The sequence below is a fragment of the Mustela lutreola genome, chromosome 11 (assembly GCF_030435805.1).
Source record: "Mustela lutreola isolate mMusLut2 chromosome 11, mMusLut2.pri, whole genome shotgun sequence".
NCBI lineage: Eukaryota > Metazoa > Chordata > Mammalia > Carnivora > Mustelidae > Mustela > Mustela lutreola.
Window position 1 is genome coordinate 2,206,199 of NC_081300.1, and position 284,765 is coordinate 2,490,963.

At 54.5% G+C, this 284,765-nt stretch overlaps 2 protein-coding genes and 1 long non-coding RNA gene across 8 annotated transcripts; 1 reads left to right on the plus strand and 2 right to left on the minus strand.

The window, feature by feature from the left end:
• The first annotated feature begins 26,816 nt into the window (after positions 1-26,816).
• On the plus strand, positions 26,817-127,420 carry MBP (myelin basic protein). Of its 4 annotated transcripts, XM_059140779.1 has the most exons (10): positions 26,817-26,957; positions 45,511-45,586; positions 62,577-62,664; positions 94,454-94,890; positions 101,245-101,322; positions 115,750-115,857; positions 118,078-118,113; positions 118,417-118,449; positions 121,547-121,657; positions 125,859-127,420. In XM_059140779.1, the coding sequence occupies exons 2-10, from the start codon at positions 45,536-45,538 to the stop codon at positions 125,901-125,903; spliced, it is 987 nt and encodes a 328-aa protein (XP_058996762.1). In that variant the 5' UTR covers positions 26,817-26,957; positions 45,511-45,535; the 3' UTR covers positions 125,904-127,420. The 4 variants fall into 4 exon arrangements, with proteins under 4 accessions (XP_058996762.1, XP_058996763.1, XP_058996764.1 ...); XM_059140780.1 differs by lacking the exon at positions 118,417-118,449; XM_059140781.1 differs by lacking the exon at positions 101,245-101,322.
• Positions 59,337-61,702, minus strand: LOC131811835 (uncharacterized). Its single transcript, XR_009346127.1, has 3 exons — positions 61,274-61,702; positions 59,898-60,305; positions 59,337-59,586 (listed from the first exon to the last, which is right to left on the minus strand). It is a non-coding gene; the product is annotated as an uncharacterized LOC131811835 (long non-coding RNA).
• Positions 127,421-134,541: 7,121 nt separating the features above from the next.
• Positions 134,542-237,329, minus strand: ZNF236 (zinc finger protein 236). Of its 3 annotated transcripts, none has more exons than XM_059140627.1 (31): positions 236,859-237,329; positions 223,849-223,991; positions 222,450-222,614; positions 213,635-213,813; positions 210,945-211,069; positions 210,494-210,666; positions 208,498-208,641; positions 206,908-207,111; positions 205,788-206,016; positions 193,628-193,900; positions 192,232-192,435; positions 180,757-180,898; positions 179,922-180,182; positions 177,023-177,270; positions 175,933-176,034; positions 175,324-175,475; positions 173,907-174,010; positions 170,504-170,655; positions 168,739-168,951; positions 166,177-166,459; positions 162,838-162,941; positions 160,794-161,159; positions 159,915-160,060; positions 159,581-159,821; positions 159,053-159,232; positions 150,795-150,982; positions 143,486-143,617; positions 141,330-141,527; positions 140,167-140,296; positions 137,820-137,996; positions 134,542-137,021 (listed from the first exon to the last, which is right to left on the minus strand). In XM_059140627.1, exons 1-31 carry the CDS (start codon positions 237,229-237,231, stop codon positions 136,897-136,899), a joined length of 5,856 nt encoding a protein of 1,951 aa, XP_058996610.1. In that variant the 5' UTR covers positions 237,232-237,329; the 3' UTR covers positions 134,542-136,896. The 3 variants fall into 3 exon arrangements, with proteins under 3 accessions (XP_058996610.1, XP_058996612.1, XP_058996611.1); XM_059140629.1 differs by lacking the exon at positions 236,859-237,329 and adding an exon at positions 235,331-235,878; XM_059140628.1 differs by lacking the exons at positions 134,542-137,021; positions 137,820-137,996; positions 140,167-140,296 and adding an exon at positions 140,349-140,692.
• Positions 237,330-284,765: the final 47,436 nt, after the last annotated feature.

Sequence of the window (284,765 nt, forward strand, 5' to 3'; positions counted from 1 at the left end):
ATGAAACTGGACCATTCTTTCATACCATGCACAAAAATCAACTCAAAAAGGATAAAAGATCTAAATGCGAGACAGGATCCATCAAAATCCTAGAGGAGAACACAGGCAGCAACCTCTTTGACCTCAAAAGCAACAACTTCTTGCTAGACATGTCTCCAAAGGCAAGGCCAACAAAAGCAAGAATGAAGTATTGGGACTTCAATAGGATAAAAAAAAAAAAAAAAAAAAAAAAAAAAAAAAAAAAAAAAAAGCTTCTGCACAGCAAAGGAAACAGTCAACAAAACAAAAAGACAACCTATGTCATGGGAGAAAATATTTGAAAATAACATCAGATAAAGGGCTAATTTACCATCTATAAAGAACTTATCAAACTGAACACCCACAAAACAAGTAATTCAGTCAATAAATGGGCAAAAGAAGACATAAAAATGGCCAACAGACATATGAAAAATTGCTCCATATTACTTGGGATCAAGGAAATACAAATCAAAACCACAATAAGATTTCACCTCACACCAGTCAGAATGGCTAAAGTTAACAAGACAGGAAACAAGAAATGTTGGCAAGGATTCAGAAAAAAGGAACCCTCTTATACGGTTGGGAATGCAAGCTGGTGTAGCCACTCTGGAAAACAGTGTGGAGGTTCCTCAAATTTTTTAAAATAGAGCTACCCTATGACCAAACAATTACACTATTGGTATTTACCCAAAGATAGTTATCCAAGGGGGCACGTTCACCCCAATATTCATAGCAGCAATGTCCACAATAGTCAAACTGCAGAAAAAGAGAAGATATCCATTGACAGATGAATCTATAAAGAAGATGTGGTTTGCACACAAGCACACACAAGGACACGCACACACACACACACACACACTAGAATACTACTCAGCCATCAGAAGGGGTGAATACTTACTATTAACATCAGTGTGATGGAACTGGAAGGTGTTATGCTGAGGAAAATAAGTCCCTCAGAGAAATCCAATTATCATATGGTTTCACTTATGTCAAATATAAGAAACAACAGAGGATCATCGGGGAAGAGAGGGGAAACGGGGAAGCCATTAGAGAGGGAGAAAAACCATGAGAGACTCTACAGAGGTTCTATAGCGGTTAGAGAACTGTATAACTACAGAGAACAAACTAAGGTTGGTGGAGGGGTGAATGAGGGGAGGGGCGAATGGGTGATGGGCATTAAAGAGGGCATGTGATGTGACGCGCACTAGGGGTTATAAGCAACCGATGAATTATTCAACACTACTTCTGAAACTACTGTACTATATGTTGGCTAATTGAATCTTTAAAAAAGAAGGAGTTTGCATATCCATTAACCACAATTTACAAAAAAATAAAATGGTTCAAAGACAATGAACAAGGTTAGGATCTGATAATTCACAAGGGTGTGCTATAGTTGGCACAGATTTTCCACTGAAACACAAAATTTTTCTCCACAGCTTTTCAATCAAAAGTAATCTCAAAGATTGTTCTTGTTCACAAAATGAGGTTGATTTGGTTTCATTTCTTTTTTTACACAGGTGCTATAAACATGGTAATTTACCCTATAGGCCTTCTTAGGATTGCTTTGCTGGATGTTTTCATAAGGAATCTCAGACTCAACACTCTTGAGGCTAAGAATCTAAGACAAAAAATTGCATCAAATTCCACAAGCAATAGCTATAGATTTGGGTGAATTCCTCTCTTCTCAAGGTCTCCCAAATATCTTAACATTCCTGAGTCTACCAACAAGTGACTATCCTTACCCAATTGTAAGGTTTGGAACCTGTAAGCAAAGTACCAGACCAGTTTTGCCAAGAGGACTCCCAAGCATCAGCTTCATAAGGTCAACCTTAGCTTCTCAGAAGTGTCTGGTCTTATGTGAGTCCATGAGTGTCCTTCCCAAACATGACCTTCTGGTCAAAGGCTCAGTGATTCTAACCATGCCTTCTTAACAAAGGCACAGTCTTATTGAACCTGTGGAGATAACTATACTGCCATGAGAATAAGAAGACTCAATGAAGATTCAGAATTCTAGAGCATCAGGCAGGGAGAACAGGGTGTCGCTTAAATGATCTTTCCAGGTTACAAATCAGAGCCTACCAAGTGGTTATAATTTATAGAAATCTCAGAGGAAAGAGAAGGAACTTCCTTACCCATTCAGAAAGCAGCAGAGAAGCCTCAACCATATTCCAAACAAAACCCACAGTCATCCCGTATCAGTTCTGCCAGTCCTGTGTAATTAATTAATTCTTGTTCTACTTGATCTTAAGTGGACAGTCTCAGGAGACCATCTGTTCCTCAACTGGAATCTGGAAGTCTTGACTCAACCACTCGTGGGGTCTCCAGGACTTAAATGACTACAGCTCATTTACTATCAATAATTTTCATTTTTAAATAGATTTATTGATTGATTTGAGAGAAAGAGAGAGAGTGCATTGGAGGGAGAAGCAGATGGAGAGGGACAAGGAGACCACATGCTGAGCATGGAACCTGACCTGGGCCTCGATCTCACGTCCCTGAGATCCTGACCTGAGCTGAAATTAGGAGTCAGACACAAAACCAACTGAGCCACCCAGTCATCCCCCTTCCTGAGAGTAATTTTCAAAAACGAATGATCTGATGAGTTCGCTACAAGAATAAGACAACTGACAAGGGCTTCAGTGGTTATTGTCACTTTTAACACAAGGTAAAAAAAAGTCAGTCCAAGTGGGTTTTACACAAAATATCCATAAACATAATAATGAACGCTATTTTCAAAGAAGAAGGAATATTACACCTAATCTATAAAAATGGGTGAATGTAATCTTTACAGGGAAAGATACCTTCAGATGGAACATATAATAATCTTGATGTAGCACATCATGACTATGCTAAGGCTTTATCAAGAATGTCAAGTAAAGAGACTCTCCCATTGGGGAGGGGGTCCTAAACTCCCGAGTACAAAGGCTCGTGATAGGAGTCTCCACCTGAAAACCATTGGCTGAGAAAAATGCTAAATTCCAGTTAAAGTTGTAACAAATCTAACCTTTTAAATAAGAATTGAAACTCTGCCCAATAGCACTATACTTTTGCTATAACAGGGAAGCAGGGCGGGGGATGCAAACAGAAGCATCCTGCCGGTGACGGCACTCACCCGTCTCTAGATGCTGCCGGTGCAGCAGAAGTTCCTGGGAGCCTGTGTCGGTGACATTTGCCACACAAATTTAACCTAAGGGAGGCCGACATCTCTCTGCAGCAGATTCACATAAGAAGTAAAAGTATATAAACTTCAATCATGGCTAATAATATTTCAGTATTTGATTTTACTTATAAACAACCTATGTATTTAAAGAAGATGTTAGCCAAATGAATTTAGTATCAGCCCAAGATTTTTAAGATACCTGAACATCTAGAAAACTATCTTCAAGTTGGAATAATTACTATTGAAATGAGTGTGTCAGAATAATGATTCAACTGTGGTTAACTTCAACTTTGCATTTTGTATGATCCTAAACATTTCGTAAAAGTAAAGCTAGCTTGCTCAACATGTAAACCTGCATAGGGTTAGAAGGAATTGCCCAAGAAGATACAAAATGTACACTTCTGTTATACTTAACATTGGAAACTCAGAGAACACACAGTTTCTTTTTATTAAGATATAATAAAGTACACTTGTCTGCCAAAGAGCTGTCTAAATTTCATGAACCTGAATTCTTAAAGCATTTCAAATTGATTCCTACAGGAATAACTTTTTTTCCCATTGAAAGTATTACAGGTTAAGTTTCTTGAATTTCTAGGAATTTTAGAAATTAAATTGAAATTATAGAATCACTTATTTATCTATGAGCCAATCAGAATAGAGCTCCTTTCAGAGACTCCATAACCTAATTTCGTAATACCATCTGAAGGTAGGAAAATACCAATACTTTACATAATGAGAAATAAAGGCCTTTCTGAATGTACATCTACAGACACAGAGGGAAAGCTGATAACTTTCATTCTAAAATATCAACCATGGATCAAGCACAAACACAGAAACACAAAACTTACCACTTCCCAATGGGCATGAAATACTTCAAGGATTTGAACGGGAAAAAAGACAAAGAGAAAAGAGTGACAGACCAGATTCTCTGGTTTCATGTAACAGAGACAAACCCCATAAACCACAAACCCATTCATGGAGATGACCAAGTGGCCAGATCATGAAACCAAAGCACTTCCACCCCCATAATCAGGCAAACACCCACAGAAGCACACTCCGGTCCACTCCAGGCCCCTGAAGGACGAGAGTCTGGAACAGGGGACCCGGAGTGACACTCACCGACAGCTGAGAACAGAGCCCAGGGGGCACGAGAGCTCCCCTCCCTGGGGGAGAAAACGGAAATGCCAAGACAAGGTTCAATCCATCCAAGCCGAGGCTCCAGCTGTGAAAGATAAAAATGCCCCAGACGGTGCGGGAGGAGGTGTTCTCCTGACAATTCTAACAGAAACAGTGCGTGACTGAGGGACAATTCTCTCTGAGGCGGGCGAGCTAGAAGGACTAGATCTTGAAGACTGAGTCTCGCAGGCAAGAGAGAGTGAGTGAAGCTGTGGAGGTTTTATTAAGCAAGGACAGGACACAGAGAATGCTCTCTGGAGTGAGAAGGGTCCCGATGGGGCTGCCACTGAGGGTCTTTTACTGAAAACTTGACCAGGGATCTTGTGGCCTTGAGATTCCTGTGCTGTCCTGGTCTGAGCAAGGCCGGTTGATAACACCCTTCATGACTGGCTTCCTTGAGGTCCGGTCATGTTGTGGGATTACACTGTGGCCGCCGAAGAAAGCTGTTCCCATATCCAGGCCCGGTGGTCTGCTCTAGAGCCTTAAGTCTTGTTCACTCTCTCAGAGCCCAGTCGGGGACCCACTATCTCTCCCCTGCCTAAACCCAAGCCCTTCCTTACTCAAGGCCGGGAGAGAAAACCTGGCGTTTGTGGAAAGGAGAGAATCACGGAGGAAGGTGGAGGTGGGTCTCGTGAGAGCACCTCAGCCAGGCCCGAAGGCCAAAGCTGGGGGACTTCCTCACCATCAGGGGGTCAGGGATAAGAGGCCAACCCTGTCCAGGGGAAGAGCAACCCAGGCACAGCACTTTGGTGAGGCCCCTGCAGGTGGGGGGCTGGGCAGTGCCGCGGTGGCCCCGCACGGGCAGACCCGCTTATGTGGAGCTGGAAACGGGAGCCCCACATTGGGAACCGCGCACAACGGCTGGTCACCCAGCTCCTCCCTTAGCTTTCAGAGTCTGGATGTGGAAACACGACAGCTCCTCCTCCATTTCCCATCTTCGTGACGCAAAGGAACTTAGCAAGTGTTTAACCAATAACCAATATTTATAAATAAATTTCGGGTTTCTGTCTTGTCTCCTGTAAATAAGAATTGGACTTGTGTTACGAGTTTCACCACTTTTCAAGTTCATCTTATTTATATTCCTCAACTTTTAATCTCTGATTCCAGCCAGAACGCTGAGGAACAGCCACCAGTTCACACGACACGTTATTCCGACTCACGTTCTGTCGCGTTTGGATGGGACTCATGTTCTGTTATTAGGCTATTGTTTCTCAGTGAAGAACATGCTGAAAAGGCACCTAAAAACCCATAATATGATTCATAATCCTGCTGATTTCTTACTTTATAGAGTCAGATGATTAAAGAGAAATAATGTGGAACATTTAAATTAGCATTTTTAAAAGCGCTGCCTGAGAAGAGGAAGCATTTTTCTCACGTAAGCATCACTGCACAACAGAGAAAAGAAAGGGCGGCCAGAACACCTCGCACTGAAGCGCCGCGGTCCTCAGAACCGAGAAGTCATGGGAATCCCCGCTGGAAACCGTCACTGAAATGGGGCCGCCTGGAGGCCCAGAAAACCGGGAAGTGACTTTTAAAGGGGAGCTTCACGGGGTTATCCCGGGAGCGCCGGACATAAGTGAGCTGCTGAAAGTCTTCGCACGAGCACTTGTGTGGTTACGCCATGAAAGTCGTCGGCTCAAAGCTGGGAGATGGGGGCTGCGAGCAGGTGGACGGGCCAGGCCCGGAGAGGCAGAGCTCGGACCCTGGCCCCTCTTCTCCCGCCGAGGCGGACGCCCCTGCCCCACGGAGTGGTTTCTATCAGCATAACGCAAATTTCCCTTAACTCCCGAAGCCATTCTTAGTCACCTTAGGATGTGAAAATCTGAGAACAGATAGTTCGGATGTCTTTACCGATCACAATTTGGGGAGTAGGCAACGAACACAGAGTGAGTGCGCACAGGTACTGCTCTGCTGGAGTAACACGTCCTCAAACAACTCAGAAATCTTCGTGGAGGACCTTAGGAAACCCCGTCAACAGCCAATTCTTAAATAGGGGCAGAAACACGGAAGCATGGCCCGTCCGTCCGTCCCACGTTCAAACCGCTTGCGTGTCCTTACTTCATTTCAAGAGCCGCCAGGTAGTGGGTAAGAGCTACATTGTGCGTGTTTCCTAGGGCACCACAGCGTCCAGACTTCCAGAAATCAGAAAGGGGGTCGGCCGGAGCGCATCCCACAGGAGTGAAACCACCAACACGCTGAGCGTGCAGGAGGGAAACTTAGAGAAAGGACTCCGGAGGCCTCGGGTTCTCATGGTACAGGCCTCGTGTGGAGCCTCAGTGAGCCCCTCACATCACTAAATTTAGAAAGGAAAAGGGAACAAAATAGGACAATTGGAAAAACGGATAAAAGTCCAAAAATATGTCTTGATTCAAGAGTATTTTAATTAAAAAAAAAATCTGTCTCCATCCTCTCCCAGGATAACAGAGTAGCTCTCTCTCTCCTCCCCGGATAAGTACAAATGAGGGGCCTGGACCGAATCCACCTGCTGTAAAAACAGAAAGCTTCCAAACGCTGGGAAGAAGTGGCACTTCAGATCTGAGGAACACCACCATCGAGGTCCCTGCGTCTTTTGGTTGCTTCATGGGTTCCAGACTCTGAGCAGAGGAAGCCACAGCCATGAAGTAGGCTTGCAAGTGTCCAGAGGAAAATACCGAAGCTTTATGGCCGAAAAGTGACAGCAAGTCAGCGAAAAAGATACACTAAGAAAAAGCTGAACAGAGAGAACTGGTCAACTCTTCATCTAAAATACCTTTTATTTTATTTTATTTTATTTTATTTTATTTTTTATTTTTAAAGATGTATTTGTTTATTTGAGAGAGAGCACGTGAGCAGGGGGAGGGGCAGGAGAGAGAGGGAGGGAGAGAGAATCCCGGAGCAGACTCCTGGCTGAGCGCAGGGCCCTACACGGGGCTCAGTCCCAGACGCCTCCGAAGTAAGGTTTATTTTAAGTGCCTCTCACTGGGGCGCCTGCAGGGCTCAGTTGGTGAAGCATCTGCCTTCGGCCCAGGTCATGATCCCGGGGTCCTGGGATGGAACCCCACGTCCTGCTCCCTGCTCCGTGCAGAGCCTGATTCTCCCTCTCCTGCTCCCCCTGCTTGTGATCCGTCTCTGGCTGTGTCTCTCTCTGTCAAATAAATAAACACAATCTTAAAAAAACATAAATAAATAAATAAATAAATAAATAAAGCAAGCCTGTGCTCTAATCTTTAAAGATAAATAAATAAACACCTATCATTGTGTGCAGAGGCTCTGGGGCCAAGAGCCCGCTGAGTGACCTGGGGTGTGTGAGTTTACTCGGCGTGTCTTCGTTTTCTTATCAGTAAGCGGTTTCTGCCCTCTGTGTGCCCGTATCCAAAGTCCCCACCTCATAAAAACACCAGTCACTGCGGGAAGGCCCTTAGTGCAGCGTGACCTCATTTTCACGTGGCTAATGATGTCTGCACATACCCGCCTTCCAGGGAAGGGGACATGCAGGATCTGACTCTTCGGAGCACACTGCCGGACCCAGGCCAGGGACGTCCTACGAAACAGCTGGCCAGTGCGCCTTGGGTCTCACGATTGTGACGGAAGAGATAGACCCGGGCCTCTCTCAGTGTCGAGAACCAGAAAGAAGACGTGGCAGCTAACTCAGTGAATCCCCACAGGGACATCAGAGGGACCAGCGGGGACTGCCAACAGGTCTGTAGAGCACTGAGGAGCGTCAGTTCCTTGGTTTCCATCACCGTGGTTTGGTCGTGTAAGTCGCTAACGGTGGCGGGAGCTGGGGGACGGTCACACAAGAACTCCCCACAGAGTGCTGGACATTCTGTAGCCCCCAAATGTACTTGAAGTGGAAGTTTTAAAAGTTAGTGTGGCTGTGGGGCGCCTGGATGGCTCAGGCAGTTAAGCGTCTGACTCTTGGCTTCGCTCAGGTCGTGATCTCAGGGTCCCGAGTCGGAGCCCCGAGTGGGCTCCTGGCTCAGCGGGGGTTCAGCCTCTCTCTCTCCGTCTGCCCCTCCCCCCAGCCCACTCACACTGGCGAGCACTTTCTGTCTCAAATAAATATATAAAATCTTTAAAAAAAAAAAAAAAAAGTTGTCCACCTACCGGATCACAAAGCAATTCCCCAAAATATGCAAGAATTGGTTTCGAACCAGGACATCCATCACCCGGCCACGGCGCCAGGAATCATAGCAAGCAGAGAGCCGCCGCCCACCACACACACGTCTGGAAATCAGTCACATGCGAACACATGTTTTCACGCACACACAATAAAGCGCCAGAGAACAAATCATCCAGGAGGTTCTTCAATATTTCAAATGAACAGAGATGAGAGCCTTTGTGGGGTGACACTAGGAAGGACAAGCGCGTGTCATCCTCACCACAGATGTGACCAAAAAGACCAAGGAGGAAGCTACGTGTCCAACAGATGAAGAGTGAAGAAAACTCGACGGGCACAGACGAGGGGCGGCTGTCGGCTGCCGCGGACCGCTTAGTATCAGAGCGTGGCCACGACCGAACAGCCCCCCAAGGGAAGCGAAAGCCTGGGATTTGCTCCCACGAGAGCGTCGGCAACGGCTAAAACGAGTGAACTAGAAGGATGTGCATGTTGCAGACCAACGTCGGAAACAAAATGCGAGGTGAAAAAGCCGGGCTCGTAGAGACGCCTGCCCCCTGACACCGGCGAGGTGTTTTAGACACAAAATATCTGAAAAATGAAAACTGTGTGGCGTTTACCCCCCTGTGTCAGAAGCTGGCGTGGGAATGATACCCACGAACTTCAGAGAGCAACAAGTGGGAACAAAATGAAGGGTTCAGCCCTATCTGTGTGGCTCCATTTTACAGAAAGAGTGGAGAGATCCGAGGCAAATACCCGCCCCCCCCCCCCCCCCGCTCACATCTGCTCCCTCCTAGCGGGACACTTGCAGGTCTCCGTGACTCTGCTCACATCTGCTCCCTCCTAGCGGGACACCTGCGGGTCCCCGTGACCCCCCTTCCTCTTCCATATGTTCAAAACCCTTCGTAATTAAAACACGGCGACTACTGGGCCCGTAGTTGTGGTTATCATTTTAAATCCCTGTCACCTATGCAAGCAGTGCTTTACAGTTCTGAAATGGAGCTTCTATCTTTATAGACTGGCTCGGAGTCAAGTTCCCCGAACCCAATGGAACGTCTGGGTGACTTACAGGAGCCATGGGGAGGCTCTCCAGAGCTCTTCCGCCCGGGGGGACATCCTTGGGCCATCTGGGTTGGCATCCAATCCAACATCACCGCCCACTGAAAACTTCCCCTAAAAGTAGCCGTGAAGTGTGGGCACCGCTGTTGTCCCCAGGTGCCCCTCTCCCTCACGCCAGCCAACGCCCCCAGAGACGTTCCCTGCAGACTCCGCTCTGGGCTCTCCTCCAGCCTGCAGCCCGAGAAGCCTTACCAAACGCAAGTCCTGATCCCTCTTGGGGTGGAAGCTCCAACTTCCTTCCCTTCTAGGGTCTGACTCGTTGCAAGACACTCGCTCTCCTGTTTTTGCTTTGCACCATTTTGTGTTTGCTGGAGGCAGCCAGGATCTGTGTTTGATGCTGCATGCCGAGGCGGGCTTCCCGGGCTGTCCTAAGGAAGGGCCACAACCTGGGTGGGTTGATGGCCTCACTGTCCTGGAGGGCAGAAGTCCCAAATCAAGCCATGAGCAGCACGGGTTCCTCCTACAGGGTTGCGAGGAAGGATGTTTTCCTGCTCCTCCCCCTGCTGTCGGTGGCCTCTGTGGCTTGTTGCTGTGACACTATGACCTCAACCCCCTCCCCCCACAATAGGCCCCTGTCTCCACTCCCTGGGTGGAAAGTTCCCTCTTACAAGAACACAAGCCACTGGCGGGTGCTCACCCCAACCAGCATAATGTCATCTCAAGTAAGTGGCATCTGCAAAGACCCTATTTCCAAATGAGATCATGTTCCCAGATACCAGAAGATAGGACTTAAACATCCCTTTTATCAATCCACGATATTGCCAAAACAACCTCAGCCAATTAAAAAAAGAAAAAACCCAACCTCATTCACTTAATCAATCAATAAAATTAAAAACGGATCCTGTAAGTCCCCAGCTAAAGTGTCCAGAGGCTCTACGGCCCTGGGATGGCATCAGCCCTCTCGAGACGGCAGCCCGCCCTCCTGCCCGCGGCCCCTGCTGGCCCAGTGTTCGCCGCGCCCCTCGAGAATCTCGTGCTCCGCCCACCGCATGGTCACTAACCTGGACACAGCTGCACATCTGCCGGGCGACTCTAACATCACAAGAACTGTTTGTAACAGCTGTGATGGCGTTTGTACGCCGATGGAAGTGTGTCATCTCTCACTATCAAGCCCTTGGGAAGGAACATGTCTAGGATGCTGCCCAAAACATTTTGGAAACCCCTCTTTTAGAATTGCCTTCAAAGACTTCCGAAGACAAAGTCGTATTGTTTTTAACTCAAAACAGCATCAACGCCTTATCACTCTTACCTGTCCTTCAAGAGAGAAAGATCTGTCACTGCCGAGAATTGTCACAAGCTTAGATCTCAGAACTAATGACTATTTTCAAAAAGAGCAAAAACCCCCACAAAATGAAAAGGCAAAAAGAACCATTCTTTATCAACTCATGACACATATAGCTTCTTTTCCAAGTACAGAATTTTTACAAAGTACTAAGAAAAAGGCCATAAACTCAAAGAAAAAAATGGTTAAAGGCCCTGACCAAGTAATTAAGTATGAAATGAAGTAATCATGTGGAAGGAGGCTGACTCCACACACACACACCCACACACACACACACACCCACACACACACACACACACACACACACACAGTAGCTACTGAGCTATTGGCTGGCTCGGGAGGAAAGCCTGTGAACCCTCCGTGAGATGAACAAGGCAATTTGGCAACATTATCCACATAGTGTATGAGCTGTTGGTTTGCAAAGTGGCCCAGGACTTGGACGGTGGCAGATACCCAAGGTCGGGGCAGGGCACCCGACACAAGCAGGTGACAGGCCTAAGTGCCAGGAGAACTTCCTACGAGGCTTGTCCTGGGCCCCAAGGCGAGGAGGTCTCCACCTGCCACATCTTCAGGTTTGTAGAAAACCCTTAATGGACTGAGCCACATCCAGATGTCCTCCATACCACGTTGCTTTCCCAAGGCCGCCCCCCAAACAGCTCTGAGCAGTAGGCAGAGCACAGGCTCCAACGGCAGCACAGGGCTGGTCGATCTTTCATTCCCTGCAAAGCAGGCAGTCGCCCTCCCAACAACCCCCAACACATCCCTGTCCCCCAGGAACCACCCCACGGATATACTTAACCGTGTATAAGATGACTTAGGCGCAAAGAACTTCTTTGCAGCTCATCTGTTAGGGAGGAATGGAGATAACCTCGTTGGGTCCTGCTAGGACCGGCCGGTTAAATGACGCTGCATTCATGAAACCAAGTTCTATTCCGATGCTGAGAAATGAGTGCCTTCCTCGAGGCCTACCACAACACTAGGCCTAAGAAAGCACGGTGTGGAACGGCTTACAAACTTTATACTCTGCGTCCAAACTGCATGTCGTGGAAACGGGGAGAGAATGTACAGGCACCACACGCACACAGAAGCAACCGCCTAGCCTGCACAGCCCGGGCTTCCGGAAGGGCTGACGGGCGATGCGATGCACACAGAGAGCTGGTGCCTCTGCACCCGGGAGCCTGTGGGCTCGGAGCCGGCCCCCTGCAGGCACGCTCTGCCCCTGCTGCCCTCCGGGACTTGCGTTTTATGATGCAGGATTTCCATGGGATGGGTTCCAAAAATGTTCTCAAGAACTTCACAGCTTACTGATCATTTAAATAATCTCCCTCAGCTACCATACAGGTGACATTTACAATTTTTCTATTAATTCTTTGATGACACGTGTTGCTCAAATGTCCCCCTGTCTAGATGTAGACTTCAATGACGAGGAGAAAGTCTTACTTCTCCTGTTGCTTATTTGGCTTCCAAGCATCAGTAAAACAAATGGCAGCGGTAATATCTTTTCATCTATTTCTCATAATGATGGCACTAAACTCAACAAGATTAAAAAATATATCCGCAGAACAGGACCTTAAGCTTTTTGAATTATACCCAAGGATTCAGCAGTATTTTATGACATGTTACTTCTCTGTGTGATTCCAGCTTTTCATGATTTTCTGTGTGTATTCCTAAGTCAGTACTGTCCAGCCACACATTCATATAAATCACTTTCCAAACATGAAATTACCAAGATTTGACTCAAATATCGTGTATTGCTGCATTTACAAATATTATGAACTGTTTACAACATGCCACAAAAAACACAGACTCTTTTAGACCTACTCTTTTTTTTTTAATATTTTATTTATTCGAGAGAGAAGGAGAGAGAGTGAGAAAGAGCCATGAGAGGGGAGAAGGTCAGAGGGAGAAGCAGACTCCCCATGGAGCAGGGAGCCCAAAGCCGGGCTCGACCCCAGGACTCTGGGATCATGACAAGAGCTGAGGGCAGTGGCTCAACCAACTGAGCCCCCAGGTGCCCTCTTAGACCTACTCTTAAAAAGACAGAGAAGAGAGAGAAATAAAAATAAGACTAACCAAAAAAAAAAAAAAAAAAAAATCTCAAGAACGAACCTTCTAGTGGTCTGGTTATAGAAAACACTTACTCAGGGTTCCATTTTTTTTTTTTTTAATTGCCCCACTTCATGGGTCTTCAGTTTTCCAGCTAATTAGTGGTGGCCAGGATGTAAGAATCAGACAGCTATTCCTCAAAGGAGCTCAAGTAAACCTGGGTTTTCTGAGCAGATGCAGAGGATATCCAGCAACCAAATCTGGGCTGCTGTTGGAGCCCAGGGCAAGTGGACTCCGGCTGAATGGTCTCTTCTTGTCCTTGGCCAGACGCAGCCATGTCCACCCATTCTAAGACCTCTGGGTCTGCTGTCTCTTCTCCTCCCCATTCTGCAGAACAGCTGTCCCTACCAGTTCCCAGTCTCAAGGCCAAGTCTTCAAGACCAGAGCCCCACTGTGGTGCTGTGCCTGCCAGTCAGAACCCTTCCTCTATGCCCACAGTCCCCTGAGTGAGACCCAGAGGGAACCACGCTCTGCCCAGACCAGGATACAGAGGGCCCCTCCTAGCCCAGGCTCTGGGCAGGGTCAGCAAGCTCATCCAGAATCCAGTGGAACGTCTGGGTGACTTACAGGAGCCATGGGGAGGCTCTCCAGAGCTCTTCCGCCTGGGGGGACATCCTTGGGCCATCTGGGTTGGCATCCAATCCAACATCACCTCCCACTGAACCCCTCCCCTAAACGTAGCCGTGAAGTGTGGGCACCGCTGTTGTCCCCAGGTGCCCCTCCCCCACGCCAGCCAACGCCCCCGAAGACGTTGGTGCCAGGTGAGGCAGATGAGAAGGGAAATGGGGTTCAGCCTACAAATGCGTCGATGTATCTTGTACAAAACCCAAGGTATCCAGAAGGGTCATTCCAGAAATCAATGTTTGCTTCAAGAGTGTGTGGAAATGTTAAAAGGTATTACACATTTCCCTGCAAATATGATCTTATATTGCCCGCTTATGAATTTTTCATGTTTAGCAGCTATCGTCGGTGTGAATCTCAGTTCTCGACTTCGGCGACCTGCCCTCTCTTGTCTGTCCGGCCTTGCTTCTGAGACAGTTGTTCCCTCCACACTCTCCGTCACTTGCAGAACTTTCCGCATCCTGCGGGGTTGTTGTTTTTTCTCCATCATGAGCACTTACTGTTGTAAAAACTATGCGGAAGCACTTTTGTTTCTAGGTTTCCAGAAGCACTAACGGTCGGTTTATTCTGGGTGAAACGGGAAGTGGGGAAGCAGGGGGCGCTCCCCGCGAGCCCCCGCCCCCCGGAGTGTGGCCCACCCGTGCCCTGTCGTCCGCTCTCGAGGAACCCGATCAGGAAAGGTCTGAAACCGGGTCCTGGGAAATGAAAGTAGTGCAGAGCCTGCATTTCATTGGCCTCTCCGGTGGCATTTGCACGGTGTCATGAATCAAGCCTCAAAATCAGGTTACAGTGTTACAAAGTCAGACTTCCCATCATCAGCCCACAGAAAATTGTGTTTTGAAGGAAGGCAGGAGACCTTTTAAATGCTCCCGACTCCAGCTGGATTCTGCATTTGTGTGAGGCTGCCCTTGGCTGCCCCTGTGCTTCCGCGAGAGTGTCTATTGCACAGACGAATACATGGCGTTTTCCATAAAATCGGCGATGACTGCATCTGCCGAGCCCGGACGGCACAGCTACCCATCAACACACACCTCGTATAAATTTCCACAATGAGCCAGACATGATTAAATAATTTTTGTAGAACAGCCTTTGAAATTTTGCTTTTATCTACATTTTTTATAATAGTCAGCAGAGAACTGATTGCATCCCTCCCAGAAGAGAATAATTTGGCATTTTAAAGAAGTTCGGAGGCACACATTAGCACAAAAAACACATCACGCTCCCGCGCATCGGGCGCGCATGTCTCAGAGGCCGAGCCCCGGCACTTTGTCTCAGCTCTTCCAAACGCTATTTTTTAAAAGCATCCAGATGTCTATCCTGAAGGCAATTATTTCCTTGAAGCTCATAAAGAGTTGGAGACAAACAAAAAAATACAATTTAACATTTGGATGTTTACCCCCCCAGCCGTAGCAGTTGAACACTGAATGCACCACAACCCTAGAAGTTGTGGGGGAAAGAGCCGTTGTATAAACTGAGCCGCTGACAGTCTGCATAGACCCTGCGGTCCCTTGGGAAGCCGGTCAGCGCCTCCATGGGGGGTAGAGTAAATGCCCACTTGACTAGTCTCCATCGCTCAGTCAAACCCGAATCTAGCTATGTCTGGGCGGGTATCTTGGCAGACACGATTAATGTCTACAAGCTGTCGCCACTAAGAAGATGAGTTTGAGAATGTGGGGGGAGCTTATCCTACCAGCTGGAGGCCTTCCGCGCAAACACGAAGGCTTCCGGGAGAAGAAGGCATTCCAGCCCAGCCGGCGGCGTCAGCTTCTGCCGGGGCCCCAGCCTGCCCTCCGGCCTGCAGACTCTGGTCTCCACTGTTTGTGATCGACACCCTTGGAATGACCTTCGCGGGAGATGGCCCATGATCGGACCCCTGCGTAGACCTCTCTGCCTCCTATTGGTTCTATTTCTCTGGAGAACCCTGACTGACCCCTTCTCCCACTGGAATAATAATCAATTTATAATCCACCTCTGAGAGGTTTTGTAAGGATAAGAGCCCTGTGAATGTCCTGAGATACATTGTCTTCATAAATAAATTCTTTATGGCATTGGGTCCATTTTTTTCAAGCCATGATCCGAGTGTCCTGAACAAATTGCCTGTGTGGCTAACGTGGCCAGAAGCAGCAGGACAGCTTCCAACCAGTTTTAGTTATGTCCAGGATTAACCTAGAGGATCTGACTCTTTGTGACAGGGGCCGTGTGCACTCCAGGGAGCGGGCAGAACTTCCAGGGCCACGCGGGGCGCAGAGGCTCCGGGTGGATCTGCAGAGGCCGCCCCACACCCTCCTGCGGCGTAAGGAGAGTCTGCACCGAATACTTAATCAGCGTTACCCGCACGTCTCTGTCGACTTGCTACACATTTGTCTCATCTCCCAATTTAGATCATCGTAGCTACCGTCAGACGCACGCAGGAAGAACATCATTAACTCTTCGGAAGAGATCTGCGGGATGGCCTCTCTCTAGAAAACACCTACGAACCCTCTAAATGCCAAGTAGAAACTGCAGATCAAGCTGCCATTTCCTAGAAGATATCGTCACAGGAAGAGAAACTGACGGGGGTGACAGGTGGCTTCTCCACCAGCCCTGACTCCTCACGGATCCCACCTCTGCAGCATGGCGTTGTTAACAAGACGCTGTCAGTTCTGGGTCTCAACCCACGGCGTCCGTGATTTTGTAAAAGTGGGTTCAAATTAAAAATGGAATTACAAATAATTCACTTAAAGTGAATGAAGGGAACTTTCTTTCCAAAGAATCTTATGTTTTTTTTATTTTACCTTTTTAAAGATTTTATTTATTTCAGAGAGAGTGTGAAAGCACAAGCATGAGAGGGCGAGCGGCAGAGGAGGAAGCAGGCTCCCCACTGAGCAGAGAGCCCGACGCGGGGCTCCATCCCAGGACCCTGAGATCGTGACCTGAGCCAAAGGCAGAGGCTTCACCAACTGAGCTACAGAGGAATCCCTAAAAGAATCCTGTGGTTTTTAAATTTTTCTTTGTAAATCTGGACTTTTTTTTTTCCTTTTCTCACAGCAGGGGTCAGGCAGGTCCGTAGTGAGAGAGAGAACACACGCGTGTTCCGTGAGGCCATGGCATCTAATTCAGGTTGACTGGTCCTTCCGGCCATGTCTGTCTTGTAACTATCACTGGGATGGTCAAGTGTGTATTTGCCCATTTGGGAGTGTGATTCTTCTGGGGCTCTTGAGTAGATTAAATACCTCACAAAGCAGAGACTTTTTACTCTTACGTTACAACAAAAACTAGTAGTTGTACTAGTCCTTCAAAGTTTCCTTGTGTTTCCCACGCATTCTCTTCCTTCCTCTCACGACATCCTGCAATTTTCCCTGCAGATGAGAAGTCGTGCCTTGAAGAGAGCCCGTGGCCCAGGTGACAGGGTGCGACGGATCCGAGGAGCTGCGGTAAAGCAGGACGTCCGCCCAGGCCGGGGTCCGTCACCGTCAGCACGTGTCCTGCTCTGCGATCTCCCGCCCTGGCGTCTTTCCGAGCTCCGCCCCGGACACGGAGCGGACTCACATCCCGCCTGCAGAGTTCAGAGTCAGGACGCCTCCCTGCGAGAGCTCCTCCTTCGCTGTGGACCGCGGAGCACAGGTCCGCACACACACATCTTCGTTCTGTTCGGTTTCGAGGTGTTACTCCAGCAGCCGGCTCGACTCTCGTATCCTCGGGGAACACGCAGGATTGAGGACGGATGCAAGACACAGGACACCCTGCATTGGACTCACAGGACACCCTGCATCGGACTCACGTAGAAGACACTGACTCCCAGCAAGGCCATCAGCCCGTCGCCAAGGGCCACTCTGAGCAGTGAGGACGCTGGCATCTCTCTCTGGGTGGAAATGGGGAAAAACCGGCTGACGATATTCTGCTAAGTAGGAAAAGCGGAGAACAAAATAATCCAGCACAATGACAGTTTTCTTCATACCGAGGGAAGGACAACATTTGAAGGAGAAAACGCACACTACGCCTGAGTCATTACATCTCAGGAGAATAGTGATCTGGAGCTGTTTATTCTTTAAAAACATGTCTCTGCATTTTCTTTTAACATTTTATTTATTCATTTGACACAGAGAGAGACGGAGAGCACACCAGCAGGGGCCGTGGCTGGCAGAGGGAGAAGGAGAAGCAGGCTTTCCCAGCTGGGGATCAATCCCAGGACCCTGCGACCGTGAACTGAGCGGAAGGCAGATGCTTCGCCGACTGAGCCATGGAGGTGCCCCAAGTCTCTGCATTTTCCAACTTTCAACCATACGCAGGTAGTGCTTGGTAACACCATGTGTAATAGGCGGTCAAAGTCTATTCCAATCCTCCTTTATTGGTGGTCACTTGGTCACCATTATCCCACTGTCCATCCCTCCGGGCCCCCGAGGGTCAGGGCAGGGACCAGCAGGAACGTGCAGGGAGGGCTCTGGACCCCCACCTGAGCACCAGCGGGGCATGAGCCCTGGTCCTGGTTTGCAAGAGAAGCATCTTGGAACACCTCAGCACCTGGAGTGCACTTTCCATTTAGCAGAGAGACCACACGTCACCGGTGCTCAGCGGCCCACAGTGGCACGGCCACCATCCAAGGGCCGGCCACTGACTCCCATCCCATGGCAGGAGCACTCAGACCCACTGGCAAGGTGCGACTGCAGACATGTACATACATGCAGACATATGGAGAGAAGGGGCTGGAGAGGAGAGAGAGAACAGGACCAGAAAACACTTGGAAAGGCCGGTTGAGCCCCCTAAGATCCCTGAATGTTAACTGAATGTTAACAATGGAATGTTGTTTAGCCAGTGAGCAACCTCACCCTGCGGGAGTTCAACGCTCTACAGCCTTGGGGCGTGTGTGTGCAGGCGAAGCCACAAGTGCCACAAAGGCTTGGTCCTTTTCCTCAGGCGTTAGGAGGGACCCACCTGCCCTGACGCGGCTCGGGTGCACAGGTACCTCAGGGAGGAAGGAGTTTGTGCCCGGGCTGTCCCCAGCACTCTTGAGGCGGCGACGCATCTCCCTCTCGCTTCCCGCTGTGATTTCAAGTCACCAGCCCTGAGTTCCTGTGCAGGCGGCAGGCGGCGTTTCGAAGAGAAGGTCCACGCTGCCTAAGAGAAAGAGCATCCTGAACCCCTCCGGCGCTCCGTCTCCCCGGAAACAGGAGGTCGTCTTCATTACTCCTGCCTGACCTTATCAATCTCTTGTTTTCTGGCCTCCATCCAATCTGCTGACCTGGTTGTGAACATCCCGCATGATTATTTCACTGACAGTTTTATTTCTGGTGTGTATTAAAATGCACGGGTGCACCGCAGACAGCCAGCCCTTACAGGGTGCCCGGCCCTGCTTGGGCACCCCACACCCACCATCTCACATGACCCTCACGGCAATCAGAGGGATAAGGGCAGAACTACTGCTGCCTTTCACAGTGCAGGGACAGAGTCGTGCCCAGGCTAAGCTGCTCACCCCAGGTTACACGTTGGAGAACCGAGGCTGGCCCTGGACGGTCTGTCTCCTGTGTCCATGCTTTTACTACGACACACTCAGTGTGTCACCATGACAAAAATCTCCTTTACCTGCATGTCACATGTAAGTGGGAGCTGTTGCTGCTTCTGGTGGGGCTGATAACATCTTCCTGAGCCAGCCGGAGTGATGCCGTCCCTGTGGGTCCTCACGGCTCAAGCAAGCTCAGCCGGCCCCACCAGAAGCTCCAGGGTCTCATCTGAAGATTGAATCCAAATGAGGCACCTGAGCTGCCAGAAGCATGGAGGAAAAGAATGACATTCTGGTGTGAAGCCCAGAGAGCAAAGGGGACCCTCGTCACGACACCTGAGCTGCCACGTCAAGCTGTACCTGAAGGCAGCTTTCTTCCTGAACGTTCTGGGGCAACATGCAACAGAGTCCTTTTGTTACGCAAGTTGCCGCTCATGTTGGTTTTCTCCTACTTGCGCCCAATAAATGCTTTGCCCCAGCAGTGTCGTTACGAGCAGCTTGATACTGAATGAATCTGGAATGGGCTGCACAGGAGGTGGGCAGTGATTAGCCACCCCTGACCTTTTAAAGCAAGCATATGGCTAAATGACCTCGGCTGGCCATTGGCACTCGGGGGACAGACAGCCACAGGATTTGGGAATGGTAGGACGGTTCCAAATTTGGGAGATCGCTAAGCCCTCAGGAAATAGATCCTCGATGCTGACCCCCTGCTGCGGACAGAGGAGCCGCAGACGATGGCGTGCTGTCCTGAAGACCTGTCTCCCCCCAGCATGCAGTCCACAGTAGGGGCCGTCCAGGGACCAAGAGCTTTGCAGGCGTCTCTCCCGCCAGGGCTGACCAGTGTCAGCAGGGAAGCGGGAACTTAGTAGAAAGGAAGGTGGAGGCAGAGAGGAGAAATGATCTTCAGGCTGTTCCCAGGCAACTGGCTGTCCTTCGTCTCTGGGGCTGTTGGTGGAGGTTCAGCCACCGGCAGGGCCACACCACTGGGCAGGGAGGACTTGCCTTCCACCTTCTACTTAATGGCCCTGAGGCAAAGCACTTAAATGCTAAGTGGGGCAGAGGGAGGACTTATTCTAGGAGCTGAGTCCCTGCCCCAGTGAACTACTCACACGCAGGGACTGAGAAACGGGCCTGGCATTATCAAGCAACCAACAGGAAACAAAAAGGGCAGAAGCCCAACTTGTTAGAAAAGACTGTACTGCCAGCACGACTGGAAACCCACAGCCGGTCTCCTGCCCCCGAGGCAAACGCCCGGGCCCTCCGTCTCTCCAGCCAGAAGGGGGCTTCACCGGGTGGTGATGGAAGAGGCACCCCCAGGGCCAGTCCCTGAGGGACCGATGGGCCCAGGCCTATGGGATTCTCTCCCGGACATAGGCCACATGGGGACCCGGGCTGCTCGGTCCATCCCCAGACGGTCCGTGCCGTGGGTTTGCCGTTCTCCCTTCCACGGGAGCTTCCGTCACCTTCGCCCTTGCTTCCCTCTCTGGGGGACGGGGCAGCCACAGCGCGCAGACCCCCGGGAGCTACCCCCAATGGGGTGAGAGGGCTTGGTCTCCCCTGGAGTCCTGCGCTAAGAGCTGGTGTGAGCCTGGCTGAGGTCTGGCTTCACCGCAGGGAAGGCGAGGTGAGAGCACGTGCGGAAGCCCGGGGGGCCCTGCCGTCTGCTTGCTGCAGACCTCACTGCTCAGAGCCCAAAGTCCCCACCTTCAGCCCCAGATGCCGTCTCCAGAAGCACGTGCACGCCCCGCAGCTGCCCTCATGCCTTGGCTCAAGGAATCCCACTCCCCTGGTTCAGGCCAAGGACTGTCCCAAGACTTAAAACGGTCCCAGCCCATGGGCCCCCTGGACTCATAGGGCAAAGCCTGGAGCCCCAGGGCCGGCAGCCACCCTGAGGGATAACTTGGGGAGATGCTCCCCAGGGATGGAGGTGACCCTGAGGAATTCAGAGACTGGGGAAAAAAACCGGGTCCTGGTCATGACATTGGATCTGCCGGGGCACCCCCACACCCTCACACCTCAGCCACAAGGGAGGATACATTTTCCTTCTCCGTGAAGCATGCGCCGCTCGGCACTGGCCGGCCAAGCCACCGGGAAGGCTGCTGCGGGAGAGAGGGAGATGCTTCCCAGGCCTGTGCGGGCCCTGGGTGGTCAGTGAGACCCCGCTGGGGCAGACGGGACTCCGGAGTGGGCAGGCGAGGGGCAGGGCATGGGGGATGGGGCAGCAACAGGAGGCGTCGATTTCTGTAATTACAAAGGTCAGCTCTGAGGGCCCAGGGTCTTCGGGAAGTGAAACATTTCTTCAACTCTGGCACAGAAGAGACTGCTTTTCTTTGGGTAGACCTGATTGTATCTTAGGCTACCACAGAGAGATCACCGATGATCCCACACAGTCCATGCTCATTTACATTCTTTTAATAGCCTGTGGTTCGTATCCTGCCAAACAGAAGCAGATTCTATTTTCCTGACCCAAACCGACCTCCGAAGTTGTTGCTTTTGGTTGCCATAAGAACAGCTATGTATAAATGTTTGATCCCAGAGACGGGAACGCAGATATGCAGACTAATTGAATAATGGTGGGGTTTCTTTCGTATCACCGATTAGTATCAAATGTTTTAGGGTGTAATGTAAGTAAAAAGCACAAAGAACACGCACTCATTTCCGTGAGAACTCCTGGGTGTCGCTTACCTGAAGGACACCTGTCGTTAGCCAGGAGCGTCACCTACAAAATCAGATCCTCATAACGGTAGGGAAGAGCGTGGTACAGGACAGACTTGCCAGGGGCAAGGTTTGCTGGAGGCCGGGGGATTCATAAAGTATGAAACAACCCCAGTGCCATCTCACTAGGACTGGGAGCAAAGTCACAGGAACACGGGGTCTGCAGGCCTGGAAGAGATGCACCCGGTGCTGGGCTCCTCCTGTTTAATGAGGGCGTCCGCCTGCCGGACCACGGACCACAGAGGGGCTGTTGGGTGCTCGTGCAGCCGAAACAGCCCAAACAACCCCGTACCTCGCTGCATTCCTAGTCTTTTGTTTCTTAAAAAGGGCTTCCAGATTTTATGAGCTTTGGGCCCCGCAAAACATGCACTGAAGCGTGTAAGGAAAGGTTAAAGGAGAGACATTTACGTCCTTGAGAAGTACTTTCAAACAGGATCGTGGGCAGTTAAGGGCCCTTCTCTCCGGAAGGGTCCATCTGCGTCCAGACAGGCTGTCCTGTCTCACATCCTGAAGAGTAGCTGCTCCCCCCCCACCCCCGCCCGCCCCCGTTGGAGAACTCCCAGAAAGGAGGGTGTGCGGGCACTGTCTCCGACTGCCCCCGACTCCCGCCGGGCCGTCACCCCGGTCCTGGCGAAGGTGACCCAAGGCCTGCCCAGGGTCCCGGGAGCCCCTACCGCAGGGGCGCCTCCTCGCAAGAGTCCTGGGCTGGCTCCTCCCCCCACCTGCCCCACTGACGATGCCAGGGGGAGCTTCTGCAAACGACTCCTCCGAGCTCCCACCCAGGCCCCTCCATTAAACACACCCACTCAGTGTCCGCTCAGACCGAGACAGGCGCATCTGGGCGCGCTCCGGACCCCTCCCTCGTTGGTGGCCAAGTCACTCCTCCCGCGGCTCAGGCCCTGCGCGGAGCGTCCGCAGGCTCGACGGACTCTCTCCCCTGCTCTGTCCCCGGCCGCACTGGGCTCCTGGGATTCCAAACGCGCTCCTCCACCCCCAGCGCCGAGACATCTCCGGGCTTCCATCGGCATCTGCGACCCCCTCCCCGGTCGGGTTCTTCCCCTCGACTCTTCTTTACAAGGCTCAGGTCCCGATCCGCGGGCAGCTGCTTACGCGCCTCCACCCGCCCATGATGCTTCCGTCGGGGGCGCTCGGCGCTCAGAGCTGTGGGCCAGTCGCTGGGACAAGGCGGACGCGGAGGAGATGCGCGCCTGCCCGCCCGACCTTGCGCTGTGGAGGCTGTCCTTGAGCCTGTCCTTGAGCGGGGCCCGCGGCGAGGGCTGTGCGGGGAGGAGTCCGGCCGCTGAGGGAAACACCCTCCCCGGCGCCGGCTGCTACTGGAGCGTTATCTGGGCACCCCACCTGCCCTTACAGACCCTTATCTCTCCCTCGCTCCTCAGACCACCCGGCAGAAGCCTGCCTACCAGTGAGACCCCTCCCTCTCCCTCAGCGTCTGCCCCTGCCCTGCCTGTCCCAAAGGCTCTGCCTCCCGACTGTCCTCCGCAGAGGGACGGGTGTGGCTCCGCCACCACATTCTGACTCTGGCCCTTTCCATAAACACGGCGAGTATCTCTCTCGGGCCTACGGTGCCAGGTGCCGTCCACATGCTTGCAGTGCAGTCGGACCGAGATGCGGCCCGAGATGTCTGCCCCGCTGTGCCCTCCTGCGGCCCCAGACCCTGTCGGGCACAGGAAGCAGATCTCACCCCACAGCCGCCTCGAGGACTCGGGGATGCAAAGCCCTTACTGCTGGAATCCGCAAAGGCCCAAGCAGGATTGGCGAAGTATTACTGCCATAGTCTACGGAGGGCTCTCTCCACGCTAGTCTCGGCCACTGACCCAAGCTCCCCTGAGTGCTGGAGACCACCGTCCTGAAGCCGGGCCACCAGCCCTCTGCTGGCTCGGGAAACCCCGCATCTCTGGGGTGGGACGGGGGTGTTCACCCCACTGCTTCTGCCTTGCTGCTGGCTCTGTCTCTCTCTTCTGCACCAGCCGGTTCCCCCAAACCCTGTTGTCCCTCAGCCCTTCATGCCTCCGGCTTGCTGGGGGGGAGTGGCCTGCCTGACCCCTTCCCCATCTGGCCGCACACGCTGGGGAGCGCGCAGAGAGACCCCGGGTCTTCTCTGGCCAGTGCAGTTGCCCCTGCGGCCGTGACCCTGCACATGGGCTGTGTGGGCTAGGGGTGGGGGTGCTGCGGGGACAGCCACCGTTGGGGAAGGAGTCTAGGAGTGCCGTGTTGGGGCTGTTGCATGTGTAGCTACAGTCTAGAGCTCTCAAGTGTTTCCTTGTCCACATGAGTTATTTTAATTGCCCTTTTGGAGTTCACGCCCCTTGTCTACTGGTACTTGTGACCTGAGCAGAGTCTATCCACATACCAACGGAAATTTATGGTGAAACAGTCAACCTTCAACCCTATTCTGGTAAATTATCAGCTTTGCGAATATCACCGGCAAATTGTTCATTACAGACCAGGATGAAATGAAGTTCAGTCCTTGCCCAGCCAAAATATAATTACAAAGTTAAGTCTATTGATGAGGAAAACAAAGCAAACTCAAAAAGGCATGCAGTCCCGTCTCCCGACAATTATTAAGATTAATGTGTTTACTTCCTTTTGCTTGGGTCAGTTGTAGTTATCTCCACAGAACAAAAGTCACTCGAATGGATAAGGAAGATGTGGTCCATATACACTATGGAGTATGATGCCTCCATCAGAAAGGATGAATACCCAACTTTTGTAGCAACATGGACGGGACTGGAAGAGATGATGCTGAGTGAAATAAGTCAAGCAGAAAGAGTCAATTATCATATGGTTTCACTTATTTGTGGAGCATAACAAATAGCATGGAGGACATGGGGAGTTAGAGAGGAGAAGGGAGTTGAGGGAAATTGGAAGGGGAGGTGAACCATGAGAGACTGTGGACTCTGAAAAACAACCTGAGGGTCTTGAAGGGGCGGGGGTGGGAGGTTGGGGTACCAGGTGGTGGGTATTGGGGAGGGCACGGATTGCATGGAGCACTGGGTGTGGTGCATAAACAATGAATTCTGTTACGCTGCAATAAAGAAAGGGTCACTGAGTGTGTCCTACACTCAGCCTCTTGCGCAGCCTGCCCCCTGCAGAGCGGCGTGGCTCATTTCCCCTCTCTTGTCCAAAGACCCCTTTCAAGTGTATTCAGCAAAATGAACCTCTCTTTTGTTAAGGTGTGTGGCCGTCTCCAGGTAAAGCACGAAATACCGGCCCCCGCTTCCGCCTCCAGAGGGAGGGGGACGACCCCAGGGCTGGGTCTTCCAAACACCAATCCGTTGTTCTACTGAACAGTCTTCCTGGCTGTTTGACGGATCCCCGAACGTGAGTCTGGGGACACTGTGTCCCCACACAACAGGCACAGCGGGGTTTTATAAATACTTTACAAAGAGTTATAACTGGCAAACCTGACATTTGCAGGGATGACAGTTGGCGTATGTGCATTTTCTATAAAGCACTGGAAATCAGCAGTGATTCCGTGTGACCTGTGGGGCTCTCCACCGCCCAGCCTTCACTCAAGTCTTCAGTCAAGGGACCCCAGGCCCTCCTCGGCCCACTCACCCCAGGAAGAAGCAAAGAGACATCTGTGGGGGGGGGGGGGCGGGGGGAGCTCTTTGTGTCGCCGAAACAGGCCCCCAGAAGAAGTCCGGTTTCTGGATGGCCCTGGCCTGACCTTTAAGAAGTCGGGGGCAGGGGGTGGGCACTGAGAGCTGTGATGAGTGATCTGAGTCAGGAGCAGGAGCCGGGTTTGGGTCACTGCCGTGGGCGCCCATACTGTGCGTCTGACTCCCTTATCCCGCCCTGTTCGTCCATTTCTGAAACAGAGGCAGAAAAAGTAGCAAGTTTGGCACAACCAGCATTCTCCTTCCACGGCCCCTGACGACCCCCGTGCAAGGTCGGGAACATCATGTTCTCTCCTCTCAACCTGTCTCTCCTGAGGAAGGCATCAGGTTCAACACTTGTCGCCGGAGACGTATGTCTCGTAGAATCATCTGCATCTGAGTGTGGCTGCTAGATCCCGGGGGAACATGAGGACAGCTGGTTGGGGCGGGCAGCCCCGAAGCCGCAGACAGCTGGCCCAGGGGACAAGGGCTCCCTGCCTCTTGCCAAGCACCAGACTTCCCCCGTCTCCTAACATACACGATCGAGTCCCTGCGGGCTCCGGGGAGTCACATTCGGTCCGCTGACCGGGAATCTGAGTCAGGGTGGACGCCAGCGCCTGGGCTCTCCCTCCTCCCTTCGCACTGCCAGGAGGAAGCCAAGAATGCAGGGAAAAGCCCATCCGACCACCAGATCCGTGTGTCCAGGTGGCTAATGTCCAGACCGCAGGCTTCCTCTGCCTGGAGAGGATGACCCTGGCCGCAAGCTGACAGATGCTCGAGTAGGGCAGGCCCCAGGGCTCGCCCTCCTCCCTGGGCATTTTCTGGTCTGTTTTGTGTGTGCCCTTTGCCTGCCTCCTCCGCGGAAACCTGCGCTTTCCAGCCGAGAACCTGTTCGGGTGCCAGGATCCACGCAAAGTTCTTCACCTGGGGTTCCCAAAGGCCGGGCTTGGCGGTGTCGGGAGCGCTAACCCGGGCACTGCACCGGGGATGGGGTGGATTCCGGCCAGCAGCCCAGCTCCGGACCCGAGTCCCCATGCTGTGAAAAGGGACTCGGGTGCGGAGAAGAGACGTTCTCTCGGGTCCCTCCCGGCGATGGCGGGTGGGGGTAGTTTCAGACGTTAAGGCCCAGGAAAGGTTCGGAGAGCAGGGGTTCTGGGCAGCCAAATGCGACCTCGCCCCGCTGGCGCCGACTCTGCGCCCGGGTCCCCACGCGACCGCGGCCCTCCGCGTCGCCAGGCGGTCCCCGAGGGGGTCCGGGCGGCTGGCGGCGCGGGGCGGGGCGGCAGGTGGGCGGGCTCCGCTCGGCAGCCGTGTTTACCTGGCTCGCAGGAAGCCCGGGCGGCGGGGGCGGGAGGCGGGGTGCGCGCCGGGCCCTGGAGCAGCCGCCCTCAGTCACCGCCGCGCGCCAGCGAGGACGAGCCTGCGGCCCCGGCGGCCCGCGTCTCCCTCCCCGGAAGGCAGCGCCGGCAGCGAGCTCCGGGAGCCGGCTCCCCACGAGTGGGGCCCGGGCTGCGGAGAGGCGGCCTGGGACCCCGCGGCGCCCTCGGCCTCGGAGCGGCGGACTCGAGGTGGGTGATCGCGGCGGGGGCGGGCGGGGCGGCCCCGGGCTTGGTGTGCGCGCCCCGGAGCGGGGCCCCCGGCGCTCTGGGCGGGACCCGGGGCGCGGGGCTGTCCTGGGCAGCGGCGCAGGTGGCAGCCCGAGGCCTCGCTGCGAGTGGGTGGGCGCGGGTGTGGGCGCCGGTCTAGGGCGGCGGGCGCTGGAACCCGACGGGTTTCCAGGTGTGGCCTCCGGCCAGGCCCTGAGGCCAGGTCGCGGGAAGGGCGCGCGGCCTAGAGGTGGCGGTGGGGGTGGGGTTTAGGGGTGACAGGTGTGGAAGGTCAAAAGAGGCCGTTCCTGGCGACATGGAGACGGGTGCTGGTGGCGAGCCGAAGGGCAGGCTGGGGGTCCCTGCCAGTTCTGAGTGCTAGTTCCACGCGCGGAGCCCCGCGGACGCCTCCGCACCCCACCCCGGAACGAAGCAAGTTTCTCTCTGATCACGGAGTGGGGGGGGGGGGGGGGACTGGAGACTCGCCTGGCTTCCGCCTTCGCCGGGCCTGTCCCAGCTCCAGTGCGCGCTGCCTGCAGCCGCTTGCAGAGGCCACCTGCGGCCACCTGCACCCACCTGCAGCCCCCGGGGCCCACCTGCGGCCACCTGCGCGTCTGGCGCCTGTGACTGGGGGCGCGTGCTCCGCCTTGGCCCGGCTTGGTGGGTGGTGGCCCCCACGACGTGTTCTGCCCTCACTGCTCTGACGCCCCTTGGCTCTGGGTCTCCTGGGATGCTTGGTGGCAGCTCCTGGTTTCTTTCAAGGCCCCCTTTCGCCCTCAGTTAGGGAAGGCAGAGTGGGGTTTACAAAACAGTTAAGTTTCTTCGGGGATCTCAGTAAGTCTCTGGCAGGAAACAGGCGCATTCTGGTTCCTGTTCTGTGTTTTCCAATTGCGACAACGTGAGAATCAACAACGAGTGTGCGTTCAGCTCCACAGCCGTGGCAGGCGCGGGAGGGGGCTAGGGTGTGCGCTGAGGGGTGTAAACATGGTTGGGGGGGGGGCCCTGGCTGACTAGGGAGGGACACCCACACTTGGCTGGAAGGAGTATTTCAGAGGAAGCAAAGTGTTGGAGCTCCCTAATAGCGCTGGTTATTGGAGACTGTCACTCACCAGGGACCGGACATTTTACAGCCCACGGCCCACAGGTCAGGGGCCAGCGGGCACCAAGGCTCACTGGGAGGCCACCCGTGGGCGGCAGTGGGGCCCGCTGGGACATCACGGCCTGTGCGTGGAGCTGGGGAGCCCAGACCAGAGCGGCCCTTCTTGAAGGGTGGCCCAGGGGACCTGCTGGAGGCCGTCGGCCTAATAACATGTTTCTACCAGACAAGGAGAAGGGCCCAGTAGCAGTTTTATGTTTTTAAGTGGGACAAACAAAAGCCTGAAGGGAAGGGATCCAGTTAGAAGTGACCGTATAGTGCTGGTTAGCAAGATCTCTCAAGGGTTTAACTATTCTGAAATGACTGCTTTTATGAACTCGGGGGGGACCAAAGCTCTTTGGTTCAAATCCACTTTGGAAGTCTTTCTGACGGATCGCGATTCTGCTCGACGGTGAGACAGTGTAGGACAAGTGCTTTCTCTGGGACTTGGCTTGACTTGCCCCACGGGGGGTTGGGAAGGTCGGGTCTTGCTGCCAGGGTCCCCGGTGGCAGTGAGTGCTGGTGGCGGAGGATGTCGGCAGTTTTCTTGCCACCTGAACTGACAAACGTTAGTTGGATCACGTGGTCACCAAGAGTCTGGTGGGATCGCCCCACCTGTGGGCTGTGCGCGCTTCCTTTCAGCCGCGGCCCACACTGTCCCTCCCCCTCCCCGAGCCCCTGGCACCACTCATCTTGTTCCCCAATTTCTGTAACTTCGTCATTTCGAGAATGCTGGATGAACGGAGTCACACAATACGTAGGCTTTCTCAATCGGCTTTTTTCACCAAGCGCCATTCTCCTGAGGTCTGTTCGGGGTGAGTCTATGTTCTTTTTCATTCCTGAGCCGTGTTTCGTGGCGTGCATGCATCACCATTCTGGGCTGTTTGTTTGTTTGTTTTAGCCATTCCCTCTTGGAAGGGCACTTGGATCGTTGACAGTTTGGGGTTATTATGAACACAGTTGTGTTGAACGTCCTCGTACAGGTTTTTGTGTGAGCACAGCGTTCATTTCTTTGGGAATGAGTGCCCACGAGTACAGTGGCTAAGTCATAGGGCAAGCACATGCTTCGTTTTGTGAAAAACTGACATCCTCTCTTCTAGAATGGCTGCGCTGTTCTGCAAGGTGAGAGGGACCCAGGATGTGCACAGCATCGACAGCGGGTGGCACCGTGGCTACTTTTTATTTCAGCTGTTCTATCATGAGATGTGAGGTGACATCGTGATTTTGATTTGCATCTCCCTCAGGGATAATGACGTGGAAGATTTCTTGCATGTATCTGCCATCTGTGCATCCTACAGTGAACAGCCTGCTCGTGTTTGCCCGTGTTCTAATTGGGCGTTTGGTCTCGATGGTTCTTCCTATGTTCTAGACAGTGGTCCGGTGGTTGGCAGTTATATTCTGGTAGTGGCCTTTTGTCTTCTTTTCACAAGGTTGTTGGTAGAGAGAAAGTTTTTCAACATGACGAGATCTGTTATTAATTTTTCCTTTCATGGGTTGAAATGGTGGGAGAGGGTGAGAACGCTCTGCCTAACCTGAGGTCCTGGAGATTTTTCTCCCGTTTTTGTTTTTTTGTTTTGTTTTGTTTTGCTTTTCCTGCCTAGTGTAGTTTCGCATCTTACACCTAAGTCTGTTGTCCATTTTTTAGTTCATCTGTGTATAAAGTGTGAGGTGTAGGTTGAGGGCTTTTTGTTTTGCTTTGATTTACTGTTGCCTATGAGTGTCCTGTCGCTCCAGGGCTGTTGTCCAACAGAAGGTCACTCCTCAGTCAAGCTGCCCTGCTCCTCTGTCAGAAGTCACTTCCGCATACTTGTGTGGGTCCGGTTCTGGGTTCTGGGTTCTGTTCCACCCATCCGGGTGTCTGTCCCGCCACTGGCACCACACCGGCTTGATATCCACAGCAGCACAGTAAACCTTCACAATGGGTAGAGCGAGTCCCCTTACTGTCCGTCGTACTGGAATCGTGGCGACTCCTCCACGGCCTGCGTCTTTCCGCTCACAAGGGTTAGAATAGGCTCCTTTAGGTCTGCACCTCTCAAGGGGATGTTGATTTCTTTTAAAATTAATTCACTTTCCTGAAGAGTGAAGGGGTTAACGTTTTCCAAAAGAAAAGAAGAAAATAAGGTTTTATTCGTAAGTGGTTAAACAAATTTCATGTTTAGTTTTATAGTAGAGACGAATGTGAAAAATATGCCAACAGGCACGTAAAGAGGAGAAAGAACATGGACAGATGGGCTCCCAGCGCAGAGCAGCACAGAGGCAGAAGGGAGGCTTTCTCAGTGTCTGACGGCCTAGTTCATGGCCAGCTTGGACACACACATACGCTCTGATGCACACCCCCCACAGTTCTGCACACACGCACGCACGCCTCACAACTGCACACACCTGGAGTCCATGTGGGTGGTCTTGGGGACATTGCAGCACTTTGCACAAAAAGGGCGACCACCCTGCTCCCCAAATGTTGTTCTATTTGTTTTATTTTTAATTTCTTTATGAAGCAGTCCCCACACCCAGCATGGAGCCCACAACCCTGAGATCCAGACCTGAGCCGAGGTCAAGAGTCAGACACCACTGGGCCACCCAGGCGCCCCCCGAATGTTATTTTAAACAAGATTTAATCTTCTGAATTTCTCAACCCAGGAGCTGATTTTTATGAGACACTGTTCTTCATAATACGTGTGTTTTCAGAACGTACATAAAATCCATTAAAGGTCTAGTTAATCTGCCCCTCTCCTGAGACAGATTTGTTTTCTAAAAGGACACAGACCGACTGACTAATGGTGCCCACAGGGCCCTGGAGGAAGGCTGTGCATCCCGATGGGGAAGCCCAGCCATGTGCCTTCTCCGCAGTCCCTCTGCCCCCATCGAATCCAGCAGGGTCCGTCCCCAGAGAAGCCCGAGTTCTCTGTGGGGAGCAGGCCTGTCGAGGGGCACGTCTAAGGTCTGAGACACATGTCCCAAACCTGTGGTCCCAAGCCCCCAGAACTTGCCTTCACAAGTCAGAGGCCCGGATCAGGACGGGGCTACTCTCACCCTCCTCAGCCACCCTCGGGTGGTGCCCCCAGGCCCAGGCCTGTGATCTCGCCTTGTCCCCGGCAGGCCACACGAGCACCTGGAGAGGGCCCAGAAACCAGGGGCCTTTGTAAAACAGCTCCTCTTGGAAAGAATTAGATAGGAAAACAGTCCAACTTTTCACCTGCAAGAGCTCGAGCACATCTCTCTTGATGGCGATAGGACACCCCACCTCAGAATTCACACTGGCTTTGAAAAGGGGTCAGTGGCTCGTAGTGGTGACAAGGAGGGTGTGGGAGGCGTGTCTCTGAGGCGAAGCCACGGCCTGCCTACAGGAAGTGAGTTCCTGCTCTGAGCCCCTTGGCTGTTTTTCTTCAGGGCGAGATGCTTTTCCTTCATATGTATTGCAAAATCAAAAACACAAAAATAGTTTAGGACATTTTATAAAATGCCGTGGTTTTTAACAGCATGTGGATTTTGATTATGCAGAAATGAAGGCTTGGGTTTGGTGTCTGTCTCTCAGTTTTAAAACCATATAGCAGACAGGAGTGTCAACGCTTGTTTTGTGAACAGACGTGACTTGGCTGTGCTTGTACGCCGGGTTTGGTTTGATCTGTGGTCAGCATTCAGTGCCGACCATCTTGACATTCGGGGACTGCGTGCCCTCTGAGCGCCCTGATGCTGGGGGCCCACGCCCGCTCATGGAGCCGTGTCGTGCCCTGCAGCCCGCGGGGGACAGAACCGTGGCCCACTGTGCTGCCCTTCGGGACCTGGCTCCCCGTCCCCAGCACCCCGCGGCTCCCCGTCCGCACCATCCCTTAGCTCCTGGCTTCCAGACAGTGACTTCCTGTGAGTAGGGCTCGCAGAGACCTGGGCCCTACGGGTGTGACGTGTCTTCCTGCAGTGATATTTTCTGAAATTCACGTTTCAGAGAATGACTCCTCTATACTGTAGTTAAATAGAGTGAGAGTTTGATTTTTGTCAGAGGGTCTGTGAGCATGGTTGCCCTGGGGTTTTAAGTAAGGGCAAGACCCCTGACAGCTGTGTCCACCTTGCACATGTGGTGTCCTTGCGTCATGGGGTCAGGCGACACGGGACCACCCTGCACCCCAGGGTGCTGGCCCGCCACATGCTACCCTCCCCTCCCATTAGGAATGTCTGTCAGTGCCGCCCCACCAGCGGGAGGGAGCAGCCAGGTACGAGCACAGCTCCCGCAGCATAGGCGAGGCCTCGGCCCGACAACCACCGGCCTAGACAGACAGAAGACTCCCTCCGCTGTCGCTCTTCCGCCAGAGTCTGGTGGGAAACCTGGAGACAGAACACACAGAACCATCTCCCTGGGTCTGTTCTGATGGCTAGCAGGGGGCACAGGGGCCGTGGGGGCACGAGGGGCGTGGTGGCGGGCGACCAGAGCGTCGGCCTGCCCGGCTGTGTGTCTTCTCGTGAGGCTGCGGGGCCGGGCCGACGCTTGTTTGCCCTTGGGTCGTCTGCCCAGTGCCTGCCTCACTGCGTCCGGAATTCTTAGTCAATGCAGAGTCCCAGGCCCCGTTTCCGGCACACCAGCCACAGTCTTGGGGACCGGGTACAGGAGGACTTTTTTTTTTTTTTTTAAAGATTTTATTTATTTATTTGACAGAGAGATCACAGGTAGGCAGAGAAGCAGGTAGAGAGAGAGGAGGAAGCAGGCTCCCTGCTAAGCAGAGAGCCCGAGGCGGGGCTCGATCCCAGGACCCTGAGATCATGACCTGAGCCGAGGGCAGAGGCTTAACCCACTGAGCCACCCAGGCGCCCCAGGAGTACGTATTTTAATGAGCTCCCGAGTAAACTCCGAGCACCCCCACTCCTAGCGGGGGAGGGGCGGGTGACTCGCTCGGGAGGGTCGGTCTCGTCTCCACGAGGTTATCCGGATGTACACACGGGCTCACAGACGTGCGTTTGAATAAGGTCGACCAGACCTGGCGTTTCACTGATGACATGACCTCGTGGTGGAAGGAAGCACCTTGCGACGACGACATTCTATCCGGTGACACTCCCGTGGGTATCGTTCCCGGCTGCCGCGCGTCCCGCTCTCAGAGAACAGCGTTGTCGTTCCGTCGGGTAAGCGTGAGCGTCTCTGAGGACGGTGCTCGGATTCTCCGTCCATGTTCTCCTGCGTCGTCGGAACCTAACGTTCCTGCTGACCTTGCTGTGGCAGCAGAACGCACAGAGCTGCACCGCGGCCTTCCCAAGCACAGCCCGTGCGTGAGGAGTTTTGAAATCCATGGACTGGGGTGCGCGGAACACCCCGCTCCAGGTTCACAGGCCCACGGCGGTACAGCAGGTGTAGCTCTTGCCCTGAGGGTTCCTCTGTGTGAGGAGGGGCCTTGGAAGCACACACACAGGTTTCCCACGGCAAGGCCCCTGCCCTGCACACAGACGGTGCACCACGGGGCTCCTGGAGAGCGGGACCGCTCCGCGGAGGGAGGAGGCGAGGTCGTGCTGTGCAGAGGCGTCCTGGTCCCAGGGCACTCCCCGGGCCTCAAACCTCCCCCAGCAGCCCCACGCCACTCCCCGTGGCCCCGTGGCCCCGTGGCCTGCTCCCTTATACATCTGCTGATCCCGGGCTATCTGTCTCAGGACGCACTCCTTCCCTGCTCAGCTTTTAGCAGCGCAGCCTCTGATCCCTGGCTCGGGAGCATTTGCTGACGCGGAGCTTAAATGTTCCATCACGCGTGTGCATCCTGGGACACTGCAAGTGTGGCTTACGTGCCTTGGTGTCACTGGCATAGCGTGTGGGTTTCCTGTCTGTAGCATCCGCGGCTGGCGGAGCTCTGCTGGGCCTGTCGTCATCGTGCGACTGGTGCACAGCAGGGTCTGGAGTTCGGGGAGGAAGACGCCGCGTCTGTTCCTCCCCCGTCAGAAGAGCGTCATATGTGATTCGCTCAGCTTACCGTGTTGCCTTGGAAGACCGGGTAAATTCAAGCAGCAATTTAATAAAATAAATGTGATACTTATATTTTACAAACTAGGTTTCTGTGTGTGTGCGTGTGTGTGTCTGTGCATACGTGTTGGGGGGCTGCAGTGGGGGTGCCCTGGTTGTTTTTATTCTGGTTCCTTTGGTGTCTAAAGATGCAGTGACCTTGGAAGGGCTGAGACGGAGCATTCTGAAGTGTGGGCACCGCCGCACTTGTCTTCCCAGGAATCTAGAGAGGAGACCTCAGGTGTCGGCACAGGCGGAACACGTCTGCAGCCTCCGGACGGCGTGTCGCACTGCTCCTGGAAGGGGGCACCATCCCAGGAGAGAGATGGTGATTCTTTTATCTGTCCTGATTCCCATATGTCAGGACTTATTTTGGAGGAGAGAGGGCTTCAGACCAATACGGAAAGCCGACCTCATCCACTCCAGACTGGTGGTGGGGACTGTGGGGTGGGGGTGGCGGTGCTCAGACCTGGAGGAAGACTTCCTGAAAATGCTGCGAAACGTCACAGGTAAAGCCGCATTAGGTAACTGTCCTGACACTAAGTGTAAATAGAAGTACACATGTCCAGAGGGTTGGCAACACCGAAGTAAGTGAGCTGTAGGAAAAGTACATGTTACTGTGAAGCTAGGTTAAAACCTGGACGAGATTTCAAACCAACTGAAGAAGCAGCAACAACTGAAGCCAGGGCCGGCCCGAGGCGGCGGTCTCGTGGGAGCCGCTGTGGTAGAGTCGTCGCAGAGCCTGTGCCTCTGGGACGGATTTCTCTTCTCTCAAGACTTGGGCTCAGACAGGAGTTTGGAAAATGTACCCTGCACTCAACCCACAGGGCTCGCCCCGACCTCCTCCCGCGAGCGACACCCCATGACCGTGACTCCCGTCATCAGGAGGGAGCCCGGAAGGAGGCTGCTCTGGGATCCAGACCCCAGGGTCTCCCCATTGTCGTCTTACCGTCGTCTCGCTGGGCGCGCTCCGGCAGTCTCTGCACAGACCCGGCCCGGCCCTTGGGTGGTGTGTGCCGGAGGCAGGCGGCGGGACAGCGTGCGGAGGGAAGCAGCAGGTGTCCACTCGGTCCTCCAAGCAGGCGACGCCCAGGCCCCGGGCGGTGCCCGTGGGCTTCAGGCAGGCAGGAGAAGCAGCCGGTGGAGGTCTCAGTGCAGCGTCAGCCGTGGGCCTGACTCATGCACAGAGGGTCCCTACTGAGCTCCCTGCCCAGGGAGCCGGGCTGCCCCCCGCCCGGAGGCCAGTCCGCTGTGCCAGGGCCTGGTTGGATCGGCCTGGCTTCAGGTGTTTCTATTTAGCCACATTTGGAGGAAGGTTTACTAGAGCGTAATCTCTAAATTAGCACCTTGAAGAGATAATTAATTCAGGCACAAACCCCCAGCCCCTGAGTCCACCGGTGCATTGTTTCTACGTGTTGCTGTGACGGGTGATGTGGGAGCTGAGCACAGGGGCGCGCTTCCTTGACGCCGGGTCCCCCTCGCCTCCCGAAGGGCAGCGTCCCCGACTCCACGCTACACCCCCTTCCCAGGCTCAGAGGAGTCGCTTTGCCCTTGGCCTTGGCCTCTTTGCACAGCACGTGTGGGCCAGGCGGCCGCTCCCGGGGATCTGGCTGCGGGCTCTGTGTCCAGGACCTGGGCACCCAGACCCTCCGCCCCCCGTGCCTCTTGGTCCCCATGCCAGCAGGCGTGGCAGGTTTCCGTCTGGAGCTGAGGGCAGGGGCTGGCAGTCTGGCCACTGCGTCTGAGCTCGGCGCCCAGCCATCTACCCACACTTCCTGTCTGCAGGGTCCTGGGTTCCTTCTGAGCCAGGGCTTCCGTGTTTGCCGGGACTCCGCCCCAGATGGGCCTTCAGGGCCCTGGCTCCTTGGCTGTCCCCTTGGTGCCCCAGGCTGGGTGGACCTCGGCGGCTCTTCCGGCTCAGCCGGTCCTCCCCCCACGCCCACCCCTTGGGCTTCCCCGTGGACCATGTGCTGGTCTGGTTGGGTGTTTGGCCACAAACCAAGGACGGGTCTCCGGGCACAGACTGCCGCTCGAGAGAATGTGTGTGTGGGCAGGTGAGCACATGTGATTGGTTGGGATCGAGGGGCGGCTTCCTGGTTTCATTCCGTTTTCTCCTAGTCACTTCATGGGTATTTCCTGAGCACCTACGACATACCAGTCGCTGTCACGGTGCTGGGGATGGAGCAGTGTGCAAACCAAAAGCCCCACTTTTGTTGTAAGGGTCGTTACAGCAGCTCCAACTGACAGAGCTCTGGCCTGGGCCTCCGACCGCATGTGGGCTTCTCTCCTGGGCATACCCTGCCGCATTCTATAAAGGGTTTGAGGCAGAAGTAGGTCAGAGTAAGTCTGAGGACTCCCGGCAGAAGGGACGGGCTGGAGAACATGTGTGGATGCCTTCCTAGCATCCTGGAACTCGGAAGAGGGAGAGAGTGAGCGCGCACGTGTGCACGGCATGCGTGAGTGTGCACACACTCGTGTGGGTGTGTTTGTGCGCTGCGGGCCTGACAGGGTCCAGCTCTCTTCGCCTGCTCTCCTGCCGCTCCTTCTGGCGCTGAGCACAAGCAGACACTCTAGGAGTGAGTTTTCATAGCATCTTGTCCGGGGCGTGGCCTCTGACTTCGGAAACCAGCTGTCACAGTCTGACACAATGTGGGTGGCGTTGCTTAGTCCTTGTCGGGGAGCGCTCGAGGCGTAAAGATGCTGGGTGTGTGGAGCCGACGCTGGCAGAAGTGGAACGTTGTCCCTGGCTGTTGTTGGGCCCCAAGCCGCCCCCGCCCGGCCTCTCGCTTCCCCAGAAGGACAGCAGGTGAGGCTCCCCAAAGCCAGCTGATGCGTCCACGGCTGCCTTGCTGCTGAGGGCAGATGCGGCTAGAATCCAGGTTTGCCGCCACATGCTGTTTTCTCCCACGCCAGCATGCCCTTTTGCTTCTTTAGATCAGTTCTGCCCTGTCTTTCGATGTCACCACGCCTCGTGTAAATTCTGCCAGGGGGTCAAATAGGAAATGCTGTGATTTGTAAGGAGTAGAAAGGGCTAAGATGCGTTATAATATATAATATATAATACGTAATACATCATATATAGTGACGCACGGGGTGGGCACTGGTGTCCTGTAAAAGGGCCGTCCTGAACAGTCTTGGTTTTGATGCAACAAGAAAATCCCAAGGCCTCAGCCTTGTGGTGCTAAACCACTGCCTTCTGAAAGGAAGTTGGTCTTTTTCAGTTTTTCAGTCCTAAAGATGCCACTTAGGAACCCAGTGCCGTGCAGAGCCAGCTAGAAAGCGCTCGTTCAAGACGGAAGCTCTCGGCGGCCTCGTGTAGAAGGCACACTCGGCACACTCTCGGCCTTTGTTACGTACTTACTTAAATGCCGTTTCTCAGTAACAGATTCAAAAGGGGCTGCGTTGCAGGAGGTGCTCCTGGAAGCCCTCATTATTCACCGAGGCTCTGCGGTGGTTTTCACGCAGAAGATGTGAGGAGCGAACGCTTTGTGAAGTCCTGGTCGATGTCTTTGGACCCAGGAGAGCCGGGCTGTGTGGCACGAGGGCGGGACGAGGGCCCCCTGCTGACCTTCGCGGGGAGCTCTTTGCCTTAACAAACCCAAGACTCAGGCTTCAAGAAATCCTTTGAAATCCTAGAAATGAGATGCTTTGTCTGGGGCCCTGTTAGTTCACAGCTGAGCCGGAGCTGGAGCTCTGGAGATGGCCTTCCATGTGGTGGCCGTGCACGACCTAGGGTCCCCCGACCTTCCCGACCTCCGAGCTTCCCCATTTGTAAGACGAGCACAGCCAGGGCCGTGTCTCAGCGGAGCAGGGAGAAGACGAAGAAGCAATCCTCTGAAATGTGGAGAGAGCGCCCAGCCCGTGGTAGCCCTGGCCTGTGGGCTGCTGTCAGCTTCCTGAGCCCAGACCTCCGGCCCCGGCCACACACCCTGTCTCCCGACACCATCTCCAGCCCCATCCTGTCTCCCGGGACTGTCTCCCGCCCCTTCCTGTGAATATCACGGCCACTCACCACCTACTTTATCTTTCCCTTGGCTCTCCAGAAGTGCAGGCTCACCCTGCGGCAGCGGCAGGGCCCACCGGAAGCCTCTGACCATGTCTCTGGTGGGACTGGGATGCACTGACGACCACGCAGGGCACCATGCTTTTCCCTGATTGGAATCTGGAAGGTTCTGGAAAGAAGTCGCCCAGTACCATGATGCAGTGAGATCTGCTGTCTCCCATGGGGCCCCATAGGGGTTGGTGATTTGAATCTGAACATTTTAGACCAATAGTTCAAGCTTCAGATGTTTTCTGTGTTTTCGGAAAGAAATACAGGTTTAGTTTAGTTAAGACTCAGAGGGGACTCGGCCCCATGGCACCTAGAAACCTGCGGCCTGCGCCGACGCCTGAGCCGACGCCTGAGCCGACGCCTGAGCCGACGCCTGAGCCGACGCCTGAGCCGACGCCTCCTCCCTGTGCGTGACCATCAGGAGCCACCACGCCCCGTGTCAGGGATGCATGAGCCGTTCCGGAGGTGGATGGAAAGACGCACGGAGTCGAAGGCACATTGTTCTGTCTTGTGGTCACCAGCTCTGGCCCCGAGCGATGCCCAGAGTGTGTGTTTCTTCTCACAGCCCTGGACTGTGTGCTGAGTCATGGGGCGCTCGTGGGTCTGTGGTCATGCTGCAGGCACGGCTGATTACCAGAGCGGGGTTCTGGGCTGAGCAGCGAGCACACACCTACCTGGATAACGCCATCCGCCTGCGTCCGTGCCTGGCTCGGCGGGGGATGTGGTGGAAGACGGCCCGTGGCTGGTCCCAGGAGGCCCCTGCTGGGGTTTGTTAGCCTCTGGCCACAGTTCCTGGCCTCAGGTGCTGGTCAGATATTAACCGGCCCTGCCCCCAACAGTCCAGAAAGTCCTGCTCCCCTCTCAGGTTTGCAGGGGGGGTCGGGGGACCAGGGCGGGAGAGCGTGTTACGTGCTCCCCCCGTGTCACTCGGGCTGCAGGTACTTCCGGTCTGTAGCCGCCCGCCCCCCTCTCCGATCCAGCTGCCGGCGCTCCGGGTGGGGCTCTTGTGCCCAGCGGACGCGCTGGAGCCCCCGAGGAGCGCGCGGGATGCAGCAGTCACCCGAGGGGATGGAGCCAGCCACCAGCACCGCCAGGTCCCAGACCCTCTCCTGGGAGTTCCTTCTGTCCAAGGTTAGCATTCCCAAAAAGGAGAGGAGGCTGCCCTGTCGGAAGTGTCACGCCTCCTGCTTCAGGACCTTCAAGCTGGTGACGCCCTTCCTGAGGCACAACTACCCCCATCCATCTGAATTCCGCACTTTTTCCTCTTAGTACCCGACCCACAGTTCAGAGGTCAGACAAGCCTCTGCCACGCACATGCCCAGAATCCACGAAGCCTGCCTCGCTCCCTGTCCTCTGGAACGCGCAGGTGGACCACCCCGGACCACCCCCGAAACACGACGACACGCTCCTGCACGCCCGGTGGTTCCTCCGTCAGTGCGAGCAACGGCTCCGCTCCGTCCCCGGGGACTGCTGCCGGGCCCAGCGACCAGGCGCTGGGGCCCTTCGGACCCCGGTGACGTGGGAGCAGCGGTGGCCAGAACAGTCAGGTCTGGTGACCTTCAGAGTCCAGTGAAAAGCAAAAATTCTATGAATGGTTAACACCAAAGTCCGTTTCATGGATTTAAAAGATCAGGAAAGCAAAAGTTACTACCCTGGTGGGTGTTTCAATCCTGCCGTCATAAATGCACGTTAACACTCCTGCCTGCTGGGAAGTACCCGCAGCTGCCGGGGGTAGGTTTTACCAGGTTACCCACGGGGTCAGTGGTCCACCCGCCTCTGTGGCCCACGCAGACCCCAGCCCATCCTTCCAGTGCTGTCCCCCTGGGGTGCTTCCTGGCCACGCCCACACGTTGGCAGGTGCACGCAAAACGGGAAAACATGGCTTTGAAATAGCACCAGAGACCCAGGACAGAGTCAGCCCTCTGGCTCCCTACTGAGTGTGAAGCGCAATTATTTATTTTTAAAAAATGTCATTGGAAGAAATGTGAATGTTTCCCGTTGAGACATGTGGAAGATTAGCTCTTCGGGGTTGTGATTAATGCCCTGTTGGTCTCATTCTGTGTCCGGCACCTTACCGAACTACAAGCCTTTGTCTAGGGACGGGAGGAGAGGGCGGGCGTGTTGGTCGTGTGGTCGGGCTCTGCGCCGTCGGTGCGGGCTTTCTGGCCTCGGCTGAGGAGTGTCCCTGTTCTCGTTAGTCAGCGCGTGTCCCCAGGTGAGTGTTCTCGGGCGTACGTCCTCGCAGTCCCTGTTCTCAAGGCTCCTTGCCACAGGTCTGTCTTCTTTGTATTGTGCTCATTAGTAATAGAAATGTATATCTTAGACCTATAGTGATTTTTTCCATGTAAGACGTATTTATAATACATTAATTTCTAAGTAAAATATTTTCCTAAAGTCATGAACCACTCGAAGCGAGATTCAGTCTTCTAAACGTTATTTTCTCAGCTGTGAAGTGGGAACAAAGCTATTACAGGGCTGTTCCTCTAATTACATGACTTAGAAGGTAGATGCTCTGAGCCCTGAGGCAGTGAGGAGTGAGAGTGGCTCCCGCATGGCCTCTGACCAGGCACTGTGGTCCCCGGGCTCCCTGGCCCCTCTGCGCCCTCAGGAACCCTGCGTTCCGGGAGGCTTGGGTCTGGGCGATGTCTAGGACCTTCTCTGTCTCACAGTCAGGTCCCCGCCACCCTCCCGCCTGTGAACGTACACTGGGCAAGGATCTGAAGGCTCCTCTGAAGCCGGGGACGCTGTCGCTTGCGGCTGCAGCTGGCGGACTCCTCGCCGTCCTACTCAGCACCGTCTTGAACCAGCACCAGTTGCCTAACTTCCTGGGTCGGGCTGGTCCCCCAGGGGGCCTGAGCTCTCATTTCAGGCTCCTTATGAGGCACCACTGCTGGGCTCCTCAGGGACTACCAGTGTCCTTACCCCTTCTCTTCCCTCGACCTGGACAGTTTGAGCGGATGCCCACGGCTGGGTCCGTGCATTCCTGCAGCTGCTCGACCCGCCACGGTCATGTGCACCTGCTGGGAGGGACCCGAGGACAGAAACCAGGGGTGACTAGACGGACTCTCGCTCTAACCAGCCCACAGCTGCTGCGTCTCACCACCGGAAGGGAATGGGAGGCTCAGAGAGGTGGGGCTGATTGCACGGCGTCGCACAGCACCGGCCTGGACGGCACCCCACTCAGATGTGCCAGAAGCCCAGCCGGACGTGGCCGGACGCAGCCAACCCTATCCTCGGCGGTGCCCTGTGTTCACACGTGCCTCACGCCCGGCAGCCCTGCCGCGCACCTCCATTCCCGGCCGCCCGCGGCGGGGCTCATCTGTGGGGTCCTTCAGGATCTCCACCACGGGGCCCGCGGGGAGCGTCGGCTGCAGGAGGGGTGAAGTCTGAACTGTGAAGGCTGCACGGTTAGCCTTGTGACCTTGAACGGCTTGTGACCTTGAACGGCTCACGCGGGGTGTCAGCCGCCGAGCTGCTGTGGCGTCGGTGCCCATGGACGCGTTATGGAGATTTCCAGCAGCCCCGGGGGACCGTGTAGGCCTCCCCTCTGGAACAGGACGTCACCCTAAGCAGCGTGAGGCAGCCCCCGCCCCGTGCAGACGGAGGTCTTCTGCTTCCAGTTCTACTCTCCCCGCCCGCCACCCCCACTTCCTTTTTTTATTATTTCACAAGAAGCTTCTCGCGTTACTCAAGACTCCTCAGAGTCCGCTGGCCTCCGAGCGGCATCCCACACGTTCAGAATTCCGCTCTCCCTGTTCGGTTAGTTGCAGAAGTGAAAGGGAACAGGGACGCTGGCTGGCCGGGTCGGGAGAGCGGGCGGCTCTCGATGTCCGGCCCATGGAGTGCCAGCCCCACGCTGGGTGCAGAGAGGACTTAAAAAATAAATAAGTGAACTTAAAAAAAAAATGCAGTGGACTAAAGATGACCGGCCAGTGTCCCACTGGTTGGTCTGCGGCTGGTTCTTCGCAGCGTGTTCGGGAGGCTGGCGGGCAGTAGTGAGCTCCCCGTCCCAGTGCCTCGCCCTTGCCCGTCCCGCTCTGCTAGCTCGTGAGGGCGCAGTGAGACCCAGCAAAGCCAGCGCCCGGACTCGTGTGCATGCCGTGGCTTTGCCCGCCGTTCTACAAGATGCCCCTCACCTCGGGTGCCTTGGAAGGCCCAGTCCGTGACGAAGGCTCTAATCACCGTTCCCATGTCACTTCTCCCCTTGCATGCCCTGTCATTCTCTTTGGGCCAGAGTGCATGTTGTGATTTAATGCGAGAATCTGCCTACAGAAAGTGGTTCGTGTAAAATAAATTCTCCTGCTATTAATCTGAGAGGCGGTCCACTCCAACTGCTTCTGCGTGCATTCAGAAGTCTGACCTGGACTTTTGTGACGTCCATCTACCCTAGGTCCGGTAGTCTTGAGTTTTCTGAATATGGATTAAATCTTTCAGGAACAACGCTCCCAAGGGCCGCCTCAAGTTTTGCTTTGGAGTTTGAGGAAGTTTGGATCAGGACAGACCAGCTTGGAAGAAGCATTACCTTTCTCCCAGAGGGTCAGGGTGGGGCGCACGTCTGTCATTGGATTTCAGCCTCAAACGCCCTTTGTCCAAAAATAGCTCCACTTTTGTCCACAAGCCCCCAAATATTTACACACCCCACAGGATTCTGATTTAGGTTAGAGTCTTCGAGATTTATTTTCTGGAAGAAGGGAACATCACTCTGGGGAGGGGGGGAGACACCGGCTGGAGGAAGTAGGGGTGGGGGGCAGGAGATGCGCTGCCCAGGGGAGAACACGGTTGGTGACGTGAGGTTCTTTACGCCCAGATGGAAGGAAACCCTGAAAGTCCAAGTCGTTGGCTTTAAAAGAAATGCAGTCTTCTTGCCGATGTTTCATTTTTCTCCCCTTCCCGTTTAGCCCCTCCCCAGCCCCTCCACTCGGGACCGTCCGTGCGTCCTCTGGAGTTCAGTGTTTCTTCGTTTGTCCTCTTGTTTCCCTTTGTTCGCCGGCTCTGTTTCTGCAGTTTCCGAGCGACTGAAACCAGAAGGCATCCGTCTTTCTCTGAGTTACGCCACTTACCATCTCTCCTCCAGACCATCCGTGTTGTTGCAGATGGCAAGATTCCGCTCTTCCTGGTGGCCGTGTGATGCGGCGTTGCATGTAGACCACATCTTCTTCATCCATTCTGCGGAACGTGGGCAAAACCAGTTAGTTTCTTGTAAAGCCAACAACTTGGCCTTTCGGGGTGAGATAGTGGTGTGAGAAAGTCGTCCGTCCGCTCTTCCGCCCGGAGCTGTCCAGCATTCCCAACACCGTTTACTGAAGAGGCTTTGTCCCACTACATATTCTTGCTTCCGTTGTCGGAATTAATGGATCGTGTAATCATGGTTTTATTTCTGGGCTTTTCTGTTCCATTCCATTGACCCGTGTGTCTGTTTTTGTGCTAGTAACATACTAGTTTGATTACTGCTGTACTGTACAGTGATACGTCTCAAAATCTGGGATTGTGATGCGTCCAGTTTTGTTTTCTAAGATCACTCTGGCTATTCTGAGTCTTTTGTGGTTCCGTACAGATTTCGGGATTGCTTGTTCTAGTTTTGTGTAAAGGCAATTGGTATTTTGGTAGGGATCACACTAAATCTGTAGATTGCTCTGGGCGGTATAGACATTTAACCATCTCTGTTATTGTCTGTGTTTAGTTTTGTATAACCCATTCTTATTTCTAAAACGGGAGGGAGATCCACAGAGATCGAGTGTTTTATTAGTGTGTGTATTCTACACATCTTGCGAGTTCTCAATATCTAGTTAAAACCCTACGAGGAATCGAAAAGTAGCCAAACTTCAGAGGGATGGCGTCTCCTGGGACAACACACCCACTCATACTCCCTGACTACTCTGTAGACCCCAAGAGGACAAAAGCAAGTTCTCTTTCCCTCTCTGTGCCTGTCACGTGGAGTACTGTGTGCCTCACCTCCATCTCGCCCGTGAGGGTCTTGAGATGGTCGGTTTAAATGGTTCGTTAGACAGACGGTGGAACCACCTTGGAGGCTGGCGTGACCTGCGGAGGTAGACTCGCATCCTTAAAAGCGTACATTCTTAAACACGAGGGGTTTCTTCACTCTCCTGCGGGAACCGTGCGGAATTTACTGGTTCTCCTCAGCTGACGTCTCACTGCCACCACAGCTGCCTTTGATTAACCGGAATTCGTCATCTCTGTTTCACCGAATCCTTCGCTTCCCCGGGCTCACGGGACGTGCCATCGCCTGGCCTGGTTTCCGTGTACAGGGTGAGGCGGGAAGGCTGTTCTCTCCACGGGTGTTGGCTGTTGAGGGTCTCGGCCCGTAGCTGCTCAGGGACGCACACAGCCTGGGAGGGGCACTCGAGAATGTCATCGCTTCCTTTCTCGCCCATCCCGCCGTCCGTCAGGGTCCTCGTGGAGAAGGGCCAAGGCATCCTTCGTGGTCACTCAGAGGCACCCAGGACTGTGGGAGACTTTGGAAAACTTCAGATCTTAAGCAAGTTCCCTGTCCCCTCTTGGGGAGTGCGACTTTCCTTTTATCCGGGCATATGTACCATCGAGAAATCCTTCCCACCTGTACCCTTCAAGGACAGCTGCTTCGCATTCAGCAGGGCATGGTTGTCACATGTTGAAAACAAAGAGTTCCTCGTGGACAATGACACTTATACCTGTCCTTAAACACCAGCATCTGCGCCCAGGGGATGGTCAACGGTGATGGGGCACGTGGTCCTGGTGAGCAGTTGGTGTACAGTGAGTGTGGGTAAATCCTCCACTTTTGTGCCTTGTGGGGGTGAAAAACCATGAATATGCTGCTAAAGTTTGTTAGAAAAAACAGATGAAGAACAGATTTTTTTTTTTTTAAGCCGACTTCATCTTCTTCGCCGATGGTGTGCATTGTTGGGATGCTCACTTGTCTGATGAGCCGTCCTCAGTGTGACCCTGCAGTGTCTGTGCCCCCATGATTCCCATAACAGCGGGCCCAGACGGGCCGTTCGTTTTCAGGAGTGTCACCCTGTCTGCTCTCAGCGCGGCTCAGCGCACCCGGGGAGGAGATGGGACCCGCCCTGGCGCTACGCCGGGGGCGGACGCTGCGCACGAGAGGTCTGGACTCGGGTTCTTTGTCCAGGATGAGGAAACACACGGAGGGGTCTTTGTTACTGAGCAGGTCGTGGGGATGGCCGGGGTCCCACGTCCTTGCAGTGGGGTCGGCATCAGAAGCCGAGGTGTAACGTGCTCATGCGGCTTCCGGTGTGTCTCACGTCCGGGGGTTTTCATTTTCTCGTCTCAGACGGGCAAGGTGTATCTCCCAGGACTGTCGCTCTGACTGAAACTGCAGGAACTCCGAGGGTATTGAAGCCAATGCCTTGTGTTTTTCTCGTAGCTTCTGACGAGCTCATCGACGCAGGATGGGAAACCACGCGGGAAAGCGGGAGTTGAGCGCGGAGAAGGGCGACAAGGTAAGAAGTGGGCCGGTTTGTCACTGAGCACGACCCCTCAATACCGACTTTGGCTGCAAGGCTCCCTTGGAAACTGGGGGGGATTACCCCCGCCTCAGAAACGTCTAGAGTGGCCCTGAGCACAGAGACCAAGACCCGCACGTCTCGGCCCGGACCCCAGCCCACGACAGTCTTACTGGGCTGGCCCTCACGGGGCCCGCTGTCCACCGTCCCTGCGCACTCGGTCGCCGTACACGCTTAGAAGGTACCGATAAGCAAAAGGGAAGAATGCACATAAAAACGGTCCGAATCCAAGGTCTTCAGCAGTTACCCTGTGTTTCCCGCACGGCGTCCACTCATTGTATCGGCCTCGGCTCCCCTTGCTGAGGGCGGTGCTCTGTGCTGCCCTACACCCCTGGCATGTGTCCGAACCGAGGCTCAGCCTCTGGCTCCTGACCTCCCCGGGGCCGCCGGTCGCCAGGCTCCTGATGGCTTCATGCTCCGTCTGGGACCTTCTCTACCATCAAGGGTCATTTTAGGTGATGACGGGGCTGACCTTGTGTGTGGAACGTTGAACCCTCCTGTCGTGGGGGCAGGGACAGGAAATCTCTTCCCGGCTTCGGTACTTCATGTTGACGGAGCCTCATGTGTGTGACAGTCAGGACGCGTCGGGGCTCACGACCGTCCTGGAGCTGAGGGCCGGCCACCCCCTCTGCCACTCGCACACGAAAGTGCTTCCAGAAGCCCTGGGGTGGGGTTGGGCAACAGCCCTCCAGCCCCTCCACCACGCTTGCTTGCGATAGGGTTTGCAGTGCATGACCGTGACCCGAGCGGCAGGGGGTCCTTCTCTGCTCCTGCTTGGACTCCTTTCCTGCATCAGCCGAGGGTCCTTCTCCAGACTTGTTTCAAGTCCCCCCCCCATTCTCGCTTCTGTGCTGCCTTCATGAGCTACAGTGTTAGCGAGTGTCTTCACAGGTGATTTCCGGCCCCAGAGGAACTAAAGGGGCTTCGCTGTCTGTAATGTCCTTACTGGTTTGGATCCTCCCTTCACTGCTGACGGGGGGACTCACTTTATCAACACATTAATGATCTTAGTTCATACTGAATGGGGGGGTGACTTTTGGATTCTTAAACCTCAAACTGGACGACTGATCGCCTCGTTCTAATGGCAGTGGCGTTGAGCTGCGAGTCGGGTCGGGCAGGGTCCACACCCGGAGCCGCGTCTCTGCCCACCGCAGGTGAGGGTGGACAGCAGCCACTCGTGCAGACCGGCCACCTCTGACCCCAGGGGACCGCAGTCTCCTGACGATGGATTCGTGGCCCCAGTTCTAAAAACCACTCTGTGACTCGCGGTTCTCTCCTGTGTTTGACGTTGTGAGTCACTGAAACACGCTCTTAATTTGTTAGTTCTCCCAAAATAAGATGGCGGAGCCGTGGGGAGGCCCATACTTGCACTCTTGCTTCTGAAAGCTGATGTTTAACATTTGGACGATTAAGATATTGGGGATTTAAGAACACTGGTGTCTGCCGGTGATCGTTACATGGTAAAGCTCTGCAGGGTTTTTTTGTTTTTTGTTTTTTGTTCTTGTCACCGGAGAGAAGGGTTTCACAGCTTTCCGAATGAGCGTCTGAGATGATCCGTGGCATTTAGACGGGCACCAGAATAGAAGGAGACGCCGTGGGCCGCTGCGCTGCTGTGGACTCCTGTGTGCTCCCGCAGGGGTTCCGTGCGGCCCACTTGGACGTGGGGGACGGTCGGAGCAGTGTCTGTGTCAGGGTGCCGGGCTGACCTGTGATCAGAGGGTCTCTGCGGGGCTGTCTCTCTCCCCTCCCGCACCCCTGCTGAGGACCCGTCCCATGTCGGGGTGGGTGTGACTCCCTGCTCCGGCCGGGGCCTCTGTCCAGCGCCTGGAAGGAGTCCCCTCCCAGTAGGACCTTCGGCGACGGGTTTCCCCCGTGACTCAGCACCCCGCGGTCTTCCCACCGCACTCTCCGTCCCCCGGAAGAGCACAGGACGGGATGCCGGAGGGAGGGGTGTGTTCCAGAAGGCAGAGAGAGACGGCCACCTTCCCAGCCTTGCACGTTAGTGGCTGGTGGAGCAGGACGCAGGGCAGGGCGGCCTGAGAGCCCCGTTCCCGTGGCCCCGGCACGGAGCAGAGCATCTGGGGGTGAGCGTGAGGGAGAAAGACTGCAGCCACGGGAGGAGCCACGGGACTGTTTCCGTGAATCATTCCCAGCCTTCGGAAACGAAGAAAGCCCTATTTGCCTTTGGTTCCGTGGAGTTTTAAGAAGGCTCACTAATTTATCAGCACATTGTCACTGGGTCTGTGTTCATGCTGGGGATCGGGCAGACCCAGGAAGGACGCGCCCCGGCAGCCCTGGAGGCCCCAGGGGCACCCGTGCTCGCTGCCCGAGCCCTGGGTCTGGCTGAGACTCGCCGCATGCTCTGGCCTCCCCCGTGGAGGCTCCTGGAAGAAAACTGGGTCCACGGGCTAAAAATAGCCCCCTTGCCTTTGGGGAGACTCTACCTGGAAGATGGCCCTGGGGAGCCCAGTAGGGAACCTGGCCAAGGGACAGAAGACATTTGTGTCACCTGGCTACAGCGGGGATTCAGGACCTTTTGTCCACTTGAATGAAAGGTGTTGGACCAACTGCCCCTCACAAGAGACTGTCCATTTGCAGCAGGCCCTCAGCGTGGGGTCTGCATGTGACCGGCTGTGACCAGTCCTCAGTGTCGGGTCCGTGTACGGCAGGGAGACAGGAGAGAGACCATGTTACTTGGGCTCCTGGGTTTGGGGTTCACTCAGCGTGGGACTGCATTTCCCTGCCACCATACCTGGCTCACAAGTTCCCCATGTTTCTGGATGTTTCTATCTCATTGGTTTAAGGAAAAATATACCACACTGAAAACCAAAATCTGAGCACCTACAAAGTTTAGGTTCATGCCTGAACCTTGCAGTGGGGAGTGACTTCTCCGTCTGGTTTCCAGTCAGACCAATCAGTTCTCCCCGCCGTTCTTCGGAGCCGAGCGCGCCCAGACGCGGGCAGTACGCACCAGCACGTTGCCTCTCCAGGGATAACCACGTCCCCCAGAAAGGCGTCCGTGTCTTGAATCATCATTAAAACGCACTCGCTTGACGAGACCCTCCAGACGGTACACAAACGACACTCTGAGAAATGAGACGCTGGTTTGCGGATACACGGCACTTCCCATCCTGTGTGGACCGTCTTCGCTTTGGTGGGAGAATCCGTCTCTTCTGAAAGGACTGACAGCCCAGCTGTGCGGGGGCCGCCCTTGTCCGTCCACGGGGTGATTCCTTAAGGCCTTTCCTTGACGGAGTCCTACATCCTGCAACTCATCCCAGCTGTGGGACGCCGCCGGGTCTTTTCGCCGATTTAGAAGCCTCTCTTCTGGCCGCGCCAGCCTGGGAGTGGGAAGTCATCCTGTTTGAAGCCATCATTAGGGGGAGAGGCCCTCTGCTGTCATCTCTCCTCCCCACACAGAAATTGGGTTCACTGAAGGCCCAGCTCATGCGAGCTCTGCTGGCAGCTGTGCCCTCAGCGTCCCCTCCCCACACAGCCCATGGGGGAGTGTGCCCTGGGGACCCCGCCCTCTGCCAGCCCCGGGCCGGGTGACGGCCTGCAAACCCCGGCAGGGTGCTGTCCGTGCCATGGGGAGAAGGGCATGATGGGACCGAGCCCAAGCCTTTCAGTCTTCCAGACGCCGTGGCGCTGTTTCCTCCCGATGCCACACGTCCTCCTACACTTCTGATGCAAAGTGACACTGTCACCACAGCTATTTCGCAGAATGGGAAGTGGACTTACGGAGAAAGCCACTTCCTGCAGTCACCCCAGCCCCAGCCTGCAGCATCGTGTGGCGGGGCTGCGGGCCTGCTGGGTGCTGAATTCACCCGGAAATATTTACCGTTCTGATGGGCTTATGGCACCTGGGCCGATGTTAGACCCATATGTGTGTAATTTCTGTTTTCTTGGGAAAGTCGCATAAAGAAAGCTTTTTGAGAACTCAGGTCGTTCTTAAGTGAATCATATCTGTTTAGAAGCTTAGGGATCTGGAAAGTGGAAGGTACATCCTCACAGGCCTGTATCAGATTGAGAAACACCTCAGCCACGTGGAGTTAATCCTTAGTGGGGTTCCGGCGGGCATCCATGGTAGCGTGTCTTCCGCAGAGTTCCAGAATTCACTCTGTATCCCCTGGCCTGTCCGGGTCTCTCTAGCTCACACTCGTGCGCACGCGCACACACACACACCGTAAAGCAGTCCTCTCCACCCCATTGTGGACCATCGGACGACCTTCCCAACACAGGTGGCCAAGAAGCAGGTGATCTGTGGCTAGAGTCCCTGAAGAACCAAATTTTAAATCTTATTGAATTTTAAATACTTTAGACGTCAATAGCCATGCGTATGGAGGGGCAGCGTGGCCTCCTGGGTCCTCCGTCCAGGTCACCTCAGTTCTCAGACCTCCTGAAATCCTACCAAGCATCGACCCATTTTGTCTATGAAAAGAACTCTGGTCTCTCTCAGAGTCATTGAGTTTCATGCAGAAGCTCCAACTGGATGCAGAGAGTGAAATCCTTGGAGAAGCAGGGACACACACACACAAATACCAGAAACTGCCCAGGAGGGCGCCAGGGCGCTCTCCGCTTCCGCCACCAGTGCGCCTGCTCCCACACGCCCCTCCCCGCTCAGCACGAGGCTCTGTGTCCCCCGTGCTCCGCCCGGGACAGAGCTCAGCCCCGCGCACGTACAACAGCACACGTGTGGACAGATGGCTTCGGGCTTTAATGCACGCTGCGGTTGGCTCTCCCGACTTATCCCAAAAGAACTGCAGCGAGCGCCTGAAAAAGAGAAAATAATGTGGAAAACACGCCCTCGGAAAGAAACATTCTGAAACCTGTCATAGTCAATAACCTTCTTATTTTACTTCTGGAAAACTCTTGAGTGGGCCTGTGAGTGACTTGAGAACAGGTCGCAGAAGGTAACGTAAAACACCTTTTCACAGTTGGGTTTTGTCCAGTCGTGCTTGATGAGAACCAGGGCCGCCTCTGAAGGCGGAATACATGGAACCCACCAGCCGGGGTTTGTCCCCGGGGGGTACGGGCACAGCGCCCACCGCTGGGGATGCTGGTGACATTTCTGTTCGAGATGTGGGATTTTTTTTTTTTTTTAAGATTGTATTTATTTGTCAGAGAGAGAAAGAGAAAAACAGAGCAAGCACAAGCAGGGTGAGGGGCAGAGGGAGAAACAGGCTCCCCGCTGAGCAGAGAGCCCAATGTGGGACTCGATCCCAGGACTCTGGGATCATGACCTGAGCCGAAGGCAGAGGCTTCACTGACGGAGCCCCTCAAGGTGTCCTGAAATGCAGAATTTGTTACTGACATTAGAAAACCGTCCGACTAAGCTTTACGTTCCAGCAGAGCCTAGAACGTGCTGAGTCAGCAGTGCTCCTGCCCTTAGGACCAACAGAGAGATAGGACCCTAAGCTGGATTCTGATGCTTAAGGAATAGAAGTGGGTAATTTGTTTCATCTGATACAGGAGAATGCTCGCACCTTTGTCAGTTGAGGCGGCAACAAGTCTACAAACACACGTGATTACTAAAGACATAAATAAGGTGTAATTAGTAACAAGGAACAAAGCCACCCATCAACACCCCATCATAAAACACTGGGCTGGTTATGAAGCAGTGCCCCAGGCAGCATAAACCTGCGTGGGGTCCGCAGGCCGGGCCGGGAGTGTGTGTGTGTGTGTGTGTGCGCGCGCACACGCGCGATCACATGTGCTCAGCCCCCGCCTGGCCCCCCTTACCTCGGACGTGGCCATGCACCGCACTGTGCAGGACCCGTTCCCTCAGCCACACTGGGGCCTCGGGCTCAGGCTCAGGCTCAGGACCCCAATGGCTCCCGCTTTGCTTTCTGGGCTTGACCCCCAGAGATGCTCATGTTCTGGCTCTTGAGGCTCCCAAAGGCTTGCTTGCAAAGTTAGTCTCCATCAGAAACTGTGGCCACAGTTTGCCGCTGCTATCTTTGGGCCACAACAGCTGTTAGGTGTAAGAGATAATTTTAACACAAGTTATTGAGTAGAAACAATGTAGCAGTAAAATGATTCTTTGTGTAAAACTAAGGGCAGACTGTGCACCAGAGGCCACCCGGCCCACAGCTCTGCCTTCTTTCTGTAGTCACGGGTTACCTCCCTGGGCTTCGGGCCGGCCCATGGCCTGAGACAGGAGCCCGGGGCTCCCATGAGACCAGACTTTGTCTCGTCTTGTTCTTAGCTGGACGCACAGGGCTTTCTTTCCTCGTTTCTGACTTCTTTCTGTGTTGTTCCCTATTTCCTCCGCCCCCAGGTGCGTGAGGCTCAGCTCTGGTGAGAGAGCCGGGGCCGGGGGCGGGGGCGGGGGGCCGGCGGGCGGGGGAGTCCGAGATCTGGCCCTCGGCGGGTGCGTAAGAAGGAAGCAGCACGCTCCTCCCGGCGCGCGGTGCAGGAACCAGTGTTCAAGCTCCGTGTTGGATTTACACCGGCTGAGAACATGATCTCGGGGATGGCTGGGCCGAGAGTCCCGCACGGGCCGCTGGTGATGTCGGCGGCTCTCGGACGGGGCGGCCGCTGGGAGGCGTGAGAGGTCCTGTGGTCACCACCCCCAGCTGGCCCTGCCGTCGTCACGGGCGCTCAGTCAGCTGCTGGCCGAGTGCTGCTGGTCAGCCGCGCCGGGGCTCCGGAGCGCCGCTGCGTCCCTCCGTCTCCAGAGGGCTTCGGTTTGGTCGCTAACAGGGAAGACCTGTCCTTTCACAGGAAGACTCCCAGCTTCTTAAGGAGGAAGGAGAAGGACTTCTTGATACTCAGTACAAGCGTCTTACAGTCCTTTTAGCGACATGAAACTGAACAGTCTGGCTTTCAGAATGTTGTCTCCTGTCTTTTCTCACTTGCGACTTTAGCGGTGTGGTTTTTGAAGTTTAAATTTGGAAGCCAGAGATTTTCTGTGCTGGACTGGGTTTGTGTAAAATTATCTTTCTGAGGGTGCGGGTGCGATGTTCCGAGTCCGCCAGCCCCAGAGTCCGGGGGACGCGCTGGGCGGCTGCGCGCAGGCCTTCTCCTGCTCTGCTCTGCACTTGGGGGATTGTAACGTGTCGTTCTCCTAATTGGTAACTTGGTGCCTTCATTAATTTAATTATCATATCGTTAAAGAAAAGCCTAGTTAAAATTCATTTTTATGTTTCTGCAGCTTTTAATGCCTACAAAACAGACTCTCATTTAATGCGTTCTTAATCACACTTCAGCACAAGGTGTTTGTAAACAAGCTCAAGTCTTAAGGAAGGAAGTGAGGCGAGTCGGTAATGACATTAACCACACGTGGCACCGTAGGATGACAGCAACGCGGTTATTCATAGAGGTGTGTGCTGCCTCATAATTGCAGTAAGACACTTAAAATACCAGCGTCTCCAAGTTCAGAGCAAAGGCGAGCTCCAGTGTTGTTTTCGGATGTGTTGGAGCAGAGGCCCTGCCAGCACAGCTTGCACGTTCTCTCCCTCCAGCCAGGCTGTCCTCTCCTGCCCCCTGCGGGGGCCACCTTGCACCTGCTGCCCTCGTCTGGACAGGCAGCACCTCCCCTCCCCCACTCTCGCTGGCCCTGGCCTCGGCCCGGACCCCCACTTGCAGCTGCCATCACACCATCCTTGTGCAGCTCCCCACCCCCAGGCTGGGTTCCTTTTGTTTCTCCCAGAGGCTTTGCCTGAGACTCCAGCCTCCACCCTGAGCTGGTTTCCTCACCCAAGAGAGGGGCTGGGGCGTCCAGCCAGCCCTGACCGCGGAGCAACCGTGCCAGTTTGGGCCTCTCCTTTGTCTGCTTGTTGGGCCCTGCTGTCCCCCGGGTTCTGTGCTCGGAGGTAGGGATGCCGTTCTGCACTCAAAGTCAAATGTATTTATTTATTTATTTTTATTTGGTGGTTTTTTTGTTGTTTTTTTTTTTTGTGGGTTTTTTTTTTTTTTTTGAAAGACGCTTTTTTAATTTTTTTTTTTTGAAGATTTTATTTACTTGACGGAGAGAAATAGCAAGAGAGGGCAGCAAGCACAGGGAGGTGGAGAGGGGGAAGCAGGCTCCCCGCCGAGCAGGGAGCCCGATGTGGGGCTCGATCCTCAGACCCTGAGATCATGACCTGAGCTGAAGGCAGATGCTTCGTTTAAAGATGACAGTTTCGGGGCACCTGGGTGGCTCAGTGGGTTGAGCCTCTGCTTTCGGCTCAGGTCATGATCTCAGGGTCCTGGGATCGAGCCCTGCATTGGGATCTCTGCTCGGCAGGGAGCCTACTTCCTCCTCTCTCTCTCTGCCTACCTGAGATTTCTGTCAAATAAATAAATAAAATCTTAAAAAATAAATAAGTAAAGATGACAGTTTCGACTCCCGAACTCTGTCTGCCTGCGGCCCCCGGCAGCCGCCCCTCTGGGGACCCCAGCACCGAGGGCAGGAGGGACCCCTCCCCTGCCCCCGCCCCTGCACACCCTGTTCCTGTTCCCCTGCAGGGGTGCTATCAGACACTGCCAGCACTCGGGAGCCCTTGGCCTGACAGGGTGCAGTCGCCTGGCCCAGGCTCATCTCAGGGAGGAAGAAATGGACGCCTCCTTGTAGGTATGAAGCAAGGCCACCAGGAACGGGCATCTGAGGTGCGTCTGCTGAACGCTGGGCTCCTGCCTTCGCTGCCCTGCCGCTCCATCCCCCGACACCGAGGGTGCTGGGCTGGCGGTGCCCCTCTCGCCTCCAGATCGTGCGCGAGACACTCCTGGTTCTCACTGGCAACGGCTGTGGAACTGAGTGTGGTTTGCATCCAGAATCACCGATCTTGGGGTTTTTTCTTTTTGTATCAAATTAATAAAAGAGCTATAGGAACCACCCCTCACACACCAGATTAAATAAATTGAATGCAAAATCTTTTTTTGCCCTTCTATTCTACGTCAGGACCATTTTAGTTCTTTTAAAAAGTGGTTTAGTGCAGTGCATTTCAAAGTGAGGTATAACGAGATTTGTACGCTATTCCAAGAGCATTAATAAACACTTCCTTCTGATGAGCCATTTCTAACACGAAGTCTCTTCATTTCATTGCTGGAATGCAGAATATTTAGTTACTCTGTTTAGGAATGTTGAATTTCATGCTTTTCTTGTCAAGTCTTCAGAGTTTAAAAGAAAACCGAACTTGGTTTTTATGTTTTTGTTCCTGAGCCTATAACTGTGGTCTGGACGCAAAGAGACAGAGGGTGCTCTTTTTTAAGTACCAGTTTCTGCAGTGCTCGGGGCTCCGCCGCCACGTGACCTGGTAGGGTGAGTTACATGCTCCATAAAGAGGTTTTTCAAGGGGCGCCTGGGTGGCTCAGTGGGTTAAGCCGCTGCCTTCGGCTCAGGTCATGATCTCAGGGTCCTGGGATCGAGTCCCGCATCGGGCTCTCTGCTCAGCGGGGAGCCTGCTTCCCTCTCTCTCTCTCTGCCTGCCTCTCTGCCTACTTGTGATTTCTCTCTTTCAAATAAATAAATAAAAAAAAAAAGAGGTTTTTCAAAATATTTTTGTAACTCTTATCTTCATCTGACTACACTCTGACTTAATTTTATCCTGAATTATGAAACCAGAGAAGGTCTGTGTCTTGAAAAACAAAATTTCTCCTGCACGTGCCTTTTCCGAATGAGGGATCTGTCATACTGCTCCCGGTGATTGGACCTCTCAGCCCCTGTGCATGTAAATTCTCGAAGAGGACTTGATCTTATCATGGAGCGCGTGACTCATCTTGGTGCTGGATGAGGAGAGACAGGAGGCAGCCGGCTTCGTTCCTGCAGCCCTGAGAGCACGCTGGGGCAGGTCTGCGCCCGGGTCGCGGGCACAGCGGCGTCCGGCTTTGAACAGAGCATCTGCAGAGACAAGCAGTGATTCCGTGGGCAGTGCCGGCTTGTTCCCTTAGAGCAAAGGCGCCAAAATGCAGGTTCTTGGGTGGGTGGGGGGGAATCTGTCTCTTTTTTCTTACTGCATTAATATGCTCATTAAAACCTGCTTTTTACTTAGAATGATTTTACTTCCACCTTTCCTAAGGTATGGAAAACAGGAGATAAAGGTTTGTAAAATAAATGATGGCGGCTGATGGTGTGGACTCTGCCAGCCGAGGGCCGGACCGTGGAGCAGGTTTCCCAGGGGCCGTGGATGCCCACAGAAGCCCCGTGGGGCAGACCATTCCCACACGACCGCTGGCCAGCAAGGGGGCTGCGGGGCACAGTCAGGAAAACAGGACCGTCAGCCCTCGCTGCTCCCCACCACATCCGCCTCCCAGCAGGCCGATACAGGAGCGCGTGCGGGCCCCGGTAGGGTCCCATGGTCAGGGGAGTTAACTAGGACCCTGAGGTTTTTATGACATAAAACTAAAGGAAACGTTTTCAGCTTCAAACTAAGAGGGTCTGAGTTTTCCATCCCCTTCTTCTGCTCTCAGGAATGTAACTGACCCTTTTGAGCTGAATGAATGTCTTAATTACCTGAATTGCCTTTAGTGCATTTTAACTGAATGCGCAGTTCGCTACGGCTAACTCTGGGAGCTGCCCCAAACGGCCGGCCTCTCTCTCCCTGTCCCTGTCTGCCCCTCCCCCCCACACCCTTCCTTATGTGACTCTCCTTATTTAAGACTGGACCAGCGGATCGAGCAGTAGCTTCCAGGAAAAAAATGCCAAGATATTTGTGTTCCTAAAATAGAAGCCAGTATGTCCGGTTACGCAACGGGCCTCGATCAACAGTTTTACCGTGACGCAAGTTCATGCTTGTTTTGCTACGACTTCTCAAAGTCAACCCTTAAATCGAGCTCTGAGCTCATGTCTTTGCCGTCGTTATTTGAAAAGCACCGCAGTCCTAATTACACTACAAAGCGGTCTTGGCAGAGACGGTGGTGTGGACACTGAGTCGTTACACGAGCCGCTCCGGAAGCGGATGGCTCCGTAAACTACCTTGGATTCAGAGCTGTAGGTCTCTTGCTGTGACGCTGGGACCTTCCCCTGGGAGCTGCCTGTGCGCTGACCTCTGAAGGCTTCTCAGACGCGCCTTCTGGAGCTGTGAGTCCCAGGCCGGACGGCTCACTCACTGAGAGCCCACGGGCCGGTGGTTTTCAGTAGGTTTGCAGACACACGGGACAGTCTCAACAATTTTAGATATTGACCTCACCCCATAAAGCGCGTGTCCTGTTTTCCCCTCAGCCTCTCTGCCCCGGCCCTCGGCCACCAGGAGTCTCTTCCTGTCCCTGGGTCTCCCTGATCTGGACATTTCACGTGAATAGAATCATGTGACGTGTGGTCTTTCTCTCGGGCTGCCTTCGCGGCGTGGACGGCGTCCTGAGTCCGTCCGAGCTTCCTGCTGTCTTACGGCTGAATGACCCCTGCTGGGGGCAAGAGCTCACGTACGAGTTTCTGTGTGGACACGCGTTTCGTTTCTCCTGATACACTCTCTTGATTTAAAAAGCAAAACCTGGATTTTCATGTACTCATGTCATCAGAAAGGCTCGCTGTGTTTTCCGGATGCCATTCCGACGACGGGTCCTGGAGAGGAGCCCTGGCCTTGACCTCACACCTCACGGAGAGGTCACATCATTGTCTGTCCTTCTGCAGGACAAAAGCCTTTCGGTGTCTCTGTTCATAAATTCATTCAGGTTAGTCACTGTCACCCGACGGAGAACTAACCAGCCGAGGAACTAGAATAAATTCTTCCAAAATTTTCATTCCTCACATTTCAAAAACCGATCTGGGATCTTGGTGCTGAGTCCCATGGGGTCCCCACACCGGACGAGCGAGCTACTGCGAGGAAGGGCTCCTTGCCCAGGCTTCACCGGGTCCTGGCTACCTGGGCCATGTTGTTGTTCTTTAACAAACAGCTCTGTTGAGGCGAAATCACGCACCATAATGTTCACTCGTCTCAGGTGCACGGCTTGGGACGTTCTAGCATATTCACAGGATCGTGCAGCCGGCACCACGGCCTGATCCTATAACCCATTCGTCCGTCACCTCCAAAGAGACCCGGCACCCGCTTGCACTCCCTGCCCGTCCCCCTCCCCCAACCCCCGGGCCCCAGGACCAGCATCTTCCAGTCCGTCTAGTGTTGGCCGCTCCAGACATTTCACGGATGTGTCTGTGTCACTGTGCCGTGGCGTTTGGCCACCAGCTGCTTTCATAGGACAGCGTTTCCCAGGCTCGTCCACAGGGAGGTGCCCGTTGTTAACGAATATGTTCCGCTGCCGGAAGACGCAGCACTCTCTTGCCCGCTCTCTCACCTGGGAGCGTTGGGGTTGCTTCCCCGACGTGGTGTTAGGAATGTGCTGCCGTGAACACCCCCAGGCAAGTTTTGTGTGGACGTGTGTGTCCGTTTCCCATGGACACACACTGCTAGTGGATTGGATGAGTCACACGGTAACTCTACAGTCAACTGTCTTGCTCGGTGGCTGCACCACTTAGAGCTGTGGCGGGGCTTCAACTTCTGCATTCTCTGATCAGCAGTGGCTGTTGTCCGTCTTTTTGCTTGCATCCATCCTAGTGGATAATGTGGGGGCACCTTTTCTTGTGCTTATTGACCGTTTGCACGTCTTTTGTAGAGAAATTATTCAAAATCTCACCCATTTTTTAAAAATTGGGTGTTTTGTCTTTTTGTTGTTGAATTGTAGGTGCTCTTTACATATTCTGGACACTGGTTCCTCATCAGACAGATGATTTGAAAGTATTTTCTCCCTCTAGGTTGTTGTTTTACTTTCTTGATGGCATCAGTTTCAGCCCAGTTTTAAATTCTGATGAGGTCTAGTTTGTTATATCATTGTGGCTGTGCTCTGGTCTCCTATCTAAGAGCCACTGACACTGGGGCACTTGATCTAAATTAAATCTGATTCTCACCTTCAGGTCTCTATTCTGGTCATGTTGTCCCTCCTCTCAAACTCAAAAGAGTTTTGGTGACTTAAAAAGTATTTTTATAAAGAATTTATTGGTATCAAACACATTAGTGAATGGATTTGTCATTATTGCTTCCTCTCAAATACTTCCCTTTGTCTAGAACAGTGGCTTTCAACTAGGAGTGACTCCTTTCTCCCAACAGGGACATTTTTTCAGTGTCTGGGGACATTCCTGGTTGTCAGCAGAAGGGTACCATGAGCATCTTGTGGGTAGAGGCAGGAGATGCTGCGAAACGTCCCACGACACACAGGAAAGCTGCGCCCCACACGAGCACTGACCTAGCCCACAGTGTCAAGGAAGTCACATGGAGAGACCCTGGTCTAGACTCAGACCTGCCCTTCTGCTTTGATATCCCCATTCTGCTCTGATTCCGCATAAGAAGGGACATGCCTTTGAGACGGGTCATGACTCGAGTTTTCATCTTTCTTCATGGTCTTTACTTTGACCCTGAAAGCTCACCGTGTTTTGCTAGTATCTGTTATTTATCCAAACCTAGCCTAGAGCAAGAGTAAGGACGATCCTTTTATTTTTTTTAAAACTATTTTATTTATTTATTTGACAAAGAGAGATCACAAGCAGGCAGAGAGGCAGGTAGAGAGAGAGGGGGAAGCAGGCTTCCTGCTGAGCAGAGAGCCCGATGTGGGGCTCGATCCCAGGACACTGAGATCATGACCTGAGCCGAAGGCAGAGGCTTTAACCCACTGAACCACCCAGGTGCCCCTGATCCTTTTATTTTTAAGAAACAAACCAAAAATGCTGAGTAATTACTGCACAGTTTATAAGGTGTCACCGTTTCTTACTGGAAGACACCACGGACCGTAGGGGGAACCTGATTTTAGATGTTGATGCTTGACAGAATGCACCTGCAGTGAATAAAAACGGCAGCTAAAATGTATGGCGCTGCTTCTCCAGTCATCCTTGTTTTGTACTAAGTGAAGAATAGGACATTGAGGTCAGCCTCAAAGTGGGCCGTGACACCAGGACGCGGGACATGAACCTCCAGCTGATGGGACAGTCGGTCCAGAAGTGTTCTCTGTTCAAGTTTTGTTCTCCTACAGAACTAAATAGGGAGATATGGAAAAAGACATGGTCAGCCACGTTCGGCTTCCCCTGCTGAAGCAGAAGTTACCCATTTTAAACAACAGTTGAACGGTTTTCTCTCCGGCACCTGCTGGGTGTCAGGCGTGGCGAGGTCTGGGTCAGAGGGCTTTAAGGCAAGGTCTTCCCTGTTCTCAGACACTTTGCAGTGTGATGGGGAGAGAGGAGTGAGTCCGTGGGGGTCTGCGGTGGGGAGGGGCTCCGACCTCCACCCCCGGGGAGGAGGAGGTGGAGCTGAGGGCCGGGCAGGGTGCGGTCCTCGCCACAACATACCTTCCCCCGCCCTCTGCCCCGCCTGGCCCCCGAGGGCAGGAGGCTGGGAGGGCTGTTCCAGGCAGAGGGTCAGCTTGGCTCTGTTGTCCTCTGTCCCACAGAAGAGGCCGTGAACGTTTATTCCGGTTCCTGGAGACTTCCTGTTTCCCTGAACCCCCGACGCTGGAAGTTGCTTTTTCCTGAGTGTTGTCAATACGCTAGAAAATGCCGTCTCATTCCTGTCCCGCTGTTACCTCTTCAGTCGCTGTGACCCGGAGCGCGCTGGTCTCCGTTAGTAGTTACTGGTGAAACCGTTGGAGCTCAGCTCGGGAACCACCAAGCTAGTTTACTGGCCAGCCGGTGACAGCAGACCCCCACCATGTTCCGGCGTTGGTTATCGACACGCCTCATGACGCTGGCTCGAATTTACTTGTGGGAACAAGATTACAAATGCTGGTTGGGGGGATGTTCCCCGTTCAGGCTTCCAGAGGGACCTGGGGGTTGGGGAGCAGAGGCTGCTGCTGTGCATCCGGAGGGCTGGCCTCTGCCTCCCCAGGGCCACCGAGGTCCCCTGCCGCCTGGGCCTCGCCTTCTCTCCCACCTGCTGGCTGCCTGCATGTGCTTGTCCCGACCCGGGAATCTGTCTTGGTCTGAATCAGGCTTTCCGCTGACAGAGTAAGAATTGATGGCTTCCTCACGAGACGACTCCTGTTCGTCAAGACGGCTTCTGTTGCAAGCAGCAAAGCCCCCTCAAAGCCCCGGGACCAGGGAGGGAGGGGCGAGTCCAGAGACGGGCAGTCCTGGCTCAGGGGACCGCCCGCTGGTTTCACGAGGAGCATCTCTCTCCCTGCACGCACCCTACCCCTCAGCAGGCGTCTGGTCCCCCTGCACAAGGGGGGCCCGGGACGGGTAGTGTCCCCAAGATGGCACCAGGCCAGCTCAGCCCCAAGAGCCCCCCTGCAGCTGGCATCGGCCCTTGGCGCCACGTGCCCCCCCTCCCAGCATCCCAGAGATCTGACAGCGAAGGACGGGAGTCCCTCAAGGAGGGCCGCAGGGAAGCCGAGCAGGCCAAAGCCAGGGGAGCAGGCAGCTAGGTGCCAGAGCCAAGGCAGAGGGGAGGATTGTCACCTTTTCCCCCAGAGTTTCCATTTTTACTTAACAAAGAGCCATAGAGCAGTTCCTGTGTGCCTAGTGTGTCCAGAGTGCTTGCAAATACTAACTTTCCTAACCCCATTACCACCACAGCACACAACCATACAATGTCACTATTTCCTCTCCTTTGTAGGAAAGGAAACCCAAGCACACAGAGAGGTTAAGTGACTTGTCCAACGTCACACAGCTAATAAAGAAAAGCCAACCCTGAGTTTACTCCCAAGCAGTCTGGCTCCCCAACTTACAGCCCTGGTGACGGTGCCTGTCCCACTCTTCAGAAGGAGAATGTACAGCAGGAGGGACACCTGTCTCTCGGTCCTAGCTGGAGACTCAGGGAACGAGAGACACTTGGGAAAAGTGACTCAGAGAAGGGTGGAGGCCTGAGAGAGGCCAAGGGGCGCCGGAGCCTGGGCATGTCGCCCTGTGCCTGTGGCCCGTGAGTCCCGCGGTGCTGGTCATAACTGAGAGACTCGCAGACCAGGTCAGCGGTCACGGGCAAGAGCGTGGTGGCAGTGCTCGTGGGAGTAACCCAAGTGCAGGGCGCGCTGTGGCCACGAGGGCAGGTCAGATGGTGCCTTGTGGGCTGCGTGAAGCCACCGCAAGCGTTCCCTGTTACCGACCAAAGCACGACTCAGAGCAGTGTGCGCAGGGAGGCCCGATGGGGGTGCTGGGTGGCGGAGATGCGGACCTGCCGGGGGGGGCGCTTGGAGATGCGGGGGGGGCACGGGGATGCAGGGGGCACAGAGATGCCGAGGGGCACGGAGACGCAGGGCGGCGCAGAGACACGGAGGGGTGCAGACAGGCGGCGGTCGGCAGGGACATGCGGAGGGAAGGGGCGGTCCTTTCTGCTGTGCCCTGGGCAGGGCCTTTTGCCGTTGTGTTCCATGTCACACTAATGAGATACAATTGAGTAAACAAATAAGAAGAAACTAAAATCTCACCTACCCTATAACCTTAAAATATAAACTTAAAACGAACGTGCGCCTGGTGCAGCCGGTAGGGCTCCATGACAGAGGAGAAGGGAGGCCAGAGGGCAGCCCAGCCCCATGGTGGCACCTGACCCCTCCTCTGTGTCCTCTGGGTGCTGTGGGGACATCAGCATGGATTTCTGCCCCCGAAAGGGCCCCTTCTGGCACCAGGGCTGCCCTGCCTGGCTTCCAGGCAGCCGAGAGTGGAATTGAAGGAAGGCCGGTTCAGAGTCCGCGCCTTCCCATGCGTCCACCCACCGCACCGCAACCAGGGACCAGGCGGTTCGGCTCCCAGAGCACAGGCATGATGACCGGCCAGTGCCCATCCCAGGTGCTACTCCGTTTCTTTTGTATGAAAATAACCCACGGCCCAGGGAGTGCTTGCAGCCCAGGCAGAGAAAGGAGGTGGGAGCTCAAGCCTCTGCAGAAAGCCCACCCGCACCCGGAGACCCTCACAGCCGGGCGTTGAGCAGGGGACCGTGATTATCTGTGAATTTTCTAAGAAGAAAAGGGTATCACAACCATCTCGTTGACAAAGGTCCGGATCTCAAGAGAGGGTCTTGTTCTGTTTTGTTTCCAGGACGGAGAGAGCAGCACAGCAGAGTCTGACAAGAAGAAGGCCATACGCCAGCTCTCCCGGGAGGCCTCGGAAGACAACGAGGTGTTCGGTATGTGACCGGGAAACCGGAGGCCGGGGCTTCTTGTGCACAGATGTATGCATTTGGGGAAAGTTTTAAGTTTTTAGTCACTTGAGTAATCTGTGAGTCTGTTCTCAGTATTGAAAATGCAGAGGCCGTAGGAATATGGGTAAGACCGCTTGGTCAGCCTCCTGCATCTGTCCTCCGCGATGTGACCAAGCAGGTGGCCAGTGACAGCTGTCGCCGTCTAGTTCCTGTTCCTGTGCTTTGTGCTGTCTTGTACGTAGCCTCCAGAGACTTTCCAGGTGTAGCCGAGCTGTACACTATTTCTCTACTTATTTGACCACTGTGGGTGGAAAACCTAACGGGGCCTATAAAGCAGAATTAGAGGAAGTGAGACTGTCCCAGAGCCTAGATATTTCAACCACAAAGAATGACTCAGGAGGTGTTGAAAATAACCATTTTCTATAAAAGTTTACTTTTCTGTGGAGCCCGCTGGCAGCACGACTCAGCCGCATTTCTGCTCCCTCCCCTCTGAGAAAGAACCAGTGCCTTTTCGTTTGATTTTAACATTAAGAAAATTACCTTTCCTGGGCACCTGGGTGACTCAGTGGGTTAAAGCCTCTGCCTTTGGTTCAGGTCATGATCCCAGGGATCCTGGGACCCAGCCCCACATCAGGCTCTCTGCTCTGCAGGGGGTCTGCTTCCTCCTCTCTCTCTGCCTGCCTCTCTGCCTGCTTGTGATCTCTGTCTGTCAAAGAAAAAAAGAAAGAAAGAAAAAAAGAAAGAAAGAAAGAAAGAAAGAAAGAAAGAAAGAAAAAATTACCTTTCCCATGGGACTGTGGTATGCCATGACTTGCCACCATCACGTGGCTGAGCGAGACGCAATGCAGATCTGTCGCGTGCCTTGCTCTGTTCCTCCTCCAAGAACCCCCACAGCTGTAGGAACAAAGGGGCAGCTTGGAGCTCCAGAGCAAGGGGGCTCGCTGGCCTATCAGAGGGAAAGGGAGCCGTTTCCTGGCTACCAAAGGGAATGTCCCTTGGGCAGTGTCTTGTGCCTGCAGCTTGCGACGCCCACGGCCGACAGGCCTCCTCGCCACGCTCCCTAGCCTGGTCGCTGCTTACTCGAGTAAGGGGTTTCTCGGTCCTTTCAGTTCCCTGGCAGGAAAAGCCGTCTCACTTTCCTATCTCCGATTCGTTTGCGGTCTTTCAAAAACCCTTCCCTTCTGTGCTTCCGCCCTGAGCAAGCGGCAGTAAGGACAGGAGTGCCGCTGCCCGCTCCCTCGACATCTTAGACTGTCACGAAACTCAGCATAACACAGAGGCGCAGAGGCTGAAAACAATGCAGACCAGTTTATGGCAGCCAGTGGGGTCCGTGCGAGAGGAATCGGCGTTCCACTGGTCACACCAGCGGCACGTTGGTTTTCCTGAGAACTTGGTGAGCAGTGGGGGGGCAGAGGGAGGTGATGCCCGAGTGTTGTCCGCTGCCTTCCCGTAGCGGGGCCCCCATCCCTCAAGGCCAGGGGACCAGAGGGGAGGAGCGGCCAGTACATGAGGCCAGAGGCCACCGCAGGAGCTCTGAATGCCGAGGGAAGGCGGTCTGCAGAACTGAATGGAGCATCTGAGTGTCGATGATTTCCATCAAGTCCATCTGCAAAGCTCTTTCCCTCGATGACCTCTCTGCTCCCATATTCCAACTCCATATGTATATTAAACACAGAAAAGCAAACGACAGAATAAAAATGTCCAATTCTAGGTTTCCTGTATGACAAGGGTACCTTCTAGAGGGATGCTGGCTAAGCTTACTTACTTTAAAGCAAACATCATCTTCCTCATTATTCCCCTGGTTATGTGCGTTCAGGCCCGTTCACAACAGTGTCTGTCCCCCTGTTCCTTTTAGACACACTCTGCACACGTGTGCATATGCACTTGTGACATAGTGCCAGGCAAGAAGGGTCTTCTGTGATACGTGTTTCCCTAAGTCGGCACAAGCACGGTTTGATTTTCCGAAGGCGGCCCCCTGCGGCCCTCTCAGTGGATACTCAGGCTGGGGACGGAGCCGTGCGTACGGGTGACTGTGCTCCCGTTTCCATCTTGGCACGAACCTGTGTTTGTCACATGAGTAATCTGTGAATCTTCTCAGTATTGGAAATGCGGAGGCCATACGACTAGGGGTATAGCGGCACAAGCAGACGCCGCCTGGGTAGTTTCCTGTGACTTCCCCAGTGAGAGCACTGGGCACACTTACGTGGGGGTCATGGTGCGCAGCCCTCACGCAGTCAGGAAACAATCCCTGATGGTCACCTTCACGACACGGGCAGCTCTCCCTGAATCCAGGCTGAGTCACAGAAGCGGAGAGGTGTGAGGTGTGGCCACCTGACAGCACGTGACCCTGAGCGAGGGTGGCTGGCTCCGATGGGGGCCTGACTAATACAGACCAGGAGTTCCTGCGGGACTGCAGGCATCTGTTCTTGAACTTGGGATAATCCCCCATTCCTGATGCTTTCCTAGAATCCGGAGAAACCCCTGTCCAAAGGGGCAGAATGACGAGGGAAAAAGAATCTCAGTGGATCTTGGCTGTCAATCGTGGCCGCCTAATCTTGGAAGATGTATCTGAGCTTTTTTTTAAATTATGAAGCGTTGTGGGAATGTCAGTCCAGATGAAGTCAGCAGTCGCCTCCCATTTCCCTGACTAGACAAAACTTACCCAAGTACCATTAAAAAAAAAACCCCATGCCTCGCGATGTTCTATGAACCCTGAGTCATTAGCAACCGGGTGGCGATAATCTTGAAGCTCCTGGCAATCACGTTGTTTGTGTGTCAGACGCATGGATCTTATCCTTTACCTGACAGATCTCTACAGGATCCAGGTCCTCAAGGTCTCTGCGAATGTCAGGAAAGACTGTTGTCCCACAGGTGGTCAGAGTCCTGGCTTAGGGACGGAATCAGAGGGGCTGGGAGGTCACGGCCAGGGGAAGACTACTGGCAGGTACCTGGAGCTTCCGGCGGACAGTCACAGAGCGCACGACTCAAAACCAGCCACGCTTCCCCAGCCTCCGTGAAGGCCAGAGCCAGCCGTGTACTTGGCAATGCCCTAAAGACTTTTACCTTTTCATTTCATGGGAAAATCCCAATGAAGGATTGTTCTTCGTCTAAATGACTCACTCATTCGAGCACACTTCTGCGTCTCCTCCTGTAATGTTTTTTCCTGACAGTGTGTGGTTATACTTAGGACTGTTTGCCTGGTTACCCAAAGAGGAAGAAAACATGGTAGCTTAGAGAGCTGTGTCTTGTCTGAGCTTTGGGGAACCAGGTCATTTTGTGGTTGGCCAGTTACTGAGCCTTTTTGTTTGTTTGTTTTCCACCATGCACCCACACGTGTGTCGTACACGATCCTCACCATTTGTAAAGCCGTCAGCAGGGAAGGCAGAACGGTCACCATGCCTCCGTCCAGAGTCCGCTAGCCACAAAACAAGGGCAGGTGAGGCAGTTGGGGTCAGCAGAAGCCTGTCCCTAAATTATAGTGACAAAGGAGCAAAATCCCCAAAAGAGGGCACCCCTGCTCTTTCCAGATGAGTATGGCTCCTTGTAGACACGACCCACGTCTCCAGAGTCAGAGCAGAAGGGATGAGTACCCAGCACATCTGGTGAGCTTGATCCCAGCTGCAGGACCCCAGGGTCATGGGAACATCGCCTCCCTGCCCCGGTGCGTAACGGCGCCCATGGCTAAGTGAGGCGCCCACGGCCTGTAGGGACAGACTCCTGTGGAGCTTCACAGGGAAAACCTTCACCAGCTCAGCGCTCAAATACCGGAGATGGAATTATCTATGTCTGGTGTTCGGCAAGAAAGGATTCATCCTGGCAACACTGACGCTTATGCAAGTACAATCTCTTAAGTATAAACGTGTGTATATGCGTGCCTTCATCTCACAAAGCTTCAGTTAGCTCACACGAACACACAGACGGTAAAACATGGAAAGCATACAGTCGAGGTCGAGTCAGGAACGACCACACACGTGAACCATACGGCGGTTGCTAATAGTTTGAGCTGGAGAGTCCCAGAGGCGCGGGCGGAAAGTGAGACCCTGTCCGTGTGTTCAGTGTCTCCATGTCTCCTTGTACGTGGGAGGCGGTGCAGCTGCGCGTTAGCTGTGGCGCGTCTGTCCGTGCCCTCATCTCTCGTGTCTTGGTCTCCTCCCAGGTAAGCAGGGGAGATAAGAAAACCTCCCAGAGCAAACGAGCAGGTTTGCAAATGTGCACCTGTACGGCACCCCGTCCCTGTCCCCCATGGGGACCGGCAGAGGGGGTCTGCATGCGGTCGTCCGAGGATGCCCAGCTGCGTTCAGCCAGTTGTAAGATCTTTTCTCGTTTCAGGTTTTATCACAGACGACCATGTGGTGTCCGCCACCGCAGGGCACTTTCCTGGCAGCTGTGGTGACTAGTTTCCTAGGAAAATTACAATAAACTGGGCAATGGACTTCTTCCCACCTTGGTGCTGGGTGAGGCACATGTCCCACTTGTGGCTTCACCTCGTCGCTGTCCTGCGTGGCCCGTGCACACCCCTCGAACCCTGCCAGTGACCGGGGTGTGGACGCCCCTCTGGATGGGGAGGGGCGGGAGGAACTGCGCTGCCACGTCTGGAAAGTACTCTCTGCCACCGACAGACCCCCTGGGAATCTTCGTACAGCATTGAGAAAAAAAACTTTGCTTTTTTTTGTTTCCAGGACCTTTCCATGAGGAGATCTTTTTGAGATGCTATTTCCGATATTATTTCTATTTGATCAATCCTGATTACTAGACTAAGCTACAAAATTAGTAAGAAACAGTCATGATGATACAAGATTCTGTCTCCCCTCAGTAATAATTGAAGGCCAGCGACCCACCCTGTGCTTTCCTGTGGACCTCTCGTTAACTGTCCCTCTGTCAAGGTCATCAGTGCCCTCCAAGAATGGCTTTCAGCAGCCTGCTCTTGCGACTCGTGGATGCTGACTTTAATTTATTGCTAATGATGGCTTCATTGCTGCCCGAGCGGTCACTCACATCTAGGCCAGCGACAGAATCAATATGGAGTGTGTCTTTGGGGCAGATAGAAATCGCAGAGTCACAGCCTCTGGTCTGATCCCTCCCCACCATGTAGAGATGAGCGTCTGCTGGCCAGGACAGAGGCCAGAAGGCCACAGAGACCGGACTGTAGCTCCTACTCCGGGCCCTGCCCTGAGCGCCCCCCAGGACACAACCGTGGGGAGCCCTTGGAGGACAGAAGCAGCTTTCATGTCTCTGTCTGACAGATACGTTAAAACGGGGGCACGCCCCGAGACATATTATTCTGTGCTTCGCCTGCCTGTGAATTGCTACTTTGTATCTTTGAAACCCACACGCACCTGCCAGGATTTGCACTGCCTCCTTGTAGTTCCCAGGCAGCCCCTGGGGGGTGCCCCTCTTTGCTTTCTGGTGGCGGACTCCTTTCTGGCCAATAGCTGCTACCCAGCAGGTGGCCCCGGGGGGGCAGTGCCTGAGGGCCCCTGCAGTGAGTGTGGGTGCTCAGGGCCGTGGGAGGTCTGGTTCTATGGGGCAGCAGCCCCCCTACCCGCACCCGCCCATGAGCTGTTGGACAAACATCCCGGCCCTCGGTTACTTTGGTGAGGTCGTATCCCCGAGTAACTCGGCGTGTGGACTCCAGACCTCTGGGATGACGTCCAGCCTCAGGTGTCCCGTGCATGTGGGGGTGCTAACAGCCGACCTCCGGGTCGTTGTGAGGAGTACACGCCATCAAGAAAAGTGAGCCCGGGTAGAGCTTATTGGGAAGGAGGCAGGGGCCGTGTGCGCGTCCACCGCTGTCTCCACCCAGGCATGCCTGTCCCGGGAAGTCTGGCCTCTCCAGGGAAACCCATCCCGCCTCGAATAGTCTGCAGAGAAACATGATATTTAATAGTATGTGGGGGTGCTGGGAGAGATGAAAAAGGCCAGTGTCCGGAGATAGCTGACCTGTTCGGCAGTCCGGAGCCTCTCTGTCCTCCGCCACGTGGGCCACAGGGAGGGGTGTTGCCGGGGTTCTTCCAGAGGCAGTGATCATCGCTAATGCTCCGGGGACCCTAGCAGGCTTGTGTGGCTCATGGACTAGGCACTCACCCACTGACCCACACACCACCGTGGTCCACGTACCCACAGGCACTCACCTGGATGATTCCAGGAGCCCCTCTGGCTCCTGCTTCTATCCAGACCTCCGCCCTTGCATCCAGGCTCGTCTCAAGACCATCACAGAGCACACAGCCCAGTGCACACCCCGCCCTGCCCAGAGCCCCGCCACCCTTGCCACAGTCTGTGGGACCCTGAGGGCCCAGGCACCTCTGATGGCACCTCCTACACTCCCCTGTCTCCCTCGCCGCCCCCCCACCCCGTCCTCTCTTCCTGGAGCACCAGGCTTATCTCAGAGGGTGAGATACCCTGAAGGAAGACAGTGTCCGTCACTTCCACTGAGGCTCGATGGGCCAGAAATGGTCCCGTGACCCCAGCCCACAGGCCCGGCACATGGCCATCATTGGCCAAGAGGACGGGAGCCAGGATGGGGAGATGCTGCCTCCTGCTGCCGGGAGCTTGGCTCCTACCGTGCGCCAGCTCTGCCACGGTGTGTTGTCTGCACCCCCCGGCACCAGTGGAAGGGGAGCCCCACGTGGCTGCTGTCTCCTTGCCGAGCATTTGGTGACCATACCGTGATCCGAGGGCCCCCACCCGCCCTGCTGCCTTGTCCTCTCTTCTCCTCTGAGGCAGACTTGCAGACTGTCGTGTTCAGGGAGCTGTGCCACCCAGACAATGTGTCCTCAGCCTGAGCCGTTTCCTCGTGAGAAGCTCTGCTCGGGGCCGCTGATGAGCGAGTGATGGCGTGGAAGTGATGTGCATCAGAACGTGGGCGCACGTGCTCCCGGTGCCTGTGAGTGTGCGTGGGCTTGCACGGGTGCGTCGGCGCAGGCTGGTGTGGGTAAGCATTCTTCCCACTGACAAAATATCTCCGAAAGTCTGTGCGTCTCTTTTCTCCTTTGACATTAGGAATTGCTAAGACTGCCTTCACTCCAGCGTTTCCGTAAAAATGGTTGTCCTTGGTTACGGTCTGTGGTTTTCCCATGTAAGTTCCTTGTAATGGTGAACCCTGGGCCACACAGCCCCTATGGGGAGTGGCTGCCCCCACCTTCCAGAAACCCCCCCCATAGGACACCCGCCTCCCCGACCGCTAGGAGGGACGGAAGGCCCCGCAGACACAGGTGCCTGCGCCGGGAGGGGCTCACCCTCCGAGGCCACCCCAGCCGTCCTGGCAGGCTCCCGCCAGCGGCTTCTTTCCCCCCCAGTTCAGGCAGTGGAGAGTCACGGCGCTCAGGGTCCAGGAGGGCTGAGGGAGGTTTCTCCAAGGCGGGCGTGGGCGCGCGTTCCCAGCACCTCCCCGCACCGTGCACAGAGGAGGTCAGTGAGGAGCTGGTGGCTGCACCAGAGTGAGGCCAGGGGGCGCCTGCGGGAACCCCCGTTGGCAGAGCCCGTCCCATGAGGGGACTCTGGTCCCAAGGAGGCTCGCTCCAGGGGAAGTGACGAGCTTGCTGGGTGTCCGGAGTCACAGAGGTCTGACAGTGCTGCCCGCACTGAGCCCTCTGGGCCTGGTCTTCACCCTGAAACAGTGGCTCCAAGTCACTTGAGGCCATCCGGGCCACAATAGGACACTGAAAGACTTCCAGAACAAAGAGGGAACACAGATCTTACAAATGCACAAGTGGCGACTGTGATGGGCTTCGGCCAGTTGCCAGCAACGGCCCCAGCTTGAGGCCCAGGGAGGCATGACCCTCCCTGCGTGGACCCTTCATGGGACCCGCTGCTCTGCAGAGCTGGCCGGCCCCGGGCTCCCGTTCGACAGCACCACGTTGCTCCCCGAGTCAAGCTGCCTTTGCCCACTCCGCCTCACGCGCCGCCGGAACTCGCAGAGTGAACTCGGGGGCCGCAGGGCGGTGGTGGACTGTCCCCTCCTGAAGCCTCTGCCCCCGGGACCAGACGCCTGGGGCCTGCGCACGGGACCCGCCGGCAGGCAGAGCGGCGCTCACGCACACCTGTCCCGGCTGCTGTGGCTCGGGGGTGGCCCTCATCTTCCCTCCGCCTCTTCCGCTGAGGGAAGGGCTGCGTGTCTCCTCCATGAATCCATACAGGGCAGGCCTAACCGCTTCCTTGCCTCCGCCAAGGGCGATACTGTTGGTATTTTTTAAACTGAAGAAATGACGTGTTTAGGAAGGAAAATAAAACAGCACGGTACGCTCTGGGTCTAGCAGCGCCGCGGGCCAAATGCAGCCAGACTTCCAGCTGTCCCTCCCCATCACGCAGCCTGACCCCGCTCCCGGGCACACCGCAGCCGTGACCGAACTCCGCTTTGCAGTTGCGTTCTGCCCGGTTTTCTCCTTGGAACTGCGATGTGTCATGTGTCAGGAGGGCTGTTCGTGGTCCTGTCCTCACGGTCTGCCCTGCAGCTCCATGGCTCGCAGACACGAGAGGGTCGAATGAAAGGCAGGCCCTTGCTTCAGGCCAGGCTTCTTGCTCTGAGTGGCATGTCCCTGCTGGGCCTCCCAAACCTCCCCATCCGTGCCTGGATCCAGAGAAGCGGTCCCCCGGCTGTCTGGCAGGTGACTTCCTATACCAGTGATGGTGGTGGCAGGTGGGCTGCTAATTGAGGTGATGAATGTGGCCCAGTCCCAGGGGTGTGAGGTTGTTGCTCTGGAGGTCGGAGGCCATGAGAGACTCGAGCATTCTGGAGGGCAGAGGCAGTTAGAGACGCGTGCTCCTGGGAGATTGGAGGCAGTTAGAGACGTGGGCTCCCGGGAGGTCGGGGATGTTCTTCAGCAGCTAGTGAAGTCGAGGTCATTCAGGCACGTCCTAACTGGAATGTTTCATTAGGTGGACTCAGTGCATTTGAGCCATTTTTATCTCAAGACTTTCCAAATTGTATGAAGTGTACATAAAGGCGCTCCTACCTTTCTCCCTATCTGACACCAAGGGGGGGGTCTTAACTCTGCCTCTAGCTGAAACATGTCTAAAGTTACTTCAAAAAATCATGTCTCGATGTTCAGTTTCTTTTTCCTGGGAGCTTTGTTAGGAGCCAGACCCATCAGCAGGTGTCACATCTCGCGGTCCCGTATCTGGAACGTGACACTGTGTCAGAGCGTGGCCTACCACAGGTGGAAAGACAGGGTGACGGGCAGCTCTGTGAAGTGAACACAGCAGGGACCCCGAGAAGGCTGTGTGATCTTGGGGGGAATCTTAGGACGAGATTTGTCCGTCCTTCTAGAATGAGGCCCCAACCACAGTGCCGTGGAACCTGATGCACTCTGCATGTCACCTATGCACGCATACACTCAATGGGCGCATGCACACACATGGGGCTGGGGGCAGGTGTCTCCCGCATCACCCCGAGCTGGTTCAGAGGCCGTGGGTGGAGGTCTGTCTGTGTGTGTGCGGGCACGGCGGGCAGGCCGTATGGGCCTCAAAGCTCTGACCTGCGAGCTCTGCTGCAGGTGTGCAGGCGTGCAGCTGGAGGGCTTCCTGGCAGCTTTGCCGCAGGCAGCTGGTGCCCGGACGGAAGACTGAAGAGCTTTCGTATTTCGGTGCGGTGAGGATGGCAGCGCCCGGAGGTCCCCGGAGTGCGGTGGTGTTGTCTTGGCTGCTTCTGCTGGGAGAGAACAGGACATTCATCCTGAAGGACTGGGGCTTTTCCCCCCACCACGGCATTTCCCACTGCACAGCAGTTTCTGGTCCCGGCTTCTGCCCTACATAGGAATCCGTCTCCTCGTGCAGGGGTGCTGTAGTCCCCCAAGTCATTCCTCCTCGTTTTCATCAAAACTGAATGAGAGGAAGGAGTATCTGTGATTGCGAAGGGGTAAGGACGGGAAGCACAAGAACAAAGAGAAAATTGGGGAACCCTAGACTGCCCTGCCGATTAGGACGGCAGAGGCCAAGGGGCTTGGATGCTAGGAACACAGTCACATCGTACGTTCGCGCTCCCTGGCTTCCAGGAGATGGTCCTTAAGGTTTCAGGGCCTGGGACAATCAGCAGCCCTTCGACTCAGTCAAGGAGCTCTCCCTGGGATACGCTGCACACACCGGCATAGGCTCTTCAAACAGGGCTGTTTCTAAGCCATTGACACAGAACCTTCCCCTGGGCAGCCCGTGCAGCTGGGATCCAGTCACGGAGTGTGCAGAGCAGGACCTGGTAGCTGGCTGTCGGCTCTGGCGAAGCTTATAAAGGGGGGGAAGTATGTAATTTGACATTTAAAATATAAGTAGAATGCTATTTTTGTGTTTCAGAACCCCAGTTTATTTTCAAAAATTATGTGAGTTTTCGAGTCTTTATTTTTGTAACTGCTTCTCTCCTCAGCAAGATCCCCGAGCCAGGAGAGAAGGGTTCTTGCCAGCTACGGCCCGATGAATCAGCAGTTGGCAAGTTTGGAAATCTTGCTTCCGTGGAGCCGTAGTGCTCTGGGGACTTGTTGCTTCTCTGAGTCAAGAGAGGACAAGAGTGGGGGACAGAATCGCTCGATGAAAACCTGTCCGTTCTGTGTTGCTGCTGTCCCCCTGTATGGGCGTCAGCAGTGACAGTGTCCACACTCAGGAAAACCTGAAACGATCCTTGCCTCCCTGGCTGTAGGAAGGATATCCCCCGGGGAGTCAAAGGTGGTCTGGAGTTGCCCGGTGACATCTGACCAGAAATAATGGGGTGCAGAACCAGGAGGACAGCAGAAGTGACCCTTTCCTGAAGGTGCACAAATCTGAGCTCCAACACCCTCGAATGGGCAAAATACTCCTGTCAGACTGTCTGGCATAACTTCCGGGCCACCCTGGCCTCCTTCCCATACTCGGACCCCGCCCTTGCAAGAACCTCAAAGACAAAAAACAGACCAGTGTTTCTTTCCTTTGGGTGTGACAGGGAGACAGACGGGACGTTCTCCATTCTGTATCTCGTGGGAGTGCAGGGGGCAGCAGGGGACCAAACAGTGGACACCCTGCCTCCTGGACATCGCTTCTCAACTGGCTTTGGATCCTCTGGCTTAGTAGATGGGTATCTTCTGCTCTGACCTCCTTGGGCCTCACTGCAGACATCTGTCATCTGCAGACTGTCATGCCTGTGGGACAGCGACCCGGGGGGCGACAGAGTCATTGACACAGTATTCTCCTCATGATGACACTGGCTTCTCCCTCCTCCCACCTCCTGAGGTCACCAGGCCCCGTCTGTTCCCCCCACCCCCCTTCACCAGCGGTCCTAAACACCGTCGCTGTGATACGCCCCTGCCTTGCCCCCACCACCCACCGTGTCATCCCCAGAACACCCCGGAGGCAGGTCACACAGCACTGCAAGGTGGAGGACCCCCCAGTGGGGAGACTCGAGAGCCCCTCCTCACCAGTGTGGGGCCCTGCCAGGGGATTTTGGGTGCAAGGAGTGTGTTTCCAAAGAGAGACAAAGGAGTCAAATCAGAGAAGCCAGATCTCTAATCTCAAACCGACAGCGTCCTTCTCAGCAGCTGTTTGGTGCTCACATTTTAGAAAATTATTAGAATTCTAGCTTTTTAGTTGTTTTCAGTAGTCCTGTGAGTATAATTTTTGCTCAGAATCATCTTCTGACAAGTAATAGATGTAATTATTTCATTGCATGACACGGAGGTACTCTGGTAGATACGGAATCCTGAGCTAATTTGCTGGCATTCAGAATTAAACACTCAGCAAGTTTTAATTTCTTTCAGTTGCCTTAAAAACCTGAGCCTAGCCCTTTCATTGTCTGACTTCTCTTCTGTCTTGTTGAAAAGTACATTGAGGCAACCCCACAGTAAAATGGAGACTTCCCTAATTGTATTCGTTTTCAACAGAGTGATGGAGATTCATTTATATACCATAAAGGTCACCTGTTTTAATTAGGCAAATTAATGGTTTTAGTCTGTTCACAGAGTTGGCCATGCCCACTCTAACCTCACTGAGAGCGCTGCTGTCACCCCAGAGAAAATGTCTGCCATTGGCAGCTCCCCTTCCCCACCCCCCCCCCCACATCCAGCCCTTGGAACCACTAATCCGCTCTCTGCGGCTTTGCTGACGTGACACTTGTGGTCTTTGTCACTAGCTCCTCTCACTTTACACAGTGCTTTTAAGGTCTGTCCAAGTGGGGGCGAGTGTTGGCGCTGCACCCCGTCTTTCGGACAGTCCCTGGTTTGTTGGCCCCTCAGGGGCTGGTAGGGGGTGGGCTGCTCGCGCGCCCGGCTGCCGTGCGTCCTACTGCCGGCCGCTGTGCTGTCTTGGCAGAAGCAGGTGCCCTGTTCTCTGAGCGGACACCCCCTAGCAGCGGCTTTATTTGGTCTGTATGCTGAGCTCCAGAGGGCAGGGCTGTCTGTGTACACATTCATTTTTATTCTGCCGTTTGTTCATCAAACCCCATTCCACCACCCCGGGGAAACGTGCGTTTTAGTGTCCGATTCCCTTAATCCCCAAAGATGTCCAATTTGCAGGCAGCTGAGGAACGGAAGGACCCTGGATATTTGGTGGTGTCGGAGATTTCTTTTCCCGCCTTCAGGAACTGTGGCCATCACCGGGCTACACCCTTCAAGCTCAGCTTCTCTGAGCCGATGCCTCCAACACTGAAAACTGTTCCCCCACATCTGCCAGAGCCGCGCCTCCCTGCCCTCAAGGAACAAGATGGTCATTTAGAGTCTCTGGGGACCGTGACCTGCCCCATGCCCCCAGGTGCCCTCCAGGCAAGTTGAGAGGGGCTGCTCACCCCCGACGTGCGGTTCGGCGAGGAGGGCTGGTGTTGGGAGAGCCCCGACGACGTGCGGTTTGCCCTCACCTCGAGAGACTGTCCTGCTCTGTCCCCGGGGGGCAGCGAGCCAGTCCTCTGCGGCCCTCCAGTGAGACTGGTGTTCTGCTCCTACGGCAGTAAGCCCCCGTGTCTATGAAAGTGCCAGAATCCGACGACAGCCTCAGCAGCAACAGCTGGGGTGCTCCTGGGACGGAGAGCGGCTGCGGGTCTTCACGTCACCACTAGGAACACAGTGGAACACTCCACAGCTCGACACGGACAGAAGCAAACACCCGTAGTCCGCTCGCTGTTCGGCCCCGCCGTGTGGACATGTGGGTTATTAGCATCTCGCACACGCAGCTGATAGTTCGCGCTGATGAACTCTCCCCTCCGGTGTCTTCACGACACGCACGTCAAGTCCACTCTCAGGGTTGCCACCGAGCTGTGCCTCCCCCGACCGCTGAATTTTCAAGCAGCCATGTAACCCGACGTGCCGTTAGCACCGTGTCCTGGAGACGGGCCTGTGTCTCAGCCGTTAGGGCTCCTTCATTCTGCGGGTGGCCGGCTCGCGGAGCAGTGACGCAATCTCACCGTCAATTGGCACTTTTTCCAATAGAAAAGAAGAGTGAGATAAATTGATGGTAGTGATTTTTTTTTAAGATTTTATTTATTTATTTGACAGACAGAGATCACAAGCAGACAGAGAGGCAGGCAGAGAGGAGGAAGCAGGCTCCCCGCTGAGCAGAGAGCCCGATGCGGGACTCAATCCCAGGACCCTGAGATCATGACCTGAGCCGAAGGCAGAGGCTTTAACCCACTGAGCCACCCAGGCGCCCCGATGGTAGTGATTTTAAGTCTGAAAATGCCTCGGCTACAGAAGGCAGAAATCCCGAGTGCTGCAGGAGTCGGTCCTTGTTCACGGACATTGTGACCCTGGCCCTCCTGACCCCCCATGCAAATCCGAGTGGTTTTCAGAACATGTGTCCCAGGCTGGTGGGGCTCTGGGTGTTCCCGTGAGGGTGTCAGTCACGCACACTTCCCCACGGGTGGCTGCCTCGCACACCGCTGACCCGCTGAGTCCGGCACTGAGCAGGTCAGCCATGGGTGGTCTCCCCGGCGAGCTGTCCCATTTTCATGGAGATTATAGAGCCTGGGCTGTGGTTTGTTCATTCACTGTTCTGAGACTGCTTTGGGTCCCTTGTCATCAGCGTTCTCAGAGGCTGTAATGTTTCTTTCCCAATGGGAAAAAAGATGTGGACTGACTCCCGGCATTGGAGCTCAGTCTGCAAAGGAACAAGTTTGGTCGGGATATGTATGAAGACCAGAGACACCCATTTTTCCATGTATCTGGACGTATCTCATATAAAGGACAGTCTTCGTCATGCACATGCCAGTACACATGCCCGAACAGACAGTACAACACAGAAACATGCCACCATCCTGCGATTGTCTTTAGAGAGACATGTCCATTTCCTAGAAGTAAATTTACTTGAACAGAAAATAGTGTACCACTACTGTTTAACAAATGCTTTCTCCCCATTACAAGTTGAGCTTAATTTGATTTCCAACATTTCAGATGCAATTTTGTGTGTTCCCAGAGCAGATAATGTCTAGGTGCCTTCGAGGTAAGCATGGAGCTCCTGCACCGGGAGGGGAGCACAGAGGGGGCACCAGCAGGGCAAGGTGCTCTCTGGGACGGTTCAAGCCCTGGGGCCAGAGGATCCGCAAGCCCAGGGCCAGGGGTGGCCTCTGAACTGAGCTCTGGGGCTTCTAGCAGGGAGCCGGGAGACAAGGGCAGAGCTGGGCAGGACAGGGTCGCTCTACCGCTTGCTGTAGCAAGAGGATTCTGTGGGTGGTGCTAGGACTGCGGTCGTGGTCTGTCGGCGGGCAAGTGCGCAAGTGCCAAGGGTCCTGAGCATGGCGGGGTCTGAGAGACTGGGCCATGGGGGAACCAGTGTGGTGGTGACACATCCAGGCTGAGCTGCCGAACGGGGACTGCAGACCTGCAGAGGGGAGGCTAGAGAGCTGTGATGGCGGGAGTGGTCCTCAGCTCTGCAACTTTGCCTTTCTAGACATTTCCCTGCGTTGTCCTCGGGCCACACAGTGTCACCCTGGAGGCCTTCCCTGCCCTCTGTGCTGCAGTTACCAGCCACCCTGGTCGGCCTGGGTGGCCCCGGCTCCTGCCGCAGATCAGGCTTCTTGCCCAGAGGCATTGTGAGCAGGTGCTCAAGGTTAGCGCACAGAACCTCGGTGGGCACACTGAGCCCAGCCGTTGCAGGCACATCAGGCCAGGCCACCAGCATCCAGAGTGGGGATCCACCTCCTGCTGGGGCTGGTCTGCCCAGGCAGGAGGGCAAGGGCGGAGGTGAACAGAGACAGAGGCTCAGGCCAGGGCCGTGTGTGACACAGTGGGGGGGGGGGGGCAGAGCCCCAGAGGAAGTGCAGGTCAGCAAAAGTCAAGCAGAGAGACTGGGGAGGGTTGAGGTCACCGTTGTGTGAACGCTCGGCATGTGGCTGGCATCCGTTAAGACGGTGTTTGAGGCAGGTGTGAATAGATCGGCTTTGGTGCGTTTGAGCGCCGTCCTCCCTCAGCGCTGGGCCCACGTGGAGCAGAGGGAGAAGGTAGCTCGCTCCTGTGGGATTGCTCGGTCCGCGACAAGGCACAGAGCATTCAGGGAGGTGAAAAGCTTTGTCTCGATAAACAACTTTCGAAGGACGACAGTGAGCTGGCTGCATTCGGACTCGTGTGGACGCACAGACTGAGGGGACTTGGCAGCCCGCCCCAGCCCCCCTGTGAGTGACACTGGCCTTGGGTGATCAGAGTGAGCAGTGACAGCCGCCTCCTGAGTCACGTCACACACTGTGTCTTAGGTGCTCAGGGACCAGTAACCGGGTTAACCTCTGAGATTACCCAAGACTGGTGGCAAACGTCACCACATTGTCTCTGATGAAGATTTTACACATTTCTGTTAGATTCAAGGGAACTGATTTCTGTTGGAGAACTTCGTAACGCATGCTCACGTGTGAATATAGACATGAGCTTATTTTCATGGTGTGGAAATGCTGACTTTCTACTTACGATAATTCCCTTATGAAAGTATCAGTTTGTTCAAGGTTCATGCAACAAAACATAAAATAGGTTATCATAAGTACCCACTGTGTTTTCATAAATAAGTCTTTAAATGTATCTACTTCGACTGGATGAGTAGATAGGGGATATTTTTGGTTTCTTCTGTTACATACCCTATGAAATTAAATGGTCATCTGACCATAGGATCATGATGAATGGTCTTGAAGTGATTTCCAAAAAAGAAAATAAACCCCCCTAAAAGTATATCGGTATGCACTTTACTCAAACAGCACATGTCTAAGAATAGTTGAAGCAGGGCGCCTGGGTGGATCAGTGGGTTAAGCCGCTGCCTTCGGCTCAGGTCATGATCTCAGGGTCCTGGGATCGAGTCCCGCATCGGGCTCTCTGCTTGGCGGGGAGCCTGCTTCCCTCTCTCTCTCTCTCTCTGCCTGCCTCTCCATCTACTTGTGATCTCTCTCTGTCAAATAAATAAATAAAATCTTAAAAAAAAAAAAAAAAGAATAGTTGAAGCAGCAGGTGAGTTGACGAGAGTTCACCAAAGGCTGTTTTCATAAATCTCTTAGAAGGTCTTTTTTTCTCCCCCTTTATCTAGCATCACATCACCTTTCTTTGCTCTGAATAATCATGTTTTATTGCCTGAGTTTTTTAAAGCATTTCACTGACTATTTCTTAACCTGAAGCATTTTCAAGTTATTTTTATCCTTAAAAACTAGCAGTCGCTGTCACGCGCTGGTACGAGGCTGGCACGGCGGAGACACTCTCTGGGTGCCGGATGGCCGGCCGTGAAAAGCAGACATTGTGCAAAGAGCCTGGTCTCTGCTGCGCCAGACATTTGACACCATTGTTCCTTGGCTTCCAGGGACAGAAAGTGCTGCAGTACAGATCTGCAACTGTCCCCAAGAAAAGACCTAAAAATAACTCTCTCATTCACCAAACTGTAAATGTATCAATTATTTGTTACACTGTAAACCAGGGATTATGGCTGTCCTGCAAAACAGAGTTCACAGCAACAGGTAAGGAAGGATACAAGTATCATCCTGATTAATCTGAATTCTAACCTGTGTAGTTACAAAGTAACATGACTGTTTCTTAGGGGTCGGGTGGTCAGACTGGAAATAAGAGTTTTGGTTGACAGAAGGGATGCCAGTCAAAACAGTTAAATCCTGGACTTCTGCTTCGTCTTCATCGGACCACAGCAAATGCCCCAGCAAGGCGGTCTGATGCCAAGTGTCTGATCTTTTCAGAAGACCAAAGACAGAGTTTCTGCAACATGTGTCTTTGGTTGAAAGGATGAGAAAGCAGGCTGAGTTCTGGGCATCTCCTTCCTCCTTCCTTTAATTTGGAACAGCTTCGGGTAAAATGTTGGATATTTATGCATTTAACAAGCAAAAATTCCAAAAAGTTCATGTGAAGTGATAGGTCTTTCCATTTTATTGTGAATGGGTGTTTCTTCATATCAGGTAGCTCCAGGTTTGACCATTTTTTTAATAGTGCTGTGATTAGTAGGAACTCCACACCTTTCCACTGGTTCCGGACGACGCAAGGTCTGCTGCTCGCTCTCTGGGTTTCTGCTGGCAATCTGCCAGTGATTCTTGCAGAGAAAGCCGCCAGCTTCCGTCAGCTGACAGCAAACGACTTTCAGAATCAAGAGGGAAAAAAAGGATAAGAAAATTATAACATTAAGTTCTTTAAAAAAAAAAAAAAGATTTTCTTTCTTTCTTTAGAGAGAGCATAAGCAGGAGGAGGGTCAGTGGGACAGAGAGAGAGAATCGCAAGCAGACTCCGCACTGAGCACAGAGCCCAAGGTGGGGCTCAATCTCAGGACCCTGGGATCAGGACTTGAGCTGAAATCACCGGTCAGAGGTGACTTCAGTCACTCCTGACATTCGATTCTTAAAGACGAGCAGCACGGAGGCGAACAGCAAGCTAGATGCCAACTCACGCGTCACTAGAATTGGATTGCTTATACGTGATGCTGTGCAGAAAGTTCCTCAATGACCAGACGTTCGCTGTGCTGAGGACAGGGCCAGTGATGGGCAGGAGCCAGTAGGGAGGCCCCGGGCACCTTCCTAACTCAGAAGTTCTTCTTGCGAATGTGTCCCACGTGAGACGTGGGTTCCGTAGCCGCAGACGGACTCAGACCCAGCACGTGCCCCTGGCCTGTCCTCCGCTGCTCTGCCCTCGGGTGCTCCACGATCACCACCGTTTCCTCCTGCCCGTGGCTGGCGCACAGCTCCTACGTGACGGGTGGGTCTAAGAATCAGCTTCGTCCGACCCCCGGGCTGGGCAGATCAGGCCCTGCTTCCTGTACCTTCTGCTTCTGAGTTTGGCTTATTGCTCTGTCCCTGTGTCCCCGTGGATGTTCCTGAGTGGCCCAGGGGTATGAATGAAAAACGGATGATCCCAGAGAGCTGACTTCCTTTCGGCAAGCACACCCATTCATCTTGTTTTAAAATAATTGTGATTAATTTCATTCATTAAGAACAACTACATTTTTAAAACTTCTTTATGTGTCAAGCCACAAAAGCCTCAAGCCCAGAGCAAGTAGAGTCATATGTCCTTGTCTCTGGGGGCAGAGAAGGGCTTAAGTAAACGCTGGCGCTCTGGACCCACAGCACGCTGACTTCTCCAGAGGTCGTGACGTTCAGCTCCGGTGCTGTATCTGCTGCCTAATACCTCCTGTTCTTAGAGCTGAAAATCAGCTGATCGCAGAGGTCAGCAAACTCTCTGTAAAGGGGGCCAGGAGCCAATATTTCAGGCTCTGCAGGACATATGGTCTCTTCGGTGCTTACTCAACTCTGTCTTTGGAGCCTGGAAGCAGCTACAGATGGTTTCATCAGTAAACGAGCATTGGCTGTGTTCCTATGAAGCTTTACTTCTGGACACCAAAATTTGAATTTTATATCCTTTCCATGTGTCATGAAATACTATTTTTTTTTCTTCTCAAACTATTTAAGAAGGTTTAAAAAAAATTCTTAGCCTGCAGGCTATCCAGAAACAGGAGATGGGCCAGATCTGGTCATGGGCAGTTTGCCAACACCTACATCCCTGATGAGGAGAATGCTTTGCTAACTCAGGGAAACTGTGTTGATTTGTGCTCAGAATAGAACAGAAATGAAGAACTCTGCCTGTGAAATAGCCATAAAACTTCTTGTACCTTAAATCTGTTCCATGAGAAGCTAACAGCAGCACCCACCGTATGAACTCACTGGTGAAGGATTCCTCCGGTCAGCGAGTAGTGCACGGACACTTGCGCGTGTGCGTGTGTGTGTGCGTGAGCACAGATGCCCACACACGTGCACTCATACATCGCAGCTGCTCCCTTCCAAGCCCTGGGAGGTGGGAATATAAGGCAGAGCGAAACAGACAGCCACAGATCTGGGGCCTTCTGTTTGTCTAATTCCCAGGACTAGTCATGAAGTGTTAGGGGAAAGTATGCAATAGGGTATCCAGAAACTTGGGCTGGCGTCTCCACTCGCTGCGTGCTGTGGGGTCAGACTGTCTGGGCCCGACTGCATGGCCAGTTGGGACAGAGCTGTGTGCTCCCTGTGGTCCCGGCGTGGCAACGAGGGGGTGTGGCAGAACCCGTTGCCCCATCAGTTCTTGGAGAGGCTGCCTCTCTCGTGCTTCTGAGCTGGTGTTTTGGAGTTCGCTCACCTCTGTTACTTGCCGCTGTGCTGCTTTCTTTAAACTGAGCTGATGCTTCTGTGTCCTTTAACCTAAGAGTTCTGACACAGACTCTTAGTTTCTGTGCAGGTAATAATGCAGGTCCATGAACCCTTCGATGCCTTGATCTGTTGGGAGCCGCACCGAATGGTCTTCCAATAGTAGTGACTGGGTTCGATTATGGACCCTGGCGCGAACCCAGGCATCATTGGCACGATGGTTTGAACACTTAATTTGCATGTAATCTTGGTGGGGGGGACTGTGGATGACTTTATGACTCGCCGCCGTGACTTTGACTTTGTCTGGAAATAACCGCCAATGCAACAAGTGTTTCGATCCCAGCTAGTGGCGTTCTGTGGAGCTGGTTAGCATGCCCTGACTCAGGAGGCCAGGTTGGTGGCCCGCTCTCCCCGTGCCTCCCGTGGGGCCACGTCCCATCTGTCACCAGTGCCTGGCCTGTGCCCACTCTTGTCGGGTGTCAGTGTGACCCCAGACACCTCAGGTGTACGGAACAGCCTCCCTAAAGAGTACCGGCACTCTGTCGGGAAAGGTGAGGTTTTTCCCCCACCGCGCTCACAGAGCCGGTCAGCATAGCCATTAGAACTCCGCCGGAGGGTCTATTCTTAACTCATTTCTGCGTCTCTTCTGCACTCCAGCAGAATGCGCTCCCCCTTCCTGCTCGCCGACCTTCCGCCAGGACCGCTAGGAGCCGTGCTGGAGAGTTTTATAAAAACAGGCCCTCCGGCAGTCTCTACGCCACTGGCCAGTCTCTCCACACCCTGGACACACTCCTGAATACCGGGCATCACCGGAGAAGGGTGTCTGTGTGCTTGGTCAGACAGTCCTCGGAAGTCGGGGGCCCGCTGTGGCACAAGCCCACTCTGGTGCCCACTCTCTTCTCTGCTGAAGCCCCAGCGCCCTGGTGTCTGGAGAATCTGCACTCACCCACGGTCACAGGGAAGCTTATCTGACCCCGAGGCCCACCCCCGGGGAAATTCCTTCCTTTGTGTAAAGCTGCGTGTGTTTATCCACGAGATTGTGGGGTTAATTCCTATCTCCTAACCTGAGAATTTGTACAAGGGGCCAGAATTCTTCTGCTCACTTCCAGCCGCTCCACGCCCCTAACACACAGTAGCCATGTGTCGTTTTCTGTCGCGGTGTCTCCAGGCCACACACGCTTCATGGCTGAAAACAATCTTTCTCGGGCTCCTGGCTCCGTGGCGAGCAGTCCCGGCTGGCCGGCACGTGTCTCCTGCCCAGTGGCACGCAAGGCCAGCGTCAAGGTGCCGTCTGGGCCCGGCGCTTCTCTGGAGGCTCGGGCAGATGTACTTCCTGGCTCACGAGGGTTGTTGGCGGAGTTCAGTTCCACGTAGTTACTGGGATCGGGTCCCCGTGTGCTTGCTGGCTGCCTTCCGGGTCACGCTCAGCCGCTGGAGCCCCATCTCTGCCCTTAGACCATCCACCTCTGAAGCCTGAGATGCTGCTGCCCGTCTCTTACGGCTTGCCTGGGAGTCCCTCTAACCTCCGCGTCGGCTGCCCACTGGAGAAACGCGGCCTCCAAAAGGCTCCTGTGGTTGGACTAAACAGTCTCAGATAATCTTCTGTTTTCAGTGTGATATAACATAATCACAAGGGGTACCTCATCGCTGTTACAGGTTGTTAAGGATTACCCAAGAGAATTTGGTAATTATGAGAATTATTGGGGGCCATTCTTAGACTTCTGCCTAACATAGGAATGAAGCGTGTATTGGGTGGGTAGATGCATGGAAGGATGGACGGACGGATGGGCGGACAGATGGACGGATGGATGGACGGACGGATGGGTGGATGGGAGAGTGGGTAGATGAGTGGTGGGTACATGGATGAGAGAGTGTGTGGGCGGACAGAGGATGCACGAGCGGACGGCTGGGCAGGTGTGTGGCCGGGTGAAAGCTGTATAGGCTCTTACTGTTGTGCACAGGTATTGCCAGAGTCTTTTTTTTTTTTTTTTTTTAAATACTGTGACAGCCACAGTAACAGAAGCCCTGACAGATGGCCAGTCACCGTGCACCAGTGCTAAGACACTTGATCATGGGCCCCTCAAGGACTTGTCAGAGCAGTGTGGTGAGGGAGCGCCAACCTCACCCTGCTCTGCAGCGGAGGCCCTCGGGACTTGAAGAGATGAGCTCATGTGCTCGAGGCCACAGAGTAGGTGATGGGACCAAGAGCCAAAGTCAGCTGGATTAGACGGAAGCCAGCCTGTGGTCTCATAGTGCAGATCCAGTTTAATTCCCTGGGGGCTTACTGAGCTCTGCCTCCCCCCACCCCATCCCCCAGGTAAAATAGACGTAGAGACAGGAATACTATCATTTCAGCGATCGCACGCCCCCCTGAAAAGCAGCTCAGTGTTCCCGTGATGCCGCTTCCGTGGGAGAAACCTTGCAGCCTCTCCGGGCCCGTTGGTGGCAGGTACGGAGCTGCGGCGGGGACCGACAGAGGCTGCTCGTGGCCCAGAACCGGTGTGCATACCGGGCTGTTGCCCGAGTTGCATGTGGACGCCAGCTGTGTGCTGTTGCCCGAGATGCTTGTGCCCACCTTGTCAGATGAAGAAGCTCGGGCCCTGCGAGGTCCGGACTCACGGTGGAGCCCAGCCCGACCCTCCAGGCTGCCTCTCCCGTGACCCCATTCCTGCTGTGGGAGGAATTTAGAGCGATTTAGAGCAAATAAACACTATATGTTCTGGGTACACAAAGGAGGCTTTCGTGCTGAGATGGGTGGGTTGATAAGATTCGTTTGTGGAAAAATTTTCAAGAAATCCCAGCGTGGCCGGGAGGGCGGCCGCGCGCCTCTCATAGATGCAGAACTTCTGCCACAGCAAACCCACAGGCCACAACCATAGGCTCCTTTGTTTCCGACCCTCCCTGGTGACCCCGAGCACAACGGGCCAGGGACAGAAGTATTCCACAGACAAGGAGGGTCCTCTTCAGCGCGGCCTACGCGCGCAAATTCCAGGGCTCTGCCCGCCCAACCCCCACCATCCCCCGCGCCTCTCCCCCCCCCCCCCCAGCTCCTCTGTACAGAGGGGCCAACCCGGCCAGGTCAGAGGCACACAGGCACCCCCGGTGCCCCTACTCCTTAAACCGACAGCCCAACCAGGGTCATGTGCACTTAGCATGGCTCTCACCTCACCCCCTACTCCACTGGACAGCATGCTTGTCGCCGTCTTTTTGTTTATTTATTTATTTATTTAGATTTTATGTATTTATTCAAGAAAGAGAGAGTGTGTGCCAGAGAGAGAGCATGAGCAGGGGGGAGAGGCAGAGGGAGAAGCAGCCTCCCCCCCACCCCCACCCCGAGCAGGGAGCCCAGCAACTCTGGAGCTTGATCCCAAGACCCTGGGATCCTGACCGGAGCCAAAGGCAGACGCCTCACCGATGGAATGCCCCAGGCACCACATGTCGCCGTGTTTTTAGAGTGAGGTTCCGTCCAAGCCTGGCCTGTGGCCATCGATGGAGGGCAGCCCCTTACTGGAAAGGGGTCCTCACCTGCCTCCGTCTCCAGGGTGGGAGCTGGGGCCTCGGGGTTCGGGCAGAGGCGTGGTTCCCAGATTCCTGCTGCAGAGCCTGCGGGCTGCCCCCTGCTGCTGGCCCCGGGCTTTTCCCCCAGGGGCGCCGGCCTCAGGGTTTATCGGAGCCCCACAGGGCCACAGGCTTGGTGCCTAGCCTGGCGCCTCCGGCCCCCTCTGTGGCAAGCAGTGGCTGAAAGTCCACACAGAGACCTGGCAAGATGCTCCTTCGGGGCCCATCATGCCTGTGGGATGAAATTATCTATCCCTTAACACTCCTGCATGCCCTGTGTGAAGAACCTTGCTTAGCAACGGGGTATTTCTGGCCGTAGATGGGGGAGGGTCTTGGCCTCCATCTCCAAAGCCCCCTCCCACCCCCCTGTCTCCTGGTCTCAGGCCTCAGGGGAGGGAAAAGGGGTTCCCCAGTGACAGGGTCCCAGGAAGGCTGCCTGGTCCTGCTTGGAGGCGGTTCCGGGCGAGGTGGGGCGGGCTGAGCCCGCAGCGGTGGCTCCCGGCGTCTGCCGTGAAGCGCTCCCACCGATGAGAACCGCACGCCGGCTGGTGTTCAGTTTCGCGCTTGGTTGTGGCAAGTTCAGAGAGCTAAACTACGCTTCTCTGCTGTCCGAGCGCGGTTGTCTCAGTCAGTCCCCACCAAGACTCCAAGGACAGTCTGTCACCTCGACTCTGGTGGTGGGACCCTCCCCCACTGCGGAGAGCTCGCACCTCCAGGCCCAGAGTGTCCAGACAAAAACCCCAGAGAACAGGCAGGAATAGAACAGAAAATGCCTCCTTCATGGAAGAGCAGCCTGGAAATTTCGTTCCGCTGTAACTGATGACGAATCTCATACCTTCAGTGAAGATGGTACTTTGGCCCAGCCTCGGGTCTAAACGGGGGTCACAGACTCTGAGTCGCATTTCTCCAGCTCTCCTGCAGTCTCTGCTTGGGGGAACAGAGCAGGTTCTCGCTGAAGGAGCTGGTGTTCGGAGCGGTGAGCGACGGGCCTGCTCGAGGAGGGGGGGGTCCGCTGCTGGACGCCCCGGAAGGCGGGCAGACGTCCTCCGGAGGGTGATGTGCTCATCCACAAAAGTGCCTTCCATAAAAATCCTGAAACAGGAGAGCCGCGCCGCCTGCCCGCTGACATTAGCGGTCAGGATTTAAAAAGAGCTCTGGAGGAGAGTCAGTGTTGTCCTGTTCCCACCTAGAGTCCTGGGCTTCTGGATGGTTCTCCCTGGGCTGCAGGAGGCGATGCCCCTTCTGTAGGTTATTTTGGAAGTAGGAGCTCTTCTGCGAGGGTCTGAGGTTTCGGTAACATCTCTTGAGCTCTTTGCAGCCGCCTCGGTATCTCAAGCTCTTCCTGGCCATAAGGGACAGTGCGTGACGATGGTGCGTGACTTCAGTCGCCCGCTCTGAAGGACGTGAACTTGGGCCTGCCAACCTGTCCCCGTCACAGAGGACCTGAATTCAGGTCAGCTGCGGTGTTCCTGACTCCACGATGGCTTTAGCCATCTTGATCTTGGGGATCCTTAAGATATCACCAGTTGAAAACATGTGAGGGAAAAAGTTAAAGCATAAGTTTAAAAACAACCAATTGGAGACGAGATCACTGAAGATTTCCTCCATTTTGTGGCTTCATTCCATAGCGATGGTCCCTTTAATCTAGGCCACGCTGTGACTTCGAGCTAGAAACGAAGGATTCATCTGAACGGTTATGACAAAGAGGACACGTGGGCGCATTTCGATGTATGGACTCTGTTTTGGGTAGTACTTCCTGAAGGGACCAGCAGCTAGGAAAGTGGATTGTGGATCACTCAGGAGAAAACTGCTGTTGCGTGTAGCCGGAAAACAGAGCATGCAGCTTGTCTGAATTCTGCCATTGTGCATTTAGATAAAGTCACCGAGTGTCCCGGCGCCAGCGTCCCTGTCACTGTGTGGATGTCCTCTCTGGCGCAAGAAGGGGCCTGGCTGCCCCATTTAGAACTTTTTCCTGGCATGGTCCCTGCGATCTCGGGGTCCCTTCTCCATGGGTACGACAGAGTATCGAAAGCAGGGCTGCTCGAGGTGCGTGATCCAGGGGAGACAAGAAAGTGGTGCGGGCTGGTCGGGAGCCTTCTGTCCAGCTGCTGCCTGTATGTCTGAGAATGCTTGTTCCTAGCTTGTTGTACAAGGGTTAGGCTTAGAAGTCCCACTGACCCTTAGCAGCCATCGGTCCTCTGGGCCTGAGACAAGATACGGAAACAGCCACTCTGGGCTGGCTCCTCTGGGGCCATGGAGACCATGGCCCACGGTGTATGAGCCCACCACAGGGAGGAGGTTCTGACCGCAGGCTGGGGACCCGCTTTATGGAACCAGGAAGAGTCCTAGCTCCTTGGATGAGAACTCCCAGTGACGGAGGACAGACTCATTAAATCAGTTCATTTGGGGCTCTGTGGGTTTGGGGCCATATATGGGATCTTAACGCAACTCCAACAAACTAGACTTGTACTCTGGGTTTGGGACCTAACCAGATACGCCCTGAGAATAGATGCTTCTAGAAGCCAAAGTAAAAAGATGGATGAAACCAGTCTGATCCCTCAAAATGAAAATCACATTTTATTTTCTGTCCAAATATTTGAAGGATGTCATGTAGAAAAAACACATATGGAGAACTGCTCACAAGAGCTGCTCCGTGGGGAGATGTCCTGGTGGGTGGCAGAGTGAGAGCCGTGGGCCCAAAGTAGAAGCAGCTGTGTCTGGGGGTTTGGGGTGTTTGCAGGGGAACTGGATCTGGATCTCAGGTGTCCCGGAGACCCGGGGTTTCCTCATGCTTTCCCAGCTTGACCTCACCGGAGCTCACTCACAGGGCCAGGAGACGGGGGCAGATGGAGTAGTCTCTTGGCAAGAGGGTCCAAAAGTGACCCAGATTCATCCTATAGCTTTATTCAGAGATGATTTTCCTGGTCCATCAGGACGAGATCTCCTTCCTGTAGTGAAACTGAGCGAGGCTGTGGCAGTTATGTGTTTTCTCTTGACGCTCTAGCGGGCATTGTAATAACTTGCCCAAGTCCCGAACGGAGGGATGGAGAGCGTCTGCCGCCCCAAGGGTTCAGCACGTCCCCGGCCCGGGAAGTCCGCCCCGCCGTCCGGAGGGAACGGCGCACAGAAGCAAAATAAAGCGACAGCGACGGCCTGGGTGGGCAGGTCTCTACTGCGCACTTTACAGGGTCATATTGGCAAAACCGCTTATCAGCTGCGCGATGATGGCTTTTCCTTGTTTCTGCCTCATTGAAGACCTGATCCGCCTTGAATATGAAATGTTATTCAACGACCCAAGTGAAGTCCTTGTTGGACAAACCCCTTGGTGTAGTATTTCTGGATTTCTGCTCAGAGGAGAGAATGAGATTGGCATGGTCACGTCTTCCCAGTAGATGTTTCTCATTTGAGTTCAATTTAACAGAGGGACTTGCGTTCACAGAGATGATTCCTGGTGGTTTATTCCGGTTCCATGAGCGGTTGAGTCATGCTCCAAGTAAGTGGATAAATGCCACTGTTGGCCTTGGCCTGGCATTTAGAGAGAGGCGCAGACCCAGGAGGTCAGCTGGGGTCGTGCCCACAGCGGCCGCACCCCGCAGGCTCAGCATGGCATGGGTGCAGCTTCCCAAGTCCATGCAAAGGGGCGAAAAGTGCTGGGTCCCCACCCAGCGACAGCATCTCCCGCCGACAGGAAGCAGCCCTTGTGATGCTCGGCAGGTCCAAGGTTAAGCTCTCCTCCCCAGTGACCACACCTGGCAGTGGGGGTGAGGGAGCAGGGCCCCCCAGTGCACTCTGTGCTGTCATTAAGATGCAAACCTGGGTATCTGGACAGTGACTAACTCGCCCCTCCACCAACCTGGTAAGGAAAACAGAATCAGCAGCCATCTTCTGCTTTCTGATTTCTCCGGTCGGGCTGTGGCTTGACATCTGTACTTTTTCTCCCGTGCACACATGCATGCGCGCGCACACACACACACACACACATACACACACGGGCGTGCACATGTGCATACATGCACGCACACGTGTACACACTCACACGTGTGCACACACACGCACACATACCCATGCATGGTTTTGATGGAAGTTATTCATGAAATTTGATTTCCAGGGGTGCAGTTAGGAGAGCATGAGATACATACTCTGCAAAGTGGGAATATTGGGCCCCTGGACGGAGCAGTCGGTTAAGCACCTGCCTTCGGCTCGGGTCATGATCCCAGCAGGGGATCCCCCGGGATGCGATCCCAACATTGGGCTCCCTGGTCAGCAGGGCGTCTGCTTCTGCCTCTTCCTGGGCCCTCCGCCTCCCCCACTCCGTGCTCTCTCTCCCTCTCTCTCGCTCGCTCGCTCTCTCTCAAATAAATAAATAAAATCTTTAAGAAAGTAAGTAAACAAAAATAAAAAGTTGTGGTATTTAACTATAGGACAATCATCCCTTTGCCATCCCATTGTTTGAGACAGTCTCAGGGCTATTGGGTGCGTGTCCTGCTCTGGTTACAGAGGGCGAGTTTTCCAAACAAGCGAGGAGAAGGCTGTACCCCGAGCTCCTGTGTGCTCAGGGGTGACCCGTCTGGCCGGAGTGGTGATACAGGATTCCCAAAGTCAGCTTGTTTTGGGGTTTAGCCCTCCCGAACGTGTTCGGCCAGCGCATACCCCTGTTGTGAGTCAGGAGTGGCTGGCGTGGCTGAGCAGGGTCTGCAGGGAGACACCCCCTCCTGCACCTGCAGAGCCCACAGGTGGTGCAGCCGGGTCTCCTGCTGGAGGGGGTCATTGGCCGAGCTCTGCACTCGGCGGGTGGCTCTCTGCTAAGGCCGTCTCTGTCCCGGCAGCCCCGCTCTGTGAAGCAGCTATGACCCACGTGTGGTGTAGCTGCCACTTACCCGCAGTGAAGTCTTCCTCTTAGAGGCAAACACCTCATTGCAGGTAAAGCCCGTCGGGGCAGGAAGAGCCGGTGTGAGGCCCCCAGAGCCGCGGTGTCTCATCGCAGACCTGGGCCAACATCAACTTCCCCACCAGTTCCTGTGTAACCCTCCTGCGTCGGTTTCCTCACATGAACAGAGGGGCTAAAACCACCTGCTTCTGGGACTGTCCCTACTGAATCTGGAACACCCAGGCCAGGCGGCAATGGCCTCCCTTCCCGGGGCTCTGGGTGGCCTCTCTCTCAAATAAATCCCCGCGTGCGGGCATCTGTTGGAGCGAGAACGGAAGAACAGCCGAACCTCTGCCAGGGGCACGTGGCCGTGGGAGCCACTTGGGACCTGCACGCGGGGCGTGGACCGGGAGGCCTCGTGCAGGGGCTTCCAGCAGCTGTGGGTAGAGGGAATCCCGCAAGAGAAGCTGGAGTCTACGGACCAGCAATGATGGTGGAGTGAAACCCCAGCAAACCGTGGCAAAGAAAGAGCAACAGAGAGAAAGAAAGAAAAGAAAAGGGGGAAAAGGGAAGAAGGCAGTCAGTCGGTAAGATGGAATCCGGGTGGAGAGGCCTCCGGGTGTAGGACACCGGCCTGCCGGGGCGCCACGGGTGGGAGACAGCGGACCCACAGGTGGAAATGGGACCACCGTGACCTCCGGCTGGAGCCTTGCTGGGGTTCTGACCTGGGTGAGCCTTACTAACCGCACGCACCGCTGCCCCAGTGTCCCCATCCGGCTTGGTGGGCGTCTCTGCTCCAGAAGCCACTCTGGCGGGAGTGACATCTCTGTTCCTTAGGGGTGCCCCGGGAAGCCATTCTGGGATTTTAACAGCCTTGCTTTTGGAAGTCCTGGACATTTCCCACCAAAGTTTTCTGGAGGTCATTCTAGCAATTGGATTGCAGTGGGCTTTTTTTTTTTTTTTTTTTTTGGTAAAGAAGTTTTTTTGCAAATCCTGTAGAATTTGAGCAACGCTAGAGCATTCTAACCATGTGTCCCGGCAGAATCCAGCCTATGCCTCCCTAATCGTGCACTAAGCGCTTCGCTCCGTAGTTAGAGTCGAAATAAAAACTCGGCATCGGGCTTTAACTCGATGAAAGCTGATATTAATTGATAAATTAAAACTGCTCTCATCCCAACCCGAAATGCTGTACATCCACAGATTTCGACCGCTCCCCGCGCCCCTGTGCTCAGAGAAGCTCCTTTTAGGACATGAACGCCCTTCTCTGCGCCTCACAAACAGCCCTATTCAGGGACACAAAGCCCAACTGTTGTACATATATTAGTATTCAGATGCGCTTGTGTTTTGTTAATGCATTTAATTATGTACAATGCAGCTTCTGTTTCTCTAGCACATTTGCATTAATTCATATTAGCCATGGAGTATAAAGCAGAGTTAGAGGTTCAGACCCTATTTCTGGAGCAACGTATACATTAGCCACACGTCCCTGCAAAGACCTAGAGCTTGACCCCGGCTGTGGTCTTGGCCTAAGGCTACGAGGCACAGAGGCCTTTAGTAGACACATTAGAAATAATCGTGCTCTTACAGGGTTCAGGTTCATCCGTGGTCGGAGACGACAGGCCGTGCTCTAAGTGATGTGTGCCTAAGGCCTGGGTGCACCTCCCAGCCGCGTGCTGTCCACAGGGGCCTGAGTGAGGTCACAGTGGTCCCCGTGCCAGGTGTCTGCCTTGCACTCTGTCCCTGGCAAACAGTGAGGACACACGTTGGGAGTGACACCCTCATCCTTGGAGACGTGGGTGATGATCACGTCTGCCTGATGGTGTCCTCCGTGGGGCGTCTCCTGACCAGTGTGGTTTTGGTGAAAGAGCGAGAAACCATCTGCCTTTTGTGACCGATGTGTTCACAACCAATGTGTCCGCGACCGGTGTGTCCGCGACCGGTGTGTTAGTGGAAGTGCGTGTTGTCGACACACACGCTTCCGAGATTATGAGTGACGCAATGAAGAGGCCGCTGCCTCTGCCGGGCTCCTCCCGGCCCCCGCGAGGGGACCTCGGTGGCCTCACCTTCGTCTCGCCCACGGCCGTCGGTCCCCCCGCCTGGGCCCACCTTCTACCCGGAAGCCTGGTCCCGCCCACTTCCCACAGGGGTCTCTGGTCCCTCTTGGAGCCTGTCTGGCCTGTGCAGTCATGACCAGGTGCCTGGGCCTCCCACTCACCTGCTGCTCTCACCAGCCCTCTGCCTCCAGACCTTTCTGCGGGCGTCCAGCCCCTGTAGAGGCGCCGCACTCCACCCGCGTGTGCCCTCGGCCCACCCATTCCGTCCCTCACGGGGCCTCCCTGAAGCCCCCTACCCTGCTCTGTTGGCTTCGTCATCCCAGGTTGGTTGTGAAGGTCCACACTGTATTTGTGTCCTGTGGCCACAGCCACACCAGCGCAGACTGGGTGATGTATAACGACAGGAATTTTCTCTCTCACCCTCTGGAGGCCGCGACGCTGGGACCCGGGATCCGCAAGGCTGTGCTCCTGCTGCCGGCCCTCGGGGAGGCCCCCTGCCTCTTACCTTCTGGCGTCCCCGTGTCCCTGTGTCCCCATGTCCCCGCCACCATCACACGGCCTCTGCCCTGTGCGTCTGTGTCTCCGTCCGAAGTCCCTCTTTTCATACGGACACCAGCCGTGTGGTGAGGCCCGCCTCCTCCGGTACAGCCTCCTCTGACCATGCTTATATTTACAAAAAACCCTATTTCCAAACACGTTCACATGCACAGGGACAGGGTTTTAGGATGGGGACCTGCCATTTTGGGAACACTTGATTTCATAACGCTTGTTTCCATGTGTTCCCGAGACAAGGACCACACCTTGTTCGGTACTGAAGCCCAAACACCTCGCTCGGTACATCACACTTGCTAATGGTGACATGGCCGGGGGGTGGGGGGTGGCTGGGTGGCTGGGTGGCTGGGTCTGTAGATGGAACCGTGGGTGGTTAGGGAGGCAGGTGACTCAGCAGGTGGCTGAGCAGAGAAAGGGTTAGGTGCACGCTGCTGTTGGGGAAGTGTCAGTGAGCAGACGGTGGTATTTGGGTGGATGGATGGATGATATTTAGGAAGGGGTGAGGGAACCCACATTTTCTCTAGGTAAGTCACTAGGGATGCTGCGGAGAGGACGTGCGCTTACACCTGACTCGCACCTCGAGGGCAGAATGGGGGTACGGCCGTTCTGGAAGGAAAGGCTCTGTCTGTGTCTGTGTGTAAGAGCTGAGGGACCGTGAAGCCCATGGAACAGGCGGTTCCCACTTCAGACTTGACCACTGTGGCTGCTCGCAGAAAAGCCACATGGGAATGTCCTGAATAAGCAGTTCTCTGGAGCAAGAGGCCTCCTGTGGGATCTGGAAACGAAAGAATTCTAAATGCCCGTTTCTTCAGGGCATGCATTGCAGAAAGACGTGGGAAGTTCCATTTTCATCAAGTATGCTAAAAATACCTCGTTGCGTTGGGCTTGGGCACCGGTGGAGCGCCCCGCAGTCCTGGCCTGTCCCCATGCGGCCATGGGAGAACCCAGGGGTGACGGCCTTGTCCACGCCGGCCGCTTCCGTGGAAGCAGGGTGTGCTTGGCCTGGAGTGCCAGATGTTGAGTAAGGGACGCTGAGAGGAGACCCACAGGTAGGACGCTTGGTGCAGGTCGGGCCCTGCCAGAAGCCATCAGGGCTGCCGCCTAGCCTGCCGGCCCTGCTCACACTCTGTGGCTTTGGTAGGAGACAGGCAGGTCCCTCCCCCTGGAAGAAAGCGGCTTTGTCCCTCGCTCTGCTTTGCACGGCCCGTGTTCATGTCTCACTGTTGTTTGCAGGGGAGGCAGATGTGGAGCAGAACAATGGGACCCCCTCTCAGGACACAGCGGTGACAGACTCCAAGCGCACAGCGGACCCAAAGAATGCCTGGCAGGACGCCAACCCAGCTGACCCCGGGGGCCGCCCCCACTTGATCCGCCTCTTTTCCCGAGATGCTCCGGGCCGAGAGGACAACACCTTCAAAGACAGGCCCTCGGAGTCAGACGAGCTCCAGACCATCCAAGAGGACAGTGCAGCCACTCCCGAGGGCCTGGATGTGATGGCGTCACAGAAAAGACCCTCCCAGAGGCACGGATCCAAGTACCTGGCGTCAGCGAGTGCCATGGACCACGCCAGGCACGCCTTCCTCCCGAGGCACAGGGACACGGGCATCCTCGACTCCCTCGGGCGCTTCTTTGGCGGTGACAGGGGTGTGCCCAAGCGGGGCTCAGGCAAGGTGAGCTCTGAGGAGTAACTGGGGGCACAGGGGACGTGTGTCCACGTTAGTTGACGAGGAAAAGGAAGGAGAGTCAGCAGGTGAGCCAAGCCACGGCAGAGCCAAGCCACGGCCCCTCGGCTGTCCAGCTGCTGGCTGTGCTGGCCGTGCTCGCGGCCGCGGGCGGGGGCGGGAGGGGGGCTGCGTCTCTGCTTTCGCTGCATTCCCGCACAGCTCGGCCTCTGTCCCTTCCCCGTGGGGGACGCTTTCAGGATGTGGCCCAGGAGGGCGAGAACATTCTGAATTCTGCCTCTCGAGGGGGGGTGTGCTGTGCGCATCGCGGACGTTCTCCGTCCTCCGGTGTCTCGCGCTCAGGGGCTCTGTGGCTGATTCTGCTTCACGCTTTGGGGTCAACATGGGGTTGTGCTCATTTTCCTCAGGGTCCGTGCTGCCAGCTTTGCGTTGTCTTGCAACAATCGTGCGATTGAGGACTTCTGAACAAACTCAAAATTTAAATTCGCCTTGAGCAAATTTTGTCTTTTATCCCAGTTATTTAGGGGAAAGGGCTGGAGGGATCTTGCGAGTGCTTATGAATCAAAACCGTATTACTTTGTTACTGCATTAATTTGAAGAGAACGTCTGTGAAGTTTCACTTTGTAAATGTTCTGTAGCTACAAATCGTATCAGGAGGGAAAGGCTCCCACCGTAGCCCAGTTCCCAGCCGCGGCCCCGGGGGGTGGCGAATGGGGCATCCGCGGCGACGGTCCGCCAGAGGCTGTCCCGGACAGCTCTGCTGCAGCAAACGCACAGTGTGTCCTGCGCCTTTTTCGGGTCTTGTCTTAGCTGGTCCTTCAGGCAAGAGAGGGTTTTTTTCAAGACAGCGGGCTCATTGGCTGTGCTCCCAAAACACAGACGATGCCGCCTTCCCTCTGGCCGCGTACGCGCTGGCCCTGAAAGTCTTGGGAATGTAGATTCTTCTGGGTGAAGTAGGGAGCAGGGGCCTGACTTGCGATTTTAAAGGCGTTTCTAAAATTTGCTTTAGTGTCTGACCACAGTTTTTTTTTAAATTCCTGATGATGGTGAAATTGCACATAAACAGGAGGGCGGTTTGGCGGCGCCAGAATTAGGGCTCCTGGAAGGAAGCTCAGGTGTGGCTCGAGGGTCCCTGGCATCTGCCTCCAGGTGCCATCGTCTCTCACGGGACACCTGTCATGACTTCTGGCCACTAACAGTTGCTGTGTCTTCAGTCCGCTTTCTGCTTGGTTCTCTCGGGGTCTGTGTTTGTAGGCAGTTGCTTGGACGTTGGGTCTGTCCTCACTCTGACATGGTGGTCACCTGACCTGTTTCTGACGCTGCTGCTGCGCACAGTAATCAAACCGCACCCGACTCTGGCTGCCGGGTTGCCCCTCTAAGGCCTCCTGTGCATGTGGCTTTGCCGGTTTGGGAAGTTTAAGCTCTTCTGCTTCACTCAAGGAACAGGCAAACATTTACACTGTGCAGAAAAGATTAAACCGCTGTGTAGCGCATATTATAAAACAAGCTTTGTTTCGGTGGTTATGGTCTCAATTAAAATGGTGAATGCACTGGTATCAATCTTTGTGACTTTACTTCAGAACGGACACATACACCTGCGTGAACGTGGATACGGGTTTTTCCTCCTTTATGTAGACTTACAGCCGCGGTTGCTTTAAGGCTCTTATCCCTTCTCATATTTTCAGAGAAAAGATTCATCTCAAAAGTAGGCATCAACTTTGCAAAATAGCATTGTCCGATGATCAGGGAGCCAGAGGAATCAGAATATTTTGCCAGGATTTTTAAAAAATGAAAACCATGTTTAAACAATTGTATTAGGATTTCTGAAGTATCAGTTCTGTTCAATACTGAATGTTGAATAAAGCAGATTTGAAAATGAACAGCCTTGCCTTTTGATGCCAGAGAAACCCGTTAGGTTTGCACGCGTTGTCACATAGTGGCTTCCTGGAAACACAGGCCCGCGGTGCCTTCCCGTGTGGGGAACTGGAAACTGGTGTCTGTTCAGAGCCTTTATTCTGCTGTGGACTCTGTTTGCTCTGAAACACAGGAGACGTGAGCGTCAAGCCCTGTCCGTCCAGGCACACGCCCACGGGGGCCCTAGGATTCTGGGGTCTTTCCGGGAAGCTGCGGGTGATTTTGTGGGTTTATTTCTCTTCCTGCTTTGCTCTGTGTGCATAGAAAGATCTTTGGATCGAAGCTGGAGAAGAGAGAAGCTAAGGGCATGATTATCATCCCTAAAAGCCCATTTCATGCTTCCACGGTTGTCGTTCCTAGACGGTCGTCTCAGGTGCACAGACCTGAAAGGGCCCTCCCCAGGCCCGAGCGTCAGCGGCCCCACCTGGGGTGTAAAGTAGTCAGGGGCCGTGGGGAGCAATTATTCTGCTTGTCCGTCTGCAGTAGGTTTTTCCTGGTGGAATCTTGCAAGGCTGAAGGCCGGGCCCCTGGGAAGGGGGCTGTCGGTCCCAGGCCCCTCTGCTGCCCCCCTCCCCCGGGGCCGCGCGGGGCTCCTCCCCTGCCCCATCCTCGGAAGGCATGGCCACGCCCACCGTCCTTCTCACCCCGCTGCGGCCGGGGAGCTGCCTTCACGGAAAGAGCATCATGAAGTCCTGGAGGGCATGTTCTTTGGGGAGCCGTGGACGGAGAACGCGTTCACGGAGAACGCGCTCCTGGTGGGGAGGAAACAGCTGTGCTGTCGTTTTCCAGAGAACGGGTTTCCGGCTCCGGGCTGTGGGGCTCAGGGGCGGGTGCAGGCCTTTAGGATGAAGGAGAAAGTGCGTGCGGTCTTCGTGGACACAGCCCGCCCGCCGCCCCCTTGTCAGACCCCACCCCCCACCTTCCACCTTCCGTGGCCCCCGCGGGTGCGGCGGCCAAAGCCTAGACCAGTCGTCCGCTTTGGAAACAGCCCTGTTCCTTCCTATCTGGAAGGGCTGAGGCTTTATGAAATAACTAAGCTGCACACACTGATGTGCCCCCAGGCTGTCCCCAAGTAGGAAGGTTGGGGGACAGGCCACTCCCTCATTTCTCCACACGAAAGCGGGTCCCCACACATGGCTGTGTCTGTCTGTCCTGACTTCACAGCGGAGCCCCCGGGGACCCTGCTACCAGCCTCCCGCCCTGCGGCCCTCAGGGTTGTTTCTGTGCCTCTGACGTTGATCATACAGGATGGAAGCCGTTTGTCGTCTGCGCTCCGCGGCATAATCGATCTCGTCAATTAACCCCCACGTTATGTTTCCTGGTTTTCTCCGCTGCATCTTCATTCAACACGTTTTAGTTCTACCATCACTTAATTCTTCGTTGTTGGCATAGCATCCCGACTTTGTAGCTATGTTCCGCAACCCTGTGGGGACCGCAGCGTTTGGAGGCGGCAGGAGGGATGGGACATGGGGCAGGAAGCTGGGGAGCCCCCCGGCCGTGCGGTGCCTGACCCCCGAGTCCGGGGCCTGGGGATGCATACACACCCTTTCAGCGGAGAACTCCTGCCGGCAGGAGCACGGCCACGCACACGAAAGCAGGTTGACTCTCCGTGCGAGGCTGTGTGTCCGTGATCTGGCTGTCCGTCCGTCTGGTGCATCACTTTGCCAAGAGGTGCGTCCAGGCTCTCTCTAGAGAACTTGCGATGTGGCAGGTGTATTTCCGGCAGGGCTTTCTGAGAATCCCCCCAGGCACGTCTCTGTGAAGTGTCGGCGCTCTGGTCGGTTCTGGGTCGGCGGCTTTGCGGCTGCAGGCAGCTAACGCCTGTTGTCCCCAGACCCTCCAAGTCCAGGGTCCCGTGGCTTCGGTGGGTGAGACCCACGTTCGGGTGAGTGGCCCTGCTCCGGGCAGTCCTGCACACCCCTGTGTGAGTGACACCGTGGCATCAGGTCCTGTGTCTGATGGCGAGAGCCTCCTGCCGGGTGTCTGTGCACCTGCTGGATTTTGTGATCAACTTCTGCTCCGTGTGTGCTTCCTCCTTCCCGCACTCAGTAAACCTTGTAACAGAACATCGGTGGTGAACGGACCACACGTGAATCTTTCAAGTTGTCCTCTTTGGGGTCCCCCTGCCATGCCCATGAAGTGCATTTGTTACGGGTGATCTCGGGGGCTCCTGACGGGACACCCCACAGGTGAGTGTAGGGCTGAGCACTGCCCCCTCGGCACACGGAGGGCAGCATCTCACTCGTGCGCTTTTGCACAGAGATGTTCTATTCTGTTCTCTCGGGGACAGCTCGGCGTTCTGGTCCATCCTGGCTGTGCTTATGCCGCTGGCTGGGTTCGGTTTCGTCGGAGCGCGCCGTGCTGCCCCGGGGTAGTGTGGGTGCGGAGTAGACTCTGTTCTCCCTCGGTGGGGGATAGGGGGGACACAGCCCACTCAGCGGCGTTTCCCAGGCGACGGGGCACATGAGCGACCTGCTCGCCCGTGCACCTGTTGAGGCTGTGTCCCGGCACCCTAGGAACCTGGGGAATCCGGATACGGCAGGGTACGGGATCTCCCCAGGGATGCCGGTGAGCATGAAGGTCATGGGTAAGGTTGGGTCTAGGATGAACTAGAAGTAAAAGCAAATACACAGTTAATTTGGACGGCTTCCCCTGCCCTTGTCCTCGCCCACTGCCCACTGCGTCCGTTCGCAGCATGTGCGGTAACAGACGCCACTGGTCTTCCTTGTGGTCGAAGGAGGAGATGTTGGGTGAGAGGCGAGGCTGATGGCTGCTGGCGCGCTGGGGCTGACCTCGGAGGGACTGTGTCCCAGGAGGGAAGGAACGTATCCCAGGCAGGAGGAGTCCCCACCCAGAGCTCCTGTGAGCCCTTGGGAATCGCAGAACCCGCAGAAAGGGTAAGAGCGTCTCGGTAGGTCCCCCCGCCCCACTCTGAACTGCCCGAGCCGTCCTGCTTCAGAGGACAGCGTGTAACGGTAGGAAGACTTCCAGCACCTGGACCTCCTCTGAGGGAGCCCCACCACGAGGGCGGCTCTGAGAGGCACGTCTCACCCCCGTCCCCGCCAGCCCCGTGGGGCGCGCTCAGTGCCCGAGCCCCCTTCCTGCGCCTGTATGGGAGGTCAGGCGAGCACGGCCACTGGAGTGCCTCGTCCCTCGGCCATCACCTGAGGAGAGGACGCCCATCCTCCCGCACCTCGCCGTGCTGGGGTGGGCGACTGGCATGGCCAGCGGCCCTCGTGGCCCCGAGTGCCGGGGATGGGGGGAGGGCGGGTAGCTTGATATCATCCCCAGAGCAAGCCGGGAGCAGCCCAAGGAGCTGGTCCCCTCATTAAGAAGGGGCATTGTTTTCAATGGGGGGGGGCATGAATTAGAAAATTCTTCTTGGCCTTTTGGGCAAGAGTATCACGTGGACCTGCCCCTCTGCCACCGGGGGAGGCGGGGCGCTCCCAGCCTCTGGGGACGACCAGGCCTCATCAAGGCAGAAGCCACCGCAGCCTCGTCCTCTGAGATGTTGACATAAACAGTTGTCTCCTCTGGCAGAACTCCGTGCCTGGGATTGAAGTCACCAGTCCGTCCTGCTGGGACAGAAATCACGGCTCCCGCGTGGGGAGGAGCAGGGGTGGGGCGTAGGCGCGCTCGCCCCAGATCCGCCTCGGGAAGCCCCGTGTGCAGTTCACAGTAACGCTTCTAGACACGCTGACATCCTCCTGTGCGTAACCACCGCTCACTGCACACATAACCCACCAGTGACCTGTTTTATAAAATCCACGTAATCTGCAGAAGCTCACGACATCTCCTAAAATCCCTTGTGTCCATCTCCCGACCCCCGTAGGCACCTTCTCTGTCTTTCCTCGCCCTCTCTCCCTCTCCGTCTCTCCTCCACGTATCTGAAAGCTGGGAGGGCCGACAGAGAGAGCACAGTGACCCTGGCAGGACAGCGGCGCTTTCTCCCGTAAATCCCATACAGAAGCCCCCACACCTGCTGCAGGAGAGCTGGGAACCTTCTCTACTCCAATGTCGACGTGACAAGCCCTGTAGCATGTCGCTTAGGGCTGGAAGGTGCTTCCTCCACTTGTCTGTCCAAAATCTTACAGGTCTGGTGCCTGCTCCAGTGTTGAGAAAATCTGGTCACGTAGTTGGGCTCAGGGCTCCAGAACTTCCCCCTAAACCTTTCTTCTTCTTCCTTTTCTCTGACGTTCCTCTCCCCGGAGCGCCAGGGGCTCCTGCTGTCCCCTCCTTCCGCTGTCCCTTCGGTGGTCACCGTCCATCACCCGCACGCCCTCACTTCTGACCTCCATCCCCCACTTACCCTCCTCACCGCGCAGGGACTTGCCACGCCCGGTCAGGAGGGGATGTTTGCCGGAGGACTTGGGGGCTCTGCCAGCGGCACGGCATGGGCTCAACGGCCACTCTGTGTCCCCCTGGCAGGTGCCCTGGTTCAAGCAGAGACGGAGCCCTGTGCCCTCTCATGCCCGCAGACAGCCTGGGCTGTGCACCATGTACCAGGTAAGACGTGTGTTGGCCCCGCCAGGCCCCTCCCGTCCCCCTGGTCGTGAGGGCTGCATCTGGGCACACGCCAGCCCACGGGCTACAGCAGGGCTGACACACGTGGGGGAGTCACATTTGCGAAGCGAGGGGCCAGCTCCTCAAGGGAAGCTAGTGAGGGTCCAGGTGAGAAGACTGAAAACTCTTGTTCGGGAGGCCTTTGAGTTCTCAGGCAGGGGACTGTGCAGGTGACAACTGCCAAGGGCCAGGTCTGGGGCAGGGGCGGGGGAAGAGCCCCCGGGCCCAGCCAGGCCTCGGCGGCTCTACGGCACCAGGACACAGAGAGTCGGTCACCACCATGACATTTAGTTGACCTTGAAAACCAGCGTCTGACATACACTGAGCGATCGCTAGTTGAATTACGTTGTCACATGATGTGTGTCCTTGGCGGTTTGCCCCCACCTGGGCTCGGCTGGGCTGCGCTGGAACGGAGGGCCAGCCATCAGCGGTCCTGGTCTCCTGCTCCGGGCACGGATGGCAAGGGCAGAGGGGAGAGGCGCCATCACCGCGGCGGAATCCCAAGTCAACCAGGAGTCCCAGCGCCACTTACGCACGGTGGCAGCCACCCCACGGGCTGGCAGCCACAGAACGACGCTTTCAGGTGACGGGGACCCCTGAGCCTGGCCCCCGAGTGTGCCACCTGGGAAAGCACGAAGGCTGAGAACCCGTGCCTGGAGACGACAGACAGCGCTGCGAGCGCACCGTCCGACACGCCTGTGGACCGTCCCCGCCAAGAGCGTCAGCGGGACAGGCTGTGGTCCAGCTCCTGTGGCCACACACTCTGTAGACGCCTCTCTCCGCGGCTTGTTGGTCAAAGCAAACGCCCTGCCTGGGGGGCCGGTGCTCCCGGACGCTCAGTGAGGCCACCCGAGCGCCTGGTATGTGTGACCGGACGACAGTGGGCCCCGCCGGCCACCCCGAGACCACTGCGCCTCCGTACCCTGTGCTCCCCGCCACAGACTGAGACGGCTGCTGGCGGAAGCAGAGGCCTCTGCTGGGAGGAGGGCAGGGCTGTGCTCCTCGGGTCACGCCAGAAAGCTTAGACTGTGCATCACTCTCTTCGAAAAACCGACTTGGCAGAGGAAAGGCCACACCCCGTCCTCCACTCTTCACCCCAGACTGACCTCTGGGCGTGCGTTAGAGTAACCTCGCGTACAAGAAACAGTCTGCGGGACCCCATCTCCGTGGCCGCCGGCGGGCGCTCTGTGAGGGACAAAGGACACCCTGGGGGCTCTGGTTCTTGCATCCTTCTTTTGTTCATTTACGGACAGCCCGTAGCTAGTGGGGACCCCAAATGGGACTTGGACTGGCTTACAGGGACATCCTCGAGAATGTGGAAACACGCCCGGTGCCGGGCAGCTGTGTGGGTGTGGGTGCGGTGCACGCGTGTTCGCGGAGCGACAGGACATCCAACCCAGAGCCCGAGTTGAAACCAGGGGCAAAGCTGGCACACAGCCAAGCCAGTGGGCTCCCCAACTCCTCACCGTGCAGACCCTCCGAGGGCCTCGGTGGTCCATGAGACCCGTCCCCACCGTGCACAGCTCCTTCCAGGAGGCGCCCTGTGTCAGGGGTGCCCGGAGGGCAGGCAGGTCGGGTCTGGGAACCCCAGAAACTCCCTCTTGCAGGGAGTGGCACTTCCACGCTGTTCTTAAATGGAGAGAATCAATAAATCAGGGTCTTCTGTCCTCTCTGAGCAAGAGCTTCTGATTATTTGGAACGTCTTCCTCCAGCAACTTGGGAACCGTCAAGAACAGAACCCCATCTTGGGGTTCCTCCAGCAACTTGGGAACCGCAAGAACTTGGGGAACAGTCAAGAGGCTGGTCACATGGACCAGAGAGTAGACCTCATGGCACCTGCTGTGGGCAAGACCGCGGGGGCTTGCTGCACTAAATGGCTTCAGAGTGCACCTGTCTGAGAGTCTGGGGCAAAGGGCTCTTGAAACAGGCTTGCGGGGGAGATAACAGCTGCTGACTCCAGCCCTCAGCCCAAACCGCTGCCCCTCCCCTGGATTTAGGGACTCCAGGCCGTGAGCAATGCCGAGCAGACACTCCGTGCCCTGACCTTCCAGAACACTCCTCCTCCTCCCTGTATCCCCTGGGTCTCTCTGCCTCTCTCTGCAAATCCACCAGGAAAGCTAGGAAAGCGCCAGCCAGCGTGACATCAGAGTAACCATCAAAGGACACATGGGTTCCACCGTTGTCGGTGGCTTCCACGAGCCAACTCCGCACCAGGAACTCTCTGATGCCAGGGGACCCAACAGTGTCCTGGAACTGCCAGAGCTCAGCTTTTCTAGGGGTGGAAGGGGACGCTGCAGGTGGGAGAGGGAGCCCATGCAGGCAGGTGGCGTCATCTTCGGGAACCCAAAGGCCAGCTGCAGAGGTGAGAATTCCAGGGGAGAGATGGACGGAGAGCAGAGTGCTGCAGGGCAGGCCCCTAGGAAAATACCAAATTCTCTCATCTTGTGTGTCCTGCTCTGCGCCCCTGGCCCCATCTCCCTCCATGGGGTCCCCATCTCGGGGGACCACGTGAAGCAGAATGCTGTGGGTATGCCGAGCCTCAAGCAGGACACTCGGTCCCGTGGCCGACCCTCCCTGCGTGGCCTCCCCCTGAGTCCTGGGAGCCAGTGAGGAGCAGCAGTAGGACAGCGTCCACCCCAACGGCCCCTGGCTCCTAGTCTCTTAGAGGCTGAAGGACACTTCATCCAGGCCTCCCTGGCTGGAGAGACCCAGGCAGCCCCCACGCTCTCACTCCAGAGTGCCAAGGAGCCAAGACACCTCGCGCCACGGACCAGAGCTGAGTTAGAATCAGAGACACGGGCTGCGGCTTGGCTTGGACTGTGGGGCTCCCTTTCCTCACCGGAAGAGCACCAACAGCAGTGAAAGTGGCCTTCTGTGCTGACCACACCGTGGGGAACCCATGCTCCCCCTCAGCCCTGGGCCCCTCTACGTCTGGTGTGCCCTGCCTTTCAGCCATGCGACACCTGAGAGCCTCCGGACAGACACCCAGGGCCCCAGGCGCCTCCGGCTCCCCGTCAGTCAGCCTGTCACTGCCTCTGGCCGTGGGGTGGAGGTGGGGGGCGGGTGCGTTCCTGCTTCCAGGCCTCAGCTTCTCGACCACACAGTAAGTGACAGATGAAGACCTGTTCTCTGAAGACCGGGTGCAGCGCGTCCGGGGACATCTGCAGGTGCTGCCCGGGACTCAGGTCTCACCAGCAGCAATCGAGATGCCTTCGGGTATGCTGGGCCTGCGAGAGCTCGGTCTGTGTGCAGGGGAGACGGAAACCCCGTCTCCAGCCTCCGAAGACGCCGTGCCCAGCCCCCTTGTCTCCTGAGTCAGAGCCTCCCGTTTGCCGAACTCTGGCTCTGGCCGGAGGTGCATGAGCCCCGTGGCCGCACATCTGGTGGACGCCGTGGGTCTGGCCGTGGGCCCCCAGAGAGACCAGGCTCCTCAGGGAGCATGCCGGCAGAGACGGGTGGCCTGGCCTCTCCCCCGGGGGCCCAGCGCTCCGCTCTGCCCCTGAGGGCTCCTTCCCACCGCCACTGAGCTGGGGGCCAAGGCCCTCACCTACTGCACAACCCACGGCAACTTGTCTTGTCCTTCCGAAGAGAACGCTCCCGACCCCACAGCCCTGACCTGCTCACCCGCTTTCGGTGTAGAGACGACTGGATTCCAAGACAAGACACTGGGGCCATCGTTTTGGTGTCTAGGCCCGTTGTGACATTCGCTTAACATTTACACTCAAAGAGCCTCCTGTGCCCGTCAGACTCACCGAGGTCTTTGCACACCAGGTGCCTGGAAGCAGCGGACACAGACCAGCGCGAGGTGCGCCGACGTCCGGTTCTGCTCCCGCCTCCCTGGAGACAGCGAGGAAGCATCAGGTGGGCTGCATTCCAGAAGGGCTGCAGACCCTGCGCCAGCCACCCTGACTCTGGGGGAGCAGAGCTTCCCCACGGGGAAGACGCCTCTTTCCTTTCAGGGAGCGCTGCCGGTTTCCCCAGGCGAGGGGCGGGGACGCTGCTGCCTCTCTGGAGCCCCGGGTCACCAGTCCCTGGTCACCAGAGCCATTTGTGGCTTTGGGAGCCTCTCAGGGCCACTTCCAGGCCGACAGGCACCCCGTTCCCCTCCGTGGCCTTCCTCTCTGCCGCTCCCACCTCCCAGGATGACGGAGTTGGACCCCGGGCCTCAGGCTGTGACATGGGGCTTGCTGTCTCTTTCTGTGCCCAGGGGGACAGCCTCTTGTCATTCCGACCCCTGCATGGCCCCCGAGGGGGGCAGAGGCATCCCTGCGGGGCAGGGCTGCGTCTCCCGATCCGCTGGAGGGAGTCAGAGCCCGCGCTCCCCTGCGGCCCTGCAGACGGCAGCCTTCGTCGTCACCGGCATTTTCACCGTCTGCTCGTGGCAAAGCCCTGGACCTCGGCGCCGGCCCCCGCCGCACTGAACGCCGGGGACAGCCGCACGCCCACCAGCCGCCGTGCCCGCAGACTGCACAGCCTGCCCGCGGCTTCGCTTTCCGGGATCAGAGAAGAGGCTGACCGTAGGGCCAGGCGCCAGGTAACCTAAAATTTCCCTCTAAATCAACGGTCTGCCTGAAATTCCTCCAGAAATAGAGAAATGACTGCCGTTGGCCCCGCACAGCTCTCTCTGAAGAAAGAAACTCGGGCTCTAATTAACCTCACTCGAGTCAACAATTCAGAAATGAACACATCCTTCAGCTTGCAGGGAACAAAATCACAGGACACACTGCATGTGCCCTTCAGACGGAGAAGAATGTCCCCCATTTGTGACATCTGGGACGTCTTGACTTTGCCCAAAATAGCCCCGACGCCGTCTCCTGAGGCACGTTGAAGTCTGAGCAAAACCGGCGTCACGGCTGCGTCTGAGAAACGGACATGAGCAAAAGTAGGAGCGTGGCCAAGGCCACGGGAGAGCCTCGTCTGGCCACCCGTGGTGTCTGCGGACACCGGGGAGTCACGGGGTTTGTGGGGCACCGATGGGGGCGCCCCTGCCCCGGCCCCCTCCCCGGCACACCCGACCGGAAAGGGCCGGAGGTCCCAGCTGAGACGCCTCACAGTCAGACCCGTCTCTTCTCCCCAAACTTGTAACCCTCGGCGCACTTGCTGGTTCGGAAGTACTTCCCCGGGGGCTCAGCAGCTGGGGCAGGCCGGGCGGTTCTGCGGTGGAGACAGGCCTGGCAGGCAGCGACAAGGCCAGCGCTGGATGGAGAGAAGCTGCTCCTGCCGCGGCCTCTTCAGGGAGTCCTTGAGGAGGATAAGCCACCGGAACCAGATTGCCCGTGGCCCCGAAGGGTCTCTACCCGCCATGGGAGGAGCGTGAAGCGGGGAGGGGGCGGGGAGGGTATGTGGGTTCCTTCGTGTGCGGTTCGTGGTCAGGAAACTTGAGGAGGTCACCCGCGAGCGTGCTGGGGCTGGGCTCCAGGAGAAAGACGTTCCAGCGATCCTGTCCTGTTCGCCGCGCCTTGTGGTCCGTGGCCCCAAACAGGTCACGCAGATTCACCACGTGGCTCCCTGGAAAGGAATCTCCCAGGATTGGCCCCAATCAAAGACTTCTCTGGCACAAAAAAGCAAAATGCACCTTCCTTTACTCGGTCCCTCTCAGGAGCCCTGGTGAAACCCTCCGCATGGACGGCGGGGCAGGACACAGGGCTGTCCTGTGCGTTCAGCCCTTCGGTTACTGGCAGAAGCTCTGACACGTGTCCGTCTCCCTCCTGGCTGGCGGGGGCCGCTTTCAGTCCCACGAACAGAGCAGGATGGCACAGCCCTTACGGGCAGCTCGTGGGGAGCTGCGGCATCTCCCGGCTCAGTGGGAGCTGACTGGCCCCTAGCTTTAATGACTCGGAAATGCATCCTTCAAAACGATCACCAAACTGGAAAATCTCGCCTCTTCCACCGCTGTTTTGCATTCACTGTCCCCAGCTGTCCGTGTTTACCAAAAATGAGTCGGAACTAATCTTTCCGGGAAGAGTGGTAGCCGCCGCGTCCCCAGCTCTCCGGGCTCTAACGGGCCCCTACGACACCGTCAACAGATACTACTTTTGCTTATGTACAGGAGCATCTGTAGTTCTAGCCTGTCACACCTTCACAAGGTGACGTACGGTAAGTCTACACATTTTTAAAGAATAAAATAATCCTACACTTTTAAAAAACTCCATTCTCCCTTCCAATGTTTTCCTTCTGTCATATGGCTAGCCTGCGATTTCTTCATCTGCTTCCAAGTATTGGGTTTGGAACATCGGCCTCTGCCCCACGTGGAACCACATGAATCTGGCTCGGGGTGGCGGCTGCTGCCCCGGGTCCTGGACCAAAAGTCAGGAGAGCCAGCGCCCCCCCCCCCTGCTTCCACACCTGTTAAACGGAGCGGCGTTTCTGCCCCAGCAGCGCTGCGGGAGAGCGTGACAATCACACACCATCCACTGTAAAAGCCCGTGGGATGGCTTTCCTTTCTCCCTTTTTGAATGGAATCCTTTGGGGACACAGAGAGAAATTCCTAGAACTCGGGTGGTTTAGCTACGTAGGACTGCGCCAGGAGGAAAACCATCCCTGGGGTTAGCCCCGGGCACCCCATATCTGGACCCTCCAAGACAGGGTGACAGACGAGCCCTGGGGGCGTCGGGGCCGTGGGACAGAGTGAGGCGGCTGCGTAGTGCCTCCAGCGGCCAGAGTTCCGTGCCGGGATCAGATCCTTGCTGAGGACCCGTGCTCGGGCTGAGCGCCCGGAGTGGGGGCACGGGCCGGTGTGACGAGTGCCGTCCGCGCTGAGCTCCCCGAGGAGCCTCGACTACCAGCTCAAGAACGGGCGGGGCCCACGTAGGAACGGCTCCCTGAGCTCCTTTCTTTCTCGGTCCCGTAGGAAGGACGGAGCAGAGACCAGCACGCACTCGGGTTGGAAGGAGCAGTGTCCCCCAGATGAGTGCACCGTAGAGGGGCGGAACGTACATGCTGTTCCTGTGCGTTGTCGGAAGCGAGCTGGAGCAGCCTCCGGGATGTTTGAGAGAGATTCTAAGATTATGACATAGCCGAGGTCATCGCCCCACTAGGACGACCTTAACCATGAGGGACAAAGGGCTAGATGCGCGCGATCCTGAAGTTTGGGTTTAAACCCCTGCAGAGGACTGGTGCTAACACGGCCGCCGTCTGCTGTGTAGCCGCTGTCCGCTAGTGGCCTGCGCCGGCCGGTCGTCCAGCCCCTGCCTTCGAGCTGCGTGTGCAGGGACACGCGGCCACTCTCCCGCTCCTGCCCTGCACTCGGGCGAGAGCGTTCATCCAGAAGAGAAAAGCGAGCACGGCGAGGCCTGGGCCGGGGGAGGGCAGGGACCCCGAGGCGCACTGGGCTGTGCTTGGGCAACGGCGAGCGCCCCGGTGTGTCTCGGAGCCCCGCGCCCCTGGGCCGCGCACAGAGGTGGGGACGCAGCCGAGGGCCGGGAATTCCCTGTGGTTTCGTTCGCAGACGTTCCGCCGGCTCCGGAGAGGTAAGTGGGAGCCACGGCCGTTCTTCGCTCACCGCCAACCCGGCACGGCGCATAGTCGCTGTCTGCACGGGAGCAGCGTCTTCCTCGGCGCGGGAAGGAGCCGGTAGGTCGGTGTCTGGTCCGCTCCGAGTGCGAGCGCTGGGGAGGGCTCCTGTGTTCACGCAGCGGCCGCGGCGTTCGGAGGCGCGGGTCCTTCCCCGGTGGGTGGCCGTGGGTCTGCGGGTCCGGTGAAAACGAACCTCCTGTTAGGACGCCCGGCTCTGGCTCTCGGGCAAACCGGAGCAGGTGAAAATCCTTCCTGAGGTCGATGCGGCGCGGCCGTGGCCTGGAAGCCGGTGCACGCGCTCCCCCTGCTGGCCACGGGCATTATCTCAAGCGGAGGGAAATGGTACGAAAAGCCATACAAGGACTCGGGTTCAAGGAACGACTTTACCCTAAAAATTAATGAAACGGTTGCCCTTGGTGCCTTGGCTTCCCTCACACGGCGTGGGACTTGATTTGCCATCAAGGAGTTGTCATTTTATTGGTCTTGATGCCAAAAGAAAGAGTAACCGGTCGTGCCATAAATACTGTGCCAGCTGAGAGCCCGTCCGAAGGCACCTGCCCACTTGTCTGTTTGTGCGCGCAGAGCTGGGTCCGGACACTGTTTCACCAAATCGAGAAGCCAGGGCCATCCCTAAGTGGTAGAGTTTCTTCTACAACCTTTCAGATTTTGACTTTTCTATATAACAAGCTTGTGTTTTCTCATTGGCGCAAAAACTTTCATGAAGAAATAAGCAGATTAATTTTTTCAAATCTCGCTCGTGCAGAAATGGTCAGCTGTACGTGTGGACACGGCCTGCCGCGGGGTGGACGGGCTCCCGGGCTCCGACAGCCCTCGGCCCCGCAGGGAGCTGCTGCCCCTCGTCCCGGCTCATCCTGCTGACCTAGGGACACCCCCTCTGCCTCCTAACCTCCGCAGGAAACGAGCCTGGGACCGACGTGGCGAGACACACCCGTCCGGACAGATGAGGGCGAACTGTTAACCTTGGCTTCCTTCTTCAACCTGAGTGGACACAGAAGTGCTTCATCGGAGAATCACTAACTCTGCGTCCTGAAAACTCACTAAGCGTTTGAGCGCCTGCGTGGCTCCGTCAAGGAAGCATCTGACTCTTGGTCTTGGCTCACGTCTTGATTTCAGGGTCGTGGGATTGCGCCCGTGTTGAGAGCTAAAAAAAAAGAACAGAAAAAGAAGAAAAACAACAACAAACTAAGGAAGAAGACCCCTTCTGTCGGGGGCCCCGTCCAGTGGGCCTCTGGCAGGGGACTCCATCCGCCACCAGTATGTGTGGGGCAGAGGCTGAAGACCGAGGAGGGACGGAGGGGGAACCCCACAAGTGACCAGGCCACAGCCTCGCGCCCGTCCGCCTGGCCTGGCCGCAGCTGGTCTGCGGGGCTGACAGGTCACCTCGTGCCCCGGGACCTGCCCCTCTTCCCTCCTGCCAGTGCTTCCTCCGGACACAGCGTCCTCCCCGTGTCTCCCAGCCCAGCACATGAGCCCCTTCCTTCCCGTGCTGTATGAGAGAAGTCTAAGTACCCACGTCCCATGAACTGTAAAATTTAACCAATAACCACAACCCCAGTGTTTTTGGAAATGCCTCCCCAGGCCTGCCAGGGGCTCCTGCTGCTGCACGGGCAGACGCCAGCCCTGCTCTGACCTGACCCGACCGTCAGCCCCAGACACTTCCCTAGGGGAGGGCCCTGTGGCCCCTCCAGCCGTGGGTGGGCCGCTCCTTTCAGCAGGGCAGACCGGCCTGCGCATGGCGCTAGCCTCGTACTTGGCCACCCTATGCGTTCTCCCTGCCCGACAGCTTCCCTCCGAGCCGCTGGGGGTCTGAGCACCCCTTCTGCCGGTTGTCAGAAGCATTGCCAGATGTGGACAAGCTGGGGGCTCAGCACAGAAGCCAGAAGGGGGCAGCCCCCCAGGTGCCCTCGATGGAGGAACGGACCAACCAAAGGGATGTGTCCATGTGACAGAACGTCATCCAGCCCGAGTGATCTAGGAAGGGGATCGTGGCGGCTACTCCACACGGTGAGCCTCAGAGGGCAGGGCTGCCGGCAGCCAGACACGGCAGGATCCACCAGCCCGCCCCTGCGAGGTGCCTGGGACAGTTACATCCACGGAGACACAAAGGAGGTGGTGGGCACCAGGGGCCAGGGGCAGGGAAACGGGAGCCTGGTGCATCTGGAGGGACGGCCAGACTCACGGACACAGGCCTCCGGCCGGACAGTCCTGCTGATGACACAGGGTCGTCTTCGACCCTCGGCTTCATAAAGACAGACCCTGCTAATGGCCGTGGTCCAGTTTAGGTCCTAATCTACAGAGACACAGATGCGCTTTCTCTGTGCAGTTCTGTGAATTTTAACGCCTGTGGCCTTCTGTGGCCTTCTGTGTGGCTGCCAGCACAGTGAGGACCCTTCAGCCCAGAGCCACCCCCCGCGTTCCCGTCGGACCCACACCACAGGCTCCCCTCACCCATCCTGCGCCCTGGCGACTGCCACTCCGCTCCCCGCCGTGGCTGAATTGTGAGAAGAACATCCCGGAAGTCTCGGAGTGGCTTCTTCCACTCGGCGTGACACTATGGAGAGGCCTCTGAGTCCCCACAGGTATCACGCTTGTCGGGTCTTCCTGCTGCCGTTCCGTCCGCCTTTCCTCTCACTGAGGAACGTTTGGGCTGTTTGGGCCGATGACTGATCTTCAGGAATTGAGCTGCTAATAAACACTCGTGGACAGGTTTGGTTTTTTTTTTTTTTTTTTTAATGAACATGAGTTTTCATTTAAGATTGAAATTACTATTTCTCTCAAATTCTTGGCCAATATATTCATTACCAAAAAAAAGAATAATAATAATAAATAAGTTCGAGAAATACTGTTTGCCTTCTACCCTTCAAAGCAGGGAGCAGGGCTGCTGGGTCCTACGGGAAGTAAATGGTTAACTTTAGAAGAAGCTGCCAGCGTGCTTGACAGAGGCCTGTTCCATTTTGCATTCTTACCAGCGGTGCAAGAGCGCTCCCTGTGCCCCCCACCCTTGTCAACACTTAGTATTGTCAGTATTTTAAATTTCGCCCACTGTGCTATCTTCTTGTGGCTTTGGGCTACATTTTCCTAGTGGCTGACGATGTCAAGCAGCCTTTCACGCCCCTGCTGTGTCCCACGCCGCATCGACTCCGTGTCTGGGCCGTCATTTTGAACGGGTTGTTTTTTAACTGTTGAGTTTTGAGAGCTCCTTCCATATCCTGGTTTCAGGGGCTTTGTCAGATGCGTGTTTTGCACATATTTTCTTTAGGCTGTAGCCTGACTTTTCATTCTCTTAACAGTGTCTTTTGCAAAACCAAAGTTTTTAAATTTTATGGGCCATTCCTTGGATGTCGTGTCTAAGAACTATGCTTTCTACTAAATCTGTGCAGTTTTACATTGTTGATAAAAACCTATAGTCCATTTTGAGTTCCTTTTTGGATAAGGTGAGTCATTGGGTTGAGGTTCTTTTTTTTTTTTTTTTAAATATGGAGACATGGTTGTCCCAAAACCATTTTTTGAAAAGACTCCTGAACAGTCTTTGCGTCTTCACCTTCCTCAGAAACCAGCAGGTCACATTGCTGAGCCGGTTTCTGGACACAGGGCTCGCCGATCCGTGTCTGTCCCCGTCTAACACCACACTCCCTTCCTTACATGCACCATACAGAAACCTGGAAATCAAGGCATGTCCTCGAGCTTTATTCTTCTTTCCCACAATCGCTGGGCCATTTTGGTCCCTTGGCATTTCTGTTGCAGTCTCAGAAACAGCTTGTCTGTAGCTCAACAAAACCCCGCTGGGACTTTGGAAGGGGCTCCAGGACGTCGGCTGTCTGGGGAGAGCAGACACTTTTGCGGCGCTGAGCCTTGCCGTCCGCGGGCGGCACGGACGTCTGCCTGCTGGCTCGGGTCTCTGCTCTCTTCCCCAGACCCTCACGGTGTTTAGCATAGAGACCCCCTCTGTGTTTCCCACATTTATACTAACGGTTTCTTTCTCTGATGCTGTTGTGCGCGGTAGTGTTTTCAGATTTTGCTGTTTTTGCTGACTCTTCATTGCGCAGCGTGTAGAAGGTGCCGGGGGCGCGACAGATAGAATGATGCTGTTGGAATCAGGGGACGACCTCGGATTCCCCACGCGGCCGTCGGTTTGCAGCCAGGCGTCCAGGTCAAGTCCGTGCTTGGGCTTCGCCATGCGTGTGACGGAGGAAGCGTGGTTCCAGCCGGACGCCGTGTGTGAGCTCTATATTAGAGGGTCTCTGCGCCTCAGCACGTCAGTCCAACACACGGTTCACGCATGCCGCGTGCTCAGTTCCATGCCGCGGGTTCTGAATAAACACACCCACCAGCCTTTCCATGAGCGGCGCTGACCCCTGATGCTGTGCTCCCAGAGCCCAAATGCGATTGGCCAGCTTCACGCCTCCTTTAAATGATGCTTCCCTCAGAACATTGGCGACCAATGTCTTCATCGCAAAAATCACAAAATACATCATTTGTCTTGCAGCGTTCAGAGCAGGCGTGCTAACAACGCCTGTGTAACACCTCCGTGTCTTGCTCACAACACGAGCACGTCTGAGTCGTCCGAGAGCCGCGTCCCAGGACTTACCAGTCACGTCTGTGAAAACCTCTGTGTAAAGTGTGAGGCGTTTCTCTAACCGCAGGCGTGTCCGTTACAGGTGTGAGGCGCATCCCTGACCCAGAACCCGGTCTTGGGCGCGCAGGGGGACAGTGCGTGAACACAGGAGAGGAGCGGGGTGCGCGGGGCTAAGCCGACCACCTCCATCCAGGCCGATAGGACGGTATCTTGAGAATGACCACCTGCAGGACGTGTGAGACACTGAAAAGATGTTTGTCCTAAAGTAACTAATTTAAGTCATTTCCTGGCTCATCTGTTCTGCTTTTTAATTCTTGATTTCATGCCCGCTCGTCCTGGCAGGGGAGCACACGAGGTGGGCGCACGCGTTGAGTGTGGCCGGCCGGTGAGGCCAGACGCTGGAGACGGGCTGCAGGACGAGGGTCGGCGGGGGACTGGGTCACTGGGGTCGCTGTGGCGTCAGTGGAGAGCGGTTACAACGCGAAGGCTCAGGGGTTTCAGCAGTAACAGAACCCCTCGGCTCGCTCCCTGCTGTGGTCACACCTCCAGGCTCAGTGCCCCTGGGCTCCCTGGACCTCCCCGGCAGTGCTGGGGCAGACCTGAGCGGCCGGGCCCCTGGCCAGCCGCTGGCACTGCACACTCAGGGTGCTCATGGGCGAGCAGTGCGGGAGGCTAACGACCCCCCAGGTCTGCAGGGTGAGCTGGAGCCGGCTCTTCACGGGACACCCCTGCCAAGTGACTGGAGCAGAGGGCAGAGGAAGGAGCGCCGGCGCGGGGGCCGGGCCGAGAGCGCACACGGCCCTCCCCAGAGGCAGGGAGCAGGATCCCCGTGGCGCAGAGGCCGGCCACGCGTGGGGAACGTGTCCACAGCACAGCGAGGCGGCCGCGCTGTCAGAACAAAGACCTGCACTCAGGAAGCAGCACGCACACTGCGTTGCTGGGAGTTGGGTGGGTTCACAGCAGTCCTTCGGCCAGAGAAAACGTGCTCTGTTTAGTAAAGCCAAAGTGGGGGCTGGTCGGAGGTGCAGCGGGAGAGGACCACCGGGTGTGCAGATGCGTCCTGGCTGGAAAGGGAATAAGCAGAGGAAGAGCTCAGCCAGCTTCTGTTTTAGCGTCAATCCTGGGAAGGGGGCGGATGCCGGCGAGGCACTGGCGAGAGACAAGACGCATTCCTGGAGGCAAGAGTGACCACGGAGCTGCAGACCTGGGGGTCCGAGGCAAGAAAACAGACATCTGGGGTCAGCCGGCAGGTCCCCAACCGTGGGTGCTGGGCGCGTGCACCCGTGCCTCCAAACAGAGTCCAGCCAGGGTACGACAGTCACTGGTTAGGTGAGGCCCACCGAAGCCCTAAAATTCTGGAGGCGGTAGACTCCTTAGAGGCGAAGTGTCTCTTGAAGAAGGGCTCGGCCTCACGCAGGCTGCACAGAGCTGAGGAAGGACGGGAGACGCTCCAGGGACCCAGCCCGTGTAAGGGAAGTGCCCCGGTCGTCTGATGCCTGACCAGCCCCAGAGAGGCTCCCCTGGCTCTCATCTCCCTCATGTTCCTCCCCGTGCATGTCACTGGGCCAGCGGGAGGGACGCCCCAGGGTCGGTTCCACAAGCTTGCCTCCCTGAGCGCTCAGTGGGCGGGCCACGCTCAGCCCACGGTGCAGGGGCGCATGGGGGCTGGTGGGCCTCGCTCCCTCCGCCACGTTCCACGTCACCTCTGCAGCACTTCCGGAGCTGGGAAGGGCTGGGCGCTGCTGCCCACTGCCTTCCCTCGGCTCAAGATGAGGAAGCGGTCGTCCCAACCCGGGCGGGTGCCAGTGCTGTGACCTGGGGCACTGGTTTTGAGAAACGGAGGCCAGTTCGCGTGAGGCACCCCCTTCAGAGCTCATGCTGGGGGTTTTTGCCATGAGTCCCTGCGTGTTCTCCTTTATCCGCGGCAGAAGCTCAGGGAAGTGACAGCTTTCTCGTAGCACTCAACTCACCCCGCGCCCGTCTTCAGTGGACCCACGGCCACATCCCCTTCCCTTTCCTGTGCTGTGACTCTGGGGGACCCAGGGCCGGGTCTGTGATGGAGATACCCCTGGTAAAGTCAGAGAGGCTGCTGTTCCCCTGTGGGCCCCAGGAGCATCCTGAGTCACGGCAGCCACATCCCAGCACAAAGTCCCGACCCTAAAGAAACCAGGTGCATTTCCAGGAGAGGAGAGAGGCCTCCCAGGGAGGCCAGAGCGGAGGGTGGGACCTGACCCAGCTCCCCACGCCCTCTCTTTCAGGATGGACATCACGCAGCGAGAACTGCCCACTACGGCTCCCTGCCTCAGAAGCCGCAGCACGGCCGGCCCCAAGATGAGAACCCCGTAGTGCACTTCTTCAAGAACATTGTAAGTGCTCCCATACCACTGTGAGCGGCAGGCGGCGGGAGAATCAAGCCTGGGGGGCAGCAGGTGCCCGCTCACGGCCTCATCCATGGACTGGAGTCTGTCTCCACATGACCCTGAATTCAATCCACAGGGGACCAGAGTCTATCCCCACATGACCCTGACTCTAACCATGAAGGGACCTGAGTATATCCGAGATGATCCTGAGCTCTAATCGTAAAGGGACCTGAGTATATCCCAAATGACCCTGGGCTCTAATCTATGGGCACCTAAGTATATCCCCAGATGATGCTAAGCTCTAATACACGGGATGCCTAAGTATATCCCAGATGACCTTGAGCTCTAAGCATGCAGGGACCTGAGTATGTCCCCAGATGACCCTGACTCTAATCCACAGGGTACCCGAGTCTATCCCCACATGACCCTGACTCTAATCATGAAGAGACCTGAGTATATCCCAGATGATCCTGAGCTCTAATCCTGGGGCACCTAAGTATATCCCAGATGATCCTGAGCTCTAATCATAAAGGGACCTGAGTATATCCCAAAGGACCCTAGGCTCTAATCTATGGGCACCTAAGTATATCCCCAGATGATGTTGAGCTCTAATACATGGGACGCCTAAGTATATCCCCAGATGACCTTGAGCTCTAAGCATGCAGGGACCTGAGTATGTCCCCAGATGACCCTGACTCTAATCCACAGGGTACCTGAGTCTATCCCCAGATGATCCTGAGCTCTAATCATAAAGGGACCTGAGTATATCCCAAATGACCCTGGGCTCTAATCCATGGGCACCTAAGTATATCCCCAGATGATGCTGAGCTCTAAGACATGGGATGCCTAAGTATATCCCAGATGACCTTGAGCTCCAAGCATGCAAGGATCTGAGTATGTCCCCAGATGACCCTGAGCTCTAATCCATGGAATTAGAGTATATCCCCAAATGACTCTGAACTGTAATCTATGAGGGGCCCAAGTATATCCCTAGATTACCCTAAACTCTAATCCACAATAGACCCGAGTATATCCCAAATGACCCTGAGCTCTAATCCATGGGGGACTGAGTCTATCCCCAGATGACCCTGCTTCTAATATGAGAGGACCAGAGTCTATCCCCAGATGTCCCCGAGCTCTAATCCATGGGGGCCCAAGTCTCTTCCCACAAGGAACGTGAGTATATCCCCCATGATGCCTCCCTCCTCCTCAGGGTGAGGTTGGCCATGGGAGCTCAACCCTAGAAGCTGGTCACAAGGTCCAGACTTTACCTACCACTTACTGAATTCTGTGTTCTAGGGAAGAACTCACTCCTTTTGAGACTAAAGTACTATGAGACACGCACTTGAAAAACGCAGGCTTGGGAAAACTCTGGAGGGAAAAAGATTAGCAAGATGCAGAGGAACGGTTGTCAGGGTTTGCGGACAGGGAGGGGACGGGGACAGATGGGGCAGTGGACCTACCGTGTGTGATACGGCGGTGGCAGACCCCTGACCTCACGCACGGGAGCAAACCCACCGAACGAACACCCTCACTGTGAGCTCTGACTCGCTTCATGGAAGTGCATCTGCCTCGGTTCCTGCTTGTAATGCACAAACCACACGCGTGCAAGGTGGTAACAGACAGGAGGACAGTGTGCAGGACAAGAGGGCAGCCGTGGCAACGCTCTAATTTCTGTGCATTCTTTCTAGAAACCTAAGAGTGCTCTCAAAAATAAAGACTGAAAAACAAAAACAAAACCACAAGCTTCCAATCCTAAATGTTTTGTGCCACAGACATTTTAAGAGGGTGTTTTGCATGTTAACAAGTGAGTGTTTGCCAAGTGAGCCCCAGGCCCAAGAACACTCCTGAGTATCGGCCACACTCTTCCTCCAACCCTGAGAAAGGACCTTAGCAAAGGGAGGGTCACCGTGACCCCCCGGGGGCAGCACGCGCGTGCAGGGACCTCGGTGGGATGGACCGGTGCTGCTCACGGAGCCTCCTGGCCTTCTCTGAACGCTTTCTGAGTGTTCTGCAAACGGCCTGGCCTTGGCGTCCCGGGCCCTATGGTCTCCGTGAAGGAGGAGAGTGGGGAGGCGGGCCGGGAGCGACGACTGCTCAGGCCCCAGGGCTCCGGGCCACCCCCACTCCCCCGGGGCTGGTCGAGAGCCAGCAGGTGAGGGCAGGAGGCTCCGTGCGGGAGGGAAGCGCCCGCCCCCGCTCACTGGCCTCTGTGTATCTTTGTAGGTGACACCACGCACACCTCCTCCGTCGCAAGGAAAGGTAAGACCTTGGAACATGGTTCTTATTTGTCAATCCGCCTGGAGACCTTCCCTGAAATCCTTAAATGTACCCCAAAGAGGGTGGGCCTCACGGCTGCCTGACCTCCCCGAGTAGCACAGGCAGCGGAACACCGAGCGGAGAGCGGGGCCGGCTCCCAGCTCGCTGTCCCCTCTCCGCCCTGAGCCGCCCCCGCCCCGGGACCGGCGGGTGTCAGCACCATCCTGACCTGTGCTGCTTGTTTCTTAAAAGACTTTCTTTCTTCCTGCCTCAATGACAATGTCACTGTCTCTCTCTCTCCCACAGGGGCGAGGACTGTCTCTCAGCAGATTTAGCTGGGTAGGTGACACGGCGTGTCCGCGCGGCTCCCTCTCCCTTCTGCTCCTCACAGCTGCCCGGCATCTGCGTCCCGCCCCACGAGGCTCCCCTTCTTCCTCACCAGGCCCAGGGCCCATGCCATCGAGGGCCACCTTCTCCTCCTGAGGGGAACCCAGGGCCCCCGCCTCCGACCGCGCGGCGAGGCACAGGTCTCTGCTTCCGCGCCGGACCAGGCGGCTCCGTGCCTGAGAAAGTTCTCGACCTCCTTCCAGCACAGGCGGGGGATACCGGTCCCCACGGGGCCGGCCAGGGAGGCCTGTGCCCGGCGGGCTCTCCAGACCCCCAGCCCGGCCCCCAGGCTGACCCTTGGCCTGTCACACGGTCTAATGAAGCCCCGAGACCAGGAGTAGCGATAACCACAGCCTACCTAGCTCTCAGCATCCAGGAATGTCGTCTGAGGAGCACCGGGAACCAAGTGCCCTCCACGATTTTAAAGGCCAGCCGGCTTACTTTCTAGACACCAGAGACACGTGGTGGTGTCTAAGCCAGCTGAAAATGCCTGTCGGCGTGTGCTAACCAAACCTGTAGACGCTGGTTAGGAGTAATCGCTCTTCCTTGGCCCCGGCTGCCGTCTGCGGGATAAAATGGGAGAATAACCATGACCTATAGGCCAGGACCTCATGCACGCTGGACGCCCAGCCCGAGTCCCGAGTGCAGGGCGGGCACATCCGTGGCTCGGTTCATGGGCATCACACACGGATGAACGACGTTCGGAAGAGAAAGCAGGGAGGCGAGACCCGTGAGCGGGGAGGGGCGCAGGACGGGGAGGCCCGCCGAGCAGGGTGGGGGTTCCGTAAGGCTCGTGCGTGGCCCCAGCGCGTTCTTACGTGGACTTTGCTGGAACGCTTTATGCACATGTATTTGGGCCTTTTCTGAATGATGTGAAAGACTCTGCCAAAAGGGGCGGAGCGTGTAGGCAGCAGGTGGGATGGGCCTCGCCGTGATTGACGTCGGACTCTCTGTGCCCGCAGGAGACCGAGAGGAACTGGGGAAGGAGCTCTTGTTTTGGTGACCCCTTGGTCTGCCTCCTGACTTTCTAGGCCTGGACGCTTGGGCAGGATGTGGAGTCAGCCGTCCCGGAGAAAGTGCGAGGCAGGGAGGAAGCCCTTCCCCCAGAGGGCATGCGGCGCCCGCTTCACCCGGCAGCTAACCGGACAGGCCTTTGCTCCCCTCTGCGTCTCCGTGGTGGGGCCTACTAATCTTCACTCCGTTTCTCTTTTTTCCAAAGCAAATCCGGCTCATTCATTTGCTCGTGGGTCCGTTTTCTCGAGCTACAGGACGGCCTTCCTGCCTGGAGGGTGCGGAAGTCACTCGTGCTTCTTCTAAACTGTCAAACATTTCTTGGTAAATTCCAGGTTCTCCAAGGATAGAAGCAACCAAGAAGTCGAAAGGACAAAAAGTCAAGCAGGTCATTTAATCTGGAAACCCACCCTTGAGTTTTGTTCTCTGAAGTTCCTAGTTGGAGAAAAGCAAGCGAGACAGGAGAATGTGACACCGGCGTGCGAGGCGTGGTGTCCTGCCGCGTCGTGTGTCTGCACGTGGCCCCTGCATGCTTGGCCGTGGCCTGTCCTTCCGTGGGACGTCCCAGAGCGAGCGCGTCCACAGGAACCTCTGGACCCCAGGGCAGCCCGCCCTCCACTGGCCTCCACCACCTTTAGGATACGGGGGACCCACACGGATCCCTGTTCCCTCCGGCCCGGACGCACCTGCGTGCGGCAGGGACCCTCGGCGAGGCAGAGGGGTCCGGGGCTCCGCCAGGTTTATTTCGTTGACTAGATTGTCAGGCGCAGACCCGAGTGATCCTCCGTGTCCTGCCGGAGAACCTGAACTCCCAGAGCCTGTCTGTGAAGACAGAGCCACGGGGCAGGCAGCAGCCTCATCCGAAAACCCCCAGCCTGCTTGGCACCCACGTGACATGGCACACGAGCCTGGGGATCCTCATTCTGCCCACACTGGCCTCCCTGTGTCAGCACTGCCCGAACCCCCCAACTCCTTCCTTGTGTCCGTGGGGGAGCGTCCCATTTGAAAGTAAAATAGCTCTGAAAGTAGACGAGTCTGGGATGCGGGTGTCCCGATACGTCAGCAATCACCGGCCCTGCTCTGTGCCACGCGGGGAATTTCTTCCTTCCCTGAGTGCGCGGGGGCTGCTGGCCCCGGTAGGCCGGGCGCGGCCTCTCCCGAAACAGCGGCGAGCGCGTGCCCGAGCTCACGGGCTCTGCCGGCAGGACGGCGCGTCCGTGACCTTGCGAGACGGCGCGCCCGTGACCTTGCAGAACCCGCCCAGTCACCCCAACCCCGTTTTATAAATGAGGAAACTGAGGCTCAGGGTGGCTTTGACAGTTGCCCGAGGTCGCACGGCGAGGGAGCAGAGAGCCAGGGCTCCGTCCAGGCTGCGGGGTGCCTGCGGCTGTGCCCTGGTGTACGGTGGCAGGGACACGGCTTGCTGGCCGGACCTGCCCCCTTCCCTCCTTCCCGACCAGCCCAGATCCCGGGCCCCCAGTGGGGCGCACACACCCGCTCTCAGGGCACCAAAGCCATGGCCGAGGGAGCGGGTGCCGGGTCATCCAGGCCAGACAATCCGAAGCTTCTCCTTCCGCTTTAGAAAACTAAGGCCTCAAATTGTGCTAAGGCCAAGGCTCCAGACCCTGCAGGCCGCCGCAGGAGGGGCCTGACGTGAGGAGTCTACCCGGAGAAGCAGGCAGGGTCTCCTGCAGCCCTGGCGCCTGGCCTCCCGCGGCTTCAGTCCCAGGAAAGTGGCCCCTGGGGCCTAGGGCTGGCCGGGTGCGCCCTTCCTGCAAGCAGAGAGCAAAGTCTGTTCACCGGGGTTAGCTCAACCTTGCTGCTCTTGTCTTGAGAGCCACACGGTGGAGCGGGCCCCGGCTCCGATCTTTCTCTGAGAGAGTTTGGGCACCCATCTCCCAACGCACGGCAGCCCGGGCTGGACCAACACAGCAGCGCGGAGCTCGGCCCTGGGTCTCGGCCGAGCGGCGGCCGTCCCCGCCCCGCAGCCCATCCCTGCCCCGCAAGGCCGCCCTGAGTGCTGTCTGGTCTCTTGCAGGGAGGTGAGGGGCAGAAGCCAGGATTTGGCTACGGACGCCGAGCCCCAGCTCACAAGGGGCTCAAGGGGGCCCATGACGCCCAGGGCACGCTCTCCAAAATCTTCAAGCTGGTAATGTAACCCTTGTGACCCTTCTGACTTCAGGGATGCTCTGTGGGTGGACAGGGGCAGGACCAGGGACGGGGCAGTGTAGTGGGGCAGGGGCGGGGTGGGGGGGCCAGACTTCACACACTGTTCCTGTGCAGTTCACCTGCCAGGCTGGCCCAGGGACCCAGACATGTCTGCAGGGGTGGCCCAGGCTCCCTTGGGGACTTCGAGGATACGTGAGGGGTCCCAATCGAGGCTCTGCCGCGCCCTGCGGAAGCAGGGGTGGCTGTGGGCACTGACCGTGTCTGGAAGCCCTTGGTGCCGAGGCCTCAGATCTTGGACCCCCGAGAAAGGGAGCAGGAGCCAAGGGGCCGGGGGAGGTCAGTGATCAGGCGGCCAGAGGTCCCGGGAACCCATGGGGGCTGCCTGATATGGACACTGTGGTCGCCGGCCCCACGGCCGTGGTCAGGTGTGAGCTTGGTAGGCCCGGGCCCCTGAACGGGGCGTGAGAAGGCGTGTGCGGACAGCACGTGGGGTGGGCCCTCTGGCTTCCGGCTGGCCGCCCGTCTTGGCGTTGGTCGAGCCCGAGGTTGGCTTCGCGGTGTGCGGAGGGGCCCGCTGGCCTCCACTCATTCCCGGACACTCGCGGGCCAGGGAACCTCCAGGGATCCCAGGCTCCCCCAGAGCTCCGCATAGGACCTGCAGGACGCCGTCCTCAGGGGCTGGAACTACCTGGACCCTGATCGCCCGACAGCCTCGGGCACGGGGCCGCCCATAAGCAGCCGCCGTCCCCGGGGGCAGAGGCCTCAGATGGACATAGGCTGAGAGCCCAGGCTGGCGGTGCTCATGGTCGGGGGCCCGTGGCTGCCCCGGCGCCCTGTCTGTCTGAGGTCAGGCTCACTCCACGGAGGGGTGCTTGCCGTGCATCACCGTGTGCTCTTTGCGAGGGGTGTGTAGAGAGCATGTTCTCGTGGTGGGGGACAGAACGCGGTTGGAATGAGTGCCCCTGGGACAAGGCAGGTCCCCTGGATGGCTGCCCATGGCTCCAGGAGGGGCCAGATAAGGCTTTATGGGCCAGGGTCGAGGAGCCGGTCACACAGCTGGGGACAAGCCCACACTGGAGGAAGCAGAGGCCCCGGAGGAGACAGGTCAGACAGGGAAGGGGTCCCCCACACAGAAGGCCCTGGGACCCCCAGAAGGCTGCATCACTTGGGTCCCCTGACACCTGACGACACGGGTGTTCACGCTGAAAGGCCAGCTGTGAGCCGCTGGCAGAGACCAGCCTAGACGGGGCTGGGGTTTCTGAAGCCTCCATCTGGGGTCTTGGCAGTGGACCTGAGGTCCCTGCAAGAGCCCACACCTCGGGGCTCACAGCTGGAAGGGGACAGGGATGCCCCATGCCCCATGGGGACACATCGCACCTTCCGCACAGTCCAGGACAGTCCCCAGGCTGACTTGAGGCTCGAGGGAGTGCTGTGCATCAGTGGACGGGGCGCCCACAGGCGGACGGCCACGGGCACCGCTGTCTGAGTCCACATTCCCACGTACTTCCTCGTTAGAGTAACAACCGAGCTGCTGTTTCCCCTTGCCGTGAATCCACACGAGGCCGCAGGCTTCCGTGCCTCATGGCCAGAGAGCTGGTTCCAAACAACAGCCACGGTTCCTTGCAAGGAACCTTCCTTCCTTCCACCGACTTCAAGAAGCGTCACGGGGAAGGCAGACGCCAGCACATGCAGGGCGGGGTTCCTGTGTTAGGGCAGGAAAGACGTCCGTGAAGGCGTGAGGCCCAGGGAGCCCGCAGCCCTGTCAGGAGAAAGTAACTCGGGAGAGATTGCCTGTTTGTCCTTCCTGGGGGAGGGTTTGACACCGCCGCAGGCGGGGAAAGACGAGACACCCCAGTCGGAGGGGACGTTAGCCTGGGCACTGCCGCACACCCTGTCTGCCGGCTGTGTCCCCGCCCCGCAGACAGACACGTCGTGGATTCTTACCGCCCCGTGAAAGCTTCGTCACCACTTGTCTTCAGGCCAGCGGGCACATCCTGGGGGAGCTGTGCGTTTCCATGGAAATTGCACGTCTGGGGGTTCTGGGTCACAGATAAGAACAGGAGCGTCTCCTCGGCTCCCCTGTCCTCAGACCACCCGCTGGGGTCACAGTAGACAACTTGATTTAACACTAAAAGGCTCTGCTGTGCGCGGCTTGGCGGTATCATGCTGGAGATCCGGCCGCCGGAAGGCAGGACCTGTGCCTCCCGCAGGCCCCCGGTCTCCCCCAGTTCAGGCTCAGCCTCAGGCAGCTACGCACGAGGTCCCTCAGCCCCGGTCACCCTTGACAGGAGGTCTCTAATCTGCACTAGGGCGCTTTCTAATCAGCCCCCTAACACATCACGTCTTACCATTTATGGTGGAATAGTTGGGTCTGTGACCCCAGTGATCATGGGGTCATGTGTGCGGATCTCGCCCGCCTGGGCAAGAAGCTTGCGGGTCGAGCGGACCAGCCGTGTCCCTGTCCAGCACGTTCATCGTGGGTGACAGACACAAGCCTGCGAGGCCCATTCGTTTTCACTCGGTTCTGTGTTTCCTACATGTCTGTCTGTACAAAGTAGTTTAGAAATTGTAAAGCTTCCGTGGGATTCAAGGGAAACTTCAGTTTATCAAATTCCGTGACTGTGGCTTTCATGAGAGTTTACTATACGAAATGTCCACGAACTGGCCAGCCGCGGTCGCAGGGCTGACTGAGCCCACGCACGTGGTACTGTCGATTGAAAACTCCCTCCAGAGGGGAGAAGGGCTCCAAGACAGTGAGTGCGGACGGAGGTTCCCCAGTGAGTGCGGACGGAGGTTCCCCAGTGAGTGCGGACGGAGGTTCCCCAGTACAGATGGGGGTGCCGTTGCCGCGGATGGTCCGCCCCGTGGGCTGGGAACTGCTTGGAAACCTGCCTTTCTCTGAATCATTAGGGAACTGCATTGAAATATTACCAGTTTCTTCTTTGCACATGCACAGCTTTGAGTTTCCCACACGGGGCTGGGGAAGGCAGGGCCGGAACGCACGGCCTTCCCGCAGGTCCCCTTCCTTCCTGCCCCAGACACGGCCTCAGGCCAACCTCCTGCTCATGGTCCAGCCCGTCCACTCGGCTGAGCCCAGGGCCAACCTGCTGCTGGCATCGACCTGCTCGAATGTGCGGAGAACCCGGCAGGGAGGAGCGCCTGCGACCCGCCCGGCAGGGCTGCTGGGTGGGACCCTGACTCCGCCGCTGGCTGCGTGGCCATGGGGCGTCATTCAACAGGGCTGTGCTCTGGCTCCTCGGGAGACTCCGCCTCCCGGGCTGGTGTCTTCTTCCACCACAGTGGGGACTGGCTAGGAGCAGGCACAGTCATAGAAATAACACTGGATGCCCACCGTTGTCCTGCGCTCAGACGGAGCCCCGGGGCAGTGAAATGCTGTCTCACGGGACAGTAGTGCACAGGCTGGTGGGTGGATGGCCTCTGTTCTAGGAAGCAGGTCCGACCCTTTCAGAATGAGACTGCACTTGCCGGGGAGCCGCGCAGGTGAATTTTGGGGCTCAGAAAGCGGGGAGGCTCGTGCGGACGTGCTCTGGGCTCCCCCGGAGGGCAGCACTGAGGGCCGGGTTGTGGAAGGCCAGCCGGGCCAACGGCCCTGCCGCTCCCGGGGGCTCGCCAGGTACTCCAGGGGCTGGAGTCCCGTAAACGTTCTCACCGAGGAAACTAAAACCCCACAAAGCAGCTGTTTAACAATGTAGAGGGCCTTTTGGAAATAGCCCTAGCCCAACAGATCCGAGCTGTGGTCTCCTCTGTGCACGGGGCACAGGAGGGGGCGTCGCCGGCGCTAGGCTTCCGTCGCCGAGCTCGCTGCCCAGGGTGGCGGCCGTGCTGCGCCCCGGGTGGTGTCCAGGGCGCAGGCGGCATCTGGTGATGTGTGCTTTCACAGGCACCTTGCTTCCGGGGGCCTCTCGGTCGCCGCCCCCCATACATGATGTGGGTGCCAGCTTTCTGGGTCCTGGGCAGGCGGCCCAGGAGCTTCTCCTAGGATCCCGGCACATCGGGCGAGCTCGCGCGAGCTCAGGGTGCTGAGACACGGGCAACCAGAGCCCCGGCCTCAGAGCCAGGCGAGATGGTCCTCAAGCGGGGGTCCCACTGCAGGATCCCACAGCGGGAGCAGAGGCCCTGGCCCCACGCATGTTGTCTAATTGTGTGTTTCCTCTTCTCAGGGAGGAAGAGACAGTCGTTCTGGATCCCCCATGGCGAGACGCTGAAGCCCTCCCCAGGGGTCCCTGAATCCTGTCCTCAGCTTCTTAATACAACTGCCTTACGAATTTAATACCGTCCACATCCGTTCCCCACGTGTAGCCGACACCCCCTGCCTAACGCCTGTTGAGCTGCGCACACGGTGGGCCAGGCGCGCCGCGCCCTGCGGTTCTGGCCATCGGCCGAGAAGAGAGGAGACAGACAGATGGTCAGCGGTGACTTTGTGTCCGAAGAGAGTGCGTGCCCGGAGCCCCCTCCGCCCGGCGTGGCCCAGACGCTGGCGGCCCAGGGGCAGGGGCGCACCTCCGAGCTCACCCTCCTCCCTCGGACTGGCTTTGCTGATGCTGCTTCCCCAGGCTTCGCAGGTGCTGCCGTGCGACACCGCTGTGGACACAGGGACGCGTGCGGGGCGGTGAGGACTGCTGATCCGAGCTTCCTTTGTTTCCTTTGGTTTCTCTCCCCGACCCCGGCTCACCTCCTAACACACACTCACTCTCCCTCCAGGATGAGCAGTCGGACGGCACAGGGGGCTTTCAGTACGTGCAGCGCGGGCGGGCAGCTGGGAGAGTCCCATGGGGTGGGCGCGGAGGGCGCCTGCAGGCGGCGGCTGCCCACCACCCCCGGTTGGCGGGTCTCAGGCGCGGTTGCGAGGGGACAAGGAAGCGGAGCTGGGCTGGGCCTCGGCCCCAGCGGGAAACAGGATCTTCTTGGAAATTAGGTGATGGCACGGCAGGAGCCAGAGTGGCTTCTACGAACAGCCTGTTTCCCCCCCAGAGCCCAGCAGGAGGGTCCAGGGAGACGCTCGTCTCAGAGTGGGACTGGAGAAGTTTTCTGGGTGGCCTGGCGGCGTCACCCTGGTCACGTGGGAGGTGACCGGCGGTGCTCCTCACGGCAGTGTGCATGGCAGATACTAACCTCGTGGACAGATGACCTCCGTCAGCCGGCATCCCGACTCGGACGCGCGTGGCCACGGGCTTCGGAGGGCCCGCGTCCCGAGTGGCGGGGCCGGACGTCGTGGGGGCCGGGCCTGGCTGGCCCTGCGAGCGGAGACGGGGCTCCTCTAAATCGTGTCTTTTCTAACTCGAGCTCACCTTTCCTGTGCCCCCTCGTAACACACTGACCCACCGTTTGATTTTAGCTGCGTCTTAGAGGCCTTCCAAGGAGCCACACCGGCGTCATCCGCCCTTAGAACGAAGATGAGGAGTAGTCAATGCACCAACGTAACCCTGTCCTAATTCCGATGCCCGGTGTGGGCGTAATGTAATGTCTATTAACCCATAGCCTCCATGATGAGAGGGTTACGGGGGAACAAGGAACAAAGTTTCAGAAACAAAACCTCCACACTTCCTGACACACATGCACACACACGCACACACACACACGCTCTACGTCTTCGAGCCGGCAGTCGGCCAAGGGATCTTTGTGCGCGGCCGCCCCAGACAGCAAGCACGGGGATGGTGGGGGCCTCGTGGAAACAACACGCCGTCGGTCGATATCGAAATAAAATAATAAACTTTTAATGATACTTGTGTGGTGTCTTCTTTTATCTTTGTTCTGGTCTGCAGAATGCGCGCCCCAGCAACGCAAAGATGAGTGGTCGCATCTCAGGGGTGACCCGGGTGTGGGCTGTGCCGTCGGGGCGCGGGGCACGGGCTGGTGCCCGTGGCTTTCACATCAATAAGGGAGAGTGGACTAGAGGCCACAGTTAGGGCACGGATGCGCTATGTCACCAGGAAAAGAATTTTCATTTTGTTTTTACACGATCTTTTAAAATATATTTACACTTCATTGTCTTCACGAGAGGAAACACCTGTTCACGTGCGCTAAAGAAACTCGGGGAAACTACTCTTTGCCACATAAAGCCATGGACAGCCATGAAGGATTTGGGAAATTTTTTTTTTTTAATTTTTTTTCAGCGTAACAGTATTCATTGTTTATGCACCACACCCAGTGCTCCATGCAATCCGTGACCTCTGTAATACCCACCACCTGGTTCCCCAACCTCCCACCCCCCCGCCACTTCAAACCCCTCAGGTTGCTTTTCAGAGTCCATAGTGTCTCATGGTTCACCTCCCCCATGTGTCATTGTTTTGGGTGACAACAATTTTGTTTCAAAAAAGATAAGCCAAAATCTTTGTTTGTCTTGCTTTTAACTCAAGTCCTGGTTCCCTTCTGTCTCAGCAGCAGCCGGGAGGGAACTTCTGGGCCTGTGAGCGTCGTGTGGGCGGCCCCCATGCTGGGACGGTGGCGGGAGGACCCGAGCCCACCGTCTGGAGCCCCCAGCCTGGGAAGCTGCCCTGCTCGCCAGCACCAGCTCTTACCTCCTCTTTGCCCCCAAATTCCTGATCAAGGAATCCGGAAAATCATGCATAGAGAGTCATCTTTTTAAAAGATTTTATTCATTTATCTACTTATCCGAGAGAGAGGGAGAGCACACGCAGGGGGAGCAGCAGACTCCCCACCGAGCAGGGAGCCCGACGTGGGGCTCGGTCCCAGGACCCTCGGATCACAACCTGCACTGAAGGCAGACGCTTCACCGTTGCAGCCACCCACGTGCCCCAAGACTCACATTCTACCATAGTGTTTTTGGAGTTGGCCGGTCTCTTCTGATGGTGCATATACAGGACGCACCCTCAATGGTCAGTCAAGGGTTAATCCTGCAGGGACTCAGCAACTGCCACAACGACACTCGGGGACATATTTCAAAATAAAACAAGGCAGAACTGGAGCTGATCGGGACGTGTGCTTTCCCCGAGCGCTTTCCCACGAGGTGGGCACCAGGCTGAGCTCCACGAGGAGGGGCTTTGGGAGCCCCAGACACAAGCAGAGCCCAGAGGTGTCCTGGGGGCAGGGGAGGCACAGGAGGGACTCCCATGAGAACGGAGAGCTACGCCACTCAGTGTAGATCGGGACCGGGGGTCGCCACCATTGTCAGGCCGCCAGGCAGAAGGACCCTGCAGCTGGCGGTGTGGTGGGAGCCCCACCAACGCGGGGGGTACGCCACGGGCAGAGCAGGCAGCTCAGGGGACAGAAGGTCTGCGGGGGCACGGACCCGGGCTGGATTAGTGGGACATGACGGGGATGCCGCATGGGTCTTAGCTTCCAGATGCTGCTGTCCACAGAAGGGAACCGGCTCCTTGGGAAAAGAGCTGGCCCGGGCGAAGAGGCAGGAAGAGTGCAGTCCGCTGCACCAGCATGGGAACGCGCTCCAGGAGCCACAGGGCCATGGCCCCTGACTCAGGGGCCTCTCCTGGTCAGATCTAGGGATACTGGGGCATCAAATGCGATCCTAACAGACGGCAGCCTGGGAAAGCCAGCAGGAATCCACAGGTCCGCACGACAGGAACACAGCGCAAGTGAAGCAAGGCGAGCAGGAAGCCCTTCCTCACCCGGACCACGGCAGGTGCGCCCCGAAGCCCTTCCTCACCCAGACCACGGCAGGTGCGCCCCGAAGCCCTTCCTCACCCGGAACCACGGCAGGTGCGCCCCGAAGCCCTTCCTTACCCGGACCACGGCAGGTGGGCCCCGCAGGGGCAAGCGGCCGGACAAGTGGCCACAGGATTCCCAGCCTCCCACAAAAGCCTACTGCCTCAAGGGGAAATGCCTGCACGGGGAAGGCTGACATCTGCGCACCCACAAACCCTGGCGGGAGAACTGGAGATGGCCCGCTGGAGGACTGGCGCGTGGCTTTCAGGAGCGTCCCAGAACAGGTGCCACCAGCCTGAGAGCCAGTGCCGCCCCCACCCAGGACAGAGTCCGCCTGAACAAAGACATTACTGTCCACACTAGGGGCCACGCCTGAACGGGGTCTCTGGTGCAGAGTACAAAAGGTCTCTTGCGTACTCTTCCTGCGACCTTACGTACACTCACAGCTCCTTCAGGAATCAGGGTTACATGGAAAGGATGAAGGCTTGGGGTTATCCAACGTGAGGAAGATAATTTGGGAAAGTGCGGAGTCGAGCGTCTTGGCGCAGATGGCCAGCTGTCGTCCCCCCTCACCCAGAACGAGGATGGAACTGGCTGGCATCAGATCCAGATGAGCTGCTTTGTGCTAATTATAGGGATTTCCTCCCACATAGCTCGGTTACCAGGGCTACCGACGTGCCTGCACTGACGCCGAAGCCGTGTGGGAGGACCAGAGCCACGGCATCGTGGAGACAGCCGCTTACCGGGGGAGAGCGCGAGGCATGTGTGCATGTGCATGTGTGTGCGTGTGTGTGCGCGTGTGTGTATGTGCATGAGCCTGTGTGCGTGTGTGTATGCATGTGCACGCATGTGTGCGTGTCTGCGTGAGCGTATGTGTGTGTGTGCGCACGAGTAAGTGTGCATGTGTCTGCAGCGTGTGAGTGTGTACACGCGTGCATGAGTGCGCGCGTGTGTACATACGTGCATGTGTGTGCAGGAGCCCGTGTGCGTGTGTGCGTGCACGTGTGCGTGTCCGCAAGCGCATGTGCACGTGTGTGCGGGCGAGTGAGTGTCCGCAAGCGCATGTGCACGTGTGTGTGCGTACGTGTGTGCGGGCGAGTGCGTGTCCGCAAGCGCATGTGCACGTGTATGTGCGTACGTGTGTGCGTGCGAGTGCTCGTGTCCGCAAGCGCATGTGCACGTGTGTGTGCGTACGTGTGCGCGTGCGAGTGCGTGTCCGCAAGCGCATGTGCACGTGTGTGTGCGTACGTGTGTGCGTGCGAGTGCGTGTCCGCAAAGCGTGTACACATGTGTGTGTGTGCGTACGTGTGTGCGTGCGAATGCGTGTCCGCAAGCGCGTGTGCACGTGTGTGTGCGTATGTGTGTGCGTGCGAGTGCGTGTCCGCAACGCGTGTACACGTGTGTGCATACGTGTGTGCGTGCGAGTGCGTGTCCGCAAGCGCATGTGCACGTGTGTGTGTACGTGTGTGCGTGCGAGTGCGTGTCCGCAAGCGCATGTGCACGTGTGTGCGCGTATGTGTGTGCGTGCGAGTGCGTGTCCGCAAGCGTATGTACACATGTGTGTGTGTGCGTACGTGTGTGCGAGTGCGTGGCTGCACACATTTCTCATTTCTCCCTTTTTCCTCAGGGACTAAACAGCCTTGAGTCCTTCAAGGTCTGCGCGACCGTCGAAGCTCGTCTGCGTGGGGACAGCACTATGGCCGTGTGCGGTCCGTTCGCCGCCGGCACCTGCCACGACAGTCCCCACCGGCACAGCAAGCCGAGCAACGGCAAGGCCTCCAGAGGGCACGGACCCCATGTCGCCAGCAGCCGCGGAGCTCGAGCTTCACCCCGACAGAGGCCCCTGGGAAGTCCAGATCCGGGGCGCTAGCATGGGGTCCTGGGTCAGAGACAACAGAGACGGGCAGTCCCGTGTGGGGATATTCCCACGCCCGAGTCCCACGGGCCACCCCGGGAGACCGATGCCCAAGGCCCGGGGCTGAGCGCAGGACAGGAGCTGGAGCACAGGGACCCGGAGGCTTTTACAAAAGGCCGTGAGCTGACCTTGCCCCAGAGGGAGATGCGTCGTGATTACACTGGCCCGGGGGACAGGCATCGCTCTGCTCCAGAGGGCGGAGCTCCGTCTCCCGAGGGCCTGTCCTGGTCTCCCGAGGGCCTGCCCTGGACGATGGCCTCGAGGAGATCTGGGATTGGAGGCAGACAGCGCTCTGCTCTAAGCCCTGCCGACCCGAGACACATGGAGGGGCGCCTCCCAACCTCTCTGACGTTCCCGCGCGTGACTGAGATTACGAGTGTTAGGACGGGAATTAGTCGACTCACTTTACAGACAAGGGGACGGGCCCCGAGAAGTTAACTGAGTGGCCCCCGACAGCCATCCATCAGCGCCAGCGCAGTTCTGAGCCAAGGCCCCGAGTCAGCCTACCCGCCGCGCTTCGCAAACTCACGCCTTCACGCTTATTTGCAAACGCGCTCACATCACCAGAGTCAGGCATGCTGGAAGGTCTCATCTGGAGAAGCTCTGTAAAGGGTCGCGGCAATCCGCTTTAAGGAAAAAATGTTTTCGTAATCTGATCATTCTGTCTGAAAAACCCACCCATCCACCAATTTTAAAACTTTCTTAGAGCAATATTCCTCCTACAAACAAGCAACAGACACAGCGAACAATTTCTCACCATTCCCTCTGAGCAAAGTGCAAGGGAAAGAAAAAAAAAAAAACAAATCATTTTAGGTAGTTCAATCCAAAAATGTATGGAGTCCCTGCTTTTGTGCTAGGAATAAAGTAGACAAAGGACAAGATACCCTCCATGTGTTAATTCAACAGGACGCGGCTCCATAAATTTCAAACTTCTAAAAGTTCGGAAATACGTCTGTAAGGAGGATTAGATGCTATAATGTGACCCAACTCCACTGGCATTTCTGGGGAAGTCCAAGATCCCACATCCCATGAGCAGACACACCGACACTGGGATCGACTTTCACAGCAAGTCACTCTCAAATACCTTGTAGGTGACAGAATGGACCATTGTCCCCACGTACAGAAAATAAGACACGTGCTCTCCAAACCCGATGGACCCCAATTTATTGTGAATTCAGCATCACTGTGTTGGGTTAACCCTTGCTGAAAATGTTACCTACAGAAAACAGTTCTAACTCACCCCAAACCCAAGGAAGTAAATATATAGGAGTTTTAAAATAATACAAAAACTACTTTTATTATTCTTAAAGCCAGCACACGGGCTTTGGGCACAACTATCCATTTCTAACCCAAAATTGGATTAAAGAAAGAGAATCCAATGTATAAGTAGACCATGAAACAATTTCAAGGATAATAAAGGAATTCTTTTAAATAGAATAAAAAGCTGATTTTCAAAGTTCTCTTTCGTGGTGAATCAGAAGGAATCAGTACATCACCGTAGAACCTGTGAGATTACGAACCCGGATTTAATACCGAAGTGTTCACTCTGAAAAGATTAAACAGCAAAATCTTTCATGGTTACAGCCTACTGTTCCCGCCACGTCATCTTGACCTTTAATGCTTTAAACACTTTCCTCATTATCTGTATGAGGAACCACTGAGCGCCTGTCCGTGCCGGGCAGACGGCCAAGGCGGGCAGCGTGTGCTCCTCTGTGCGTGCGTGTGCCCGAGGGAGGGCCTGCTCACACCGGGTCCACGGTGACAGCGCAGGATGCTAGGCTTAAGAACCTTCCCGACGCAAAGAAGACAGACATGGGACTTCGAATCTCAACAAAAATCCTGCATGCCCCCACCTTTTAATCAATAAAGATGCAACTAGGTTTTTAAATGCTGATTTCCTTAGAATAAGGTAAAGAGGTCGAGTCCCCAAATGCAAATGTAGCACTTCTGAAATTCTAGTCTAAAAAACCAAAGCACTGACTAAGAATAGAGACGAAGTGGCAAAAAGAGAATGAGTCCAGACGAGTGCACGGTGCCACTTCCGCACTGGCATCGCCACCTCACGTCACACGGCAGACCGGAGAAAAAGAACAGATTAGCAATGATTGACCCTTGGGTTCATTTTTTTGGTGGGGGGGGGGCACAACATTGACTCTGAAATAAACTTCTGGGGGAAAAAACGGGTAGAATGCAAGCAGATGAGGTCTCTAAAGCGGCCCTATATGTTTTACATATTTTCTTAAAAAGTTGTTCCTGACATAAATCTGCGTGATCACTTGTTAAAAACGTGAATCTTGATGAGTTACACGTATTTCTCGGCAGAGAGGAAAGCCCGTGGGAAGAACTTGTAAAACCTCTCGCACCTGTACCGGCGCGTGCGGCTCCAGCACGCAGATGTTCCACGAGCCCTTCCAAGAGGCCAGAGAACAGAGGCCTGTCCGCGAGGCCCGGACTCACGTTTGTTTACGAGCGACAGCGGGCGGGGGAGCGCGGAGTGGGGGTCGGGATGCCCAGGGCAGTGCTGCGCTCGGACGAAAGATGAACCCGATGGGACGGAGGGAATTGCTCACGGGGACAGAGGCTCACAGGGACAGAGGCTCACGGGGAGAGAGGCTCACGGCCCATAGGCCCTACCTCGTCAGAGGGTAACGAGCGGCCTGATGGGCCCACGCGGCTCGGCCCGGCGGGCAGGTGCCTCCGCTCCTCGAGTGGTCTGCCCTTTCAGCCCCGGCCACGCACCGAAGGGTCAACGGAGCCACGGGAGAGCTCAGGGTTGGGGCATCTCATGCTACACGGTTGAAGAGGCTGCTTGTGTGCAGCGACCGCCGCTGCGGGAAAACAGGACCACTTCTGTGTCCTCCAGTGGACCGGACCCGCACGTCCCAGTCACCCCCCACCGCCACGTCCCGAGAACTCTACCCGGGTTTTAGGCTGAGCGTGTGGGCAAAGGCAGCTCTCCCCCTGCGCCCCCGGGAATGCTTCACGGGCAGCTGACCACAAGCTTGAAGACAGTCGTGAACCTGGGAGAGGCCTCGCTCGCCAGGGCCAGTCACGCAGGTGACCGAGAAAAGGAAGGACGCTGGCAGCCCACAGGGACGGCCCGCCTGCCGCTGACCCGTACCCTGACTTTGTAACTTTGAAGCTCTTCAGGTAGACCTTGCAAGTTTTCATTGTCTAGACTTCACGGAGGCAAGGGAAATACCATTGAAATTCTGCTCTGTTAAAACATTATCTGAACTTGGAATTAATCCATGGGCCAAGCTATTATATAGTAAATATTTTAAAAGAAAAATAATTAATCACACTTCCTAACTTCATTTTTTATTTATTGTTATTCCAAAGCAGATATGCTATGATGAGATATTTCTAAAAATACAGTTATCTATTCTCAAAACCCTGGTTATGCAGGAGGCTAGAAATCTCGTCAGAAGACATTTATCAACCAGTAAAATACAAAGATCAACCTGTACTCCACCAAAGGTTCAAGTGAAATTATGTCTTTACAAAACCTTGTATTTCAAGGAATGTTTTGCAAAGAAGCAGCTTTTTTAATTAGGAAGTAAATAAAAATAATATATTAATGTCTTGTGTTTGCCTGCTAATAGTTAATAATTGAGAAAACTCACAGAATGATATCATTGATAGATCTTTTTTTTTTCTTTGACGAAAATAAAAGTAGGTTTAGATTCACCTGGTAAGGCCTTACTTAAACAGGCAGCTGGCCAGTACAGTTCGCTGAACTATGCTTTCTGTACAATTAGGAATTAAATAAACCCCTTTTAGAGACTTGTCCTGAGAGATGACATTTAATGCTACAACCAAAATAAATAACCTAGCAAGAACAAAATTTTTTAAATTGCAATAATTTCAACTTTGGAGATATCTGTTCACCAAAATTAATCAACATTTCTAAAATATTTTAATACAAAATTATAAAAGAAAAGTGCATTAAAAGCAGAATCTTTAAAACTCTGGCACAATTACAATTATTCGGAATATACGGACTACAGCCAGCTACACACTGACATTCAAGGAAAACCTCAGGATATATAGTAAGTCCAGTATCACAAGAATAAGTCAAATAAGGCTTTTTTTTTTCCTTAAAAAAATATACAATACACAAAGCAGTTTGAAAAAAAAAAGTAATATTATTTAACAGTTTTCTGACTTAAATATTTTCACATAACAAAAGTTTTTATATCATCATCAATATGACTTATGTACATATGCCAAAAAGTGAACAACAACAAAAAAAATCAAAAGATGCCCTTTGAAAAATAACAGTAAAAATGTCTCTTTCTTCAGGAATCTGAAATGAGCTCCTCTCTTAATATACAGAGTCCATACAATATTTATAATAAAACTGCTCTCTTCTGAAACCAGGGAGGCCGTGACACAAAATAAAGGCAATTATTTTTCAAGAGAAAAACAAAAGCAAAACAAGCCCACCTTCATGTTACCGTGAACAAGGTACCATTTATGACTTGAGGAGCACGGCCCTGGCCTGACGTGCCCGCGGAGTCGGAACTCTGATGCGCGCTCTCTGCCGCCGGGACGAGCGCCGCTATTTACAAAATATACTGTTCAGCCACACAGAGGCCCATATATCTGTCTATGTACATGTGTATTTATATATAGAACATATAAATAATGCTGAAGGAGAAACTCACGTGAAGTAAAGAACCTTCCGTCTTTGGAATGCTGGAGGAGCAACGCACACTCTGCCCCGGCTCGGGCCGGGACTTGGTCTGGGGCGTGTTCGATGTGGCACCATTGATGACAGTGAGAGTTCCCTGAATTAGACGACACACCTGCCCCCGCGTGAGGAGGGGAGCACGGCGGCTAGGACCCACCGACACGCCGCTCCGCGCCGCGGGGCACGGGACCACGCTCCCTCCACTCCGAGGACATGGGTCTGCCCTCGCCTGCGTGCGACCTATGGCTTGTGCTTTCTGCAGTCACCGAACCCGCGGCCCTGACGGTGGACTCGGCAGCACGTGCGGCCCCGCCCCATCCCGCGAGGACACGTTCATCCCCGTTCGTGCCCCCTCCACCGTCTGGGCCCCGACGCTGCATCCTTGTAGCTGATAGTCCGAGAATCGTAACGCGGAGAGAACGGGCCAGCCATCTCTCCGTATTCTAGAAACACACGGTAGACTAGAAAGAGTCCGTTTCTACTTTCAAAATACACAGAGAAAGAAAATGGAAAACACTTCCCTGCGTGTTCTAACATTTCTCTGAACCTCGTGCCCCGATTTTACGTTTGTTTTATAAGCTACGCTTCTTACAACAGAAAGCACGAAGGAAAATCGACCTTACGTGTTCCATGTTAACGTTTGTCTTCGCTAACACAAAGAGGCCACGGCACGGGACAGTGAGACCCAGTTCGCTCTTTGTAACTGGAGGCACTGGCCGCAGCGCGAAGGTAGAACTGCCTAGGGTCGTACCTGAGTTCAGTGATTTGGACACAAACTACAACAACGTGCTGACACTGCTCTCAGTTGTTCCTATCAGTCTCTGAAGACAATGATTCTTGAGATAATTTTATAGCTAAAAAACTAGCATGGCAACACTTAACACCCGAAGCTTCCAAGAAGAAATTCCAAGTGCTTCGCAACATTCAACTTCAGAAACGGCCGTGGCGGCAGGGGCGGGCCGGGTCAGAACACGTTGGCCAGGGCCTGCCACTCGCTCGCGGACTCCTGGACCACCTCCTCCAGGTGGAGGGTCCGGCCCAGCTCCTCGGCACCGTGCTCCTGCTGGATGGCAGGCTCCTGCAGGTTTCCTGCGGACAGACGGACAGACGGTAGGCAGAGTGTCAGACGCACAGCAGCGCAAGGGGACTCACAACGGAATAAAGACAACTTAGACCGAGACGAGATTTCTAAACTGATTTGCGATCCACCCCACAGGAGGACGAACCCGAGCCGCAGGGGCAACTCGCCCTTGCTGGGCAGCTCGCGCAGTCACGGCTACGTCACCACGCGGCCAGTGCTGAGCAGTCAGTGCCAAGCGGTGAGTCATGAATGGCAGCGGCACAACAGGCACAAGCTCCAAACAGGAAGAAAAGCAAGACGCGCTGGGAGGCAGACGTGAGAGCAGAGTCCGCGGGGCACACAGCGTCCGAGCCCTCCCCCGCCGCCCCGTCTCACTCACGGATCCCACTGTCCTGAACACCGTGCCAACGCCCGACAGAGAACCAGCCCGGGCCCACCACGCCGCAGCCCACACACCCCAGCCCCGCACCGCAGCCCATCCGTGCGTGACCCAGAGGAATGGCAGGGAGGTGCTCCGGGGCCTCGCAACCTGATGCGCCCCCTCGGGTGACACAGGCATTTGACTGGGCGCCCAGTGGACACACTTGCCCCGCACACCCGCTCCGAGGGTCTGCGTGCACCCGGACCCCCACCGTCTGCACCCAGAACCTCTACTAACTGCACCCGGACCCCACCCCCGCCAAGCGTGCCCAGACCCCCCGCCGCGTGCACCCTGACCCCCCCCCGCGCTGTGTGCACCCTGACCGCCGCCCACCCTGCAGGCTCAGAGCCCCAGGGGGCACCCGGGGGCCCGGCCGCCGCCTCACCCGCATAGCCGTGCGCCCGCTTCATGTGCAGCTTCATGTTGCTCTTCTGCGTGAAGCCCATGGCGCAGTAGTGGCACCGGTAGGGCCTCTCGCCCGTGTGCTTCTTCATGTGCACCTGCAGCGCGCTCTTCTGGTTGAAGGCCTTCTCGCACAGGCTGCAGCGGAACGGCCGCTCTCCTGGGGAAACACGGGCCGTCGGCGTCTCCCGCGGGCACGGCACGCGGCGGGACGCTCTGAGCAGGGACGCGGGTCCCCAGCCCTCCCTCCCCTCGGACAAGCGCACGGCTTCCAACAACTCTGCCCCCCGGCGAGGCGCGGGATGAAACGTCGTCAAAAGCTCCCCGACTCCAGAGCATCCGGACATAGAGCAGAGCACAAACGGTTTAAACAAAGTGTTCCGAACAGCGGGGGCGGCGAGCAGCAGCACAGGACCTACAGGACACTGCCACATCCACGTCCCGTGACGTGTGACTGATCCAGCGCTCTTTGAACGTCACTCTAACTGCTGCGACGTTAATACAGAAACAGAAGGTGGAAGAGACACCGGCACCGCGACTCCGGGAAAAAGCCCGGCCCCCGTGCCGCGCCGCTCCACACGCTGCCGCCCACTCCCGGGCCCCAGTCCCACCCTCGCGGTCCCTGCCTCCGCCCACACACTCATCGGATGCCAGCCCCCAGGGCCACAAGCCCTTCCCCTAGGCCTAGAAGGTTCTATCCCATCGGCACGGCTACCTTGCAGCCAGGTGTCTGTCCCCTTTCCCTGCATGGCCTCCCTGGACCCCGTGTTGGCATGAAGGCCCACGTGGTTGCTCCAGTCCCCGGGTGTCACCTTCTGTCACTCCAAGCCTGTCCCTCTCCCCCAGTGGCCAAGACACAGGAGGGCTTTCCATCCCGCTCCCCCTGCCAGCCAGAGACCTAAAGTGGCTCGAAGCCTTCTGGCCCTAATCCCCAGGACTGGGCATGGGAGGGGTCACATGCCCAAAGGATGAGGAGGTCACGGAGGTGGCTATGCCTCGAGTCAGGTGACCTGGGCTGAGTCACAGGGAGAGTGCCGTGGTGGGGGCCAGGCCCGCACCCTCAAAGCAGAGGGTTCTGCAGCCAGAGGCAGAAGGCAGCTGCAGGGACCTGAGGCCGCCCAGGGCTGTGGCTGGCGTGAAGGTGGCAGGCATACTGGGGGGTATGGGAGCTCCCGGCCCCAGAAGCAGGCCCCACAGCAACACACCATCAGCAGGTTTCTCCAAACCTTTGGAAGTACCTAGCTCGTGCTAGCAGGCCAACGGCGGTCCCTATCCCCTAAAACCGTCCTTTGGAGTAGATACATGAGAAGGGCAGTGGCGTCGTCTTTCACTCAATATTTGTTTTGCTGAACACCTGGTCGGTGCCGGTCTGTGCGGACCAGCAGGGTCACTGAGAAACCGGGGAAGGACCCTGATGAGAGCACCTGCCGCATATCCAAGGAGGCGTGGGGGCCAGACAGGGGCAGGAAGGGGCCCAGAGGCCTCCTGGAGAGGGGCGTCCAAGCTGACACCTGCAGGCCAATCAGAGATGACCCAGCCAAGGGAGTCAGGGGCTGGGCAGAGGGACAGCAGAGAGGACACTCAGGGAGCAGAGTCGGGACTCCAGACGGCAAGGTGAGTGTGGGACCCTGAGGCTTCCGGCAGCCAGGTGCCGCAGTCAGGGGTGCAGCAGCCGGCGGGACTGCTCCAGGACACCGGGATCCCACCTGCGGGAGCTCAGAGGGGGGCGAGAGGCGTCTGTCTGCCAGACACCCAGGGTTTCTGCCTGGCTCTGTGCAAACGCAGGGCTGCCCACCAGAGCAGGACGCAGGTCCTGCCGTCAGTCCCGAGAGGACAGGCCGCAGCAGACAGGGCCCTGGGACGGTGGTGTTTCCACGTGGGCCACGGGCCACAGGCACCTCGTGGGCTGGCAGAGGCGGAGGACGCAAGTGAGCTGTCAGGGCAACGGGCCAAGAGGCCAGGAGCCGGGAACCCGTGTCTCCGCGCTGGTCTGCCCTCGGGGACAGACCTGGGCAGGTGTAGGCGGTGACAGGAAGTCAGCAAAGACCGACTCTGGAGGAGCGACAATGGCGTGCCCTGCAGCAGCAGGAGCGGGAGCCCGGGGTGGGGGGACCCTCACGCGGGCAGGTCCCCAGAGGCCACGGCAGCCCTAGGGTGCTCTCTTTCCCATGGTCGCCAGGGAAACCACAGGGTTTTTACTGAGAAGTTAGCATGAAGAACGGACCACAAACGAGGGCAACAGACGCGGACCCGGCTTCACCAATTGCGCGTTCGCTGAGCCCCGTTTTCTCGCCGGCCTCCCGAACCCCGACCTGGAAGCCGGCGGTTACCTGTGTGGATGCGGCTGTGCCGCTCCAGCTGGCTTGGCTTGGCGAACGCCTTCTCACAGGTGTCACACTTGAACACTCGCGGCTTCTGGGAGCTCAGCGAAGGGCCGGCCTGGTGCGTCTGCGTGTGCTCCTGCCACAGACCACACACGGAGAGGAAACCTGAGGCCACGGCGGCTCTTGACAGACCTGCGACACGGCCGTGGGGACCCGTCGGAGCAGCAAGGACAACCTGAGGCCCGTCTGGGATGAGTGCCCTCGGGGATGCAGTGGGGGTCAGGGGTGGCCCCCCGGAAGGCCCAGGGTACAGGCTGTGCGGCTCCGCATGGCCTGTGCTCTTCCTTGTTGCCAATGACCTTGGTGGTGAGTGGGACGTGGTCTGCTATTTGGTAAGACGTTCCTCGCCTGAGAACTACGTGCAGCGCTTCTCATGGCCAGGCGAGGGCTACGGGACGGGTGAGGGAGGTCGAGGGCAGTTGCCAGAAAACACGGCAGAGGAAGAGACAAGGCACACGGATGCGCTGAGGGTCTGGAGAGCAGACGTCCGGGGTCACTGTGCAGCAGAAGGCGGGGATCCCTGACAGGCTAGCCAGTGGTCAGATGCGGCCACTTCTGGTAACAAGGAGTGCTGGCCAGCAGTCGCCGGAAGGGGTCCGCGGCCCACAACATGGCAGGCCACCTGAGTGCAGCCCTGGACATCAGGTCCCAGAGCCCTTCCTCCTCCTCTCCCCGACCGTGCGCACGTCCCAGAGTTCACCTAGCCCTTCTCCCGGCATGCAGACCCCATTCTCAAGGTGGACGCAGAGCCAGCTGCTGAGGGGTTCCCCGTTCCCCTGCCGAAAGACGTGTCAAGTGTGGGTCCCCCGCGAAGAGGGCAGTTCCTGCTTCCCCATGGCCCGGCCAGTAGGTGCTGGCGGACTCCTACTATCTCCCGCTCTCCTCGGTGAGACACGGCATCTCAGTGCCAGCCTAAGTCCTATCAGACCCGGACTGGGAACTGCGCACGAACACGTAACCAGCAGATCTGCTAACACTAAACTCCCACTGATCTTTTCCTCCCAAAGGGGGATACCTGTTAACTCTTTCCTTGCTGCAAACAAGACTCATGACACCCACCGACCCGAACCAACCGAGAGTCTCTAACCCGTGGGGACGGTGGCACATACCTTGAGGTGTGTGGCACGCTTGAAGGCCTTCCTGCACACGGGACACACGTGGATGCGCTCCCGGCCATGCGTCTCCCGGCTGTGGTGCAGCAGTGCGGCGGCCGAGGCGAAGCTGCGTCCACACTCCAGGCACGGGTGCGCCCGGCCCTCCTTCTCCGGCTGCCCGCCCTGCGCCAGGCCGGCCGACACGTCAGCTACCTGCAGTGGGTCAGAAACCCCGGAACTCACTCGGTGGCCAGAGTGAGCAAACACACGGACGACAAGACGATGGACACACACCAATGCCACACGCCCGGCCTTCAGCGCACCGTCAGGGGTGGCCAACGGATTAGACCAGCCACTCTGGCCCTCCGAGCAGCACGGAGCGAACAGAACGGCTCTCCATGTGTGTCACCTTCCAGGGCCGGCCGTGCTGGTGGCTGCCCCGTGCCGTGTCCTCACGGATACCCACACTGGGGACCGCACGCGGCGCTCAGAGCAGTGCCAGCATGTGGCGTGCACTCCATACGCGCTCTCGGGGACAGCAGGGACAGCTGACCCAGGTACAAAGGACACGGCCCCCAAATGCTCCTGCTAGGGCGAGAGCTCTCAGCAGCCTGCAGCGCGAGGAGCGCTTAGTGGGAGGTGAGTCCTCTCTCGCTCGTGTAGGGTGCCGCCTGAGACGGGGCTCAGAACCAGCCGGGTTCCCAAGTCACTTCAATGGGGCGCCACTAACACCCTGAAACCAAAAGGAGCAGGCGAGTGTCGCTCAGCTTTTATAAATAAGAGTTCAGGTTTGTGGATAAACACTTGTCCGTGACAATTTAGTGAAATAAAATCGTAAGTAATTATAAGGAAAATTGATGGGATCTGTCAACATTTTTATCTAGTTTATCAAGTACTTTTTCATAAAATCTAATACATAGAAATGGATAAAATTTAAAGACGACGACTTAACGACAAAAGATGTCTTCCAGGTGCGCTAAGGTCACTCTGTAAGGTCTACGCTAGGATAAGACAAACAACGGGAGGAAAACAAGAGTGAAACAAGAGACAAGAAGCGCGCGGACGTGGTCTCCTCACGCCGCGAAGGAGGCACCGTCCGTGACGCCTCTCAGGTGTGCGTGTGTCTAACCTGAGCGTCTGTGTGTGTGAAGCGAAAAAATGATGGAAACAGACTGTGTGTTCAGGTCAGTGCGAAAAGCCCATTTCTTGTGAGTCAGAGAACATCTGAACGGCCCCAAAGCAGAGGAGATGCGAGGGCTGCAAGCCACACGCCACCGCGCGTGCTGACCCAGCGGCAGCCAAGAGCCAGCGGCGCCCCGAGGACCCCCGTGCGCCTGCGGGCTTCCCCAAGGGCTGCGCTAGTGGACACGCGCCCAGCAGCGCACCCCAAGGCCGTTGGACCCTCCCAGTGTCACTGAGCCGCCACGGGGTGCCGGGCCCCCAGGCACACACTCACCTTCTGCCGGATGAGCCCCGGTTGGGGAAGCGCCCAGGCTGCCCGGCTCTACAGCCTTTACACAAAAGGGGGTCCCCGTGCACTGAAGACCATGACTGTCCTGAAACGCGTCTGCTCAAGCTGCACGGGACGGGACGCTGCCCAGACCCCGTGGCTACTCACTTCCTGCGCTTTCCCTCCCCTCGGAGGAGCAGTGAGGAGACAGTGGTCGTGGGACTCACCTGTATTCAGAACTGTCATCTCCCAAATGTCGTAGACCCTCAGAAGACACATTTTAAGGAAAAACTACTCAAATGACAAAGGGGCCACGTGCACACACGCATGTAGAGGGGAAAAACGCAACCAGACCCGAAGAGTCAGCAGAGGTTTTACCAGAAAACCCCTGGAAGGAACGGAGTGACCGCTGTGGTCTGCTGCCCAGGAGAGTTCACGCACGTAAAACCAGCCTCACGCACGGCTGTTTCTGCACCTTATTCTGCGGCACAAAACCCCGGCTCCAGCCAACCACACACGGAGGAATGAAGGAGTCGGCCCCCACCGTTCAACACAGGCTGTCCCCAGGCCCTGTGCGGTGCGGCCCCTGCTTGTCACCCCCGTTCGGCCTGAGAAGGCCCCCCAGGAGTGGCCCCCTGCCCTGAGCCCTCTGGGACCAGCCCTTCCCAATCTGTGTCCCTGACAACCCTCGACCGCGTGTGCACGCAGGTGTGTGACGTACCTGGTAGGCGATCTCCTCACACGCAGCGGCGGAGGGCTGTGGGGTGTGGCTCACGAGGATGACCTGCGGTGACCCTGCTCCCCCTTGGCCGGACAGCGAGGAGTCCGTGAGTAAGGCTGGGAACTGCTGGCCCTGGCAAGGACAGACTAGTTTAGAAGTTGTGACGTTATCAATCCCCGGGGTAACATACACGATGCCTTGTGGTGTGGCTCCTGGGGACCACACGGGGACACGTCCCCAGAAAAGCGCACCACGGCACCGGCACGGGACGCAGCACCCCACGCCCACGCGCATGCACCAGAGAAATGAAACCTGCGTGGCCTGGACAGCTCGCGCACAAATGCCCACAGCGGCCGCAGAAGGGAATCCGGCCCAACAGCCAGCAGCCGGGGAGCAGATGACCCAAACGAGGCACACTGTACAGTGAAAACCGAGGCAGCCCGAAGAAGGAGCGGCCCTGGCAGGCCCCTCTGCGCTGGGCTTCCACGAGGTGAGGCGCTCAGAGCAGGTGCGTCTACAGACACAGCGGTGACTGCCGGTTGTCGGGGGCACAGGGCATGGCTGCTAGCCGCTAATGGTGCCACGTTTCTTTTTGGGGTGATAAGATGTTCCAAAACTAGATGTGGTCGGGGTGCTCAACTCTGCAAGTACGCTGAAGACCATTACATTCCACACTTTAAATGCATGGGCGAGCGCTACGGTACATGCGGCGTGTCTCCACAAAGCTGCCAGGCGGAGAACGCTTACTTGTTTACAAAGGGACAACTTTGCCTTTTGTCCTAGTCCCACTCCAGTCTGACTGTGGCCCTGGGACAGAAAGAATGCAGGGAGGGGTGGCACGGGGCACGTACAGAGGGGCATCTGGCCCGACCCCGGGCCCCAAACGGGAAGCCACACAAATCCGTTCACCTGCCAAATCAGCAGCGACTCTCGGACACGCACGTGGAACACCAGGGTCCGAGGACCAGCGTGAACATGCAGACAGAGGGGCACCGAGTCAGGAAGGGCACTCGGCCACAGGGGAGGGGCGTCCTCACATCTCGCGGGCAAGCCCGGCTCCCGCAGGACAGAAAAGGCTGGCGCAGGCGCGGACAGTCAGAAACGGACAAGAAGGCATCGAAGGGTGGTAGGGCCACTTCTCCCGGGAAAGACCCTTCCCCCGGCGTACGGGGACACAGAGCCAAGGGTAGAGCATCGAGCAGAGGGTAGATTTACAAGGAGAGCCTCGTGGATTCTAGAGGAAAAGAGCTTCTTAAATTGATATGGATTCTCTGGTTTCCACATGCACCTTTAGGAAAAGTGAAATGACATTTTGGATATCTCCCTTTATCTAGTGTTTTACACGAACGTGGCATATTTTGGCAAGTACCACTAAAGCCCCCTGACGTGGGAGGTCGGCCGAGCACCGCTGCGTTCCAGCACCCGTCCCTTCGGACTGCTGTCCTCGCCGGCCGCCCGCTCTGCCAACTCTTACCAGAACACCCAACTTTGGAGAATGGCGTCAGTCAAAATTAATAAATTCACATTTCCTAATTCTACAAATCAAGACAAATACTCCTGCTAGCCAGAAACTCCAATACACGTAAGAACCACTGTTGGCTCAATAAAGTCCTCTCTTCTCAGAAGGAGCGCCAAGGTCTGTGAGGCGCTGCACTTCCACAGACCTATCGAGGGGAAACGAGTGAGAACTAGACTAGCCACGCCGGGGCAGCGCGTGGGACGGAAGGTTCTGGGTCCTGACTGTGACGACGACCACCCCTGGCCGCGATACCCTACTGACAGTTCTGCACGACGCCACAACCTGGGGAAGCTGGGTAAAGGTACATGAGATCTGTCCGTTTCGTTTCTGAAAACGGACTATGAAGGAACAACTAACTGAAAATAAAAAGCTTAATTTAAAAACTCCTAATACGAAGTAACTTACTAGTTTATCACTGGTGTTTCAATTGCTAATATTAAGTACTCCTGACGCAAACGCCTGACTTAAAATTTGGGTGTTGAGTAAAATACATGCTCGACCATCAGCCGCACCCAAGGAAACGGCGACTGAATGTGCTGAAATGATGCCTTCCCCAGGCCCTCCTTCTCCGGCTTGTGGGCTCACTGGCCGTGGATCTATGTCTCGGCTGTATTGGGGTTTACACGGAGGTGGAAGTTACAGGACTTCTGGCGGAGGGGGTCAGGACCCGGAGCCGGCACGAGCAGACCGCGGTGCACCCACCGCTGCTGACTCAGCCTCGCAGCGCGAACCTGGAGATCCTGATGCACAACCATGTTGGGAAAAGCTGCTCAAACTTCACCCAGGCTTGCCGCCCTGACAGGCGAGAGTCGGCGTGACAGCCGACCTGCCTCCCTGCCCCGTCCCTGGAAGGCAGCCTCATTCCGCGTCTCCCTGTTCTGTCATCTGGCCAGGGACGTGCTCTCGGCAGCCCATCACCCCCGGCACAGCCGCGCAGAACTCCAGCGACACGGCGCTCAGCGAGAGGGTCCAGGAGCGCCCGCGGCACTGACAGGAAGGAAGTGGGAAGCCCTTGGCAGCCCGGCCTGGGCCCCTCCCGTCCCTGGAGCACACGACTGCCCGTGCAGAGCCTCTGCATTGTCACGCCTGCCAACTCCCCGTGCGGCCCAGGTCACATTCGGACGTCTTGGAACACCTTCGTGACTAAACGGGGTTTAAATGCTTTGTGCGAGGTCCATTATCTGGGCACTCATACACCCAGATAATGGTGTTACTGCTTATACAGTAAAAAACAAACAGAAAACCCACCAAACCTACACGAATTCATATAAAACAGAACACACTTCAAGCAGGAACCATGTACTCACTTTTGTTTTCAGAACAAGAACTGAAAAACCACTTTGCTTTCTTGAATAGTTGTTTTTAAGATTTTACTTATGTATTTGGGGGCACCTGAGTGGCTCTATGGATTAAGCCTCTGCCTTTGGCTCAGGTCACGATCTCAGGGTCCTGGGATCGAGTCCCGCATCGGGCTCTCTGCTCAGCAGGGAGCCTGCTTCCTCCTCTTTCTCTGCCTGTGTCTCTGCCTACTTGTGATCTCTCTGTCAAATAAATAAATAATACTTTAAAAAAAAGATTTTACTTATTTATTTGATAGAGTGTGACAGAGCACGAGCAGGGAGAACAGCAGAGGCAGAGGGAGACGCAGGCTTCCTGCTGAGCAGGGAGCCTGACGGGGGCTCAATGCCAGGACCCCGGCATCATGACCTCCACTAAAGGCAGACGCTCACCGACTGGTCCGCCCAGGGCCCCTCGAATAGACTTTTAAGTGATGCACGCATTTCCTTGTGAAACTGTCCGATTTAGCGGCCTGATTCCCACACCTACCACCAACAGTTCAAAATTTGGGAAAAAAAACTCATGTTAAATTCATAGTTGAAGAAGAAATCCTTACGACTCACCCATTTTTCTTTCCATAACTCCCCTAGTAAAGCAAGTACAAAGTTCCTGTTCGACGCAGGCACCCGTCCATCGCGGAATTTCATCTTCCACTTCAGCAGGTTATATTTCTACGTAAACTAGCGCATCAAAGGATCACTTACCCCACATACTACTCTGCTCTACTCGGGCTCTTTGCAAGTCTAAAATGACGACTACTTGCGGACACACAGAAATGTTTTCCTTCCAAACACTGTGCAGTCACAGACCCGACCACGGCCCTTGGGTGTAAGCCACAGCCACGGCCACGGCCACGGGCGTGACCACCGAGACCACACCCCTTTGTGCTCTTACACCACCTTCTCCTGCGGACTTTGTAAGGAAACAAAAACACAGAAAATGGTACATGACAGGGGGCCTGCGGGGCTCCGTCAGTGAAGCATCAGTCTGCGGCGCGGGTCGCGGTCCGCAGTCCTGGGATGGAGCCCCACGCCGGGCTCCCTGCTCAAGCGGAACCTGCTTCTCCCTCTCCCCCCTGCTCCGTGTGCTTTTGCTCTCTCTCTCCAATAAATAAATAAAATCTTAAAAAAGAAAAAAGGAAAAATGCTACACAATCAACGTATGCTATTTTCACATCTTTTTAACATTTATAATCCACGGGCTCACACTCCTGGGTCCCTTCAGGGGCTTTTGGGAAGCACTGGATGTCCGAGCGCGGAGTGAGTTTCTGCACGGACATAGGGGCTCGCCGGCTGCCTTTGCCCGTGGCCCCCTCTGGCTGCTCTCACGTCACCCCCTCGTGGAGTGCAGGGGGCACATGTTGTGAACCGCGTGAAGGGATTAATTATTAAACCCTTCCGTATTTGGGCCTCTTGGTGACTGACTCTCGCCTGTACTGAATAATTACTTATAGAATGGTTAATTTCTCAGAAGCACCTTTGATTCGAGCTCAAATTTTCATGGTCATAAACAATTCTTATAATTTACATATATATAAGCATTTCCATATATGTTGATTAACCTTCCGACAATAAGATGATGGGTTTTATTTGTGTAATAGTTCACTGTACTTAGGAAAATTGCACTCATAGGTTTGACCTGGCTTTTTCAAATTTTCAGAGTATTAGATCATTGTGAGCCCCATTAAAGTCTGGTAGCTAACAGAAAAGATTCCAATGAAACTACAGGATTCCTAGTGGTGATTTTAATACTATTGTAATACCAAGTATGGTAATGAATCAATTTGGGTTTAAATTTTTGACTTGGTAATTTTGGGAGAGTAAGCCAGAGACTACAGGTAAGGGAGGTAAGCCACAGGCACACAGGAGGGAACTGCCGTCTGACCCGGCCACGCTCAGTGCCGCCCCTCCCGCGGCTCTCGAGCCCGGCCAGCCTGGACATCTGCACTGGGGCCGAAGACCGAGAGGACCACAGACGCAGTAGACTCCCTGCCGTGGCGTGGCGTGGTCTGCCGTGGCCTGCCATGGCCCTGGCCCACAGATTGGGGGAAGGGGTCTGCTATCTGTGCTGGGTGTGACCCTGGAGGCAGGAACGGGGTGGTGAGCGGACAGCAGAGACTCTTTCTGGCCACGTGAAGAAACGTGGACTTGGTGCTGAAGGCAGCAGGGACCACGGAAGGATTTTCAGCACAAGAGCAGCACATGCACACGTCCCTTTTGGAAACCTGCAAGCAGAATCACCAGGGGGCTGGCTGATGGGGCCACGGTGGGACCAGGAGCCGCGCCTGCCACTGCATTCACCCTGCACACGGGCCTTCCTCACTGCGCTGACACTGTCACGGCGACACTTGATTCCAACATCCTCTGAGAACCCCCTCAGGGCAGCAGCGTTCTCCTCGGCCCCAATCCCTGCACCTGCTTGGGGGGCATCCATGAGCCAGCGCGGGGGCAGGACCAGGGGCCCAGCAGCTACCCTGTGCTGAGGACAGACACCCCCGCCAACATCTACTGACTTTAAAAACGGAACCTGGCAAATACGGAGAACTCCGGCTTGAGCCTGCACTGCTGCTGCAACGATCATTAATTCTCAAAGTGATATGATTTAGCAAACAGAAAACAAACCCATAATCATAGAAATAAATGCCTCTCTGGCTTTTTCTGATCAAACCTTAACCCCCCCCGCACCTCTGCAAAAATTATTCAAAGGCTTTAAATTTCACTAAAATTTGTATCATAAAGAATTTTTACGTTATGACTACTTCTTACTAAGTTACAAATGTCCAGTGAGAAGCCATCGGAGCCTGAAAGCGGACGGACACGGGCCACAGGACAGCTACCCCCCCGCACAGATGCCTGCACCCTGCCCGTGCCAGTCAGCGGTGAGGTGGCCCCAGGGCTGGGCTACAAGCTTATGTCTACAGTCGTCACCACGAGAGTCCCAGGTGGTTCGTAAGGACACAGCACCCACCACACCCCGATCAGGCTCCCTGCCTCCTGCGTCCAGAAGGAAAACACACCACTGACATCAGGATGGCTTCTCCGGTTCCACCTGTCACTGGACAAGGTGACACTAATTTTCATAACCCAGCAGGGTGAGGACGACCCAACAAACGGTGTTAGTAATGCAGGACGGAAAGCAGACGGGAAACCGTGTGAAGAGCTCCGTGAGATCCTTCCTTCAGCGGCAGACGAGCGCAGGGAGGACACCGCAGCAGGCCCCGGCCTCCGGCACCCCTGCAGCCCGCCTCGTGCTCCCACAGGATCTGACTCCCGCCAGGGGCCCTGGGGGGCTTCCACCAACAGCACCGGACAGCTGAGCAGTGGTACAAACCGCCGAGGACTGGCTCCGCATGGACTGGGCGGGCAAACGTGCCTCTCACAAGCGGCAGAACCAAACCCAGAGTCCAAACAGTCCCGTGCGGCTGGGTGTGACGGGCCAAGGTCTCCCACCCGGGACCACACAGTCTTCAGTCCTCGTCGGGGGCGGCAAGCCCAAGTGCACACAAGCAAACCCCGCCCCGACCCCGGCACACCCCGCCGGGCTTGCAGAGGGACAGGTGTGTAAAACGGGGGCAAGCGGCAGGGCCTGTATCCGTCTTCATTATAATCTATCACGGTTCTTCAACCAGACTCTGAAAGGCGTCTGGTGTCTCAGCTCACCAGCTCACCAGCTCAGTGAAGTATCCACCACGCGCAGCCTTCGACCCTGCACGTCGCAGGCAGTGGCCTGAGACCGTAAGTCACCGCGAGTGTGGGAATTCCGACGCTACTTAGCCAAACCCCGAGCTCTCAAAACAGCCCTCAACAAACTCATGAAACTGAATGCGGCGCCGCCACTAGAAAACACGGCCACTGCTGGCCACGGAGGTGGGGCCCCTGGGGTCGGGCGGTGACCACGGAGGTGGGGGCCCCGAGGGGCTCGGGCAGTGATGCATCCGGCTCTTGACTTCGGCTCAGGTCAGGGTTGTAGGGTCACCGCTAGGGCCCCACACGCCCCCTCCTGCTTCTCCCTGAACTACCCCGTTCGTGTGCTGGCCGTGTGTCTCTCTAAAAAAAATTAATAGAAATCTTAAAAAGTAAGAAGAATTAAAATATCACTGACGGGGAAGACAGTCACAGTGTAAGAGGGAAGTTCCCGGCACCTGACACGCACGAGCTCACTCCCAGAGAAACGTTCCCACGCGTGTCACGTGTCTGCATGTAAAGGTTCGCAAGGACAGAGAGACACTAAAAGGTCCGTCGTGGGTCCATCTGGGAAGGGAATTTTAAAGACAGTCTCTCCTGTTTTCTCTGTTTTATCTTCCTGTTCTCTCGTCTCTGCATCCAACACAGTCATTGTATTTTAGTCAGAAGAAAAACCACTTCAATTCGGGAAACAATGTTCAGCATGTCCAGTTGGGAAATTAGAAACTAAGATGCCACGGCCCCCCACAAAGGGCAGGGCAGCCCCTACCTGAGACGCAATGTTGAGCGTGACCGTGTCCAGCCCTCCGGAGAGCAGGCCCTGCGTGTCGGCCAGGGTCAGCGTGACGCTGGCGTCTCCTCCCACTCCTGACGACGCCATGACCAGGTTCTGAGCAGACATGGCCGATGGAGACATGGGTGTCGTCGAAGGAAGGCTCCCAGGGGTGGTGTTCAGCTCTACAAAAGAGGAGCGAGCACGTCAGTGGCGCAGCTGGCCAGTCCGACCGCCGCGGGAGTGAGGACTCCTCTGTCAGAAGCCGCGTCACATGACCTGAGCTTCTGAAGCGACACCGAGGCAGTCCGAGAATCTCTCACTGCAATTTTATGGCCAGACGTCTCCAGTTTCTAAGTATCTTTATGCGTAGATACACTCTGCTTAAGTAGAACATCAAGGACAACACAGAAAAGAGCAAACATACGACCCTCCAGTCCGAGTCCCTGCTGCTAAGGCAGAAGGAAACGGCCAAGGACTTCTGGGACACCGTCCCCGCCTCGGCCCGGGGAGGAGCCCGAAGAGAGGAGCACCTGGGACCCACCGAGCATCGATCGGCCGCGCGGCTTCCGGCGCGACCACACCCGCGGAGCCCCCTTCACCCTCCCGTGCGTGGGCTTGGGCTGAGACACGCCGCGTGTACCCCTTTAAATGACAGCTCGCCCCGCACGACGTCTTACTTTCCGTTGAGAAGACAAGATTGTTTAATTTCCCCTCGTGGCCAGCGATGAGAGAAAGGACGGCACCCGGGACAGACTCAGGCAAAGAACAGAAACTCGCGCACGCGGCTGGCCGATGGGGCGGCCTGAGCCCGCGACTCTCGAGGCCTTGGCGGGCACCCACGGAAAACGAGTTCGGGAGTTCTCACTGGTCAGCATGACACACGTGCACACGCATGTTCACACGCACGCATGCGCACTTCTCACCAGCGGCCCTGCCTTCCTCTACCGCACGTGACCTGCAGCTCCCACGGCGCCAGCCCGCGGGCCGGGGCCACAGACACCGAGGCAGTGACTAAGGAAAGGTGGAAAGAGTCTCCTAATCGGGTTCACAAACAGAACAGAAGAGACGCCTGGGCTGCTCTGTGGGCCGCGGGTCGCGCCGGTGCCGCGCGGTCAGGGTCCCGCGGGGAGCCAGGTTACTCACTCGTAACGGGAGTCCTGCAAACACGAGGCCTCCACAGATCCACGCTCTGGGGGTCCCACACTGTGCCGCACACACCTGGAACCTTCCAAAGCGGTACAACCATTAGGAGGCTGAGTCTGCCCTGCAGCGGCCCTCGGGGCTCCGGACGCGGGCTCATCAGAGCCCCCCGAGCACCTGCACGGCGCGGACCCCGGGGACGCGCCCGGGGCCGGAGTGTGGGTTTGCGGAGGTGCGTGTTCTAAGCTCCGCGGCTACCAGCGGAGGCTCGGCGGCGGCTCGGCGGCAGCTCAGCGGCGGGCTCTCCCTGCGGTCCGGCACGCGCCCACGGCGGCGACGCCACATCGGAGAGGGAAAAGCAGACCCGAGAAGGCCGTGGCGGCCGGCGACCCGAACTGGGGTTCACCGCTAGGGCGAAGCCTGGGATTGGGCCGTCCGAGCGCCTGGTCGAGGGAAGCACGTGGTGAAAGGCTTGCCGGAAGAGTCGCCACAAAGAGCGAAGCCCAACGCGAACGGGGCTCGCGGTGACTCACACGGCCGAGACCCCGCACCTCACCCGAGCCCCCGAAACACAGGAAAGTCTGCTCTCCGCTGCCAGCAGCAGCCTCGGACCCTGATGGTCGTCCACGCGCGGCGGCGGGGGTGGGGAGGGCTTCAGGACTGTGCGGCTCAGGAAACCCGAAGAGAAGTCAGAAGCCTGCGTGTCGCTGAGTGGAAGTGAGTCCGGACACGGAGGTCCGTGGGGACACGAGCCTCAGCCAGTGCCGGGGTTCGCAGCTGTACGCCAACACTGTGTGAGTGAGTGCTCGGCTCGGTTCTGCAATCAAGACATTTTCCACCAGGATGGTGTCAGTTCACGCAGAACTTCTATCCCCAAATGGTCCCAAAACAGGTGATACGAGCAGGAAAAAATAAACTATTCTTGAGCACGCAATGGAGTAACTGACCCAAAGCTATAATTACATTTCTTCAATATATAGCTCTTAATTATATAGAAAAAGATTTATTGAAAGCTCTATAAACCAGTTTTCATTCTAAGTAAATCCTCTCGGCCTGGAACCTGGTGTGATCGGGGCACAGACTGCAGACTCTCAGCTCCGGGCCTCATCCAGCCGCTCTGAGAGCACGAGGCTTCCAGGGCGCGTCACAGAAATCGAGGTCTCCCTGCGTTCACGGTTCTCCCTCAGACAAAGTCATCTCCAGACGATCAGTAAATCCCTCACAATCATCAAACCCAACACCATCTTAAATCTTTGTTGGGACACGTTTTTGCAGCTTCTGAGGAAATCTTAGTGATGATTTTGGAAAGTGTCCTAAGTAGTTTAAAGGATGTGAGATCAGTTTCTTCTTGAGATAAAAATGTGGTAAGAAAGGCGTGTGTGTTTGCTGTGGGGACAGGAGACACCTCGTCTGGCCCTTCATCCCCAAGGAGAAAGTGAGGAGAAGGTCCTCCTGAATTAGAAGATGTGCCGACAAGTGGGGAATGTTGACTTCTGAGTTGCTGGGAAGTAACTAACTGATCATACTTAAGTCTAGAAGAAACAAAGGCTAAAATAAGCTTACAAAGGAAGGAAAAAGGAATTGTGGCTTTTCTTCACTGAGAGCCTAACTCAACTTATTCATCACAAGTGAATTAATAGTGGACAAAAGTAAGAACAAAAAGATAATATCCACTTGAGATAAATTCCTTAAAAACCTGTGCTAAACATCTAGCCTCTGTTGGTAATGCCGTCTGCCTCTGGAAGGGCACGCACACCGAGTGTGACCACGTCCTTGGAAACCACGTGTGTCCCATCCTGTTGTGGATGTGGAGGGCCAGAGCTGTCCCAGAAGCACAGAGCCTCGACCACATCTCGTGCCCGGAAAGAAGTCCCGAGGACACCAGCCACGGGCACCTTCGCTTGGCTCTAATCTAGCTTTCCCACACCAAGAGCTACTGCTCAACTGTCTCCCTTAGAAGACAAATGTCTGGGGGCACCTGGGTGGCTCAGTGGGTTAAGCCTCTGCCTTCAGCTCAGGTCATGATCTCAGGGTCCTGGGATCGAGTCCCGCATCAGGCTCTCTGCTCAGCGGGGAGCCTGCTTCCTCCTCTCTCTCTGCCTGCCTCTCTGCCTGCTTGTGATCTCTCTCTGTCAAATAAATAAATAAATAAATAATCTTTAAAAAAAAAAAAAAAAAGACATGTCTAATCACAAAGTCGTTTCAGTTTCAATTCCCACATGCTGCGGCTGCAGCCTGGCCTGGAAGGGACTCTGACGCTCAGGAAAACATCGCCCTGCTAAGCTGCGATCCCTTGACCAACGTTCCACCCACGGGGTCAGCTCTGGTATGGAAACCAGTACCCGTGGAACGTGCAAGCCTCTAAAATCATGCGCCCACCATCACGGAGCCCGAGTTCAACGTATGAAGACTCTGTCCCCATAGCCAGGTTTAGTCAGGGACAAAGGTTCTGGGGACAGAATACAACAGGCCTGCATCATAGAAAATGAACCCTCCATTTATACCAGCCCTTATCACATCATTGAACATTTTAAATTACGAGCTCAAATTTATTTCATGGAATTCCTTGGAAAAACACTTTAAATAAAGCAGCAGATCAAGCTGAAGGAAAGAAGTGTCTTCTGCTGGCTCAGAGACAGTGGGCCTGAAGAAGAGACAATTCGATCAGGAGAAGAGGGGCATGTTTGTGGTGTTTGCAGAAATGTCAGCATGTGGTCCACAGCGGCCTTTGGGCTGCTGCTTGGAGCTCCCACCGTGCGGAGACCCCACCCCCAACTACGAGGGGAGACTCCATCTCTACATGTGGCGGCGACGCACGAGGTCCCACACCCCATGTCCAGCTGCCCAGACGACGGCAGAGCCCTCGGAGCACACGCGCTCTGCACGTGGTCAGAGCACCTCCTGCTCTGAGCGATGTCGGCTGTCGCACCAGCAAACGTCCAGGACCACCGCAGTAACAGAAGAAAACCACTCCATGTAAGCTGAAACACCTGAAACTCCACTGTCTTCCCAACCATTTGCCAAGGGATCCTGAAAGAGGTCAAGCTGAGCTCCCAGAAGACGCGGGATTCCAGCACTGCCGGCCGGTACGCTTTCCAGGGAAGTGGACCAGGACAGCTGGACAGAGCCCACGACCACCACCCACGCTGGCCACGAATCACCGAATCACAGAGATCACAGATGCAACGGAAACATCACAGGCCAGAAATGCAGGCCGGCTCTGCCAACACAGGATTCTGACCAAGTCCTTAACCACGCAGGCGCCGCGCACATCAGTAGACGGAAGGGCGGACAGGCAGCTCCTCCACATGCCAGGTGGCCCGTGCCCTCCTTGGACACGCCCGCCCATCTCAGCCCACGGGCCTCTGCTCGGCACGGCACCGCCACTTGGGACATTCGCCCCCTCCTACAGCAGCCGTCCCCAGCAGGCCGGTGCTCTGTGACCTACAACCTGCTGTCCTCTATCGGCCATTTCCATGACATTTCACCACGCTTTACACACTCTTCAGTAAGGTCCCTGCTCCTTCAGTTTCTAGGGTCCAAAATGTGAAGGGACCGTGTCTGTCCTGCTCAGCGTCACACCCACAGACGGACAATTCTTACCTCAGAACACACTTACAGTCTTTTGCTGAAGAAACGAATTATGGCTTAAGAAAGCATTACAAATAAGTGTAGGATAAAAAGGTTTTCCTGTAGCTACAACTGGATCTAAAAATGAAATTTTTCTCAAAAAATGCCAGAGCTGGAAGATAAGAGGGCTAAGAAACGAATAAAATCTCTATAAGATAAAGAGAAGGAGACAGGCCTGTCATTGTAACCACTGATGAGTCCCTGTGAATCTGTGACTTACTATTCCGGAGATCCTATGCTTTTATTTGTCAAAGTCTAACTTCAAAACCTCAGAAAGATGCCTTCTGAACTCGTCCTGGGGGCTGGCGCCAGGCAGTTCTCGCCGCGGGGCACAGGGCCACGAGCGCGGCAGGTCCCCACGCAGGTGGCGAGAGGCAGCGTGGACCCCAAATGCCCTCGCGCGTCACCACACGGTGCCTCGTCCCCTCATCAGCGGGACTCGCTGGTGGACAGCTCTAGAGAAATCTGTGTCCCGGACCGAGAGACGAGCGCACATCCCTGGCAGTGGAACGCGGCGACAGCAGTCGGGAGAGCCGCCGGGCCCATCCCTAGTACTGTCGCCGGCTGCCCACCTCAGCAGCTCGGTGTGGTGCCCTGTGCGCGCAGCTGGCCTCTGCCTTGGGCTGGGGGGCCCCTGCAGATGGGTCGCCGGAGGCCAAGCACCCAGCCCTGTGCTCCTCCTTCACTGCTTCCGTCAGCGCTGGGCTGAATAAGACCCCAACCTGGACGGAACCGACACTGAGATATCGCAGAGGAATCCGTTAACCCACGTCCTGGCAAGTGGGTGAAACACACAGGGACATCCTGCAGAACACCAGCTGCTTCATTCACAGTCCTACCTACAGGCGAGAGCGAGACGATATGAAACCGTTCCCCAAGATGACAGGGTCTGTGCTCGCCCCCTAAGCTGTAACGCACTCCGAGGGGCCCCCTGGGAGTTCTACGTTAACGCGAGAGTCAGGATCTTCAAATTACTTACTTTGTTGACCAGAACATACACGGAGTTGAAAATACTTGCACAAGCGGGAGATAGCCTGTGTGGCAAACGTGTGGTGACGCGGACCGAAGGGAGGTCATGAAATGATACCAGAAGCCCCCTAACCTCCCACCGCGGGGGCTCGGGGAGGCAGCAGTGCTGCGGCTCCTGGGGGAGGGTTCCCTGCACCACGGCTCTCGGGGCTCCCGCAGCCCGAGTGCCCCACACTGGGACCGGCCAAGGGCGCGTGCCCAGGAGAGCCGAAGGCCTGCTGACGCGTCTGGGAAACCCACGCCTGGTGCTCCGGGAAGATGGACACAAACCAGTTACTTTAAAAAAAACCTGCCGTCAAGTTAGGCAGAAGCGAGATGACTCTGCAAGAGTGGAGGGAAACGTGCCTGCGGACGAGGGGCGCCGCACTCGGCTGTGCCACCCGCGGCGTCCTCAGCCCGCCCTGCAGAAGCGGAAGCAAGAAGAAGCAGGGCCTGGGCCTGGGCGAGCTGCAGGACAGGCGACTCTGACCGGCAGCGGAGCGTCTCCCGGAGGCCTGGCTGCAGGGTCAGAGGATGTGGGCATCGCTTTTCTGAGTCTCTGCGGAAAACTGCCTGAGACACCAGAGAAGAGGGCTTTGGTGCAAACAGAGGAGCCTGAGCCCTAGTCGTGCCATTTACCCGAGGTTCAACTTCTTTCTCATATAACCTCTGAACTGCTGAAAGCCACAGGGCTCGGCGGAAGCGATAACCCCTTCGTGGCACGGACAAGCCCGTGTGAGTGCGCACGCCAGCGGAGAAGAGAACCTCTTCCAAAGTCACTAAAAATCCTACCTAGACGCTCTTGACAGGTGACCGCACGCTCGACGTTGCCCTGCAGCCCTTTCAGCACGAGGGACGGAGGCGCTGACGTGTGCCTCGCCCGCTCTCACGAGCTCAGGAGCGAGGATGGAGGACAGGAAGTCTCGAGCCCCAGGTCTGGGCGAAGCTCAGGTCACCAACTGATGAAAAGATTTCCCCTAGGATAAGGCTTTACGGCAATTTTTTTTTTTTAATAAGTTAAATTCATCTCCTTACTGTTTTGAAAATACTAATAAGCAATACAAGAACTACACGATCAGTAACAGGAAAGTGCGGGAGAAGGAGCCGCACCGTCCAAAAGCCACAGTGTGAGCTGTCGGCAAGAAGCCTGTGCTCCGGGCCCTCGGCACGGGACAGGCGCGGTGCCCACACGCCGAGAACACACAAGAAACATCAGTTTGCTCAAAATAGCTTCCTTAAAAAAAAAAAAAAAAAAAAAAAAAACCTATTAAAATTCAGATATATACAATGAAAGCAGGAAGGTGACCGAACTACACAAAACTGAAAGTTAATGTCTGCCGCCTGACGGCATCCAAAATCCCCCGTGCCACTCCAAACCAAACTCCACCCAAGAACAGATTCGCGTTTGTCATATACAGTAAAAGAAATAAAAACACTCCCTAAAAAAGAAAGCTTTTGGTTTCTTTCTGTGTAACTTCACTTTCTATTGCACTCACACGTTTCGCAAAAATCTCCCTGAAACAGGAGTCTGTTGGCCTGGCCTGCGCCCCGGCCAGGTTGGTCTGGCGTTCCGCCCACCACCACTTCCCGCAATGTAAGGTAAAATGCTCCCACGCCCGCCATCACGCCCTCTTCGCCAGGGACAGTGTTCTGCCTCTTAGCACAATGTTGTCTTTATCTTCAATGACATAAAGACTGCTAGAAGGCTTAAAGAAATTAGTATTAATATTTGTTATTAGCCTTAATAAGGCTAATATTAATTAGCCTTAATATTTGTACAACACTAGAATAGTGCCTGGCACGTAGAAGGTCACACAGATTGCTGCTAATGTCACCAAACAGCTAAGGGTCACACGGCCGAAGCACACGGACAAAATTCGCTGCTGGCGGAGCGAGACGAGAACGTGCGGAGGGAGTTCATGGCACCAAGCACAACGCGATCGTGACCGCGGCCGCCCTGGCACCAGGACACCTTCGCTTGGTGGCTGACACACAGGCCTGGTTTGCCGAGTTCAAGCTCTCCCAGACGGTATTTCCTACCTGTTTCCACACCTGTCAGTACCGCAGCACACCTGGCACTGTCCACACAGTCTTGCAGAATTCCGAGGGGGGTAAGCACCTAGAATGTGCCCGCACACGTCATCCCAGTCCCAAGAAGCTGCGCTGTCTGCTGTCCGTGGACCGAATCAGAGTGATGGGACAACAGACTCGAGCCAGAAGGACGTGAGGAGCTCTAGCTGTTCCTTTCTGGTGTCAGGTTTGAGCTGTGACACTCTGTCACTAAACCTGAATGTCTTTCCCACATTTATTACAAAAACTACAGAGCCCTGGCTTTATGGCAAACTCCATTTTGCAAACAAGAAATCTACACATATACGTACATACACTTACGTGCACAGACACACACACACACACATGAACAAGGTATGCTCAAATCGCAGGGGAGAGAAGGTTTAAAATGTGAAGGAACTAACCAGAGATGGTCAGGGTGATCTCTTGGGGAGACCCCGAGGACGACGCAGCAGTGGGCCCAGCAGCCTGCGCCAAGACCTGGCTCAGACTGGAGTTGTTAATGGTCAGGGTGATCTCATGGGGGCCGCTGGAGCCGGACACCAGGCCTTGCGATGTCATCACCTGAGCGAGGTCTTGAGTCCCTGGTCATCATTACAAAACAAAACAAGGCCGGATTTTAAAATACAGTAATCTTCTCCTTCTTTATATTAAAAATAATTAGTGAAACTGTTATTTCAAAAGAAGATTCAAAAAGAAAACATCGGTCATCTCTAATTCCCTCGTGCAGACAGAGGTAAGAGAAGCTTACGGGGAAACGGGAAGCCAGCAGGACCACGGGAGCAGGTGCAGGCAGCGATCTAAGCACACAGGGGCGCACACACTGCCTGTCGCCGGGGAAGCTTACGTAAGCTTGGGACGTCAGATGTGTGCCGAGCCTTCCAGAGACGGGAGGGGCAGCAGTGTCCTAACTGCCCATGGCGCTCACTTACCACCGCTGCTGGTGGTCATCACGGGGTCCTGCTCCGACAGCGGGCCGATGGTCAGACTGGCCGATGTCACGGTGGGCTGCAAGGTCAGGCCGGGGATGGGCTGGATGACGACGCTAGCGGGGACCGTGCTATCCTGGGTCTGAAGAGAGCCGTTCTGGGAGGCCAGGCTGGGCTCCCCAGGCAGCTGCTGGGTGAGCAAGCTGCCCTGCTGTAGCGTTTGCTGCAAAATACTCGGGTCGATCTGCAAAGCAACCGAGATCCTCATCACAGCACGTTCACGCTCACGTGGGGCTCTGACCCCTCGAAGCCCCAGGCACCGCGGCCTGCACCCTACCTGGAGTGTGATGTTATTAATGCTGGAAGCATCGATGCCCGAGATCTGCACATTGGGGCCGACCAGGTTGGCGGCCAGCTGTAACTGCACGCCCTCCAGGGTGGTCAGGCTCCCGTCCGTCAGGGACACCGTCCAGTCGCCACCGGCTGCAGTGACATGACGAGGATGAGTTCCTGACAGGACAGCAGCTCACCTGCATTTGGGGCTTTTTATACACCTGCGTGCTACCTACCAGTTACCATGGCCCGGTCCACAAGCACTGCTGCTCCCTCCACATAACACACACACACCTCAGCTAATTCAACACAGAACCAACCCTCTGAACTGACCATAGTGTTACCCATCTTAAACACCCAGAAACAAGGCTCAAAGACATTACACTGATTCATTAGCCCAGGATTTATAACAGCAACTAATGATCATGTTTTTCCAGGCTTTAGTCACTCCCCAGGTCACTACAGGGAAAGAAAGCCTCAGGGCATGTCCAATAGCTAGAAACGGTCACTCCATGTGGATCCACGCAACCCCTAAATGGCTACAATGTCACACGTTTCGAGCACCAGGTGACCCAAGATCAGTAAGAGAAGTGTCCCGTGTCACGTGTGCTGCTCTAGAGGGGATGTCCGTGGCATCTCACTGTGACGTCTCAGAGGACGATGACAGAAACCCACATTTAAAGCCAGTAAGAAACAGCTAGAACAACGCCCCGGCACCCCCAAGCCGATGTCGTGAAACGAAGAGGCGGAAATGGAAGGTGACTCGCCGAACAATGACACCGGTTGTCCCAGCGGCCCGTTCCAGGAGCTTTCGAGGACTAGACATGCTGCCCTGCCCCCGGCAGGGCCCCCTCCCCCGGGACCCCGCCCGCCGCGGGCTCACCGGACACCGAGGCGGGGAGAACGGCCTGGCCCAGCAGCCCCTGCTGCAGGACGCTCTGCTCAAACGGCCCCGCGAGAGCCGAGTTGTTCATGATGAACACGTTCGGGTCGGCGGGCGCAGGGCTGAGCAGGTTCACGGGCTGCGGGCCTTCGGATGAGCTCCGGGCCGCCGGCTTGCGGGCTTTCTTCGGGTCGGGCTTGTAATGGAACTGCATGTGCGTCTTCCTGCGGCCCGACGTGCGGAAGCGCAGCTCGCAGTGCGGACACTTGAATGGCTTGGCCCCCGTGTGCAGACGCATGTGCACCTTCAGGCTCCCCTTCGTCGAGAAGGCGTTGCTGCACACGTGGCAGCTGAAGAGCTTCTGACCTGCGGGAAGGCCGGCCAGGGGTCAGGGCGCTGGCGACACCGCACCCACGGGCACCCGGAGTGCTGACCCCCAGGGCCTGTGGACTTGAGGGCGAGTCCCGTGCTCCCACAGGACACCCTGCAAGGGACAGAGAGCACTGCAGAGACGCCGAAGTGAGCCCGCAGCCCACACCGCAAGCCCCGTACTGTCACGGTGCCTGGACACCCGCAGCACGGGAGGCACCGCCGCCAACCTGGAGCCTCGGCAGCAGCCAGCCCCACCACACCATCACCCGCCCCTCGGTACACGACGGGCACGGCCATGTCTCAGCACCCCTCACACCCACACGGGGGGACAGCGGCCTGGAGCCTCGGGCTGGCTCACACGCTCAGCCCCGGAGACACCCAGGCTCTTCCTGTGCCCGGGGCATGACAAAGGCCATGGACGTGGACCTGAGTGCCCGGTCCCCCACCTCCTCTGCCCCGGAGAGGCTCTGAGAAGACAAAGGCATCCTGGTTCTGTGCTTCCCTTAGGGCTCCCGGAAACCAATACCAATTTTCACTGACCAGGGTGGGCACACCGGGACTCACCCCCGAGGGGCGCCTGCTGTCCTAACCCTGCTCACAGGCCCCAAAGGTCACCCAAGGAGCCCAGCATGGAGGGGAGGTGTTCCTCACAGAGACTTTTCTTCCTGTGGCTTATGCGTGGGAGCCAGCCCCGAGTCCCGCGTGTGCGAGTCATCCCGAACGCTGCTGGCACAGGCCGTGAGAGCGACTGTCCCCCCACCAGACCTGGGAAGCCGAGAGGACCCCGGCAACTCAGCATCACTCGAGAGACAGACACACAGCGCCCAACTAAGTGACAGAAACACTGTCTGCAGAAGGGACAAGCCATGTTCACGAATCTACTGAATTCCAAATAGTGACCTACCAGAAAAGAATCACCAGGCTTTACGTAAACGTGCAGAGTTTCTTATGTACATTTTTGGTCAATTCTATGGGTGACCAAAAATTAAGAATGTAAATTAGTTTGAGAGCCAGAATCCTCTACCATGTCCCGAGAATTCACCATGTGCCGCTTCCTAGGCGATAACTTGAGGCTCAGAGGAGCGGCTCAGGAGGGGACACAGAGCTCCAACCCCCAAGGTGCAGAGCCTGCCCCCCAACCACAGGGACACAGGGATGCCCTGTGCACAAGAAGCGAAGCCTCGACAGGCTTTCATTAGGACAATTAATTCACCTTTAGTTCCTCAAATGAGATGAAGGGAAAAATACGGCCATTGAAAACTGGACATTAATGTTTTTCCTTTATGACATTTCTGCCCACATAAAAAAAAACTACCTGTGAACTATAATGCGATTTGCATTTGCTGAATCCCCAGACCTTGGAAAACCTCCACAACCCAAATCTCTTTGGCCTAAATGAAACTAAGAAGCAATTTTCTTAACAAGGGGTTTGAGTCTGACTAAAGAACAAGACAGCGTCAAAGCTGGCATCTGAGACCAAACTCATTCTCCCCTGTGTCACCCAGGTCATACTCCCCAGGTCAGGAATCGAAAGTCCTCGTACTCTATTTCTTCGTTGTTCAGGATTTTTAACTTTTCTAGGATCCCAAAGTACTTCTGTGGGCAAGATACCTAGGAGCAAATCGAAATTGCTACCATAAGGCCCCACGTGTGACCCAGGCGCTGTCCTTACCTGTGTGGGTCTTCACATGGCAGTCCAGAGTCGACTTCACAGTGAAGCTCTTCCCGCATTCGTCACACTTGTACGGCTTCTCTCCGGTGTGGATCCGGACGTGCCTAGCATTAGAAGGCATTGACATGAAGCCTTTTTCATTCTAATTTTACATCCAGTTACAAACAACCTCATAACTACCCCCATAATGAAAACGATGTGTTAGTACAGGCTGAATAAATCTGGCCAAATAAAACCTTTAATCTTCACTCTACACAAAAACACCACAAACGAATCCAGAAGAAAACAAACAAACAAAAATCTGCAAGACCGATGAAAACCGGGCTTTTTTAGAAACCAAACAGTGCTCTGAGTTGGTAAGAAGGCGAGAGAGTGGAAGAGAAGTGGAAGCGCGTGCAGCGCAGCGCCCAGAAGAAACGCGCGGCCGAAAACCCCACAGAAGGGTTTGGCGCACACTCAGCCTTTAAAAGATGGAAATGGTATTGTTTCCCCCATCCTCGCACCGAGCCCGGTCGGGGAGCGTTCAGAGACGGGGCTGCGTCAGAGGCACGACCCCTCCGGACGCCTGCTGGCAGCACCTGTCAGCACCGGCCCCCACGCATGCACGTGCACAGGGACGCACGCTCGGCGTGGTGCAGGTGCGGCGCTGGCACGGGGCTCTGTGGTGCCCACGCGGTGCTCGTGCAGTGCTCATATCGTACCCTGTGGTGCCGTGCGGTACTTATACAGGACACTGCAGTACTCGTACGCGGCCCGTGCGGTGCTTGGCAGTGCTTGTATAGTACCCTCTGGCGCTCATGCGGTGCTCATACAGTACTACACAGTACTCGGCAGTACTCATAGAGTGCTCTGTGGTACTCAGGCGGTGCTCATATGGAGCCCTGCGGTGCTCACGCGGGGTTCATGCAGTGCTTGTATAGGACTCTGCAGCTCCCGTATAGTGCTCTGTGCTGCTCGTGCAGTGCTCATAGAGTACCCTGCGGTGCTCACGGAGTGTTGACGCAGTACTTGGACGAGTGCTCGTATGGTGCTCGTACAGGACTCTGTGGTGCTCAGGTGGTGCTCAGAGTAGCCTGTCGTGCTGGTATAGTACGCTACAGTGAACAGGCAGTGTTTGTGCAATGCCCACGTAGTACTCTGCGGTACGCAGAGTACTCGTGCGGTGCTCCATGATACTCGTGTGCTGCTCGCACAGGACTCTGCGGTGCTCATGCGGTACTCGAGCGGTACTACTGTAGTCTTGCACAGCAGTCGCGTGGTGCTTGTATAGTGCTCACTCAGTACTCACGCAGTGCTCATGCAGTGCTCGCACAGTACTTGTGCAATGCTCACGTAGTGATCGAATGTGGAGGAGCTAAATGCTCATACTAGGGTGTTATGGGATAAATTTTGGAATTCCCCAAAACACGACACTACATCACCATTAACAGGAAAGTAATGGGAGTGCAGGTACCGACCAAGACGTCTAAGACCCAATGATAGGTAAAAATTAGTAAAATAAAATCACAGAACTTAATGTTGACGTAACATGCGGACATTTCCCAAACCACGCCTAGGAAACGGCTGCCGGGCTGTGTGTGAGGAGCAGGAAGGGCTGTCTCTCACCTGACGGCCTCCCGTGCCCTGCTTCTGCTCTGTTCTGCTCTGCTCTGCTCTCCACCCGGCAGCTAACGGGCCAGGCTGAGCCCCCCACAACTTTCAGAGGCAGGACAGAACGAGAGGCTCAGTCAGCCGTGAGGCCGTCCTGCACTCCGTGTCGTGACGCAGACACATTCGTATGTGTGACGACAGAGCGGTTTCTCACCTTGACCCTATGTCCCAGCGGGCTACCCTGGGCTCTGCCCACAGGCCCCTCTCCTGGCAGGGGTCCAACATGGTGCGTGGGTCCCCACAGCTTTGTCCCCACCGTCTCCACACAGGCGGCCCTGGGCCTCGGGACAGTCTCATCTGGGATTCCCACCAGCCCCTCATGGAAGCCGGCTCCCACCCGCTGCCCTGTGCGCTCCCTCTGGCGTCCCTCCCACCAGGCCGCACTCCACCTCCTTCCCAAAGGCACCCGGCGCGCTCCTCGCTGCACGCTCTGCTGTCTAACTCCCCAGGCTCGACGGCACTCCTCACGTCTGGGGGAGCCCGGAAGGGACGCTGCCAGCTCCCTGTGGGCTCACGCTAATCCCCCCTCACCTGCCTCTCCGTCGCCCTCACTGGAGCACCTCCCACCCCACGTGGGAAGCAGAGGGCAGGCTAGCCGTCACCTTCTATGCTCACTGGACAAGCGCGGCCAACCCAGGAGCCACTCTGCCACCAGCCCCTGTCCCCCTGCGCCGCCCCCGCGTGGAGGGTCCTGAGAGCAGCCTGCTCCATCACCCACCCACCCAGCGGGGCGCTGGACTGCCCTACACCTCCACCCATCGGCTCCCTCCTAGAGCAAACCCCCAGAGCCCGTGTGGTGCTGCAGGACGACGCACGGCGTCGCATCTCTTCACCCCAGGCTGTGCCTCCCCACAGCTCAGCGTCCTGGGCTCCGGCTCCTCACCGGCCTGCTGGACTTGACCTCACGCTAGTTGCTGCTCTCGGGCTGACTGGCCCTAATCTCAGGCTACCTCATGACACCGTCACTGTCCACCCGGAGTGTGCCTGTGCCCTCGCTCCCCACGTGGACCAGCACTTGGGGACAGTGGGTCCCTGATGGGGTCTGCAAGCCTATGCAGCTTAGCACCGCGCTGTCCTCAATAAAGAATTCATTTTCTTTCTCTTTCCCTACAGTAGCCCACTCCATCCACAAGATCTGAGACCCCCAGGGGCTGCCTGAGTGCGGACGTACCAACCCCACGTGCGCTCTGTCCTGCACACGCGGGTACTTAAAGGCTGGACTTCTAAAGTAAGCACAGTAACAGTTTGATTGCGATGCTGCTGATTGAGTAGAACGAGCGGAACAGCACCGCGTGAAAGACGTCCCGCGAATGCGCGCTCTCCCTGTCGGCGTACGCAGCAGGCTGCCCCTCACCTTCCCGCACCGACGTGGGTTAGGCTACCACGACCCTGTGACAAAGATCAGGAGGAGGACGGCCCCCTCAGGACTGTGGTGACCTCGGGAAAGTAACCAAACCCGCGGAGAAAGGGGCACTGCTGACACCAGGGCCGTTGCGACGCGCCCACGAGCCACGCACAGAGCACCGCGTTCTCCCCCACGTGCCCGAGGAGCCTGAACAGAAGCCCCCGGATCAACGCCGGCCTCCAGGAGGCACCCGCTTCAGACATGGACCTCCCCAGCCTCGCAGAGGTGACGGAGGCGCCCACGGACGCCGTCTGCGGACGGCGAGAACTGCGCGGCCACCTCACCTCACCAGGTCGCTGGGCTTCTTGAAGCTCTTGGGGCAGTAGGAGCAGCAGTTGGCGAACTTGGGCTCGGCCTCCAGCTCGGCCTGCCGGTCCTTCATCTCGCTGATGCGGTCCTTCTCGGCTGCCGACTGCACCAGGACCTGCTCCGAGACGGTGGCGCTTTCCTGCGGCCGGATCTTCGCCAACTGCGCCGTCTCCTCCTCCGTGAACGTGATGACCTCGGGACGAGCCTTGCGAGAGGCACTTCTGTCAGAGTTCTCCTCTTCCTCCTCCAGACACACATCTACACCAAATACAGGACAAGGATCTGATCCTAATGAAAAATGAAGTTTTCACAAAACAAGTAAAATGCAACCAAACAGGTCTGTAGGGTTTAAAGTGGGTTACTCAGTGACACTCTACTCGGGATGGAAGAGTCTCCTTCCCACCACTAGTCCACGGGGACACCAAGCTGGGTCCCCAGAAGGGAGCGGTACACCTTGGTCACCTTGTCACGACAGTGCCAGGTGGAGGAGCGGCCCAGCAGAGAGCCCCGAGATCACCGGTCCCCAGCAAATAAACACAGACACTCGCTGACCACTATGGGCAAAAACTGAATGATCACATAAAGGAAACCAACAGCCTGAGACAGAAGATGGAAGCAGAAAATTCACAAAAAAAACCTAATTAATGAGTTATCAAGAAAACCCTTAAAATACAGACATTTAGGTATCCTCTCAGTGGGACGTAAGGATGCATTTACACCGATTAGGAACAAGGAGAAGGTGCTATTAAATCCAACAGAAGGAAAAGAAGCCGGCGGGGCGCGGGAGGGCAGAGCGGCACAGACGGCAAGAAAACCTCAACAGATGCACTGAGCAGCCAACGGACGGTGGCCGGCCCCACACTAGGGACGAGAGCTGCCGGGATGTTTCTGTTTGGATCAAGGGAGAAGGCGAGGAGGTCAGGGAGAGAAGGAGAGAGAGGGGTCGGCGGGGAGGGCGAGTGGACGCGGAGGACAGAATAACATCTGCGAAGACTGCGGGCCCTGGGGCACGTGGCCCCTCTGACACAGATAACGAAATGTGGGGAGAAAGTCCGAGAACCCAGTCCATGCACTGGGGCCGAGGGAGGGCACAGGGCAGGAAAATGGAGGACAATGCGCAGGGACAGAACCCACGGCGTCGGGCCACACGGGCTCACCGCCCTCACACACGAGACGGAGGTCAAGCCTATGACGCCAGGGCCGCGGCGGCTCTTCCTCGGTGACCCCAGAGGGGAAAACACCGCAACAGACTACGGGGGCTCCCACCTGCGCAGCCCAGGGCAAGGCCGCGAGAGCCCCCAGCCGACCTGCGGGCAGAGCTGCGACGTGAGGGGCCCTCGGCCCACGGGAAGGACGCGGCCCTGGTGCCGGAGTCTGCGGCATCTCGTGAAGGCGCGCGGCACCACGGGGCTCCGGGACGGCCGCTGCGTCTCACGTTCTGAGCGCTGCGAGGGCAGCTACCGTCTCCTCCCGGCACTTCACGCCCCACGGGACAAAAGGGGAACTAAAGGGTTCACGAGGAAGGATGAGGCTGAGGAGGCGGCGCTCCGTCCTGACACAGCCCGAGAGGCCAGACACACCTACGGGGAGGGCACGAGAGCCGCCGCTCTGCAGGGAAGCCCGAGCTGTCCCCATCTGCAGGCAGGTCAGGCACGTTTTAAAGACATTTTCCCCACAATGTAAGAACGAGCTACAGGGCTATCACATCGCCAAGCACCCCAGGAGACAGCCGTGACCTTGAGGCCGGGGCGAGCACCGAGCACACGGGGGTGAACAGCCCAGGCCAGAAGCCAGCAAGCCGCCAGCCTTCCGACAGCTGCGAGGGCACCAGCCCGACGCTCACACGCTTGCCTCCCACTCAGTCCATGCACATCACGCACCAACTGCGTGCACACAGTCAGGCCTCACGCTGGGGACAGAACCCCGGCGAGACAGGCCCCCAGTGGGGCCAGGACTCAAATGTCGCACGGTCCACACAGACAACCGCACGTTCCTAATCCTGGCATCTCACCCGTGGGATGTGCTCAAGGAAGGTCGCCTCTGTCGAAGGGAGGACTGCCCTTCCCAGCGGGAGGGGGCGCTCCCCGCGCGTCTGACCCAGCCGGCCGAGATACTGCCACGCACCCCCCGGCCGGTGCAGGGGCACAGCCTTCCCTAACGGCTGGCCTCGCCGGCTCTGGGACAGGCCAGACAGAAGGCCCATGTCCACCCAGTGGGAAGGACGTAACGGAGCACGATGGGCTCCCCAGGGGCCCCTGGAGCCCACGCCCACGCCCACGCCAGCGGAGGGAAAGCGGAGGGACCGCCACCAGCACGGGCAGCCGGGAAGCCCGCGTCCCTGCCTGTCAACAAATTACTGTGTCGACCTCCAGGTGCATCTGCACGGCTGTGGCCGGCCGGGTGTGGTGACCGGTGAGACGGGTCCCTGCTCCGTCCCCGCTGGACCCTTCCCCAAGAGCACGGCCTGCGGTCACGGTCGGGAAAGCAGCTAGTTTTCCCCACGACTTGCCACAACGTGTCGGAGTATCAAACCATACCTGCTCCGTCCGCCTCCCCTGCGGCCGCCACCGCGGACGGCACGGCCTGGTGCCTCTTCATGTGCTTCTTCCAGTGCGCCGCGGTGCGGAAGGCCTGCTCGCAGAACGGGCACTTGTAGGGCTTCATGCTCATGTGCGTAGCCATGTGCCGGGTGAGGCTGCCGTTGGTGGTGAACGACGCGTTGCACACGCTGCAGCTGAACGCCTTGACGCCTGTGACGACGGAAACACGGTCAGTAACCGCATCTCGTTGCCGGAGCATCGTAGGTCGGAAGCAAGCGAGGACACGTCCGAGGAGCCACAAAACCAAAGACCACGTGTCAGCCCGGGGCTTATTCTGGGAAGTGGACGCAGTGTGTCTTATGACTAACGTGCTCGTGGCATTAAAGCCGCTGCTCTAAACAGATCCCAAGTTCTCTCTGCCCCTCTCTGCCCGTCTCTGACAGTCCAGCAGGTGACAAGTCGTGCATTACGCCCTAGAAAGTTTTCTCAAATCCACTCACCATTCCCACGGCCGCTGACATGGGAACTGCCCCCCAACACCGGTGTGCGGCTGCACTTCCCAATCCAGCCCTCCGGGAAGGCCGTCTCTGCTCTGGACTGAAGACACAGAGGACACCCTGACTGTCTAAGCACCTCGCTGACCGGCCACGGCTCCCTGTCCAAGTCGCACAGGCTCCTCTCTGCTATGGGGAGCAGGCACTTCCTAGTAGGGCCTTCCAACCGGCCCTCGCTGGACCTGCCTCCTAGGGCCTGTGACCACCAGCTGTGACCAACCCTACAGAGCCTGTCCTTGTTCTGTGGTATGTTTTGATTTTCAAATACAGCCTTACACAGACATTGGTCTTACATACATTAATACAGGGAATAAACACTCTGAATTTATTAAACAGATAAATGTAACATATTAAAACATTATTTAACTGCAAATCATATTTCTGATAAAGAATATATTAAAAACTCTTTAAAAACTCAACGATAAGATTTCAAACAATCTTATTTAGAAATGACACAGGATTAGAGGAGCTGCTCTCCACACGCACATGAAGGAGGCCCGTGTCCTCGGCCACTAGAGAAAGGCCCGTGAACCCCAGGAGCGGACACCGGCCCTCTCTCCCAAGGACGGTCGCGGTAGACGGGACCAACAAAGCCACGAGCTGACCAGAGTGTACGCGGGCGCCCCGCCCTCTGCTGGTGGACACGTACAACATGGCAGCCACTTAGGAAAAGAGTCTGATCAACTCAAAGGTTTGAACAGCCACCCCGGGACCAAGCCATGCCAGTAGCAAAGAAAGAAATGGGAACACGTCCGGCAAGCCGCACACACGTGTTCACAGCAGGAGGACCCCCGTGCGCCCAGAGACGGGACCCACTCCAATGCCCCACAGCGGACGAGGAGTTAGGGAAGGGGTCCGGGGTCCATCCACACCATGGAACACCGCCCTGCTCCACCAAGGGGCGGCGTGCTGCCTCCAGTGCAAGGAGCCCTAGACATGCGCTCCGTCAAGGAAGCTGCATCCGCACGCTTGCACATGGACGGAATGTCGCGGAAACATGTGCTTCCGGAGACGGCAGCAGCCCCCCCCCCCCCCCCCCCCGGTGCCCAGGGCGGGACCTGGAGGGGACACGGGGAGTGAGCGCTCCCCGGTCCAGACCTGCTTCTGGCTGGGGCCGGCACGGGCTAGAATGAGGCGGGGGTGACAGCCGCAGCCCACCACCGCCACACAGCAAAGCGCAAACGCCCCGGCGCGAGGCAGACAGTGACCTGTGTGTGTCTTCTCGTGCGACTTGAGGACCCCGGAGGAGACGAAACCGCGCCCACAGAGCTTGCACTTGTAGGGCTTCTCCCCAGTGTGGGACCGCACGTGCTGCTTCAGGTGGCTCGACTTCTTGAAGCCTTTGCTGCAGTACTCACACCTAGAAACAGCACGGAGAGCACACGCGTCAGTCCGCAGCACGGGCACAGGCGGCACATCGGAGACGCGGCAGGAACGGTTCCGCCAGGATCACCGGACCACCGGGCGTGAGCGTCGCAGAGGCAAGGTGTGCTCTCCAGCATTTACGAAATGACATGACAGCAATAATGATTTGTTAGATCAAGTTCTGCTCAGGGCACCTGAAGCCTGAACCCTACTCTATTATTGCATTATCAGTAAATCCTACAGCAATACCAGGAGGCATTACTATCTGACTAATCAGAAACTAACAGGAAAAAGCTTTAGTACACACTTTCTTCTTTAAGTCGTACGACACACTGTGAAACCCACTGCCTCGGGGTCAGAATCACTCCTGAGTCCAGACACGTGGAAATGCCAATTCATCTGCTCTTCAGGTTTATCAAACCCTTGACAGAGCAGAGTTCCTAGCTAGTGTTGAAGAGCATGTAAATGTACAGTGTCCTCTTACCCTAAGTTAAAAAATATTTTAACATTACTCCAAGGATGAAATAATTATAAAGTACTTCAAATTTCTTATTCACATATTATTAAAAACTAAAAACAAGATTCAGAAATCTGTTCCATTTCCCAGTTTGAAGCTGTAGGAGGACGTTAGTCGCGTCCCAAACTGCCGTCTCTGGGGCCCGCTATCTGCACAGGGCAGCCCGCGCCCGCTAACGTCCACGCCGAACCGGAAACTGACAAATGGGAAATACATTTCAAAATCTCACTCCGTGACACACGCTTGGTCTCGTGAGGGCACCCCCGGAACCAGAAGAGCAGTCGACAGCACTCACGGGCTGAGCTGAGAGAGAGAATGCCACGGACGGAGCTGGGACCTGTTCTGGTCCACACGGCAGCAGCAGAAAATCCCCTGTCTGCAGAACAGAGCGCGTCAAACTCAGCTGTGTGATGTTTGCTGACAAAGACCCTCTGAGGCTGTCTCTGAGCTCAAACCAACCAGCAGCGCCGGGACTCGGACGGCAGTCCCGTGGAGACGGCCACCCTTGGAGGACAGTCCGAAGCAAGACTGTCCCCACCTGGCCCCAGCCAGGCTCCCACTGCAGGACCAGGCTCTTCCCACGGAGATGGGGTCCTTCTCTGCCTCTGAAATGCTGCTTCCCCTCTCTCCTCATGGTCGCCCCCTGTCCGCTCTGCCGACCACACAGCTCTTGTCCCAAAGTGTCCAAGGACAACCCAGGTCACAGAATGCAACACGGAGGACATGCTCTCCCCTGGAGGCGCCGCGTCGGGAGGACGCATGGCCGTCAGCTGCTCCGTCGCAGGGCAGAGATGCCCAGGGAGACAAGGGGACACCCCAGCCACCAAGGGCAGGGTCCACAACAGAGCCCATCGGTGCCCAGTGCCCAGGAAGCTCAGGGAGCTTCGCTATTCTCTACTTGTGTCACATGGTGAGGCAAATGGTAGAAGCAGAATGAAATTATAGGCTGTGGCTCCAGTTTCTTAATGTCTTGGGGGGAACCCCTGATCTCTTTGACAATCCTACGAAAGTGACACACCGTCTCCTCAAACAACGCACACGCAACCCTCCCTCAAGGCTGGTCCACCCCCACCTCACCTGCCACTAAGTGGCCCCGGTGCGACCTCGGAGCACCCTCCCTTTCTGATGAACACGCACGCCCACGGCCGTAAGCGGAAGCCTGTCCACGGATAGCTCCGAGCGCACAGTTCCGGCTGGACTTTTCCCGTTAATCCCAGCCTGGCGGAGGAGCCAAGATGACACCGTCTCTGCAATACCAACCCTGACGATACAAAACCAAGTCTGGTCGGCCTTAGCGCCAGAGCCTGCTCCCCCAAGAGTCTCCTCCTTTCTAGGGCAGCAAATCCTTCCTTCCAGCTGCTCGGGTCACCTCCTCTCACAGCGACACCTGTTAGAAAGGCCCAGACGGAGGGTCCTGCCCTCTGGCTACTCCCCAGGACGGCAGCGCCTGCCTTGGTCAACTGCCACACAGCGCCAGGCACGTCTCCTGCTCTCTCTGGCCCCACGGCCCCCAGCAGGCCCCCGTCTGCCGTGCACCGCACTTACTCGTTTCGCTCACGTCTTCCCACTAGAACGCAGACTCCCGAGGACCGAGGGTTTCCCTCTGTTTCGCTCACTAACAGAGCCCTAGTGGTTGGCATATCGCGGGTTCTTAACAATTACTAAATAAACGCATGAAGGAGGCAAGCCTGAAAGTCCACCGACACCCAGACAGGGTGTCACAAAGGAATCATGAGAAAACGTTAGATCCATCCCACTTGAAAATGCCAAAACTGCGTCCCAACTGAGCACTAGCAAGTACGTGCTCACTGGGCGGACGAACGTGGGAATAAAACGTGAGGGCGGTCTCAGACACCCCAGAGCCCATCTGTGCGTATCTCCCTCAGACTCCACGGATTCCCCCCAAATTAGAATCCCCTGCGCTGACACAGTTTTGTACTTGCAAGTTCATGACGATCTCAGGAAAATACACTTCCAAAGGCAGAAAAGCTGTGGTACCAGAACAGCAGTTCAACATGCTGGAGATCTCACACAAGGCCCAAGTCCTGCGCAGTCAGCCCGCCTCTTGGACACCAGACACTTAATGGCATGAGCGAAGTTAGCCAGTTTAAAAAGCATCAGTTAGGACCGCTTATTTGATGTAGGAGAGCTCACCATTTTTTAGGGGTAACTGTAAAGTACTTTTTGTTAAATGGCTTTGGAAAAAATTACTAGATTTTCAAAACTATTTTAAGCAAATAATAAAATTATTAAACTATTACAAAGCCAGGACTATCGCAAGAAAGTACTCATCTTGTTTCTCACAGGACGCATACAGCGGAGTTCGGTTTTGTAAGACTAAGGGGATCTTATTCGCTGTGGCATGCACGCCCTGGAGCGCGCAGGGGCAGGAGCCGGACGCCGAGTGCAGCGCGCTCCACACGCCCCGGGACAGGCACACAGGGAGTGTCCGTGACTTCTGAGAAGTGGCAGTGGGAAGCCACGACACAGCCACTCCACGTCCAGGCCGCAGACTCCCAGCCTCGTCCCGTCCCTCACTGGCCGCAGAAATCTTAGCAAGGGAAGCTCTTTTGTCTCCGATCCTTTCCTCACAATGAAATGGGGGTAACGGGGGCCCCGTTCAGTTTCTGGGAGAGGCCGATCCCACAGGCCCGGAAGGGAGCGCACGCACCGGGCACAGCCAGGCTAGCGGCGCGCTGCGGCGTCAAGCTGTCCGTGGGAACGGCTACCTGTAGGAGCGCCGGCTCTGGTCCTCCCCGTCCTCCAGGAATCGGGGACGCTGAGTCCGCAGCTCCAGCTCCTCCTGGGACGGCTCCTGGATCAGTCGCGTGGTCTAAAATTTAGCAGAAGTAGAAAGCAGACGACCTAAATGTCTACAGATAGAGGCAGAACAACAAACAGCTAAGAATAAGCCATTTACAAGTGCAGGTTCAAAGGAGAAACTCCAAGCAGCTCCCTGTAAGCATCTGACTAGACAGTAAAAGTCACTCATAGCAATGTCATTAAATACTTGTTTACTTTCCGTTAATTTGCTTGAATGCAAACTTTAGCCAAGCACGAACCGGAACTCTCCGTATTTTTTATAGATCTGAGTAAGTGACCCCTCAGCCGCTCTCCTCTTACTGAGAGTGAACACAGCCCTACTGCGTCGCTTGTCACACAACCACGGGGAGAAAAAGCATGTTGTCTCCCCTGGGAGCAAGGGCCCGCCAGTACCACACCTTCCCGACGCAGGTGGGCGAGCCGGCGACCACAGCAGGAGAGGACACGGATGTTCAGTGGGCAGGGGGAAGCTGACCTTCAGGGTGCGCACAACATGCCCAGGACTGAGTGGTGAAGAGCCCACACATGTGCGACGTCTGCTCCCCTGACATCCGTGAGCAAAGCAGAGGACCCCGCTCCACTCCGAGCACTGGGTGGGCAGCCAGCCTCAGGGGGCTCTGGGGCGCAGGGCAGCCACCACGAAACGGCACGCTGCCCACTGCTGAGACTCCACCCGCCTTCAGCACCGGAACTGTGTGGTTTCTACGCTAAGAGAAGTGCTCTGGAAAGTTCACGGAGGGTCGGGCCTATCCCTTGGAGAAGCTCCAGCACTGGCCCTGCTCTTTCCCAACGGCGGCTCGTAAAGAAAGAAAACAACCGATGCACCCACCATTTCCCTACTCGTGAAAACTCTCCCAAAATGCGAAAATCAAAACCAAAATGAAAACTTAAATGTCTCCAACTACACTGAGTAGAAATTTTAAATGACGTGTTTAAATATTCATTTTTCGTATTCCATCATCCCTCCTATTTCCGTTCTAAGGTGTAAGGCTCCACATTTCAGATTCCACCACTACAAACACTCAGGTCGTGTCACTAAAGCCACATGATACCCTCCACACGTGATTACACAGCCCTTTCCTGACTTTCCTGACTTTTAACCTGAAGGTAAAATCCCTCCTCATAGGACTGAAATCTCTAAGTAAAACGTAATGTCTGACGGGAAAAGACGTGTACGTGAGCATCTCAGCCTCCCAGCGGACGCCGTCATGTGGCCACGAGAAGTAAGCCCGCCCTCCGAGGTGTGCCAGGCCTGCGTAGGACAGAGCAGGCGAGAACAGAATGAGCCCACCGCTGCCACACACCCCTTCCGTGGACACTCACGACATTCATGGCGTCTGAGCTGGGGACCTGCAGTAGGTTCTGCTGGTGGAAGCTGGTGGAGAGAGCCTGTGATTCCAGCGTGCTGGAGTCCTGGAGCTGCTGGACGGGGGCAAGCGGGGGCTGCTGGCCGTACGTGTCCGTCATGGTAAAGCCTGGAAGAAATCAGAAAAAACACAGCTCGGCAAGAAATACTATAGTCAAGCCAAAAAACGCCAAAAAAGCTGCTTTTACAAATAAAGACTGCTACTTCTTGCGGGGGGTTAGCCCTCGCCAGCAGGCTCCAAGAACACCTGCTCACAGGCAGGAGCCCGTGCCCAGCACTCACCCCGGCTGGCCACAGGCTCACAGACGAGCCGTCCACATGGCAACCCCACCGTCCCGACCTCCACCCGGTCACCGGTTCTCGGCCACAAACTACGTGCAGAATCGTCATCAGTGGGGCTTTCCAGACACCCTGAGCAGACCCCACACAGCCCACGCGCACACACACACACGCAGCCCATGCGGAAGGTTATGGGGCTGGAGACCAAACACTGCAGAGGGGCCTGCCGTAGAAGGCCCCCGACCTGGGGACGGCCCCGAGACGCCCGTGTGGGACCCACCACTGACCCTGCGACAGGCCGGCCGGCTCGAAGGACTGCTGCGGAGGGGCTGGCTCTTCGAACTGGTCCATGTGTGCCGGGAGGGCGGGCGGCGGAGCCACAAACCTGTCTGAGACAGAAACAGGGACGGAAGGGGGTTCGCACACGTCCAAGAACTTCCGGCCACCCACTCAGTCTGCCGGCATGGGGGCCCTCGCGCGTTTCTGAGACTTAGCCTCCTCACTCGGTGCAGAGTAGGGCAGACATAGATATGTAGTCCAATATATATGTGTGTGTGTATATTTATAAATTATTAACTCTATTCTATAAGTTATATGTTCATAAACATATAAGCACTTACACATTTACATCTACACTATGTATTTGCATGTTTGTATAAATATGTAACCTTATACATAGGTAAGTAGCATGTACAGTGCATCTACTGTATGCACACACAGTTCACACACAGGGTAGAGGGGAGGCATGATGTTTGCACTTCCAGAACACCCCACTTCACGGTTTTGTCTCAAACTCAGACAAGCTCTCCAGGGAGATGCCCTGAGTCCGCGGACACCCAAGGACTACGCAGCAGGATCTGGGGTGAGCACTGCTCCAGGCAGCGCAGCGGACAGAAAGCACCCGACCTCGCTCAGGCCTACGCACACGTGGGCCTTCCGTACCAGCAGACTGAGCCGGCCGGCCCACGGTCTGTGAGCAGGCCTGCCCGGGGCCACAGGCGGCCTGCGTGGAGGCGCCTCGGCTGCGTCCCCACGCTCACTGTGTACAGTGGGACGGGCACCTCTGCAGCCAGATTCCGCCGACGAGGACAGCAGCGGCTGGAGGGCTGCGGGCCGGGCACACTGGCGCGCAGCCCCGCACGGCGCGGTTACAGACGGACGGAGGCTGGCTGGGACGGAAGCTATTCTCGACACAGGACGTGCAGGAGGTCCTGGGTCTGTACCTCCCCATGCCAGCAAACTCCCTCTCAGGTGGACACACAAGCAACGGGGACTCAGACAGTCAGAGACGAGAGACACCCAGACAGACCGGCCTGCGCATGATCGGCTGCACGGCCGTGCGGACTGTTCTAGAGCTAGGGCTGGAGAGATATTTGCCTTCATCAGCTTCCAGGGGCTGGTGCGTCAGCGGCTGACCCAGGCCCGCGTCCTCCGTGCGCACCACCTGCTGCGGCTCCAGGTCCAGCATGGCCTCGGGGTGGGCGGGGCCGGCCGCCTCCCGCAGCTGCTCGCTCTCCATCCCCACCTGCATGTGCGTCGAGACGTGCACGCTCGGCTGGTCCCCGGCGCCGTCGTCCAGCGAGGCGGCTTGCTGGTGCTGCTGGAGCTGCTGGGCGAGCTCGTATCTTCAAAACATCAACGACAATCCGCACGGTTAGGTGCTGTCAAAACCCACGTCCACGAAGAACTGCTAGGCCAGCTGCCCATCATTACACAACATTCCAGAAAAGCATTTCATTTTGGAGCCGCAGTGGCAAACCAGTGGAAATGAAACGCTATTAACAATTTCGAAGAAAAATTAAGTTCCCTCGACTCTGAGTGCTTTCACGGACGGGAGGGGCACGAAAGCAGCCGAGGGAGAGCGGAGGACAACACACGCCAGGAGACTTCAGATGTAAAAAGAAAATTAAAAAGACACCGCATGTCTCAAAGTAAAACAGTCCCAGGTCAGAATTAGAATTAAAACTCATCCTGCAATGAGTTAAAGTGAAAAAGAACTGAGCAAAGTAAGACAGGGCCTCCATGGACCGATTTCAGTATCATGAACAAAGGTGGAGCGCAGACCGGGACAGAGTCCTGCGACCTGCTGTCCCTCACGGTCTGGGGCCACAGACCCCTCATCTGAGCCACGATCTCCTGGGTGACAAAACACAGACCAGGAGGCATGTACGTGGCTGTTCCTACTTTCTGCGAAACCATGTCCGCATCAGTATGTCCTCTGCATACAGCAAGTGCACCAGGACGTTTCCATCAAGGTTGACAATTCATATTTCAAAGAGAAAAATAAACAGTGAATTCAGTGAATGAGTCAAAGAACCTAAACAAAGCAGCTCCCACAATTACCTGACAAACATGCTGCTCGGGAGGGGCATGACCGGTCGGACCCCGCTCTATGGCACCAGGGTCAGACGCAAACACACTCCACCACTCGCCCGACTCCAGAACCTTACAAATCTGCCCACCTAGAACGCCATTCTTAATTCTAACAAAAGCTTTCGTCTTCATTTTCTAGTATCAGAAACAGTCACCTCTCAGCTACTTTTACTGAGGAAGGGGAGAAATGTAGTAGAGATACCAGGTATGAAAACATACACGGTGTCCCCTGGAGGCAGCAGTGTGAGGCCCTTCCCCCTGGGCTTCCGCACGGCCCCCCACAGGGCAGGAAGGGTGCCTTGCATGGGAACGTCTCTGCACTGCTACTACTTTCTATACTTTCACTACTTTGTATGCTTTTACGTTTTGTGCTTATTTGCAATGTAAGTCGGTATGGTATTTTAGGGATTCCTAGCCCTTCCAAAGAAGGGATGGAACAGGGGTGCTCCCCCCTGCCTGCAGATGGGACCACAGTCCATCCGCTCTGTAGGAGGAGACCACCAGCTCTGCAACACGCCAGACCCACAGTATTGACGCTGTCACCTCAAGTCACACACTCGTCTCCTAGAGTAACTGTGCCATGTGTCCCTCAGCATACGCCGTGACGAGCAGCGGCCAGTGGAACACTCCGTCTAACAGGCGGCCCAGCCAAAACCAGCCGGCGCACTTGCCGGAAGTTCTTCTCCTGGCTGTCAAGTCCATGAACAAGGCCTGTGGGGGCACTCCGACACCACCTCAGCGGGTGCACGGACTTAAGAAGGCCTGAATTTCGGACAGAGAAAAGGTCTTCTTCGTGTGCCATTGGACCAGGTCCTGTCCAAACTCTACCCCTCCCAGCACGTGCGGCTCTTGGGCACCTAGTACAGCGAGCAGTGAGCACAGGGCCCTGAACATCTAGGCACCACGAGCTCCCCAGCTCAAACGCACGTGAAGCTCATCATTTCCTCCGTAAGATGCAGGAAAGCACAAGCTGGACGGAGAACTGGCGAGCGGCCCCCACGCCGACACTAGCACATCATACTACAGCAGCTCAACTCCTCAGCTACGTAATCATCTGTGCTAACATCAAAGAAGACAAGTCTTTGTCCTAAGTGCTTAGGCATCCATGTGCTTGGGCACCCAGAGGGGTAACACCAAACACCTGCCGAATGCTTCTTCTACCAATCTGGGGTTTGGTTTTGTCCGTAACACCAGGCAGAGATACCTGGGTTACAGGAGTGCCTGAAAGTCAGTGTTTTGGAGCTGAAGGTTAATATTCTTTGACGGTGGACCTAGTGACTCTTCCTTTCAAAGTCTCCCAGGATGTGGTGGCCTTATCCAGGCTTCCACTACCACACAGACCACCGTGGAGCCCCAGAAACACCCGGGAGGGAGCTCCAGACACAGCCGGAAAGGCGTTCCTGCAAGGGCCTCTTGGCTAACCTCCATCTGGAGACGGGACAGCCCTTTAACCAAGCACAAATGATGGATTTACATGGTAACAAAAACATTTGTTCCTTTTAAGTCAGCAACACAGAACTGTGACCGTGCAGATCCATGGACAACATGCCCAGCAGTCACAGGGCTAGCTGACTACGGCTCCCCTCTGCCGTCCTCACGACCGGATGACAGCATCAACCCAGTCTAGGGAGCGCGGCAGGTACTACTGCCTGTTCTAAGAGAGCTTACACACAGCATTTGGCCCAACACAGACTATCTCAATAACCCATAAAAAATAAAAGCATTAACGTTTCAGTTGTGGCTCTTCACAGAGCCTCAGACAACGATAAAAGTTTCTTCAGCCCATACACCTGAGCTCCACATAATACTACAGGAATCAAAGACAATGATTTCTTAAAAACACCCTCCACCACTATCTGGGAGTTAGAGATTACTAAAAAGTGACCATCAGAATTATACCTACCTATGGGTTTTCATGTGCTTTTTGCAATTTAGTGAGGTCTTAAATGTTTTCTGGCAATAGGGACACATATAGGGACGAAGGTCATTATGGATACCCATATGTCGCCGTAAGCTCCCACCAGTAGTGAAAGCTCCGTTACATATCAGACACTTGAAAGATTTTAGTCCAGTGTGCGTTCGGACGTGTGCTTTGAGCACTCCTGCAGAAACAAAGCCTCTTCCACACTGAGAACATTTAAAAGGCTTTTCACCTGTATGTGATCTAAAAAGAATAAAAATTTTCATGAATAAGCTTCTTACAACTTTATAACGCTTTATACTCTAAAGAGCACTCGCACATTCTTTCACTTGAGCACCACTTTTTAAAGCTAAGCACTGAGAAACCCGAAATCCAGAGAGCTTGGGTGACTTGCCCGAGGCCACACAGGAGGCACAGAGTGGAGGCCCCTAAGCGCTACACATCGGCATGACATTTCCCCGTCCCTCGTCCGTCCCTCCTCGCTTCACTGTCGCTAGCACCAATCATTAGTCTCCACACGGACCACCACATGTGAAAATCTGCTCAAGTATGTAACTGTAACACGACAGACCAGGTACTGTCTGGCATGTCCTAGATGTTGCAAATGCTGGAGTGCCAATAAAACTCAGAGACCATTTGGGGCCACATACTTTAGTTGAGGCACTAAAAAGAAGATGCCCATCACCGATAAATATTTTGGGGTCAAGTGCGACATTTTAAATACCCAAAGCGGACACTACCCTCCTCACTACCTCTCCACATCACCGGCTCCCGACATCACTGCATTTCCTCTACATTTCCGAGTCTGTTACCTTACCTGATGTGTTGTTTAAGGTGGCAAGATTTTTTATATGCACGATGACAGTAAAAACACTTGTACGGTCTATCTGCTTCGTTTACAAAATTATTATTAAAATAACTTTGAAAAAACTGGTTTCTTGGAATGGGCTGGATAAGACCTACAAACCAAAAGAAAATCAGGAATAATTCACTGTTAATGCCACTAAAAAAGGTAAACGTCAAAAAGCATCTGCTTTCCCCAGAAGACGAAAATTTTGAGGAGTTCAAGTATAGAGTCCAGCGTTGCCACTAAAAGCTATCTTAACTGTGTTAGAAAAAAGCCCATTGGGAAACACAAAGTTAATGGAAGACAGGTATTTTCCAACATAAGGACGCTCTGTGCATCACAGTTATTTCCTTTGGCTCTAGAACCAATTTTTAATGGACTCCTATGTCTGTTGGCATGGAACCTAAAGAAACTATGTCCCAAATGTAGGTTAATCGGGACACTCAAGCCCTGTTGTTCAGCGTGGAGACTGCGTCCTAACTACTGCAGTAAACTCAAAACACATGACTCTAACATGATCTTTTGTTCTAAAAACAAGTCAGCATTTTCATAGAAATGTTATTGAAGGGTTATTCATGGATCGCAAAACTGCTAACTTCAGTATTTCAGGCTTGACATACTTTCAGTAAAGGAAGAACCCTTCGGGTTGACTACGTAATAACACGTCTCATCAAGCCCGAGTTACACACAATTCTGGACAAACACACACTTGAGCCTTTGGAATCACCGTGCATCCCCTTGAACATGAAGAGGAAGACTTTCACGTCAGCTTCTCCTGGGCTGTTCCTCCTTCCCCCGGGACGGCAGAGCTGCCCGCCAGGACCTGGGCCCGGCCCCCAACCTCCCTGCTCCCTTCACTGTGCCAGTAACTCCCGTGCGAGGCTTCTCGGCAGACACCTTTTAGGTTACTCCCCCCACCCAACTCCTTGTACATGAGAAGCACCCCTCCCCCTGGTCATATGGGTCAGGTATTTCAGAATTTCTGAGAACTCCCTTCCCTGTCTGGTTAAGTCACTGGCCAGTCCTGGGGATCCTACTTCTCCAATGCCTCGTAAACCTGTTTCCCCATTTCTATTCTGCTGCCCCAAATCTCAAACCATGCAGAAAAAAATACCAAAGCCGGAGAGAACTCAGCAGCTCAGCAAAGCCCCATCACTCCTCAATCAGACTTCTGTCCTAATGCTTGCGTCCGAAGCCCATCCAGTTTTCAAAGGGAACTCAGAACCCTCCCTTGTGATCGGTATTCAACCCCCACAGCACAAGCCCTTAAGCTGCCATGACCTTTCCCGCTTCTCAAGTCTCCGGGACCCGTGGAGCTGAATCAGGGCCATTCGGAGTAGTCTCTGAGCTAGTCTCCGAGCGAGAGTACCACTCACTCTCCAGCAGCTCCAACGCTGTCCTGTGCTCCTGGCTGCTTCCTGGCCCGTCGGCTCCCGCACACCCGTCCCAGGACCACATACTGAACCTATGGGGACAAACCCCCGAGGTGAGCCTCCAAATCTCTGTTCTGCTCAACCTTCTTCTGTCACTGAAGGAAGCAACGGGCTCACATGCCTTCAATGGCTTCCTACCAAGTACGTCATGCCCACGACTGCTCAGCTCGGCATCCCAGCGCCGGCTCGCCCTCCACGTCCACCCACGAACCCTTCACGTGTCCCTCTCGACCCTGCGCTCTCGCTGTTTTCTGAGCAGACCCAGCACTTGTCACAGCTCCTTCCCCCAACCCCTGTCCCCACTCCCCTGGCCGTGGTGTGAGCACAGGACCTGTCCCAGGGACACAGCCTTGAGCCCATGATGGCTGTCGAGGAGGACAGGTAAAACGACCCAGGAAATTCAGCGAAGAGAACGGGAAGCTCACGTGAACATTCTCCCAAAGGGCAACTGACAAGAGGGATGCGTCAGGTCTGGGTCCGCTGGGGAAGCCGCGACACTCGACCCTTACATAGGAGGTCTCTTGGGAGAAGCTCAACAGCAACCCACAGGCCCAGTGATTTGGGATCTTACGCAAACAGGCTCAGTAACTACTAGCACAGAAGTACCACTTAATTACAACTATAAACTCCAAAGCAGTAGTAGCTGATAATCCACTTTTTTGCTCCTTGTTGAACTCAAGAGAATGGCTTTGTTTTCCTTTTTAAAGATTTTTTTTTTTTTTTCCAAGCAGACTCCACAGAGTGTGGAGTCCATTGCGGGGCTTGATCCCAGGACCCTGACCTCAGAACCTGAGCCGAACCAGGAGTCGGATGCTCAACCAACCAAGCCACCCAGGCACCCCTGAAATGAGTGGTTCCCATGAAAAACACCAATAAAAAATTTTAAAACTCAGTCCATAAGTAAAATGAACTGTACAAATATACAAATTTAAGAAACTAATTTTCCGTACTTTATTAGATACATTAAAAAGCAATGAGAAAGAAAAATAAAGTGAAATAATTTTAAGCAACTAGTTCTACAAATGCCATTAAATTTCTAGAAATAGGTAAAATAAATGAAATTCAAAGTAATTTCGAAAAAGCCGAGGTCCTCCAGAGGTTGTCTTGCATCTATTTTACTGGGGAAAAGACACTTCACAAACAGGAAAACAAGCTAGTGCTTTTGCCATTTGCTCACCAAAAAACACCAGGCCTCACGAGGAGGGGCCCGGAGAAGCTGCTCCCCAGTTACCAACGAGTGAGACCTGAAATCAGTTCGTGGAGTCTGGACTTCAAGGGAATGTCCTTCTAGAGCCCTGCACGGCGGAAACAAAGCCCACTTGCTGGCAAGCCTGCGGTTTCACAGGAGCGGTCAGGCCTGGCCCCGATCCCACTCCACTGGACAGACAGCCCCGCGCTGCCGGCCCACGTCGGCCTTTGCCAAGCAGCCGGACGCCAGAATCGGACGGCGGGCCCTCACGCGGGCTGTCCGCCCCGGCCCTCACAGCTCCCGGCCCCTCGGAGGCCCACTCTGCGGGACACGTCTGCTCTACACAGCGTCCCCTCCAGCCACCTACTTCTGTAGCAAGCCCCCAAGCACACAACTGTTTCTCCTGTGCCTTCTGGAACCTAGGTTCTCCAACATATATCGCTTCACAGAATGTCTAGTTTATCGTTTCTTTTCCATACCAGGGAGTCTAGGTCAACACTGCGTCCCTGGAAGCTGGAACTCACTTCCGGTGACTGTTCTGCTGGGGGTTGAGCAGTCCTAGCCTTGCGCCCGAGCCCGGCTTGGGTCTCCCAATCTGCCGTCACTTCCTTCCCAATCCTGCCTGCAGGAGGAGCCGGGTCCCTGTGTCCCACTCTGACGCAGCCCGTGAGCGCTCCGGGGCCATCTCAAATACTTAGGAAGCGTGAGAAGAAACACCAGGGAAGCTGCTCTCGGAGACGACTACCACTACCAGTTGTGTGCACGCTAACAAAAGAGCTGGTTCTGCACAAACACAGGTGCGATCGAGCACACACACTGTTCTGGTCAGACTGCATACGGAATCACGTCTACGGCCCTCCCCAGTCAATACACGGGACCCCATGTTCATCAACCTTCCAACTTCCGCAAGGAGCTCCCCTGGACTGGTGTGTCCAGCTCACTCTGCGGAGCTGTGCTCCCCTACTGTGCTGCGGTGCACAGCGGGTCTACACGGCTGCTTACCTTGGTGATCCCCGAGCCAGGGCTAGCAGCTCTAGGGTGCTGTCCAGGCAGATGTACTTAGAAACAGGGCCCTAAATGGTCCTGAGCCCTTCACAAGTGGGGCGGGGGTCCACTACTTGGAGCTAGCAGGGCAGTGAAATGACAGACCTCATTTTTCAGATGCTTTGTCAGTTCCAGTGATTTTACAAATATAAAGTTCTGTTACATAGTTGGGCTAATTACCAGGTCTCAAACTTTGAGGAAAAAACAAGACAAAGGGTGAACAAACACATGTAAACATGCTACAGTCTTAGTAGTAACATGTCGTTCCTACTAGACCATCAGTCGATACATATAAGGAAACTACTAATCTCAAAGAAAGGCACGAATAAATTCCAGTTGATTAATCTTGTGTTTCAAAAACAAACTGGAAATGTCCTTAAAACTCTCTAAAATTCCAGGACACCTGGGTGGCTCCGTTGGTCAACTCTGACTCCTGGTTTTGGCTCAGGTCCATGACCTCGGGGTCGGATCAAGCCCTGCGTCAAGCTCTGCGCTCAGCGTGCCATCTGCTTGAGAACCTCTCTCTTCCCCTCTTGGCCTCCCCTCCCTCGCTCTCTGAATACATGTGTACACACAGACATACATAAAATCATAAAAAAGAACCTTTCTAAATTCCTCCTATGACAGAGGAAAAAGCTTTATCTTGTTACATCATTTGGGGAAAATATATTTAAATCTTAGAAGAGCTTTCATATATTGTCAATAGCAAGAAAATGCAAATACAACAAAATAAGAAAATGATGACAAACAACACATTATATATCACATATAACATGTAAAATAAATAATGAGGTTAGACAAATGTGCTTTAAAAAAGCAAGATAAATGCTCTAATATCAATATAATTAAAACATGAATATAAACTCAGAAGATCAATTGTGACAGCCCTGGGGTTTAAAATAACACTTTCTTGGTTTCTGGCTCACTTTCAGAGAAAAGGTATTTCAAATATCTGTGCTTCCCAAAATGAAAAAACAGGGACACACACACACACACACACACACACACACACACGCATACAGTCATCTATAGGGGCAAACAGCGACTTCCAAGAATAGGTACGTATCAGTCTGTGACTGGGAAACTGAGGAGCAGCTCCGTATGAGAATCTCTTTCCCTCAGGTCCGGTCCCCCCAGTTCTCCTGAGGAACCGGTGGCGTCGTCACTGCAGACGCCGAAGGCAGGGAGCAGCGAGCTCCGGCTCGCGGCTGCCGACATGGTTCCCACAGGAGACTGCGCTAGTCGTACTCCCATAAGGAAACAATTAAAGGAAAAGAAAGAAAAGAACGAAAGAACACATTCTGCTTGTGACGGGAAGCCTCAGGATTCAGTCCCTGCTCAAGCCTCCTGTGCGGCCCACAGCTCAGCACGGCGCACCCCAGCCCCAGCCGACCCCTTCCTCCAATACCCCTCCACCCCTCTTCTGGCAAACACAAAGTGGACCTCTTGTTCTAGGAGTTTTTTTGGTTTCTTCTTTTGAGATTCCGCATGGAAGGGATCATACAGCATCTGCCTTTCTGCCTGTCCTGCTGCACTCAGCAGTAACACCATCAAGGTCCATCCACGCTGCTACAAATGGTAGGATTTCGTTTTGGCTTTTTTTTAATGGGCAAATAATATTCCAAAATTTCTTGACCTATTCAACCACCGATAGACACTTAGGTTGTTTTTGTCTCTTGGCTACTATAAATAATTCTGCTATGAACACAGCGGTGTGGCTCTCTTTCGGAGCTAGCGTTTTCATGTCCTTTGGATACAGTTCCGCAGTGGATCACATGGTAGTTCAAGTTTTAATTCTCTGAGCATCCTCTACGAACTTTCCATTGCAGCTACACCTACTAACAATCCCACCAACAGTGCACAAGGTCTGCTTTCTCTCCACATGTAGCTCAACATTTGTCATCTCTCATCTTTTTGATGAGAAAAGCTGTGAGGTGACACCTCACTGTGGTTCTAATTTGCATTCCCTACAGACCAGAGGTGTTAAGCATCTTTTCGTGTACCTGTCAGCCTTTTGACAATATTCTCTGGAGAAAAGTCCATCAGGTAGTTAATCCACTTTTTAATTTTTTTTAATTAATGTATTTATTGGGTTTTTTTTTCTTTTTTGCCATTGAGTTGCATGAGTCATTCATGTATTTTGGATATTAACACTTTGTCAGGTACCTTGATTGCAAATGATTTCCATTCCACGGGCTGTCTTCCCACGTTACTGATGCTTTGTGTTGCTGTGTGCCGACTCTGTAGTCTGACGTAGTCCCACTTGTTTTTTATTTTGTTGCGTGTGCTTTAGGTGTCCTATCAAAAACATCATTAACAAGACCCAGGTCAAGGAGCTTTGTTCCTTTGTTTTCTTCTACATCTTTTATGGTTTCAAGTCTTACATTTAAGTCTTTAATCCATTTTGAGTTACTCTCTGTAAGTCATGTAAGGCAAGGGTGCCGTCTCACTCTTCTGTGTGTGAATGATCAGCACTAAGGCTGAGAGACTGTCTTTTCTCCATTGCGTGTTCTTGGCTCCCTTGTCAAATACTAGTTGACCGTACACGCTTGGGCTTATGCCTGGGCTTTCAAATGGATTCCAGTTTGTTTTTGTGCCAGGAACGCAGACTAGCAATGAGGACAGCTTTACAGTATAGCTTGAAATCAAAAACATAACGTCTCCTGCTTTGTTCTTCTTTCTCGTAATTTCCATGGCTATTCAGGTTCTTTATGGTTCCATATCAATTTTAGGAGTGATTGTTCTACTTCTGTAAAAAAAAACAATGGAATCTTGACAGGATTGCACTGAACCCACAGATGGCCTTGACAGTACTGACATCGTGACACTGTTAAGTCTTCCAGTCCATGAACATGAGCTACTTTTCCATTTATTTGTGTCTTCTTCAACTTCTTTCATCAGTGTCTTTTAGTTTTCAGGTACAGATTTTTTATCTCCTTGGTAACTTTATTCCTAAGTATTTTACTGTTTTTGATACTATTGCTCTAATTAAGACTTCCAGCACTGGGGCGCCTGGGTGGCTCAGTGGGTAAAAGCCTCTGCCTTTGGCTCAGGTCATGATCTCAGGGTCCTGGGATCGAGTACCACATGGGGCTCTCTGCTCAGCAGGGAGCCTGCTTCCCCCAACCCTCTCTCTGCCTGCCTCTCTGCCTGCTTGTGATCTCTGTCAAATAAATAAATAAAATCTTTAAAAAAAAAAAAAAAAAGACTCCAGCACTATGTTGAATAGGAGTGGTGAGAATGGGCACCCTTGCCTTGTTTTGATCTTAGAGGAAAAGACGTTCCCCTTTCACCATCAAGTATATTGTCAGCAGTAGTCCTGTCATACACGGCCTTTATTATGTTGAGAAATGTTCCTTCTTTGCCTAATTTGTTAACATTTTCTATCATGAATAGATGTAGATTTTTGTCAGATGTCTTCTCTGCATCTATTGGAATCATATGATTTTTCCCATTATTCTGTTGATGTAACATGTCGCATTGATTGATTTGCGAATGTTGGACCATCCTTGCATCCCTGTGATAAATCACAACTAATCATGGTGAATGGTCCTTTTAATGTGCTGCTGAATTTGGTTTAGCAGTTTTTTATAGAGAATTTTTACATTTATGCTCATCAGGGATATTGATCTAGTTTTCTTTTCCAGTAGTGTCCTTTTCTGGTTTTGGTATGACGATAATGCTGGCCTTGTACAATGAGTTTGGGAATGTTCCTTCCTCCTTGAATTTTCTTGGAAGCATTTGAAAAAGTTGATGTTAATTCTTCTTTAATGTTTGGTAAAATTCACTAGTGAACCCATCTGGTCCTGGACTTCTCTATGTTGGGAGACTTTTGATTATTATGAATTTGCTAAGACTTTGTTTTGTGGGCTAACATATGGTCTAATCAAGAAAATGTCTGATGTATGCTTGAGAAGAATGTGTCTTCTGCCGTTTTTAGTTAGAATGTTCTGTATATGCCTGCTGGGTCCGTTTGGTTTACAGTGTTGTTCAAATCTGCAGTTTCTTATTGATTCTCCACCTAAATGGTCTGTTCATTGTTGACAGTGAAGTATCCGAGTCCTCAATGACTACTGTGTCACTCTTTATTTCTCCTGTTGGCTCTCCGTTTCTGCTTTACATATTTCGGTACTCCCATGATGGATGCACGGATACTTACAACTGCTCTATCTTCCTGATGTACTGACCCCATTATCATTATATAATGACCTTCTTTGTCTTTTTTCTTTTTCCACGATTTCTACTTTAAAGTCTATTCTGTCTAAAAAATAATAATAATAAACAATCAATAAGTAAATAAAGTCTATTTTGTCTGATGCAAGTATAACTTACTTCCCCCTTTTTTTGTTACCATCTGCTTGAAATGCCTTTTTCTATCCTTTCACTCTCAGACTATGTGCATCTTTTCAAAGCTAAAATGAGCCTCTTGGAGGCAGCACCACTGGGTCTTGTTTTGCTGTCCTCTCAGCCACTCTGTGTCCTTTAATGTGAGGATTTAGTCCGTTTACATTTAAAGTAATTATTGACAGGTGAGACTTTACTAATGTTGTTTTGTGAATTGTTTTCTGAATCCAATGCTCCTTGTTTCTTATTCTGTTGTCCTTTTTGTGCTTTGATGCCTTTTGGAATCAGTATGTTTAAATTTCTTTATCATGCTCTTTTGTGTAATTATTATAGGATTTCCCTTTATGGTTACCACGAGACTTAGACAGATTACCTTAAACTTATAACAACCTATTTTAAATGGATGATAACTTCAATAGAATTCATAAATTTTACATTTTTACTTCTCCTCCCCCTCACATTTTAGGTTATTGCTGTTATAATTTATATGTTTTTTGCATTATGTAATAACAGATTACTGTATGGTTATTTTTACTATCTTCTCTTTTTTTAAACTTTCAAATGAGAGTTGTAAGTAAAGTGCACCACTATAACCATATTGCAGAATCTAACTATGATTGCATATTTGCCATTACTGATGAGATTTATGCTACTTTCTATGTCTTTATGGTGTTAATTATTATTCTTTTACTTCCACTTGAAGAAATCCATTTAGTGTTTCTTGTAAAAAGATCTGGTGGTAATGAACTCTCTCAGCTTTTTATGATGGTAATAATGAACTCCCTCTGAATATTATGATCACCTTGACTCCAATACCTCCCCAGTCTGCACATAACTGTATTTAAAATTTAGCTCTTGAGTTAGAAGAAAAAACATTTAGAGTATGAGACAGCATGTCTAGTGAAATACAATTCATAACATGCAATAAATTTCACATTATTCATGTTCAGTAAAAATTCTGGTGCTTGAGAAAAATAATTACTGGTGCTTGGTACCAAGACACAGTGACTACTTGAAAGTCATGGTGTGCTCTTCCACACTTCTGTGCCTGTGTGTGCAGTGGTAATGGGTGTGCAGAGGAAGTGAATTTTACTGAACACGACTCTGGTCTAGAGGTCAGAAGATGCAGATTGTTGTTCTACCTTGAGTACAAACTAGTTATATAACCTAAAACCAATATTATAATTCGTTTTTACATCTGTACAAATGAGGAGCACAGAGGGGTTTTAGAATGACTATTTTTATGTCCTACACAGCTCTGGAAGTTTTTATGACCATATGGTACTACACCACCAAGAGTGTTCCCTTAATATGCAGACTAAATGACTTGGTACTATTGTTTTAATGCATTCTAATACTTTCCTAAGTGACAGTCTTATTCTAAATGACATGCTGTGTTTTAAGTAACTAGGCTGAACTAGAACAGCTCATCTCCCAGTGAAGTCAAATAATTGTTAACTATCTATGCTAAAACTCTCTAGTCACATTTTTATCCAAATCTGCCCCCCAAAGGTTATTCAAGTCATGACCTTTCCATAGAGCCCCAAGGAGCTCAGAGTCTGAAAGAAGAGACAGACACAAATACAAATCATAATGAAGTTAAGCATGAAAATAAATGCTTGCGATATTTCACACTTCACAATGTGAAGCCACCCCAGGAGTCACTTCCCTCAGGTATCTCATTCAGCCTAAACCAAAAGAGAATTCTGCTTCCACTAATTAGGTCCAAGTTTTGATTAACAAGCATCTGTGAGTCCAACAAGTGAAATGTACCCCATTTTACCCATGGAAAACATCTGAGGTATTAGGACTGCAGTTTAACTCAACAAGAGTTTACAGACTTCAAGTCAAGAAACCCACAGGTGTTTGATTTGATTAATAGCAACCTGAAAAAAACTGGTAACTTAAAGGTAACTTTCAAACACGAAGGCTAATTCTAGGGTCGCTAAATAAACATTGAATTTATTCTGACTTTCAGAGATGTTTCCACATTTAGGTAGAGCACAAACCAGTGAGAACCTACAGATTATAGTAAAGATTAAATACACATTAAGTAAAATGTGTCTGTTCCTTTGCTTTGTGAACTACCAAAAGTGGACAAGGACATCAAAGTATTCTAACTTCCCATGGGAGCTTTAATCAGCTTCTAGGGTTTCAATAACTAACATGCTAAGAATCACAGTTCCTCAGAAGCTGAGAGGACCTCAGACATAAAAGCATCAGAGAACAATACTTTGGGGAGGATGACCTTCAACTTGTCTGTTTTGGAGTTTTCCACTTCTTCTACAATCAATTTTAAGTACATTATTCTAGAAAAGGTCCACATCATCTAAATCGTCCAATGTGTTAGCTAACTGAACTACAGCTACTACATCTAGTATGTCCCAGTATGCTTTCCCTGATAATCAAAAATTGTGTCCTGTACAACATCTACTTTTGAAAATTTTAATTTTTTTCTATCCTAGGATTTGATCAACTTTCTATTTCACGTATATTTAAAAGAGTATGTATTATAAAGTAAAAGCTATAAAATAACTCTTTTCACATGTGAACTTCCAAGTCTCTCTAGTCACTGTTCCATAAAGTTGCTCAGAGGATCTTTCACTATACTTTAGAATTTGAATATTTCTCTTTTCTTCTAATTTTTCTTAGTTTATATACTTGATGCTATGCTCCTACATAAAGATTCACGATTGCTGATCATCTTATTAGCAGATTATAATTTATATTCATCTAATATATCTCCCTTTATACCATTTAACCTTTATATTCAGTTATACATTGATGTTACTTTTGTTCATAGACTCTGAACTATCTTGCCTGGGACATAATGAAATACAGATACTGCACAAAAAGAAAAGTTTTAGCACAGAGTTCAATGAAATTTCTTTAATTTTGTTTAGCACTCACAAAAATCATTTTTCAAAAGATTCTCATAAGCAGTGTTTTCTTTTTAGAAACAAGTATTTTTTTTTTTCAGTTAACAAAATTGTACTTTACCTTGATTATAATAACTGAGACTAAAAAAGCCTTATAAGCTGGAAATTTTTTCTTTTAGTTCAAAGATTAAAGCAGCCATAAAATATTAACTGGTTCCATACTACGTAGGGATCTTAATATAAAAATAACAGAAGGCACCGTGTACTTCACATAAAGAGCCCTTGTCCATGCTGATAGCTCTACTGAAGCAGAATTTTTCTTCAGTGAGAACTTACATGCTAATACCTTCACTTGTACACATCATTTCTTCCTTAACCAAGAACACGATTTGAGCAACAGTTCAGACAGAACTAAGATTTTCATATTGATCGTGGAACATACTAAGCCATAAAGCAAAAATGCCGAACAAAAACTACATTAATACCCTGCTTAAAACTATGTAGACTGTAATATTTATATGATCCTTGCATCGTCCGAAGGGGGAGAGAATCTTACCTACGTCAGTTATGAGAATCGGCTCTTGCAAAGGAATGTCGGGGACTGGAACGCTGGCCTTGCCGACTCGAACCTTTGCAGGTTTACGCTGGTGTCTCATCTTTCTTAACTCCGTGTGTTTGAAGTGAGAAGCGATGTGAGTCTTCCTATGGCCTGAGGTTCGAAACTTTTTGTCACAGTGAGGACAAGCAAAAGGTCTGACCCCTAATAAAAATGAAAGTACACCACAGAATTATTTAAAGAAAACACATCTTAACCATTAATGCCAACATAAACATCTGGTATTTTGATACTGATTTGTATATTCATCATGTCACGCTTGTAATTTCAGGGACGTTATCCATGAGAGTTACCTTCCCTTGTTTGCATACTTAGATGTCAGAAGAGCATTTTAAAGAACAATTTGTTAACTTTGCATCGTAAAATATTTCAACCTGAAATAGATAAAAAAAGATGCTCAAATATCCAGTCCCTAAGAACACTGGGGGTGTGCGCCGGCGCTCTCTCGAGCCGTCGTCTGTAAACTGGAAGGACAGTGGCCGCGTCAGACAGGCCGCCGGCGTCCGACACACCCGGGTCTGCACAGCACCAGCAGCTCTGCGCGCTCAGCAGACGAGCGGCCGACGGCAGGTTGTTGCCCACCGGGGACAAAGCCGCCGCTGCTGACCACGACAGAAACGGGCTCCACCGTCAGTGCTCTCTCCTTCCCTTACAGTCTCATCGGTGAATGAAACTGGAGGCGCCTGAGAAGGGCACAGGACAAAACTCAAACGAAACCAAACATTCAAATCTCCACCCCAAGGTCAGTTCGGCCCAGAAACCCCGGGCCGTAGGGGACGTGACCGCTGGTGGGCCTGGGGCTCCCTGCAGGAAGGAAGCGGGTAAAAAGGTTGAGAACAGACGGCTGGGTGCTGGGTGCGTCGCACAACTTCTGAACAAAGTGAATTCTGAATTCACTTGGAAGAGTAAAGTTGGTCATTTGTGAATTACACCTCAATAAAACTATTAGAAAATTACTGTCTAAATAGGAACGTTTTCAGACCTCAATACCGATGACAAAATATCCGAACGGTAGAGCAGGTTTCCGGTTTTCCCTTGGCACCCAAGGCCTCCGCACCAGCCTCCCGAGGTGTCCCTTCCACAGAAAGGCCCAGCTTCCGCACGCGCACGCGAGGTGGCCCCCGAGCTCCCCATGCAGCCGTCTGCTGGCCGCGCGCTCCTCCCCGCATGGTGCTGCTCCCTGCTCCCGCTCAGAGCCGCCGGCTCCCCGTGCGGGACGCGCCGTGAGCCCGGCCTCCGGAAGGGAAGAGCAAACCCGCATGCGGGACCAGGAGCCCTCGCAGCCGCCGCCACAGTCCGCAGACCCCGTGAGCCCGCGCCCCCGAGCGCCCCGCACCTGTGTGCAGACGAATGTGCACTTTGAGGCTCCCCGACGTGGAGAAGCTCTTCAAGCAGTACTGGCACTTGAACGCCTTGACGCCCGTGTGCGTTTTGATGTGAGCGGTGAGGGTGCTCTTCACGGCGAAGGCCCGGAAGCACTGGGGACACTTGAAGGGCTTCTCATGGGTGTGAATGCGGATGTGGCGCACCAGGTCGCTCGGCTTCCGGAACTCCTTGGTGCAGTAGGGACACACGTGCCACCGCACGCCATTCTCCTCGCGGATGGAACCTGCAGCCAAGGGAAAATCACACACAGCCCAGCGCTGGTACCAGACATGAAGGCACCCAAATGTCCCTGCAGGGTTAGGGTCGGACGACACACCGTCCCTACGAGCGGCTACACGCTTCTTGCCACCGCAGAAGATGGATGATCAGTTAGGACAAAGCTTACAACTTGTACGAGCACTGAAATTACTGCAGACTGTGATTTAATCCTCAGAAAATCTGACCAGCTCCATGAGAACACTAATCACAGCCTGAGAGGTCAGAGTGCTAACCGCAGGGGAACAGAAACCAGCCGCCGCACAAACGCAGCCCGTCGGGAACGGGAGGAAAAGCAGATGTGAGCAGAGGACTCCACGACCAGCTCCAAGAACACGGAGCGAAGGAAGAAGCTGGAAGAAGCATTGTCGCAACCGACCCGGTGTCGTGACCAAAACGCAACACACGTGCAAAGAATTCGGAGATGGTGGGGGCACCTGGGTGGCTCAGTGGGTTAAAGCCTCTGCCTTCGGCTCCGGTCATGATCTCAGGGTCCTGGGATCAGGACCTGAGCCGAAGGCAGAGGCTTTAACCCACTGAGCCACTCAGGCGCCCCTAAAATTTAACATCTAGACTTAACTTTTAAAAAACTGTCTAAAAACAGGAGAAGCTAAATAAACGTATCTCAGTACAACATCTGACTTAATAGGAAAACAGGAAAGTGAATCCTATTATAGCCAAGAAAAAGTCCACTTTCCCTGCCATGAATTTACTGTGTTCAAGTGATACACACCAATGAAATTAGGTAATATATGGAAATATGCAGTATAAACTATAAGAAAAAGGTAAAATTATTATTTACAAATGATCCAATTATATGCCTTAAAAAACCTGAACCTAAGAAATAGGCCCACATTTTAATACCTGGAAATCAACATCATTCCCAGTTAACAAAATCCAAAAGAAAATTTTAAATTTCTAATAAAATATGAAAAAAATACAAAGAAAAGATCTGAATAAATGGAAAAACACACTCCATTCTTTGGTACAAAGATGAAAAGTTATGGACATCAATTTTCACTGGTTAAATCACATATACATATACAAACGCCAATAGGAATTTTTTAATAACTACAGTTCTGGAACTTTGGAAGACAATTGTAAAGTACACGTGAAAAAGTAAGCATGTGAAAATTGTCAAAACTACACTTTGAAAATGGCGTAACTGGGGAGGACGAGGCGTGCTAGCTACGAGGCACACGGCAGAGGTGCCAGAGCACGTGCATACAGACAGATCCGTGCCCAGAACAGTGCAGACAAAACGCGCACAGGGGCTGCGGGTGTAAAGAACGGCATGGTGTCACGGCGTGTGGACAGCAGGTGTCTGCCTGGGAACAAAAAATACAACCGAGTCAAAGATTTAGTTTAAAAGACAAAGGTTGGAAAGTGCCGGATAACAGGCTATGTCCCGTGACGTCAGCATCGAACTCTATCACACAAGTCCAAAATCCATGACAAATTTGGCTATGGAAGAACAAAACATCTCTCTGTTTTAACTCAAAAAGACAAATAAGAAGAGAATGTATGCTCTCAAAACCCTGTCGTCCCTAATCCGTTACAGCAGATCAAAGTCTGGAGTCGGCCGGCTAACAGAAAACGCAGGGGACTATTAACGTGAAAAGCTGCTCAACCTCTGACTCCTCACAGGAGAAATGAAATTAAAACCACAGTAACAAACCATTCTGAACCCACCGATGCGGAGAAAGGACCTCCAGATTTGGATAACAACCCGTCCGAAAGGCTACAAGCAAACAGCTACCCTCCCCCTGCCCTACTGTCGTCCGGAGAACAAACAGACACAGTTGCACGGAAGGAAAATCAGCAATATCGACCACAATTTTTCAAATACGCACAGATTTCTTTTCCTTTGTTATCAGGCATGTGAGTGACACAGACAATGAAGTCCGAGTAAGTCCCATGAGTGGCTCGGTTTTATCGCCGTCCTGTTGGGGACTGTCCCGTGAGCCCTGGACAGTGTGGCACACTGACGTTCGTAGAGGCGAAGGATTTGTATCAGTTTATTATCGTTTGTATTAGCAAAGCCTGCAAACAACCTAAATAATTACTTACCCATGAAAGGGAACAATCCCTAGACATTTAGTAAAATAAGGTATCACGTGGAAAAAAAGTAAACTGCAAAAAAGATATACATACGGAGTCTGCCCACACCCTGCTACAACCCAGTGTAACGCACAGTATAATCGCCCTCACTGGTTTAACAAACACAGCCCCGTGGCCACCCAGGCCCTGGAGAGGGGCCCGTGGAGGACAAGGACGAACAGGGGCCACTCACTGTACACTGTTTTAGACCTTCCGAATCCTGTGCCGTGAGCCAGTCTCATCCACTGGAAACAGTAATTTTAAGGTGTCTGTCGTCCTTCCGGCAGTCGGTGACCACGAGTCAGGGGCTGTCCTGCGCGGCTCCTGCCGCTCAGTTCTCTCCCACTCATCCGGGCATTGCCCCGTTTCAAAGATGACAAAGCCGACATTTTATTTTGTTAAAGTATTTTTTTTAAGTCCTCTCTATACCCAAAGTGGGGCTCGAACTCATCATCACAAGGTCAAGAGTCGCAGGTTTTACTGCCTGAGCCCACCAAGAGCCCCCAACGCTGACACTGTCAAGGTCAGCTGACTTGCCCAAGGTCAGGTGCCAGTCAGTGGAAAAGTCCAGGCACATACGGAAATCTCCAGTTCCAGGGTCTGAGAATCGTTTTCTCAGAAACCCTATCCTCTGGCCCCGCTCCAAGGAGAGCGTCCACAGCACACCCTGTGTCACTGCGGGCCTGCTCCTGCTCCTGCCCCTGCGGGGACCCAGGACACAGAGCTCCATCTGTGCGGGGCTGGGACCTGCGCTCGTGGACAGGGCAAAGACTGCGCAGATTCGTCCCGGGGGCGGGAACACGGGAGAACGCCTGCCTTCGAGGGGGCCTGGCTGGGCGGGAAGGGTGCGCACCACCTCTCAGGGCTGGGTCTGAGCGCGACATCAGGTGAAGAGATTACGTAAGAATAAATAAATAAATAAATCGTAACCCCAAAAAAGTCTGCACTGGAAAGAAGCAGGACCTAACGGAAGTACTTTTACCAGGCAAAGAAGCAAAAGCCAGGTATGACGTTCCGGGAGCTTCAAGTTGACGGTGGCCAGAGCGCGAGACGGCATGTGGGGTCAGCACGACTGGGAGCTGGGTACGGACGGGGTAAGATGCCGGAGAACCTTCGTGCCACGACAGCTGTGCCACCGGATGAGAACAGGGATACTGACCACGCGTCTTCAGACACGCACAGATTTCCCTCGGTTATCAAGCCCATGAGTGACAGCAGTGATGAGACTCGGAGGACCGCGGGCGTGTCCTCCTCACTCCTCAGTCGCTCCACGCAAGGGCGGCTCCTGGGCACGCGGCCAGTTCCCTCTCCAGCGCCTGCTGTGGCCGTGGTGGAAAACGAGGCGGACAAGGGGAAGGGACCCTGCAGGCGGGAGGCAGGACCGAGTGACAGGAAGACGCCTGCTGAGTGGTCAGTGGGGCCAGAGGGCACCCCCTGTACTCAGAGAAGCCCGAGTTCAACAGTGGGGATGGACGGACGGGCTCTCCTGGGGCCACATCCACATGCTGGCTCGGACCCCAGACAGGGGCCTGGCTGCTCTCCAGCAACTACAGATCTCCCCAGGAGCCGCAGGTGCGTACGGAGGCTCCCGCCCTGGGACGGAAGACAGGCCCAGAAGGTCACTCTGCTTTCAAGCAGCAAAACACCAAGTTAAATGCCCATCCTCAGACCGAACTGTTGTTCAGCGGCAGCCACTGGGGAGACGCGCACATCCTGGGGGTCGGGTGCAGACGACAGAGCTCCAGAGCCCGCCCTATGAACGCAGTAAAGCGGCCACGTCTCCCTCACTCTCGTCACCGAGTACTCCACGAGGTGGCCGAGTCCTCAGCGGCTGGGGCCCGACGCAGCACACACAGGGGAGGCTGCAGGATGCTGGAACTGACTCGCCGCGGAACCCCATGCACTGGTGGCATCGAGCTGCCGTGTCTTACAAACGCGTCAGGGCGTGCTCAGCAGTGACATGTCAGCGCCCTCGAGTGGGTGGGCGAAGGTCCCTCGCGCAGCCAGCAACAGACTGCGTGGGCCACCGGCCAGCAGACTGGCCCAGGAAGAGCCATGCGGCCACGCCCTTGGCACGGCTCACAAACGGGGAGACTGTGGACAAAATGAGCCTCGTGAACAGTCGCTCCCAGTCTCCTGGCCTCTCAGCACCAATCGGACAGTCGCCTGGCCTTTCGGCACTGATTGGGGGCTGCCACTGACCCCCCGACTAGACTCTCGGCTGGAACCGGGAGGGGGCGGCGGCCGGGCCGGGCTGGACTCCATGAGGCACAGGGAGATGGGGCTGGTGCCGGGCTGAGGCTCCGACTCATGATGGCGACAGCGTCTTCTCCAACCCAGCCAGGTTTCCTCGGGTCCCTTCACATCCGGAAGCTGCCCACAGCGTGGGGTGGCAGATGCTGACAGAGGCCACGGCACCAGATGCGACGCAGAACTTGGAGCCTGGAAACGAGGGTGGAGATGAAGCCACGTCTGGAAGCGACAGCCAGAGCCAGTGCCGGGCACGGCCGGCCTCCCCAGCGCCCATGTGGTCTGCGGCTGAGCCGAAAGCGGGGCCGGGGGTGGAAGTCGGGCGGCATAAACCTGTCCTCCGGGGCTCCTCCGGCGGCCAGAGCTGTCCCGGTATCGCCACGCTCCCTCTCCCACGGCGCTTCCCTGGCCCGCGCTGTGTGCGCAGACAGGCGATCGGTAGGGGCGGGTTAGAGCTCGGCCGAGACGGGGCTCTTCGAAACCGTGACTGGATGCGGAGGCTTCCGCTGCGGAACCCGGCACACCCGTACGGGCCGACGGCCGGGCTGGGTCACTGGCGTCTGGGGCATCTGGTGCAAAAGTACAAGCAGAACCACCTACCTGCTTCCCAAACTCGTCGAACCTCCCAACAAGCAGAGGAACCTTCTCCCTGAGGATATTCTGAGCAGAATACGGGATTCATCGGAGCACTGAGCGCCGGAGAATAGGGACGGGTCCCCACGAAGCAGCTACGACCGCTCCCAAGCTCGAGAGAGAGCCGGAACGCCGCTGCCGCCGGAGCTCACGCAGCAGAGAGCCAGGCCTTCGGGGTGCCATCGCCTGGCTGCGGCTCACGGAGAAGCGTCAGATTCCTCAGAAGACCCGAGCTGGCCGAGAGGAGGAGGGGCGCGTGTCGCCAGCAGCGGAGGCCAGGCTCCTGGACGGGCCGGTGGGGCCCACAGAGCTTCCCACAGCAGAATGAGAACAACGCGCCGGTTCCGAAGGTTACCCGGCCTGCTCGTGGACACTCATGTCGGTTCTCACTGTCCCTTCCGAAGGGACACTCAGAAGGGGGGCTCCCGCCTTCCTGCGTCCTGTAATCACTTGGCCAGAGGAAGACGCTCTCTGGCCCCAAACACCTCTAAGCACTCGCTCCACGACCGACGTGGAAGACTTCCAGGAGTTCATGCTTCCATCCACGCACAGATCACGGGCAAAGTAAGACACGGGTCTCCTTGTTTATACCACGGGTCACGCCTCTGCTTCCAGCGATTCTGGAAACACGGCTCTGGGAAGAAGCGGCCCGTCTGCGGCTTCGGGGAGGAGTCACTCCGCCTTCCCGCGGCGGTGGGATGCGCCCCGTCGCAGCAAGCAAGGTGCACGTTACCAAGGAACGGTCCGATATCCAGACCGCACCACGCAGAGGACACGTTCTCTCACCCTCTGGAAGCTGGTACAGCCCCCGCGAGGCGAAGACGGACCAGCGGGGCCCACTGATTTTGTTCCGCGTGGCTCCCAGCACCTGCAGAGCGCGCCTCTGAGCGGACAGACGCTCTCGTGAGGGCTCCACCCGTGGCTGCCACCAGCCTGGAAGGGAGCTCAGCGCGCTGGGTCTGCAACAAGAACACCTGCCCTCCCAGGTCGCTGCAGAAGTTACTGAGAAGTTTTGGAAGCCCTCCAGAAGCCTGACGCTGAAGTTCTTAAAAATGACTCAAAGGTGTCCCTACAGGGGCGCCTGGGTGGCTCAGTGGGTTAAAGCCTCTGCCTTCGGCTCAGGTCATGATCCCAGGGTCCTGGGATCAAGCCCCACATCGGGCTCTTTGCTCAGCAGAGAGCCTGCTTTCTCCTCTCTCTCTGCCTGCCTCTCTGCCTACTTGTGATCTCTGTCTGTCAAATAAATAAATAAAATCTTTAAAAAAAAAAAAAAAAGGTGTCCCTCCAGAGAGCTAAGCCGTCCCAGCTGTTCTCCCCGTGCCCGCCAGGGAGCTCAGTTAATGGCGGAAGAACAAGCAATTTTTCTGTGCCATTCACACCCAGCTTTCAACACTGCTTTGAGCTTCCTGCAGGATACGCATGATGACTTTTCTGTAAAACAGGTGTGTTTCTCCCTAAATACAGCAAGTGACAGCAAGAGAAGTCGCTTACACACCAACTCAAACCGTTACACAGAACAATGCTGTGCAAGTGTGAGGGGAGTGCAGTAACCACAAGTAATGTTTTCTCGATAGTACTTCACGTTTTAACACCTGTGTACATTCTATAAAAGAGGACGGTTTTATAATTTAACTGATTTAAAAGTAAGTACTGAAATTATTCATTTTCAATGAAAAGGTGTATTTTATTTTATTTTTTTTTAAAGATTTTATTTATTTATTTGATAGAGAGAGATCACAAGTAGGCAGAGAGGCAGGCAGAGAGAGAGAGAGAGGGAAGCAGGCACCCTGCCGAGCAGAGAGCCCGATGCGGGACTCGATCCCAGGACCCTGAGACCATGACCTGAGCTGAAGGCAGTGGCTTAACCCACTGAGCCACCCAGGCGCCCAAAGGCGTATTTTATTAAGTAAAATTGAAAAAAAGAATATTGGCCAAGGAAATTTAAAAATGCGTCTTAAAGAAAAAATAAAGGGAAAAAGACAGGGAGAGGGAAGGGGAAGAGAGAAAAGCCAGAGCAACATGGAGGCCGGGACGGAAGACACGGCGTGCTCACCACTAATCCATCAATCACCGTGATGAGGTTAAAAGACAAAAACATACGATCATAGCAAAAGAGAAAGAAGAGGCATTTGATAATACTCAACATGAGGAAGAAAACAAAAGCCTAAATAAACCAGCGAGGGAAGGCGCCTCCCAAATCCAAGAGCTTCTGTGAAAAGTCAAGAGTAACGTGTTTCCACCGTGAAACATTAGAACCAGGACTTTAGAGTCAGGACGGCAGCAGACCAGTCTCCACAGCACAGGCAGAGGTCCACACCAATGTGCCAAGAAGAGGAAAAATGTCACTATTCATACACAATCTAGTATCTACGTGAAAAGCCAACGTCATCTCCAAACGGCTACAATTAACAACAGAAATTCATGGGTTGCTGGTTCATGACCAGTCTACGAAGCCAACCGTCTTCCTATACACCTACAGCAAACAAAACCTGCAACATACAAGGAGTTTACAGAGACAAAAAGATAAGATAGAAGAGTCAGTCTGAGAAGACTTGCAAGAGCTTTCTGTAACAAGAGACGCCGGCAGGAAGAGAAATGTGGTCATGGACACAGAAACTATTTTACAGAAACCAAATTCATCCAACCAAGACCAAGATAATCTGAAAGAGAATGAAAACTAAGGCCCACCCTGCTGATTTCAAGAGGTATTTTAAATAACGGAGACAGTACATGGGTATCCACACAGACCGGCGAGCGGGCACAATTACAAACCCAGAGCTTAGCCACACACAGAGACAGAAACCAGATCTCCACAAACCTGGGATCACGTATCAGAGACACGTTCCCACAACATGCTGCCAGATGACTAGTTACCACCCAGGGATAAATAAGATTCCAATCCCACCTCTTATGCATAAAAATGAAGTCCAAATAAACTAGTAAACTGAATGTAAAGCCAAAGTTCTAATACTTCTGTTAGAACATACGGGAGAATTCAGGGGAGCCTGGGGGTCTCAGTCGGGTAAGCGTCTGACTCTTGATCTCAGCTCAGGTCTTGATCTCAGGGTCGTGAGTTCAAGTCCGTCACTTACTTAAAAAAAAAAAAAAAAAACCAAATAGGGGGAATTCAATGTGGGTAAAGGAAAAACGTCTTACATGAAACACAGAACACACAAACTATAAAGAGAAAGACAGAAGGAAGAGAACAGACGGCAACCAGGGCACAGCACCCTCATGGAATTATGTGCTGAATCATCAAGAAAAGACTAAGTTACGAAGATTGTGCTCCAGTCTAAGAAGATAAAATCCTCCTGACCTTTAGAAAGATTTTCACACAAACACTTATGCCATCAGGACAGCTGCACTGAAGTAAAAATCTCTACTTGTCTATTCATCAAATGACATCTAAACGAGAGTGAAAGAGAAGCTACTTCTGGAAAAGGGATTTGAAACCCACAAATTAACAAAGAAGATCCAGACCGTATACAGAAGCTCAACACATCAGTCAAGAAAAGACAGGATCTCTGTGGAGACAGTACATGAGCCTCCAGGACCCTCCCAAAGGCTCAGCCAGGAGACAGGAGCCCCCAGTTGTGCTCTCAGGCCCTGCACGGTGGAGTTCTGTGTGTGTGTGACTACAACCAAACACAGCCTTATCATTCCATGTGCAGAAGATGTTCGTGATATATCAACCGTATTTAATGCTAGGAGTGCGTAAAACAATTGTTAATACAGAAAAACACACAAAATGAAACTGTCAGAACGGCCCTTGGAGCGGAACGCTCTCCGCCGCGCGTCTCTCACTAAACACCCTGTGCTTCCTCCATTGCCAGGAGGACTGGACTCGCCCCTCCCAGCTGAGCAGAGCTCTCACTCTCTCACTGTGGCCCTCGGATCTCTCCTACCTCAAAACTCAGGGCACACCTTCAACACTCTCTGCCGTCTCTGCTGCGCCTCGCGCGCGTGCAGACCACTGGCACCTCAGAGCTGGCTGTCTTCCTAGCACTTCATACCCGCGCTGCGTTATGTTTACTACGAATGGGGACTCAGCTTCAAGCCACATCACCATTAAAAAATATTAAAGGTCTTAAGTAAAAATAATATGTATATTTAATTATAAATGACAAGTAATTCAAAACAAAACCTAAAGAAAATCTCATAAGCTCTGAATATTGTACTATCAAAGAATTATACACAAATGAGATAAATCGTGGAATTTTCAAACCTAACCCAACTACGCTCACACGAATGAGTCTTTTTAAAGTTTTCTATACTGTATTATACAAAAGCATAATACAAAATAACAAGTAATTTAGCTGAACTATGAATACAGAAACTCTTTATTCGTAAGGCACATCCTCCAAAGAGAAAGAAAGCAGGACCGAAAAGAAAGCATCAGTCTCTTGAATTATCCAAAGTAGACCTAAAAATCCCAGAGTGTTCATGCAGGTTAGTTTTAGAAAAAGTACAATGTTGGCTAAGGTTCTTACCAAGAATGACTTTATACTTAATTCTTTGGCAGTGATTAAGGTCATGACTGACCAGAGCCCCAGAAATGTCCAGGTCACCCGCAGCAGAGTCAGAAAGCAGGAGCAGGGCAGGTACAGAGACCTGGAGCCCACACTCGAGGCGCAGTGAGCACCGCTTCCAAGGCCACTGACCGGAAGGCCCACGCGCCGCAGTGGGCCACAAGGATGCCGGCCTCTCACGGCAGGACCGGAGCTACGTTCGGGCTACATTTTCCCCATCACAGTCTGGTCTAAGAAGGTAAAATCTCTGTGGTCTGAATAAAGATTTCCACAGAGAACAGCTATACCACTGTCATCCTTAAAGGAGGAAGTCACCAGCTTTCCAAAACACCTTTCTTTGTGATTTCAAAGAGCCAGTATTTCACCACAACAAATTTCGAACTTTGTTTAGTTTTAAAGATGATCTATATGTTCTAAATTATATGGAAAATATAAAAGCATTTGTTAAATTTTGAATGCATGCGGAAAATACCTCTTGAAATAAGAAGCCGAAGTCTACTAAACCCCCCCTTTCACTGAACGACGTCAGCCGAGTAGGGCGGCGCCAGGGCAAGGGCCGCACGAGCGGGGACACGCAATCAAGGGAGTCAGAAGCCAGAAGCCACTCCGAAGAGGCTGTGCTCACGGTCTCCTCGGGGTCCCCGACAGCCCTCAGCCCCCCTTGCACCGCGAGTTCCAGAAACAGTCCCTACGTAAATGTGTCCAGCTCCCTGAGAAGTTTTCATCAGAAGAAACCTCTTTCTGTAGAAACGCGGCCCCAGGACCCGTCTCGTGAGGGATCCCGGAGAGAACATGCTGCTCTGACCTCGTCCTGAGGCCGCACCGGCTCGGGCAGCCGCAGAGCGGCACAAACGAGCGCAGCAGCGTGGGCGCTTCACGGACTCAGGCGGCTCCGGGGCGAACGGCCTGACCTCTGCACACTCTGCAGGCAGAGCGCGCCCCAGGCAAACCCCGCGTGCGTGGACGGTAACCCCACTCCGAACCCCACACCTAACGCTCAGGACGGAGCGCGCCGTCCTCCATCCGGGGGCCCCTGCTGCTCGGGATCCCGCGAAGTCAGGTCCCGCCTCCCGCCTGGCGAAGCCTGAGCCGCCGACAGCGGGGTCGGAGCGCCTTGGAGGGTTCGAGCCCAGTGACTAGGGCCGCAGCCACGCGCCCCCCAGGCTGGAAGTGCCCACGCACTTACTGGGCGCACGTGAAGCAGGTGTTCCAAACCATCGCGAGGGAAGCTCTCGGCCCGAAGCTTCAGGTGAACAGACACACTTGGGAAGGTGCCCTTCCCCTCCTCCCTCTCTGGACACCAGGAACAACCAGAGGATGAACCGCCTCAATCCCAACCCCCCGTGCTTCCCCGGGACGAGGGGCAGATGGAGGGGACACAGGGGGCAGAACTGCCGCGGTCTGTGGTGGAGACAAGGGCCTCACAGCCAAGTCAGTGCTGCAAGGAGACGCGCTCAGGAGTGTCGCAGCGATGACTGCGTTGGTCGTTCCGTGCCTCGCAGCAAGACAGCACTTGCTCCCCAAGACCGGGGGGAAGCGGAACAGTCAGAGTCGCTGGGAAGACACTTCCAGAGGACACTGTTGCCCAGAAGACAGAAACCGATCGCATTCCCCATGTGAGAGAGCCACAAGCCACACGCGTCAGCCCACGGGGGAGCCAGCGACGAAGAGACTGTATCCAGGCAGACAGCGGCCAGGCGGGGGACTGCGGGGCAGAAACACTGCAAATCTGCGAGCGCCAAGAGCAGAAAGGGCAGGCCCGAGTGTCCTCTAAGTGCTGCCCTCAGAGGCCACCAGAGCTCTCCGAGACAGCGGGAGGAAGGGGAGGAAGAAGACACTCCCGGCACAGCAAGCCTGTGGGAAGGATGGCCCTGGAGGCGCATGCCTGTCCGGACAGCGCGGGAGCCTGGCCACACGGTGACATCAGCTCGCACCCCGAAGTCCAGGGCAGGCTTGGCCGTGCACCCAGGCCAGGTTACCGAGAGCTCACAGACACCACGGAGCCACAGGGGAGCGTTGAGGGGAAACGGCCGAGGGTCTGGCCCAGGAGCCATGCTTACAAGTCAGGAGACGGCAGTGTGGTGGCGAAGCGGGGGACAAAAGTGGCCAGAACGCAGCTGCGGGAAGGAGCGGCCAAGACGACCCAGGAGTAAGCCTGGGGAACCGTCAGGAAGAGACGCGGCTCACAGGGGAAAGGCAGCCCAAAGTCTGCAACTGCTGAGGTTTTCAATATCAAACAAATATGTCGATACTATCAGAACAGTCAACGACGTATCACCTTCGAAAGAAGAAATAAGCAACCCACCCCCCCAACGTCTAACCCTTAAAGCACATTCACATTACCAGGTAGGAACGGTGATTTCTTTTTTATGATTTTTTTTTCTTTTTTATCCAACTTCTCTGGGCTTTCTTGCTCTTTTTCCTGCTCTGCATCTGTGGGGTGGGTCTGCTCACTCGAAGGGTGAGAAGCGTCCAGACTTGGCGCCTGCGTGGACGGCGTCCTGGCGTGGCTGCTGTCGTGCGCGTGCGCGGCAGCTGGAATTGAAGACAGCCCACTGTTTTCTAAGGCTTGCTGAGACAGAACAGAACTAACAGGTTAGCAGGTAGGAGGCCCGGTGCGGCCAGCCAAAATCAATCACAAAGACGCAACAAGGCTCTGCCCGGGGTTCTAACTCCGCCCTACCAGCTGCACAACTCTGCCCCCCCCGACCGCCAATGCCAAGCTACACTTGCGACTCTCTGAAGCTGAAATGTCCCTTCTGGAAACTGACAGCTCACTTCCACCCAAAATACAGTATGGTAACTAAAAGGGATTGGAATTAGTTAATTTGACATTTAGAAATCTGACCTTAGACCTCTTTGGTTATCTCTAAACTGATCTGGAATCACTGCGTTAAATTCCAGTGGCTTCAACCACCCTTAAGACCTCGGCTGTCATGCATCCGGAGACTCCTTACACCAACTTGTTACCCCAAAGGCACAGGGAGGCGACAGTTAGTTTTTACAACTGGTCACTAAACAGGGAGGAGACGGCAGGCGGCTCTGTCTGCAAATGAAAGAGCTGAGGCTAAAGCTGGACGAGCAGAGCAAACTCAGAAAAGCCTGCTCTGCCCCGTCTCCTTCTCCTGCTCTCCCACGTGGACGAGACCGTTCGCACGCTGCTAAGAGAGGCGGACCGGCTCGCTCCGATACTGACAGGAGATACAAGAAGTTCTGAAAAGCCTGTTCTTTTCAACTAAATCACTTGGAGAGAAAATTTAAGTTTTAAACTGTTTTTTAAATGTATCGATTAACTGTTCAGAATCCTGCACAGTCCATGAGCGTATTTTGTTCGAAAAGAACGTTTTCAATTGGGACGTGTATTTAAGAACGATTCTCTTCCTTGGACAAGCCCTGCCTATTCGTTTTCCAGGAACGATACCCAGGCTCGGGCATGGACCGAGAGCGGGAAGGTGCGCCTCACCTGCAGGATGTCCTGGTTGATGCCCACGGTGATGCTGAGCTGCTGGCCGGGCTGCGGGGGCTGGCTGGATTCCGTCGGCCCCGGCTCTGAGAGCTCCAGCAGCTGCTGGATGACGTCGGTCATGGCCTGGGAGTTCTGCTGGCTCGACGCAGACGTCACGTGGACTTCCGTCTGCTGGAGAGGTAACGTCTGAAACAGCGTGGCCTGAAACACAGCGACATGGTCATTGAAAATGTAAGAAGTACATTAATTTGTACTTCAATTTAAAAGAACAAAAACAGAAAGAAAGGAATAGGCTCGTCTTCCTTATGACCATTAAAATCTAACAATATCCCAAACACAGATTTTAAATAAAATGCCTCACTGATTTTTACACAAAGCACAATATGGGATCTTAAAGGAACGTATTGAATGAACTGTCCCCTACATGTCTCCGAGGTTTCCTGAGTGACAGGAGAGACAATCAGCTCAACGTGGGGGTGCGAGCTCACAGACCTCACCTTCCCACCTGTCCAGTAAAACACAGAAACAAAAGGATCACAAAATAAGAGAGAAACCACTGTGGCCAACATAATTCAGGAAACTTGGAAAACAGAGGCCCTGGTAGCATCAATGCTCAGGAAAGCCACAGCCAAGAGCTTCAAGGAGAGAAGCGCTCGGACCGCCCAGACACCCTGGGTCTGCAGCGCCACTCGGAGAGACGGTGCGAGTCAGAGCCAGCACTGTGCGGCGCACGCGGGTGGACACAGTACCCACCCCCCGAGGCGGATCTATGGCACGGGGCCTCCTGCTCCGGAGTAAGGTGAGGAGCAGCGTGGAGCTGCTGCTGTCGTGAGGAAGGAGAGCACAAGCCGTAAACGCGAACATGGTGCTGGAGACTAAACACGAGCTTCCGAGCTTCCGCGCTGGTGGGAGGCAGGTGCCGACGACAGCAGCCACCCGCCAGCCAGCTCACGGGCACGGGCTAACGTGGCGTCCGCTCTCCGCGCCGGGACGCGGGCCTCCCCGCCAGCTGCGAGGGGCCGAGAGCGAACAGACAAGACCGCGCCCGAGACTCCCACCAGAGCCTGAACGCAAGCGTGGCGGTGTGTGTCGCACAATTTTACACAGTGTAGTTTCCCAAAAGGGCACAGCCTCAGGAAAACATTCCTACTGTCCCCTCAGACATGGAAAATATTATTTTTTTAAGAAATGTTATTTTGAAAGGATAACTGGTTCTTAAGTCATCCCACAGGAATAACGGTGATCCCACGGGAATCATCAACAGCACCGCAGGCAGCACAGTCTCCTAAATTAATCGCTGCATTTTGGGTGATTGTCACTGGCTCAATGACAGTCCGTGCATCAGGACCAGCTGATACGACTCGGAAGTTTAAGAAGATCCATTCTCCTTCGCTCGTTAAAAACAAAGATCCATTCTCCGTCGCTCGTTAGAAACAAGAAAGGCCCTCACTCCCTCCTTCATCCTGAAGAAACTGTTCACAGCACTTCTGTGCTGCTGCATAGTCTAAGGAATAATCCTCCTGAGAGGTCACGACCAAGATGACCGACCCGGCGGCAGGGGCCCCGCCCGGCGCTGGCCAGACGCACCGTTAGCACGTGAGCCGTCTCTGCGGGGCCCGCGGGGTTCTGCGTCCCGCCCACGTGCATCTTGCTGATGTGGGTGTTCAAGCTCCCGAGGCTTTTAAACACACAACTGCACTCGGTACAGTTATACGTGGGGCCATTCTTGACCTTAAAGGACAAAAGAGAAAAAAACATGTTTTACAATTAACCTTTAGATAAAAATACTTAAATTAGAGCCAATCCTCAGTTAGTTACGGTCCATGATAAGCAGCAGAAACAATGTAACCATGTAACATTACTTCTTTCAAACCAGACGCCTCCAAAATCAGGACCCAAGTCCTCACCCGCCTTGCCAGTGTGAAGTCAATGGAAATTTCAGTCTTTTCTATAAATTAGAACAGGTTTGGAAGAAGACACAGGTTCCAGTTGTTGTAATTTGGTGACGATAAGATGCCTGACTCAGGTTCCCATTTTCTCAGCGGTGCACCCCGCGCAACCCGGTGTGAGCAGCCGTCTAAGTCTCTGCGCTACGAGCCGCGCCGTGCCACGCGCCGTGGGACCGCTCCTCGCAGTCCCAGTGCTCCGCACCGGCAACTATGTTGTCCAACTACGGTGAAGCCAACGCGGGACCCTAGAGAGGACGGAAATGAAGCGGCGCCTCCGGGCACCCAGAAAACGTCTGAACGACTCTGCCATGATTCCAGCCAGCACTAGTTGTTCTTATAACGATGCAGGCCGGCTCGACAACGGACTGGACTTCTCCAAACTTGGATGTTCTATTCCTTTTCCAGCACCTTGTCAAGAACCCAATTTAAGGCTTCAGGTTCATCACAGGACTGGACAACATTTACAAACCAGTTCTTAGAGGTCATTGCTGGAACACAGCCACCTGCCCACCACAGGTCCCAGGGGCTCTAAGGCCGGGAGCCAGGTGAGTGCCCACACTCTTGGAGGGGTGTCCTGGCCTCAGGAGCACGGGTGGGCATCTCACAGGGCAGCTTGGGGGGCCCAGGGAGGTCTCTCTGGGTGCCGCCCAAGTAAACGGCCATCCCGAAGCCATCATCTGCGCACAGAGGCAGCTCCCCCAGAGTAACGGGCAGAGGCCACATCTACTCTCCTGAGCTCAAAAGGAAGCCAGGGTCCACATTCTCACTGCCTACCCAAGGGTCTGGCTCTTAGAATAGAAAACAAAAAGTAACCCGCTGCGTACGGAAGCTGAATACGTTTACAAACTGTGTGAAGGGTGCAGGGTTTCTTTTATTTCAGTGATACTGAGGGCATGAAGGGAAAAATAAAAAGATACATATTTATTTTTAGGAATATGAGTCTTCATTCTGCAAAACAGTTACATAAAACAAAATGATCTGTGATCAAAGTGTTTGTGTCGCTTCCACATTAATGTATACCCTACCATTAGACTATAAATAAAACACCAAATCAGGAAGAACAAAAGTTAACCTGCCTAAGAGAAATACTTGCAGACGTTCTACAAATCAGCACGCTCTGCAGACAACAAGGAACGGCAAACGTCGGTGTCACCGCGGGAGCCGGCACTGAGGGAAGCACGCAGAGCAGCACTCTGGCTGATAAGAGACGTACATGAGGCCATACTATTACTGTGAGCAATAGTAACAGGAAGAGCAAAAATACTTTTTTTCCCTCAATTTATTTCTGGTCTTAGTTTCTCAGACCTGATAGTGCCTGTGTTCCAAGTCTGCTAAAGGGATGAGGTGTTACCGGACCGGTGGCTGATACCTGCCAAGGGCAGCGTGATCATTCCTGAACCTTTACTTGTCAAAGCCATAACAGCATCCGTAAGACCACGAGAAGATAACATTATAGGTCTCCCCCGGGGAAGCTGAAAAGGTGTCTAGAGAGAGATACGTGTCTGCTTCTTGTTTGACACAAAGTCTGCTCTGCACAAACCGTAAATCTGCATTTCAGAACCTCGGGCTCCCGCATGCACCGCGGAGCCGTCTACCGCACCCGGGAGCACCACAGACCCGAGAGCGATGTTTACCTCGGAGTGGACTCTCTGCACGTGGGACTGGAGGTTCCCTTTTTGAGAAAAGGCAGCAGGACAGAAGGCACAGGCGTGGGGTTTTTCCCCTGTATGCTTGATCATGTGCGTCTGCAGGGCCCCCTTCTGGTTAAAAGCCTTCCCACATTCACTACATTTAAACGGCCTTTCGCCTGGAGAGGGAGAAACACCATCAAAATAAAATTCCACATGAGTGAACACCTGACGGATTAACAGGGAAATACACAGCTCCCAAACCCAAGACCCAAACCCACCCGTGCGGACAGAGCTCGCCCATGCTGCGGACTCCCGCGTGCGACTAACCCCGGCAAGGTCACCAAGCACGGGACAGGAGCAGCAGCGTGACCTCACAGGTCCAGCCGGCTCGGAGGCACACGTTCTCTCCTCTAAGCCACATCGTGAATGGCCCCAAAGTGAACGTGTTTCATACCTGTGTGTATCCTGATATGCCGAGTTAACTGACTGGGCTTTTGAAACGTCTTTCCACAGTGTGGGCATGAATATGTGAATCCACTCCTGTCGATGTTCCGATTGTAAGACCTTGTACTCGATACCCTGGTACGACACGGGAGGGAAACATTCATGAAGTCGTCTCCTCTGTGTCACAAGCTCAAAATTAAAACGTAGTCAGCACGTGTGGCTGACTGGCGGTGAGAACTCAGGCTACGAGACATCCGCCCCACAGGAGTGTGCGTCTCCGCAGACACAGAAACTCAGACGTGCAGTCCTTCTCTGTGTTTGGTACCATAAAATTCATGTTTCCCCAACTAAGGGGAGAGAAGCTTGGTTTTCTCGCAGGGGAGAGGTGAGACCATCCCTTGCGGACACAGCTCTACCTGCGGCCCTCAGATGTAAAGACGTGTGTGCGTGCGTCCCCACCTGCCGTGTCTCACGTCCTCCTCCGGCCCTCCTGCTCTCAACACCACCCACAGGCCGAGGATCTCAAAGTCCTCCCGCCAGCAACCCTGACACCAGCCCTACGCACTCCCCCGCCTCCACCTGACGGCTCTGCACTCGGCTCCCTGGGGCTGCGAGCTCGTGGGAAGCAAACAGGGCTCTGTTCCTCCCTGCCCTGCTGTTCTCCCAGAGCAGAAAACAGCAGCTCCCAGTTGGGCAAGCTTAAACCTCAGGAGTCGCTCAGATTCTCTCTCTCTCTCACCCCTGGCTTCAAGTCCATCTTCAAAAGCTACTGATTCCACTCAAAACACCGCCAGAGATGCTCAGGCCTCTCCCGCTCTCCAATCGTCAGACCACCACTGCCTGCTGTGACGATTCACCTGCCCCACCGCCACCCCCCAGCAGCCACAGCACAGGGGAAGCTGGGACAGGCTTCCCACTACCCTTGGGATCAGACCTCATTCCCAGGATGGCCTCCTGAAGCCCTCAGCCTCGGGGTCCTGCCTTCTTCACACCCGGTGCCAGCAAGCTCCCCTCTGCAGCGGGATCCCCGGCGCCAGCCTCTGCTTTCAAATGCAGAGAAAACCCACCGCAGAGGGGCTGTGCCAATGGCCCGGCCACTGCTGCAGTCCCCTTCCTCCCGAGGGCCCTCCTCCCTTCGGACACCCCGGCTCACCAGCCTGCCCGCCCTCCTGGCGCTGCCCCGGGGCAATCCAGTTCTGCGTCCCTCTCCGCACGAGCACTCCCTGAAACCTTTCCACTGACTTTTCTCTCTGAGAAACCAGCACAACGGGAGGACGAGGCTGTGGGTCCGGCCCATCCCTCCAGCTCAGAAGGGCCAGAAGCCAGCGGGGCCGGCTGCATGCTGACCACCTGGACGCCATTCATCATCTCTCCAAAACCCTCAGACACACACCCAACCTGCTGTGCTCAAACTCCACCCAGGCAGGAACCCCGTGTGCGGGAGCACTCGCAGCGCGGTCTGGGCCCCGCTAGCCAAGGACGGGCAAAGTGGGGCAGGGGGAGGCATGCTGGCCCCATGGGGGCGTGCTCCACGCCGCTAAGAAGTGCCTAACAGGGTAAAGGAATCCTACAGATTCTTCCCGGGTCTGTGCACGTCAGTAGCTGGCGTGGAAGCCGCTGCCGTGCTTGCGGCTGCTGTTGAGGAGCGCACAACGCGCAGGCTCCACGAGCGACAGCAGCCACGGCCGCCCGCTCACGGGCGCACCCGGGCCAGAAAGCACTTTGCCTTTTGTTTCGTTAAGAAAATGAAGTTTTGAAAAAAATATATAATCAGGAATAAACCAAATATGAAACTCAGGAAGACACGTTAAGTTCTACCAGAAATAAGTGCACGTATGTATTTAAATACGGTCACGCTTGTTCAAATCATGAGCTCGAAAACAAGGAAATTAGGGTCTAAATCCTGAAGCTTGAAACCTCCGAGCTGTAAAACCGTGGGCAAGTGACTCGATCCTGTACCTAGCGCTTCTCACCCACAAAGTCTCCCGGTCTGACAGCGCTGCCTGCAGGGACCACGATTTCCTCACACACGTTCACGGACACACTAAGCGCAGCGTCGGGAACGCAGAGCTTCTGAACAGGGAGTGGAGATACACCAGTTTGTTAAACAGGCTGCCCCGGCCCCTGTGGACCTGCTTCTTGTCCTCATGACTTACCTGGGGAAACGTTCAGCCAGCATGTTGTCCTACAGCCTTCAACACTGTGCTACTGCTAGAGAATTCTGCTCCGGCAGCCTGATGCTTTAGAAGCCTGAGCTTTCTCCATGCCCCAGGCCTGTGTGTCTGAACAGCTGCCCTGACACCACGCCCGGCTGGCCCCCACTGTGCTGCTACTGCATTCTTTTTTTTTTTTTTTAAATGTGTGGCATATGGCAACTCTATCCTATCTTTTTTTTTTCTTTTATAAAGATTATTTGTTTATTTATTTGACAGAGAGAGAGATCACAAGTAGGCAGAGAGGCAGGAAGAGAGAGAGGAAAGCAGGCTCCCCGCTGAGCAGAGAGCCCGATGTGGGACTCGATCTCAAAGCCCTGGGACCATGACCTGAGCCGAAGGCAGAGGCTCAACCCACTGAGCCACCCAGGCACCCCTGAGCTGCTATTTCTGGAGCAGATGGCGTACTAAAGTCACCCAGGCAAGCGCACCCGCCGTTAACACAGGGCACAGACTTCTCCTCCCAAGCCCCAGCAGAGGCTCGCACCTGATCTTGTAGTGCGTCTTCGCGTGCTCCTTCAGCTGGGAGGGCGTCTCGAAGTCCTTCCCGCAGGCCTTGCAGGCGTGCGGCCGGCCGCCGGCCAGCTCCTGCCGGTGCTCCTCCATGTGCGTGGCCAGCTGGCTCTGCAGGGCGAACTCATCCCCGCACTCGGAGCAGATGAGATTCTGCAAAAGACAAGCCCGGCCCTGAGCGGAGGGAACACCCCGAAACGGCGGCGTCCTCAAAGAACGGGAGCGCAAGCGGCCGGCACCCGGATCACGCTCTCCTCTGGAACACGCGCTGTTCTCACTCTCCAAAAACGTGCCACCGTGTCCAAATACACTTCTGGGAAAAGCGTCCTGACCAGAAGAGAGCGCAGCCCAGGGAAGCAGGCGGCGGCCAGAGCGGGGCCGCCGTGGGGCACGCACCAGCGTGGTGCGCACCTGTGCCGACGGAACGTGCGGGAAGCAGAGGGATGTCCCACAGAGGGGTCGGAACAGAGCTCCGAGGAGGACCAGAGTCTGCAGACCACCGAGACATAAAACCCCAGCCCATAAACCTCCGAATGGAAACACTATCACGGCCGCCGCTGGTTTTACGGGCGCCTCCCAGGGAGGCCCAGGCCCCCGCCCGGACACGGTCTGTCCCGCACTCGTCACCGGTGTGGCCTGAATGCGCCATGGAAAGAGCACAGAACACACACGGGACCGCAAGGACTTACTGCATAAAGCAAAGATCGTAAAACAGCTCAATTTTAATATGTGAATAGTATTTTACATACAGTTTCAAAATAAATATATTAAAATTCATTTCATCTTTTTTTAAAAAACTTTTTTAATATGGCTACTATAGATTTTCAACGACTCCTCTGTCCGTTAGGTAACAGCTGTCCATGTGTCCTGGAGTTGGGCGGCTGCAGGACGAGATGCGGCCTCCGGGTGCTCACCATGGGGAAGTCACGGCACCCGCCCCCACAGGGCACCAGAAAGTCACAGAGCAGCGCACGGAAGACACTCAACAGAGAGCAGGGCCGGACGGGGGCCCAGCGGGAGGAGCCGCTGCGGAGGACGACACTGCCGTCCGGGCTTTTAAACCATCCGCAAAGACTGTCCAAACACGGAGGGAAAATGAGTGTAACCTGTCAGTGAGCAGACACTGTCATTTCCAAATAACAACAAAACAGTTGAAATAAATTCTATGTTAATATATTTTATTTGGAAAATATATCCAAAATATTATTCACATATTGAAGTTATTGAGCTTTAATTCCATCAGACTTTCTTCCAAGCCCTGCACATTACAGCCCTGTAAATGTTAGTAAACCCCATTAAAATGAGTAATTCATCAATAGCGAGAGGCATCCTTGGCAAAAAAAAGACGAGCTAAAGGGAATATTCAGAGCAACCCAATGATTTCAACGCAAATAAACTTTATTAGTATTATTATAGAATAATTTAAGGAAATAATGAGCTACTAAATTGTCAGCATCTTGTTGATAACAAAGAAAATTCTTTTTAGGAAACTTTCAAAAAGAAAAAAATACCTAACAAAATTTGCTGCCTCTTTTTTTAAAAAAAAAAAAAAAAGAAGAAGAAGGACTCCTAAATCTGTATGACAAAGTACTCGTCTTTGCTCAGGACTGCCCCGGGTGTCCCTTCTTATAATTGTAAAATAAAACCTGTCCTGTCCTCCCCTTACTATTTTATTGCTCTGGCCCTGGTGCATTCTTTTTACTTACCTTTTTACCCAATGACCAGATCAGAGTATTGCAGGAGCTATCCACACTTGTCCCTTCTCAGAGCACAGCTCACTCACTTGGCAAAAGCAAGGGCAAGGCCCCCGGGGACACAAGGAAACAGCTCGTGGTGGAGAGTGTCGTCTCTGTCTCTGCTTCACGCCCAGAGAGCCCCAGGAGCCAGGACGTGCCTGCCCTCCGCTCCAGCAGCCGGCCACACTTGAGGGAGCCGAGCGAGGAGCCCCACACCTTGCTTCCTCACCAACAGCTAAGGGACATGCCCCTGTCCTGCGTTCTCCATACTCGGAGTGGACGTCTCTCCTCGAGGCTAGTAGTGACTGCTTTCTCTCCTAGAACAGACCCGTGGGACGATTTCCATCACGGACAAGTGACAAGCAGAACTCGTCAAGGGAATACACGGCATTCTGGTCAGCCCCCATCCTGCTGAAGGTCTCATTTCTACAGGTCAGAGTTTAAAATACAATAGATACTAACGGCTGTGGCTGCCCCCCTGTAACACCTGTCCTTCCGGCTCCCCGCCAGGGGCCACCGCGTGACCTTCCCGGTGGCCCCATCTCTGAGACCCTCAGGTACACCGTCCACACGCAGCAGTGAATGTCCCCTGCAGGCCCTGGGCTTCCACAGGAGCCTCTGGGTTCCCCATTCCACGGCCAAGCCCTCAACTGAGTTTAGTTGAGTACATTTTTTTCACCATAATTTCCATTTGGTTCTTCTCGCTTCGGTTTCATTCTTTTGTTTGTTTCAAAACAATTCACAAAGCAATTTTATGATGACTGCTTTAAAATCTCTGCCACCTAATTCCAACATCGGGGTCCCTTCACTGTGGGAATCTGCCATCTTTTCTCGATGCCCTTGGAACTACCATGGTTCTCGGTCTGCCGAGTATCTTCAGCCAGACCCTGAGCGCTTGGAGAGCTACGCTGGGAGCCTCCGGACCAGACGGCTGTCCCTCCGCCCAGATGCGGCCGGGGACCTCGTCGCGGGGGAGGCTCACTGCAGGTCCCAGGGCCCCGGCGCGGAAAGCACGGGGCGGACCCGTCCGTCCTGCGCCATCCGGTTAACTCTCCCTGCCGTCAGGTGCCGTGAGGCTCAGCTCCCCACCGGGGCTGGCAGGGTCCCAGCGCTGCCTGCTTCCGGGCACAGCATGAGAGGTCGGCTTCCCGCCTCGCTCTGCGGAGGCCATCCGGCGGTGCCGCCTCCTTCTGCCCAGAGATGGATGCAAGACAAGCTCCTCACTTACCCCCGGGCACGGGGTCAGAGGGCCACCCGTGTCTGAGGACGGGCGCAGGAGGGGATGGAGGGTCCCTGGCAGCCCTGCTGAGCAGCTTTCCAGCCGGTATGTGGCTGGAGGAGGGCGGGCATCATCAAAAAGATTTTCTGTTGCAAACCGCTCTTTGGCCAGTTTTGACTAAGGGGAAGCAGCTTTCCCTGAAGGATTTTTACGTCTGCGCCTGTCGGCAGAAGGCCACAGGCTTCTCCAGCAACGGGTGTGCAGGAGGGAAAGAAAAACCCAATCAACGGATGGCCGTACCGCTGCTGGGCCGGCCTTCCTCCCGCCCCCCCAGGCCTCCATCAGCGAGTTGTGCTCTCACTGGTGGTGGAGTGGGGGGGTGCGGGCGGCCTCCGTGTGGGCTGGACTCTCCCAGGTCAGTTCTGCATGTGACCGGAGGTCAGGACCTCTTCCTGTATTACTAATACCATATCCAGACCAAGTCGCTGAGGAATAAATACATGCCAAACAGAGAAATGTAGCCCAAACTGTACTGTTCTAACATACGTGGGCAAGACTGATGACCGTGTTCCGGTACCTACTTCTTTCTCAGCCGGGAACACATTTCCTCGCAGAGCACACAGCTCTCCAACTCAAAACACGAGCCCCAGCACCCCGTGTGGGGACCGTGCGTTCCCACACATGGACCAGGCCTCGCAGGAGAAGCCGCCCCCTTCCTCCTCCTTTTCATTGAGCCACGGGACGAAGGGCTGATTCAGAGACAGGAGGCCAGGTAGGGTCCCGGCAGCCTCGGAGGGCACAGCGGCCCAGCAAAGAGCTACACAAGGCCACACAGGAGACAGAGGCAGACTCTGAACCTGGGCCCTAACATGACCTCTCAGAAAAGAGGGCTCTAGTCCTCACACCAGGCCAGTGTATTTCCACATCTGAAACAGCAAAGCCTTTTTGCTTCTGCCCCTGGACAACCCCGTCAGGAACTCCTGCCCAGCGTGGGGTGATGATATCAGGGGACCGAGTATCTCTCCCCAGCCTCCAGAAACTTCTGGCAGCAGATGCCGCGGCCAAGACAGGGCAGCCACAGTCATCCCACCACCTGCTGCGGACCCCGGCCCCCCGGAGCCCTCTGGTCGCCACTTGCTCTCCCACGATCACTCAGGGTCCGAGAATCAGAGTCTTTCAGACTCAAAGAGAAGAAAGAGAAGACAGGCTGGCAGTAGTGATAGAAACGTGAGTCTACCTCTCCAGAAATACTGCTCCTCAAAGATCTTTCTAGGGAAAAGAAGAGTCCGGATGGAACGCTGATGTCCTCACACCCGTGACAGTGAAAGGCAAAGACAGCAGGGGTCAGCGATGACGCTGAGGGTCAGGTGAGGGTCAGGTGACGACATCGCGGGATGACGTCATCGCACAGCTTCCAACCGCAGACACTGGACACCCGCAGAGGATCGTCATCAGAGAGGACGGTGAGCTCCAGCTGGAGGAACAACACGGGAAAGAAGACGGACGAAGCATGTGGACGAGAAAACACAATGGAGGGAAGATTCTAAAACGAACGTCCAAGAAACTAAGAACTGCCAGAGATGATGAATCCCTGCTCTTCCCCTGCCCCGCCACGTGGACAGTCACGGCGGATTTAGAAGGCAGCTCCAAAGCAGCAGCGCAGTGAGTCGCGGGGTGCCGCGAGGGGACGGCCACCACAGCCCCCGGCAGGCCCTGCGAGAGCAGCCCCACACCCGCAGCCCGGGTTCACCTCGTTGTATTCCCAGCACAGACCCCACATCCCCACCGTCCTGACGCCTTCCCCACGCCATCGCACGGGCTGCACACGCGCGAGCTGCGGCCGCGTCCCCCGCTCCGGTCAGGTTCTGCTCCCACCCCCCCCGCAGGTGGGCGCTCGAGTCTTCACCCAGCATCTCCACCGCCCAGTGACCACCGAGGCCGCAGCAGGACAGACGTACGGCGGAGCCGGGGCGCCGGCCCCCACAGGGGAGATGTGAGCCTGAGAACCTCTGCGAAGGTGGGTCTGGGGGTCACCGTGGGGAAGGCGGGGTGCAGCGACCCTCCGCGTGGACTGGGGTATCCCGGGCGTAAAGGCTGTGCGGGCCCGAGCCGCGTGGGGCCGCTTCTCAGGGGGCTGCTAAGTGAGGCAGACAAGGACCTGCTGGGCTGCGGGGCTCGGAGCTCTGAACACGAACAAAAACCACCCTCAGGCTGGGCGGGAGCAGGAAAGCTCCAGACCCCCAGCGGCCCCGCCACCGCCCAGCGGGAGCCCCTCGGGTCTCTGAGCACCACCCGCCGCAGCGAGGGCCGTTCTGGGGTGTGCGAGGGCTCTGTCATCAGGAGTGTGTGACGGTCACGGAGCCCGGGAGGGACAGGCAGGAACGGCAGGGCTGGTGTCTGGCGAAGTCTGTAACTCAATCCAGGTAAGGGATTCACTGTTCCCAAGTATTCACTGCACCGGCTTTTCAAGAGCGGAATTTCTCAAAACAAGAGGGGGGTTCGCCATCACCACATACGGCGATGACTTACAATGATCCGCAGCTGTTTTATTTCAGAACACCCCCCACGCGCTAGTGAAAACAAAAGTTCTTATCACTACTTGTAGACAGGGCCGCACAGCCGAAAGCCCAGAGAGAATCTGGCAGGACGGTAGGCGACAAATCGAACAGGAAAACACTCCTCCCCTGTGGACAGATGACCAACCCCCAACAGAAAGGCCCCTGCGATGGCATTAGTAAAAATCCTAGAACCGTTCAGAACTTAAATACCATACTGAATCCACATGAACAAAACAGTACCAAGATTTTTTTTGTTTTGGGGGGGGTTTTTGGTGGCAGCAAAGCAAGGTTTATTGACTGCCAGTAAAGTGATACAAGCTCCCGAGGAGGGAGGGACCTGAGAGCATCGCCACGGGAGCTTCTAAGTCTGGGGTTCGATCTGATTAACCTCCCTGCGCCCGTCATCCAGTCAGGTGTTCGCCGTCTACCTATCACGTGGGAAAGGGGGCACGGCTACGAAGTGTTTGGACCATGAAGACTCAGTACCGTAAACATATGCATCTTCCCCTGTAACAATCTAAGAATTTAATTCAAAGTGAATATACCAACTGATTTTTTTAAAAGAGGCAAAATTCTAATGTTCATATTAATAATAAACCAGAAAAGGAAAACAGGAAGCACACGAACATTTGCTTATCATGACAGAGAGACAGAGCAAAGATACCGCGGAAACACGAGGTGGTGATGGTGCCCGGGAGCCCTGGCAGGACCAGACGGAGGGCACAGGAGGCCGCGGCTCTTCTGATGCTCCTTGTTCCTGCCACTCTGACTTGTAAGAGTGAGCTCCTCTCCAGACACTGAAAATGACCCCCCCCACCGCCCTCAACGCCTGCTCTGCCTGGGACTGTCTTTGTGGTCACACCAACCGGACCCACGTCAAGGGCAGTTAGTGCACCTGGGAAGGGACGGGCCGCAAACATGACGCAGACTGAACCCACGAGCCCCGACGTCCTTCAGATCCCACACGGCGTTCAGTGGGTGGACTGACGGGCTGAGCCAGGCCACTGCGAAACTGTGTCAGAGGCAACGACAGGACGGAGCAAAGGCGTGAACGAGTGTGCCGGTGCTGGAGCCCGGTTCCCCGTGGAGGAGGACAGGGGAGGCCTGTGGGAGTCCTGGAAGGGGAGACTGGAGGTGAAGGATCGGTGTGAACCCCGCTTGTACAATGCACGTGTGTGCTGTGCCCCACGTGCGCCTGCGCTGTGAGATGTGGTGGGGTTTTAGGAAATCATTTCAGATTTGGGAAGTACGTCTAAGCAAGTGCAAGAACCAGATTCTGAAAATGGACAGTCTGTTCGCTGTAGCCTGTTTGTATAGACACAAGGCTGAAAACCACCTACGAGTCTACCGGGGCAACCTGCTGGTCACGGTATGTGTGTCCACCGGAATGCCACGTGCCGATGAAAAGACCGAGACACGCCCCCCCCCCCCCGGCCCCGTGCACGGAAGTGTCCCAAGAGCGGAGGCACAGTCCGCGCAAGACAAAAGGCACAGAATGGATGGCCCGTGTTAACGGGGCTGCAGAGCAGATCTGCGTGCACCCGGGATGCCTGGGGAAGGACACAGAAGCGACTTCCAGAAGAACAGGAAATCACGCTTGGCACCCTCGGCTATTCACGGCTCCCAATACGGGCACGCAGAACTCAGGCCAGAGGACTTTAATACACCATTTAACGTAGGCGCTCTCTGCTTTTCAAAAAAACCAAGAAAGCAATGAGTGAGACGCGGCCTAGCTGACCTCGGCAGGGGAAGGTGCGGAGCAGCAGAGGCTTTCTAGAACGTCATGTGGCATTCTACAAAGAAGGTGAAAAAGTAGTATTAATCTAGTAGATCCACCTACAGGAATCTATCCTAATGAAATAATTAAAGATACATAAGAAGATGCACTATGGGGAGCATTTAAAAAGTATAAATAAACGTTGAATAACAGAAGAAATGATTGCATATCATTGCGCTGTATCTGGATGCAAGAGACTAAGAAAGTAGCTTAAAATACTGACATGGGGAAACCTTCATCCTACAGCCAGTGAAAATGGGGGAGACACGTCTCAAATAGATTAGGGAAAAGGGGCAGGTTAAAAAGCAGCAGCATAAACATTTTTGAATTAAAAAACTATTCTTCAGGGACGCCTGGGGGGCTCAGTCGTTCAGCATCGGGCTTCAGCTCAGGTCGTGATCCTGGGGTCCTGGGATGCAGCCCCACATCGGGCTCCCTGCTTAGAGGGAGGCCTGCTTCCCCCTCTCCCACTCCCCCTGCTTGTGTTCCCTCTCTCTCTCTGTGTTTATGTCAAATAAATGAATAAAATCTTAAAAAAAAAAAAAAAGAAAGAAAGAAAGAAAGCTATTCTTAAATAGTTATGGAAAGCATATATAGCAAAAAAGAAAAAAAAGTCTGAAAGACTGCACATGCATTCTCTCCAGATTCTATGATTCTTGGTTCTTCTAATAATATTGCTCTTGCTAATCTTTAGTTTCTAATTTCGTTCCAAAATAAACACACATTTATACAGTAACTTTTACGAAGATAAAAACAGTTTATATTAAAAAGAAGAGATGAGCGTGTACAGAAAGTATGAACTTAATTTTTATATATGCAATGTAAATACCGTGTTTGTTTCTCTGCCTCAGGAGGAAAGTACCCCAAACAGTTTCCTACAACCCACCCTGGGACAGCGGAAATAAAGGGAACTTACTTTCTTTTTACCATTTGCATTTTCCTAATTTCACACAATAGTAATCAGGGACATGGGGGCTTAATATTTAGAAAGCAACAGCCATCTGTACTCCAAGTCGGGCCCGCCCACCCCAGCACCAGGAAGCCCCCGCTCACACAGCAGCCACGCAGCCCTGTCATCTCACAGCGACAGCTGTGGGCCTTTCAGAAGGGCTCACTGTGCTGTGTAAACGGCTCTGGGTCATCGTGAATATCTCCTCTTTTCCCAAATTCCCACATGTCAGTGGATCCAGAAGCCAAGCAAGGAGATGCTTCCGACTCCAGAGCCAAAACGTTTTCTCTGGACCACTGCGGAATCCTACGTGGGCCTGTCTGGGTCCTCCAGATACAGGACACACTGAGGTGTCTGCCCTAAGGTACTGACCGGCCAGAAAACAAACGGATCTGTCAGTGGCGTAGAGAGTCAGGCAAGGCACACTGAATGATAACGAACTCCTTGAAATCCGTAGGAAAGGCTTGTTAAACTAGTTGATACCTACAGTCCCCCTAAGGATTAGATGCATTTAAAAATCCATGAACAAAGTATAGGCCAAAATAATTACCTCTTCCTTTTCATGGAGCATAATATGCGCTTTGAGACTAGCCACTCTGGAGAATTTCTTGTTACACACAGGACAGGTAGGCTCTTCCCCATTGTGGGTGCATTTGTGAAGTGTCAGGTTGAATTCAACATTAAATGTTTGGGGGCACTGGTCACATCGATGTGGCTATTTGGAGAGAAAAGTCAAGAAGCCACTGAAATACAATCTTTCCACAATAAATGCCATTCAAATATCAACAAGTACCATAATCTACAGGCGATCTAAGAACTTCTGGTCTGTCCCGCACCTAAGTCAGTAAATCCAAAATGGACACAGCAAAGCTCCTTACAGAGTTTCTCTAAGGATTATAAGGCGACAACTCACCCATGCAGAACAGAACACACCTTGAATAAAACGCGCTGCATGGCAGTGTACCCGGTAGTCTCCACGAACTGGAGTGTGAGGGACTCTGCTCCCGCGGGTGGATTTTTCCCTCTTTTCTGACCAACTCCACTGCTCTAACGAGTCACTTCAAGTAGAATCAGTAGTCATAAAAACCTTCACTAGATTTTAAGACAGTTGCTTATCGCAGTCTAAAATTTTCCCCAAATGAAAGGCATTCTGCCACTTCCTTGCAGAAAGATAATCACTGGTATTTCTCTCTGAATATCAAGGCACAAGAGAGTCCGTATTTTCAGATTTTCAACTTAGGAGCGTAATACAGCTGATACCGGTACTAGCAACAGTATGTGTTATCATATATTCTAGTTCACAGTCGCGCTGAAAACAAAGCCAGTTAGTCATGTTCTGTTCCCTCGAGAAGAGGTCCCTGGCATTGTCCTGACCTATGTGCTCCAAACCTAGGGGAAATCAACGGTCATTTTTTAATGGTCATTTTAACTGCCATTTTATATCTGGCAGGGACACCATTCCATTAAGACACTAATACTCTTAACCGAGTCTGCAAGGGCCCCTGCAGAAAAGGATTCCAGTCTCTTAAGTGTTACTCCCTGCGGAGATGCAATGGAAAACCCCAGGAAAACCACTGCAAAGGCAAGCCTACTTGGAGATAACACTCCCTACTGGAGAAAAGCACATCAAGATACTCCAGTTCTGCACAGTCACTCAGGAACCGACCCCACTCCAAGTCCTGCTTTGAGATGGCTTCTCTGTCCACGGACTCAGAACTCTGACACACAGATTCGCTAGACCAACTCTCATGTCACCTCACCAACCAGTAAAGGCTTAGGAATACGACTACAACTAAGCACGGAACGTCAAGGTAGGTGTTCGTGAAGATAAAATGCCCCACAATTTAGGGATCTAAGTTACAAGAAAAATTTGTGTTTGGCTTGCCAATTGCTACAATACCTCCAGTTTCAACGCTCACATTTCTGACAACCCTCTTGAGAATACATACCTTGTCATTTCGCTCGTGATCCCTCATGTGGCGTTGAAACTGGGACTCTTTTGGAAAAGATAGCAGACAGATTTCACACTTATGGAAGTTTGGAACTTGATAGGCATAATTAGTGTTCTCCGCGTTCAATGTTAAAACTCCATCTATAAAATTGCATAAGTATAGACAATAAATACCAGTTGTTATTCTCATCACATAAATAAAACTAAATTACGTGGTTATTGTTTAGAAACTACGTCAGAAATTAACGGGACAATTTTGAAGAAATTAATGGTGTCTTCAGTTTTTCGAAAGGACGTGATTTTAGGGCAGACACAAGGAATGCTGGGAAGACTGAGGCACAGGACAGCAGGGCTGTAAGCCTCTGCTGGTAGAGTCGTTAGAACCTGAAACTAAACTGCCGAGTTGACATCCACCCAAAGACACGCAAAAGCCATGACATCTCTTATCCTTGCCTTCCTGCTTCATACGGCTTCAAAGTCACTGGAAATCCTAGAGGCATTTCGTCTCTAAGTCCATCGGTAGCCCACACGGATCATCTCAAGTCGCTCAGCAAACAAAACTTGAGTAGAAGCATAAAGGCAATTCACTAATTCAATCTACCTCTGAAAACTGCTGCAGAGCAAGATTAAGTCAGAGAGGAAAAACTTCCGTTCTGCCACATGGCCAGGGTTTAGGAACACCTTTGTCCACAGCGCTTTGGACAATCCCTAGGCTTCATGACATGCTTCTACGGACCCACGTAGGTCAACGGCTATAAACACAAAAGTATTTTCAAGTAAAAATATGGACTACTCACAATAATTTGTCAGGAATCTCAGAAAATAAAGATGTCCTAAACCTCTACAATTCTTTAAAATAATATACTCCAAGTCTTACAATTTAGGCACAAATATATATAACACATAATAATGATACAAAAACTTGAACTACATTATATACAATTCTTTGTATCAAATTTGACTCAAAAGTATTGAAATCTGGAAATCTGGAAGTAAAGTAGGGTTGATTTTAAGACTCAAGTAAGCTCCAGAGTCTCCTGTTTCTCAAAAGTCCATGCGGTAAACACCGGCATTCCCGATTTTCAACAGACCTTTTAAGTCCCTCCTTTGAGAAAACAACCTGCAGCCCAGCTTGGGCCAGAAGTCCCCACCCCTACACTGGCATCTGCGCCGGCAAGAACTGAGGAAGCCTCCAGTGGGAGGCGGCGGCGGCCACAGAGGAGACGGGAGCAGACAGAGCCATGGAGAAGGCGGACGACCCCTTCCCAAGTTCCTCCAGCAGACCCTTGAGTGAAGCAGATTAAAGATTAGCAGATTACAGTTTCGAGAAACACTAATATAATTCAACCAAACAACCTCATCCAGAAACAGAATGGGCCACCACAGAACTCCTGTTGTATTTACTCCTCACTATATCCACATTATGTTCAAAGACCATGTATTCAAAATTTCTACTATAGTTCAATTAGTAACAAAATGGTTTACACTCTCTGGGCCCAGATAAAATGATGGTTGGGACCATGTCAAGTGATACATTATTCCCTTTGGGAAAGTTCATACTATAGAAAGAAGTAGTTTAGACATTGGGAGTGTTCAAGTAAAATATGTGTTGAAAATTGTGTTTTAAAACTCTAGTGAGTGTTTCCACCTAATGGCTGAATGAAGTCATGAGGGAGCTCCTTACCAGAAAACAAAATTAAGGGGCTCTTGGGTGGCTCAGGGGGTTAAGCCGCTGCCTTCGGCTCAGGTCATGATCGCAGGGTCCTGGGATCGAGTCCCGCATCGGGCTCGCTGCTCAGCAGGGAGCCTGCTTCCCTCTCTCTCTGCCACATCTCTGCCTACTTGAGATCTCTAATAAATAAAGAAAATCTTTACAAAAAAAAAAAAAAAAAAGCAAAATTAAAAGGCTATTTCAGGTAGTAGAATGAAACAATGTTCACAGTTTCTCCTGTTGAAACTGCTTCAAGTTACCCGAGATGAGAAAGGATGTAATTAACTACGACTGACAGATAAAACCCTAAGAGAAAAGAAGCTACACATTTAAAACCAAAAACAACATTGTTTTGCTTTATGAATTAAGATTTTTCCAGAGAAGATATTTATTTTAAGAAGCAAGATTTCCCTCTCTAACAAAGCTCAAAACAGAATCAATCCCATTTTCACGAAGTCTCCTCCCCCAGCGATAATACAATATTAATTTGGTTCAAAGACAAACTTAAAACAATGCTAACTCCAGTTAAGGCTTAACTGGAGGGGAAAGCATGCTTTAGTGTCCACACTGAGCGTAATTTAAAAATCCACAGCATCTCCGGACCGGCACAGCGAGCCCGCTCTGTCCCCGGCCGGCCCGGCACTGGGGAAGCGTGTCCCTCTCTCCCGGGGGAGCCGGGCTCCCTCATCCCCACTTCACTGCCTCTCTGGGTCGTGCCCCAGGCCTTAACCCTCTGCCTGTCACCTCTTCAAGCTCGTTCAGATTTCTGGTCCGCAGAGTATGTTTTCCAGAAAGAGGTCTAGGAAATTGACGGGTCCTGAGGACACGCGTCGGGAGGCCACGAGCCCTGTGAACACCTCCTGCAAACGCTCCCGGCCGGGGCCGCGTGAAAACTCCGCAGCCGCAGAGGCCACCAGACGTCCCACGGGGCCAGGGATGGCAGGAAGGCCCGGCCGCACGAAGGGCAGCCTCTTAGCGGTCAGCCCCCTGGAGGCCGCCCGCGGAGGGGCTTCCCATGGGACTCGGGCCCCACGTATTCCTTGTGTCCCCGCAGTCAGCACAGGTAGTGTCTGCGGCCCCCACACACGACAGAAGCACGGAGCCGCGTGCATTCCGCAGCGCTCCAGTCTAAACGCTCACCGGGGACAGCATTCTGCCCGCACCCCGCGGGGGTCCCGGTGAGATCTCAGGCAGGGGGACCCCGCGGCGGATTCCAGCTGGTTTACCGAGACAGCCGCCTCACTCACACACACACGCACACGCACGCACACACACTCGCACACACACGCACACACACACTCACACACTCGCGCGCACACACTAATTCCCACACACGCACACATGCACGCACACACTCACACACACTCACACACGCACACACACTCGCGCGCGCACACACGCACACACGCACACACACACGACCACGTTCTCTTCACCCCTCACCCTTCCCGAACCAAGAACGCAAATTCACTACCAAATGTAAACACAAACCGATGGCAAAAACCAGAAACTGTCTGAGCAGCTGTTTTCCTTGAAAACATGTGAACTCATTCCAACATCAATTTAGCTCTTTACGTAGACGTTCTCAGTAGTATGTAAGAATAACTACTTATCAGCCAGCCCCCGGATAATAAAGCCAAGCTCCGAGTTTGCAGATTAAATAAGAGAATGCTTCCGGACGCTTCTGCGACAAGAGCCTACCAGCGGCTCAGCAGCACGGCTGCCTCCAAACGCTCTCGCTCGCCTGCGATAGCCTGGCCGGCCCTCCACAGCCACGCTCCGTCACAGCATCATGCAGGCTGGCCCGTGATGGGGCCTGGACAAGTCCACAAACTGCTCTTCTCCCAAGACCGACACAGCAATCAGCCCAGTCAACTAAAAGGTCTGTCCCTATCTCCAATCTAAAGAACTAAGTTGATTTTTTTTTTTTTTTAAGATTTTAAGTGATCGCTACGCCCGATGTGGGGCTCGAACTTACAACCCCAAGATCAAGAGCCCCCTGCTCCACGGACTGAGCCAGCCAGGCGCCCTGCTGGATCTCTTACACTACATGCCTCTCTGTGATAGGTGACGGTTGAGCAAACTGCACTTGCAACATTCCACTGATTCAACCCCAATTTGCCTCTCCCTAAACTTAAACCCTTAAGCACTAGGCACTGAGGATCTTGGCCATCCGTAAATCCTGTGGAGGCATTTTTGATATTAAAATGGGATACACCCATTTCAGTTTCTAAACTAATTCCCAAACTTTGCATCTGTTTTTTTTTGTTTGTTTTGTTTTGAATAAAAATCTTCCAAAAAGTAGTTGAAATCTCTACTTCTCTCAACAGGCCCGTCTACAGAGTTTATTGATTGATTGATTGATTGATTGATTTGAGAGAAAGAGAGCCCATAAGCATGAGCAGGGGGAGGGGGAAGGGCAAAGGGAGAAACAGACCCCCCGCTGAGCAGGAAGCCTGATAAGGAACTGGACCCCAGGACCCGGGGATCACGACCTGAGCGGAGGGCAGACCTTAACCCACTGAGCCATCCAGGCGTCCGTCTTCCAAGATCTTGTCCCAAGAGCCCAGCTAACCATGGAGGCATTTTCTCAGCTTTTCATTCTGACATCAGGATGCTTTCTGAGGTCACCAAACAGGCCTTCAAGAAGTCTGACAACTGTCGCCCCTACTTCCAGTAGGACCCCACTTCAGCTACCACACCTTCTTCTCCTTACTTTCGTGTGTGTGTGTGTGTGTGTGTGTGTGTGCGCGTGTGTTATTTCTACTCTTATCTAGCTTCTTCTCCTGTTTTCTCCTGTTCGTCCCATACTGGTCTTTCAGGTCTGAGCACAGCTGGACTTTTTCAGATCAAACTCTGCAGTGCTTGCACCCCTGACATCTTTCTACTCCGTCACTGTATCTCCAAAGCCTGGCACATGTTCCATGTTTTTTAAATTCAAAGCATTATAATGTATTACCTATTCCAAAGAGGTTAGGTTGAGAAGGAAAAAAACTTACTACGGGGGAAAAGCTGAGTTCTACACTCCGTCCCCTGGTTGAAGAGCTAAGGAAACTAAGACCCCAAAAAAACTTAGCCACTTAGTCAAAATCACACAATTAGCCGGGGCAGAACTAGAAGTAATCTTGAACTCACAGTTTAAGACTCTCTCCTAATTAATCAGGCTCCCATGCCTCTCAAGGTCATGATTCCTGAGATGAGACCCCAATCTCAACCTTGTGCCTACTGTAAAAACAGCAAGTGAACATGGGTTTTACCAACAGTATTTTATGTCAATTGTAAGACTAACTCTGTTTAGTCTTTCAGTATAAAATACAGTCACAACTGGGAGTCAGGTCAAAGTACCCTGTTTGTCTAAACCATAAGTGGTGTCAGTGAGACAATTAGAGTCTGAAACCCTGATACTGGCTTCATGATAAATGATATGAAATATTACCTGACACAGAGTTAAAGAGAAATACCTGGTCCGAGACTCACTAAACAGTCCCTGCCAGGCTCAGGTCGCTCGCATTCCCACAGCAAAGCTCCCCTTTGCCCAGATGTGCCTTCAATACGCCCGCTTTGTCAGCTCTTGTATCTGTGCGGACTTGCCTTTTCAAGCCTCCTATTATGAAACTGTCTCTATTTTAAAAGGAGTATCAATCCTCTTTCAAATATTTGCTTTTAGTACCTGTACATTTTTATTTCTAAAGACTTTAGACTCTGGTGGGTGTACACTTAAACACCACACACATTATCCCAACTTAACAAAACAATGGTGCGTCCAGATTACAACAAAATAATACCTCCAGTGCCTATAGCCTCCCCATCTGGCTAAAACAATTCAAGGACCAAGGTCTAAAAGTAACAGGGCCTGGGAGTGTACTGCTGAGAATAATGCTTCCCTTAGACAATGCAAAAAACTGATTTTCTGTATAAATAGAGTAATTTCTTGTGGATGTATTTGCTGCCACTATGCTGTTTCTCAGCTCCTCAAACGTACTACATATGTTAGCACTGCAACGATCAAGTAGAGCTAAAGGATGCCACAGAAAATTGTGGAGAGCCCAGTCCAGATTCTGTCCCAATTTCCAATGAAGTATGCATGCATGGTACATACTATTTTTAATGTACATATCTTAAAAAATGGGTATCTGTAGATTAAAACATGGGTGACCGGTCACAGATTAGGGAGACGGTGATGGAAGCAGTGCTGGGAGTCATGAGGTTTGGAATGTCAGTCCTGCTAAGTGCTCAGTAAGGTCTCTGCGAAGCAGGTATCTGCTGCTCAGCTTGGTTCTTCAGCCAAAGGAGAGGCTGATCTCCATCCTGCTTACCTACGAGGCTGTTGTGAGAAATCCAAGGTATGATAAAGAGGAAACAAAAAATACTCTTTTAGAAAAGTAAACTGCACATCTACTAGGAGGGCTAAAATTAAAAAGACAGGAAAAAAAAAAGGACAGAGGAGGATGTGGAGCAACCGGAACCTCACACCCACTAGAGAGAGTGAACATCATGACGGGCGCTCAAAAACCATCTGGCAGCACTGACCACAGCTGACCACACACAGACCCCGGCAACCCGGCAATTCCGCTCCTAGGTGCATCCCACATAAATGTGCACACAGAGGGACCAAAAACACATGTTTAAAAATGCTCACAGAAGCGTCATTTACAACAGCCTTGCAAATGCCCTTCGACAGCAGAGGATGAATTACCACTCTCAAGGTGAGAAGTAAAACAATAAAGCTTCTAGGTGAAAATACAGGAAAAGGTCTTCATAATCTTACAATTGTCAAACATTCCTTACACAGGTCCCAAAAGTGAAACATGAAAGGACTGATAAATTAGACAATATTAAGATTAGGAACTTCTTTCATGAAAGGATATCCTTAAAAGAGTGAACAGCAAAGTACAAAGAGCTCAAACACAGCATATCTAAAGAACTCCTGGGACGGAGCTCTTCACCAAAGATGTACAGATGGCAAGGCAGCATGCGAACAGAGGCTTTGCATTCTATCTCATAAGGGAACTGCAATTTACACAATGAGATACTACTGCAACCCTATTAGAAAGACTAAAATTAAAAAACAGTAAAAATAATACCAAAAGCCGAAGCGGATGTGGAGCAACAGCAACTCTCATTCATTACTGGTGCAAATGCAATGCATTCGCAAAACGCAAAATGAATGCAAAATGCAGAATACAAAGTGGCCCCACCACTTTGGAGGAGTCTGGTGACTTCCTGCAAAGCCAAACACAGTCTCACTGGACCATCTAGCACAGTGGTCCTCTACATTGACCCAAAGGAGCTAAAAACCTGCACACAAATGTGTACAACAGGTTATAACTGCCCAAAACTGGAAGCAACCAAGACAGCCTTCAAAACGTAAACAAACAACCACTGGAGCATCCAGACAACGGAGCATTATTCAGCAGTAAAGAACCATAGCAAGCCATGAAGAGATGTGAGGAATCCTTAAGAGCACACTGCTTAGCGAGAGAAGGCAGTTCTGCAAAGGCCGCACACCGTATGATCCAACCGTGTGACATTTGAGCAAGCAGAACTGTGGCGACCATGAACCCTCGTGTAAAGTACTGACTTTAGTAGCTAGTGATGTGTCAGAATTGTTTCACGAGTTGTTACGCGTTGTTACGTGTGTATCACACTGACACCAGGTGCTAAGAGCAGGCGACAGCTCGAGGGGGAGAATAAGGCACGTGCAGGACATGCAGGAGCTAGGCACTATCTGCTCGATTCTGCGCAAGCTTAACACCGCTACCAACAAGAAAGTCTATGAACTCAAAATAAGATACTCAACCCAGTAGGAAAGTCGGAAAGACTTAAATGACAGCCTCACGGAAGAGAACGAACGGATAAGAAACATAAGGTCTCTATTAGCACAGAACTGCAGGTTAAAACTCAAAGTACCACTGCGCACACCAGAAAGGCTACAACACTCCGCGGGCAGAGCGAAGGTGGCGCTCCCGGCGGGAGGAGAAGCTGCTGGCTCACTGGGGAACCGACCGGCCGCGTCTGTCGTGGCCCGGACACGCAGAAACTCACAGCAGCACGTGTGTGCGACAGCCCCGACTGGAAACAAGTCACGGGGCCGCAGAGAAGGGACAAAGTGACAGCGTGTTATGTAACGGAACAACAGGTGACCCGTAACCAGACTGGTTCCTGCCAAGTGAGGACCGCGGCAATCCGCAACCACACACCCAACGAAGGAAGCCAGAAACAAGGGTCACACCGCGAACTCCGAGCAGCTCGAGAACAGCCCAACCGCCGCGGCGTCAGAGGCGACAGCGCGGGACAGGGAAGGCGGCAGCCCAGCGGGAAGGTGGCAGCCCGGCGGGAAGGTGCGGGCCTGCGGGGCCCTGGGCGCTGGCTGCCTGCGGCCGCTTGCAAAGCTCATTAAAGTCTGGGCGCTTTCCCTGCCGATGTTTTGGTCAATTAACATAATGACTAAAATACAATAATAAAGGCTTCCAAACAATGCACACATGCGGCTTCTCCTGAAAAACAGGAAGCCGCGGCCACGGTTAGAGGGAGCCTAGCCGGCACGTGCCCCCGTGGACCAAGCAGAGCTCGGCAGTCCTCACGGGTCCCCAGACCTGGCCACCACCTGCCCCTCCTGCCTCTTACTACTGCGCTAGTTCGCGGGCGCTGTCTGACCCACAAACCGTTCGGTTTTTCTCCTGTGGCCAGAGCACACCGTCCGCTCGCACTGCTTCTGGCATCAAGCGTTCATGTCAATCCACTGAAGCCGAGCTTCCCACTCCGCTGAGATGTCGGGGGAAGGCACCTGGGCGGGGGCCGTCCGTCTTTGAACCCCTCCGTCTCCTGCCCTTCCACCAGACCTGCCTTGCTGGTCTAGACCCGAGACCAGGGCTGTCAGGCCCTGAGCACACAGTGCCCCCCACCCCGGGGAAGTCTGCAGATCAGCGATGCCTGGGTCCCGCCTCATGGGCTCAGGCATGACTGGACTCAAGGCCTGCTCGTCGGGGTCCCTAAAAGCTCCCCCAGGTAACTCCATGTTTTGCCAAGAGTGAAAACCACCACTTGAGACCTTGCGTGTTATTTCACGTAATGAGTTCTAAGACTAAAACGTAATTTGAAAAACATTAATTGCTTGAGCACAGAGACATGGTCTGTACACAGAGAAAATACAAAGACCCTGATATAGGGTAAGCATCATTTTAAAAACTGCTGAACTGACTTCATCTCACAAAGATTTACGATTTTGTATGGTTTTCCCAGGCTGTACTTGTGTCAAAGACCAGTATTTTTTTTTTTTTTAATAAATGCTTATAATGAAATGTTTTTGCTTTATTGTGGGAAAGACCAAGATTTTGAACTCCTGTTAACTCAGTACTTGATTCCAGGATCATAAAATCTTTAAATTGGATGTATTACCTAACACACTTTCCTCAAAATACTACGAAGTCTAGTCTCTGCCTACCTAAAAAGTTCAACAATGGAGAATGAAGGGTGCTCCTGTATGAAGACGTCTGGTCCATCCCTGGATACCCAATACCGTTAGGAACTTAGTATTTTAAGCAGATCCTGTCCTCGCCCTGGTCCTGCCGGGAGTTCTGCCTGCTGAAGCCAGAATCACCTTTAAACCCAACAGGGTCAGCTGCCGCCACGTATGCTGAATCCCACTGCTCTTAGCTCATCCTAGCAGTCTAGTCCCCTTGGCAAGAGAAGTAGAGTTCCTTAGGTCATCCACAGCCAAAATGGCCCAAACTGATCATCTGAGCATGAGAAGTCTTGCTTATTCATTTGATTCAAGGTCTGTGTGTCTCAGCGCTCTAGAAATGAAGGATTACAAATATTCCTCCAACAGAAAACAACTGAGCAAGGGCCACCTAAGGGCCAGCTTGGGAGAAAGCTTTGTACCACTGCACTAGAAAGAACAAATGGAAACCATACAGGACCATCAGGGTCACATCATGACTTAGCGTAAACTAAAGTAAGTACCATAAAGAGAAAAGCCCCACCTCACTCATCTTTATGTCCCCAGGACAGTGCTGGGGACCAAGCAAATGCTCATTCAATAAACACGACCCTCACTGACTCCCATAGGAGGCTTCCCTCGCTCCAGGATCGCCCCCCCCCCCCCCGCCCGGACCCCCAGCCGGTGCCTGAAGCCACAGGGTGCTGAACCCTAGCTGTACGGTTTTCTCCTACACAGACGTACCTCTCACTGAGTCTAACTCGGAAATCAGGCGCAGTAAGAGATTAACAGTAATAAAACAGGCAACTCTAATGGTTTGCTGTAAAAGCCGTGAATGTGGTCTCTCTCCCTCTACATCTCTTACCAGGTGGCACTCACTCTTCTTCTTGGGACATCAAGCGAGGCACCGTGACACAGCGTTAGGCTACCACGACCTTGTGGTAACATGTCAGAAGAGGGCCACCTGCTTCCAACCGCAGGGAGCGGAAATCACAGGTATGGGGGGACTGCTGTATGTATGCCCTAAGCTGATTATTACTCCAAGAAATGTTGTTTAGTGGGCCTACTCCCAATGTCTTCTTGAGGTTTCCATTCTGCCATCCGTTCCTCTGGGAACTCCAGACCTTGAGTGTCTGCTCCCTGCCACCACCAACAGTGCTCCCACCATCACAGGACACACACGGCCCTCAAGAGCAGAGGCAGGGACCGTGCTCTGGGGAGCTGAGCTCTGCCACCCAGCCCCAAGCAGGGCCTGCCCATCACGGGAAGTGCTTTGGCACATTTGTTGAAGAAATTTAGCGACTCGGTGTAGGGCTTGTATTCAACAAGAAAAAATAACGGAACACATACTTAAGAGTCAATTCCCATCTCTGACACCAGCTGAGTGGACCTTCCACTCCACTCAGCCTCTCTGAGCTCTCTCTGTTCCCCATCTGTAAAAAGCCCCACCAACCTTCCAGGTTTCTCTTAAGAATAAAATCCATAATGGGAACAGAAAACAAAAGTATTTCAGATAATGAGAAATATTATTAAGACAGTCAACTGACAGAGCAACAGTCCTCAAACATTTTGATCTCAGGGTATTTGTACATATTTAAATATTACTGAGGACCCCAAAGACTCTAAATTTATACACATTATATCATCATTTGCCCTATTAGAAATTAAAATTATAACTGAGCACGTTTTAAAATATTTATTCACTTAAAAACCCCATTATATAAACACTTTTATGAAATATATATTCTTCAAAAAGGCGATTAAGAAGTTTTCTTCATTAGAGTTTTTTCTTCTTCATTAAAAAGATCACAAATCTTTTCAATGTCGGAGTCCCCGTGTTCCCTCTGTTGCACTATGTCGTGTCTTATTTTCCTGCAAACTATCTTACTTGGGATGTGTTCAGCACGTTATTTCCGAGTGAAATGCATGAGAACACCACCGCTTCCCACAGTCCGGGGCCACCCGCCCGCATTCGGGCAGAGGCGTGAGCAACCGCTGGACTCGCAGGGCCAGCGCGCACGGGGAGCGGCCAGTGCGCACGGAGAGCGAGTGACATCACCGGACAGGATCGCGGTGAGAATACGGGGCGGGCACAGCCCTGCGAGTGTCTCCAGGAACCACCCGAGAGAACCACAGTGGCCGAGGGCGGCCGGTGCGCGACCTTCCTCTCGGACAGGTCTGGGGGAGGCCTCTGCTGGGAGCTGGGGCACCAGGCCTAACGCAGAGTAAGGGCAGGAGGACTCTCAGGAAGGTCAGGGCACAGGCCTCCACGGGAGCCCCGAGAACAGGGCCAGATCAATTCGGATCCCGCAGGAATGTGGACTTTACCTTAAGCAATGAGCAAGCCTTTGAAGAGGCTTAATCAAGGTGCGGCCACTTCATCTACACCTGCACGAGCCCCCGCAGGCTGATGGCCTAGGGCAGGGCGCGCCCACGAAAGTCCACCCGCAGACCCCGGAAGGGGAGGCCGAGGCAGAAGCTGCAAGAGTCGCTGTGCGCGGCCTGGAGGACTGGGCCCGGGGCTCCTCGCACGTTGAGGGCGGGGCAAACCCAGGTGGACACTGAGGCCACTTGGGAAGCTGGCAGGGACGGGGGCTGCCCCGGCCTTGGGTGGAGGCGCCTTCCCCGCGGGCCGCCGCGACGCCCCGCACCTGCTCTGTCGGGCCATACAGGACCGAACGGACGAGGCCAGCGGGAGCAGAGCGCGGCCCTGAGGACCCGCTGCGGCCCGCATCCGTCCGGCCGTCCCCGGGTCCCGCACAGCCCGGCGAGGGCGCCGCGTCCTCCGCAATCCCGTGAGGTGCCGACGCGTCCGTGGCCGCGTGTCCGCCCCGCGGCCGACCCCGAGGGCCCTGGCCACTCGCTCGTCCACTCGCTCGTCCGCGCCGCCGTCCTGCTCCACGCGGCGACGCCCGCTCCGGTCCGCCGCGCCCGCAAGGGACCCTTCTCCGGCGCGAAGAGCAGCGCCGGGGCCGCAGGCCGGCGCCCCGAGCCCACCGAGCGCTCCCGGGAAGGGGCCCGGGGTCCCCGCGCTGCGTCAGCGGCCGACGACGGGACGAGGACCCGGAGTCCCCGCGCCCCGGCCCGGCCCCGGCCCCCCGCAGCCGCCTCTGCTAGCGCCGCGGCGCCCCGGTCTCGGCCCCCGGGACCCCGCCCCCGCCCCCGGCGCCCGCGCGACCCGGGCCCGCCCCGGACCCTCCCCGGACCCTTCCCGGGCCTCCGCGCGGGGCCGCGCCGCGAGCGCGCCGTCGGCAGTGCGGGGCCCCCAGGCCGAGCCGGGCGCCTCTCCGCGGCCCGCCCGTGGGGGAGCCCCGCCGCCCGCCCGCCCGTGCCCCGCGGGGCCCCGGAGACGCCCGCCCGGCCCGGCCGCCCCGCGACCCGCCCCGGGGAGGGCGCCTCCGTCAGGAAGGCCTCCGGCGCCGGGAAGCGCCGGGCCGGGGAGGCCGGCTCCCCGCGGGGCACGGGCGGGCGCAGGGGGGCGGCGGGCGGCGGGAGGGGGCGGCGGAGGGAGGGCGGAGGGCGGAGGACGGGGAGCCGCGCGCACCGCCCCGACCCGACCCGCCGCCCGGCCCCGGAAAGTAGGCCCAGCCCGCGGAGGGGCCGCCGCGCCGCGCCCGTATCATTCCGCCCGCGCCCTGCGGACCCCGGGCGGGCGGCGGCGGCGGCGGCGGGGACGGCGTGGGGCGCGGCGGCGGCCCCCGCCCCGACCCCCGCCCCGACCCCGGCCCCGGCCCCGACCCCGGCCCCCGCTCCCGGCCCGCCGCCCCCGGCCCGGCCCGCTCCCGGCGGCCTGCGCGCCGCATCCGGGGACTACATTGGCGCGGAGCGGCACAGCGCGGCCGCCGGAGCCGCTTACCGGAGTCGCCGCGCGCCTCGCTCTCCCTGGGCTTCGGGGGGCGGCCCCGCGGCATCGTCGGCGGCGGCGGCCACCCCTCGGCCGCACACACACTCACACACATACACTCGGCGGAGCGCGCACGCGCGGGGACCGGCCGCGGGGGCGCGGCGCGCGCGCCCGGCCGAGCGGCGGAGGCGGGCGGAGCGGCCCGGGCGGGCGGCCGCAGAGCCGGGTCCGAGCGCCCGCGGGCCTCACGGGGGGACGGCGCCGGACCGCGCCAACGGGGGAGCTCGCACCGCGCCCACTTCGGCGGGTTCCATGGCCCGGCGGACCGCGTTGGGGGCGTTGGGCGCGGGCGCGGGGTGGGGGCGGGGAGCGGCGCCGTGCGCATGCGCGCTCCGCACTCGGGCCTGCTGAGGACGGCGCGGGCGGCGGTCACCTGGCGGCCGCTGTCCCGACGGCCGGCGTGCGGGGGGCGGGAGGGCCGCGCTCGCCCCGAGTCCTCCCCCCGGTCCCTGTGGGAGCGGGCGGCCGGCATGAGAGGGCGGGGGTCCGAGGTCACTCTGGGTCCCCCCCCCCCCCGTCCCCACGGCCGGCCTGGGTGGGGCGGGCGGGCCGTGGTCACCCCCCAGTCCCGACGGACAGCACGAGCGGGGGGCGGGTGCTGTGGTCCCCCTCGGTCCCCCTCGGCCCGGGGCTGAGCCGGGCCGCCGTCCCAGCGCGTGTCCTGCCGACGTCCCCGCTGGGCAGCCGTGAGGACAGCAGGGAAGGTGCGGTCGACCCGGCCTTGGTGAGCGGGAGCTGGTGGGCGGGTGGGTCGGAGCCGGGGTCCCTGGTGGGCCTCGGAGTGCCCTGCCGTCCCGGGCCCGGCCGCACGCGCGCCTCTGGGCAGGGCCGTGGGCAGGGCCGCGGGCGGAGGGCGAGCCGCAGGGTCCGCTTGCACCGGGGTGCGGCTGTGCGTCCCGCTGGGCCCGCGCTGACCTCCGCGGAACCGCGATGACCCCTGCAGGCCAGGCGTTCCGGGGGCCACGCGGAAAACCAGGTCTTCCTCTCAAAAACCTGCAGCCATGGGACAGGAAAGACCAAAGTGGCCAATAGTGGTACAGATTCTGAAGCGTGATGGAGCAAGTTGAGGACGACGTAAATCCTGGTTGGAAAAATAGGAAAGACGGTCTTAAGTAAAAGTTGGTGAAGGCCTGCGTTCGCCCAGAGATGGCAAGAATAGGGCTTCCCAGGGAGGGGGCAGGGTCCAAGGGGGGTATTTTCTCAGGAGCTTCCGCTCTGTTCACTTTTGTCTGCACGTGTTCATCCAAATCCTCATACTCAGGTCCTGAAAGAAAGAAACAGGCGGAGAATCCTATTTAAAGAGAAATGAGCTCAGCGACGTCAGCCAAAGAAGAGCAAATACTGACATCTTTTTAACTGCCCCCATTTTAGCGTTGCACATGATCGTGCAAGGTGCCGTTCTACAGAGCATAGTGCTGACATTCAGAGCGGCTAAATTCGACGGAGGGTGCACAGCCCAGGGAGAGTCCAGGGTGCAAACCATATGTGCTTACTTGTTCATCCGTGTGCACGCTCGCATCAAAACAGATACACATACGTTTAGACAAAATATGACCATTACATATGCTTATCAGGCCTAGGACAGGTATAAGGCTGAGAAGAAGAGTGGACTCAGATTATAAGAATCTTGGGTCATTTGTAAGTCAATTTGGATGATAATATGTATGTATGTGTATGTATATATAAGTATGTAAAATTCTGTTCTGAAAATGATTTGAAGCAATTTATATCAGTAAAACGTAGATGAGGAAATCAGGATAAAGGAAGAAATTAGAAAACCCAAGGGAATAAGTACCTAAACTAGGAAGTCCTATGTAGTTTAAAAAAAAAAAAAAGTGAATAGGAAATCAATCCCAGGTAGAAGTAGATGTGGTCACGTACCAGATTCTCACCTGTCCACAGAGAACAGCTATATTCCTATGTAGTTTCATAGCTTGGTTTCTTTTTTTACTGTCCATACACACCATCTGTACTCAGAGACGGTTTTACTTCTTCCCTTGTGACTTGGATGCCTTTTGTTTCTATTTCCTGCCTAATTGCTCTGGTTAGGACTTGGAGTACGATACTGAGTAGGAGTAGGTACTGAGTAGGAGTAGTCCGAGTGGACACCCTTGTCTTTTTCCCCGAGCTGAGAAAGCTCTGAACAGCTCACCGCTGAGTATGACGTTCGCTGTGGGCTGATCATAGAGGGCCTTTCTTATGTTAAGATGCCGTCCTTATGTACCCAATTTGTTGGGAGCTTTTATCAAGAAAGGATGTTGAATTTTATCAAATGTTTTTTTTTCTGTATGTATTGAACATGTATCTTTTGTTCTGTTGATGAGGTGGTGTATCACATTAATTTACATTGCTTTCCAAGGATAAATTATACTTGATCGTGGTGTACGTACTTTTAATGGGCTGTTGCACTCGGTTTGCTAGTGTTTTATTGAAAAGGTTTGCGTATAATCATTCACCAGGAATATTGGCCGATAGTTTTGTTTTTCTTGTATCCTTACCTGGCTTTGGTATCAGGATACTCCTGGCCTCATAAAATGAGTTCGAGAGTATTTCCCTCTTCAGGTTTCTGGAAGACTTTGAGAAGGATTCATGTTATTCTTTAATGTTCAGTAGAACTCACTGGTGAAACCGTCTGCTACAGGTCTTCTCTTTGGTGGAGGTTTTTATTACCGTCTTCGTCTCCTTCCTCACTGGTCAGTCCAGTTTCTCTGTCTTCAGGACTCAGTCTCGGCAGCTTGCGCGCGTCCGTTTCCAGGCTCTCGCTCCTGGGTGTCCCAGAGGTTCCCTCGGAGGGCTGCTCTTCCTCCAGCTCATTTTTAAATTGATTCCTAAAGCAGACATTAAAAGGGGGAAAAAACATAGTCCCCCCCCTCCCCCGAACCAGCACACAAGGCACAGCTAGGGGACAGGCCACCTCCCCCGAAGACGCAGCTGAGCATCTCCCTTGGGGCGTCCTCTCCCTAGAGGCGTCTGCTCCCCCGACAACATGACAGCCCTTTGCCTTTATGGCTGCGCGGGCTTTTTAGATGTCTTTGGATAAATGACGTCTGGGTCAGTTTTCAGCTTTGTCAGAGTTTTCCGAGTTCGTCTGTGGCTTGCATCTTTGCGTCATACGCATTTGTGATACTGATGCCGATGCCTGTGGCCGTGTGTTTGTACTGCTGTAGAGTGTTTCCTTGCGAGACTACGCGCGCCCGGTCCATTGTCGACAGACTGCCGGGTTATGGCCGGTGGTTTTGGTGGGGTTTGGTTTGTTTGTTTTTAATAATATGCTACTTGTTGCACTTGCCTTCTGGTATTGGTCTTTTTTTTTTTTTTTAAACACAGGATGAAAAATATTTCTTATTTTTTGCTTTCAATTTGTCCCGTGTCAGCTAAGTTTACTTTTCTTCACTTTCTTTCTCTTTTTTGGACGGACCTTCCCCCGCCGGCCCGTTCTCCTTTTTCCCCTTTGCTAGTTTGAAAGTGATCTGATTCCGTGAGAGGCAATGAAGAAACTTCAGGACGATACTTAGGAAAGCCGAAGGTCGACATCTTTTCCGTTCTCCTAATTTATGAACTATTGTTTGGTGTTTTAATTCTACTTTAAACTGCAAAAGATACTCTTGTTTTCTTTAGTCTAATCTGTGTGAATACACTCGCATATCCCAGTGGACTTATATTCTGATTTTTCTTGTCCTCTGCACTCTTCGTGTCCCCAGACTTCACCTTCTCTCTCTGTCTCACGTACTCTTACCGTTTCACCGAGACACAGGACTAGCAGCAAACGTTCTGTCATTTTTTGTACCTGAAAATGTCCTTATTCTGCCCTCATTCTTAAAAGATGCTTTTTCTGCTAAAACAATTCTAGGTTAACACTTGTTTTCTTTGAATCCACTGAAAATATTCCACGTACAGATGAGTTTCTGTTGCAAAGATGACGCGTCGGTTCTCAGTCTTTTCCTTTGCAGGTCATTTTTCCTCCCTGGAAGCTTCTGTGACCTTCTCTCGGCCGTCGCTGACTTGCAGACCGGTCGGTCATGGGGTGCCGGGGTAGATTCTTCCATTTACACGCTCAAGGATTCAGTAGGAATTCTCAGGGGTTGTAGGTACAAAGGCAGCCTTAGCCTTAATTCTTTCTCTTTCTCTTGGGATTCCAGACAGATTTATGAGAGACCTGCTTATTTTAGACTCTATTTTTCTTAACTTTTCTTTTCTATTTTCTCTGTACTTTATCTTGGATAATTTTTTAAAGATTTATTTTACAATTCACCAATTTTATCTTCTGCCATGACTTAAGATAAACCTACCATTGAGTTTGATAACTCAGTTATGTTTTATTTATCTTTTATAATTTCATTCTTTTTTCAAATCTATGGTAAACTTTTCCAACTTTTTAATGACAAAATTATCAAGCATGAAAATAGTTGAAAAAATAGTATAATGAACTCGCATATACTGAACACTAGATTCAACACTCAATATTTTTTGCCATATTTGCTTTATCTATTTTTCTTTTTTAAAAAGATTTTATTTATTTATTTGACACAGAGAGAGAGAGATCACAAGTAGGCAGAGAGGCAGGGGCGGGGAGGGGGGATGCAGGCTCCCCGCTGAGCAGAGCCCGACACAGGACTCGATCCCAGGACCCTGAGATCATGACCTGAGCGGAAGGCAGAGGCTTAACCCACTGAGCCACCCCAGTGCCCCATCTATATGTTTTTCTATTGTCTTTTGTTTTTCTGTGTTTTTCATTTCTTGTAATTCTGTTTTTGCCAAGCTATTTGAAATAAGCTGTAGACATCACAACGTATTACTCCTAACTACACTGATGCAGTGTATATAAAACATAACTACTTCAGCATAGCTCTCCTAAGAATACATGCCTTTCCTTACATATTCATGATATCATTACTGTAGCTAAGAAAAATATCAGTAATCTAATATATTTAATATCTACTCGATATTAAAATACCCCAATTGTCTCGTGTTTATTTCAGCAATCAAGATCCAAAAAGGACTCTTTTTTTTTTTTCCCCAACACTTTATTTATTTATTTGACAGAGAGAGAGAGAGAGAGCACAAGCAGGGGGAGCAGCAAAGGGAGAGGGAGAAGCAGGCTCCCCCAGGGCAGGAAGCCCCATTCGGGGGTCATGACCTAAGCCGAAGGCAGATGCTTTGCTGACTGACCACCGCCCCAAGACTCGTCTTCAATTCTTATTCTGTCTCGTTTTATTTTTAACAGCTTTGCTGAAATACAACTAATGTGCAGCGAGCCCATATGAAAGGGTGAAGTATCATAAATTCCGACAGCGATACAGTCACGCTGTGAACAGTCCCTGTCACCCAGGCAGGTCCTTCTTTCCCGGTGCTCCCGTCCCCTCTCCCTGGTCCCCAGCTCCCCGGCAACTGCTGATCTTTTTTGTCACTACAGATTAGAGTGCATTTTCCAGAGCGTTATATAAATGCAACCGTGTGATATGTGCCCTTTTTACCTAACTTCCTTCACTGTGAATAATTACGAGATTTACTCACATTGTTGTAGTAATCAATAGTTTATTCCATTTTACTGCGGAGTATTTTTTTTTACTGGGATACAGTGTACATACGACATTCGTTTCAGGTGTGCAGCACAATTACTTGTAACTGTATATATTGCGAGATAACCCTGATGAGTCTAGCTAACATCAATCATCACACAGATAAAACAAGGTTTTATCCTTGTGAAAGCTTATAAGATCTACTATCTGCGGCTTTCAAATACACGGTACAGTGTTATTAACTATGGTCATGTTCCCCTTTCAGGACTTAGTTATTTTATAAAAACACAGAATGCTTCATCATGCTTGCACGGGCGCATGCTACTTCTCTCTGTATCCTTCTGATTTTATCGGACGTGCTGCCGAAGCAAGCACCGAGTGCTCTTTCATTTTATGGACAGACCACCGTCTGTCTACCCACCCACCTGCTGATGGACCCTTCGGTTGTTTCCGGTCTTCAACTCTTTCAAACAGGACCCAGACTAGGGCGAAAGAACAAGGCAGCTCGTGTTCACTCTCAGGTTCACACACCTGTTCCCTGTGCCTCACCTCACGCGGGCCCTGATCACAGATGACACTGCTAGGAACATGTGCATCAAGTCTGGACACGGACACGACGCGCGCCTTCGTTTTTCCTGGGTAAATACCTAGGCATGGAGTGGCAGGGTCAAAGGGTAGCTGCTCCTTTCACTTTTTTAGAAGCTGCTAAACTGCTTTCCAAAATAGTAGTGACTGCCTGACCTTTGTACGAGCCACGCAGAGCATGCCGGTCCCTCCGCTCACTCCAGCACTCGGTATGGTTAGCCTTTTGGGTTTCAGTCTTTCCCATAGATGTGTCATGATCCCTCACTGTGCATTTGCTTTCTCTAATAACATGAAACTGAGCGTCTTTTCATCTGCTTATTTGCAATCTGTGGATTGTCCTTGAGGTAGTGTCTGTTCAAATCTTTTGCCCATTTGTAACTGGATCGTTTGGCATCTCGGTGAGATGCAGAGGTATCTGAAACCTCAAATGCGGTTTCTTGCCAGGCACAGGTTCTGTAGTACTTCCTCCTAGTAGGTGGCTTGCCTTTTCATTGCTTTAACATTGTCCTTTGAATGGCATGAGTTTTGGGGTTTATCAAAGTTCACATGATCAATTATTTCACGCTTTTTCTGTCATTTCAAGGAAATTTTCCAAGTCCAAAGTCCTTAAGATTTTCTGTGTTTACTTTTGGAAGTCTTCGCTCTTAGAGTTTGGTCTTTTTCTGTTATGGTTAATTTTAAATTTGGCCTGAGGTAAGGGTTGAGTTTCCTTTTCTCAACACGATATCCAGTAGCTCTAGCACAACTTGATAAAAAGGTGATTACTTCTCCGTTGAAATGCCTGGTCAACATTTTTTAAAATTGATCATGTACGTACAGACCTATTTTGGAGTCTATTCAGTTCTACTTTAGTGTTTCTCTTACCTCTAGTGCCACACACATTTCCTGAATTTTGAAATCAGCTTGTCAATCTCCAAAAAAAAATTTTTTTTTAAAGGCAGCTTAGATTTTTTAACAGAATTGCTTCAAAAAAAAAAAAAAAAAGAATTGCTTTGAATCCATAAATGGATCTGGGAGAAATCCACACCTTCAGCATGTGGAGTCACCTGGTCGGTGGCCACAGTGTGTGGCCGATCCCTCAAGTCTCTTCTTTTGTGTCTCATTCTGTGTTTTGTCGTTTCCAGTGCTCAGGTCTCGCCCATCTTTTGTCAAATATATCCCTCCAAGGTGGCTAATATTTTTATGTCACATTAAATATATTGTTTATCTAGTGTCAAATTGATAGCTTTACTTTTTAAAAATTGGTTGTTTATCCTAAAAACTTAAAAGTTACAGTAGATTTTTTTGTGGATTCCAAAACTTTTTTTAAATAAATGATTTTGATTTCTGAGAATAAACGGTTTCACTTCTTTTCTAATAAGGAACTGGCTTTTTCCCTTTTTCTGGCTTTATTGCATTGGCCATAATTTCTAACACTAGTTGTAATACTAACGCACAGACATAGTAACAGCAACTGTCTTTCTCTCCCTGATATTAGGGGGAAGGGAATCCGACTGTCCCTTGACCTGGGAAATTAGCTACAGGTTTTCTGGGGTTGCCCTTTGCCATATTGAGGCCATTTCCTCCTCTTCCGAGAGTGAGAGTTTCTGTCATGAATGAATATTGCACTTGCTGACATCTTCTTAGGAATGTTTGCATCTGTGTTCATGAGGAATATCAGTTTGTAGTTCTTCTGTTGTTCTCTTAGTCCTGTGTTTTTCCGGTTTTTGTATTGGGTCAATGCTAGTCTCAAATTGAACAGTGAGGCAGCCCTTTCTCTTGAATCTGATGAAAGAGTTTAGCGTTAGCACACTGTCCCAAGTCTTAACAATGTCTGGCCTTTTTAATTTGTTGTGGTTTTTTTTAAGATTTTATTATTTATTGTGTGTGTGAGAGAGAGAGAGAGAGAGAACGCTCAAACAGGCGGAGGGCAGAGGGAGAAGCAGGCTCCCTGCTGAGCAGGGAACCCAATGCAGGACTCAGTCCCAGGACCCTGGGATCATGACCTCAGCCAAAAGGCAATGCTTAACCGACAGAGCCACCCAGGTGCCCCAATCTGTTTTTGTTCTGTTTCTCAGGTTCCAAAATAGGGTTCAAGTTAAGGGTAATGAAGAAGAAAACAAAAATGCTGGGCATTAATCATTTGCGGCCAGGCATATTCACACGTTTAATCTCTGTTAGATACCCCAGAACTAGAAGAGTGCATTATAGTCCCATTTTACAAGTTTATCAAAAGAGGTTAAATAACTTGCCTAGTTATGGGCAGTCCTGGAGTTCAGATTGGAAAGCACGTCTCCAAGTCTCCAGAAACTGTATCCCCTTTCCTACAGCAGATGAGCAAATCGAAGTGTCCATCTCGTAGTCTGAGAAACTAAGGTCTGGGAATACGAATTTAACTCCCCTCCAGTTGCTTAATGCACAGGTTGTGTACTGAACTAGACTCTGTAGTCCACCTGCTGCTGAAGCCGCCTGGGGTAGTTCCAGAAATAAACTGACTTAGTTTGACACCAGAGAACATGGAAATAACATGATAAGTGAAGCCACAGCACTCTCATATGAAGACACGAGGAAGCAATGAATTTGCTGAGTCCAAGCCGGAACTCATAGTGATGCCAGTCGGTTCCGACTCGTGACTCTCTCAGAAGCAGGCAGGAGCCCAAGAAGCTAGGCACAGTCCGCATGGAAGGGGGTGTGAGGACTGGCAGAACTGACGGGGGGCTTGGGGGGCACGATCTCCCCAGCGGGATTTTAGAAAGCACAATCAGCTGATAGGAAAGAAGGAGTGATGTTCATTCAAATTAGACAGCAAATGATGTGCGAATGTCTTGAATAATAGGGAAAGAATGAGGCTTCATGAGGACACGGGACATGCCCACGGGCGGTGATGGAGGGAAGTCGCCATCAGGGACGGGCTCTAAAAACCACCAGAGGGCAGAACGACCAAGTGACGACAAGTTCCGTGCGGGACACGCAAGAGACTGCTTTGGTTTGCGTGTCCACCTTGCGTGTGTCATCTGCCTTCTCAACCACTTGCCGGTGCCCACTACAGCCAGGCGCGTGGCTCCCTCCTCAAGGACACGTGAAGGACAAGCTCTTGCACTCCTGTATCTACCAAAGTAGTGAGCGGAAAAACACGGGGACGCGAGGGGTTCGTGTACCAGAAAGTTAAAGTGGCATTGGAAAGAGAATGCGGATTTTAGCTTCTTTATGCCAAAGACGACTTGTTACAGAGGTACCGTGTCTGCTCTCCAAAGCTGTATGCATAGATTCAGTCCTGAAATGCTACAGAAAGAGTAGGCAAAACATCAAAATTCTGAAGAAAATCTGCGTATAGCCCTAATAATAGGGAGAATGGGTCATTTAAATTCAGTTTGGGGGCATTCTGATGGCGCAGTCTTCCCGGAGGTACTTCTTTTCTCCCTTTCTGTGAACCACTTGACCATGTTGTCACCTGATACGTGTAATCCAGCTTGAGGCCCCCGAGGAAGCTGGGGCCCGGGGCTGATGGCTAGAAACAGCAGAGCAGCCGAGCACGGTCCCTGCAATCTGGGCCACCGCAGCCCCGTCCCTGTGGCCCTCGGCACCTTCTGTCATCGTCTGTCCTTCACTCACGCAGAAATACCTGTGCCGCACAAGTGACCGCCGGCCCGTGGATCCCCGGAGGAAGGTGGTTCCGCAGCCGGCGCTTGGGCTCGAGAACCTCCCTCCCACCCACCGACCCTCACACAAGCCCGGCCTCACCTGCCCATCGGGTGGAACAGATGCGTGCGATCTCTGGCTCTTCACACACACTCAGCTCATGGGAGCCGCCTACGGTCCACGCAGTGTGGCAGGTGCTGTGCGAAGCCTCCGCACATGCTGCACGTTGTATCCCGCAGAACCCTCGCGGCGGCCGACAGCTTTTTGCTCCAGAGGCCAGGCTCTGCCACCCCGGGAAGACCACGTCACCCTTCTAGGTCTCAAGTGGCAAAAGCTGAGCCCGAAACTCTCGTGGTTTTAATGCCCCGTCATGCTCTGCACTTCAACCTGGAAACTTCGGACGCTATTTCTTTGTAGAAAGAGCGTGTTGGGACAGTGGATGGGGGTCCTGAACTTGTACATCACCAGGGCTCCCCGCCTGCCTGTGGGTCACGCTTGCTGTAATAAAAACAGACATGGGCCAACAAGTCACCAGCAGCCCTGGCTTCATTTCCGCAGCTCGGTGAGGCCTGCACCCTTCTCTGGGGAGGTCAAGTGCACAGAGGCAGCCACGCCGAAAGAGGGGACCACACCCCACCCCATTCCTGTAGAATCCTAAACACAGCCAGCCCACTGCCCAGGAAGGTGCCCCCAGGGCCGAGTGATAGAGGAAAGGGGCACGTTCCAAAGCCTCGCCACCGCTGACCCTTCCTGTCCCTCTCCTGCTGTCCACGAGGACCTCCGCGCCCACTCACCGCTCGCACTTGCGGGGCGCGGCTCCCCGTGACTGCTCCCTGCCCTGCAGAACTTGCGAGGGGCCTTCTCACGCCACTTTCACCCGGTCTTCCCTTCGGTCCTCCAGAACTCCTTAGGGCACCCAGGTCAGGCCCCCACGACTCTGCTGTCTCCATCCGCTGCCCTGCTCTCCCTGACTCCTGGTGGCTGGGCGGCCAGTGACCCGCTCAGCTCACCCCCATCGCCCGCAGCCGCACCTGGCCCTGGGCTGCTCCCCACAGTCTGGCTGGTGTCGCAGCGGACGCCCGTCTTGCAACACTCCGCTTCTCAAGCTGCTCGGGCTGTGCCTCCAGCCCCTCCCAGTGAGCGGAGCCCCTCCGGCACCTGCCTGGTCTTCCCATAGCCACGTGCCGGTTAAGAATCTGGGCGCCTGGACGCAGCTTGCTGGCTTTCCCGTGCTGGTCCCCGCTGTCTCAGCAGAGGTGTCCGGGGCTTGCTTTGTAGCTCTGCACCACGTTCCACTAACCTCCGCCCTACCCCCTTCCCCAGCCCGGCTGCCAGAGCTTCCCCTGCATCGTCCCAAGCTCTGGCTAGGCCCCCAGTTGGCCTGCGTTTCACACACGCCAACCTGCCTGCCGAGTGGGCATTCTGAGATCCAAACCTGACCTTTTCACTCCTAAGCTAAACCGTTCTGAGGCGCTGTCAATCCCTGCACCCTGGATTTGCGAGTGTATTATGCGATGCTAAACCGCACGGAAGTGTGTAAGTACTGCTCCCGACACCGCACACTCGTCGCCGCACCGGCCCAGGCATCCCAGGCCGGAGACCCGTGTCCTCAGGGCCTCTGTGTGGCACAACTGCAGGGGACACGCCCAGGAGTGGAGCCATGCGCCCTCCCAGCTGTGGGAGCAGCCCTGCGTGGGCTCCCTGTGCCCCAGGTGCCCCCTCCAGGCAGTCGCCCCCAGACCCGGAGCTCACCTTCAGGTGCTTGCTCTGTCCGCGTCTGGAAGCTGTGAGCAGGGCTGTTCCTCCCACTTCGCGCAAGTGCTGGCGACCCCATCCACGTGGGCATCTGCGTCCCCGTCCCCTACGGGGACGGTACGCGCTGTCTTCACCTTCACGGCCGCAACCGTTCCACTGTATGACCATACTGCGATTTTCTTAATCTCTTATGCTGATGAAATTTAGGCTACTTTTGTTGTTTTTGTTTTTTTGTTTTTTTTTGCTACTACAAGTGTTATTGCTCCAAACGTCCCTCTGCATGTCTCCCTGTGGATATAAATGTCCTGGGTTGTAGGAGCGGACTTGCTGCGGTTTAACGTGATTTTCTAACATGAGCACAAGCATGTACATTCTCACCAGCAGTGTCTGAAAATCCCTGGTGCTCTCTGTCCGCGGCCCTTGGAGTACTACCAGGCTTCTCTTTTTTTTTTTTTTTTTTTTTTTTTTTTTTTTTGACAGAGATCACAAGTAGGCAGAGAGGCAGGCAGAGAGAGAGAGGGAGGCAGGCTTCCTGCTGAGCAGAGAGCCCGATGCGGGACTCGATCCCAGGACCCTGAGATCATGACCCGAGCCGAAGGCAGAGGCTTAAACCACTGAGACACCCAGGAGCCCCTGGGCTTCTCAATTTTTGCTGACCTGTGAGGTTTTGGGTTTTCTTCGTTTCTCGTGAGGCTGAACCTCTTGTTTGCTTCTCCGCTTCAGTGATTTGCCTGTTTTTGTTTTTGCCTATTTTAAAAATTCAGTTTTCTATATTTTCACTGATTTACTGTAACTTTGTATATTCTGAATATTATTTTATTGATAAATACAGGTATTTTATGAGACAGATACTAATATTTTATCACAAAATCCAAGTTTTAATTTGATTGTGATTTCATGTACCAGCCTTTTCCCCAACCCAGGGAGGTTTCACATGTTTCCATCATGACATTCCGGATCCTTTCTTACTCACCTCAAGAGCCTTTCCTGGCTTCCGAAGGCTGCGCGTCCCTCTGCCGTCTGTGTCCTCCATGGTCGTGACGCTCACGGCCACTCGTGCTTCCGTCAGACCCAGCGTTCCCCCCCGACCCGGGCCGGATGAGGCGACCTCCGTCCTGCAGCCAAACTCCTCCCCACCATCGCTTTGGTTATCTGAGGGGCTGCTTTTCCCAACCAGATTTTGGGAGTTTAATCCCTTTGTTCGGACAGGGGGATCTGTAGGAAGCACCAGGGCCCTTCAGACTCAGGGTCCACACGGGGAGGGCAGAGTGGTCTGGGTGCGAAAGCCCCCCCCCCCGTCGGGGTGGGAAGCCAAGAGCAAAACCAGGTCTCTGGAGGAGCGTGGTTCATCCCACAGCCAGGGGCCAGGCTGTGGACGGGACTCCATCCCGGGGAGCCACCGGGAAAACCCACCTGGACGCGGGGTGAGGTCCGGGGCTGCAGGTGGGGAAGGGGGCCCAGGGGCTTAAGCGCTCGCAGGTGGGACTCTGCTCGCTTCACCATGTGTGGGCGGGTCCCAGGCTCGCGGCTGCCAGAGTGGCTTCGCAAGGTCACCCAGCACACGGTGCAGTCACCACGGCTCTCCCTGTGCCCGGACCCCACGAGGTGCGGAAGGGCTGCTCTGGGCTAATGTCAGTCAGTGCCCCCTCCTGCGCACCCTGCCCCCCCCCCCCGGGCAGGGGTCACTGCTGATCCAAAAGAACAGGGCTGGGCTCCACATCATGTCACTAGATGCAGGGACGCGGGTTCACACACAGAGGCAGGGAGAGGAGAGGAAGGAGGGAGGGCGGGAGCGCCATCTGGTGGCGGGTCCTGCCAGCAGCACGTCCTCCGCGGGGTGAGGCCACCGGAGCCGGTCATTGCCGGGGCTCCCTGGCTCTTGTAACAGCAGGTAACCTCTGCTTCCCGAACCACAGCGCAGAGCAGGCTCTCAATGGACAGATTCCTCCTGCAGCTTTAGCTTTCCAGGAAAGTGGAGCTGCTGGTGCAGAGTTTGTGCAGTACGGTCTCTCCTGGTAATGGCATCTTGCTTCTGTTGGTGCATTTATCTCGAGGATGAACCGATACAGACACATTAGTGGTAAGTAAAATGCGCGCCTCATGTGCATGCAGGAGGTTGACTCCTGGTTCTGTGGGTCTCGCACGTGCCAGTCACGCATCCACCGCTACGGTACAGGGAAGAGCTGCAGAGCCCCCAAATTTCTCTGTGCATCGCCTATCCCCCCTCCTCCCTCCTCCACTCTTGAACCCCAGGCAGTGACTGATCGAGGTCTCCATGGCTCTGCTTCTCCCAGGACATCAGAGAGCGGGACTCACACGGTTCCCGCCGTTTCTGGCCGGCTGCTTTCACTTCACTTCACTTCGCTTGGTGGCTCCTTTCTTATTAGGACTGAATAATATCCCCTGATCTGGAAGGACCCCAGTTTATTTACCCGTCACCTGCGAAGGACGGCTCGGTCACTTCCAGGCTTAGGCGATAATGTGGAAACCTGCTATAAACGTCTGTGTGCGGGTGTTTTTGTGGACATCGTCTTCAGACCCTGTGGGTAAATAGCAAGAGTAGGACTGCTGGATGGTGTGGTGAGTGTTTAGCTTTTGTAAAAATCCCAGAGAGCGCTCTTGGGGCAGGGAGTGCGAGTTCCCGCGGCCCGCCCCCCTCCTCTGGCACCGAGCGTGGTGTCCTCAGCATGTGGACAACCGCAGAGGTCTGGCCTTTCTGGTGGGTCTGTAGTGGTGTCTCAGCACGGTTTCTAATTCGCATCTCCCCGCTGACAGCTTATTTCCCATCTGTGTGTCTATGGGGAGATGCTTGTTCAGGTCTTTGCCCATTTTTGTAATTGAGTCGTTTGCTTGTTGTTGAGTTTCAACTTTGTGTATTTTGGGTACCAGTGCTTTATGTGTTCTGCTATATATTTTAATACAAATGAAATAAATGCACAGATGTGTAAATGAAACATATTTGTTGGGCTGTCACTTAAAATCACCTCCTACACTGTCTGTGGTATGCGTCCAACATTTTGGGAAATATTACTTAAATCTTCGGATTGAGGGGAAAGAGCCAGTTCCAACAATAGCGACGCATTTCCATGCTCATATAATTACAGCAAGTAACTGTAAGAGCGTCATGGAAACTCACTTCTCACAGACTTGATTAGACATCGCTATTTTAGAACTGGTGGACTACTGGGACCCCCCATGCTTGAGGCTTAACACATACCAACATCTGTCCAACACCATATGCCTTGGGAACTCACTCACATGCACATTTACATTCTATTTATTTCAAAAATTTCTGGATAGCTGTTTCAGCCTATTCAGGCTGCTGTAACAAAGTACCCCAGTCTGGGTGCCTGACACACAACAGAACCTGGTCTCTCACCGTCTGGAGGCTGTTCGTCCAAGATCAAGGGGACCGCGTGGTCAGGTTCTGGGGTGGGCACTCCTCTGAGCCGCGGACGGCTGTCTTCTCACCACGTGTCCTCACCGGTGAAAGGGGCCTCTTTTCAGAGCACTCCTGAGGGCTCCACCTTCAAGACCTTATCACTCCCAAAGTCCCAGCTCCTATTACCATCACCCTGGATGGGGCCGGGGGTGGGGGGTCGTCAACAGGTAAACTGGGGGCGGGGGAAGATCACTAACAACCCCTCCCTCACAGCAGCTAACCGTGATCACTGCTCTTAGCGGTAGGTCCTGCCATGTCAGCCGCGCTGCCTATGCACAGGTAAGTTTTAACTTCAGTTGATGAGTAGCAAACACCGTGGAACTTCCTGTGTGTACCAGACCTTTCCAGGAGACTTGGAACGGGGACAGCATGGAGACAGAAGCATCCTTCCGGCAGGAGGCCAGAGCTCTCACGGCCGTTCATCATTTACTTGCGTGTTGAGTTTCTTAACTTCCCTGAGGCTCAGCTGATAGATCTAAAGGAAGCAACAGCTCAGGTTCTCTTTAGCGATGACACTTTTTTTTTTTTCTTAAGATTTTATGTATTTATTTGACAGAGCACAAGCAGGCAGAGGGAGAGGGAGAAGCAGGCTCCCCACTGAGCAAGGAGCCCGACATGGGACTCGATACCAGGAACCAGCGATCACGACCTGAGCTGAAGGCAGAGGCTTAAGGACTACGCCAGCCAGGCGCCCCGAGTCGGACACTTTCATGATTCCGTGGCTTCTGGACGCTTACCTGGAAGACACAGGAAATGCAGCGTGGGGGAGGCTGCGGGCAGAGCAGGCCGGGTCTGAGGGGCGGCCACAGCAGGAAGGAAGCCACAGCTTCACCTCGGCCGAACCCCGAAAGGAGCAGCGCGGTTGGGGCTGGAGCTCCCGACGGTCCGACCTCACTGGACGACTCCCTGCGGAGCACCATGTGGTGCTGAGCTCCACGCTCAGCAGCAGAAACAAGACACACAAAACCTCCCGCAGAAATTTCGTCTCAAACGCGACAGCTGCCATCATGCTGGGGCAGTCAGCGTCGCAAGTCCAAGCTTCGTCCAAAACCGCAGTGTGGGGAGCCGGACCCACCCGCTCCGGGCGCTGGGGAGGCCCAAGGGCTGAAGGCTCCCCTTGCCCCGTCTCTTGTCTGGGGAACAAGCAGAGTCCTCCCGGAGGCTGCTGTGAGCTGTCCGCGGTGGACACAGGATTTATGGCCGCGTGACAGCCTCCAGGCGAGGCGACCACTGTCACGCCCTCCAGACCCTCCGGCAAACGCCAGGCTCCACGCCAAGCCGCCTGCCGCGCCGAGTCCCGGAGCCCTGGGCTCCCGGCTGCCGCCTGCTCCGCCGTGGGACCTGCCCCGTCAGCCGCTGACCGTGTCTCTGGAGGCAAGAGGAGAAAGCCAAAGTCTGGCGCGAGGTACTATTTCACAGTTGTAGAAACTCCAAACAAGACCTGGAGAAGAAAATGCCAGAACTGGTTTCCCTCCGTCCACGGAGCCCGGGGTGGGTCCTTCTCTCACGCCCTCCTCATCTGTATAATGAGCATTTGGGAGGCAGGCGTCTTAGCCTGGTTCAGCCAAGAGCAGAGTCCGCCGCACGGGCTTCTGTGCGGGTGTCGGGTCTGCCGTGGCACTGTACGGGACGCGGGTCGGGACGGAAGCCCAGGGCCACGTATTCCCCAGTTGGGGCCACCGTGCCCCCGGCCGGGGACCTTCTGATGGGCATAATGAAATGCATCCCAGAACCACCTGCCCGCCTGATGGAAAGAAAGTCCAAAGGGCCATTTCTACCCTAATATTTCTGGGTGGTTTTTAACCAAGTAAAGCTTGGCAAGAACTGTACCTTGTCATAGACCCCTCATGTTCTCCCTCTGTTGACGATGGGCGTCTGAAACGCGATTTCGAACCCAGAAATAAAAATAAAGTCCCCCAGGGCGCCTGGGTGGCTCAGTGGGTTAAGCCTCTGCCTTCAGCTCAGGTCATGGTCCCAGAGTCCTGGGATCGGACTCTGCTCAGCAGGGAGCCTGCTTCCTCCTCTCTCTCTGCCTGTCTCTCTGCCTACTTGTGATCTCTTTCTGTGGAATAAATAAATAAAATCTTTAAAAAAAAAAATAAAGTCCCCCCATAACAACAGAACAGGGCCCCAGGCATCTGGCAGCCATTGGCCTAGCGTCCAGGCTTCTCCCTCCCCAGGCGACACTACTTCCCCGCACCCAGCAGCCTCACCCAAGAGAAGGAGCTGAACAGGCAGCCCAACTGCAGAGAGAGGGGACAAGCCTGCGGGGAAGGGCAGCCCTGGGGACCCTGCCGGGGGGAGCACAATGCTTCCGGGGCTGAGGCTGCTCCAAGCTCCAGGAAGCAGCCGGAGAGAGGCTGCCAACGCCAACCCAGGGTTCGGGACACCTGGTTTGTACGCGTGCATGGGCTCAGCTGCTTACTAGCTGCGCACGACTGTGGGCAAGCTTCAAGGCCACTCGCAGACTTTCTTTATTTCGTCAGCTGGAGACCAAGGGCTAATAGCTGACCCGTGCGGTCAAGAGAGCACCTCGGACCATCTACGGAAGCACTGGCAGTGCCTGCCCTATAGGACGCAGACCGTGTGCTCCGTCTCACAGAGCAGCATCTGCCCGCACACTCCCGGTCTGAGACCATGCTCGAAGCCCACGTGTCCCTGGGTCACCAGTGGGCAGGGACCAGGCACGCCTGAAGCCCCCCTCACGCCTCCCCGCAGCACTATGCCGACGTAACGTGGAGGCGCGTCACAAATATTTGTGGGACTAAGGTGAAGCTGAGGTCTGTTTATGCCGCTTTGGAAAACAGTGTTTGGACGGATTGTCGCCAAGTCTGGCCGGTGTGTTTGGCTCGTGTTGAACTTGGGGTCCCTGGAAGTCATCATCTCCGTGAGCAGTTGTCCTGGGCAGCTAAATTTGAGAGACTCGCCACCCGTCATCTGGAGAGCAGTGCCACATGCTAAAGGGCTGTGGGCAGAGGGCACAAGCCAGGCTCAGTGACAGCGAGCCCACAGTTACGAGTCACGGCCGCAGACGCTCCGCGGGCTGAGAACCGAGATTTGTTCCGGCTGTTTGCTCACGAGCACGTCTGGGCGGCACGGCCCCGTGGCAGCCGCAAGGCATTCTTCCCTGCTCGCTTCGTGGTTCGGGCAGACAATTCTTCCACAGAGATGCTCGCAAGCATCGGGGTAAATAAACTCACTTTTTCATCCTAGATGCCGACACTTTGCAGAACGAGGTCCTACCACAACAGGAATATGCAGGGCGCCGGGTCACTTACATTGGGGGGCCAGGGAGCGAGGTTCTCTGCCCTTTCCTGGCCTGATGGCTTGTGTAGCCACAGTCAGGACCCTGAAGACTTCCATGACAATCTTTTTATAATTTCAATTTTTTATTTAAGTTCTAGTTAGTTAACAGATATGGTCGATTTGGCGTCAGGCGCAGACTTTAGTGACTTACCGCGTACCTGTGACACGGGGTGCTCACCACAGTGCCCTCCTAATGCCCGAGCCCCCCGCCTCCCCGCAGCAACCCCCAGTTTGTTCTCTAGAATTGAAGAGTCTCTCACCGTTGGTCTGCCTCTCTGATTGTCGCCCCCTCCCCCGTGTTCGTCTGTTTTTTAAATTCCACTTATGAGTGAAATAATATATTTGTCTTTCTTTGGCTGACCTGTGTCACTTAGCATTGTACCCTCCAGTTCCAGCCACGTCGGTGCAAATGGCAAGATTTCACTCTTTTTGATGCCGCCTAATAGTCCGTTGTGTGCACCACATCTGCTTTATCCATTCGTCTGCTGATGGACACCTGGGCTCTCTCCACAGTTGGGCTATCTGTGGGCGTTGCTGCTGTGGACACCGACAACCCCGTTAGAGCCCACCCACCTTTCCGACCTCCAGCTTTAACCCTGACAATCTGTTTTCCATCTCTAAAATTTTTTTAATTTAAAATTTTTTCAGACTTGTACTATAAATGGGATCACGGATCGCCAGGAACCACCAGAAGCTAAAGAGGCAGGGAAGATCCCTCCCCGAGAGCAGAGCCCGGCCTTGACTTCAGGCTTCTGCCCTCCGGACGCTGAGAGAACAGGTCCTGCTGTTTCGACACCACCCCACTGTGACAGCCCCAGAAAACCAACACCACAGAGAAGACCGCAAACGTACACCACTGGGCGTCTATGGGACCATCACACACGTTCTTGAACGGCCGGCAGCTCTGTTCTCAGGAGGGAACACCGGGAAACTTTGCACACAATCACAGATGGGAACATGAATTAGCATATGATAGTCGCAGAGCAGAGGTGGTCAAATGGAGCAGGGACACCGATATGCAAAACAGGTGTCAGAGATGACATGCAGCACGCTACCTGTCCCCACAAGGTGGACGTCCGGTTAGAAACCTGCTTCCTGGGGTATAAACACACATATGTACTCCGGTACCATGTGACGCCAAGAGAAACACTGGAGAGGACAAGCCAGGCCCCTCTGGAGGGGTTATACAGGCAGTAAGCGGAGGCGTTACCATCAAGCGTCTAGCTTTCGCGCTGGCCGGGGGCTCACAGGCACGGATCGTGAGGTTACAGACACACAAATCCATCAAAACGCCCACGCGGGGGCTGACCATGACAATGTTTCATGAACCCGGGATCCCAATGATGTCGGTTTGGTGCACATGAATCCAATAAGCAAAAATAAACATGTCCAAGTCCTATCACCCTGGGAGGAAGAGGGGCGTGAGGACGGCCAGCCACTTCTGTGCCTGCCTGTCATCGAATAATTGGGTTCTACCTTTTTTTTTTTTTAAGATTTTATTTATTTTTGAGAGAGAGAGTGAGCACGAGCAGGCAGGGGTGGCAGTTAGAGGAGAAACCCTCCTCACTGAGCGGAGCCCGCGGGATCTGATCCCAGGACCCCTGATCATGACCCGGGCAGAAGGCAGATGCCCCAACACTTGGGTTCTCCCTTGGTCCTCATCTTGCGGAACGTGCGGTGATGGGGCTGCAGCCGCACGAGCACGCACACGATACTGTGGGAGCCCAGGGCACCGGCGCCCCGAGCATGAACCCATTCCAGACAGCGGCCTGCACCTGCTCCCGCCCGCACCCCATGGCCTCCCAGACCTTCGAGGCCCTTGGGTGTTATCACCCAGCGGGAAAGCCCCCTACCTACGGAGCCCAAACGGGCCTGTATTACCGTGTTTTGGTTTTTGCGTTTCCTTGGCGCCTGCGACTGGGCATTTCCCATTTCTTTGCCGGCCTTGTCAACTCCTGCTTTCGGGAACACTTGTTCAGATCTGTGACGTTTCTGTTTCGGAGTGGAGTTACTGAGCTGCCTTTTTCTTATTGGTCTGTGAGAGTATTTTACGTACTGACCACCAGGAACGTGGCTGAGCGATTAATTAATCCATTCGAACTCCGTTGCCCTGGCAGGGAACTCGCTGGAGCATCTGAAAACCGTGGGGACGCTGGGCCCCTTCCCTCACTCAGCACTGCTCCAGAAGTGCGCGGCCAGTGCTCGCTCGGGGTGCCTGGGGCGCCCGCGGCAGGCTGGGGCCTCCCTTCTCACCCCGCCCTGTGCCGAGTCTGTCTTTGCCGCACAAAGAGCGTGAGGACTTCTGCAGGGATTAACAAGCTACACACTGTGCTTAGGGGTTATTTGACATTTCAGTTGCCGTCTAGTGTGAATGAGCTCTATTGTGAGCGGTTTCAGATTCATCACGCGCTTTCGCGACGGCCGGCTTGGAAGCCTGTCCTGCATTTTCATCTCCAAATCACAAGCAATTTCCTCTTGGACTCTGTGCACAATGTGCCAGTGTCACGTCCAGAGAAAATCAGTTTGTGCACAGTAACCACATCGATGAGTCACTCATCTCCCTGAAGTCAGACTTTGTGCAGATAGAAAGATACCTCAGAGGTGGCTTTCTCTACGCGGCTGACCCGCAGTCTCCGTTAACAGTCAGCAACGGGCGCCGGCCACCGCGGGAAGGGGCGGGCCGATTACGCACGGACGAGAACACGAGAGAAAGGAAGCTTGGAACCGCCGGTGAGAAACATCTCGCCCTCTTTGGAGGCCAGCATACGATCCCTTTTAAAAGAGAGAGGCAGAAATTTTCATTTCTTTCCCAATCACTTTATAATGTCCCATTAAAGAGATATTTGGTTAAAACGTGTTGATTTTCAAGTAGAAACGAGGGGTGTTCCCTGGGGGAGAGATTCCAGACTGAAGCTCTGCGGGAAGCCCGGGTGTGGGGCTGCCGCACCGCCGTGCCCAGGCCTGGCCCTCCCGCCCCACCACGTCCGATGCACTGCCCGGTCACTCTCCGGTCACTCTCTCATCTCACCTCCACCACGTCACTGCACAGAAGAGCAAGGAGAGCGGTTTTCCGCAGTGATGCGGGTCCAGCCCTGAGTGAGAGTCTGTCTCCACGGCTGACACCCGGTGCTGGCGGCGCCGGAGGGGCTCTGCGGTGCGGGACGCAGGACGAGGGCAGGAGTGTACGCGGCAGACCACGAAGGGCAGCCCTTCTCCAGAACCTTCCCAGTCGACCCCGCCGGAAGTACGACAGACGAGAACAGGCAGGCCAGGGCACACGGACCACGGGCTCCCCTGGACATGCTGTAAGGAACAGGCTATGACTTGACCCAAGGCTCCGTGTGTCACGCCCTCCCCTTCAACAGGTCCATTAGCGCTCACGCTGACCTTTCTGACTTACTATAGGCGTCTCGGAGGTGTTTGGTGGCCGCTCGCCCTCCAGAACTCAGATCGGCTGGCACGGGGGGCTTCAGCATTTGTCCGGTTCCAGATGCATTTCAATACTCCATCCTCTCTCCCAAGCGAGTTTGAACAGCAGCAGAGAGGACCAGAAATCAGCTGTTCCTGACCTCACGTGCACTGATCTGCTGTGTCTTCCCCAGCGGGATCATGGGCACTTGCCCATTTCTGCCTTTATGTGTAAGATCCCTCCCTGGCTTCTGGATGCAGCTTTTCTTCTGGGGGTCAGCATAAACAGCCGCTGCTTTGGTTTCTGTGGGTCTCCGGGCATCTGGCCCCGACCATGTGCCGACACGTGGGCTATTGGGCTCTTCTGCCTTGTGTTAGCAGATTCGGGTCCAGGTTCACGCCCACCGGAACCTTCCATCTCAGCCACCTCGGGTGCACTCAGTCCCCGCTCACAGCCCCTCCGGTGGCCGGTGCAATTGTTGCCTGCAGCTGGTGGATGTGACTCTGTGACTCGGTTACTGTGCTGCTGGGGAGTCTGAGGGCAAAAGCAGTGCCACTGGCTGCTGTTTGATACGCGGTCACCAGGATGGTGGAAAACGTGTGTGGGGGAGGTCCTGCTGGGCAGGGGGCTCTGCTGGTGCCGTGTCACCCTTGGATAGAGGACAGAGATGCTCTGGTACAGAGATGCTCACCATCCTACAGGACTTACACGTGAGATGAAGGACGAAACACACCTTTCACTTTATTTGGCTGTTAGTATAGCATCAACTGGTTGACAAATAAAACACCATTTAGAACAAAATGTAAAGAATATAAACATAATAAACAAGTGGTATCCTCCGTGAATTCGTTACTACGAAAATAATTCCACTGTTTTCTGATACTTCATGCTTGAAGGTGAATCCACGTGTACTAAGCTCAGGGCTCGGCAGGAGGCCAGGGCCAGCATCGGCATCTGTGCGCCAGGAGCAGGGCGGCCCCGTCAGAAGAGGCACCATTTCGGCTCTGCTCCCTGGCGAGCCGTCCCACGGCCGCACGCCCAGTACCTGCCGGTGCCAGCGTGACTCCAGGTGCCGGGAGAAATTCGCGAGCCAGCAGCCACAACCCCACCAGCGAGCAGCGCACGTGCTGTGGACGGACGCGGAGCAGCAGCAACCAGCAAGTCAGCAAGACGCGCCTCGCGGAGGAAGCACCGGGACTGAGTGGAGGGAGACGGCGAAGCTGACACGTGCGTGAGGAGAGGGTCTGGCGTTGTGAAAACCAGCGGAAACTGTGCAGCCATGAGCGAGGCGGGGTTATGTCTGCGTGTGCGTGTGCATAGCTGCGTGTGCGTGCGCGTGTGTGTGCACCTGCATGTGCGTGTGAAGAATGAAAGGAGATGGGGGGTGTGCTGTGCTGCCTTTGTTTGGGGAACATTACTGTTTTTCTCTTCTTGCTCTAAAGAATAGCGGGACTCGACTATTTAATTCTGAGACAGCCCCGGGACATTAGCCGCATAAATTTAGTCCCAGTGACATCACCTCCCGATTCGGGAGCCTCTCAGACAGCAGCCCCGCACCCCTCGGCACGGCCGCACTGACTGCACAACACCTACGTCGTCCCGAAGCGATGATCCCTTTACGCGCGATCCCAGTGTGGCTCCTGCCCTGAAATGTCCTGCGGGAAGGAGAAAAGCCCGCGGGGTCGTCAGAAAGAACCCTGACGTCGGGAGCGATGGTCCGTGGAAGTCGCGGTTCGTAGTTCCTGCGGTTTCTCCGGCTTCCTCTGCACGCAAGCATGGAGAAGGGGGTTGGAGAACCTTCTCTGTGTTTCGGATCCAGTTTCTAAGGCAAAGCGGACCTCTCCCCCATGTTTATTATTTTATTTCCTCTGCGCTATTCTTCTTCTTCTTCTTAACGTTGAGAGAATGAAGACTCGAGTAAGAGAGGCCTCCACGTGTCCCTGCTCCGTGGTTAGGGGATAAACCCCGACGTCAGGGGTCGACTTCCGGCCTTCATCCTCGCTTCTTCCCCTTTGTTCTTTTTAGAGTTTTCTTCCCCTGACTTCATTCTCCCCATGACCTTTGCCAACATGTCAAGACTGCCCAGGAGGATGTTCCTTACACACGGCGGTGGACACGCATGACATTCTGGCCTCCTCCAAGGTTGAAGCAAAATCACCAGAAGGGGAGAAACAGTTGCATGCGCGCAAGAGGAGAGCGAACAGGCCGGATGCATCAGCGACGCGTCTAGGCAGGTGGAAGCAGATGCTGGGGGCACCTGACTCCGTGCCTGCAGGAGGCTTTCGCTACCTTGGCTTCCCGGGGGTGGCCCAGACGTGGGCCGACGGGTCTGGAGGCACCGTGGGCTCTGGGAGCGGGGCTGATGGGGAACCTGCAAACACGCTGCTCCCTCGGCTTGTGTCCCAGCAACGACTCAGCCGAACACACCCACGCCGGCGCCGAGGACTGGAGAAACCAGTTCGGAGAGTCTCTGGTCTCCAGGACTCTAGGGACAGCTGAGGACAAGGGGGAGGCACCCTGCCGGGAGCCAGCAAGCCCGGCCACGGCTGGGCTCACGTCTGTACGGGAAGCTTCGCTGGAGCACGACCAGACGCCTCCCGCTCTCGCGCTGTCTGCGGCTTCTCCCGCCACCCCGCGCCACAGCAGAGCGCGGCCGGAATCAGTGCGGCAGAGGCTCTGTGGCTCCCGAGGCTTCGCTTCTGCAGAAGAGGGCTGCCGACTGCTACTTCGGGCGAGCAGCACCCAGTCACCCTCGGAGTCTCCAGCGGCTTTAACTCGCTCTCCGCTCGGGACGGACACATGTCCGCGTGGACAACCGTACTAGCCGCTGCGGCCCATCTGGGGAGACGGTCCAGCACGGGAGACAGAGACTAAACAGAGCAAGAACCCAGAGGAAAGGGAGGAGGGCACAGAGCAGGGAGCATAAGAAACCCTGAAAAATATTTCTATGCTCACGTCCTTGCAAAGGTAGGAGAAGGTACTTTACCCACGCCCGTGGGCTCGATGCCGTGTAATAGGACTTGGGAGAATAAGAGCTCTTCGAAATGAAAACAGAAAATAGAAACCATGTAACTCAATAGAAATATTAAGGATATAACTGAAGAAATCTCCCAGGAAGTAGAATGAGAAAACAGACATTAAAAAAATAGAAGATAGAAGATAAATTCAAGGTGTCCCACTGCTGATAAGTAGAAGTGAAAGAACAAACAAACCCCACAACACCATGGAGGAGGAAGTAACAAAAGAAATAACCCTAGGAGGCGCCTGGGGTCTCAATTGTTAAGCCTCTGCCTTTGGCTCAGGTCATGATCCCGGGGTCCTGGGATGGACTGTCTGCTCAGCGGGGAGCCTGCTTCCCCCACCTCCTCTCTGCCTGCTTCTCTGCCTCCTTGTGATCTCTGTCTGTCAAATAAGTAAGATCTTAGGAAAGAAATAAAGAAGGAAGGAAGGAAAGAAAGGACAGCTCCCCCCACCCCCCCCGCCAGGAGTGGTGCCTGGGTGGCTCAGTCGGTTAAGCATCTGCCTTCAGCTCAGGTCCCGATCCCAGGGTCCGGGGTCAGAGCCCAGCGCTGGCCCCTGCTCAACGAGGGGTCTGCGCGTGCCTCTCCTCCCTCTCTCTCAAAATGAGCAGAATATTTTTAAAAAGGTAACCCCAGGAAACTTCCCCGAAATGCAGGACATGGACATGAAGTCCCACACGGGAAGACCCGGCAGACCCCACCCAGCGCGTGTGCGTGCGTCGGGTCCTGACCACGCGACTTCAGGATGGGCCCGGGACTTGCCCGGCAGAGAGAGAGGGAGAGCCCAGGCCCCTCTTATGAGGGTCAGAAATCACTGGACTTCGCAAAGCCAAAAATGGACCCAAGTCTCAGTTCTGAGGGGAAACCCTCACCTCTGGAGTTAGAGTCCCAGGCCAACGGCTGTTGGGCGAGACCGAGCCAAGACGTCCGGACTCGCCCGCGTCCTGGTGTCCGCGAGTCTCCCGAACGTGCACTGTGGCGGCAAAACCGTGGGAAACAAAACGTAACTGTGAAAAGGGGTGATATTAAGAAATAATGGGGTAAGTAGCAGAAAAATGGCCGATTGCTACACTTTGTTCACATACGAACTCACTCCCACATACACTCACACACATTCTACACATGTTCACTCCCACGCGTTCTCCCTCACAATCTCACATTCAAACACACTTACAACCACTCACACACTCTCAACACACCCTCACACAACTTCCACAGGCATCCTCTTGCACACGCGTGTATTGACACATTATCATGTCCGCTCTCACAACTCCCGCACACACGTGCTCCCACACACAATCACAACCACTCCCTCACACCCGTGCTCCCGCACTCTCAGGCTCTCACACACATTCTTGTACTTTCTTCACTTGCTCTCTAACACCCTCTCAAATACGCTCTCACAGATTTCACTTTCACATTGTCTTCCATGATCACACACACACGCACGCACACATTCTCACACATCCACACTCCATCCCACGCACACATCCTCCCAAATATTTCAAGCATCCAGTCACAATTCATGCACACTTTCACAACCAGTTTCACACCCACCCTCACACACACCCTCACACACACCCTGTCGCTCCGAGTCCTCTCCTGCGCTCTCATGGATCCCTGCACACACACGCACGTATTTCACACAGCCCCGCAGCACTTCCACACGCGCTCTCACACACGCACACGGTGGTACCTCTCGTCTTCTCACAACGTTCCCACGTCCACACTCTCATTCTCTCACCGTGAACACATGATGCTGTTTCCCAGACACTGTCTCACACATTCTCACAACCACTGTCACACGCGCAGTCCACACTAGTTTGATGTGGGACAGTCTGACTCGTTTCCATGTGTGACGGGAGATGTGATGTTGCCAGAGAAGCTGTGCGGTCCCTAGACCTGCAGGGACAGGAGATCTGAGAAGAGGCGGAAGAGAAAGCATGTTCATGTGAGAGAGTGTGTCACGTGTGTGAGAATGTGAGAGTCTGTTAGCAAGTGTGTGTGAAATAAAGTATGTGAGAGTTTGTAAAATAGCGTGCGTATGTGTAAGAGTGTGAGGGAACGGGCGTGTGTGAGGCCTGTCTGTAAAATGGAACTGTGAGTGTGAGCGGAAGAAAGCACGAGTGTGAGATAGTGTGTATCTGAGAGTACGTGTGGGCGGAAGGAAGAAGGTATTAGAAATGCATGTATGAGAGAGTGAGTGTGTGAGCTAGTGTGGACTGCGCGTGTGACAGTACCACCATGTGCGTGTGTGACTGTAACTAGTCCTTGTTGGTCAGGGGCCCAATGCCGACCTAGTCAGCTGTGTCCTGGGAGCGGCGGCCGAGTGTGACACGCAGGGACTCTGAGAGCCGAGGGCTAAGCGACGTGTACAAAGACGCGCACCGCAGTCACGCAGCATTCACCGGAGCCCCCGCTGCGAACGACACACATGCGGGGGCCTGTGACTTCTCCGTCCTGCTCTCCGGAGATCTGCCGACTGCTTCGCAGGATGCGGTCAAAGACGAGAAATCACTCATAAGACAAGGTAGCAAGAATGTCAGTCTGGGATAATGGAAAAGTTCTGGAGACGGATGCCGGAGACGGCTGCAGCCAGGCCAACAGAACGCCCTGAACCACACGCTTCTCGGGGTTGCCGTGGCAGTGCGTGTGTGCGCGTCATCTTATCGTCACCGTCATCATAAGCGAGGCCGCTAGTGAGAGCGGGAGTGGACCCTCAGCCACCGGAGGCCGAGGTGACCGCCTACAGTTCCCATAGTGGGGGGGGGGGGGGGGGGTTACGCCATGCTCCACCGCGGTGTGAGAAGCGAGACGCGGCCGGTTTCCTGAGACGCTGGGACTCAACGCCCAGGCAAGGGAACATGTGAAGATAACTCCTAGAGCAGAAGCCCCGCAGCTCACACCCTGCGGCTTCCAGAAACCGGATGCAGCTGCCACACAGTCTGGTCCCTGAGGCATCAGTGCTCGGGTCGGCTTCTGCCACCCCCAGCCCGACTCACCTCACAGGCCAGGTCATGATCCGGGGGCCGTGGGCAAGGCAAAGCGACGAGCACCTTCCCTCACGTGTATGGTTTCTAGAGCCGTTTCTGGAAGGGGTCTCGTTGCTCTCAGCCCGATGTCTGGTCAGCCTGAAGCTCCCCCCAGGCCCCGCTAGCACCCGCCACAGGCCCCCAGAGCCCTGCTGGCTTGTCCAGACAATGGACAGTAAGGCTGCCCAGGGCTCCAGGCCGGTGTTGCCGGCCGGTCCCTTACCCGCTGGGAACCCTACACTGACCCCCAGCCTCTGGGTGGCTGCAGATAGCGCCTCGCGATCCTCCTGGACGGGAAGACTTTCAGCCGTGGGAGGAGGGGACCCTGCGGAGGAGCAGCCCCACACCCTGCCGCCCTGGAGAGCGCAAAGAGCCAACGAAGGACCAGCTGGGGACAGCAGCGAAAGTCTCAAGTCCGCACCTGTGACCTCATTCCCTAATCGCATCTGACGGACAGATCTGATGGATCCGAAAACGAAATGAAAGATCCTTGCTGCCCCTCTGCCGCCGCAGGAGACCGTGCACCTGGAGGATCGGGGTGCGTCTCACGCCCGGTGTGCTGAAGCCCGCAGCCCCTCTCCAGCGAGGCGCTCGCTGGGGCAGCACGGACGCGTGACGCTGGAGACCGCAGACCTCCTTTCCAGGGGTAGGCCAACGTCTATCGCAGGTGCACAAGGAGCGATCTGAAAGAGGAGATCCTACTAGAACTCTGGAAGTGCTTACAGCACAGAGCTCTGGGACTGCAGCTAGGGCTGGCGTCGTGTTGAGAAGGGCAGCTTCGTTCTGAGAAACAGGCAGCAGGAAACCAGGCCGGACAGTAAAGCAAGAGATCTGCTTCCCAGGCCTCCACACCAGAGGGCCCCGGTCCGCAGCGCACAGCACCTGCGGCGCACGAACGATGCTTCTGGCGGGCGAGCCGCTGGGGACAGACAAGCGGCCCTGGCCTCCTCCAGGGACGTCCTCCAGATAAACTGCTTTTAGACATCTCCAACAGGCCACGATTAAAACGGGGTGCTCGTGGAAATGTGCTGTTTGGTATTCCATAGGACCTACGGGGCGGTCAGGATGATGAAGTTATTTTGATTAAGTACCTTGAGAAGTAGAATTAGAACATTTTTGTCATTTCTGCTGTGCCTTACTCCCACAAAAATACCTGAAAACTTGGAATTTATAGGACTTTTTTGAAATTAAGGAAGTTTTTCTTGGGATTTTTTTAAACGGCCACTGTAGCAATGACACTGAGTAGTGCGCATCCGGGCTCCCCTTAGCTGGTGCGCGGGATGGTCCTGCCTGGGGACAGCACTCGCAGGACGGAGCAGAGGAGAGCCGCTCGCCTTCTGTCCTTGGATGTAGAGAAGGGGCAGCAGCCATGCCTCCCGTACCCAGCCGGATACCCAGCCAGGAGTGGACAGAAAGAGGTCGGGAAGCAAGGCCCGTGGACGGTGTCGGAGGACAGAGGGGTCACCTGGACCCTCCAGCTGCCCAGCCTGCTGTTCTGAAAGGTCACGTCCATGCTGCTGGTCTCCGCTGGGTAGCCATCTTTTTAGATTTTAAGATGTGTACCTATAATGTGTCACATGTATGATCTATATAGACGGACTGATTGTGTGGAGGGGCAGACGGAGAGACAGAATCTTAAGCAGGCTCCACGCCCAGCGCAGAGCCCGACATGGAGCTCGATCTCAGGATCCTAAGATCATGGTTGGAGCCAATATCCAGAGCCAGACACTGAACTGACTGAGCCACCCAGGCCCCCCGATTTATTCACGGTGTTCCTCTGTGTTCTCTAAATGTTCGGTAACGAGAACTGTCTAATTTTTAATCAGAAAAAGAATCAGTGAATACGCATGTGAACCAGGCAATTGGACGTGGTCAAGGAGCTATCACTAGCCTGCGTTGTCACTCTCTCTTCCCACGTCCTGTGTATAAAGTCACAGGAGGGTGGCAATCCCCGGCTCGCTGTGATTCGGAACAGCCTTCCTTGGCGGCACGGAGCAGCCGCACCTTCACCCACGTCCCGAGTTCCCTCCCGGCTTCTGGGAGGTTCCGCTCCGTCTCTCCTTCCCACCGGACCAGGATTCCCGGAGTCTCACACCCAACAAAACGTACCTGTCTGCGCCCACACCGTTCCCAGAGAACGCTGAAAACCAATCTGCCACGTCATGCCGAGGTAGCAGCCATGGTGATGACAGTTCGGCACTCAGCCCTTTCCAGACACCTGCATTCTGGAGAGGGGGTCAGGGCATTCCCCAGAACAAGGACCGGTGGTCGGCGTGGGCCTCCTGGGGGGCAGGGGTGTTTCCTGGGCGTGGTTCTGCGTGGCAGCCCCTCGGAGGGAGAAAAGCTGCGTGAAGACCTCTCACTATACGTCTTGTGCTCTAGAAGGATTTTCTACTCTCATTTCAAAATTGAAAAGGGAAATGAGATTATTTTATTGTGTCTGAGGTTGCCACTTAATGCTCGTAACAACCTAGAGAAAAACACCTGATTTAGCCAAAAGTTATAACCGCTTGGGATGCTGTTGGCACCTTCCCCTCTCCTCATGACGTGTGCCCAATGTCCCACATCCCAGGCTCATCACGAGACGGCTGTACGTTCTGGTAAGCTATCGGAGCTACTGCAGTCCTCAGTGGGTGCTGTGTTACTGACATCATTAGTCACTGTCAATGCACAGGACGGGAGCTCCGCGATCGGCAGAGCTGGAAGCAAACCACGCTGAGCTCCGCCACGTGCCAACCTTCGGAAGAAAGCGCGCCCGACTCCTGAAGGCTGTTGGGGGGGCCGTCACTGCCCCACTGCAAGAGAGGCCATCGGCAGGTGGCTGGCTGGCAGGGCAGACCACCTGCTCGGCGAGCGTCTCCCGGAAGGCCACTGGCGGTCTTGAGGGCAGTTCTGGAACAGGGGCACCTTCTGCTGGCGGGGCCTTCCCTGGAGTTCCAGCTAATTCAGCCGCGCACTTCGGTGCCTGGCATTTTCCCTTTGTTTAGGGACTAGTTTTCATAGAAGCTAAACCTTTTTCCAAATACTGAAGATGAATGCCTATTTAAATAATCTGAAAAATTTACAAAATGGTATCTTAAAGTCAACTAGGTTAACAAGTATTTCTAGTGTTTATATTGTCCATAATATTTTCAAGTGCAGAAGAAATAATATGTGTGAAACCCCACATTCTGAGTAAACTTATCACGGACCATGATTCCATGCATGCTCTTGGGAGGAAGTAACTTAGATGTCACCTTGCGTCTGAACCCCCAGCCATAGCTTCCAACAGTTTTGCCCACAGATGCCCGTGATGGAGAGATACGGCTTCAACGGTCTCCCCAGTGGAGAGATGCGCCCTCAAGTATCCCACCAGTAGAGAGATGTGCCCCACATGCCCCCAGTGGAGAGATGTATTTTAAGGCCCCCCACCCCCTCCCTGGGAAGCCCTGGAAGCCTTGACTGTGGTTTTGGCCTCCAAGATACACACTTTAATACCACAGTGAACTCATCCGATGGGCTACCACGCTTTTAAAGTCTCTCAAGATAGTGTCCAGCTTTCTATTCCTACAGCTGCTGCCCATGTCTGGGCCCTGAGTGCTGGGTCTAGGTCTATGCAGAGAAGTAGCTTCTGATCGGCCATCCCGGCTCCAGTTCCGTCAGCTCAGGACAGGGCTGTGCTCTAAACCACAGATGCGGTTGTGTCACTCTTCTGCTGAAAGGCGCTCAGCTCTCAGGGGCTTCTGGAGCCTTCACTGCAAGCCCAGTGTTTCTCAGCCTTGTACCTAAAGCCACATGCCCGCACCTTCTTTTACTTCCCAAATGTTTCTCATATTGCCATTATGGGTCGAACTGATCTCCACACCACCCCAAAAAGATAACTCCTAGGACCTCATAACCTTATCTGGACACAGGGTCTTTACAGAGGTGACCAGGTTTAAATGAGACCACGAGGTGGGCCCCAATCCTCTATAACTGGTATCTTCACAAAAAGGGGACATTTGGACCCAGACACAGACATGCACACAGCGAAGATGCTGTGAAGAAGGCAGAGGTCGGGGAGAAATGCTCCTAAGCCAAGGACTGCCAAGGACTCTCCAAAGCTAGGACAGAAGCATAAAACGGATGGCTTTCACACGTCCCTATAAAAGCCAACCCTGCTGGCACCTTCACCTTGACTTCCAGCCTCCAGACAATGAGAGGACGTGTTCGTGGGCCAGTCTGTGGTTGTTACGTCAGCACTAGCACCACGGGTGATGGGTACGGTCACAGTCCAGCCATCCTAGGTTTTTGTCTGGACGGCTGCTGAACCCGCAGTTCCCTCTAGAATGCCTGGCATGCCTGCTCCCCCAGACACGCCTGCTCCCCCAGACACGCCTGCTCCCCCAGAACTTTTCACTCCTTCTCTTTTTCCCGTGCTCTCTCACTTTGCACATGCGCCTTCTACAAGACAGAGGCTGTTAGCTTGGTTGGTTGTTTGCCTGAATCCTTACTTTTGTTTCTTTGCCCCCCGCCAAGGCTAAACTCGGAGCCCTTCAAAGGCAGAGCCGGTCTCTGCTCACCTCACTCTGTCTGAAGCCCCACGCCTGGCTCATGCGTGTCTTCGTGGCGGGGCTCAGAAGCGGTTTGTGCAAAGCAGCACAGAGCAGAACCACAGCAAGGCAGCCGGACGGAGGACGAAGAACCGCGGTGGTGTGGATGACCCCAAGTGCACGAGGATGGAAACGCTGTCGCAGCTTCTCCCGAGACAGAGAAGGGGCCACCAGGCACACCGTCCCCATCCAGCCTGGACAGGACACACAGAACAAGGGTTCTCAGACACCGGATGACGAGCATCGCAGAGCAGTGAACCCCGTGTGAAGAGGAACAAACAGAGTGGGCCCAGAACTGCCCCAGCTCGCGGCCTGGAGAGAGCCTGGGCGGGCTGCAGCGCCCAGAAGGAGAGCCGGGGCGGTGCCCGATGATCTCCTTGATGACCACGTGCCACTGAGAAGCCGGGGAGGCTGAGGCACAGAACTCCCAGGGCAAGGAGCCAGAGAGAACGGACACACAGAGCCCTGCACACGCTCCACCTCACGGCCTCAGCTGCTCGCTGATCAGCACATAATCGTGAGGCCAGGAAAGAACCACCTGGAAGGATCAGGCGGAAAAACTCTCGGCGCTCACAGACGGTGCGGAATAGCTCGTGCTCACGATGCACGGGGCACTGAGTGGACTCAGACGCTGCTCTCTCAGGAGTGCCGCCACGCTGGCCCTGAGCCAGGCTCGGTGTGGGTCCTGCCTAACGACGCAAGACCCAAAAGGCTCAAACGTTTCCAAGTAATTTAATTGTGTCCCAGAATAAAGTTCAAAAATATTTAAAGGAACACAAAAATTCCAGCACCCAGACTTCGAAAGTAAGGTTTTTACTTCACTTTGTACCATTTAAATATCCCACTCACCCACTTGTTAATCCAGTTTCTCTCGGATACGAGCGGAGGCGCCACCGCGACTTCCTGGAGTCGTACGGCCAGGCTGGCTCTGACCCGTCTCCGACTCTCACCAGGCTTCCCGCTGAAGTCCCCACGTCTCTCTTTGCCGGGGCCCACGCCCTCACGGAAGATGGCCTATTATAAAGAGAGCTCGTGACCTAGCGAACTTGGATGAATGGATGAATAGAACAAAACAAGGATCAGAAAGACCGCGGAGCTGGAATTCTAACTGTCCCAGCACCCAGAAGAACTTTCGGCTCGGGATCGCAGCCTCACGAGCCCCCAACCCTAAGCAGCCCCAAACGGCAGCGCTTGACGTCTTCCTCCTCATCTTGCCTTGTTCCTACCACAGCGGTCAAGAACAGCCCAGACTTCCCCTCAGAACAGTGTGAGGAAAAGCAAAATAATAACTACCGTGTGCGCTTATTTTCTAGCTATTTGCAAACTGCATTAACCGTAACACGGTACCCACTAGATTGTTAGTATGAAGAAAAAATCCGAAAGAAATACAAAAGACTCTCGCTGTATTGAAACAAAAGGGATCTATTGGGGCGCCTGGGTGGCTCAGTGGGTTAAGCCTCTGCCTTCGGCTCAGGTCCTGATCTCAGGGTCCTGGGATCGAGTCCCGCATCGGGCTCTCTGCTCAGCGGGGAGTCTGCTTCTCCCTCTGCCTCCGTGATCTCTCTTGCTCTCACTCTCTCTCAGATATATAAATAAAAATCTTCATAAAAATAAAATAAAAGGAAAGGGATCTGCCCCACAAACAGATCATTTTAGATTTCCAATGTCGCCTACTGCTCTGTCACGTGGACTTGACACGTCACGGGCCGCAATGGCTGCCAGCCGCTTGAGTGCGCCACCGCGGAGGGCTGGCCTTTGAGAGCACAGTCTAAGCAGCAAGAAGCAAACCGAGGGAGAGTGCGTGGAGACTCACGCTGCAGTTGTGGGGGTCACACTGTGCAGTTCACAGACACACCCCCTCATCAGCGATGGTCGACTGGATTTTTCAGTCTTCCTGTTCCCTCTGTGACCCTGGCATGAATCACGGTAGGTGGTCTGCATTCAACCGAGAAACTCTTGATCCTAATGAATGAGATGCGTCGTTAATGTCTCAAAGACACTTTACATACCTTGGAAGGCGGTTCAGTTGGACGTTTGTTGGTCCCAGGAAGAGTGTGGGAATGGTCACAGTTAGAGCAGTGGGAAGTGCACAGATCGAGCCCACCAATCTGTGGGTGCCGGTGAGTTCAGAGAATACCCAGGGGCCCCATCCAGAGTTCTGCAGAGGCCGATCTCCTAGCTGTTCATTTCATCCCCTTGGCCAGTCGCCTGCTGGATAGAAGCCAGCCCAGCAGCTGCTCCCTCCTCCTCTTCATGCAGGGTTACATACACGGGTGCACCCTCCAGAGGCTCTCTCCTCCCTGCCCTCACATCCCCTCCACCCCCGGAGCTTCCACCTGCCCCTTGCCCACCACCTCCTTGGTGGAACAGCACCTGAACATCACAAGGCTCACAAGGGTGCTGGGGAAGGGGGTCTGGAATCTTTGTCTTTGCCCTCTCTGTGGTCCACACGCCGGGAGCTTGTCAAGGATGCAGATTCCCAGGCTCACCCGAGCTACTGAGACACGATCTGCGTCTCCTCAAGACACACAGGTCACTTGTGGGCATGCGACCTTTCAGAAGCTCTGAGCTAGGTGACTCTTTCCCCCCACCCCCAGCCCCCAGCCAAGTTACCTGTGGGACTAAGAAATGTTGACTGCAAAAGACTGGCTTGTCTAAGGGCAATTCTGGGAAAAAAGGCAAAGTTAACAAAAACCCAACCGCGAGAAGAGGCAGAAGGAAAGACGATGGGAAGGTGGCAGGGAGAGCGAAGAGAGGGCGGACGGAGAGTGGCAGGACCGGGGCCCGGGCCCACGGGTGGGGCTCGTGCGGACGGAGAGTGGCAGGACCGGGGCCCGGGCCCACGGGTGGGGCTCGTGCGGACGGAGAGTGGCAGGACCGGGGCTCGTGCCACGGGTGGGGCTTGTGCCGACGTGTGGGGCCTGTGCCCACGGGTGGGGCTTGGGCCCACGGGTGGCTCTGGCTGTGACTGAACAGTCAGGGCTGTGAGCGATGGCCAAGACTTCGGGTCTAACCAAGAGATGCAATTAGCACTAACTTGTTTTCTGGTCGTTCAATTTCATGAGAAGCTTAACCATCGAAAGACGTCCTGCCGAGGTGTACTTCCTTGCTGCCTCTCTGCAAGAATTCAGGGAACTAACTACCAAAACAACGGGCCGTTACCCTGGGATGTTTCTTGCCATTTTTCAGAGGCTAGTTTTCTCCATACAGAACTTCAGGTTTGTAACCTTTCCTTTCCTTTGTATTTGAACAGAATGCAGGGGTGGGATTTCTCAAAACGTTGTACTGTGTTTAGAAATACTGCCTCCCCACCGTCTCCCCCCAGGTATTTTGAGACAAAAGGACCAATCAGAAATTCATGGCGTCTCAGCCTTTCATGCTCAGAGCTGCTATTTGCACGGGCCCACTAGCTCCAAAGAAACGTTCTGTATTTCTGATGATGTGAATGGACACTTTTGAAAAAAGCACTAACTTAGAACAATTTTTTGGTGTGGCTACAGGGAAACAAGCGCAAATGCTGGTAATTGGAAGAACTGCCTCAGCTGCTGCTTCTCACGGCTGTGAAGTTTCACTATTAATGCCAAGTGACGCTCCTTAGGGAAAACACTGAAAGCCCACTGAGGCCAAGGGCTGTGTTTCATGCACGGCCGTACCTTCCACGCTGCCTAGCAAAGTGACAGGCACATAGTAAACTCTTGATAATGTTTCCATAATCAATCTGTACACTAGTTAGCACCAAATATTACTTTGTGCCGCATCCGAGGGCAAGAAGGCCAAGCCCGAGACCACCACCACCACCCCCGCTGCTTCATGAGTGACCTATGGCAGGAGGGACCGAGCCTGCTGGTCCCTTGTGCTTGGAAGAGTGTGTGCTGGACTGAGCGGTGTCCCCCCAAAATCACTGGCACCCAGAACCTCAGAATGGGGCCTTATTTGGAAACGGGGTCTCTGCAGATACCTTCGAGTTAAGTTGAACTCTGAGTGGAGTAGGGGGGGCTCTAGACCCCATGACAGGTGACCTTACGAGAGGGGGATCTGAAAACAGACACAGGGAAATGCCGAGCAAACACGCGCGTGCACAAAGTCCGTGTGGAGACGGAGGCAGAGGTGGCACTGATGCAGCCACATGTCAAGGGACGCCAAGAGCTGCCGGCACCACCGGAAGCTGGAAGAGGCCAGAAAGCACCCCCAGAGCCTTGTGGACAGCATGGCCCTGCTGACACTTTCATTTGGGGCTTCAGGCCTCCAGAGCCATCTTACACCATCCGGCGTGTGCAATTTGTCCCAAGAGCCGTAAAGAACGTGTGCCCTTGCAACCTTGCTCTGGAAGACTCGGTGCGACTGGGTTTTTATACAAAAGGCTGGCGGCTCATGCCCTTCATTGTGGAGCTGCCCAGCCGCCCACACGTGCAGTCATCGCTGGCCTGGTGTGTGCGGTGGCCTCACAGCCCCTGGAGAACGGCTAGTAAAGCAGGCCTGAGGGGTGCTCATTCAGCCGCACAAAGGACTTCCGGAGGGGCGGTTTGCTTCCTTTTTGAAGACTGGTATGGCTTCTGGATTCCGCCCCACCTGACGGTTTGCAGGGGAAGGAAATAAACCACGAGATCTTCTCAACTATGCAGGGCAACTGGGCTCAGGAGGTTAAAATACGAAGGTGCCGTAACCCATCGCAAGTGAGGCCAGGCACCCAGGCCCAAGCACAGCGTCTATGGAAGCCTACAGCAGACGCGTGGCCCACATGACCATCAGCGGCCAGGCCCTGGTGCCCATCGAGGAAGGTGCCTCATTCTCAGTGGAAATGGGATGATTTATTCTCAGACAAAACAGGACACAGCCTCAGGTTTGTGGAGGATGACCAGCAGAGCCTGGTAGGTATTTCACAACTTCCGAAGTATTTACTTTTCACTTCCGTGCAGGAGGACTCACAAAGTCACCACAGAAAGAGAAGTCTGACAAGCTGACTACACGCTTGAGGCCTCCGGGAAAAGTCTGCTCTGGGCCGAGAGTGCACAGCAGTGGCACAAAGGTGATTCTCAAATCCAGGTGTAATAAATGTCATATTTTAGAGCAAACCCTCCGATCTGACCTCATACCTACATTTGGCTCCTGGAAGTTTTGAACAAGGTCTGCCTTGGAACAGGGCTGGGTCTCTTGGGATGAGGCAGACGCCAACACAACTCAGACCGCGCGTGCACAGATTCAGGGAAGCAAATTACTGTTCGGTGCAGTTTCAGCCAGACAGCTTCTGGGGAGCACAGCGACGGCACTGAGACGTGACTCTTCAGTTCACGACCACTCCGCAGCGCCCCTGCAGGCTCCGACCCTGCCAGGGGTCACGGTGCTCCCATCTGCAGTGAGAAAACTGAGGCTCAAGAGAATTGGGAGGTACAGGGAGCAGGGAGTCACGTTCCCTCTTCTCTCCTCCCTCCTACTGACCCCACCAGCCTCTTCCCTGCAAAGATGGTGCCACTCTGGGTGCTGCGGACAACGCCGTCCATCCTGAAGGACACCGTCGTCACCCTCTCCACACCCCAGAGCAACGGAAGCGCTTGGTGTTGACTGCGTTCTAGTCAATGGTGCTACCAGGATGTACTTCCCGCAAACTACACTTGCTTTCGATCTCCAGACAGAAGGGGAATAAAAGACCTTTTGTTCTCTGCGGTTGTTTGCTGCTGCCTCGAGATGATTTTGCAGAACTGACTGATAGGCACGGAAGGTTTTGTTGGGTCCATCCCAGCATGAGCCTCGCTGGTCGGACGCGGCACATCCCGGCGAAGGAGCCGTGAACAAGGCTCCCCATCCCTTCCCAGTGTTCTTTACTCCCCTCAAAAACGGGGTCATTCTGGACTCGCTCCTGGGAATTTCTGTCTCTGATACCTGCTTCTTTCGTGTGCGCCTTTGCCTTGCTTTTTCACATATCGCCACCATTTTCCCTTCGCTGAGACAAACCCCAGAGCTTCCTTCTCCTCCACCCTCACCACGAAATCTGTGTCCACGTGTTCAACATGCTGCTGCTGCTGCTGCTTCTTTTCTTTTTGAACTGCTTGACCTTCTCTTCTTGGAGGGCAATTCTAATCATCTTCTCCCTAGACCTCCTGGAAAACCACCAGAGGACTAGAGGCCGTCTGACATCTTTCCATGAACTACGAACGAGTGTTTCTGTGGTTTAGCCTCTGCTTTGAATTTTAAGATAGTGTACCTGAGAAAATGGGCAGCAAAAACCTCAGTGTGAATACTCAGATTTTCCTCTTTTCAATACTGAATATTTTCATCTCTCTTTAGTGACCTTTTCTGTAAGTTGGGAAAATTTAGTCATTTAGCTCTTGGGGCTTCTATCCAGATTAATAGAAGATGTTTTATTCACACAAATAATGCTCAGAGACTGAGATTATGTTTGCCAATAATTTGACACAGGTTCACGGTGGGAACAATGATTTAGATAATATTTCACAAGACAACACCATATAGGATAAATGTCTCTTAATAATCATAAGCCAATAAAGAAGCAGCATTCTGCAAACCAATGACAGATTAATTACACTGTTGTTCCAGGCAAAGAAAAAGTGGGAGATACAAGTCCATACTTAGGTAAAGTGTATCTTTCTACGAGCTGGATCTCGGAAGGGTTAGCTTTGGCATCTAAGCTGACGTTCAGCGGCCAATGCAAAGCAGAGTCCCCCACTGCTAGAGCACAATGCTGGGGGGAGAAATGGGCAGCCGCTGGTGGGTCACTGCAAAGAGCCACTTTGCCACCGCAGGAGCTAATGCCCCAGGATCCTGGGAGAGCCAGTTAGATCAGCAAAAGGTAGCCTTGCCCAGAGCAAACACATTCAACGAGCCCTCAAAAATTTAAGTATTTAAAGTTGTAACGTCCATTATATTACAGCTGCTCTTCCCTGTGTTCTTATAAGTCCCATTGATAGCTGAGTTCCCGCACGCTTACCAGTGACAACAGATGTTAATGACAACAGCCTGACACGGCTTCTTCACTGTCAACAAACTCACCCTTAGATCAAAACAACCTCACTTAAGTCATAAACACTCAGCTTTAAAATCATAACAAGCTAACAGACAACAGATTCCCCACAAGCCTGGGCACTGCAGCGCACATTCACAGGCTCACCCACCCTTCTGGAGAATGTGCCATGACCTGCCGTGCTGCGGTTCAGTCAAGCACCTCTGGTCACATGCTCATGTTCTGTCCTCACTTCCCTTTGAACCCACTTCACCTTTGCCCTCAACCAGCCATCCTGTTCTCTATGGACCCTCTCCCAAGGTAAGCCACATTCACTTACGGCATCCTTCTCTTAACTAAGCCTGTTTCTACTTTGTAACTTGGAAAGTTGGAAACTGTTTCCAACTGGGTGATCCTTGGAAACTGTTTCTCCCTCAGCATCTTCAGGGACTTTCGGTAACAATTTTGGTAACGCAACCCATAGTCTGATTGCTGAGCCCTTTTTAAGGCTATATCATATGGTTCCACTAAACATAAGTGGTCTGAATATACAAGTTAAAAGACAGAGATCAGTAGAGTGGATTAAATAAATGAACCACGATATATAAAGACATTATACAGATATTTGAAAAAGTGTTAAAAATTCACATACGATTCCATTTACTCTTGAAATGATGAACGTACAGAGGCAGAAAACAAATCACTGGTTGCCAGGGTAAGGAAGCGTGGGGAGTGGGGACACAAGCGAGACAATTCTAAAGGAACAGCAAGAGAGAGGCCTCTGCCTAATGACCACTTCTGTATCTTGATTTCTATAGTGGTTAAAAGAATGTACACTGAGATAAAATGGGTTAGATCTCTACATTCACACCTTACAAATATCAGCTTCCTCGTTTTGCTACTGTATCATAGTTACATATGGTAGAACTACTGGGGAAAACTGGGTAAAGGTACACAGGTACAACTTCCTGTTCATTGGAGATTATTTAAAAAAAAAAAATCTTGGGGTATCTGGGTGGCTCAGGTGCTCGGTTAAGCATCTGCCTTTGGCTCAGGTCATGAGCCCAGGGTCCTGGGATTGAGCCCCAAACGGGGCTCCCTACTTGGCAGGGAGCCTGCCTCTCCCTCTCCCTCTGCCTCTCATCCTGCTTGTGCTCTCTCCCTCTGTCTTTGTCAAATAAATAAATAAGTATATAAATTCAATCTTTAAAAAAAAATAAAAATCTTCAAAACACTATAGAATTTCACACATTGCATGAGCTCAACCACACAAACAATTGCATTTGGACAGAATAAAATATAATTAAAAATGCACAATTATTATTTTTTACCAAAAAAAGTTAATGGTGTAGCCTTCTACTGTGGCATCAACCTCATGGTATTACAACTTTCATGATAATGCTATTCAGTATAACTGGAATCTGTCTCCTTCTCTGGTTTATAATAAACTAGCAAGAAAATCTCAGTTATTAGTAGCAAAGCTACAGACGATCTTTACATTCTAGTTTGGTGAACTATTTCTCTTTTTTTTGTAAACCAAACATTTATCCTTATTTTAAAGCATGTCTTGATGCACAGTTGGACTAACACGGAAATGTATTTCTTGTCGAGTACAGTTCATTTTCTATAGAAGCAGTAGTGTAGAATCAGATAAAAAGTAGGTCAGTTTTAACCAGAAGGTTATAACTGTATAGGGTCAAGAAAGATTTCTATCAGATTTGTTTCTTACAGGGAAAAGTATAACCAGTACATCTTGAGGGAGATAAAATTTCAGATTTGTCCAAAGAAGTGATATTTTTTTTTAATGTGTCACAAACAGTTCTTTTCTGGATCATATGATCATAAGAATATAACGTATTATAGCCGACAGCATAGGTTCAGCCTAATTCTCTGGCCAGTATTTTAAAGGTGTTCACACTAAGTATTGTTCTAATGCACTATTTGTTTATCCATATTATGGGTTTTTTTGTTTTTAAGAACTTATTTATTTGACAGAGAGACAGCAAGAAAGGGAACACAAGCAGGCGGACAGGGAGAAGCAGGCTTCCTGCTGAGCAGGGAACCGGACATGGGGCTCAATACCAGGACCCTGGGATCACGACCTTGAGCCGAAGGCAGATGCCCAATGATGAGCCACCCAGGCACCTGTTTTTGTTTTTTTCTTATTTGCAGTTCAATGTGCTTAAAGTCATAACCTTGTATATCAAGCTCAGCTTTTCTGAAAATACTACCTTTAAGTTTAACATTTTATTTTTTTCTTTTTCAAAATATTTATTTGAGAGAGAGAGAGAAAAAAACACACAAGTGCACAAGTTGGGGGGCAGGTAGATGGAAAAGCAGACTCCCTACTGAGGAGGGAGCCTGATGCCAAACTAAATCCCAGGACCACGACCTGAGCTGAAGGCAGATGCTTAACCAATTAAGCCACCCAGGCACCCAGCACTTTATTTTCAAAAGTTGGTGTTTGTAATGCACCATGAAGTCAGCCACCTTGAAGAGACCCAAGCAGCAGCTTGGCCCCAGTTCTTATTCTAAATAACTAAGTATTGACCAACATCAGAGTGCAGAGTTCCCACTGAATCTTATCTCATTTTTTCGTATCCAAATTCTCTTTTCTCTGATCAGCGACATCTTCTAAACACAGATATTTTAGTGAAAGGTTAAGTCATAAATTCAATCAGTTCTGTTTCAGTTATCGATGCCTTCCAAATTTTCTTTGACACAAATTGCCAAAATTGCAGTGTTTAGAACATGCTGGGATCTTTTATTGCCTGGCTCTTATCACAAATGCCTGCCCAAAAACGTGCTTATGAAGGGCATTCCCAAGGAACAAATTAATGTTGCTCTAGTCCTCCCTAGATTTGGTACATCTGTTTCACATTCCATTATAATTTAAAAATTTCAGGGTAGGCAATGTTCTGGTGCAGTGAAATTGCCAGGGGACTCCACAAAGCCGTGAATGCTGCCAGATAGTTTGAAATAACATGTCAGTGAGTTTGGAAAGACCTACTTTTAGAATACAAATGGGGTGAAAGAGACTTCATTTACTCTGAGTCAGGTCCAACAAATGAGGCAAAAGATGCCTATGAAGGAAACAGAGCATTAAGGCACCTACAGCCAATCCACCCCAAGAACTGTAGGTATTTGTATGGAAAGCCCAATGTTACTGCATGCCTGTGTGCCTTGTAGCATGCTGAGAACTCGGCACACAATACCAGAAACCTAAAAGGTGATATTGTGAACTCCTTTTTACTAATGAGGAAACAGGCTCAGAGACAACTTATCTGAGGTCAGAGATCTGCTGCATAGCAAAACCGGATTAGGCTTTGGGCTTTTTGTTCTTTTGTTTTGTTTTTGTTTTTAAGATTGTATTTATTCATTTGTCAGAGGGAGAGAGACTGAGCTCGAGGAAGGGGAGCAACAGGCAGAGGGATAAGCAGACCCCCACTGAACAGGGAGCCCAATGCTGTGAGGCTGCACCCAGGCCTCTGGGATCATGACCTGAGCCGAAGGCAAGTGCCACCCAGAAGCCCCTAGGGTTTTATGTCTTATGGACATTTCTGCTTCTCCTATTCCAGGGGTCAGCAAGATACGTCTGAGGACCAAATCCCGGTGACCATCTCTTCGTGCAAATAAAAGTTTTACTGAAACACAGCGAGGCTCACTCATTCAGGCGAAGTGTATGGCAGCTTCTGTGGCACAGAGGAGCTGAGTAGTTGAAATACACTGGACACAAAGTAAAAATTTCTACTACCTGGTCCTTTTCAAGAAAAAAAAAATTATGGGCCTCTGCCATATTAGAACTTTTCTTTTGAGGTTTTCCTCCATGTAGCTTGTCCCCATCCAGCAGGAATCCTCAACAGGTCTACAGTCTGTACTAAGACACGAGATCCTGCACATTCCCAGAGCCAATAGGGCCATTTCTTCAGTGTTAAATCACCATCAGGGGACAAGGGTCCAGCACAGAGCCAATCTTCAATCTTTACTTCCCATTTCCCTCAAAGCTGCTTCCCAGAGACCCCTACCGCAGATAACCACCCCAGATGACCTGTTGTCAAGGCTACTTGCACTGTGGAAGCATCCCAAACGGGGCAGGCCCAAAGCAGTACTGTCCCACTGAGCCTCCCTGCCAGAAAGCCCGGCCATCAGCTTCAAATGCCCAGGGCCCTTCCTGTATCTGGAGGGACAGTGGACCTGAACAGCCAAGGACCACACATGAGCATTACTCATGGGTCACCTACTCCCTGGCTTCGTTTAGGTGGCCAGTTGCTGCTGGTGTAGAGGACCATTTACATGTGAGTTTGGAGAGAGGCGGTCTGGAGATTTACGGCCGCTAGATTTAGAGGAGGAAGCAGTAAAGTGCCTGATAAAGCAGCTCTAAAAATTAAGACTTCCGCTTCCTGAATCCACAGGCTGAAAGTCCTTAAATCCTGCTGCTGGCCTGGCCTCCCTCCTCCTGCAGTGAGATTATTCATGCATAATGGGGGGGGGGGTGTTACTGCAGCGCTGTCTGTGAACCTCCATCACTGTTAGCTCCCGACATGAAGCAGACTATTCCAGTTCCACCGGATGTCCATCATGAAGCCAGGTAAGGAGGAGCAGGACTGCAGGGAAGAAGCCAGGTGTCCAGACAGCAGCCCAAAGGCTCACCCCGCTGCAGAGATCCTTGGTAAGACACTGTTCCTTGCACTCAGGGAGATCCCGGGTCACGTTTTGTCCCTGCCAGGTACTTACTAACACATATAAATTCTGTCTTGGCTTTTCACTCCAGAGCATTTAAGGAAGCAACTTTTGTAGAGGTAGAGCTTGCGCCAAACCTACAACGGTGCTGGCTTTCCCTTCGCCTCTCTTTTCCTCTCAACGGGTTTCTCCGAGGTAAGACCAAAGGCCTCAGAACCTCTGAAGTAATAGGGAGGGCCAGGCCGTAAAGAGCAGGAGGACCTCGGCTTAGGGAGGTCATTAGCTGTCCAGTTCCTCAGTCACTGTCTAGCCTGACGACACCGCCCGGGAGGACTCCTACTCCCCGGCGCGGGAGGGAACATGATCTTCTTTGCTGGGTTCTTTTTGCCCAGAGCCAGGCTCCCTCCAGACTTGTCCAGGGCGAAGGCCAGAGTTCCAGGGTGGAAGGGCAGAACCAGGGAGTGACCCGTGCCTTTCGGCTCAGAGCACACAGCTTGACATCCCAACGGGCAGACCGTAGAGGAGACAATCGCAAGTGACCTCGGGTGACACGGACAACCGGTATCTTGCTTGTGGCGGATGTTGTTGTCCGTCCGGGCGCCGTTTGATCCTGCGGGGGCACAAGCGTGTCCAGGTGCCCGCAGTCCTGCTCGGCCCCGAACCAGGAGGCCCCAAAGCCTGACCTGCCCTCGCCCCGCCACGAGCGAAGCTCCCCTGGCAACCTGCAGAGTCTTCCCTCCCGAGCAGACCGGGAACCGGCCCCGGAGCTCCCACCGGGTGTGCGGCCACCAGGTGGCAGCGGCGTCTACACCACCGGCTCCGGGCCGCCGGACCGCCCACACCGCCGGCGACGCTGCTCTCCCGGGTGCGCGCTGCTCCTTCGAGGCCCGGCTCAGCCCCGGCAGCTCGGGGTGCGGCGGCCGCGTCGGGCGGGAGGGACCCGGGTCCGCCCCGGGCGGCGCGGCTGCTGCGGCAGGACGCGGGCCCCACGGCGGCTGTGGGTCGGGCGCGGCCGGCTGCGGACGTCCAAGCCCCTGCTCCGAGGACCGGCCTGGGCCCCGCGGGAGGACGCCGGGCCGGGGGCGCCGCGCGGGTCCTCGAGGGCAGCCGCTCCCCAGAGCTCCCGCACGCACGCGGCCCGGCTCGGCCCGAGCCCCACAGAGCCGCCGCCGGCCACGGCCCCCGTCCGCTCCCCGAACCCCGGCCCCGCCGAGCCCCTTCCCGGCCCGCCTGCCGGACCCCCACCCCCAGCAGCGCGCACTTCCGCCTCTGGGGCAACCCCTGCGCAGCCGCAGACAGGGGCGGCGCGCGCTCACGGGAAAGGACCCGCCCTGTCACGTGACCGCAGCCGGCCAGTCCCGAGCGCCCACCGCCGAGGATGCTGGGTAAACATCGCGTCGTGCGTTCGCGCTGGTCGCGGCGAGGTTTCCCGCCTCCCTCCGGGGCAGCGCGGCCGGCGCGCGGGCGACGGGGTCAGCGAGCCGCGGGCACGACGCGCCGCAGGGACAGCGGCCGGAGCCGGCGGAGACGAGCGCAGAGCGACGCGGGCGTGAGCGGAGCGGGCGGGCCCGGGCCGGTGGCCGCGACGGTAGCGCGCGCTCCGGGGACTCGCCCCGCGCCCGCCGCGCCCCCCGCGCCCCCCGCGCAGCCCCGGCCGCGGGAGGGAGCCCGGCGGAGGCCTCTGCGCGGGCGGCGGGTCTCGGAGTCCGTGTCCGCGGGCGACGGGGCGGCGGGGCGACGGGGCGGGAAGCCCGCGGTGCGCGTCCCGGACCGGCCCGTCGTCCCCGAGGTCCGCCGCCCGCGCCGTCTTCCGAGGAGCGCCCGGGGCGGGGCGGCGCGCGCAGTGACCCGGACCCCGCGCTGCGAGCCGTGCCCGGGGCGGCAGGACCGGCCGCGCGCGAAGCCCAGAGGACGGCGCGGGGCACACGGAGGTTCACACCCCGGTCCGCGGGCCGCCTCGGCGCGGGCGGTGCTGGCCCCGGTCCTCGGCCTCGGGCCGGCGCCCCCTCCCGGCGCCCCGCGAAGGCCTGGTCGGGGGGCCCAGCCCTCGGAGAGCGCGGCGGGCGCGGGTGCGCTCGGCTCCTCGGGGGTCGCCCGCGCGCGGGGTGTCACAGCCCGAGGCCCCGGAAGCCGGGCCGGAGCCGCCTCACCCCAGGTCGCGAGCGCACCCCAGGGTCCTTAGCCGGGCGCGAAGACGGTCGCGCCCCTCGTCACGCCTGTCGTCGGAGGGGGAAGCCGGGCCCTGCCGGGGGCTCGGGTGCGCCGCCCCCTCCTCCCGTCCGCTCCCCTGAGCGCGCGCGCAGGCCCGGACGACCCCGAGGAGCGACCGAGGCCCGGGGAGGCCGGGGCGGAGGATCTCGGCCTCGCACAGCGTCGGTGCGTCCGTCCTCCGGGGCCCCGCTAGACGCCGACGCGGACTGGCTGGGGACGGAGCGGACCACGCGTTTTCCCAGTCCGGGCACGGCGGTGAGCGAACACCGTTTGCTTCCCTGCACCCTTGAAGCTGCGTTGGATACTCAGCAAGACGCATCGGCGCAGTCACTGGGAAGAAGTCTGGAATTCCGTTATTTGGGTAGATGCCCGTTTTTTATCGGATAAAGGGCACCATCGGACTTTACAGATGGTGAGTCTAAAGCGGCGTGTGAGCAGCGCCACCTCCACGCAGAGGAACGGGCAAGAAAACCGGCTCCCCGGCGGGTCCATAACGGGCCGAAGTAGCGCAGCTCCTTAAGGCTGAGCTTTCCCAGCGACTGGCCCAGAATGCAGACTGGCCTGGGAACGGGATCCCGGGCTGAGTCCGCAGCGGGCCAGGCGCGCCTCCAGATGGATTACCCCAGTCCCCTCCTGGTCCGCCGGCAGCCGGCCCACTGGACATGAAAGACGGGAAGAATGAAAGAAAAGGAGTCAGAGTCGTTGATTTGGGATGGCGGGGACTGGATCTGAAAGTGCGGGTTTCATAGGACGGCGCACTGGAGGACGGCGCACTGGCTGGAAAGGTGCGCGTGGCCACAAAGGAGGAGAGCATTGAAGAGACGGAGAAGATGGGAGCGAGAGCCCTAGAGACCAGGTCTCCTGTCAGCTCTCACCCGTCCACCCTGCCCTGGACCACTGAGGCATCCCGCTACATAATGTTCTACTTCAGCTACGTCCATAAACAGGAAATACTCTGGAAATGCCAACGCTTGGCTTCTACCTCCTTGATGGACGTCTGCTTCTGGAAGTAGCACGGAGCTCCCGCGTCGCACTGAACATCCTGACTCTTAACTTGGGGAATATGACTGCCCTCCTCGTGGCATTTTGGGATCTTCTGATGAGTGAACATTTGAATCAGAGTCCAGGACGTTAGAGCTGGAAAGACACTTAGAGATTGTGTGAATCTTTATTTCACAGGCGTGAAGAGTGGGTCAGAAAGACCGCAAGGAGTGAGGACGGGCCTGGGGAAGGACTTTAATTGGAATTAGCCCGTCATCCCTGGCTTTCAGCTGGGGTCTCGCCTGACAGCCTTAGCTTCCCACGCCTGTTTCCCCACGGAATCCTGCTTTGGGATTGCACGTATTGGAGAACCTGTGTGCAAACACTTGCCCTGATGTGCCACTCGTAATCACATTGGCACTGAGTAAATGCTTCCTTTACTACTCTGCTCAAGTCACAAGCTAATTGGGTATAGTCCTGACCTTAAAAGGAAGTACAGGCTGTGTGGGCCTGTATGTGTTGATTGGAGAGTCTCCTCATAATAAAAGCAGACCCTACTCTTTTCCTTAGGAGCAGGAATGGATAACCTTGAGCTTCCCCTCTTTTAAAGTCCCAAAAACTTAAAGACTTTGGAATAAGACAGATTTGTCCAATGTTGGCCCTAAGCCAGGCCTCTTTTATGAGTTGCTGCACTTAAAAGGAAATGGGGCTTTTTACGTCGCTAGTAGAAAAAGTCAGTGTGCCAGGGATGTGGTGGACACTGTGGCCCTTCGTG

Bases quoted from the DNA above. Each gene is read 5' to 3' on its own strand.
- MBP (XM_059140779.1), top strand. From the start codon at position 45,536: ATGGGAAACCACGCGGGAAAGCGGGAGTTGAGCGCGGAGAAGGGCGAC. The intron at 94,891-101,244 runs GTGAGCTCTGAG...TCCCCCTGGCAG, and splicing joins CCAAGCGGGGCTCAGGCAAG to GTGCCCTGGTTCAAGCAGAG. The intron at 118,114-118,416 runs GTAAGACCTTGG...TCTCTCCCACAG, and splicing joins CTCCTCCGTCGCAAGGAAAG to GGGCGAGGACTGTCTCTCAG.
- ZNF236 (XM_059140627.1), bottom strand. From the start codon at position 237,231: ATGCGCACGGCGCCGCTCCCCGCCCCCACCCCGCGCCCGCGCCCAACG. The intron at 193,901-205,787 runs GTAATGTGAATG...CCTTGGCTGCAG, and splicing joins GAAATCACCGTTCCTACCTG to GTTCCATCCGCGAGGAGAAT. The intron at 143,618-150,794 runs GTAGGGGCTGCC...TGTCCTTGCCAG, and splicing joins CGCTCAACATTGCGTCTCAG to GGCCAGCAGTTCCCAGCCTT.